The sequence below is a fragment of the Aedes albopictus genome, chromosome 2 (genome assembly GCF_035046485.1).
Source record: "Aedes albopictus strain Foshan chromosome 2, AalbF5, whole genome shotgun sequence".
Lineage (NCBI taxonomy): Eukaryota > Metazoa > Arthropoda > Insecta > Diptera > Culicidae > Aedes > Aedes albopictus.
In genome coordinates this window covers 285,523,411-285,800,761 of record NC_085137.1, presented here as the reverse complement: position 1 = coordinate 285,800,761, position 277,351 = coordinate 285,523,411, and the positions used below count along the sequence as shown (strand labels likewise).

Below are 277,351 nucleotides of genomic sequence, written 5' to 3'. Positions count from 1 at the left end.
GACTGTTATACTGATTTTCGGCATTAAAACATTACTTTATTGTGCTGATCTCGGCAAAAAGAAACAAAATTCGGCAAGTATGTATTATTTAAGGGTATAGATTTATTACAAAATTTTCGGCGACATCTACGAGAAAAGATGTCTCTTAGGGTGTCTACTACCTGGAAAAACCGGGAATCCTCAGGGAATTTTATTTAACAGGGAAAAACCTGGAATACTCAGGGAATTTCTTGAGTACTCAGGGAAATTTTACTCCGAAAAAAAAAATCATTGGGTCGTATGAACCTGGTAGTAAAAATCCATATAGAAATTTCGCTACAAGGATTTTTTTCCAGAAATTCCGTCAGAATTTCTTTCTGGAACTTCTTTAACAATATCTCCTGGAATGTCTCCCAGGATTTCTTATAAAATTTCATTCCGCATTTTTGACGCTATTTTTCTTGGTAATCCTTTTTGATTTTTTTTTTCCGGAAAGGTATACACTGGATGAGGTTAAAAAGGCCCTTAAGGAGCTGAAGAACAGCAAGGCTGCTGGGAAGGACGAGATCCCGGTCGAACTTCTTAAGCACGGAAGCGAGCAGCTACATCAATCAATCCACCAGATTATTATAAAGATTTGGGAGGATGAAGAATTGCCCACCAGTTGGTTGGATGGCCTCATATGCCCAATCTACAAGAAAGGGCACAGACTGGAGTGTGCCAATTACAGAGGGATTACCCTTTTAAATTCGGCGTATAAGATACTGTCGCGTGTCCTGTTCAACAGACTGCGACCTCTTGAGGAGTCCTTCGTCGGCGAATACCAGGCTGGTTTTCGTGAGGGCCGATCAACGACGGATCAAATGTTTACCCTGCGGATGATCCTAGATAAATTTCGGGAATATAACTTGCAGACTCACCATCTGTTCATTGATTTTAAAGCAGCGTACGATTCAGTGAAAAGAAATGAGGTTTGGCAGATAATGTCAGAACATGGTTTTCCGGCGAAACTAATTAGGCTGATACGCGCAACGCTGGATGGATCAAAATCAAGTATTCGGATCGCGGACGAAGTGTCTACGTCGTTTGTGACCTTGGATGGATTGAAGCAGGGGGATGCTCTTTCAAATTTATTGTTCAACATTGCACTCGAAGGAGCGATTAGGAGGTCAGGCGTGCAGAGGAATGGCTCTATCATCACACGGTCGCACATGCTCCTCGGTTTTGCGGACGATATTGATCTCATCGGCATCGATCGTAGGGCAGTGGAGGAAGCTTATGCTCCTCTGAAGAGAGAGACAGCGAGGATAGGCTTGACGATTAACTCTACCAAGACGAAGTACATGATAGCGGGTAGAGACAGAAGCAGGCCTAGTGGTGTTAGTGCTGAGGTAGTGATTGATGGGGAAGTGTTTGAAGTTGTTGAAGAATTTGTTTATCTTGGAACACTTGTGACATGTGACAATGACGTTTCCCGTGAAGTGAAAAGGCGTATTGCAGCTGCGAATAGGGCCTTTTACGGATTGCGTAGCCAGCTTAGGTCCCGTAACTTGCAAACGCAAACAAAATTCGCTCTGTATAATACTCTGATTCTTCCGGTTGCCCTCTACGGTCACGAAGCGTGGACGTTAAAGGAGGTAGACCGAAAAACTTTTGGAGTTTTTGAGCGCAAAGTGCTGCGAACAATTCTCGGTGGGAAACAAGAAAATGGAGTGTGGCGCAGACGCATGAATCACGAGTTGTACCAAGTGTACGAAGATGCGAATATTGTGAAACGTATAAAATACGGCAGACTTCATTGGGCTGGACACGTAGTGCGAATGTCGGAAGAAAGAATAGCGAAAACAATATTCAGCAGAGAACCCGGTAGAGGTAGGCGACTTCGTGGGCGGCCGCGAACTCGCTGGCTGCACGCGGTTGAAGAAGATCTACGATCCCTACACGTTCGGGGAGACTGGAGGAACATCGCCCAAGACCGACGAAGATGGTGCTCTACTATACGCTCGGCATTGGAGTAAAGTTACTTTGTAGCCAACAAGGTATCAAGGTAGGTATACTTCCGGATTCCTTCCAGGATTCCTGAATTCCAACCGATTTCTCCTGGAGTTTTTCACGGGGATGCTATTTCTTCTCAGAGTTCCTCCAGTGTTTTGCTCAAGGAAATCTTCGTAGGATTTCTACCAGAATTTATTCCGAATACTCTATAAGAATGTCTGTCGGGATAAATCGTGGAATTTCTTTCGACACTCCTCACGAAAATTTTACCCGATTCCTTCAGGTGTTTCCCTTGGGACTTCCCCAGAAGATCTTCACAGAACGTTTTTCAGAGTTGCTAAAGAAGTTATTCCTGGGGTTCCTACTAAAGTTTCTCCAAGGATTTCTGAAGGAGTTTTCAAGAATTTACTGCAAGAGTTCCTCAAGAGATTTTTTTTTATTTGTTCCTGTGATATTTTCAAACCATTGCTTTGGGCTTTCTTCGAGATGTTCTTCCTGGTCTCCTACAGGAATTTGTTAAATGTTTTTGCGATGTTTATTTTGAAGTTTTACCTGAGATTTTTCTCGGAGTATCTCCTGGAACTTCTCTCAGAAAATTCCTTCCGATGTTGGTCATGAGATGTCTCTCAGAGCTTTTCTTAATTAAAATACCCTGGATTTTCCCCTAAGATTTTTTCCCAGAGTGCCTTCTGGGATTTCTACAGGTGTTATTGCTGATATTTCTCATTGAATTCTTCTCTTGCATATTTTCAGAGCCAGGCTGTTTCTTGTAGTTGTACAGATATTCTGTGCATTATTCCCAAAATTCTTCCCGGAATCTTTACCAGAAATTGTCCCGAGATTCTGGATATTCCTTCAGGAATTTCTCCCAAAGTAATTGCAGGGATTCTTCTACGGGTTTTCCTCAGAATTTCTCCTGAGATAACTTACGAAATACCTTATAGAGGAAATTCATGGAGACATATTCGAGGGAATTCAAATAAAATCTTGCGAGAAACTCCGCCAAGTGTTATTGAAGAAATCTCAACAGGAACTTCAGGAAAAACCTGAGAAAAAATGAGACATCTCGAAAAAAGTTCGAGATAATAGTCTGTCCCGGAAAACCGTTAAAAAAGGCATGGACACTGGCTTCAGCCGGCGGCTGTACAGATTGAACGAAACTTAACACGGAGTGGCTACGGATAAGAAACTATTCTCGTGAAAATTTTCATCGGTCGGAGCGGGAATCGAACCCTCATCCACCCGGACTCTAACCGCATGGCTACGACATTCTTGAAGAAACTTTGAATAGTTTTGGATGGATCTTCAGGAAGAATCCAGCGAGAATCTCTGGTATTTTTATCGGAAAACATTTGCAAGAAATATCGGGTCGTACTCAAACAGATATCTCGTGTGAAAGAATCTTGCGGAAAGCCAGGAAGATACTTTGGAAGAAATTCCAGGAATAATGCTCAGAAATATTGAAAGAATTTTTGAAGAGTAGGGGAACTTACGTATTTTCGGCAGTTTTGTTCTCTTCGTCATGGGAAGTTTTTTGAAACCTGTTGAACTCAGAGTTGGCATCAAATCCTTCCCAACCAAATTGAATATGATCAAGTTTCAGGCAATTTGACCGGCATAAATCCCTCATGACGAAGAGAACAAACCTGGCGATGATACCCTAAGTCACCCTTTATAATTTTTAGAAAATTTGGGTTATTTTTTTAATTATAAACTTTCAAAATTTCATCTGGAAAAACCTGGAAAACTCAGGGAATTTTATTTTGAGTTATGAGTAGACACCCAAGTACACAATATTCATCATATATTAGGTAAAAGAGTATCAATCGAAATCGATGTCACACTCTTTTCTAGTTTTGCCTGACAAAGGAAAAAGCAGAACCTTTCAATCAGAATCCTTTTAGCAATTGAGTTGAATATCATAAAACCCTGAAACTTTCTAACTTGCACATGAATAGCATGCACTGAACAAACGACCATATCAAACATTGATCATTTCATTTAAATCCCGAACATAGAAAATAAAATGTTTTTTTATACACATATAATAACAAAAATATGCTGTAAAAAACTTAAACGATTTGATGGAATACTATTTTATACGCAATGAAATATGTTATTTTACATGGCGATCGATAGACAGTATGATAAATTTTTATTACGTCTGGTTCATCAAAATGCAAGTCATGTGAAAAAGCATTGAGTTATATTTAAAAACAACAACATTTTAAGGACAAACGTCTTGAAATCCCGCTTCAACAGTGCATCAGAACTTCAGACGCACAAATCTCAAGAAGCAAGCTTCAAACAACAGTGTATTTTATTATTCTGTTCTTTCTCACTCGTAATAAGCTTAAAATAAGAAGATCAGATGCGCTGGTTTTGTTTACGAAGAGATTTGTGCGCTTGAAATCCTGAGTAGGGGCCAAAATCGGCCATTGTGGCGGCCATTTTGGGATTCTAACAAGTCTGTCCTTAACGCATTTTATATTACCTACTAGCATTCCCAACACATTAAATCCGCATTGCATTACATACACAACGAGCGCAATCATAAAATCCATACCCGACAAGCATTCTCTTGCGTTCACATGCGTCGAATCAGCTCCATCGCATCTCCGCACTCATCGCAACTCATCTACTATGTACGGTTCATGCGTTCTGCATATAGTTTCCACAGAGTGTGCTTCGACGCTTATCCGATCTCTTATCTCTTTGCATCGCACCTTACCCACTATGTGCTCAACGTTACTTACTCGTTGTAGAAGATTATTACTTTGTGTCGGAATAGCATTGACAGATACCAGTTTGCTCTCGCTTTTGTCGTTAGTTGGGTACGAATGATCCTTCTGTTGCTTTTGTTGAGGAATAGCGGATTTCATGTTTTGTCCACGTATCGAATCAGGCATACGATCCTGTCAATTGACATAAACCAATCAATTGTTGTACATTTTAGTTTTTTTTTTTTTTTTACTTTTCTTTCTTTTAATACATTTATACCAGTTATTGGACATTTTATCATATCGTGTATTCAAGATAATGGAAATCATTTAATGGAATTCAATTTCATGTAAGTTATTGAGAAAATAAATATTGAGGATTCTCGAGCAATCTCAAGGCTCTTGAATTTCTTTAAAAAAAAAATCATGAATATCATTTACGCTTCAAATCTAGGAATCAATTTCACTCACATTTTCTACCTCTGTCGGATCTTCCTTTGTTTTCTCAACAATAGCAATGCGTTGTGGTTGCTCCTTGTGAACTTTCAATACTCGCTGCTCCCGATAACGTTGGCAGGCCCGTCGAATGTGTCCTTTGGTACCGCAACTGTCACAAAACTTCCACTTGGCTGAGCATTCGTCCGGCGAATGAAATACGCTGTCGCATCTGTAACACTTCACTTGAGTTTGGATTGCAGCATTATTGTTGATTTGCCCATCGCGGGGTGGCCTCCACCCAGTTCTAGACATCTGTGCTGGTCGTTGATATGGCCTATAGCGTGTTTGATAACGACCTGAGAATCTTTGTTGACGCCGGAATGGTGCGGAAACTGCCGCAACAGATACCTGACCCTGTACCTGACTGGCCATCCCTTGTTTGCGCATCACGTACTCCTCGTTCAGCTTAATCGATTCAATTTCTCTGACTTTGTCGATGAGATCTGTGAAGCATCCATTTTTCTTACTCAGCATCTTCAACGCTGTTGTACGAATTTCTTTATCGCGGGCATGTTCCGCGATTGTTGCGACGGTCTCTTCAAATTCCTTGCCATTATCAAATCCACAAAGCCTAGCTGTTGAACCCACTCGGGTAACAAATGCCAGGTTAGTCTCGTCAACTTGTTGAGCCATCATTGCCAACTTTCTACGCATCAACATAATATCCGAACCGGAACCAAAGTAGGACTTAAGCCGCTGCATTGCATTGGCAAATGGCTTAGTGATGGGATCCGGGTCATCGTTTTGGGACTTCGTATTCCTGAATATCTCCAAGAGTTTGGTCCCCGCTTTCACTTTAAACACGGTAAACCTTGTATGTTCATCTTCGATACCCGCTAGGCTCATGGAATCAACCAGCAGATCTTTCCACAGTTCGAAAGATTGTCGATGAATGTCGCCGTCGTCCGTCGGTTTGCATTCGGGAACATTTATGGATGCCACCGACAGTTGATTCATCGACGAGAGAAATCTAGATTCCTCCTGTGTCGTCACGTTCCGAATAAAACTAGTTTGATAACCGGTCTGTCTCTCCTTTGTTGCATTTCGTGCCATAGTGATCCGAGACTCGTCGTCACTTCCTAGGAATCGCGATTCGTCCTGATTGCAAGCTTTGTCATTCTCATCCTGCGGGTTGCCGTGGGACGGGTCGTGGACTTCATCTTGAATCTCGTCATTTTGCGTATTACCCTTCCGTTGTTCCTCCTGATTGACGTCCTGGATCGTTCCAACTGCATTTCTCGTGCTGCTCAAGCCATCAGATTGTTCCATACCAAACGCATCGCTTCCGCTCGTAGAACTACCGTCGACCATCGAATGTTTGTTGAGTCTGTTCTGAAGCAACTTGTTTTCCGCTTTTCTTTTCAGAAGCTTCCTTTTCAGCAACTTCGTTTTCTTTTTCTCGGTGACCAAGCGCCGCATCATTTCTTTATACTTCATCCTCTTCTTTGACTTCTGTGATGCTTGCTCATCTGCAATATTTGAACAAAAGAAAGAAAAACAACTTTATTTCACATATTACTTTTTCCTTTCATATCAAGTATATTTCTCAATTCTTATCACATGGTTAAGCCGAAATTTTCTATCTCGAGGGTTTCAATAAACATTTTGACCACACCACATCCACTGTGATCTCCCGCGCAAAGAAAACCAACTCCATCGTGACCTCTCGCACGGATTTCAATTTTCATCGTGGCCTCTCGCACGGTAAATCAAATAATTCCATCGTAACCTCTCACACGATTAAACTCGAATCTATTCTTCGTGACCTCTCGCACGGACAATTCAAATAAATTCTTTCGTGACCTCTCGCACGGTATTTCAATAATCATCGTGACCTCTCGCACGGTACTTATTTACTTGTAGTCTCTCACCCCAAAATTGACCACGTATTAATGGACGAATTAAAACTAAAACATCCATAAATAGTAGACAACTTTAAACTCTTTTACTTACCCACCGACTGCACTTGGCAAACTTCGATCACTGAATGGCTACCGTCTACCTTGATGTTCTTTTCCTCGTCCCGAAAGCTCTCTTTCTTTTCCGGTCCTGTTTTTGCGTTTCATCGCAGCGTTCGAGTTTTTCCGTTTCGTTTCACCTCATCTTTTTAAGCTATAAATAATCAAACTTTGTTTTTAGTGTACTTTGCTATAATTGAAAGCTTTCGCTTCAAAGCGTTCGGAACTTTTCGCTTGAAATATTTCATCAGCAGCTGTCAAGCGAATTACTGTTCAGTGGATTTTTGTTTATTTATTTTTGCACTTTTCTGCTAGCTACTCGTCGAGTAGTCAAAACGAGCGAAGGAACAGTTACATCGCTGGATTGTTTACCTACGTAAGTATTTTTACTGCCGTCGCTGCGTGATGCCTGAATAACGGTGCAGGCTTTATTTACTACACTTGGAAAACAAAAAAAAATATCAGCATTTCGCATATAGACGAGTGTACGAGCTGTTTTTGAAAATGTGTAACTGTAACACATTTTTGTGTGGTCTGGAAATTATGCACTTATGAGTAGGGCTTACACATTTTAGTGCTGAGCGGTTTTACCAACAATCAATATGCTGCTGGCGATTCGCCCGTGGCTCCAGTTTCATCAAATGTCAACGACCCTAATCCCCCAGTCTAGGATAGGATACGACAACTAGTCAGCCCAAAAGGGACCAATTTGGGGACCAATAATCTTAGCAACGCGGAAAAACAAGACAGCAAGCTGTGAAATTAGACAGAGAAGTTGCAGGTGTCACATCCTATCCTAGCCCCCAGTACATAATTTTTGAATGGACAGAAGGAGGCGGCGCTTTCACAATTTTCGCTGTCAACCGGATGTTTACCTTTTTAAGAAAAAAAAATCATCCACATCATTCCCATTCCAATCAACCGAAGCGAAACTTGCCGTTGGAGGCCGTTGTTAGCGCTCGAAAAACGGTCTAATAAAAACGAGGACGTGGACAACTTGGACGTTGTGACTTCGGTGAATCTGTTTGTGGACAATGTATGTGGATGTGACAACAATCACAGAATTGGCTCGCGTTGTCCTGACCTCTTGGGATAGCTATGATACAAGGGTATCGCTACACTGAAATAAATTTTGTTGTGGAAACTACCGATTCCATAGTAAAATTACTAACCGTACCTATGATTCTCAACCGACAACAATTTTCAGTTAATTCCACTAAAACACTGTCAACTTAACTAGCAGTGCAGTTAACATTACCAAAAATAGTCTTAATTTAACAAATGAGCATTGTATTTTTAACCATACCGTGTTGTAAAATGCGTGTCCTGGAAAAATTAACAATGTTTTGTTGTTGAGACGACTATGCTTTTAGTTAAATTTACTACAATGCATTGTAATTTTAAGCATATTTCAGTTATCTTAACAGATTTTGTTGTCGGTTGAGAATCATAGGTACGGTTAGTAATTTTACTATGGAATCGGTAGTTTCGACAACAAAATTTATTTCAGTGTAGGGTGTTTCCGACAGGTTTCTGAGCAGTACTGTGGATCACACGTCATTCAACAAGAACCAGTATCCATTTCAAAGCTGAGAGAGCAATCCCAACGGCCGCGATGGCACCGGAAACCGAAGATCTGGATAAGTACTCGGAACCACCGCGGAAGAGACAGGACCAAAAGAGAAAGATCCTACGACCAGACATCTAAGCACGACAAGAGAATAAACGCATTTTAGGTGTTTTGTTCTCAATTTTATTGATTTTAATTTATAACTTTTCCTTTCCACTAATAATGATAATTATAATTTCATCAAATATAATTGCGCGAATTTTGCGACACTGAAGGGGAAATTGTTTAAATGATTTGGAACGGAAAAATCATGGGGTTCGGTGCTACAATCCCGTGGGATTGGAGACCACAAGAGTCCTGGGAAATGCTCCTAAAATGCTGAGCTGGGAAGCCAGTTTTGCTGCATGCTGCAAGAGGAGATAGCAAGTTAGGAAAAGAAGATATACTTCATCTTGCTGGATTTCGGATTACTTGTAATATCCAAGGAGTAATGCTGCTCAATGCTGCAGTTCTTCCAGGTTCCTCGAGCTCATCTATTGACCGGAACCTGTAAATCTGAAAGAAACCAGCATTCAGCAATATTCATACAAAAACTGACTACATAATCTTCCTACACCTAGGGAACGCGGAACTCACTATGCCATGGCTCGGTTTGTACGATTCTCAACCAAGAGCCGCTTCATAATATCGCTGGAACATAATCAATTTGCAGGGCCCAGTTAGGCATAGAACTAGTGACTATGAGAATTGACCTTCATAATGTCCACATGATACCGATTCAGACAAATCAGTGCAACCGTAGAGTAGTTGTTATAAATAAACAAAAAAACGTTATCTTGGTAACGAGGTGGCTAAATATTTGTTTGCTTTGATGGAGGGGCGAAAAAAAAAATCAAAGGCGACGCTTCAAGCGAATTAAGGACCTGGCGAATTTACTGGGGGAGCGAATGGCGTCACAAACTGAGCTGTATTTGTTCCTTACATTTATATCTTGAAGTTCCATCTATGGTTTTACTGTGAAGTTTCACAGAGATTTGCTTCACGGCTTTACAGAGATTTAGTAAAGAGTATTTACTAAAGTTTATTCATATGGCCTTATGAACGATATACCTTCATGCTCCATAAATGCACATGCCATTTTTAAATATCACATTGAGAAAAATCTTGGAAAAATCCTAAATTTTAGTTGCCACACGGTGAATTGCCCACGATAACTGTTAAGGTAGTCGGTGCAAAGGGTAAAAGAAGTTGCAACATTTTTTTTAATAGAAAAAAAAGCAATAAAACGTGGCCAGCACTTTTAGAAACGTTGAAGTTTCGCAAATGAACTTAATGAATGTCTGATCTCTGTGCACTGACATAAATTTTGTTGTGGAAACTACCGATTCCATAGAAAAATTACTAACCGTACCTGTGATTCTCAACCGACAACAATTTCCAGTTAATTCCACTAAAATACTGTCAACTTAACTAGCAGTGCAGTTAACATTAACAAATTAACAAATTAAATTAAATGAGCATTGTATTTTTAACCATACTGTGTTGTAAAATGCGTGTCCAGGAAAAATTAACAATGTTTTGTTGTTGAGACGACTACGCTTTTAGTTAAATTTACTACAATGCATTGTAATTTCAAGCATATTTCAGTTACCTTAACAGATTTTGTTGTCGTTTGAGAATCATAGGTACGGTTAGTAATTTTACTATGGAATCGGTAGTTTCCACAACAAAATTTATTTCAGTGTGACTGAGAGATTTTCCCATTAGGGTTCGTCCAAATATTACGTAACGCTAATGGGGGAGGGAGGGGGTCTAGTGCAGTGTTACGCTTCATACAAAATTTTAAAATTTACCATACAAAAGTTGTTACGTGGGGGAGGGAGGGGGTCTAAAATTGTCAAATTTTACGTTACGTAATATTTGAATGAACCCTTATTGTGCTGCAGTGTGGTTGGTGTCCTTACTTATGTCGAATTCGTTTTTGATTCAGTTCCAACCTGGGTTGGAACTGGATGAGATCACATGCCGTTTTTCTTTTGTCGAATTCGTTTTTGAACCTGGGTTGGAACTGGATTGGCGGAAAATGTGTAAACAAACAAACGTCAAACAAACTTTAGTACAAGCGAAACCGAAGTCGGGTTGGGGTTGAAACTGTGATCTCATCCAGTTCCAACCCAGGTTGGAACTGAATCAAAAACGAATTCGACATTTATTATCCAGTTCCAACCTGGGTTGGAACTGGATCAGATCACAGTTTCAACCCCAACCCGATTTCGGTTTCGCTTGTACTAAAGTTTGTTTGACGTTGTTTGTTTACACATTTTCCGCCAATCCAGTTCCAACCCAGGTTAATAAAGAAAAACGGCAACAGTTTCAACCCCAACCCGACTTCGGTTTCGCTTGTACTAAAGTTTGTTTGAGTTTGTTTGACGTTTGTTTGTTTACACATTTTCCGCCAATCCAGTTCCAACCCAGGTTCAAAAACGAATTCGACATAGGGTACTGCAAGCACCTGATCTAACCTCACTTTGTCTGACAGTTCAGCGAGCTTGTTTACAAGGTGTTAGAATTTTAAACGAGCGGCGAAAATTAAACTTACGTTTTCCGTCCCGAAACCATTATGATATGGAAATATCGATTATATTCAACTCTACTAATACAAAACCAATCGTCTAATTACCCTTTTACTGAAATTGAATCAAAAAACAGTTTTGCCGGATCTCCGCCAGAGACTAAGTCCATGTAAACAAGCTCGCTGAACTGTCAGTGCACGGCTTCGTGACGTCATCTTGCAGTATCCTATTAAAAGTGAGCGTCATTTGAAACCTGGACTTTGCGTGATGTTGATGACGTTCATCTCGAAAACAAAAACATTTTTGCGTTTGTAGTTGTGTTACACGCAATCTCCGTCGCTGGGCTGTCAGTCAGCTGATGACACATTGTGTGTTCGTAGTTTGACATTTGATGCAGTCAAGGTGGAAATTCGCAGTGGAAAATTTTGAAATTCGATAAAATTTCGTGTATTCTGTATTTGTAATGTTGTTGAGATTGTCGTAAGTTACCTTATTGCGGAGGATCGTCGTGCGTTGTGTTGCGAAATGTTTATTCATTGCTAGTTCGGTTTAAGATTGTGTGATGAAGTAGCTTGCGGCTCAGTGAAAAAATTGCTCAAAAAGTTTGATCAATATCGTCGACGAACGGTGTGCGAGTGGTCACGTATAGAAAATTTTCCTCCGAGTTTTCCGAGGGGCGTAAAGATCCAAGTGAAAATTAAAAATATTGTTATTTTTGTGCTGTTCTTGCCGGCGCGTTTGTGTCTGATTGTCATACAAAGTAGGCAAAGTGTTTTATTGCATCATTCTTCGGTACAAATCCCATTGGCGAAAAGTCAAGCATTTTGCTGCGTAATTTCACGCCGGAGGGCGACCGGCGAAGACGAAGGAGAGTAAAGATCTTGCTGCTGCAAAAATAAAAGTGGAAGTGAAGATTGCTCGTTCAGTGAGAGGTGAAAAAACAAAATGTCGAACGTTGGGGACAAATTGGAACTTTCTCGGGACGAGTTTCGGAACATTACGCAGTGTTTGGGGAATGAAGAGTTTCGAAAATTGTTTGCTGAGTACTGCCAGGAGCTGAACGATCCGGATAACCGGAAACAGTACGAGGAAGAGCTCAAGATGCTGGAAGCCGAACGGGGATACGACGTGAAGTTCATTAAACCTTTGCCGGGTTATGTAATTAAGACCGTAGTTGGTGGAAATAGGAAGGCTTTTGTCAACGTTTGTCACTGCGACCTGGTGGGGAAACCGTCGAGCCAATGTTCCGTCAACGAGAAAGGCCAAAAGGGTCTCAAGTGGAGCATTCCCTATGCCCAAAGTCAGCCGAGGAAAGATTACGATAACAAAAATGTTGATTGTGTTGTTTACGATGTGGTGTTCCATTACGATACGCTGCATTTGACAAAAAGTAATAAAAACTTCCGCAAATTGGTAACCGACACTGCCCTGGATGCCGTGGAAGGAGCATTCAATGTGTCTTTGGATAGAATTAACTTAAAATTTCCTAAACTACAGTACAAAGGTGTCGCAAAGATGACCGTAATTCGTCAAAAATCCACTAATTTCGAAACCCGGCAAAAAGATGGCCTAATTGATACGCTTTACCGTGCATCCGAGCGGAAAGAACCGGTTCATGATAACGAAAACGCTGATAAGGAAAACATCAACAAACAACCATTTGGTCCCGCATCTCAACAAGAATACACAACGCCATCCTACAAATTGATCCACCGGAAAGAAGTCGAATACCACGAGCTGACCGGAGAGTTGGATGCAAAAATGGAAGCCGCCATCCCGAAGGAGCTAGTGCTGGTCATTGAGCTTCCCCTTCTGAAATCGGCCAACCAGTGTGCCCTAAATGTCACCAGCAGCGAGGTACATCTAATCAGCGACCGCCCGGCGGCGAAATACAAGTTGGAAGTCAAATTGCCCTACACGGTGTCGGAGAAGCACGGATCCGCCAAGTTCAACACGGATGAGAACACTTTGACCGTTGTTCTGCCGGTTGTCAGGAGCAGTCGTACGCTGAATGACGTGTCTGTTGTGAGCAAGAAGGATGAAAGGTTAGTTAAACGTGTTTACTAAATATATTTAATTTTGTTAATCAATTTTAAAATGATTATTATCTGGTATACGGGGTCGTCCATAAACTACGTGATCTTTTAGTGTGTGGAGATAGGGTGTGTACGTAAATCGGCGGCATTTAGAGTAATTTCTAACACCTGTGGTGGTGTTTTCTGTTTGATTCTGGGTCTAGCGTCTAGCTCGTTTTGGTGGACGGGCACGAAGCGAGTTGGACCCTTATGGCATGTTAATGCAGTTATAGGTACAGTTGACTCTCTGCATCTCGATATTGGAGGGACCATCGAGATACGGAGCAAGGATGGAAATCTAGTGATCATGATAAGATTCCAAATGTGTCGCGGTTGAAGCACATCGCGCGATCATAGCAACAACGATAGAACGTTGTCGTCAAGCATTATAACAAACCATGCTCCGCGAAAATTGAATCGCGAGGCATGTGCGGCCATGATGCGATCGTTGTCATGAAGTCGAAATGATAAATACCGAGAATCTTTCAATTTTTGTGCATTCTTGTTGCTCTAATATCAAGATATGCCAATGAATGTATTGTTTTTCATCATGAATTCTGTTTATTGGTCCATAAGAGGTTTAAATCCAGGTTTAAATCGTGATGAATAAAATTTATCGCGACTTGTAACATGATCTGATAACGTGTGATCCCATGATAAAGCGTGCAACAGATGCTTTGATTGCCTATGATCCCATGATACAAGCACGAGGCGAGGGTGTCGGTATCATGCTACTGCAAGAGCAAAGGCAATCTTGGATTGTTCGTATCCTGTATCATTTGTCATTAGAAGTGATTTTCTTCCATCCTTGATAGGGAGAGATCGAGCTCAAGAACAAATTTGTAATGCACACTAGATTGAAAAATCGTCCGTAACTAGGAAAAACCGTCAACAAACAGATGTCACTTCACCTTCCCAGAATGTTTTGCACCTAAGGAGCTGTCCATTAATAACGTAAGGGGATTTTTGCGATTTTCTGATACCCCCTCCCCCCCTTGTAAGATTTTTTGTATGAGAACCCAAAAATTTTTGTATGGCGCGTAAGATTAAAAAAAACCCCCCTCCCCCCATAAACCCTTACGTAATTAATGGACAGCCCCTAAGAAACGAGATCTAGTAACCTATAAAAACGAGCATATCGACACATGAGCATGAGCATGAGCATAGATGACCGTACTATTCGTAGTTGCTACTCCGTGATTGACCAGAACAATCGAAGTTGCACAAGGAACCAACAGACGGAGCTTGGGAGTAGCTTACCGTCCTCAATGTGCATCTTCGAGAATTCCAAACTTTATTAGGTCAATAACGGCGCCGGCCACGTCCTTACGGTCATCGAGGAAGGAAAGGAATGTTATTATGACGTGCGTTGCTTACTAAAGACCGAGATCACCTCTGCGTCTCCACGTCTGTCATGGGAAGGACTTTTTGTTAGTGGGGAGGGGAAAGGGCGCATGATATGAGTTCACTTTGGTAAGTGGAGTGATTCATGCAACCCTATTAATATCAAACCACTTATTTTCATTTGGACTAAAACAAAACACATGTCGACATCGAAGATGACGAACCATTCAGATAGTTTTCGAAGTGCGAAAATTAACGAAAGAGAAAATAAAGTGATTTGAACCAACGTGGCTTTGGAACTTGGGCCGACACTTGACGTGACGAACATTTCAATGTCTGTTGACTAAAATGTTGTAAAAAAATGACTAAAATGTTGTAAAAAAATGTTGTTTGTTGCATTTATCGTATCATAAATCGCCCCGTACGAAGATGAGCAGTCAAATAGACGACGACGACGACCGAATGAAAACGCGGCCTGTACACTTTGCCTCCAAAAACTCACTTTCGCAAAAATCTAGCAAAGCGAGCGCGCGAAACTTTGCTGCTGCCGAACTACCGCACACTACTGACTGCTTGGCGTCCCGTCGTCGGAGCCCCGTAGAGGGAAGAGGAAAAAAAATCGCAAAAATCTAGCAAAGCGAGCGCGCGAAACTTTGCTGCTGCCGAACTACCGCACACTACTGACTGCTTGGCGTCCCGTCGTCGGAGCCCCGCAGAGAGAAGGGGAAAGAAAATCGCAAAAATCTAGCAAAGCGAGCGCGCGAAACTTCGCTGCTGCCGAACTACCGCACACTACTGACTGCTTGGCGTCCCGTCGTCGGAGCCCCGTAGAGGGAAGAGGAAAAAAAATCGCAAAAATCTAGCAAAGCGAGCGCGCGAAACTTTGCTGCTGCCGAACTACCGCACACTACTGACTGCTTGGCGTCCCGTCGTCGGAGCCCCGCAGAGAGAAGGGGAAAGAAAATCGCAAAAATCTAGCAAAGCGAGCGCGCGAAACTTTGCTGCTGCCGAACTACCGCACACTACTGACTGCTTGGCGTCCCGTCGTCGGAGCCCCGCAGAGGGAAGAGGAAAAAAAATCGCAAAAATCTAGCAAAGCGAGCGCGCGAAACTTCGCTGCTGCCGAACTACCGCACACTACTGACTGCTTGGCGTCCCGTCGTCGGAGCCCCGTAGAGGGAAGAGGAAAAAAAATCGCAAAAATCTAGCAAAGCGAGCGCGCGAAACTTTGCTGCTGCCGAACTACCGCACACTACTGACTGCTTGGCGTCCCGTCGTCGGAGCCCCGCAGAGAGAAGGGGAAAGAAAATCGCAAAAATCTAGCAAAGCGAGCGCGCGAAACTTTGCTGCTGCCGAACTACCGCACACTACTGACTGCTTGGCGTCCCGTCGTCGGAGCCCCGCAGAGGGAAGAGGAAAAAAAATCGCAAAAATCTAGCAAAGCGAGCGCGCGAAACTTTGCTGCTGCCGAACTACCGCACACTACTGACTGCTTGGCGTCCCGTCGTCGGAGCCCCGCAGAGAGAAGGGGAAAGAAAATCGCAAAAATCTAGCAAAGCGAGCGCGCGAAACTTTGCTGCTGCCGAACTACCGCACACTACTGACTGCTTGGCGTCCCGTCGTCGGAGCCCCGCAGAGGGAAGAGGAAAAAAAAAATCGCAAAAATCTAGCAAAGCGAGCGCGCGAAACTTTGCTGCTGCCGAACTACCGCACACTACTGACTGCTTGGCGTCCCGTCGTCGGAGCCCCGCAGAGGGAAGAGGAAAAAAAAATCGCAAAAATCTAGCAAAGCGAGCGCGCGAAACTTTGCTGCTGCCGAACTACCGCACATTACTGACAGCTTGGCGTCCCGTCGTCGGAGCCCCGCAGAGGGAAGAGGAAAAAAAAATCGCAAAAATCTAGCAAAGCGAGCGCGCGAAACTTTGCTGCTGCCGAACTACCGCACACTACTGACTGCTTGGCGTCCCGTCGTCGGAGCCCCGCAGAGAGAAGGGGAAAGAAAATCGCAAAAATCTAGCAAAGCGAGCGCGCGAAACTTCGCTGCTGCCGAACTACCGCACACTACTGACTGCTTGGCGTCCCGTCGTCGGAGCCCCGTAGAGGGAAGAGGAAAAAAAATCGCAAAAATCTAGCAAAGCGAGCGCGCGAAACTTTGCTGCTGCCGAACTACCGCACACTACTGACTGCTTGGCGTCCCGTCGTCGGAGCCCCGCAGAGAGAAGGGGAAAGAAAATCGCAAAAATCTAGCAAAGCGAGCGCGCGAAACTTTGCTGCTGCCGAACTACCGCACACTACTGACTGCTTGGCGTCCCGTCGTCGGAGCCCCGCAGAGGGAAGAGGAAAAAAAATCGCAAAAATCTAGCAAAGCGAGCGCGCGAAACTTCGCTGCTGCCGAACTACCGCACACTACTGACTGCTTGGCGTCCCGTCGTCGGAGCCCCGTAGAGGGAAGAGGAAAAAAAATCGCAAAAATCTAGCAAAGCGAGCGCGCGAAACTTTGCTGCTGCCGAACTACCGCACACTACTGACTGCTTGGCGTCCCGTCGTCGGAGCCCCGCAGAGAGAAGGGGAAAGAAAATCGCAAAAATCTAGCAAAGCGAGCGCGCGAAACTTTGCTGCTGCCGAACTACCGCACACTACTGACTGCTTGGCGTCCCGTCGTCGGAGCCCCGCAGAGGGAAGAGGAAAAAAAATCGCAAAAATCTAGCAAAGCGAGCGCGCGAAACTTTGCTGCTGCCGAACTACCGCACACTACTGACTGCTTGGCGTCCCGTCGTCGGAGCCCCGCAGAGAGAAGGGGAAAGAAAATCGCAAAAATCTAGCAAAGCGAGCGCGCGAAACTTTGCTGCTGCCGAACTACCGCACACTACTGACTGCTTGGCGTCCCGTCGTCGGAGCCCCGCAGAGGGAAGAGGAAAAAAAAAATCGCAAAAATCTAGCAAAGCGAGCGCGCGAAACTTTGCTGCTGCCGAACTACCGCACACTACTGACTGCTTGGCATCCCGTCGTCGGAGCCCCGCAGAGGGAAAAGGAAAAAAAATCGCAAAAATCTAGCAAAGCGAGCGCGCGAAACTTTGCTGCTGCCGAACAACCGCACACTACTGACTGCTTGGCGTCCCGTCGTCGAGCCCCGCAGAGAGATGGGGAAAGAAAATCGCAAAAATCTAGCAAAGCGAGCGCGCGAAGCTTTGCTGCTGCCGAACTACCGCACACTACTCTAAAAACGGGCATATCGACACATGGAGAGAAAATCCAGAACAAAAACGAACGAGTTCGCATCGAGATAGAGAGATATCGAGATAAGGAGATATCGACATGTAGAAAGGTAAAATGTATGCAGATTGAAGGGACCGACCAAACCATCGAGATAGGGAGAGATATCGAGATGTAGAACATCGACATGTGGAGAGTCGACTGTATTTACAATATTATTATTCTTCAATGCCGTATGCATGCCGCATGCCACTGCATTTTTATTCATATAGATTCAAATTTATTAGCTTTAAAAAATCAGTATCTGTAAATCATCACCGTTTAAAAATGCCTTATTAGTATACTCCATGGAACCCCACAGTTCCCTACAAATTAAACCCCATAATCCCCTCCAATTATCATTGGTTGTTGCCGGTATGCTTTATCATTGACAAGAACAGTCAGTTAGCATTTCTGCCCATAACTGCATATTTGTAACATTTGCATATTTTGCTGGTATTGAGTTAATATCGGGGATCATCATCAAATCACAAGTGCTTTCGACCACCTGAATAAAAAAATCAAGTTTGTTATAGGATTTATGAAAAAAATACCAAGTCATTTTGTCTCATTGAGCAATGTGACCGCATAACAGTCACACTAGGAAAATATATTGGCTTTAAAGCGTGACATCAATCATACTTAGGTTCGATTTATTTTTAGACAATTCCGCCAGCATACAGGAACTGCTGTAGAAAATTTGATTGCTATACGACTGATGACAAATTTATGAGAAATTTTTAAAATTTCGATTCATTCCTATATACTATTCAAAGTTGCAACTTTGGGTTCCATTTTCTCCAATGCCTACTTTTGTCGAATGTTACTGTTATGCGGTTATGGGCAGATTTGGTTGTGTACAAAACAGGAATCGACCATCTTGCCCCACCCCTAAAACGCAGTTCATGATTTTATACGTTTTTAAAAACATTAATTTTTGCAACATTTATAACTATATTCGAAATTTAAACGAATAGTTTTTGTAAGTTAAGGTTCAAATGAGGATTATACGTCAAAATTACACATTGATTGCGTTTAATTTACTGGATTTGGTGGCAAAATGCTTAAGCTGCTCATTATACCCCGCCTACCCCTACGTTCACATTGTTTGACAACTCTGGCATAATAAAATAACTGTTGGTTCAGCACTATTGAACAATCGTTCGGTACCGTCAAACGGGGTGACTTGCAACACTTTTTAGCTTCAATCAACAAAAAATGTTGATTAAACTCAATTTTAAAATTCAAAGTATTTGACATTTGTAATAGTTTTAATAGCCGGCCCCTCTATAAAATAGAGTGAACAAGTTATAGATTGATTTATTTTTTCATGTTGAAAAAGCCAAATAAGGTCGTTTTTGATACAAGACGTCGTGCGGGGTGACTTGCAACACCTAATGTAAATCCTTTTTCAAACAAGCAGATATAAATTTTTAGTTTCAAGCATATTTGATAAGTATTCTTGCTACTATTGTGATATCGTTTGGACTGACATTCATATTTTTGCATTTGTTTTTACATAAGAAACTGAATTGTGAATTTTTATATGGAAATATTGGGCTCAAAAACACCGCTGGCCAAGTTCGCAGGGTTGACGGTATTAAAGTGAAGGAGTTTCATTTTGATTATTGTAATGTAGTGTTCTTTAGTGAAACATATCACCTTTTTAACACTTTAATGCGCCTCCAACGGTTCATCACGAACCGGCTGCTGCAGATGGAGTATGGCTGATCATATGCATCAGACATGCTCGATATACACGGAGGAACCGCCAGGGCTCAGTAGAGTCTATTCCCAAACAATAGTTTAAAGTCGGTTGGATTTGAGAGGGTTTTGATGATCGTTACAAATCCTAATAAAACTGTTATAGGATTTGTGACAGGTTTTGGAACCTTTTACAGCCAGCTGACTTCAAAATCTTGTTAGGGCTCTATTTCCCACGTTTCTCGGTTGATTTTGATTAGTAATTTATTGATGTCATAGTCGCTTTTTCGAATTTTTGCAATGTTAGTTGGTCATATTTTCTTTAAATAAAGCAATAAAAATCGACCGAAGAATTAATAGTGGGAAGCAGTGGCGTCGCGTAACCTCACTTTTTACCTGTGCACCGACCCTAAAACTTGCTATTGCAGGGGATTTATGATCAAAATCGAAATAGAAATGAGGGAAAGCATCTATTCTCGTCATTTTCTAATTATTACAAGCAAATTTGTTCAAAAAATTCAAGGATTTATACTTGGTGCACAGGTAAAAAGTGAGGTTACGCGACGCCACTGGTGGGAAGGAGATTTGCAGCACTTAATTGTGCTGATAGATTCGAAGCTAACGTGCGAACACTTAAACGCATTGTTGACGTCAATGCGTTCGACGTGACATTTTGGACAAAAACTGACTGCCTTTTATTAACTGAACAACGTTACTTGTGTATGACTAGGTTGACATTTCTAGGCTACGCTTGAGAAAATGACATGGTTTATCTAGGTAGGACCGATAAGACAATTGAACGAATTTGAATGTTTTTCATAGTATTTGTAGCGGGATGAAAGTTGACATGAAATCTTAATTATTTTAAAATGTTATTGCAATCAACTGACCAACTTGGCGTATGTATTTTTGTTTATCTCTTAGATGGTATTATGACGACAACAGAAAAATATCAGAAGTTCAGTTACATGTTTCTGTGGGTTTTGCACCGATGACAATTTAAGGACACAAGAGATGAACACAGAGAAGTAGAAAACGATTAGCGAAACCAAGAAAACAATTTGACACAGGATCGAATATATTTTAACATACAGGGTTCGATTGATTCGAAAAAACAAATATACGACAACTGATTTAACGAGAAGTAAAACATATTGAACCATACCACAAAATCAAACAAGAAGACAAACACAAACCGTGTGACCATAACACTACATAGGCAAATCCTGACTGACTGACCAATTGAAATCTTTCCAATCTTTCTACCGTAACTTTCTGAGTCAGTTTGCAACAGTGTTTTAATGGATATCATTTTCCGCGTACGGCTGGTAAACTGCTTCTGAAAGATTACGTTCTCTTTCCTATCTTCAGGTCTAGTGTAGAGGTTTCAACTCTATTCAGAGTGCAGCTAGAAACCTAGCAAAAAAAAAAATATTGGGCTCAAAAACACCAACTTACTAATTGTTAATTTAACATAAGTTTTAATGTAGGTATTTTTCAGTTCATATAATGATCCTCCAGACTTTTGCTGGTGAATTTTTAGTTAAACAACAATATTTCGTTTTGTTGGACTTTGAAATGGTTAAGAAAATGAGTGTTGCAAGCACGGTTGCAAAAATTCCGAAGCTCCCAAAGAACGTGAATTTTCGTTTTTGTCTTTTCACCACACCGCTTCTGACGTTGAAGCTCCTGCCCTTCCCGGAGGCAATTGAAAAGAGAATAACAATTCTCTCGTCGCTCACACTGGGGAGACGGCGAGGTTCAAAAGCAACATTTTTCCTGTGACCGGCACTCAAACGACAAAAATTCACCACGCTTGCATATGGGCGAGTCGCATTCATGCGGCCGGTGTTGAAATGAAGCATTCATCAGCGCAGAGCGTGTGTTGATGATGGTGCAGTCATTACCTCCACAAAGTAGTTCAATTTTTCTGCGTTCACTTTCAAGTATCTCACAGTGGAGCTGAAAATGAATGTCAAAAGCATTCAGTTCAGCAGAAATTCATTCAATTGAATGAGATTTTTTTAACCCTGGTTGCAAGTCACCCCGTCTAGGTACAATATTTCAAAACATATGCATATACCAAAAAAATTGTAATATTTTTATAAAGTAAAATGAAAATTCATATAGCTCATCTTCTATATATATAAAAATGCAGTGGCATACGTGGGACCACGCATAACTTGCGAACGGAGTGTCCGATTTGATTCGTCATAGTTTTGTTCTGTTAGTTTTCACCCAAGGAAGGTTTATGAGGCAAAAAACATAGAAAAATTGAGAGTTTTCGATAATTGATTTGGTATTGGCTAGAAACTTGAAACGTCAAAAAACGCAGTAGGTAGGCAAGACAAAGTTTGCCGGGTAAAGCTAGTTATGTATAGAATCCGCATATAGAATATTATTTTTGAGAAATTTTGTTTTCATTCTTTTGCAGGCAACGATTCGAGGGTCACATTTTTGTTACTTTTTCAGACTAATGTTAAATTTATGAATATTTTGTTGGAACTTTTTTAATAAAAGTAAAAATCGTGGCTACTACTCAGATAATATGTGCACTTTATAGTGCAACTGAGTTTTGGAATGTAAACGTCTTATTTTTATATTTTGTTGATTAACATAGACACAAGTCATCAAGTGTTCAATGTTACTGACTAATCAGTAATAATTTTACCGACATTTTCCACTACAGGGAGGAAATGAAGTATGCTGAACAAATCAGCAATAAATTTTACCGTAGACAGCATACGGTATTTTTTAAAAGTAGCAGTGAACTTGCAATACTTTGTTCTAACATATCAATCACTTTAATATCAGGCCGGTATTACAGCTCCAAGCTGAATTTGTAGAAATTATTAGATTTTATGTGTTTTTCATGAGGTGCTCATATTGCCCCATTGGCCAAATTACCCCGACTACCCCTATTGATGGAACACATACTCTACAGTCTACATGAAATAATGGCAATGCCACGATAGTTGCTAACATCAGATTTTTTGCCTGACTTATAAATTGGTATTGGAAAGGATTTTTTTTTCATTCCCTAGGAAAACACCAGAATCGAGTGATATAATCAAAATACAGGTGTTGTGAGCTAAATTTTTCATAAATACTGGTGAGATTCCATCTGGTCCTGGCCCTTTATCGTCTTTATCGTCTAAATCGTTAAGACCTAGCCAAATGTTTTGAACATTAATATACCTTCAAAGATTAGAAATTTCTCAAATAATTTCTGCAAAAAATATCCCAGGTAATAGGCAAGAAATTACTTCAGAAGACCATCCTCCAAGATTTCTTCCAAGGCTTGTATCACATAGTCCACTAGAATTTCGTCCAAGGTTTTCATTGAATATTTCTGCAGTGATTGCACTATAATGAATAACAAGAATTAAAAATGTAATTCTTTCAGGGTTGTCAGAAAAAATGCTACAAGAATACCATTATTTCGAGTATTTTTTATTACTCCACGGTTTGAAGAATTTTTCAGAAGTTTTTCTTGAATGTCTCAAGAAATTTAAAAGAATTCTACAATATTGCATGTTCAAGGGCTGAAAGTTTCTATAATAAAGATAAATCAATCAAACGATATTGCATGTTTCTTTCAGAAACTAGTTAGCTGGAGCACTTTACGACGTTGACTGGTCCATTTTGGATTCCACTGCCGACGTCGATGAAGCTGTTGAGTTCTTTTACCGCGAACTGCACAGCGTCATGGAAGAACACATTCCGTTGCGCAGACCATCTCCTAAACCTCCGTGGGGAAACGCGCATTTGCGACGATTGAAGCAGATTAGATCTAAAATGCTTCGTCGATACTGTAGACATCGGTGCTCTGTCAACAAGCATCTATTTAACCGAGCAAGTAACAATTACCGACTTTATAGTCGTTTTCTGTACAAACGATACACCCTACGGACACAGAGAAATTTGCGCAGAAATCCCAAGCAGTTCTGGAAATTCGTCAACTCGAAACGGAAAGAAGAAGGTTTACCTGTAGAGATGTTTTTAAGAAATGACGTTGGCAACTCGGCGAGAGAAAAGTGTAATCTTTTTGCAAACCATTTCAAAAGCGCCTTCAATACCTCTACCTCTACTCCTGCCCAAATCGAACGTGCGTGTAGAAACACGCCGGACAATGTTTGTTCGTTGAGTCAGTTGCAAATCACGCCCGAGCAAGTTAAGAATGCTATTTTGAAACTGAAGTCTTCTTATACCAGCCCTGACGGAATTCCATCTTGCATTTTCAAGAGGTGCGGCGAAATCTTGATTCGTCCATTGGTGTCGATTTTTAACGCTTCAATTCGACAGGGTAAGTTTCCTACCAGCTGGAAGTCTTCCATAATGTTTCCTGTACACAAAAAGAACGACAAGCAGAATATCGAGAATTACCGTGGAATAACATCATTGTGTGCATGCTCAAAGGTATTTGAAATCGTGATGAATAGTGTGCTATTCAATTCTTGCAAAAACTACATCTCCGAGGACCAACATGGTTTTTATCCCAGGAGGTCAACCTCTACAAATCTCGTTCAGTTCGTCTCATTCTGCCTGCGTCATCTGGATTCCGGAATGCAGGTCGATACTGTATATTTATTTATTTATTTATTTATATTTATATTTGATTTGATCCATCTGACATAAAGATTGTCTTAATGAATATAAACTTAAAAACATACTTAAAACATAAACAGCACAAAGTTAATTACGTCTAAAATATTCTACAAAACGGTTACGCAGCGTCGAAGTTTGTATATTGAAGTCGAAGATAGGAAAAACTTGGCTGAATTTCATTGTCATGTGTCTAGTCGGATCATGTTGCCCGTATAAAGTATTTGAGCTACCGAGACTAACGAAACTCCTGTTACGCAGGGGCCGCTCAGGGGCGTAGATATCGATGTTTGCCAATATGTTATGCGAATCGATTTCACCTTTGAGCAATTTTGCCACAAAAGTGGCTTGCGACGCATAACGCCGGTCCTCCAGAGTATCGATCCCCAATAAACGACAGCGTTCCGCATATGGAGGCAGGTTTTCCGGATCACGCCAGGGTAGATTCCTCAGAGCATATCGCACGAATTTCTTCTGCACGGATTCAATGCGAGTTATCCAGCTTATGTGAAATGGACACCATACCACAGCAGCAAATTCCAGAATGGAACGTACCAGAGCACAGTACAGTGACTTCAAGCACAGTGGGTCTCTGAATCCTTGGCTCATCTTAAGAACAAAACCAAGTTGCTTGTTTGCTCTCGAGACGATGTCGTTATAATGCATGTTGAATGTCAGCTCTTCGTCTAGCAGTACACCGAGATCACGGACACATTGCATTCGTTCTAGTGTGGCTCCGCACAGTGTATATGGGAAACGAATTGGATGTCGCTTCCTACTGAACGATATAACATGGCACTTCTCGACACTCAACGTCAAACAGTTTCTTGAGCACCACGATTCGAAGGTATTTAGTAACACCTGCAGGCAATGACAATCGTCCAATCCACTAACAACGATGTATACTTTGGCGTCATCGGCATAAAAGAGTCTGTTCCCTGGAGGAAGAATGAGAGATGCATCGTTGACGAAAAGCGAAAACAGTAGTGGTCCAAGGTTGCTCCCTTGTGGCACTCCGGATAGATTTGTGAACGGACTCGATTCGTACGTGCCGATCTTCACACACAGCGATCGTCTGGTAAGGTATGATTCGAACCAATCAATAAAGCCAGCTGTTACACCACATTTCGCAAGTTTACGGAGAAGGATTCGATGATCTACGCGGTCAAATGCTGCTTTCAAATCCAGATAAACCGCATCCACCTGCTTACCAGCATCCATGGCACGTATGCATTCGGTTGAAAAATCGACAAGGTTGGTGACGACGGATCTTTTAGGGAAGAATCCGTGCTGATCTGTAGAGATGTAATGTTTGCAGCTATTGAGCAGGGAGTCGTTGATGATAATTTCAAAAGCCTTCGAGCACACGCATAGTGAAGTAATGCCACGATAATTACTCACGCCACGCTTATCACCTTTTTTGAAAATTGGAAAAAGATAAGATCTTTTCCAACTGCTCGGGAATACACACTGCCTTAGAGAGCGATTGAAAAGAATTGTCAGCGGTATTTGCAAAGCTGAACATTTCTTCAAAAGGGCTGCAGGGATTCCATCTGGTCCTGGGCTGTATGAAGACTTCAGCTTTGATACTGCTCCTGCTACATCCTGCTCTGAAACCACAAACATGTCGTAGCTGAAGGCGTCACGTGGAGTATCTTGTAAGGCAAGCTCAACCTGCGCAGGCCCAGCTACAAAATCGTTGAAGGCGCGTTTGAACTGTGCAGCAAAAAGTTCACATTTATCGGCGGTACAGTTGGCTGTTACCTCATCAAGGTACATCGATGTTGGTAAGCCGTCTTCATTTCTTTTGGAGTTTACGAATGACCAAAAACGTTTCGGATTGGTTCGGAGGCTCTGCTCTGTTCGAAACTTATAGCGAGAATACAAAAACGCGTTGTAGCTCCTGTATTCTCGAGTTGTCCTGTTCAAATTGAGTTTAGCTTGTTGTGATCGATGATTACAATAGTAACGCAAAGCAGAAGATCGGCGGCGTTTCAGCAGACGAAGTCGACCATTGGACCAAGGCGGTTTGCTGGGCGGCCGTCGCGGCGGGACGTGTGTCGTAACTGCTTGCAGCACGGAGTTAGTGAAGAATCCAACAGCCTCGTCAATATCTCCCATTAACTCGAGCTGACTCCAGTTGACTTGCATCAGTTCTGCATTCAAAGACTCGAAATCAGCTTTTCGAAAGTTGTACCCAGTATAGTCGAGTAACGTATCACGTGCGATCGGTACAGGACAAGAGACTTGGACCTCAATCGCTGGATGATGATTGTCAAGCGCTGTCAACGCTACACCGGCTTCGGAAAGCGAAATATTCTGCAAAACTGCGTCATTAACGAGAACGAGATCGAGTGTCGAGTTGCTACTGTTCACTACTGTATTAACCTGGAAAAGCCCATGGAAACAGAATCCGTCCAACAGTGCCGAACTCGAAGGACACAGCCGGGAACGATGCAGATCTACCGAAAGCTGATTGTCTATATCCGCGGACCAGTGGACATTCGACAGATTGTAATCGCCGAACTGGAGCACCAAGTCATTATCCGACAGGTTGTTGTGGACAGCAGCTATAGAGTCGATGTGACGATGAATGACATCAAGGTCGTTTTTTCGATCTGGCGGGAGGTAAAACACACCGATGCTTACGTTGTTAGCAGGCAGTATGACCTTTACCCAGACTTGTTCCAATCGGTCACTAACGGGCGCCGGGTCCAACGAGCAATTTAAATGAGAAGAAACAGCTATCAAAACTCCTCCACCCCTTGACTTGTTGCTATTATGTGCGCTACGGTCTGTTCTGAATACAGAGTAATCAGCCCCGAATAGTTGTGAAGAAAAAACACGATCATCTAGCCAGGTCTCGGTTAGCACAATCACGTCGTAATCCAGCTCACTGACGGCCAAGAAGAAGTCTTCGATTTTCGTGCGCAGTCCTCGAACGTTTTGGTAGTAGATGCGCAGATTGCCTGAGCGGTGGAAGCCCGGTTCCTCAGTCTCAACTACATGGCCAGGGCGACTGTGTTGACGCTGGCGGCAGGGCTCGACTGAGTTGGACGGATGGGAGGATTCCATAATGTCATGGAGCGTACGTCCTGGTGGCGGGGGTTCGGTGCTAGGGGCGGAAGACAGGTCACTGCGCGAAGCGATACTAACACAAGGGTACTTGCCTAGCGAGGCACGGTGGAAGCCCCGTTCCACAGTCTCAACTACAGGACCAGGACGGCTGTGTTGACGCTGGCGGCAAGGCTCGACTGAGTTGGACGGGTCGGGGGCTTCCATAATGCCATGGTGCGTGCGTCCTGGTGAGTCACATGCTGAGGTCGATGGAGTGTGTTCCAGCGGTCGTGTCATGGATAGCATTGGTACAACGGTGATACAGACTTGAAATCTGCCTTCGATCGCGTGGACCACGGGATACTGCTCGCGCGGCTGGGAAAACTGGGTGTTTCTGACGATCTCATTCGCTGGTTCAAATCATACCTAACGGATCGAAGGCTGGTCGTCAAAATCGGATCGGAAACATCGGAGCCTTTTTCGAACTTGTCTGGAGTTCCACAAGGCAGCAACTTGGGGCCATTACTGTTTTCCATATTCCTCAATGATCTGTCCAGCGTGCTTCCACCAGGAATCCGTCTGTTTTACGCAGACGACGCAAAGTTATACGTGCTAATTCGCTGCCTCCAGGATTGTGTACAACTACAGCTGTCTATTCAGTCCTTCGTCGAGTGGTGTACTACCAACTTGCTGACGGTGAGTCTGCATAAGTGCCACGTCATATCCTTCCATCGAAAACGAACACCAATTACTTATGCTTATGTCATCGGCGGTCAACCACTGGCACGTGTAACTGAGGTGCGTGATTTGGGCGTAATTCTGGATACTGCGATCACCTTCCGAGTACACTACAATGACATAATTTCCAGAGCAAACAGACAACTTGGATTCATGTTTAAAATAGCTGACGAATTCCGCGATCCTCTATGTTTACGATCGTTATACTGCGCTTTGGTCCGATCTATTCTTGAATCGAATGTGGTAGTGTGGTGTCCCTATCAGTCAAGTTGGATCGCTAGGATTGAAGCGATACAACGAAAGTTCGTGAGATACGCCCTCCGTAATCTACCATGGCAGGATCCTATCAATCTTCCAAGGTATGAGAACCGTTGTAGATTGCTCGGCATCGAAACTCTTGAACAGAGAAGGAAGGACGCTCAAGCTGTTTTCGTGGCCAAAATTCTGCTGGGAGAGTTGGATTCTCCTGAGATCCTTAGCCGAATCAACATTTATGCTCCAATGCGAGTACTTCGCCAACGTGGATTTTTAAGGTCTGAGGTCAAGCTCGTCCGTTGAAAATTTGAAATTACCACGTGCTGCCGTTGAAAAAGCACGTTTTAGCTCTCTCGGAGAGGCAGCTTGTCCCACTCGTTCGGGGTTGGCAGTGTGGCCAGGATTATTTTGAAATGAGTTTATGGTTCAGTATAGCCAAAGTTGTACAAGATGGTTTTGTATCAACATTCTGGTTTTCATTTTGTCCTCAGTGACAAAAGTTATAACATGGATATGGTAGAAGATTTGCATAGAAAGAAAATAATGTAAACAAATATAATAATGAAAGATGTGAATATAACTGACTCAGTAAAAGGTCGGGTATTCATCAAGAATATACTGATGGTGTCTGAGCTCGTTTCTTGATCAGTACATAAACTTTACAAAAATTATCGTTGTTATCCAAGGCTATGGGTATCTTAGCATGCATATACGATATAAGAATGCGAAAATGATTCATTGATCATAGAAACCACTTAGCTATTTGCTTTATGATTATAAGCTAAGTAGCAGGTTGAGTCCAAAAGACGGGAGTTACGAAGAAATAGAACAAGAATAAGTGTATTGTATTGATACAGCAATAAAATGCATGGCGAATTATATATAACAAGCAGAGTTACTTCTTATTATGCTTGACGTCGGAGAAGATTCCCACTATTGTTTCATCGAGCATTTCATTGTGTTTTCATTTATATTGAAACTAAATACTATCACAGCATGGAATCATAAATGGTTAGACTTATCAAACCTCTTGTATCTAAAAATAGATCTCAAATCATTATTGGCAACCACCAAAACGGTGATCCACACCGACCTCAATTTTCTCATTTCAGTCGATACCAACAAAGCAGAAGAGAAAAAAAAAACTCCCGGCTGAAGGCTGTGGATGGATGCCCGCAGATGGGAGAACAATAGAGCACGGTATAAACAAACGCCGTCCTGGCAGGGCAGGTGCGTTTGGTAGCTGCGAAATAGTTGCTATGAAAATGATTTCGTGCAGTTCGAGCAAGTTGCTCGAATACTCAATCAATGATTTTATGTAGCAGCAAATGCATTGATTTGCATTCATTGCATTGCATTGATTGCAATTCAAGGTTTACATGGAAAACTAAGAGAAAATAAACTAAATCTTCTCAAAACTTAAACAAAACAGAAACATTTTATAGATTCAAATTTATTTAACATATTTCATTCAAACATACAGAGAAAATAAAACTGCTCGAAACTCTAGTCGGCTGTAAGCGTCGACTCATAGGAGAGCTACGAATTTCATAGAAATCATATATGGTATACCCGATTATTTTGGGTGGATCGGTGAATATTTTTTTATCATCCGGAAATTCATCTAGAAATTCAATGGATTTCCTTCGAGAATTTCTCTAGGAATTCCTCTTGAAGTACCTCCAGAAATTTCTCTAGGAGGTCCTCCACGAATTCCTCAAGGTGTCCTTCAAGGCAGTCTTCAGGAGATTTCTTGAGAAGTTCCTCCCGGAAATCCTCAAGGTGTTCCTCCAAAAAATCCTCTAGGAGTACCTCTACGAGTTCCTCTGGAAATACCTTGGGAAGTGTCTCCAGAAATACCTTTTGGAGCCCAACCAAGAAATTCCAGAAAATTTCTAGAAGTTCAAAAGATTTTTTTTTCTACGAGCTTCTCCAGGATATTCTTGGGGAGTTCCTCCGAGAATTCTTCCCAAAGTTCCTCGCAAATCTCCTGTAGAAAATCCTCAAGGAATCCCTCTAGGAGATTGTCTAGGAGTTTCTTCTAGAAATTCTTCTAGAAGTAGGATTTTTTCTATAAGTTCCTCCGGGAATTCCTCGAGGACTGCCAAAGGAAACTCTTTGAAGTTTCTCTAGGGATTTCACTAGAAGTTACTTCGTGAAATCCTTTTCGAGTGTCTCCAGTAATTCTTCTTGAGCTCTTCCGGAAATTCCTCTAGAAGTTCTTCCAGAAATTTCTTTTCGAGTGCATATGAGATTTCTTTGTAGGAGTTCCTCAAAGAATTCCTCGGGATTTCTCTAGTCGGTCCTCCGCGAGTTCCTCTAGGAGTTTCAATTGCATTTTTTTCTAGGAGTTTCTCTAGGAATTCCCCAAAGAGCTCTCTTGAGATTGCCTCTAAGAGTTCCTCCAGAAGTTTCTCTAGGAACCTTTGAAAAGTTCAAATGCATATTTTCTAAGAGTTTGTTCTGGAATTCTTCGAGAGGTTCTTCCGGATATGCCTGAACGAGTTCCCACCCTTAGTAATTTGTCCAGCAGTTTCTGCGGGGCTTCCTTTAGAAGTTTCTCCAAGAGTTCCTATGGTCTCGCCGGGAATTCTATTAGGATTTCCTCCAAGAATTACTCTAGGAGTTCCACCAGGAATTTCTGTACAAGTTCTTCCGGGAATCCTAAGAATTTTTTCGGGAATTACTCTTGGTGATCATTCAACAATTCCTCCAGGAACTCCTCCAAACAATTCTTAAGTAGTATACCTCTAATTCCTGTAGGAGTACCTCCAAGAATTTCTTGAGAAATCTCTCCGGAAATATCTCTAGGAATACCTCTAGAAATTACTCTAGAAGTTGAACATGCCTTTTTTCACGAGTTACTCCTGGATTTCCTCGAGGAGTTTCTCGGAGAATTCTACCAGAAATTCGTCCAGATTTTTTTCAAGAAGCTCTTCTAGAGTTTCTCCGGAAACTCTTTCAGAAGTACCGATTGGATTTTTTTATGAGATCATCCGGGAATTTCTCTAGAATTTCTCTGAGAGATTCTCCGAGGATTCCTCAAGGAATTCCTCGAGGAGTTTCTCCGGTTAATCCGCTAGGTGGTCTTCTGGGAATTGCTATAGAAGTTCCAAGAGGATTTTTTTTCTAGAAGTCTCCCCGAAAATTACTCTAGGAATTCCAAGAATTTCGCTAGGAGTCCTTCCGGGAGTTTTCTTGGGAGTTCCATCAAAAATTCCTCTAGAGGTTCATCCGGAAATTACTCTTCGAGCTCCTATCGGATTTCTTTCTAAGAGTTGCTCCGGAAATTCCTCTAGGAGATTCAATTTGATTTTATTCTAGGAGTTCCTCCAAGAATTTTCCTAGGAGTTCTTTTGGAAATTTTTCAAATGTGATTTTTTCTAAGTGTTCGTACATAAATTTCTCGAGAAGTTCTCCAGGAAATGCCTATGGGAGTTTAACCGGGAATTCCTGAAGGAGTTCCTACCCCAGTATTTTCTCGATGGGTTTCTCCGGGAATCTAGATCCTAGATTCCTCTAGGATTTCCTCCAAAAATTCCTCTAGGAGTTCCTCCGGAACTTCTTCAAAAAGTTCACCAGAATCTCGTCTAGGAATTCTTTCAAGAATTTATCTAAACATTCTTCTATAAATTCTTCAGGTAGCTCCTCCGGAAATTGATCTTCGAGTTTTTATAAGATTTCTTTCTGGGAGTTCTTCAGGGAATTTCTCGAGATTTCCCTAGCCAGTCCTCCGGAAATTCCTCTAGGAGTTTCAATCGGATTTTTTTTTTCTAGGGGGTCCTCCAAGAATTCCCCAAAAAGTTTTCTCGAGATTTCTTCTAGAGGATCCTCCAGCAATTTATAAGGAGGCCTCAGCGAAATTCTTCTAGAAATTCAAATGGGATTTTTTCTAAGAGTTCGTACGTTCGTATCTCTGAGAATTCTTGTAGTTTTGCCGGGATTTCTACTAGAATTCCTTCAATAATTCCTCTAGAAGTTCCTCCAGAAATACCTCAAGAAGTTCCTCCAGAAATTCTTCCAGGAATTTCTCTAGAAGTTCTCCCGGGAATTCTTCTAGGAGTGTCTCCGGGAGTTCTACTTGGTCGTCAACCAGCAATTTCTTCAGACGTTCCTCCAAAAAATCTTTAAGAAATATCTCCTGGAATTCCTCTAGGAGTATGTCTCCCGAGAATTCCTCTACAAATTTCTCCAGATTTTTTTCTAAGAGTTCCTCCTGAAATTCTTCTAGGAGCTACTACGGGATTTTTTCTTTTAGTTCGTTCGAGAATTCCACGAGTGGATCCTTCGGGAATTCTTCTTGAAATTTCTTCAGAAACTCATCTTGAAATTCCTTCAGAAATTCCTCTACGAGTAACTCCAGGAATTTCTCCAGGAGTTTCTCCTAGAATACCAACTAGAAGTCTCTCTGGGAATTCTTCTAGGACTTCCAAGAATTTCTCTAAGAGTCCCCCTGGGAGCTTCATTGGGGGTTCCTCTAGGAGGTGCTCCAAAAATTTCTATAAGACTTTCTCCTTGTTCCTCAAGGAGTTTCTTCAGCAATTTCTCTACAGGTGTTTCAAAAACTATTCTATGAATTTATTTTTAAAGTTCCTGCGGGAATTCCTCTATGCTGTCGTTCGGGACTTCTTCTAGGAGTTACAATGTATTTTTTTTTCTTGGAGTTAAACGGAAATTGCTCTACGTAGAATTAGCGACACCAGTAGAATTCGTCCAACATTACCTCCGAAAATTCCTATGGAAGTTCCTTCGGGAATTCCTCAAGGTGTTTCTCCGCATATTTACCCAGGATTTCCACCGCAAATTCTTCTAATTGTTTTCTTCAGTAATTTCTCTTACAATTTCTCCACGAATTCCTCTGGGAGTTGCTCCAGGGGTTCCTCCAGAAATACTTCTTGGAGTTCCCTTCAGAATTCATCTAGGTGGTCTTCTGGGAATTCCTCTCTAGGAGTTTCATAGGAATTTTTTTTTCCTAAAATCTCACCGGGAATTCCTCTGGGAGTTCCTCCGGGTATTATTACTTGAATATCCCAAAGAGTGTCGTAAGCAATTTTCTTCAAAGGCCATCCAGGAATTATTTTATGAGTTTCTCCCGAAATTCCTCTTGGAGTTCCTCTAAAAATCCTGCAAGAAATCCCGTCGGGAATTTTTATAGGAGTACCTTCAAAAATTTCTCTATAAGTTCCTCCTGGAGTTCTTCTTGAGATTTTGTGTGTATGTTTCTCCGGGAATTAAACTAAAGTTTCTCTAAGAAATCCTGTCGGAGTATTTTCAAGGACTTTTCAAAAGTTCCTCCGAAATTGCTCTACCAGTTCTCAAAGAATTTCTTTCTAGCAGATCCTCCGGTGATTCTTCGGGGAGATACCCCGAGAATTTCTGCAGGCGATCCCGATATTCCTCTAGAAGTTTCAATGGGATCTTTTTCTTGGAGTTTCTCCATGAATTCCTCGAGTGATTCTTCCGGAGTTTCCCCGGGAATTGCTCTGGGAGTTTCATTTCTCCTAGAGAAATGGCTGAAGAAACTCCATGAGGAATTTAAGGAGGAACTCCTGGAAGAATTCCGAGAGGAACACCCAGAGAAATTCCAGGAGGAAGTCCTAGAGGTATACCTGGAGGAACTCCTAGAGCAATTCCCAGAGGAATACCTAGAGGAGTTCTTGAAGGAACTCCCAAAAGAATCCCCGAAGAGAATTTTAGAAAAAAAAAATCTCTTGGAACTCCTGAAGGAATGCACCTAAAGAAAGAGGATCTCCAAGAGGCATACTTGGAGGAACTCCTATAAAAAATCCCGCTGGAACTCATCGAAGAGAAACACCTAGAAAAACTCCTAGAAAAACTCCACAGATTATTACAGGAGTTTTCTCTGAGATTCCTTCGGCAATTCCTCCTGGAGTTCTTCCGGGATTTCAACTTAGGATTCCACTTGAAAATCCTCTAGGCATTCATACTAGGATTCCACCTAGACTTCCTTCAATGATTTCTCTCTTTCTTCCTGGCATTCCTACTGACATTCCTCCAGGAATTCCTCTTGGCATTCCTCTAGGAATCTCCTGGGATTCTTCCAGGGATTCTGCCTGAAATTCCTCCAAGGATTCCTCCAGGAATTCCTCCAGGAATTCCTCATGGGATTCCTGCGTGAATTTCTCCTCAGATTCCTCCATGAAATCTTCCTTGGATCCTCCTTGGAATTCCTCCTAGGACTCCTCCAAGAAATCCTCCTCGGGATTCCTAGAGGAGCTCTTCCTAGGATTATTACATAGCTTCCTTTTGGTATTCCACCAATAATTCTTCCTGGGATTTTTCCAGGAATTTCTCTTCGGATTCCTTCAGATATTACTCTAAGGAATCCTCTAGGAATTCTTTCAAGAATATCTCCAGGAATTCCTTCTAGGATACTCAAAGGTTTTTTTTTCTGAGATTTTACCAGCAATTCTTCCTGGGAAGAATCCCAATCCAAGAATTCCTCTTGGAGTTTCTCCAGAAAATTCTCCTATGATTCCCCCAAGAAATCCTCCTGGGATTCCTTTTGGAATTCATCTTCGTCAATCTTCCTGAGCTTCCTATGGCAATTACTCCTGGTATATCTCTATGAATTCCTCCTGAGGTTTCTCCAAAAAGGCCTTCAAGAATTTCTCCAGAAATTCATCCAAGCCATTCCTCTTGGGAATCCTCCGGGAATGTCTTCGGAAATGCTTCAGGAATTCCACAAATATATCTTCTGAAACTCCTCTTAGGATTCCTCCTAGTATCAATACAGGAATTAATTCTTGGATTCCTTCAGCCATTTTTCTCTGAATTTTCCAAGGCTTCCACCACGAAATTTTACAGGAATTGTTCCAAGGATTCTTACATGAGTTTTTTCTGGGTTCCTTCTACAATTCGTCCTAGAATTCCTCTAGGAATTCATCCTAGGATTCCACTTGGAAGTCCTTTAGGAGTTCGTCGTAGGGTTCAACTTGGAATTCCAACATGGATTGCTCCAAAAATGCCTCCAAGTATTCCTTCAGGGGATCCTTTAGGAATTCCTCTAGGCATTCTTCTGGGAGTACCTCGTGGGATTGTTCCAGGCATTCCTGCTGGGATTCTTCCAGGAATTCCAGGTATTCCTATTGGCATTCCTCCAGGTATTCCTCTTGGCATTCCTCATGGGATTCCTCCAGGAATTCCTCCTGGCATTCATCCGTGAATTCCTCCTTGAATTCCTCCAGGAAATCCTCCTAGGATTCTTCCAGGAAATCCTCCTGGGATTCCTCCAGGAAATCCTGGGAGGTTTTCTATAAATTTCTCCTAAGATTTTTCTAAATTTTGTTGCGGGGCTTCCTACAGAAATTTCTCCTCAGGTTTCTTTAGGTGTTCCTCCAAAGATTTCTCCAGGATTTCTTTTGGGAATACTCCAGGCATACCTTCGGAAAATCTTCAGGAATTCTTCCAGAAGCTCCACCTGGGACTCCTCCATTAAATCCTCCTGCGATTCCTTCAGGAAATCCTCCTGGGATTCTTCCTGGAACTCTTCCTTGTATTATAACAGGCAATAACTCTGGAATTTCTGAATCAATTCTTCCAGGGATTTGTTCAGGAATTCCTCCAGATTTTTTTTTTGGATTCCACTAAGAATTCCTCCAGAAGCAATGCTTATGAGAAATCTCAGTAGGATTTGCTGGAGAAATCTCAGTAGGATTTCCTGGAGAAATCTCAGTAGGATTTCCTGGAGAAATCTCAAGAGGAATTCCTGGAGGGATCTCAGTAGGAATTTCTGGTGGAAACTCATTAGGAATTTCTGAAGGAATCCCAAGAGGAATTTAAGGAGGAATAGAAAAATTGGGAGAAATATCTGGTGGAATCCAAGGAAAAATTCCTAGAAGAATTCTAGAACGATTTTCTGGAAGAATCTTACGAGGAATTTCTGGAAGATCACCAGAAGGAATTTCTAGAGGAACCCCAAGGGAAATTCCTTCAGGAACTCCAGGATGAATTCCTGGAGATATCTTGGGAGGAATTTCTGCAAGAATCCAAGAAGTAATTTCTGAAAAAACCTAGAAGGAACTCCTGGAAAAATCCCAAGAAAAATGCTTGGAAGAATCCTAGGTAGAATTTCTGAGAAAATCCCAGGAGGAATTTCTGGATGAGTCCTTGAAGGAAATCCTGTAGGAATCCGAGGAAGAATTCCTAGAGGAATCCCGGGAGGAAACCCTGGAGAAATCTCAGAAGAAATTCGTGGAGGAATTTCAGGAGGAATTTCTCAAGGAATCACGGTTACAACTGTTGTGGGAATCCCAGAAGGAATTCCTCGAAACATCCCGGAAAGTATTCCTTGAGAATGCTTAGGAGAAATTCCTTGAGAAATTCCAAGAGGAATTTCTATAGAGGAATCCCAAGATGAATTCCTGGAGGAACCCCAGTAGAAACGCCCTCAGGAAATCCAGGAGGAATTCCAGTAGAAACCCCGGGAGGAATTTTATGAGGAATTTATCAAAAAAAAATCCTGAGAGAAATTCCTGGAAGAATCTCAATTTGTGGAGAAATTCTTGGAGAAATGCTTGTAGAATCGAAGGCAGAAATACTGGAAGAATCCAGGAAGGAACTCTTGGGGGAATCCCAGGAGTAAGTCTTGAAGGTATCCCAGAAGGAACGTCGAGTTCTAGGAGGAATTTTGCAAAGATGACCCGCAGGATTTCCTGAAGGAATCGCAGGACGAATGCTAGGAAGACTCCAAGGAGGGATTCCTGAAAGAGTTCCAGAAGAAGTTCCTGGAAGGAAATCATAAAGAATCTCCGCAGCAATTTCAAAAGAACTTCATAAAGGAATCTCAGGAGGAATTTCTGGAAGAATCCCAGGAGGAATTTCTGGAAGAATCCGAGAAGCAATTCCTGGAGGAATCGCAATAAGAATCCCTGAAGTCCTAAAGGAATCTAAGACAAAATTCCAGTAAGAATTCAATAATTAATTCATGGAGGAATCCCAGGAGAAATTCGTGAAAGAATTCCTGGAGGAATCCTTGAAACAATCACTTTAGAAATTCCAAGAGGAATTCCTGGAGGAATCCCAGTAAGAATCCTAGGAGGATCCTTGAGTTCTTCGGAAATTCTTATTGCGATTTTTCCGGGAATACTACCTGCGATTCCTCCAGGAATTGCTTCTTGGATTTTTCCAGAATTCCTCCACAAATTCATTTTGGGATTCCTCAGGAAGTCTGAATGGAATTCTTCCAGGAATTCCTCTTGGGATTAATCCAAGAATGCTTCCTAGAATTTCTCTAGGAATTCCTCCCATAATTTCTCGAGAAATTTCGCCTGGGATTCTTCCAGGAATTTCTCTCAGGATTTTTATTTTTGATAAATTCCTCCTAAAATTCATCCATGAATTCCTCCTGGGATCCCCCCAGGAATTTCTCCTTGGATTCCTCCCACGATATACTTTCAGGAATTCCTTCAACAAATTTCCCAGGAATTCCTTCCAGGGTTTTTCTATGAATTTCTTCTTGTAATCTTCGAGGAATTCCTCCCGGGGTTTCTACTGGAATTCCTCCTGGATTTCCTGCAGGGATTTTCCTTGGGATTCCTCCAGGAATTCATCTTGGGATTCCTCTAGGAATTCGTCTTGGAATTTCTCAAGGAATTTCTCCTAAGCATTCTCAAGGAATACTTTCCGGGATGTTTCGAGGAATTCCTCCTGGGATTCCCACAACAGTTTTAACCGTGATTCCTTGAGAAATTCCTCCTGAAATTCCTCCACGAATTTCTTCTGAGATTCCTTTCAGCCAGACGCTGGTTCCTACAGGATTTCCTTCAAGGACTCATCCAGAAATTCCTTCTGGGATTTTCTCAGAAATTCTACCTAGGATTCTTCCAAGCATTTTTCTTGGGATTTTTCCAAGAGTTTTTTCTGGGATTCCTCCAGGAGTTCCTTCTAGGTTTTTTTTTTAGGAATTACTCCTTGGATTCTTGCAGAAATTCCACCCAGGGTATCTCCAGGAATTTATCCTGGAGTTCCTGCAGAAATTTCCCTTGGGGTTCCTCCAGAAATTCCTTCTGGTGATCTTCTAGAAATTCCTCATAGGATTCTTCCAGAAAATCGTTCTAGAATTCTTCTAGGAATTTTTCCTTCGATTCCACCAGATAGGGTAATTGTTCCCATCGTTGCGGTAGTACCTTTTGTTGCGGTAATGGCAATTGAGCACTTTTTCGACTGAAATGTTACCAAAAGATATTTTTAATAGATGTATGGTGCTTAAATTATGAGATTGCACCATTTGTTTGCTTAAGATTTGCCCAAAAACCTATTTTAAAAAAATATTTTCATAAATGTGTTTGCTGCTGTGTTCCTATTGTTGCGGTAGTGTTCCTAATGTTGCGGTATTCCATATGATTTCAATGGGATACCGCAACAATAGGAACAAAATACCGCAACATTAGGAACACATACCGCAACATTAGGAACACAATGATCTTTCAGATAAAAACGAATAAAATGCTCATAACAACATCAAAGTGGCAATATTTCGTTATTTTCCCGTAGATTAAGGATGGATTTTATTATTTTCAATTCAATCCATGTAAAAAGTTTGCTTGGGGCGATACAATTGTGGTTTAAACATGAACCCAGCGCTTAACTCCTCCATGATCGGATCAATTACCCTATTTCTCCAAATTTTTTTATACCTCCTAAAATTCCTCTTGGGATTCCTTCAGGAATTCCTATTGAGATTTCCTCCAGAAACTCCTACTGAGAATCCTCCAGGAATTCCTCTTGAGATTTCTCCAGGAAATCCTACTGAGATTTCTCATAAGAGTTGCTACAGGAGGAATTCTTAGTGGAATCAAAAAAAAATCTGGAGGAATTGCTGAACAAATCCCTGGAAGAATTGATTCAGAAATTCCAGAATAAATTCCTGTTATAATGCAAGGAAGAGTTCCTGGAGGAATCCCAGGAAGATTTCCTGAAGGAATCGCAGGATGATTTAATGGAGGAGTCCCAGGTGGAGCTTCTGGAAGAATTCCTGAAGATTTTCCGAAGATATGCCTGGAGAATTCCCAAAAGAAATTCCTGGAGAAATCTTTGGAGGAACACCTTAAGAAACCTTAGGAGGAATTTCTTTAGGACACCCCGCAACAAAATTTAGAGGAATCCTAGGAGAAATTTATAGAAAACCTCCCAGGATTTCCTGGAGGAATCCTAGGAGGATTTCCTGGAGGAATTCAAGGAGGAATTCACGGATGAATGCCAGGAGGAATTCCTGGAGGAATCCCATGAGGAATTCCAAGAGGAATACCTGGAGGAATGCAATAGGAATACCTGGAATTCCTGGAAGAATCCCAGCAGAAATGCCTGGAACAATCCCACGAGATACTCCCAGAAGAATTCCAAGAGGAATTCCTGGAGGATCCCCTGAAGGAATACTTGGAGGTATTTTTGGAGCAATCCATGTTGGAATTCCAAGTTGAATCCTACGATGAACTCCTAACGGACTTCCAAGTGGAACCCTATGATGAATTCCTAGAGGAATTCTAGGACGAATTGCAGAAGGAACCCCAGAAAAAACTCATGTAAGAATCCTTGGAGCAATTCCTGTAAAATTTCGTGGTGGAAGCCTTGGAAAATTCATAGAAAAATAGCTGAAGGAATCCAAGAATTAATTCCTGTATTGATACTAGGAGGAATCCCAGGAGGAGTTTCAGAAGATATATTTGTGGAATTCCTGAAGGATTTCCGAAGATATTCCTGGAGGATTCCCAAGAGGAATGGCTTGGATGAATTCCTTGAGAAATTCTTGAAGGCCTTCTTGGAGAAACCTCAGGAGGAATTCCTAGATAAATACCAGGAGGAATTCCCAAAGGAAGCTCAGGAAGACTACGAAAAGGAATCCCAGGAGAAATCCGAAGATGAATTCCAAAAGGAATCCCAGGAGGATTTCCTGGGGGAATCATCGGAGAATTTTCTGGAGAAACTCTATGAGGAATTCTTGGAGAAATCCCAGGAAGAATTGCTGGTAAAATCTCAGAAAAAAAACCTGTGAGTATCCTAGAAGGAATTCCTGAAGATATTCTTGAAGGAATTCCTAGAGCATTCCTTAGAGTAATATCTGAAGAAATTCGAAGAGAAATTCCTGGAAAAATCCCAGGAAGAATTATTGGTGGAATACCAGAAGGAAGCTATGTTATAATCCTAGGAAGAGTTCCTATAGGAATCCCAAGGAGGATTTCCTGGAGGAGTCCTAGGAGGAATTTCTGGAGGAATCCAAGGAGGATCCAAGGAAGAATCCGAGGAATCCGAGGAGGAATTCACGAAAGAATCCCATGAGGAATTCCAAGAGGAATTCCTGGAGGAATCGTCGGAGGAATTCCTGGAAGAATCCCAGAAAGAATTCCAGATAGAATCCCAGGAGATTCCTAGAGGAATGCCAAGAGGAATTCCTGGAGGAATGTCAGGAGGAATGCCAGGAAGTATTTCTGGAGAAATCAATGAAGGAATTCTAGGTGGAATCCTAGCATGAATTCCTAGAGGATTTCCAAGTGGAATCCTAAGTTGAAATCCCGGAAGAACTTCTCTTCGATGAGTTCCAGTGGGATTTTTTATAGGAGTTCTTCCAGGTATGCCTCTTGGAGATCCTTTGGTAAATTCTTTAGGTGCATTCCTTCAGGAGTTCCAAGAGATTTTTTTTCTAAAATTCTCTTCGGGGTTTCTTTTAGGAGTTCCTTCAAAAACTCCTCTAGGAATTCCTCTGGGAATTGCTCTAGAAGTTCCTCCAGGTATACCTCTAGGACTTCCTCCGGGAATTGCTCTGGGAGTTCCTCCCGGAATTCTTCCAGGGGTTTCTCCTTAAATTCCTCATGGAGTTTTTTCAGCCATTTCTCTAAGAGAAATGAAACTCCCAGAGCAACTCCCGGGGAAACTCCGGAAGAATCACTCGAGGAATTTATGGAGAATCTCCAAGAAAAAGATTCCATTGAAACTTCTAGAGGAATATCAGGATCGCCTGCAGAAATTCTCGGGGTATCTCCCCGAAGAATCACCAGAGGATCTGCTAGAAAGAAATTCCTTGAGAACTGGTAGAGCAATTTCGGAGGAACTTTTGAAAAATCCTTGAAAATACTCCGACAGGATTTCTTAGAGAAACTTTAGTTTAATTCCCTGAGAAACATACAAAAAATCAATTAGAACTCCTAAAGAAAAACACGGAGGGCAGCCTAAAGGAATTCTCAGAGGAACTCCAAGAAAAATTTCAAGAGGAACTCTAGGAGGAACTTATGGAGAAATTTCTGAAGGTACTCCTATAAAAATTCCCGACGGAATTTCTTGCAGGATGTTTAGAGGAACTTCAAGAGGAAATGACATCTGAAGGAAATTGCTTACGACACTTTTTGAGAAATTCAAGTAATAATACCCGAAGGAACTCCCAGAGGAATTCCCGGTGAGAATTTAGGAAAAAAATCCTATGAAACTCCTAGAGAGGAATTCCCAGAAGACCACCTAGATAAATTCTGAAGGGAACTCCAAGAGGTATTTTTGGAGGAACCCCTGGAGCAACTCTCAGAGGAATTTCCGAAGAAATTGTAAGATAAATTACTGAAGGAAACAATTAGAAGAATTTGCGGTGGGAATCCCTTGAGGAATTCCCGAAGGAACTTCCATAGGAATTTTCGGAGGTAATTTTGGACGAATTCTACTGGTATCGCTAATTCTACGTAGAGCAATTTCCGGAGGAACTCCAAGAAAAAAAATAAATTGTAACTCCTAGAAGAAGTCTCGAAGGACAGCATAGAGGAATTCCCGCAGGAACTATAAAAAGAAACTCATAGAATAGTTTTTGAAACACCTGTAGAGAAATTGCTGAAGAAACTCCTTGAGGAACAAGGAGAAAGTCTTATAGAAATTCTGGGAGAACCTCCTAGAGGAACCCCCAATGAAACTCCCAGGGGGACTCTTAGTGAAATTCTTGGAAGTCCTAGAAGAATTCCCAGAGAGACTTCTGAAAGGTATTCCAGGAGAAACTCCTGGAGAAATTCCTGGAGTTACTCATAGAGGAATTTCTGAAGGAATTTCAAGATGAGTTTCTGAAGGAACTTCAAGAGGAATTCCCGAAGGATCCACTCGTGGAGTTCTCGAACGAACTAAAAGAAAAAATCCCGTAGGAACTCCTAGAAGAATTTCAGGAGGAACTCTTAGAAAAAAAATCTGGAGGAATTTGTAGAGGAATTCCCGGGAGAGATACTCCTAGAGGAATTCCAGGAGATATTTCTTAAGGATTTTTTTTTGAGGAACGTCTAGAGAAATTGCTGGTTGACCACCAAGAAGAATTCCCGGAGACACTCCTAGAAGAATTCCCGGGAGAACTTCTAGAGAAATTCCTGGAAGAATTTCTGGAGGAACTTCTTGAGGTATTTCTGGAGGAACTTCTAGAGGAATTATTGAAGGAATCCTAGTAGAAATCCCGGCAAAACTACAGGAATTCCCAGAGAAACTTATCGAGAAAATCCTGGGAGTATAAACTCTTTCAGGGATTCCCGGTGAAACTCCTGAGATTTCTCAAGTAAATTCTCTCGAGATTTCGCGAGAGATTTCGCCTGGGATTCTTCCAGGAATTTCTCCCAGGATTTTCTTGATAAATCCCTCATAAAATTCCTCCATGTGTTCTTCCTGGGATTGCTCCAGGAATTCCTCCTGGGATTTCCGCAAGATTTTTCCTGGGATCCCTTCAGGAATTACTCCTTCGATTCCTCCCACGATACAACCAGGAATTCTTCCCGGGATTTTCTCAGGCATTCATGTGAAAATTCCACTGGAGGTTTCTACTAGAATTCTTTCAGAAATTCCTTCTAGGATTCCTCCAGGAATTCCTTCAACAAATTCTCCAGGAATTCCTTCCAGGGTTTTTCCATGAATTTCTAGTTGTAATTTTCGAGGAATTCCTCCCGGGGTTTCTGCTGCAGGAATTTCTCTTGGGGATTCTCCAGGAATTTATCTTGGGGTTCCTCCAGGAATTCCTCTTGGAATTTCTCAAGGAATTCCTCCTGAGCATTCTCAAGGAATTCTTTCCGGGATGTTTCGAGGAATTCCTCCTCGGATTCCCACAACAGTTTCATCCGTGGTTCATTGAGAAATTTCTCCACGAATTTCTTCTGGGACTCCTCCAGGGTTTCCTCCCGGGATTCCTCTAGGAATTATTCCTCGGATTCCTACAGGATTTTCTTCAAGGACTCATCCAGAAATTTCTCCTGGGATTCTCTCAGAAATTCTACATAGGATTCTTCCATGCATTTTTCCTGGGATTTTTTTATGATTTTTTTCTTGCGATTCCTCCAGGAGTTCCTTCTGGGATTTTTCCAGGAATTACTTCTTGGATTCTTGCAGAAATTCCCCCCAGGATATCTCCAGGAATTCATCCTGGAGTTCCTGCAGGGATTTTCCTTGGGGTTCCTCCAGGAATGCCTTCTGATGATCTTCCAGAAATTCTTCGTAAGATTCTTCCAGAAAATCATTCTAGAATTCTTCTAGGAATTTTTCCTTGGATTCCACCAGGCATTTCTTCCAATTTTTAAGTCCTCCTAAAATTCCTCTTGGGATTCCTTCAGGAATTCCTCTTGAGCTTCCTCCAGGAATTCCTACTGAGATTTCTCCTAAGAATAGCTACTGGAGGAATTCCTAGTGGAACCAAAAAAGAAATTTTTGAAGGAATTGCTGAACAAATCCCTGAAAAAATTGATTCGGAAATCCCAGAATAAATTTCAGTTATAATTCAAGGAAGAGTTCCAGGAGGAATTCCAGAAAGATTACAGGAGTCACAGGTGAAATTTCTGGAAGAATTCCTGAAGAATTTGCGTTATGCTTAGAGAATTCGCAAAAGAAATTCCTGGAGAAAACTTTGGAGGAATACCTAAAGAAGCCTGAGGAGGAATTCCTAGAGAAATAATAGGAGAAATTCCTATAGGAAGCCCCGCGACCAAATTTAGAGGAATCCTAGGAGAAATTTCTAGAAAACCCTGCAGGGTTTCATGGAAGAATCTTAGGAGGACTTCCTGGAGGAATCCTAGGAGGATATGCTGGAGGAATCCAAAGAGGGATTCACAGATGAAACCCAGGAGGAATGCCAAGAGGAATACCTGGAGGCATGTCAATAGAAATACCTGGAATTTCTGGAAGAATCCCAGCGGGAATGCCTGGAACAATCCCACGAGGTACTCCCAGAAGGATTCCTGGAGGAATGTCAAGAGAAATTCCAGGACGATCCTCTGAAGGAATTCCTGATGGAATACTGGGAGGTATTTTTGGAGCAATCTATGAAGGAATTCCAAGTCGAATCCTAGCTGAATTCCTAGAGGATTTCCAAGTGGAATCCTAGGATGAATCCTAGGAATCCTAGGAGGAATTCTAGGGCGAATTGCAGAAGAAACCCCAGAAGAAACTCATGTAAGAATTCTTGGAGCAATTCCTGTAGAAATTCGTGGAGGAAGGCTTAGAAAATTCATAAAGGAATCCAAAGAATAATTACTGCAGGAATTGCTGGATCAATCACTGGGAAAATGGCTGAAGGAATCCAAGAATAAATTCCTGTATGGATACTAGGAAGAATTCCTGGAGGATCCACAGAAACATTTCACGAATGAATCCCAGAGGAGGATTTTAAGGTGATATTTTTGTGAAATTCCTGAAGGATTTCCGAAGATATTGTTGCAGGATTCCCAAGAGGAATGGCTTGGATGAATCCCAGGAGAAATGCCTGTAAAAATTCTTGAAGGCATTTTTGGAGAAACATCAGAAGGAATTCCTGGAGAAATACCAGAAGGAATGCCCATGGGAAGCTCAGGAAGACTTCTAAAAGGAATCCCAGGAGAAATCCGAAGAGGAATTCCTGAAAGAATCCCAGAAGGATTTCCTGGGGGAATCCTAGGAGAATTTTCTGGAGAAATTCTTGGAGAAATCCAAGGAGGAAATCCCAGGAGAAACTGTCGGTGAAATCTCAGTAAAAAAAACCTGTGAGTATCCTAGAAGGAGTTCCTGGTGATATTCTTGATGGAATTCCAAGAGTAATTTCTGAAGAAATCCGAAGAGAAAATCCTGGAAAAATCCCAGGAAGGATCGTTGGAGGAATACCAAAAGAAAACCATGCAATAATCCTAAGAAGAGTTCCTCTAGGAATCCCGAGGAGGATTTCCTGAAGGAGTCCTGGGAGAAAGTTCTGGAGGAATCCTTGGAGGATTTCCAGGAGGAATACAAGGAAGATTTCATGGAGGAACTCAAGGAAGAATTCACGAATGAATCCCAGGAGGAACTCCTGGAAGAATCCCATGAGGAATTACAAGAGGAATTCCTGGAGGAATCCTCGCAAGAATTCCTAGAAGAATCCCAGAAAGAATTCCTGGAAGAATCCCAGGAGGAATTTCTAGAGGAATGCCAAGAGCAATTCCTGGAGGAATGTCAGGAAGAATTCCTGGGAGAACCCCTAAAAGAATGCCAGGAAGTATTTCTGGAGTAATCCATGAAAGAATTCTAGGTGGAATCCTAGCATGAATTCCTAGAGGATTTCCAAGCGGATTCCTAAGATAAATGCCTAGAGAAATTCCAGCAGGAATTGCAGAAGGAATCCCAGAAGAAACTCCTGTAAGAATCCTGTACCTATTAATTCCTGGAGGAATCCTTTCAGAATTCCTAGAGGAATTCAAAGAGCAATTTGTGGAGAATCCAAGAAGAAATTCCCGTATTATTACTAGGGAGAGTTCCTGGAGTAATCCCAGGAGCATTTCCCGGAGGAAACCTAGGAGGAATTCCTGGAGGGGACATTTGTGTTGGAATTCTTGAAGGATTTCCGAAAATATTCCTGGAGGATTCCCAAGAGGAATGGTCTGGAGTAATTCCAGGAGAAATTCTTGAAGACATTTTAGGAGAGTCCTCAGGAGGAATTCCTAAAGAAGTTCCTGGAGGAGTTCCCATAGGAAGCTCATGAAGCCTTCGAAAAGGAATCCCAGAAGAAATTTCTTAAGAAATCCGAATAGGAATTCCTGAAGGAATCCCGGGAGGATTTCCTGGGGGAATCCTAGTAAACATTTCTGGAGAAATCCTAATTCCTGGAGGAATCCTAGAAAAATTTCCTGGAGGAATCCTAGGATAAATTCCTGGAGGAATCCCAGGTGAATTGCTAAAGAAATCTCAAGAAAAATGAGATTCTGTGAGATTCCTAGGAGGAGTTCCTGGAGATATTATTGGAAGAATTCCCAGAGGATTCGTTGGAGAAATTCCTGGAGAAATCCCAGAAAGAATTATTGATGGAATACCCGAAGAATAACATGTAATAATCATAGGAAGAGTTCCTGCATACCAGGAGGATTTGCTGAACTAAATCCTGGCCATCCGGAAGAACAACCCACGCAACAGTTGATTCCAACACCAGCAGACGCCGAGCACACAAGCGCAGTACTCCCGGATGATTTCCAGAGAAACTCGTTACCCAATCATCACCTTACCCATCCTTGAAAAATGTGACCTCCTAACCTCGAGTTGCCCTAATTTAGAGTACATTGGCCTCTATTCAGAACTAATCACTAAAATTAAGTAGTTATTGCCTTCAATAAATTAACTAGATTAAAAAAAAAAAAGATTTCCAGGAGGAATCTTAGGAGGAATTCGTAGAGGTATCCCAGTTGGAATTCCTTTAGAAATCCCAGAAGGAATTCCTAGTGGAATTCCAGGAGGAATTTCTGAAGAAAATCCTGTAAGAATCAGAGAAGGAATTCCGGGAGGAATTCTAAGTATGTATCCAATAGTCAAGAATTATACATAGATTCTTCAAAAATCCTTGAAATCCTTTAGTGGACCAATGTATGGACAAAGAATTAAAGATATGGACAAAAAATTATATAAGGTTCGCGTAGTTTCTTCAAAAATCCTTGAACTACCTTATAGATAAAATATGGTCAAGAATTTCAAGTAATCCTAAAATTGATTAAGTTTACATAGTTTTTTTCGAAATCCTCGAATTACCTTAGCGAACCAAGATAAGAACAAAAAAAAATCTAAATATTTCTCAAAGTCGTTAATTTTTTATAGATTCTTCAAAAATACTCAAACTATCTTTGCGGACAAATAATTCCTAATATTTTTACGAATGTAGAATAAGAAATTCTACATTTTTAAAATATTCAAATAAACTTATAGAGCATTCACAAATGACGTAGCTTTTCCCATACCTATTACATGGTGCGTAGCAATTTGAGGAACTCCATTCTATCCCAAAATTGCTACGTGATTTATGGACGGTCCCTTAGAGGATCCAGGTATGAACAAGAAATTCCAAAAGTCAAGAATTTTACACAGATTCTTCAAAAATCCTTGAACTTCTCTAGCGGACCGAGATGTGTACAAATAACACTAGCTTACAAAATAAATCGAAAGTCGTGAGCTTCTATCAACGACCAAAATTTTTGATGCATAACTATGTGCTGATATCAAGAACGTGCAGCAAAAAAATTTAAGTAGAACAGTTTTTAAGTTTTTCCTGAAAATCGAGCTCTACAGTTTTCAAAAATATGAAATTTACTAATATATAAATATCTATCGTTGCGATCAACCAATTTTCAATCCTTTTCCATAAATAGAAAGCTGAATACAATATGTTTCAATCATCTGAACATAATTTTTGAATCAAATTAGTGGGATTCGAGATATTGGTGATTATATTGGCCAATCTGCTTAAATTTGAGCGAATTTTCCATAAAATAATGGAGATTTGTATTTTTATTTTTCAGTAAGAAAATATCAATTGAAAAATTCTTTCTCATGGGCAAAAAAGTTCCTTATATTCCTAAGAATGAAGAATAATAATTTATACTATTCGAAAATCCTCAAATTACCAAAGCGCACCCAGATTTGGACATGGAATTCCTAGTAATTCTAAATGTCGAAAATGGCGGGTATGATCTCCTAACGATTCATAAACTATTTATAATGGGAATTGCCTCTACTTTCATGTGATTAGTGTTATCGTCGGGCCTACAACACGATATAAAAGTACAGAATGGTTATTGGAAGAGAAAAGTCAAAATTTATAACTATGGAAGAGCTCATGGATGCAAAAGCCCACTAAAATGACGTTTGAGTAGTGCCGCATTTACAGAAAATTAACTCTTTTCAATGGCATAGCACAAAAATCAAACGTGGGAACACGTGCCTTGATTCACAGAACAGCAGGCTGAGCAGCAGGCTTCGTCTTAGTGAGAACAATAGGGCACTGCATGAAATTCTCTCCTTCTCTTTCACTCTTACAGAAATTTTGTAAACAACAAGGCCAAGAAACGTCAAAATCCCATACAAAATCAAAACAATGCAGTGCCATATACTCAAAAAAGAAGAAGAACAATACTCAAAAAGAAGAAGAAGAAGATATAAAACATCTCATCAATATTTTAGCAGAGTTACCATGCACAGTATCAAATCTGGAGCTCGATTTGAATAGGTCGTATGTACATTTGCCGAAATAAAATTCGATCAGTTTATTTTAGTTATTGTAGCAATAGGGAAGATATTTTGGAGATTTTTAATGATGTAACGGAAAGCCTGCTTTGTGATGATTCTGCTGTATGTATCAACTTTGTTCAATTTCAACGATTTTTGCTATAATAAGCGAATCCAACTGATCGAATTTTTAATCGACAAAAGCACATACGACCTTTTCAAATCGAGCTCCAGAAATGATACTTGTTTCCCAGAAATACTCAACTTTTGAGAATATCTATAAGTTTACTAAATTATCCAACAATGAATTTGATATAAATGATTGTGTTCATAATCGTTTTTTTTTCGCTCTGCTGTTTCTACCATTGCATTGATGTTATTTTTTTTCATTTGGTTTATAAGCAAAACAGGAATAAAAAAGAAAAATTGAAAAACGGTTAAAGTTTTTTGTTACAAATTTGATAATAAATGAAAAAAAAATATTTTATCTGTTTGGATTCGAGCACCTTAGAGGTGAACAACTAAACGCACCGCAGTCGTAAATACAGAGCCAACGATGGAGAGCGAAAGTAAACCGCGTAGGGTTGCCAACAATGCCTCGACTCTTCTAATTTCCTCACAGGGTGAATGATTGAAATAAAATGATAAATGTGTGCATACGTCTTTTGCTATATTTTCATTTTATTTCACTGCTACTTGCACTAGTGATATGAACCATTTTTATACTATAAACAAAAGCGTTTTCAGTATGTGACATAATTTCAAGTAGTTGGTAATGTATCCTACCACCACAAGACATTTTTGGTAACCCTGAATCCTTGCGCTACCCGCTATGCTCTTGCTCTTTCTCTGGATGAGAGAAAATGGGAGATTGGCTCCTCTCAAATTTGAGTAAATTTGAATGATTTTACCAAAATTACATTTTCTAAAAAAGCACGGTTTACAAAGTTTTATGCTGTAACATGTACTTTTTTTTACGTTTACAGCATCTATGAACTTATAATAGTATTTGCACATGGGCTTTTGAGGATACATGACTTTTTTGTGTATCAAATTTGCAAGTAAAGTGCACAACCATCTACTTTTTGTCTGTAGATTTGATCGCTCTTGACCACGGTATTCAAATTTGGGATATCCTAAAATCATGAAATTTTTACAGAAGACTCTGGGATACCTGAAGAATAATTGCACATGAGGAAATTGCGATATTCGACCTCATATTCGACAAATTACGCAGAATATACCAAAAACCCATGAAATCCTCTCTCTCGTGAGAAGCGTGACCTCAGACCTTAATGCTTGTATCGAGAAATTCAGGCTATGGAATGCATGAACCAATCCGGTTCATGTCTGACATTTTCAACAGTGTACACTACCTGTTCGACTTCAACACTTCCGCCGAGTCGTTCAAACGAAGGCTTCAGGATAGCCATCGATAGCTCAGAAGCTGAACATACTCTGTGGAAGAAACTATGTGTTTTTATTTTATATATATTTTTTTTGTGTTATGTGTAATGCTTTTATAGAATGACTTTTTTATTTATAATAATTTAGTTTTTAAGGCATTTTTGTACTATTATTATTATTATTTTTTGCCTATGTTTTAATGTGTATATGTATTCAAAAGATGCAGGGTTTTTATGCCTATTTGAGTGAGCCGTATGATGTGGGCAACTCAAAAAGGCTTTTCCCAGCCAGGCTTCATTAAGGCTCTATGCCCGATGAAGGTCAAAGAAATAAATAAATAAATAAATAAATAAATAAATATGTCGCGCCTATGTTCTAAGAAAAATTGTAAATATTGTTCTGGACGAATCATTAGTCCAAAATTAGTCAGGTAGATATAAGAGTGGGTAAATATTAGCAAGGTTAAAAAAATCGTATTTGCTCCACACCACTTATTCGATTCATAACGAGATTCTATGCCTTCTCCCAGAACTTGAGCTGATTTGGTTGAAAATGGAGACTGCACAAGCCCTTCAAAGTTTGTATGGACATTATCATGAGAAAACGATGTTGTTGCGCACAGATGCGCAGCCATAAATTTGAGTACACCGTGTTGTTAGATTAAGACAATAACAATAGAAATTGACATTCCCTCCCCCTGGATATTCGATCTTGACGCGATGGGAGGGCTTAACCCATTAGCACTTTAGCGCCAGTTCATTCACCACCGCTTGGACTTTGAGCTAGATATATCTAGTTTACGAGTTGAGCGCAAGTGAAGGAATCGCCGTAAGTGCTAATAGGAATCAAAGTAGTATCCGTCTTGCATTTATCACAAGTCAAAAACAAATTATAATTCAGCTTGCATAGACCTAATCTTTGCATTATTTGAATTTTCTCAAATTTAACAATAATTGTTAAATTTAACGTAACGCAAGAGTGGGTAGAGGAGGTCTCTGCGTTACACTCATCATTCGTTACTTGAATTCGTTAGTACACAGGACATGGGACGCTAGGATAAGTTGACTTACAGCCTTACAGATTAGATTCATTACAATTAGAAAATTATGGACTGATTAGGTAAAGATATAACTGTTGATTATAGGAGTTTATATTTGTATTTCTTATTTTTATGGGTTTTATTTAACTGATCAAAAAAAGGAGGAATTTAGTTAGGACTTAGGACGGTTGACACTGTAAAGGGTTACGATGGATATAATATTACTTTGGACTGAGATGATCACAGATATGCAGAAGACGACTAGCGAAATTAGAAACACAATTTGATACATTATTGACTATATTTTGACAAATAGGGTTTGACGAATTTCTTACAACATCGAATGGAAGCTCAAAAAGTGTTATCTATGTAACACTAATATGAGAGTTATTTGGGGATGATGCTGGTGCTGTCAATGACTAACAACGGCTATTGACACTATTGGTAATCAGCTTGAAATAATTTTCAGAATGTATTATAAAATAACTGAGGATATTATCTGATTATTGTTTGGGGAAGCTGTCAGAAAAACTAGTTGCCCATATCGGCTAAAAACGCTAGCTCTGGTAGCTGTCTTCGAATAATTTTCAGAAATATCAAATCTTTAAAAATTAGCTACGACACATTTTCTTTTCTTTTTGCTCTTTGTATATTTCTTAAGAATAGTACTCTGAAGGCGTTAACATAGACATAGACACCCTTTTTTTTATCTCTGAATGTTGTCCAGTGACCTCGGAGATTTTCGATTATTGAAATATTGTTCAATTATCAAATCATCTTTGGAGCTTCCATTCGATCAAAACTCTAGTGCGATGGGAAAAGTTAAGAACAGTATTTTTAAAAACTACTACGCTAATTACTACACACTTTGCTCAAGTTGACGACATCGTCTAGTCCATCGTGAGTATTGGTCCTAGTAGGGGGAAGTTGGAAAAGGGTCCAGGCTTTGCTATCAGCTGTCCTGCAGCTCCACCTAGTCACTCTTCAAAAAAAAAAAAAAAAAAACAAAAAAAAAAAATAAAAAAAAAAACAATAGAAATTGACATTGTAATGCATAAACCGAGAAAAGTCACGCTTAGTATTTTGTGGGGAGGAGCTAACTATGCTCTTTAATTTCGTGACCGAATATGTAAGTTTGACATACTATAAACTAAACCTTTTAAATAAATAAACTTGATGTTGCAGCTTTGTAGCTGATCGATCACGATCGATCAAAAACGATCAATTCCGACTATACATGTCAATGGTTGCTCCTCCGTGATTGATCTGAACTGGTACCAATTGTACTGAGATCCAAATGAATAAGGGCTGGGACACTCCACTTATTCTCAAAGTGCAATTCTAGCAGCTCATACATTTTGGATCAATACCGGCGCCGGCCAAGTCCTTATAGTCAGCTGGGAAGGGAAAGGAATGTTAGAGTGTACTGGTTGTTGCTACTAGAGACCGAGAGCACTCTGCGTCCCCACAACGCAGCACGGACTGGGGTATTTGTTAGATGGAAAGGATGGGAGATCTGGGAGTCACCGTTGGGTCGGTGATGCGATCCATGGATAGGGTTATTCATAGTATTCGTGATAGATTGTGTGGTGAATAAGGTGAATAAGGTCAAGCGGCACAGCACGCTTTGGTTGCATAACTTATAGGCGTTATATACACTGTGCTGTGAGTGGAAGTTGGAAGGGAGGGAAACGACTTTTTTTCAATTCGTTTCTGGTTCTAGCGATGGCTATGAACATATGAATATACATGAGTTGTATATGTAGAGAAGAGAGAGCGAGAGAAAGTGGATAGAAAGATACAAAGTAGGATGAAAAGGACGGGCCAGGGATTGAACCCATGACCTTCTGCATACGAATCAGAAGCGGTAGCCACTAGACCACCAAGCCCGTCGTGTTGCAGCTTTGTAGCTGATAAAGACAAATGCGCGTCTTAATTCTGCTGAAAGAATCAACTTTGCCGATGATGATCAAGCAATTCGATGTGCATCACTGTAATTTTCAGTGAAACATAGTAGCCTTGATTTCTATGTGCTATCTTTGGCGCCATGCGCAGCAATGTTGCCTGCTGGGAAGCTGAAGGATCAATGTTACAGTTTCTCCAGTTGGATAGAAATCGATAACTAATTAATGAGGCGTCCGATTTGAGTGCGGTCTTCGACAAAGTTGTAGCTGATAGACCAGCCTAGGAGTATCCGGGGTTCTATAACCCTCAAGGTTACATGAGAAAAATGCTATGGTCGATTGAATGGAAAACATCGTTTTCTCACAGTAATTTCCATACAAACTTTAAGCCCTTCAAAGCCTTGCAGTCTCGATTTTCAACCAAATCAGCTAAAATTTTGGAGAATACATAAAATCTGCTTATGAATCGAATAAGCGGTGTGGAGCAAAAACGATGTTTTAAATCACGCTAGTAAGTATATCTAAATTGTGGAGTTGAATCTGGAACTGCTGAAAGTTTTTCAAGTGTGTTACTTCGGTTTTTCAAATTTAAATAAAAATAACTAACGTTACGCACACACATAAATAACTAGTTTTGTTCTTTTCAAAAGCTCTAATTCTCTTCAGCATTTTCATCTCGTCGAATTTTGCAGCCGAATAGCATTGATATTGTCAAGTCTGAACTTAATCCCCGGCCCACACCAAAATACGTTTTTCCTGTCCCATGGCGTTTTTGTGATCAGCAAAGACTATTTAACCATTACCCCTCCTTATCATCGGCTTTGAACTGGCTTGTGCTTTCATTGCCCCACCAAGTGCTGCAAAATGAAAACGGAAATAAAACTGTAATAGGGTGAATCGTTGAACAAATGTTGAACACTCCATGCTTTTCTTATGAGGTGTGCACTGCCCATGATCGCATAACTGTCCCATATGAATAGGAAACCCAGCAAATATGGGACTGATATGCGATCATAGGCAGTGCAACATTTGGCGAGTTTTTAAGGTGTGCAATAATAATTGGCGATTTACATGGCTGAACAATTAAAATGAGAGAGGATTGTTATAACAAGTAAATTATTTTGATAATATGCTAAATTTCAATCTTCTTTTTATGCTTTTAGCTATCCTGATGAAATGGCCCAAAAACCAGTGGAAAAAGTTGACCTCTCCAAACTACAACAACCCAGTTCGAACAGCGCTAATAAGAAGATAATTTTCCCAAAGTTCTCCGCAAACAAAATGGATAACATCTTTGCATTTACGTTAAACGTTCGTAACGTCGACCCGTCCAGCATAGAGCTACAAAAAGGCACCGATTCGGTCAGCTGCAGATTCACTAACATTGGCAACGGATTCTTCCCCTGCTACTACATATTCTTTGCCCGGTTTCCAAATGCCAACATTGCAGAGGTTGAACATGAGGAGTGGGATAACAACATAATTCTGCAAGTGGTGCTCGATCATGGACTCATCGATAGCTATTATGCTGGAACGAACGAAAACGATCTGGTGCAGTATTCTATCATGGAAGATATCACTGATAAGATCAACAATTTCGGGAAGGAAATTGAAGATGACAGTCTTTGTATAGCGGTGTCCAAAAATGCCATCAAACAGGAACGCAAATTGTCCCATCTGAGCATCGAAATCAAAACAAAAGATGATACCGAAAGCGACGAAGGGATCGATTCTGCACCAGAGGGAGAACTAAAGACTGATCAATCAATGCAAGAGGATGAACAGCAAGAGGATGTGAAGGCACATGCGGAGGTGGTCGATGCTACAGTTTCCGGCGAAAATGTGACAAACATCGAGCATGAAGGGCACGAGAGCAAGAAGGGCAAAAGAAGTCAACGCCGGAAAAACAAGAAACGATCTTTATCGGAGTCATGCTGTGATCAATTGAAGGTATGCTTTTTATGTTTCTATTTTATTTGAATTGAATTTTCCTTTACCGTGTAAGTGTGTGGATCGAACTAGATATCTGGTAACATGTGTATTTTAGCCTGGGACAGGGTAAAATACATTTTCCTCATGTACAGTCTTTGGGTTCCTTCTTAAACTCCTAAAAATAGAACGATAAATGATTTCTGTTCGAATTTTGATGACGAACCATCCCTTCGAAGACCGCAAAGGGATCCGACGCATGTGGAAAAATTGACTTGAAACCGAATATCCAGGCAACGCTGTTTAACCTTCTTCGTGCATTAGCTCAAGTTCACCCGGCTGACACAGTGTATGCTCAGCGTGCCATGACGACCCAAATGCACGACTGTAAAGAATAACAACACAGTATGCGGCAGGAAAAAAATGCGAAAGTATTTTTCAACTTCAAACCTCATTTTCGTCTATTTGACGATAACCAATCTATGTTTCAATGTCCCATGATCTCTAACAGGGCAGTTTTCTAAAAAGTTAACCCTCGAGCAGTCGCGTCTTTGACTACCTGCAGCGACGCCGCGCTCACGCTGTGTACCACATGCGTGCATTTTTTTATAGGGCATGTACTCAGTACACGACGCGACCGCTCCCGGGTTAATTATTTTTTTCCCATTTTAGTCTCTAACCTTCACAGGACGGCGCCTGACGCTGAAGACAATTAGAATTTTAAAACCACAGAAAGTACATAGGTCGCTAAATTTCATATCTGATAATAGTTATTTATGTGACGAGTTGCAAAAAGTTGATTTTTTCAGCACGAGTCGTACATTTATCCAACGAGGCTTTCCGAATTGGATAAATACGATGAGTGCTGAAAATATCGAGTTTTGCAACGAGTAGCATACAAAATTTTATGCAATGATTTTTTCATTATACAACTCATTTGAGTTGCATAATGTTCATAATGCAACTCAAATGGGTTGCATAATGAACATTATGCAACTATTTTTCATTATGCAACTCATTTCAGTTGCATAATGAACCAGTTCGGAAAAAATGACCATTATGATACCGAAATGAGTTAAATGAAATAGAAATTATGATACTGAATTGCATAATACAGAATTTATAATTTTCTCTACAGTATCTTCATATATTGGTATGTGGGGGCAAGATGGGTCAGGGGGCAAGATGGGTCAGGGGGCAAGATGGGTCAGTACCGTTTTCAATCGCACAATATATGTTTTGAATCTTTCAATAATTTTTCCAGATGAACGACGGGGATACACAAAAAAGTGGTATATTGTTTTGAAAATTCTATACGTTCCTCGCACAGAAATAAATAAAATATTTTTTCGTTATACTCCTTATGCTATACATTCCATATAACTACGTGTATTGTGTAGACGGGGCAAGATAGGTCACCCTAATTTTTCGGTATGTTTGCATAGTTTTTGAAAATGTTTTATTTTTCATGGAAAGGCTATTCTGTGACCTACATTATCGAAGCGATGAGAGCACTGAAAATTTGAGAACATATTTTTTAAATTTTCCTTCAAAAAATATAGGTTTTCAAAGTCCGTTTATGGCTACCCGAACAAAAATCTTCTAGTTCTGAGAATAATCTACCGATATGTTTCAACACTTTCTTCATGTAATCTGTACGTCTATGAAGCTTAGATGTATAGAGAAAAACTAGAAGATATAGTATTTTTTGTTGGAGGAAAATCGAGTTTTCTTATAGCTGACCCATCTTGCCCCCGTTAAAATGAGGTGGGGCAAGATGGGTCATGTTTTGAAAATTGTTTGTCAAGAAGCAGGTTTCAAACTTTATTACCTTTTTATACTCTTATATCATAGCTGACTAGTGTATCTGAGAGTCGTGGTAGAATACAGAGAAATGCGATTTATATTCAGAAAGTTATAGGGATCCATTTCTTAGGTGACCCATCCTGCCCCCACTTACCATACATTAGCAGAAGTGTACAAAAATATAAAAATGTCTATTTTTTCTATTTTCCATTTTATTTATTTTTTATTTTGGCTGTAGAATTTTATTTCGCTAAGCCAATAGTGGACGTAAAATAAGGTTTAGGTGTATGTACTTATTTCATCTAGTACATGGTCTGGTTTTTCATCGAATTAAAGCTATTTTTTTCTGTTTTAGCCATTTTGTTTTATGACCATTGGGCGCCCAATTGATTGATACCCACTTATTGGGCTTACATTATCACATGTTAAACATCAAATATATTTATTTTTATTTTACAGTGCTAGAATATAGACATAGACTGATACACTGTCATTAAAAAATAGTCATATGCCCATGTTTAACGTGTAATAGTTCCTTGAAATTTTCGCATTTTTTCCTGCCGCACCTTGGAAATAATAAAATTGATAAAATATCGGATATAGCTTAATAATGTTGTTTTCGTTTTTGATTCAGTTAAAACCTGGATTAGAGCTAGATTAGACCACAGTTGCACAGTTGACCTTAACCAGACTCAGGTTCGCTTGCATTTACACATTCTCCACCGATCCAGTTCCAACCCATGTTCACAAACGAATTCGACATATTTTTTTCCACAAACGTCGCATCGTTTTGTGATTCTGAAGATCTGAAGTTTTCTACAAAAAAAACATTTGTCAAATAAATGTTAGGGATTTTCCTTGGCAATTTTTCTCTGAGAAAGTAATCGAGCGGAATGGATAATGGAACTCAAAAAGTCCCAGGCTAATCTCAATCACTAGATTAGAATTCGATTAGACATCGTCTATTTTAGAACCTATAGATCATGAAGGTTAAGATATAACGAAGACGAAAATCCAATTTTTAAAAGCACACATCTGAAAAACCAAATGAAAAAATTGCGCTAAACAGTGGATAGATTAGATCAGCTGAGAAACAGGCTTTGTCCCAGTTAAAATTTGCAGTAATCGCATACGTTCGTGTTGTTCCATTTCAGATTACAGCAGATGAAACCACATCCAAGATTGAGCCAAAAACTGAGGCAAATGCATTCGAAAGTTCCGGTAACAGTGAAGCGGCTTCCAAGCAACGAAAAGCTCGCAGCGTTTCCGAATCATGCCACAGTGCCACAGATAACGATGCAGTTGACTCGGCTTCCGTGGACAATTTATCGGCCCTGATACAGTTCAACCACAAGTACAAAGGTATCTTGAAGCGTTCGTCTCTTCAACGGAGCATCAGCGAATGCTCGTCCATCGATGAACACTATTATCTGGGCACCTCGGTGGATGGATCGAGCGTCGCCGAATCAGTTGAGCAAACGAACGGTGAATTGTCCGAAAGTTGTCGCAAAACAGTGCGATTCAGTGATTCAATTAAAACCAAATTGTTTAGGTATGATTTTGTTTTTATAATAAACAATGGGCAACCTTTCTTAAATTCGATTTCATTACAGATCCAACACTAGCATTCTCGGACAAAAAAAGAAGAACGCAAAGAAAAACGAGAGCAAACGTCGCGCTTTGACTCGTCGTCTAAGCGAAGGAGAAAGCACTGATAATGAAGATAAGGTGAGTAATGAGTTAACAAGACATTTTTTATTCTCTTCAAAAACAATCTATCTCTAAAAACACAACTTTATACTATATCATTAGTAGAAAGATGAAATCGTTATTATTATTCTGAAGAGCCAGAAACAAAAATGCAAAAAATGCAAAAAGTACACACACTCTATCTTAGTTATTTTGAACAAAACAAATGGAAAATGTTAAAAACAGTATCGTGATATACAGTTATGTATATCTACATAGCTTTGTCAAGCTGTTTTGAACTATCTCTTTTGAAACGTTAAGAAATGCTAGGATTAAAATCATAATGTTTAATTCATATAAAAAGGCAAAATAAGGTGTAATGAACAACCGACTTTTTCTTTCTTAGGATCACCCAACCAACAACGAAGCACCGGTCCCAGTAGTACAAAGAGACGTTGAGCATGATAGTGGAATCTCGCTGGACTCCGATGTGGGACACTCCATCGAAGCAAATGCAGAATCTGAAGCGCAGAACCAGCAGCAAAATGATTCGACTAAACCGATCGAAATCAGTCGTAAGGTGGAAAAGAAATTCATCGCCAGCAAAAGCAAGAATTGCAATTCAGCTCAATGCAAAAATGCCAAGCGCAACGATTCCAGTGATATAGAGTTCAAGAGCGATATGATTTTTGATATCGAAATGTAGCACGCATGGCCATTGTAGGCCACTTTCGAAGTGTAAGCAGTTTAACGTTTTTCACTTCCGGTTAGGTTTTGATCGTAATGCTAGTACTCTTTGAGGGTACGTTTTTAATAGAGTGTGCAAGTCCTACTACATCACAATATTGTTATATGTTTGAATACAAAATTCACGAGAAAAACCTCCTTAAATACGAGCATTAGATCGAAAGATTAGAACTTCGTTTGTACCTACTTAGGAATCACAAATCAAAACTTAAAAGATTGGATTGATAGAGTTTATCATAATCCGTTAAAGCTGAATAAACCCAAATGGATGCAATTGCCATAAAAATCAATACTCGTTCTTCTCTTTGATGACCGTGAACCCAGCAAAACAGTTATTTATGCAATTCAGAATTCTATTTTATGTTACTTCCTTCAGTATCAGTAATGACCAACTTTTCCGCACTGGTTGATTATACTACTGATATGTGTTGCATAATGTGAAAATCAGGGGTGGGTACCGTTAACCAAAAAGTTAACATCGTTAACCCCCTCTACTTCCCATGGTTGCTCTAGAGCACCATCGATTTTCGGCGAACTCGAGACAAACGGAATTGCCGTGGAGGGCCCATATTCTGCGTACCTAAGACATTTTCAATTTCAATCAGCTGTAATAAATTCCAAGTGGAATCGATTTGGCTGAATTTTTGACCGCGCATAGTAATTAAGGGAAAAATATATTTTTTTTTATACAAAGCACTCAATCTATATATATAAAAATGCAGTGGCATACGTGGGACCGCGCATAACTTACGAACGGGTAGTCCGATTTTAGTCGTCTTAGTTTTGTTCTGTTAGTTTTCACCCAAGGAAGGTTTATGAGACATAAACATGGGAAAATTGAGAGTTTTTGAAAATTGGGGTTTCATACATTTTGAACGGAGACATGGGCTTGGCTAGGGACTTGAAACGTCAAAAAACACAGTAGGCAAGACAAAGTTTGCCGGGTACAGCTAGTTTTTTTGTAAAATCAAGGAATTTCTAAAGTGTGTCTATGTTCCTAATTCTGCGCACCCTTTTTTGGAATGTTCCTTATGTCCACATGGAAATTTTTTTAAAAAGATAACATATTGTAATAAAAACATGATTCATAGATCAAATTCAATATCAAGCCTAGCTTCACCAAACACCGTATCTAACAAAATCAACGAGCGGAGAAAATCGAAGAGGAAGTTCGCTGTTCCCACAGCAACTCATACCTTGAGCATTTTAGAAACGTGAAAAATCCGGGTATTTTTTCACAAATCATCCCCAAAGGTGAGTGATACAAGTAGTCCTCAACGAAATTCAACGCCTCATGTAAAAATCTGTTTTTTGTTTACATATGTCACATACGGTGTTTGGTAAAGTTAGGCATGAATTGAATTCACAATTTTCAACATTCATGCGACTTTACGACCGTATTGGTACTTTGCATGTCCCCAACATTGTTACTACCAACTTTAATTACTAATCACAGCAAATTTTAATCATGTTATACAAAAGGAATTGGTAGCATTACCGAATACTACTATATAAAGCTTTTTAGTTATCCGCATAATATGTACCGTGAGGACGCCATTCAATGCTCATTTAACGGTATTTTCGCAAAGTTTAGGACAATCGACGTTGGCGAAAATTACACATCAATTTTCGTCAACAACTTAATAATTATGTTGTTATTATAGAAAAAATATAAAACGATCGTAAAATATGTTTACAACCGAAAAAATGAAAATTAAAAAGTGTTATCTCTTGGCTCCTATTACCGCTTATGCATCCATTCACCGCTCACTGGATTATTTTTTCATGAAGCCACATAGAATATTCATTTATTAAAACAAAATTTCTTTTATTTACCACTACCTGAGCAGGGAATGAGAACTCATTGAAAACAAATTGAGTATTTTAAATATCACGTATTTTGATCTATTTTGATAACAAAATGAGTTTTCATTTTGTATGACTTAAGTGTTAACATAACAAAAAGTGATAACAATAAAATGTACTGGAATATCTCATTAACCCTCGAGTAATCGCGCTGATGTATTTTGTACAACTCGTTGAAAAAAACTCGCTTTTTGTACTCCGCTTTAGTGTGGTGAGGACGCAGGTAGCCAACCGCGCGAGTTACGGAAGGTTAAAAACTAAATGAGTTCTCATTTCATTTTCATTTTCATTTTGCAGCATTTGGTGGGGCAATGAGAGCGCAAGTCAGTCCAAAGCCGATGATAAGGAGGGGTAATGACTGAATAGTCTTTGCTGACCACATAAACGCCATGGGATAGGAAAAGGGTATTTTGGTGTGGGATTAGGGTGTTGGTACAGACTCGACAATATCAATGCTATTCAGATGCAAACTAATTTTAAGGCTCAATAGTGAATCGCATACCTTCCAAAACCAAAAAAACAATAATCCACAAAATACCAAGCAAGTCAAAGAATGAAAAAGCGCCCGATTGTTTATTTTGTCAATTATAACAAACAGAAAATTTTTACTCTCTCCGACTCGCCAGTCACCCCGGAAAAAATGTCCCTTCAGTTCTAGAAAATATATTTTTTGCAATTTCCCATCGTAATAAGCTGTTTTACCTCACGCAAATCTGACAGGAAAAGGCCTACTTTCCCACACCAAAGTAACAGTGCTGTAATGGTTCATTACAGCACTGATTTGCGTTGCGTAATGAACCATTACAGCACTGTTTTCAGTTTTGATCAACTTCTTGATGCTTTCTGGACGCAGTTTTGAAAAATTGTGACAACTGCAAAGTATAACATGATATGATCAGATTTTCTTAAACATTGCTATGATCATCAGTGTACAGTTTGATGCAAAAGTTTTGTTAAAAACTATCCTCAAGCGGTAATTTATGAACTTGCAAAAAACGTTGTACGAAACTCGGTGCAGAACTCGATTTTTACAGCACTCGTCGTAATTATTCAACTCGGCAAACCTCGTTGGATAAATGTACGACTCGTGCCGTAAAAATCGTCATTATGCAAATTGTTGCGTAAAATACTAATCCCCAATTTAGCCTTTAATCGATTTGTCCGCGTGGTGTTGTAGTACCCTTGCTAGGTAAGAACCAGTCATTGCCATAAATATAAAATGCTAGACATGACCCCATGGATAGCATTTGCATATGTAAAAGCTTTGCTGATGTGACTTTCCTATTAGGCAATTCTCTCATCACATGTTTGTCTTCAAAACTTTGTCAAGCTTAGAAAATTAAAGTTAAAAAACAATACATTACAAGGTTCGAATTCCCATAGAATGAGATCATTCATTCGCACTACAACAACATAACAGATAATATAACATTGGCTGATTACAGTACAAATGCGAAAAATCTCCCTTTTCCCACTATAAGCAACCAGGAGACGCGCCCTGTTGGATTTCGAAAGCCTCGGAGAATATTACAAACCTTCAATGGCATTCCCATACACAGGGGTCTGACTGGGCCTATTACCCTCCCTCAGTTTTAATATTCTCACCAACTTGGAATTATATTTTCCCGGAAAATAAATGACTTCGACAAATGTTCGATATACTATGCAGCATCATGATCAGTATAACAATATCAGATGACTTGAAGGTCTGATTTTTACAGAATTGTTTGCCATTGATTATACATTCAGCTATTCCAATCAACAACTGCAAAGCACATCGACTACACAAGCCTGAAATCAAAGCTTCCTGGAAGATATAATCCAAGCCCAGGGGAAAACTTCTCATTGATAACAAATTGATATCTCATTTAGTTATCAATCTTTTTCGACTTGATATCATACACAGTTCTCAGGGAGTTATCAATTCCATAGGGTAATAACTAAAATTTAATAACAAATTTAGTGTTCATTTTGATATTATGCTAAAAAAACGCCGCCATCAATTGCGAATATAATCGATTTCATCTTACTAAATTTCCACTGTTAGATAAAAACTTGTTGAAACGATTCAGAAATGTGAAATAAGTTTATAAAAGTTTTTCAGCGTTTCTACCGCTTTGGGGTCATCCATAAATGACGTAGCTTTTTTGGGGGGAGGGGGGTGGTTGTGATTTTGTGACGAAGTGTGATGATAGGGGGTAGGGGTTCATGATATGCTACGTAGCATTCTACTAAACCTAATAAAATTTTTACTTGCTTTAAGTATCATTATCCAGTAAATAAAAAAAATATACAATAATGAATAATGAAAGAATAATGTGTATGAAAATCAATTTCGCTCAAATGCTTTCAACAATCAATAGTTTTCTGCTTGCTATAGGGCAGTGTACGCTGCTAAGGCTGCTAAGGAAACATTTTTTTGCATTATGGCATTATTCCAGGAATGCCTTATATAGCTTCTACAAAACTTCATTGAAAAATTCCTCCATAATTTTTTAAGGAGCTCCTCTAATAGCTTTGTAAGGAATTTCTCATGGTGTTCTTTATAGGCTTCCCAACAGGAGAAGGATAATATTTTCACAGGAATTCTTACTGGGAATCCCAGAAAAAGCTGCTGAAAACATCCCTAAAGGATTTGGAGGAATCTCAAAAGAAATTCCTCAAGGAACTTCCAGAAGAATTTCAGTAGCAACTCCTGGAGGAATCTTGAAAGGAAATCATAGAGAAATCCCAAAAGAAATCCCGTAAGGAGTTCCTGGAGCAATTCTAGATGGAACTTTTAAAGAAATCTTGAATAAACTCCTGGAAGAATATTAGAAAAAGCTATTTGTAGAGTCTCAGAACGAACTCGTGGTTGAATTTCTGAAGAAATCACGGAAGAAATTATTGAAGGTTTGCCTGAAGAAGTTTCTGAAGGAATCACTCTGTAGTTCAAATTTCAAAAAATATATAATAAACCGTATTTGCCACTGCTCGGAAATAAAAGATTCAACGGTTAAAAATTGGCATTCAAAATGTTGGTATCCTTTTGAAACACAGATGACTCTGTACGACGGTGTCCCTAATAGAGGATAACATGCCTCTGGAGCCGGCTTTCTGATACCTGGTTACTGATATAATATTAGATAAATCAATGAAATTGGACAATAAATTATTTAGATTTTAGCTAGGTAACATGATAAATATAAACATGACAATATTCAATACCGAACGCGAACACACGAAGAATGTAAAAAATAGGATATAATGACTCATTTATAACTGTAGGAAACTACGACACATGAATGCTTATTCAATGTTAGCTTCAAATATATCTTTTAAATATTGTTTCCATTGTTATGAAAAAGTTTGTAAGAAAAACGACCATTAATTTGTAAAAAAATAAAACGGTTTTGAAGGCAGTGAAATTTCCCTGAAATCTCTGTCCGTTAGCAAAGCTGCCAGAAGGGGCTTCATGGGGACATGTCGTCCTCTTAATGCTAGAACTAAACTCAAAATTTGACGAAATTTGGGTTAAATATACCATTATATTGAGCTTTTTGAGTACTATAATATAGCCGAAGACCAATGAATTACGATTATAAACGACAAAAATATTCAACAATTTCAAAACTAGGTATCTCAGTGTAGTATATAAGAACTGCGTGCTATAACTAGGTAACTAGGAAAATCATATCTATTTCCAACCGCAGTGAAAATGTTACTTGTCATTATTTTGTTAGTCGAACGAAAATCCGTGAGATGTTTAGCTCAAAAATTTAAAATATTTTACTTTTATTGATTTGGCTAAAACTGTGCTTTGTTCGTAGACGATTTTATCATTAACATTTTAAGTATTTTGTGGAGATATAGGAGGTATACTAACAAATTCAGTAATTGCACGTTAATTTCAATATGTGGAACCTTTCTAATTTGCAAACCACAACAAGAAAACTTAAAAGAATGAAATGAATAGTGGTAAAAACTAGGTATCTCAGAACATCTCCTCCATTTTTCATGTTGGATTATGAGTGCCGGTTCCTAATTCTGCGCACCTAAAAAGAACAAAATAACATGAAGAAAAGAAGAAGAAAACTCAATTGTTTTTTGCCGATTCTTATTCCTTGAAGACAGCAGTCAGGACGCGTATTAGACCGGGTCAACAAAGTCAATTTTTTGGAACAAAGCTTTTTCGATTCCTTTTAGCGTCCAAAATAACTGTGCAAAATTTGGGGGCGATTGGTTGCGTCCCCGTATTCCGCATTGAGATTGAAATTTGTATGCATTTTCCTCATAAATTGAAAATTTTCGTCTAAAACGGTCTAACTTATGAAGTTTAAGTATAGCATAGGATATGCCGAAAAACTTTGCCGAAGACCGCAAAGTGATTCGACACTTATGAAAAAAGTTATAACGTACAGATTGCCCGGTGGTGCAACATGTAAAGGAATAACATTAATAATAAAATCTCAATTTTTGGTCTAAGTTACCAAACGTATAACTTTTTTCATGAGAGTCAGATCACTTTGCGGTCTTCGGTAAAGTTTTTAAGCATATCCTAGACTTCACTTCAACGTAATTAGTTACATGGTTTTAGACAAAAAAAAAAATCAACTTATAAGTAAAATACAAAAAAAGTACGTTTTCCCATACTAAATTCCATACAAATTTCAATTGCAATGCGGAATACAGGGACGCAACCAATCGTTTCTAAATTTTGCACAGTTGTTTTGGACTCTAATATAAATTGGAAAAGCTTTGTTCCGGGTTGATGCGACCAAAGTTTAATTTTCCCCATATAACGTTGACCCTTTCTAATGCGCATGGACATTATCTTCAGTTGTTATCGGATCATGTTCACCGTACTGCCCACCCAAGCTTAAGAAACTGTTATTCAGCTACTTCTATTTCTTGGGAATTGCGCGCACCTAGCTGGAGAATCGCCTCTGCTCCAAAGTATTGAGCTCTAAAAGTCGGCAGCGATCTTCGTAAACCGGCAAGTTTACAGGATCAAGCCACGGAAGATTTCGTAGAGCATATTTTACAATTTTTTTTCTGTGGCTTTTCAATACATTTTACCCAAGTAGTATGATAAAGACACCAAACTACATTCCCGAATTCTAGAACTGAACGTATAAGTGAGCAATAGACCCAAGTAACCACAGTGCTGAAGCCTTATTGCATGCAGATATACGGTGTATTTAGTGCAATCGTTCCTTTACATGCAGACTTAAGGTTGATTTAAAGTGGAAGTGGGCAATTATAGAATCAAATTAAGATTATAGATACTGGTATAATCTTGAAGCAGTTGCATAATTGCCCATTTCCACTTTAAATCAACTTTAGGTTTGCATGTAGAGTAGTGGTTGCTTTAAGTACACCGTATATCTGCATGCAATAAGGCTTCAGCACCGTGGTTACTTGGGGAGTGAAAGCAAACATAGAGGGTCTCGAAAATCTTTAGATATTTTGAATATGAATCCTAACTGTTTGTTAGCTTTGGTGATTATGTCTGTGTAGCGTGTCCGAAACGTAAGCCCACTATCTAAACCTAAGTCTCGAACATTCTCCATTCGTTGAAGTGTTTGTCCGCCTATGCTGTAGTTGAAGATCAGTGGTTTTAGCTTTCGGTGAAAAGAGACTACGCAACATTTCCCGACACTTGATGTTAGAAAGTTTCGTACGCACCACGCTTGGAAATTGATCAGTCGGTTTTGCAGTTCCATACAGTCGAAGAGGGTTTTGATGACCATGAAGATTTTCACGTCATCGGCGTAAAACACGCGGCATCCAGGAGGCAGGAGTGTTGCAATTTCATTGACGAAAATGATAAACAGCAAAGGGCCAAGGTTGCTGCCTTGAGGAACTCCGGAGAGGTAACGAAATAATGCTGAATGTTCTGGTCCCATCCTCACACAAAGAGATCGCCCTGTGAGGTATGACCTAAACCAGCGGACAAACGATGATGACATTCCAATTTTCTCCAATCTTCCAAGTAATATCCCGTGATCAACTCGATCGAATGCTGCCTTCAGGTCGGTGTACTCAGTATCTACTCGGAATCCAGAATCCATATTTTGTAGACAGGTTGAAATGAAGCTTACCAGGTTAGTCGAAACTGATCTTTTGGGAAAGAAACCATGTTCATCCGTTAGAAATATTGTTTCTGCAACTGGATAAAAGGGCCTCATTGATAATGATCTCCAACACCTTGTTGAGCACAATGAAGTAGTGCCGCGGTAGTTCTCGATGTTACATTTGTCGTCTTTCTTGAATACCGGAAACATTTCGGAAATTTTCCAATTAATGGAGTAATTGTTGGATTTTAAATGAAAGCTTAGCTTTCAAAGCTACTATTATTTACTTTTGAACTATCGTTCCAATTACAACAACAGCCAAAAAAACTGTTTTGTTAAAAAATAACAACTATTCAATTGAAGGTTTTTCTTAGAACTAGATTTAATTACTGGCCACGCCCATATTTGCCATCATGAGGCACGAAATTGCTCACAAAATGCCATAAAAGTTTAAACATACACGCTAACGCCGCTCAGCACTAAAGTGCATAATTTCCAGACTACACCAAAAATGTGTAACCCTTGCACATTTACAAAATCAGCTCTTGTGTCCGCAAAATCTTAAATTCCGCAAACATTTTTGTACAGCAATCTAGCTAGGTTTACTAGTGATCTTGGAAAACAAAAAAAATATCGACATTTCGCATCTAGACGAGTGTACGAGCTGTTTTTGAGAATGTGTAACTGTAACACATTTTTGTGTGGTCTGAAAATTATGCACTTATGAGTAGGGCTTACACATTTTAGTGCTGAGCGGTTTTACTGTGTAGAGAAACAGGTGTAACACTTAAAAAAAATCATTTATAAACGTCATCACGAGAACTTAATCGCCTTGTGGAGCGGATCTGGTGTGATGGTTAAAGCACGTGACTATCACACCGAGGACCTGGAATCGAATCCCACTCCCGACAAACTCGCAAAATGTGAGTTCTTCCTTCGGAAGGGAAGTAAAGCGTGGGTCCCGAGATGAACTAGCCGAGGGCTAAAAATCTCGTTAATACAGATAACCTTTCAGTACTCGCGCCAATTTTTGAAACGCGAGCAGTCGCGCGTTGTACTTTGTACAACACCCATACATTCTGAAATATCTCAGCATCCTGATTGTTTAGAGGAGGACTGTCTTTGGCAAAGTTGTTGTAAATTTCATGGGCTACTTGATGCTGGCAAAGTTGCTTCGTAATACGTCCACTAGGCGGCGCTAGTGAGCAATATCATGTTATATCTTATATCTCAGGATCCTGATGTCTTAAAAAGATGATGTCTTCGGCAAAGTTGTTTGGAAAGTCAACGGCTTACAGATTATTGGCCGTTTAATTGGAAATTCCACCACTAGGCGGCGCTAGTGAGCAAATAAACTTTATACCCTATGTATCTCGGGAACCTGATAACTTAGAAAGATGGTGTCTTTGACAAAGTTGTTTGGTAGGTCAAGGACTTACGGATGATTCACAGTTTAATTTGAAACTTCACCACTAGGCGGCACTAGTGAGCAATTTCATGTTATATCTTATATCTCAGGATCCTGATGGCTTAGAAAGATGGTGTCTTCGGCAAAGATGTTTGGTAAGTCAACGGCTTACAGATTATTGGCCGTTTAATTGGAAGTTCCTCCACTAGGCGGCGCTAGTGAGCAAATAAACTTTATATCCTATGTATCTCGGGAGCCTGATAACTTAGAAAGATGGTGTCTTCGACAAAGTTGTTTGGTAGGTCAAGTACTTATTTATTTATTTATTTATTGATGATTCGCAGTTTAATTTGAAATTTCATCACTTGGCGGCGCTAGTGAGCACGTAAATATTATATATTATGTATCTCTGGACCCTTATTACTTAGAAAGGTAGTGTCTTCGGCAAAGATGTTTGGTATATCAAGGGCTTATAGATGAGTGACAGTTGGATTTCAAATGCCCCCACTAGGAGGCGCTAGTGAGCATGTAAATTTTTAATCTCATGTAGCTCAGGATTCCGATTAAAAAGGCACGGGACACCGTCTTCAGCCAGAGGCTGTACAGACTGAACAGAACTTAACACTAGGCCATGGACACGACATACATTACATTCACCAGTGGATAGCATGGTGCGGTTACACGCTTGGTAACGCTAACCGAACGGCCACGAAGCTCCACTTTACTCAGAAAGATGGTGTCTTCGGCAAAGTTGTTTGGTAGAACAATGACCAAATGGAGGAAAAATTACCTCTCGTGCCGACCTTCTAAAAGATCGAAAACTTACAGATAGTTGTCCGTTTGAATCGTAATTTCATCACTAGATGACGCTAGTGAACATAAAACATGTATATGCAATAGTTCTCAGAATCCTGGTTACTAGAAGAGAGATGGTGGTTTCGGCAAAGTTGTCAAATAGGCTAAGTGCATTTGGTTGATGGGTCGTTGAAATCAATATTTCGCCAGTAAGTGGTGCTAATGAGTATGCAAATTTTATATCTTATATATCTCCGAGTCTGATTACCTGAAAAGTTGATATCTTAGGCAAGGTTGGTTGGTAGATCAAGGGCTTTCCGTTGATTGACCATTTGATTCGTGCTTCTGCCACCAGAAGACACTAGTTGTAAATTTGCATGAGCATGAACGTGTTATTATTCATCTAAAAAAAAAAATCAACGAGCTGTAAATTTTTATACTTCCGAAAGTTTTCAAAATTTGAAAATTCACAACTAGTTGATTATAATTTGTTTAAATTTGCATTTGATTGATTAATTTTACATGAAGTTAAAGCGCTTAGTAAAATATTCAATATCTGACCGTCGTATTTCAATATACTCTATCTTAAGGTTGTCAATGTCACGGGATAAGTACATCCATCCTTTATCCATCAAACAACAATGTCGAAGACATCATCTTTCTAAGTAATCAGGATCTTGAGATATATGAGGTATAAAATTGGAATCCTCACTAGTGTCACCTGGATGTGAAATTGCACGTCATATTTGTCTATATCAGATAGTGTTTGATCTACTAAACAACTTTTCAGAAGACACCATCTTTCTAAGTAATCAGGGTCCTGAGACATATGAGTTATAAAATTTGAATAACCACTAGCGCCACCTAGATGTGGAGTTTCAAATCATACGGCTCTCCATCAGTTAGTGTTCGATCTACTAAACAACTTTGCTGAAGACATCATCTTTCTAAGTAATCAGGATCTTGAGATATATGAGTTATAATATTTGAATACTCACTGCGCCACCTGGATGTGAAATTTAGATTTTAAAATACACTAATTCACATTCAAATGTCTATCTTATCTTCAATATAGTACGTTCTTCATATTGCGATTTTCAATTTTCCGCATTATAAGGAGTTATACTGTTTTCAAAAAAGGTCTTATAATATTCCAAATAAGATTCCTGTAGAATACATTTGGGGTTGACATCGATAGAAAAGATGGTTTCAAAGTAATAATCGATAATTCTCATGTGTTGTACAAAGTACAACAGCGCGATTAACGGAAGGATAAAAAAAAACTTAATCGCCCAATGCTATGTAAATAGTTGTTGTGACCTTAGGACTATTGAAAAGCGTGAGACCAGTCAGTGGGCGAATTCCGGTGCATAATTTCTTCGAATAAAGTATTTTTTTGCTTGCTGATGGACAATGGAAAAAATCAAAGAAAGTTGACGTTGGAATTCGCCCACAGTAATATAAAATTTACAACAAATTCAGTCTCATCAGTCAAATTGCATGTGTTTGATGTAGACAAATTTTATAATCAACATGCAGAAATCTATCAGCACATAAAAGTAACAAACATCGTAGGAAAACTTGTGTGTTACCTAATTTGTTTGTGACTTCTACCTGTCAGAGATTTTTACGGCACTTATTTCCTGTAATTTTGGTGTGATAATCAAACTGGTTTCCTTCGCGGGATTTTTCGCTGGAAACTCACCTATTTTTAATGAAAATTAATCACTGTACTTTACGCAGCATCTGGAAAACAGTGACATAATTTTCAATGACGGTTTTTCGATTTCTAGCAAGAAAATTGCTTTTGAATAATTGATGATTGCTGCTGACTGAATGATGGTTATTTGAGCCTTAAGGTAAAGTTCTATAGTGTTTAGGTTCCTCACCGTTCCAAAGCTCCCCCTTCCTAAACGCCATTGGGCCCGGGAGACAAAAGATGGTCTTGAGTGGCTGCGGCTTATTTTTCAAAAGTTGTTGGAACCTAGAATTCGTAAGCTCTTCTGGATTCAAATGACATAAATAAAGAAACCTCTGAGTTTAGCATAGCATAGCATAGCATAGGCGATTATACAATGTACACATCGTGGGTGGCTATACAATACTCAAATTTATATGTTTTGAAAATCTAGCACGTAGTGTCGCTAAAATAACGTTTGGGATTAACGTCTTTTTCTATGTGTTAGAGTTGGTCGAAACAAGCATCACATTGTATACCTGGCCACGTCCTTACAATCGCTAGGAAAGGGTAGGAATGTTAGTTTAACGTCTACTTGAAGATACAGGGTACCCAAACTATCTACATAGACGTTAAGGAAAAGGAATTTGTGTTAATAGTTAATAGCTAATCCCTGGGCAAAATCACAACCTTGTGATCAGCTTGATTGCTGTCAGGTCTCGGGGCTTAAATTCATCTTTACTCTACAGAGAAAGATTCACACTCGTGGTGCCAACAAGAACCGATACTTTTCGTGATCAAACGAAGAAGCGTCACGGTCCTTTTTTGTTGTTTTTGATATATTTGATTTCTATTTGCAGGAAGGAAGTTGATAAACAATTTGTCCTTCTATTTTTTGAAATTATTATTAACCAAGCTTCCAATATTGAAGACACAAGAAAAACAAGAAGAACTAACATAAACGGTTCACTGAATAACAAGCACCATATCGTCAAGCTTGTTCAGTTTGTGTAAAATAATACAAAGGTAAATAACGTTGACCATTTTAACAACGCATTGTTCCACAGCTCAATACGCAAAATCAATCTCCCACCTTTCCTCATCTTTAACGTTACACAAAACTTAAAAGCCGCATGGCTTAAGAGGTTGCAATGCCTACTCCCAACGACGATGTGAGTTCTTGGAATTGCATTGCAGGGTGGCCACCCAGTCGGGAATTTCGGGAAAACCGGGAAAAGCTCGGGAATTCGAAACCACCGGGAAAAAGTCGGGAAAACATCGGGAATTGTTGCTAGCCACCGGGAATTTCCAAAAATCTAAAATTACAGTCTCCACAAGCATAAGTACGAGAATCTGTGGGAAATGTTGTCAACAACTGTTGAACTATTTAACATAGTGGATGAACTGACGTAAAAACCATTCTTGGAAATTAATATCTTGTCGTCGACTCATGACAATTAAAGTTAATCATAGTGATGTTACCTAACATCACAATTTGAACAATTTCAAAGATATTCTAAAAAAAATTCTGGTGAAAAGACTGGTTGAGACACATTCAAATATTTATAGATTCATATGTCACTTATGCATTTCAGGATGTACATGTTTCTGAAAACATCAAGCATCCTATAAAAGTTTTATAAAACATAACAAAAATTATAACTTCTTTCTAAAAAATTATCCTTGTACAATCTCTTGGAGAATATTTAATATAGGCTTTGTCCTTTGAGCGAAAAGTCTTTGTGAAATTCGAATAAATGAGTGAATTGCCCCAAGATTAAATTAAAATTAAAAATTATTAAATTCTGGATGAGTAACGCTGGTGAAAATATTTTTACAATTTAAAAAAAGTTAGTGGTAATCAATTGAAAGAATATTCGAAGGGATTTGTTGTATCTGATGGAATTTCTCAAAGCACACCTATTGCAGCTCATAAAAGTATTTCTAATATTTTGTTTGAAAGATTTGTATCGGGAAAATCCCTTTTTGGCGAAGCTTTAGCAGAAGTCCCTGGTAAAACTCCTGGTTTAGCAAATTCTCGAGAATTTTCAGTATTCGTAGTTTCTAGTTAAACTACCAATTGAAATTCTCGCGGGAGTTCCAGTGAGTATTCAAAATCATCTGGAGCAATATGTTCATCATACAACTATTCATGTAAATAAATAATTCCCAAATAATGAATCTGCCTCTACATTTTGGGGGAAATACTTTCTCAAAAACTAATCTTTTGAAATCCCTGGAGAAATTCTTGACATCTTAAAATGTGATCAGATATTAAATCTCTGAGAGGTTCATATTGCAATTGTTGATGAAATAACTGAATACTAGACGAGTATCAGACAAAATCTAACATTTCTTTGATCTCTCCATTTTTTTCCTAGAATTTACGATTCCAGCCTAAGTAATCTGCCTGACTTTCTGCAGTAGCCATTTACGATACCATAAAGTTCTCCACTGGTTTTCTATTTAAATATCTTGAAAATGGCCATCAAAAATACTACATAAACATAAACATAAACGATAAACGGTGTGTTGTGTAGAACAACTTTATACAATTTTCTGGGTCGGTGGAAAACATCCATCGGGGGTCTAGAACATGAAGGTTTTTCATGCAAAAATTAATCCTTGATGTCATCGACCAAAAGTTTGGGGTCACCTCTCAATATGATGTATCGGCCAAAAGTTTGGGGTCACTTTCGTAAAACATGGAAAAGTGATTTGGTGATATTTTCGTCATCTATAGTTCACTTTTAATTATTTTTGGTTCATTTCAAAGATAATTAACTAAATTTACGTCTGATGTCTTCAACTTAACGTATTTAACGATTTTTATATACAAAAATGTTATGTAAAGTTAGTACATTTTACCACGCTTCAAAAAATGAGGCAACTTTACGCTATGTTTTAGTATGTAAATTTCAACAAATATGTGTGGTTCAATGTCTATGCAGTAATTATCATTCATTTTGTTTCAAATACCCAAGAAGAATTAAAATTGAATGAAAGATGACAAAGATATCAACAAATCACTTTTTCATGTTTTACGATAGTGACCCCAAACTTTTGGCCGATACAGCATTTTGAGGGGTGACCCCAAACTTTTGGTCGATGACATCAAGGATTAATTTACTTAATAACTTTTTTTCTAGATTTTTTAGCTAAGTTCTGTAAAAAGCAGTTGAAAGCTAATAGAAAATGGGTCATATTACCGCTCTCATCTTAAAATTTGGTCGACCCAACTTCCAGCGACACTGCCGTAAGTTTATATTCATTTTTTAGAAAATTTGGCAACTTTGGGTTATGTTTACATACAAATTTTTCTGAAAAAGTTTCTTTTAAATCATGTTCAAAGTTTCTTTGACTTATTATCTTTTGAATGAAACCTAGGGTTTTGAAATCGGACGCAAATTGGCGGAGATATGGGCCTAAAAAAATGGCATGTTTTTGAGGGGGTGACCCCAAACTTTTGAACGGGAGTGTAAAAAGATTTCAATAAACGGCGTTAAACGCTACGTTAAATATTTTTCTGCGTAAACGATCACCAAGGCAATCTTTGAATATTTTAACCCTTATGTGGCCAGCAGGGTACCCAAAGCTCGATATTTTTATGATTATTGAGAGTAGCAAGTTGGAACTCTGCTAGATCTTAGAACTCGTGAATATATATCTATTAATGGGGTTGACTGAATTCCCAAGTGAGGAGGGGCAGGGGGGAGGTTTCTGATTTTTTTATTACGTGGAATGCCGGCAGGATACCCGGGTACCCACAAAACTAAAATAATCATATTTCCGTCAATTTTTCACCGATTTTTAAAATTTTTGGCGCATTTAACTCAGAAACTCATTATCTATCTGGAAAATATGTGGTTGCGCCGATCTGATGACTGTAGGTTTCGGAAAATTTGAATTTTCGAGAGCATGTCCTTATACAGTTTCTTACCGATTTTGGCAACACCGGTTTTTGTCTACTCCCGATTTTTGCAACACCCGTTTTTGGCAACATTTCCTTCCCGATTTTGGCAACAATTTCTTACCGATTTTGGCAACAAAAAATTTTGACCAAAAATTTTTACCGAAAAATCGTTTGTATTTGTAAATGTAGTGTTATTTTAGCCTTACTTTTCTTTAAAACACCAAAATTCATTAAATTTTCCAAAATCTTTAATTGTATACAAATCATGACGTAATTTATGAACGTCACCTACAAGGATCGTTTTATAGCTTGTGAATAGTCCATATTTATAATATAAGCCAAATTGACGTATAAAAGTTAAAAATAATCCACAATTTTTTTTACCGATTTTGGCAACACCCCAATTTGGCAACATAAAATTCACCTCATGTTGCCAAAATCGGTAAGAAACTGTACTATATTGACCCCCACATTGTTGAGTCTAGGGGTCTAGGATACCGTATTGTGGCCATTGCCAGCCATGGCCCCACGGGAAGCCTGATCCGAAATCGCAGCTACAAAGTCAACACTGTAGGATCAGAGTATCAATATATTTGATCAGCAGTGTAAGCGACAGCGCAAGAGACAGGCAACACCAATACATATGTATGTTACGTTCATGAAGCAGAGAAATAAAGCTTGTATTCACTTTTGTACGAACCTACGACGAAGACGGTTGCGTTTATATTTCGCGGTACAGTTTCCGACATTACAATTGGCGGGAGGAGGGATAAATTTTCGGCGTTTCACCGTGATATTTGGTTGAGTTTGCGTGGTTAAAGTGCTAAATTCTTAATTCGTGGTGTGGTGAATAACGAGGTAAGCTGGAAAATATGCCAATGGCTGAATGAAAAAAGAAAAATTTGAGCGGCATGTGCATGCGAAAGAAAATGAAAATGGCCGGCTCTTGTGAAGTGAAAAGGGGATCAATAAAAAAAAATCGATCGATGAAGTGTTTCGAGGGCAAACCAATAATGTTTCAAGTGGGAAATGGTTAAAAAAAAAAAGAAATGCAAATCGTTTTGTTATCAGCTTTAATAGATGTTCAGTGCTAGTTGTAAAGAAGGGAAGAATATTCCGAAATGGTGTACGGTGCAGATTGCTGTTGCTGGTGCGGCATGGATATTTATTCGCTGGGTGTTGGTGTCGATGAGTACACCAATCGAGAGGAGATACTATGGTAAGCGTTTTTTATTTATTTCTCATATGTATTGATCACCGCAACTGTGTTAGCCAAAGCCGCGAACGAACAGATCGTGATGGTTTTGTCTCATAGGTTAGGCACACCAACGCTTTGATAGCCTACACAGTATGTGTAGGTGTGTACCAACGTATTGACCTCTACAGGTCGGTATGCAAAGTGAAGTTAACCCAGATGGTAGCAGACGTATATGTGTGAATAACAGAGAATCATGCGTGAGTTTTGACTGTATACCGGTGGTAAATAAAAGCGGTACATGAATGCGTTGGGATTTTGCAACTGTGTGCAATGTGTGATAGATGAAACTGGAGCGAATGGAGGGATTTTGCAACTGTGTGCAAACGAGGTAAGATGCAATTGTGTGCGGGAAAACTGGGAATCGCAACTGGGTGCGGGATGATTTGCAACTGTGTGCAATGGAAACGTTGGAAACGCAACTGTGTGCGAATTAAACTAAAGCTTGTGAGACGCAACTGTGTGCGAGGAAGATTTGCAACTGTGTGCAATAGAGTTTCGGAATGCAACTGTGTGCAAAAATTAGTAGGGAGGAATCGCAAATCCAGCTCTCGAGTCACAGTGGGGTAGATACAGAAATCGGCATGCAATAATAAACACTGATTTTTTATTACTATTCTTTCATGAAACTGGCTGCACCGGTGATTTAGGAAAGAAAATAATATGAAATGCAACTGTGGGCAAACATGTGAGTGAGCAACTCAGAAATTTAAGTGTTTATGATAATGAAATTAGATGATTTTCAGGAAGGTGAGACAAAACCATTGATCTTTTCCAACTTTGTATAATTTGGCATGTGTGGGTCCTTAGAATTATAAATAGTATAATGATATGGAATAAAATAGTGGGTTATAATTTTTTTTGCATCAAAAGCATGAAAAGCTGATAACAAAACGCACGAATATTGATATTTAACTCGAGCAATGATTGATCGATTTTTTTATGGTATCCTTATCCTTTATTGAATGCATTGGCATTCTAAATAAAAAAAAACCTTTTATGCATTACTAGGATGGATTCATTTCGCCGAATTAAGCCGTTTGAGATGGTGGCTGAAAGATCACGGCTGCCGACAGAGTGGCAAAAGTGGAAAAGGGAACTAGAACGCTATTTTGACGCAAGTAACGTGACGTCTCAATGGGAAAAGCGTGCTAAGCTCTTACATCTGGCAGGACCTGATATCCAGGAAATTTTCGATAATTTACCTGGAACGGACGATATTCCCCATGTCGTTGTGGATCCCCCATATTATGATGTGGCCATCAAAAAGCTTGACGAGCATTTTGAGCCGATGCGACGCCGCAACTATGAAAGACATTTGTTTCGACAAATTTCACAAAAACCTGAGGAACGTTTTGCAGATTTCGTATTAAGACTGCGAATCCAGGCAAAACGCTGCGAGTTCGACAGATATGATGCAAGAGAGGTGGAAGACAGAATTGTTGAACAGATCGTGGAGTCATGTGCATCTTCTGAGTTGCGGCGACAAATTCTTGCCAGGGATTTGCCGTTTTCACTTAACGTCTCGTTGGAAACTACGCTTGCTGACGTTCAACAACAAGTGAAGGAACTCGATCGAACGCGTATAGATCATGGCCCTAGCGCTTCGGTCAACAAGGTGTTCAAACCGGCCAATCGTTATGGACAAAATCGAGCGTTTGAAGGATCAAGCTTCAGGACAACTGACAGAGTTTGCTTTGCCTGTGGTCGCCGAGGGCACCTGAAGAATGATGTAACGTGCCGTGCCAAGAACGCCAAATGTGCGAAATGTGGAGAAATGGGTCATTTCATAGTACGATGTCTGAAGCGTAAGGGAGGAGAGTCCACCTTTCAACGTCCTAAGAAGGTACGCGCGATCATTGACAAAGAGGACGATGGTTCTAAGGAGGAAAACATCTTCTATGCTATGGGGAGAAATACGTTTGAATTTCTGGTTGGAGGTGTAAAAATACCAATGATCATTGATTCGGGAGCAGATGTCAACATACTGGATGAAGTCTCTTGGAAGAAGGCCAAAGAAGCAGGCATAATGGTGGAAGACTATACGGAAACGTCGGATCGAACGCTGCGAGCATATGCAACTATGGAGCCTATGAATATCAAATGTATGTTCTGGGCTGCTGTCCAAGCTGGTGCTACCAGGACAAGAGCGAAATTCTATGTGGTGGAAAAAGGTCAGCGTAATCTTCTGGGCGATAAGAGTGCGAAAGAGTTGAATGTCCTCAAAGTCGGATTTGACACTGCATCGATCGAGTCAACGAAGAAGCAAGCGTTTCCGAAGGTGAAGGGGGTTCTGGTTGAGATACCAATAGACAAAAGCGTTCAACCGGTACAGCAGACATACAGGCGAGCACCGATTGCTCTCGAAGGAAAAATCTACGACAAATTGCAATACCTTTTGAATAACGACATCATCGAAAAAGTTCATGAACCCTCACCGTGGGTCTCTCCAGTTGTTCCCGTTGTTAAAGCAAATGGAGATATCAGGCTGTGCGTCGATATGAGAAGGGCCAACCAAGCGGTAATGCGAGAGACACATCCACTTCCGGTGCTGGAAGAAATGTTGGCAAGCGTGAATGGAGCGGTGAAATTTTCGAAACTGGACGTGAAGGATGCATATCACCAGTTGGAGCTGTCGGAGAATTCCAGGGTGATTACCACATTTTTGACAAAGTATGGCCTGTTCAGGTAAGGTGTCAGTAATGATAGATCATGTGTTGAATAATGAATAAACTAATTGGGGAATGTGGTTTACATTTTGTTCTTTTCCTACCGTAGATATAAGCGACTAATGTTTGGGATAAGTTGCGCCCCCGAACTTTTCCAAAAGTTCATGGAATCCATTGTTGCAGGGTTGGAAGGTGTAATTGTCTATTTAGATGATGTTATGGTTTCAGGGCGCACACAGGAGGAACATGACATTAGACTAAAAGCTTTGTTGGCTCGTTTGGCGGAATTTAACATTCTTCTGAACAAAAATAAATGTCAGTTCGATGTCGCCAGCGTAGAATTTGTAGGACATAATCTTTCGGTAAATGGAGTCATGCCTGTCGAAAGTCGAGTATCAGCAGTGAAGCAGTTCAGGGAACCGGAAAATGCAACAGAACTGAGAAGTTTTTTAGGTCTCGTTACGTACGTTGGACGTTTTATCCCACATTTGGCTTCGAAGACTGATCCATTGCGGACGCTACTGCGTAAAGGAGTCAAATTTGAGTGGACAGCGATCCAAAAAGCTTCATTCGAATCGATCAAGGAAGCGGTTTCTCGAATCGAAAATCTGGGGGTTTTCAACCCCAATGATACGACCATCCTAGTCGTAGATGCAAGTCCTTCCGGGTTAGGAGCGGTGTTAATTCAAGAGGACTCGCAGAAAAGACGCAGAGTTATCGCGTACGCAAGTAAGGCCCTAACCGATCTCGAACGTAAATATTTTCATACCGAGAAGGAAGCGTTAGCTCTGGTATGGGCAGTCGATCGATTCCGTCTGTACCTGCAAGGTATCCGGTTTAAGCTTATTACAGACTGTAAACCATTGCAGTTTTTATTCAGCCCGCGTTCCAAACCATGTACAAGAATTGAGCGATGGGTTCTGCGTTTGCAGTCCTACACTTACGATGTCGTCTACGAACCAGGGGTGACGAACATCGCAGATGCTATTTCTAGATTATCCCAAAACACTCCAACAGTGTTCGATGATGAGGATGAAGTTTCAGTCAGGATGTTGGTGAAGATGACAGCCCCGTCGTCTATATCTGTTGATGAGATTCGTTTGGAAACATCGAAGGACTCGATCATCAATGATGTTTTCAAAGCTTTGGGGGACCGTGATTGGACTGGCCTGGCTAAAACGTTCAAGCCGTATGATCTTGAACTTTGTGAATCTTCCGGAATCCTATTAAGAGGAGAGCGAATAGTTATACCTCAAACACTGCAGCAAAGAACACTTGAACTGGCTCATGAGGGTCATCCAGGGATCGTCGTGATGAAGAGACGCTTGCGACAGAAGGTATGGTGGCCAGGAATGGATAAAGAAACAGAGAAATTCGTTAAAAACTGCAGAGAATGCATTCTGGTATCATCACAAGACCCCCCGGAACCATTAGCAAGGACGGTTATGCCAGACAAACCGTGGGCACATGTGGCAGCAGATTTTATGGGGCCGTTGCCGTCGGGTCATAATCTGTTGGTACTTGTGGATTATTTCAGCCGATTCATTGAGGTGATCGTGATGAAAGAAATTACGGCTAAGCTTACGGTCCAGGCGATGCATGAAACATTCTGCAGATACGGTATTCCGGAAACGCTGCGGACGGATAACGGTCCGCAATTTGTGAGCGATGCTTTGAATGGATTTTGCGAAGAACATGGCATTCAGCTACTGAGAACCACACCGTATTGGCCACAAGCCAATGGAGAGGTCGAAAGGGCAAACCGGGCATTGAAGAAACGGTTACAAATAAGTCAAGAAACGGAGAATTCGGACTGGAGATGGGAACTGAGGACCTACCTGCTGCTATACAATTCCACGCCTCATTCAACAACGGGAGTGGCCCCTTCAGCTTTGATGTTTGGTCGCGTTTTGCGTGACAAACTGCCATCCATTTCGGTTGCTGCAAGAAGGGACATCGAAGAAGTGATGGACAGGGATCGTGAGAAGAAGCTGGTGGAAGCCGAATATTCTAACAAGCGTCGTCAAGCCCGACCTAATCAAATAAAAGCAGGAGATGTAGTTGTGGCGAGAAGAATGGTGAGGGAGAATAAGTTATCGAGCAATTTCAATCCACAGGAGCTGAAAGTGGTAGAAAGAAAAGGATCGGACGCAAAGCTGGAGTCATCAGCCTCCGGAAAAGTATTTCATCGAAATGTAGCGCATTTGAAGAAAGTGAGCCCGCGTGCAGATGGTCAGGACGGAGATAGCGTTAATATAGGTGAGGGTTATACGACGCCAGATGAACCATCGGAACTAAACGAGATAAATCGGCCAAGACGCGAATCTCGAAAACCGAGCTATTTACCAGTTAGGGCTAGTTCAGGACTACTGAGAAGGAAGGGAGGTGTAGGATCAGAGTATCAATATATTTGATCAGCAGTGTAAGCGACAGCGCAAGAGACAGGCAACACCAATACATATGTATGTTACGTTCATGAAGCAGAGAAATAAAGCTTGTATTCACTTTTGTACGAACCTACGACGAAGACGGTTGCGTTTATATTTCGCGGTACAGTTTCCGACATTACAAACACGTTTTATGATCCCAGGCTGGTCAGATATTATATGCTGAAGCAATTTTAGGATTATTGATACCGATATTGCCATGAACCTACCGAAAATCCCGAGCATTATTTTGTATAAAAACATAAACCCGGATCCGGTCTAACCAAATAAAATATCGATAGATAATGAGTTTTTGAGTTGAATGAGCCAAAAAAATTTAAATCGGTGGAACATTGACGGAGATATTATCATTTCAGTTTCGTGTGTACCCGGGTACCCTGCCGACATTCTACGGGTGTTTTTTTTTGCTGGCCACACTACGGTTAAACGAACATTTTAGGCTCCCTAGTGAAACCCCTTTTATTGTTTTTTTTTAACTTGACTTTTTATTGTACGTTACGCATGCGTTTTCGTAAAACACATTTCTACTACGACACACAGAGTTAAAGATTTTGAAAATATTTGCTGGAACTCTCCTGTTCATCAATATGATTACCGATCTCTGATGATCGTTTATCAACCACTCCCTTCAATAATGCGAGTAGGAATTGCCAATTCTTTATAGATAGGGTTGTTTTGGTTGCTTCGACAAGTGATAGCAGAGATTAATGTACCTTACAACCCAAACTCGGAAGAGATTGATAAAAAGCAGTTCATATTTTACGCAGTTCACTATACTAGACTATCTGACCCAATAACGATTGAATTAACACACCTCCGTGTACCCACCGTAAAATGTCACGTGATCTATGGGCAGTCCCTGAGAATAGACCACGTCTTGTCAGCCAACGTTGTTGTGTATCTGAATCGATCCATTGAAAGAAAACGTAGGTAAACGATGTTTTCTAATGATTTATGTAGTTTTATAGATTTTGGACCACCCTAACAGCAACAAATACATAATTATAGTTTATTAACATGAATTAAGAACCCCCAAATTAAAAGATAATCAAAATCTACGTCCAGAAAGCATATCGTCAGTGAACGATCACATCCCGATGTGAACAGACATGTTGATTCGCTCGTGCTAGCTTTCGGTGCGCATTTGCAGTCGAAGTGTTGTTCATTCTCCCCATCGGCCGAAGTGGAGGGAGAGATGGAAGTAACCCCACGTCTCCACTAGACAGAAAATGTCTTGCCATTTTGCTGCCAGAAAGAGAAAACAGAAATGATCAACACCGCTGCTTTCCATGCAAACAGCGAGAGAACATTTCTGTCATGACTAAAGTGACCAGATATATTTTACTCAAATGCGGGACAACATGTTAAATATTAAAACTTTGGGACTGGTTTTCGATGTCTAATGGAACATTTTTTTTAATTCAATACTTACATTGCGTAAACAGCAACAAATAATGCAGTCATAGATGTACAGTAGGCTGCGGCTTATTTTTCAAAAGTTGTTGAAACCTGGAATTCGTAAGCTCTTTTGGATTCAAATGACACAAAACGAGAAACCTCTGAGTTTAAGCCAAAACTATTGAGATTTGGAGGTCGCGCAATCGCTTCAAAGTTGAATTTTCGAGTAATAAAAAGGTGTTTTTACTTCAAGTGCCATAACTTTCTCAATTTTCAACCATACTATCTGTATACCCGTCTTACATATATCCTGACTCAAGCCAACCTTCGTTCAATGCAGAGTCAACCACATCCAGCAGCAGCGATCGTCGCTTGTTTTCGAACCACACGATGAAACACCGAAGCGAGTTTTTCTTCTACGCCTTGCATTCTATTCATTGGGCGTGCTATGTTTGTGTTTGCTACGCCATGCAATACTACTAAACAAATTGACCTTCATCCTGGCCCTTTCAGATGAGAGTCACCCAGCAGTGAGTGACATAGCTCTGCGTTGGAACGACGGTTAACAAGCGTTCGGCTGCTCAGGAGATGTGCAGAGAAAGAGCGGGGCGGCGGCAGCCACCGTATCAATGCGTTCGTCTCGAATGTGTTCGTTAGCAACATAGAGACGGTCGGCTGTAGCGTTGATGGAGGAAGAAGGGCAATGTTGATGTTGCGGCTTTTTTTGTGTTATGATGGTGATAATGCACAAGACTGGGATTACTGTTGAAATGTTTTGGTTTTTAAATATTCTTCAGGAAAATTTCATTTTGCGTGTTACTTTTGGAAAAATAATGCTAGTGTTCAATTCCGCAAAACTATTTTACGATGATAGAATGGTTGGGGAAAATTTTGTAACGCTGTTTAATACAAAAGAAACAATTACATCTCCCAAGAAACAGTGCTAGCTGAATAACAGTTTCTTAAGCCAAAGTTCATTACGAAAATTAATGGAGCACTACAAATGCACAATAAAATATTACAGTATAATGGAACCTTACAAATGCATAATAAATTAGGACATCACACTTGGACAAATACAACACACAACATATATTTTGCCCTGTTACCCTATTGGATAACAATTTCCGATGACAGGATGACGAGGTTTCATTAATGTTGTTGGTCCATCAGTCAATCCTGCAATCGTATTTTCTCTAGCAGGTTGCCTTTTGTTCGCAGCATTAGTTGCTTTCATAACTTGAGTTTTGTCTAGGATTTTCTAATCCTAAGGGGGCATTCCGATTCGGGTTTCATCACTAGAGTTCTATAACTTGAAGTCTGTGCCAGGGAAAGGTTTACATCTCTAGTATTTAATCACGGCCCGAAATTGCTGAATGTTGGCAATCGAAATAGGATTGCGGGCCTCTATTCTGCCAGAGCCCTATAAATGTTTATTAATACTAGGGAAATATTTACAAGTTAAAATAGCACATTTAACACAAAAATAAAACTTGTAATAAGTTTACTTAAAAGTGGATTGTAGAGCAAAAATGTTTGTTGGGCTGAGAGGTCACGAAAACATAAATTTTTAGATGATAAAAAAAGAAATACGCTTCAGAAGACATAATAAATTATTTTCAGATATGCTAAACAATCCTAGCCATTAGTATAAAGTACAAAAATGTTCCCTAACCTAAGGGTTAAAATTAATAACTGTTATGTCAACATAAAAATAAAATATGATCCAATATTTTCCAAAGAACGACAAACCCATCAAATATAACGTCCACGTGGTTTCCTATGAAATGGCTGAATTTCAAAAAAAATATGAACTTTTGCACAAGTTCACTTATTTGGCGTTTGGGCGGTGCCTAGGGCGGTGCCATGTTTACACAGAATGTACTTGTTTTCATGGCCACCTAGATAACACGGCTCCGCACAAAAGTCAATCGATTGAACACGTGCATTAATCCACATTCCTCTTCTTTTTTTACCATGGAACAATGAACCACTACACAATGGTCCAGTGCCGTATCTATAGCTTAACTAAAAGCTTTACATCTAAACTATTAGATTTAGCTATGTTGTCAATATTATGTAAAATTAGAGAGTTTTTAATAATCCAATTTAAGAAAGCTATTCTTGGGTTTCCTCTAAAAATGGTTTATTTTTGGCACTTCTTATCTTATTATAGTTCAAGTTGATTTTCAATTTATTAGTATTATTCAAAATTTCTAATTTTCATTTTTTAATGACGAAGAAACTAAGAAATGGTTTTTTGCAATTAAGTTTTAAAAAATATCACTTTTCAGTTGGCTGAAGTGTCATGAAAAGGCCTATATTTCTCTTCTCATGCAAGTGTGCCGAAAAGTAGCACTTTTCGGCACTTTTGCCAGCACACACTTTGCACTAAATTTCGTGTTAACCGTAGATTCGACTGGTGATTCTACATCTACTCTACAGCATGACTGCGAATCAAGACGACTTTTATTCCTATTCCGATGGCAGATCGGGTGAGAACGAAGCTGGTGGAGGTACTTTAGCGACTTCTGCCTTTGCCAACAAACAACTGTTTGACAACGGGAGCTCGATCAAATACTACACCATAGCCTACCTGATCGAATAAAAACTACACTGATGCGCATGGATGCTCGCACGTGATTCCTCCTGATACATGATTGTGTTGCGAGAAATGATTATACTGAATGGGTATTTTTCGTAATTACAAAAAATGTTGTATGCAACTGGTTGCAAAACTCGATTTTTTCTGCACTCGTCGTATTTATCCAACTCGGCAAGCCTCGTTGGATAAATGTACGACTCGTGCCGAAAAAATCATCATTTTGCAACTTGTTGCATAAATAACTATTTTTGTTTAAGGTGATTAAGTAAATTTTGAAAATATGGTATTTTCATATAAAAACGGCCAAAATTATGAAAAAATAAAAGGATACGAGATTTTAGTCTTAAACACAAATGTATGATATAACAAGTTAAAAAAAAAGTATTCGAGATTTGTCTACATTCATTGCTTTATATAAAAAAATAACAAGTTGACAATTTAATCTTAAGAAAAACTTAGAACTCCAATATTAAAAAAGCATTCAAAATTTGAAGAAACTTCTACATTCTTGCATAAATCAAAAACTTATCATTTGGCCGTCGCGTATAGTGGTGAGCATGGATAGTTACCTCTCACCTCAGTCGGTGAGACAAAAATTTCTAATCACGTCTTACTTTGGAAGGAAAGTCTAGCTGTTCGTCCCGGCCCATGTGTCAATGTGTATGATATGTAGGGTATTATGTTTAAAATACCTCTTTTCACGCACCTTCTCGCTTTGATATTTGGTCAAGCACTCTAGTATATATTCACGTGTTTTTAGATTAACCATAAAAAAAAAAATGAAAATTGAAGTCGAAAAAGCTAGCCAGGACCATGTTGGCCACACTAGGGTTATTAACAACTATTATATTATAATATTTGGAAGTATTCATTAAATACATTGTATACAAAAACTGAGAACCAAGCCGTATTCCTGTTGGGATGTAAATATAAATATAAATAAACACATTTCGTGGCTATAGTGAGAGGATAAACATGAATTAACTTGGAACTTTGTACCATTAAACTATCTTTTATCATGTGCGAACTTTTTCCCCATGTATGGAGCAAATGTTCGCATTGAAGTACTTGCATTAAAAGTTTTATTACTAGAGCTACAAAAAGACCTCGATAAAATCTAGTGCTTTTTTTGAAGGTTACAAAATAGGGAATCGTTAAGCAATGAAAAACGAAATTATTGTCTTTCCGCTTAATAGTTATTTTGTGGAGACTGTTAGGTGCGAACTTTTGCTCCGCACTATGTACTTTATAGGCAATTGTAAGCAAATTACCTCATACAAATGCGAAAGTACAAGTAATTGTCTCCTTTAGAAAGTCAAAATGATTGACCTTTTGGAGACTGTGAGAACAGAATTGTGGAATCAAAAGTGAAAGAAGTTATTGAGGAAAAACACTTTCAAGAGACCGCCGGTAATAAAAACGTAACGTATCTTGAAAACTAACGGAGTTATGAATTTGCCGTCTTCGACAAAGTTATTCAGAACAGCATTTTCTACAACTCTTGTGAAGACATCAACCTTGTATCTTGAAAAATTCAAAAAGTAAATTTTCTATCTCACTTTTAGGGGGATTGATCATTTTTACCAACAGGTTAAAAGAAGCACATTATTATAGTGAAAAACTTCCTCGAAGACACCGTGATGCTAAACGATATGGTTAAATCAACAATTGTGCCATATAGTAGTTGGATTCTTTGTGTGCAATATAAGAAATCTTTAAAACATCATTTCGTAAAAACACCGTTTCTCGAGAATGGCTTGATGGATCTTCGTGAAATTTTGTTGGTAGTTGCACAACCCCTAAAGCTCCGTGGTCAACCTTTTCTTTTTTTGATATCGTGCATTTAGCCGAAATGGCGATCGAAAAACCTCGAAATTTTTCGATTTTTCAAAATTTTAAATCAATGCCCCTCCCCTCTCCCAGGAGGGGGAGGGTCAAAACTTCGGATTTATGAGTTTCTAGTCGGGAGCAATCAGAAAAGGTGAAATTTAGAGCTGGGCAAAAAATTTGTCGGACCGTGTAATCAGCAGATTTCAAAATTTTGAACCACCCTAATACAGTAAAATTAAAATATATGAAAAGTTCCATATCCCTTTCGGGATGAACCAGCACAATCGTGATGTTTTCCGGCATTGGTTTTATACATTTTTTTCAATTGTTTTCTCCTCAAAATATGTGATGTAAATAATTTTTATGATCGAGTTGTCACACTAACTTGTATTTCTGAGCCTCAGCTTTGATTGGAATTGTTTATAAAAAAACGCCACAATAAGTTAAACAAAAAAGTAAATAATCACCCTAGAAGTTGAAAAAAGTTTATCTGTCGTATTTTTATAAATATTTGTTTAATCCAGGTACACTCATTGCACAATTATGGGTCACACACAATTAGTCACTCTTCACTTTAATAGATAAATACTAATTAATTGCAAGCTTTTGTCAGCCATTATCATGTTTCGCTCATAAGTTGATTTGCTTTGTGTCACTATACGTATCGATCATGGGCTTATACGTCAAAACATACATATTTTCAATAACTTTTTGTTCGGCGTAAAACCATCTGTCAAAGTAACGCTTCGATTGTGTATATGTATCGGAAAGTGTGTGCGCTGCTTTCGTAAGCTCTGTTAAAGCGAGCTTTAATGATTTTCAAGTGCAAAATGGTATCATCACCAGAACAAAGGTATAATTTACGTTCTAAATATAGAAATTCATGTGATTGCAGCTAATTAAAGCTTATTTCAGGCAAAATTTAAGTGACTCATTATTGTGCCAAGGAACACCGAAAATCACACAATTATGGGTCACTTTTTGAGCAGCATAATATTGAGAGTTCTGCGTACTGGGGCATTGCATACTTTTAGGTCCCAATTTTGAAAAATTGATTCCAAATCGTGAAAACACGCTTCGTTAAGAGGTTTGAGACCAGTTTTAGATTCTACTATAGTTGATCTATCGAGAATAAGTGATCATTCATTGAAAAAATAGACAAAACATTATTGTTGAGCCGATTCCTCTTGAGTGACCCATAATAGGCAACTAATTGACCCATAATGGTTGCACAGCCAATTTTGACCCATTATTGTGGTTTTCATTATTCATCAACGTTTTAGTGATTTTCACTGCCTAAAGTGAATTTAACAAGCAGATTTTTATATAAAACAATAAAAATGAGTTTAATTGAAGAGAATATGAGATAAAAATGAATGAAAGTGTTATTTTTGTATGAAAAACGATTCATCTTATGAAATGATTGTACCTTGAGTGACCCATAATTGTGCAATGAGTGTATGCAGAGATAAAAATCTATAGAAAAAGAGTAGTTCTGCAAAACGGCGAAGAAAAAGTGTTGCTTTGTTGAAAAGCACAAGATTTCTGGGGGTCAAAGTGGGACCAGCACAATTGTGCTGTTCCGTCCCCAAGGCGGAACGTGGACAAGTTTCATCGGAAATTGCCTATTCTTAGGCGTTTTATGATATAGAAGATTGATTTTAATTATTAAATCACTACAAAGTGTACAAACTAACTTAGACGTATAATTTCAACTCAAGGAACACGATTTCAGCTCGTACGAGTTTTTTTTAGATTGGAACAGGGATTTGCTGTTCTTATTATCTTCTTCTTATTTACTTCTATGATTTGAATATCCTGTCAAGCTGATCTCGTGTTCCTAGATTTAAAAATATACGTCTAAATTTCTACAAACTAACACTTTAATTTAAATGATTTTATAATTACAATAAATCTTCTGTACCATAAAACGCCTAAAAGTAGGCAATTTTTAGCAATTACTTAGAGAGCATCGACCGGCTTGAGGACGGACCAGCACAATTGTGCTGGTCCTAATTTGACCCCAAACAGTGCATAGGTGGATAAAGTAGCCGAAGTAAAGAAAGTTTTATTCTAGAGGACGTTAAGTTTATAAGAGAAAATTTGAGATAATCATTCTTTTATGGGCCGTCACGAAAGGGATATCAAAAATAGATTTAGGGAACTAAAATCATCATAACCTGTGGATTTTAGCAATTTCGGTTAACATTTGAGGTTTTGTGCGACTTTTGTATGGAGGCCCGCCACAGTGCATTGCACAATGGGTCCAGAGCCGTGTTTACGAAGACAAAAATGTTTGTGCCTAAACCTTAAGCTTTAGATACATGGTGTTTTTTTGGAAAGTTTCTTCTTATTTTTCGACCTTTTTTCTCATTATGGTGAAATTAGGGTGGTCCCTCTAGTTTCGCTGATCCAATCATCGCCTTTTTAATAGTTTTATGTACGTTCACAAAATGTTCTACAAAGTTGTAAATGAACTTATTTGAAGCAAGTTTTCCGAAGAAATCATTTTTTCTATCTCTTATGGCTCCTAACTTATAATTTTTTTAAAGATTCATGTTGGGGTGATCCATGAATTTCAGTTTTCCTGAAATAACTTTCAATTCGTTCGTTTTTAGTAAATATTTTGTTCCGAGCACTTTTAGAACTATGAACGACGCATATTTTTTCCAAAGAGCTTATTAATTAATTTCTAACTCTCATAGTTAAAATGATATTGGCATTTTTCTTCGAAAAATCATTGCATTGCATTGCGGTTGCATTGGAAAGATCGTAATCTGTTCTATTTATGGTGAAAAAACTGCAGGTACCTTTTTTGTTTAAAACTTTTTATTGAATTTTGAAAATGCGATTTTTTTCATGGAAATGCAGTTGTAACTTTTAAAATCGATTAGATACAACTTTGGCGTCTTCGACAAAATTGTGAGTTTTTGGCTGCTCTAAAAGTGCCCAGAACAAAGTATTGCGAAAAAATCAACACATAAAATTATATTGAATAAAAACCGATTTTCATATGGAAAGCGGAACAATTTCAGCAAACTCGACTAGTCTTTGTTAGATAGATCGAAGTAACCATGTCGAAAATGTTTAAATTAGCTTATAGTCCATAATTCGTCAATGAACTCAACTAAAAATGTGATTCTGGGCTGATTTTTATCAATTTAATTTCAATTTCATCACTTCAATGTGATAGTGAAAATGTCAACCACTAGTATATGTTTATGTTAACGTAAATGCCTATCAAAGTTACATGATAATATCTTATCAACTTTGTGCCTAAATGGTGATGACAGTATAAATAAACATTGGTTCTAGAATGAAATGGATGACCATTTACCAAGCTACTTCGATATATCTAACAAAGACGAGTTGAATTTGCTTGAAGTGTGTCATTTTTCATATGAAAATCTGTTTTTACTCAATATAATTTTATGTGTTGATTTTTTCGCAATACTTTGTTCTGGACACTTTTATAGTAGCCAAAAACTCACAATTTTGTCAAAGACGCCAACTTTGTATTTCATCGATTTTCAAAGTTACAGCTGCTTTTCCATGAAAAAAATCGTATTTTCAAAATTCAATATAAAGCTTTAAACAAAAAAGGTACCTACAGTTTTTTCACCATAAATATAACAGAGTACGATCTTTTTAATGCAACCGGGAGATTAAAAATCCATTTGCTCCTTTTTGAGATATGACATTTTGAAAAAAAAGTGATTTTTCGAAGAAAAATGCCAATATCTTTTAACTACGCGAGTTAGAACTTTGAGCTCTTTGTAAAAAATATGCGTCGTTCATAGTTCTAAAAGTGCTCGGAACAAAATATTTACTAAAAACGAACGAATTGAAAGTTATTTCAGGAAAACTGAAATTCATGGATCACCCTAACATGAATCTTTAAAAAAAATATAAGTTAGGAACCATAAGAGATAGAATAATGTTTTTTCGGCAAACTTGCTCCAAATAAGCTCTTTTACAACTTTGTAGAACATTTTGTGAACGTACATAAAACTATTAAAAAGCAGATGTTTGGATCAGCGAAACTAGAGGGACTAGCGTAATAGTAATAGAGGGACTAGCGTAATAGTAAGTTTTTAACATACACGATTGGTTTCTGGAAGTCAATTGATGTTTTTTTCCTTGCATTTTTCTTAGTCTGAGAAAAATGCATCATTCACCTTAATAATGCACAAGTGCATTATAGTAAGTTTACTAGTAATGATATGATGTATCTTCATGCCAAAACCTCAACCTCTACGTTCCGCTGACGCTCATTGCTGTCGAAGCCGTATTTTTTTCTCCATGATTAATTTTCTGACTTGAAACGGATAGACACGTTCGAACTCAACGGGTGACATCTCGCAAATAAAGCATCGGAGGTGAATCTGGTTTCTTAACAGCGTGCAGAACCGGAACGCATCCGGCAAATCCGAGACAGAATCATATGGCAAGCGAGCCTCTTTTCCATGGTCGGTCGGACGGTGGTTGTGTCGAATGCACACGAACAAATACGACTGATGGGGATTAGATCGTCGGCATCCAGGATCTCAGTGCGCATGATCCTTCCATCGAAGCGGTACAAGAGGGAAGCGATTTCGCGCTTGGCCCAGGGCAACAGTTTGTTGGGTTGGTGTCGAAAGTTTAACAGCCACTCATTGAGGAAATAATTTTCCCGAATCAACAATTGGCTGATCGTTATCGGATTCAAAACAGCATACATGAGTGTACTGTGACTATACAACTAATTGCAGGTCACGATGTGTGGCCACGTTTTCCCCCGTTGAAAACAAGATTTTCTGTTTTGTTTTATATACCCAGTCTCCAAGCAGGGATGGAATGCAAAGCGAACGACAAGTAGAGCGAAAAATTCAAAACATGCTTGGTATTCTGTACAGCATGCTCTGAGTGCTTGGTGTTCCATTTCCTCATAGAGTAGCTGCTTTGCCATTCAAGAAGTGAGAGTATCATTATGATTTCGCAGTGTTTCTCAACATTCCAAAATAATCATAGTAATTTGTTGCCTATTGGAAATACAGGTCGGACTCGATTATCTGGAATTCGATTTCCTGGAGTATTTATACTCCGGACACATTCTACCGTGACGTTACAACGTTTTGATGCATTCGTAGTCAGATTTTCCACTATAACTCATGAAAACGATTATAAACCTCAAAATATTTTTTTCATATTTGGATTCTTGTTTAATTTCTGATATATCTGACCTATTGAACATTTAGTTTTCATTAGAAAAATGTGTGGTCAATTATGAATTTCAAATAACTCAACGTACATATGTACAGATGGGTAAATTATTGGTAAAATGGGAAAAAAATCCACAGCTCAGGTGAGATTTTATCTCACGACCCTTATTCGCTAGACAAGTGCTTTACCAACTAAGCTATAGAGCCAATTATAAGGTTCAATTCTAATCTCATCGATCTATATCATCTTCCCCTAAACCGCAAATATAACCATCTCTGTTGTACATATGTACGAAGAGCGAAAGCGACACGGATTGGTATTACCGAAAATTTGCACTTTGAGTGAGTAGAAAAACGTGTTTTAAATGCGTATTTGTAGCGTGACGTTACAACGCGCTAGAATCCGACCCTCTCTACCGCGCTACCAACATCTCAAAAAACCTGCTGGGATTTTTGTTTTATTCTGATTTTTTTTTCTACCATTGAAATATATTGATTTGTTCTTCAATTTAATGAAATAAAACTTATAAATTACGGATTTGCTTTTGGATAATCGACTTTTACATTTCGTGACGTTACAACGCACGTTCAGTTTCAAACAGGGTTCTGCTCGCGCTGTAACGTACGAAATATTGCATTATCTTCACTGCTTCAAGGGGAACTTTATTCTATTGAAAATTCGTTTTTGTGATAAATGGCTCGGAGGGCCAAGTTATTGCTATCAGCAGTATGAACATTCCTTCATGAAGGTTAATGACACTGGCACCCATCTTCGGCTTAGTACCACCCATATTCTGCTAATTTTACCCCAAAGGCTAGACCGCTGAGATCCATTACTTCGCACCGCGAGATATTTAGATTTTTCAGCATAGAACTCATCACGCCGTCGAGATAAACATTTCTTAAATAATCTATGCAACGTCATCAATTCAAGTAAAAACGCTTTAAAATGTGTGCGAGAATTTATTGAACCAAAGGCATACCAGAGGATCTGCTTACCACTTAGGACCCTAAGATCAACTTCTCTGATCTCAGAGACAAATAGACCTAACAGTGATAAAAAAATCTTAATTACTTAGAGAGTTGGTGTCTTTGGCAAAGTTGTTTGATAAGCCAGAGACCGCAGCTGTCAGGAAAAGTTTTCGGCTGTGCCACTGGGCGTTGCATGCTAGTCCGTTGTCTAGTGTCGTGCTTCCTTCCAAGGTTGCAACCATTCATTTGCAAAGATTTACATTCATTTGCTATTATCTCAGTTCAGAAGCATGCTATCGAAAAACAATGTATGGATGAATTTAACCTTGTAGTTTGATCTGAAAGTTTGCCGAATAACATTGGGTTCGCAAACGTATACCAAAGTCGTGAGCGAGCAGTGAAGGCAACTCTCCACGCGGTGAATGTAAATTTCATTCACGCTGTGGAAAGTTGCCTTCACAGCTCGCTCACGACTTTGGAATGCGTGTGCGACCCCAATGTTATTCGGCAAACTTTCAGATAAAACTACAAGGTTAAATTCATCTATACACTGTTTTTCGATAGCATGCTTCTGAACTGTGATAAAAGCAAATGAATGTAAATCTTTGCAAATGAATGGTTGCAACCTTGCTTCCTTCAAAGGGCGAAAAGCTCACTGGAAGCATTGAACGTGTCCGTGTCTTTTTTTACAGCTGACTTAACATTGCATTGGACGTGAGATTTCGCGATGCTAATTATGATAGTTTGCAAATGATTAGAATTTCTCAAAAAGTTTCTTACAAGTTCTGACCAGCAGTCAAAATTTGAAAATTTTTGGGAATTTTTAAAAAGTTACAACTTTTCTTTTCTGAATAAATATAATGTGCATGATTTTTCAAAATTTCAACTACCACTAACCTTAAACCAAACGACTATTAAACTGAAGATTCTTGAAAAGTTCAACAACTCTCCAAGTATTCAGGGTCCTGATATATATGAGTCGGTGATTATTGTGATATCAAAGATATACGTAACACTGACATAATTTCCATCCCTGTATATTTCAAGATCCTTATTATTTAGTCAGTTGGTGTCCTCGACAACGTTGTTTTGCTGGTCAAGAACTTTCAATTGATGGGCCTTATGATTTCAAATCCTTCCACTAGGAGGCGCTTGAGGGCATACACATTTTTAGTTTCGTTACCCTCAGGATCCTGGTTGATCAAAAACTTTCAGTTAAATTGCCGTTTGGTTTTAATTTCTGCCGCACCGTGGCGCAAGTTGCAAATTTTCAGTAGCATACCAATTTTATGAATTATCTTGAAAACGTTCTACAAGCCGAATTCTGTAAAAAAATATCAAAAATTCTCAAATTTTGACTGATAGCTTCTCAGCTAATTATCTGTAATTGCTACAAATTTAGACTCGATTGGTTAGCTCTACACGAAGATGGAGCGCTTTAAGAAGAATACATCTTTTTTGACTGTCGTTCTATTAACCCTTAAATCTTAGAACCAAGTAAAAAAAGTTCCAGTTTGTAGAATACTTTTTGAGAAATTATTTTGCAAAATGGAAGCTAGCATCTTCTAGTAGCGAAATCTTGCATCTTATGGTAAATCCACTGCAAGTCCTTGACTTACCAAACAATTTTGCCAAAGAAACCATCTTTCTAAGTAATCGGGGTCTTGAGATAGGGTGACGATGGGTATTATCGGCAGGTTTGTTTTCTTCGTCTTGAGATGTTTTTGTCGGCCAAATTTCCTTAAACTTGGTCGTATAATTCAGCTTGGTTGGGAAGGATTTGAGGCCAATTTTGAGTTTAACAGCTTTCAAAAAACCCTCCATGACGAAGAAAACAAAACTGCCGAAAATACACAATTTCCCCTATATGAAACTTAAAATTTGTAAGTTCTCTAGCGCCGCTTTTTGGTGGAACTTTAAACCAAACTATCCATTAACGTGGGTATTTGACCAACCCATCAGTAGGTCGGCTCCAGAAGCACGTTCTCTTTGTAGCAGCCATGAGGCGGCTTAGAGTCTGCTTTCTACTTCCGGCCAGTTTTCAAATAAGTGGCTTATGCGCCACCTCCTAGGAGGACCACTAGTCGTGTTCTACGCCCGGCTAGATACTGACCGAAGAGGTCAGCTTCCAAATACTTAACAGTGCGCAGGAAGAAGTAAGCAGACCCATCTATCCAATTTGCCCGAAAGAATCTTACACCTCAATAACTTTCCTCACACGAACATAACCAACGAATCCCGGAAGACAACCGTACTCAAAGAACTCGATCTTATCCAGGTTATCATCACGGGCAGAGATTCCCCATCCACTTTAATCCCATTCCGTTTTGGAAGACGGAATACACAACAAAAGGACGCTAACTAGAACTAACGAAACGTGAAAGGTACTTCAAACTTTCTTAAACATCACTGACTAACACATTGTCTTACGAAAACAAAAACGTGAAACTTTCGAATTTATTTACTAACAATTTGATAACCTAGGCATTAGGGTGGCCCACACTAATATGAAAAACAAAAATTTCGAAAAATGCCAAGTCTTACCTCCTAAATCAGTTGTTTTGGACTCCCAGAAGCTACGTTCAAAATTTGAGCAAAATCGGTTGAGCCTAAGGGGGCGCTCAAAACGCTTGAAGTTTGTATGGGAAAACTTGGCCAAATGTATGCAGAAATTTTAAGTTTTCGAATTTTGCCGCTAGGTGGCGCTGTAAGCGTTCAATAATCAAACCCTTTGGTATTATTGTAGGTGACTTTATGCCAGACAACTTTGTGGAAGACCGCGAAGTGATCCGACGGCTGTGAAATAAGTTATACCCTAGGCAAAGTAAGGCAAAGTATTGAAATTTCATTATTGATATTATTCCTTTACATGTATTAGGAAAATAATAATAAAGTTTATCCTCTCTTTTCTCAGGGTATAACTTTTTTCACAGACGTTGGATCACTTTGCGATCTTCGACAAAGTTGTCTGGCATATAGTCACCTACAATAATACCAAAGGGTTTGATTATTGAACGCTTACAGCGCCACCTAGCGGCAAAATTCGAAAACTTAAAATTTCTGCATACATTTGGCCAAGTTTTCCCATACAAACTTCAAGCGTTTTGAGCGCCCCCTTAGGCTAAACCGATTTTGCTCAAATTTTGAACGTAGCTTCTGGGAGTTCAAAACAACTGATTGAAGAGGTAAGACTTGGCATTTTTCGAAATTTTTGTTTTTCATATAAGTGTGGGCCACCTTACTAGGCATTCATTATTCTAACAATTTGATAACCTACGCATTCTTACTCGTCCGGACGGCCGGCCTTTCTTCTTCTTTCCCCCTTTTGCTTCTGGCCCTAACCTGTGCGGTTCAGATCTATCTAGCGCTTTCGAGTGTCCGTGCTAATTACGCTTGCATGCAAGGTTTCGGTAACGTACTCACGGTTTGCGAAGCTTACGCTTCGTAGCTTTCTACGATGACGTTGTCGATGACGTAGACGAAACGACGAGCGAGCGAGCGGGATGTTTCTTGTACCGCTACTCGCGACTTCACAGTCACGCACGAGGTTCTAGGAGGTCCTTCTCGAGCCCGTGACTTCACGAAGACGTTGGATGGCCGATGAAAACGTGCCTGGAGTGCGTTGGTGACGGTCGCTACTCCCTTCTGGCCCTAAACCGCCAGGCAAACTTCGGCACCAAATCGCAGGTGGATGCGTGACGTATGGTGGGGCAGCGAGACGCTGTTTTCGCTTTCTGCTTTGTGCGGTGTACGCTATTTTTGGAAATAGAAGCCGTAGCGCGCGCTTGGCTTTGAGGACACAATTAGCACATATGGGAACACAACGAACACAAGTCATTTACCTTTGAACTCCAGTTCAACTCGCACAATTCACAACCGCACAAAACTAGCTAACTTTTACAAGGCCTAAACGAGGGTACAGTAAATGGTTAATTCAGACTAAAGCACTCTTCACGTTTATACTTTCCTACAAAATCACACCACGGAAAAAACACTACACCACGATCCTTCTTCTGCCACGATCTGGGACAAAGTGAACGAGAATATTTCTGTAATTCCTCAGATTGGATCGACGGTATGGCTCCCGGAAACAGAAGCCCGACGGTCTCCGTTAATCATGTTCGTGTGATTTCAGTTAAAGAAATTGCTTTCGCAATTGAATTGTCTGCCCATCTTAATCCGTTACAAAGCCAAGTATTCAAAAGCCAACTACTTCGGTGTTCTCTAGCAAGATAACGAGAACACGAACAGTAATTCTCGTTACAGTGTACGCAGTACGCAACTACGCTGCGTAGCGGTTGACCTTTCTACACTTCACGAAGTTGTATGCTTTGATTTCATTGACTGTTTTGTCTAGACTCCGGCTACGTCCGTGTAAATCATGCTTGAATTTAATATGATTTTGTATTCTTTTATAAAGATACAATTAATAAACGAGAAAATAACACAAATAATAAATAACAAAAAGGGCTACCGTTACATCCTCCATTTGGGAAATGTGTGCCATGACCAAACTAACAACTTTGTTGAAAACACCAACTCTCGAAGTTATCAATACTCTGAGATATATGAAATGGCAATTTTGTCAGTGTTTCGTCGTTTGGTTCTGATATCATATAAATTATCGGTTTGAGTGGCATTTGATTACGATTTAATTATTTACAAGATCGCAGTACAATTACAATTTACACAATGTTTGGAATTTGTATAGAGCGTTGATTTTGGCCAAACATCACCTCCCCCGTCCCTCAAGAGTCTACTTAGTTTATGAACGGGCCCTAATGGTACGCAATTTACAAATGACACATTAAAAATAGCTCATAAACAACGAGAAAGAAATAGTTTTGAATATAGAACTACTTTTGTCCACTGCAGGAGCCATCCAAGCCAGAGAAATTTGCTCTTTTCCACAGAACTTTTTTTCGTGACGTGTAACGTAAACTCCAAACAGGTGAAACTCAGGCGTCAGTGAACCGATTTACTTTTTGCCTCGTACTGGAAAGGCTATATGTTCACTCCAAAAATGACTTTTTGATAGGAGGCCCGGAGGGTCAAGTTACATATACCAATCAACTCAGCTCGACGAATCGAGGTGATGTCTGTGTGTGTGTATGTGTGTGTATGTGTGTGTATGTGTGTATGTGTACAAAAAAACTCATCACTTTTTGGCAGTAAACCTCAACCGGTTTTAATGACCAACGGTTCGTTCGATGCGGAATCTGGTCCCATTGTTTCTTGTTGAAAATGGTTCGGATCAGTCCAGTGGTTCCGGAGTTATGGCCATTTAGGTGTTCCGGATCGGTACCCCAGGAAGGGGCCAGATATGAAAACGCTCCAAACCCATGCATGCGACACATCAAACTACGGCATTTTCGATAACTTGATGAATGAAAAGCAGGAAAATGAGCTCAGACCATATCTGAACCGGTAGTGTCCCGGAACCGGTTCCGAACGTCCCGCTGGAAGTGGCCAAACATAAAAGCGAACTAAACCCATGCATGCGACATATCGAACCGCGGCTTTTTCGATAATCTGACGAAAAGTAAGCAGGAAAACATTCTCAGACTATATCGGAACCGGCTCTAGGTGTCCCGCTGGAGGTGACCAAATATAAAAATTACCCAAACCTATGCATGCGACATATCAAATAGTGGCTTTCTGATATACTGATGAACAGTAAGCAGGAAAATATTTTCAGACTATATCTGAACCGGTAGTGATCCGGAACCGGTTACGGGTGTCCCGCCGGAAATGGCAAAACATAAAAGTGAACTGAACCCATGCATGCGACTCATCAAATCGTGGATTTTAGGAATCTTGATTTGGCAAACAAGGTTCCTGCCATATTTGTTACGCAACCGATTACAGGTGCCCCGCCGGAAGTGTTCAAATATTAAGTAGAACCAAACCCATAAATGCGACAAATTGAATGACTTTTAAGTAACCTGATGAACGGTTAACAAGAAAAAAATCATAGACCATACTTTGGAAAACCAATAGTGTGCCGAAACCGGTTCCAGGAGCCCCGCCTTAAGTGTGGTCAAATGTAGAACAGAACTAAACGCATGCACGCAGCACAATAATTAACGGCTTCTTCGATAACGCGAAGAACGGTCAGCAAGAAAATTGCCTCAGGACACATTTAAGACTGCCGGTAGTGTTCCAAAACCAGTTTCGAGTGTCTTGCCGGAACTAGAGAAATGCATAAATGAACCATACCCATGCATGAGGTACATCAATTCGCGACTCTGCAGGAAAACTGATTAACAATTTCCATGAAACTAGTCTAAGACCACATCAGGGACAATCGGTAAGTATTGAAATGTGAACCGAAAGTGGTAAAATGTGAAATTGAACCAAACCCATGTGTGTGGTACCATAAAACCACGCTAATTCGACAATGATTGCAGTAATCCTACAGTTCATTTTACGATTGTTGGCTTCCGAAGTTCACTGCGGTTGATTACCAAACGGATCAAGTGTCGGAAAGCAACCAATTTGAACTTCAGGAAATAACAGCTGCACGAGGAGCAGCTGCGGGTGTGAGTAACAGCACAATATCGGATCATTCGTGTTTCCAGAGTATTACACTGTGACATTTGATCATTTTTTAATTCGACAAATGTCGAATGAGCGAGGTACAAATTTAAAAGAGTCGTATTGTAGAGTGAGGATTACTCGGTGTTTGACGGTACTTCAAACAGCAGCTTTTTTGTTAACACGATGATCGATTCGTAAGAACATAGCCTCAGACCATATTTTAGACAACCGGTAGTGTCTCAAAACCAGTTCTAGGTGTCTCACTGGAAGTGGTTAAATGTAAAAATGATCTATACCCATGCATAAGATAAATCAAATCGTGTTTTTAGGTAACCATATAAACGTTAGCAATAAAATATTCTGAGACTATGTTTAAGAGACCCGGTAGTGCTCCGGAACCGCATCGATAGTAACCAAATATAGCATGCGATACACCACATTTCGGCTTTTTTAATACCTGAGGAACGGTTAACTAGAAAATAGGCTCATACCACATTAGAGACTACCGGTAGGATTGCACAACCAGCGTTTAGTGCTTCGCCAGGAAAGTGAATAAAATCAATGCAAGTGATAAAAATGTGTAAGAGAACAAAATTTTGACAAATTAAAACCACATACAAACAGACGTCTCACTGTACTAACTACCTATCGTTCTTGTTTACAACTGTCATTAAAATATAGCCTAAAATGTGCAAAAAAACCTTTGTGATCTGTGATTGCGTAAAAAGTTATATCTTAGCTTGTTGATATCGTCTTGTTATTGATCAGTCTCCAGTGTGAGTGAAGGTGCTCAAGCAGTCGATTGAGAAGTTTGATATTATTCAGCTCTGCTTATACGTTGAACATAACATCGGATTATGTGCTATCATAAGTTTTCAATTCAATGATGGCTTTGATAAAATGCTTGCTTTTCTTAAAAAAATATCAGGATTCAGTAACACTTTGATTTACGTCGACGGAAAGATCATGAGAACATATTCGACGAGAAAGGCATTATCACCACTGGATTAATTTGGGTTTTTTTAGTCTAATTTGAAAGATATTCTGGAGTACGAAGACCATACAAAATTTCATATTTGAAACTTGTTCCGAATTTGAATAAATTTCATAAAGGTTGCTTTTCCGTGACGCTACAACGCTTCAAAACCTATTACTTTGACCAGCCATACCTCAGAGTTGTAAAGCATTACAATTAAAACTCTTTGTATGCCAAAAAATCTACATACATTTATCTGGTAATCATGGAAGACTTTTGAAAAATCTGTGCGTTGGTGTTTAAAACACGACAGCTTTGATGAATAGTATGACTAAATGCCTTAAAATCACGACTTTATTGTTAATCTTATCCGTCGTTCAATAAATATTTATTAATATCATGTTGAATACATTTTTGGACGACAAGAGTAATGTAGAATGTGAATATGCCAAATTTCAACTTTGAAATATGAGTATTGATGATACGGGGCCCGTAGAATGTGTCTGCGATATTTTTTGTATATTTTAATGCATAAATTTGAAATAATTTAGGGCTAAAATACAGTGATGTCCCAATTTTATCTTCCTCATTTAATCTAATCTAATACATACGCAGCCAGTACAAGAAAGCCCCATTATTTTTCTTGTCAATATTGATGCTTGTGGCATGTTAAGGATGTGGCACAAACGTCAAAGCGGCCAGGGCCCTGTAGCATAATCGGGCTAATAATATTAGCTACAAGTTACAAGTTACAAGTACTAATATTACAAGTGCTAATAATTTGTGTTGCATAAAGGCTCGATTTTCCACTAATATTATTAGCACTTGTAATATTAGTGACCATGAAAATACAAGTTGTTTTGGTTCATTTACCTATCAAAATTCATCCGACAGTTCACTATTAATTTGAAATGGCAGTTGATGTTTGTTTATATTCTGCATTTTCCGCGTAAAATCCGGAAATAGCTTCATTTATTCCGAAGTTTTGCATTCTTTATACGATAGATGGAGAACATATTTTTTTACAAAGTATGGCACTGCAAGTACCTAGATTTTTAGTAAAATGTCCCAAAGATTTAATAGTAATGGTTGAAAAACAATGCATAAAGATTTAGCAACGTGTATTATGCTTCTTGTTAAAATCCCAAGTGATCTGGGATGCAAAAATTGAGCTTTTACCTACTTTTATATGTCGCAACTCGATTCGAGTTAGTGTATGTATATTGTAGCTCTTGATTAGCTTAATGATGCGCAATACAAGCAATTGATTCAAATTTATTGCGCATCTGCAACTTTACCTGTGCTTATGCAGTGACCATAATAACCATAACTTTACCAAGAACCTCCAATCAAAGATGGGTATTGTAGAAAATTTGGAGAACTTGAGAGACTCAGCAGAAATTATATTTTGGATACAAAGTGTACATCAACGCAATTTTCTCTTCAATGAGTTTCGAATACATACTGCCAAATTTAATCGTCGAAAACTGGAATTAAGGGTTTTTTTTATTCTTAATCACTTAACCTAATTTACAGCTCTATTGTCCACTGGGGCACTACGTGAGCAATTTCAATTGACAGCTGCACTTACATTTTGTACAGCGCCTAGATTCTATTCTACTTTATCGAACTGGTTTGCCTTTCTGCTGCTTTCACTTTTTCTACTTTATACCTAGTAGAATGATGCGCACAAGGATGATGATGGATGGCCGTTGTTCCTTTCCAGTCCGATTGGGGGTCCATTATGAGAAGCAGTTCGCCGATGTCCAAGTATCCGGGTCCGTTTGAGCCATGGGGCTCAGAAGAGGGTCAGGTGTCAGTTGCTCTCGGGGGAAAAGCAACTGACGAAAAATTGCAAATGCCGGGGCTGGGAATCAAACCCAAGACCATCCGCATATGAAGCGAACGTGTGTGACCAACTACGCCACGGGCCCCGGCTGGAATTAAGGTTGACATGTTAGATAAATAATACCTTTTGAGTTCATCAAAATGGTAAATCGATATATTCAAAACTAAATATGATTTCTGCAAGACTTTAAATTTAACTTGTAAATTATTTTACAAGACCTTTGAGACTTGTAATCAAAAGTTCAAGTCATAGCTAATATTTTATACTTGTAGTTTGTTTATGCAACATACACTTGTAAATTCTACTAATAATGTTAGTCCATCCGACTTGTAGTATTGGACTTGTAACTTGTACTTGTAGTATTTTTATGCGACAGAAAATTATAAGTTACAAGCTACAAGACTAATATTATTAGTAAAATTTTCATTATGCTACAGGCCCCAGGCCTATTGCGCAGTATTTAACGCAAAGATGACTCTTGGAACAGCTCCAGGGAGGAAGGTGCTTAATATTGTTCGTTTTCCAATGGTATACTTCAAGTTCTTTTGATTCTTGATCATTTTCACATGTTCAGGACCGCCATGGCCATTTTTCGGCAGTTTTCATGGTTCTGTTTTTGTGGGGCATCGCATATCCCCCATGAATCGCAATTATTGTCATTGAAATAAATTTACTGCACTGCGAAAGAAATAATCAAAGATTGCCTTGGTGATCGCGACTTTTAATCAGTTTAATCGGTTTACGCTGTTTAGTGAATCCCCCTAATATATTTTTGCCCAAATAACATTAAAAAAAAAAAACAAAAACAATATACCGTCGATGGGGGTGACAATGGGTCTGGGGGTGAGATTGGGTCAAAACGAAGAAACATTTGTGACTAAACTTATATGATGAAACTACTAGTAAATCACTCTGAAAAAAATCACACAAGTACCTTACCATAAAATTTCTTATAAGTGGTTAGCTGTAGGTATTAACTGGATGATGCAACGAAAAAACATTTTCGACCCTATATTAAGAATGGGGGTGAGATTGGGTCAAGCAAGTTATCGAGTGCACATAACCTTAACTTAAAATTCAACTTGTTATCCAGTCCCCATTTGACGTTAGAGTGGTGCCATGTTTACCGTATCTCCATAGAAGCACGCTTTTTTTCGAAAGTATGTCGAAGAAGCGTCAAACGTGTGTGTTCATACGTTTAGTGGCTTAATCATTTATATGTAACAATAAATCCATACGTTTGGACAGCTCCTCTAATCATCAGCTAATCTTTAGTGTACTGCAATATCGTATGCTCAAAAAATAGACTTAATAGCGTTTTTCGAATTTTCAACCAGATTATAATTTTTGGAACAAGAAAAAAAGTGTTCTAAACCCAGTTTTAGCATTACGTGACGAACAAATCTCGCATTATATTTGAAAGGAGCCAAATTATTTTGTATCTCGTGACAGTAGAAAAAAATGTAAAATTTGCTTCCAAAAGATAAAAATTTCTCCAGATATTCCACCATATATTTCTCCTAGGAGAAATACTCTAAAGATTTTTTCCAATGATAAATTCGTTTTGGCATCCTCAAGTGATCCCTTCTAAAATGTCTCAAGTAATTCCTACCGGAATTCCTCCAGATATTTTCCAAGGATTTTTTTACAGAAGTTCTTGTTAGCATTCCATCAGAAATTTATAATGAAACTCTTCCGTAGATTCTTCTTTCGGGAAATCTCGACAGATTCCTTCTAGTGTGTGAAATTTTACCTATAATTACTACTCGGCATTCCTCTAGGCATTTGTCTAGGAATTCTTCTTTGTGGGACAATATCGTTCAAATTTTGCCAAATTTTCAAAAAACATCTTAAGGTATAGACTTTTCTAAAAGGAAAAATACAATTAAAAAACTTCTACTCAATGTACACTTAAAACATAAGATGATGGAGAGCAAGATTGTTAATCGATAAACTATCGCCAATGATTTATCGCCAACTATGACCTCGTTGATATTTTTTCCCTATTAGGGAGCTTTAGTAAAAATTTCCGTTAAATCGGAGTGTTGGTAATTTCCTATGGAAAATATTTAATGTAATCAAACAATGAAGTCAGAATCCACATACAGAAATGGAACAAACTAATTCGTCATTGGTTGCGGTACACTAGCAGTAAAACCTTCAGTAAGGTACACCGGGGCAAGTTGAAACGGGTGGGGCAAGATGAAACAGCGGGTTAACATGATGTTTTCTAATGATGATAAGCAGTTCGATAGCCATAACACATAGTTTTTGATTCAAACAATCTTTTAGCGAAGGATAAATTTCCAAATTGTATTGAAATCTATTTCAAAACTTCGTGTTTCATCTTGCCCCACCCGTTTCAACTTGCCCCGGTGTACCTTACACGCTTTGCCTAGTGTGCAAATTTTTCCGCACACATACTCCAACAGGCCAACAGTGGTCTCAACATTGACAAAACATCGGAAATGTCAAGCATATGCTTTGCTGTTGGTTGATGCGTGCGGAAAAGTTTGCACACTTGGCAAAGCGTGTACTGAAGGCTTACGGGTATGCGATGTATCGAATGAATTCGCCAATTTCACCACTAAACGGAATTCCGTGCAATTTCACGGCGAAATTTGTGATTTCAAAGTACGTTCCATTTCGTCAAATTCTAAAAACTCCGAATTTTAAAAATTGTGTTTGAAGAAATAAAACGGAATTTTGGAAAATGTCCAACCAATTTCGGAAACAAAAATATAACACAAATAAGACCATCGTTTAAAAATCTTGCTAATTTGAACATACTGAAATATTTTAATAAAATATTCCGAAACCATGCTGAATATACTTTCTGTTTTGGACCAAGAAGGGTCTTGGTAGAAGATTTGGTCCGTGAGAGTGTTTCTGGATAAACCAACTCTCTGACAGGCATTGTTGTCTACATCTCTTTTGTTGAAACGGCCCCAAAATGTGCAGATCGAACGAAGTTGGGCCCCTAATGTCTCTCCTGTCACTCCACGCTATAGGTATAGGCCTGTCCATGACGTGGGATAAACACATATTCTTCCTCTTTTTTATGGCCCTACGTTTCCACTAGAACTTGGCCTGCCTCTCTTCAACTTAGTGTTCTTTGAGCGTTTCAGTTTTTATTTGAAGGGCTTCCTTTGCCTGCCTTGCCATGAATTTGTATATTGTGAGGCAGGACAATGATACACTATGTCCAAAGAGTCGCGAAATTTTTTCTGACTGGAACGAGAATCGAACCCGTCATCTCTGGATTGGCCATCCATAGCCCACTAGGCCTTGGTTTCCCAAACTCTGGATCGCGCCGGCCTCCATCCAGGGGGTCGTGAGGGACAGGAGAATTCTTTACTGTAACAGACAACAAATGAGGGAATTTTCCAAAGTATAAGCTCCATACAAATTTTCAAATTTTTGTATGAACAAAAGTCTACGGAGGGGGAGGCTCGAATTCATGGCGATGGCACAAATTTCCCAAATGGAGGAGAACGTGCCTCTGGAGCCAACCTACTGATACCTGATATGGAGGGGGAGGGGGTGGTCTGAGATGGCCAACACTGAGTTTACGTCGTGTATGGACAGCGCCTTTTGCCAAATTTCAATTCTATGAAAATGGTAGCGAAAGGTTTGTTGCTGAAAGTGTCCACATATTTCAGAGCTTGCTTGTAGAAATAAAAATAAATTGGATCAATTAATTTAATTTGCCTTTGAAATTCATGTGCTCAATGGCGACGCATGGCCGCTAGTGAAAGTAATACACTGAAACCTCCATTTAGGTAAAATCTATTTAGGTCCCTCCATTTAGGTAACGTTACCTAAATGGAATTTGGTTGTGTTCAGATCAGTTGGAGTACTTAAGATTAGGTATAATGTTCGCTTAAGGGAAATAAGTAGTGACTGGTGTTAAGGGGATATGGGGGGAGGGGAGGGGGTGCAATGTTGAGGTATACCCCCTAAACACCCCCCCCCCCCTTCCATACAGTGTTGAAAAGTGTCAGTATCCAGCGTCATTTCCAGCTGAAATTGTGATAAGCAACCATCCTTCCATCGTTCAATTGATATCAGCTCCAGCATTGATGACGTCAAACCCGACATCAACCTATCATTCACCTGTTTTTATTTTGGCCACCAAACCCAACATAGACCCAACAGTTGTTCGATGTTGGTCCAACAATGGCCCAACATACGATAAAAATTAACCCGACTTTGACCCGACATTCAATATTTTTACAGTCTGGTGGAATTTTGCAGGGTTTTTCGGGTTTCGTGCCCAGCTCAGGGATGGCAAAAATACTTTTTTCTCATTTCCGTTCATCGATACTGGCAGTAAAATAAAAACAAAACAACGGCAGCACCAATACCATCAGACGCCGCTCCGACGGCAGTCAAGCAGACGCTTGATGGTTTTCGCTTCCCCACGAAAATATTTATGAGCAGTCATGCTGAGGCGGGTGATTGCGAAAAATGTCAAATATTTCCAACTGCTTATAACTCACTTGTTTTAATAAATAATTTGGATCGATTTGCACAAATAGCTAGAGCACACTCCTAGCTTTGTGATGCATGTAAAGAAGTTTGTCTAGAAGCGGTTTGAAACGCAGAAAAATGCGGAAACGGGAGAGACAGAAATTTTTGTCGTTGTTGTACTCGAGTACTGGCGCTCTCGCGCTTGGAAACCGTTTCGAGGAAGAAGGCTGCAGGAAAAAAAAAATGTTATGACATTTATTTTTCGAACAGTTTGAGTTTGGCTGGGCCTATGATGTTCGTGTGGAATCAGAGCGTTCATGATTAACAAAATTTTTAATCATGATTAATCATTGATGATTAAAATTCTAGTTTCGGTGATTATTGATTATGATTAATGATTAATTTGATTTTTAGGATGATTAAAGATTATGATTAATGATTAAAATTGGTTTTATCTGTGATTATTGACTATGATTATTGATTAAAAGCGGCTCATTGATTAAAAATCATGATTAATCATGATTAATCAATCATAAAAACTGGAAATAATTAAAAGGTTTTGTGCTGTTTACAATATTTTTGAAGTTTCAAAAGTAAAAGTTTCTTTGTCTGAGAGATTTTTGAAAAAAGAATCACACTTAGAACAGCATTTGAACCAATTTAAGTTGGATCATATATTTTATATGGTGAATCATTTTTGGTAATGAATGATTAATGATTGATTAATTCTTTTTCCTTATGATTATGATTACTGATTACTGATTAAATTGCGAAATCAGTGTGATTAAGATTAATGATTAATGATTAAATATTTTTTTAGTGATTATGATTGATGATTTTTGATTAATCTTAATCATTAATCATTAATCATGATTAAATTTATGATTAATCATTAACGCTCTGTGTCAAATGTACAGCCGGTTACCGTTTTTTCCAGTACATTTCTCATCCCTGGCCCAGCTAGTCTTTTGAATGACAATTCTGATCTAAGACCCTCCAAAACCCCCGAAAACGACCCTGAAGCCCCTCCTCTCCTGAAACTCCTTGAAAGCCATCTGAAACTCCACATGACCTCCTTTAAATCTCCTTGTAACTCTCCCTTCTTAAACTTCTTTGCAACCTTGTACTCCATTTAGGTAATAAACTGAATCCATTTAGGTAATAAATCCATTTAGGTAAAAATTCTATTTAGGCAGTCCCGACTCATTACCTAAATGGAGGTTTTGGTGTACGAATGGAATCAAAATGTAATACCACGAAACTTATTGTCAAACTATGCCCGCACTAGTAGGTTAAAAAAATGCGAATTCAACTGTAATTCATTGATAGTACACTCACTAGAACATTTAAGACGAACTAACGCTTAGTTTCTTCTACTGCTTCTTACGATATTTCACAAGGACTTTTCTTCGAGCTTTAGAGTTCAATCGAAATGGGATTGAGGGTCCGCATGTGATTCCGCTGTAGGAAGATCACAGATCTTGGCTTCGACACACACGTTGTTCTGTCCTGTTTCCAATAATCGCATCTAGCGTAGCCGCACAGTAGATTCGTCGGGGGTATAAGGTAGAGTAGATATTTTGGCTTTGTTACATTCATCATATCAGGCCCGTGCACAGAAGTGGTGCCAAGGGAGGGTTTTTCCCCAATTCCGGCAAAAGGCGGAGGGGTGCCTAGTGTATGAAGCGTCAGTAATGGAGGGGGTTTAACCACCAAAACCACCCCCCCTCCCTTGTGCTCAGGCTTGCATCATGTAATCTCAAAAATATCTTGGTATTTTTTTTTTGTTGAAACACGGTAATATGTTTTGGTTTCCAATGAAACATTTAATTCAGTATTCATAAATAGAGAAAATATCATCGCTTACAATGAAAAGTACCAAAATCAAAGGAGATGTTAAATTTGTAATCAATTTTACAAATGATCAATTGGATCAAGTGAACGTCGTTACAGCCTGGTTAGAATTCCAATAAACTGTTCTCAAAACAATGGTGAAGCGATAATATGTATAGCAATGATGATTTGATGTATTGCCAAAAAAAATACAACATAACGAGATTGGAAAATACTTTGGCTCATCTGCCAGATAAATCTCTGAAAAGAAAATTGCACAGTAAGAAAATTTACTGCGATTCGGTCAATTCGCCGACCATTGTGCAGCATTTAAACATACATTTAAAAATTTGAAAATCTGATTCCAACATATTTAGATTCTACTTTCACATTGGGCACATTAACCTTAAGTTGCGTCACTGGACGACCTGGAATCGAACCAAGGCTCCCTCAGTAGGGGAGACTGGGGAGACATGATCCCTTTTTCTTAATTTACCTGAAACTTTAAGAAAAAACACAAAACTAGATCCAATTTCCGTACAAAATGGCAGGTAAACATCTATTGCAAGTTAATACACAACAGAAGGCCTTTCAATTATTGTTAAAGTTTTCAAAAATGTGTTTTTGAAGGCATGTCTTATAATGTATTTTTCAAAAATGGGTGACACTTGATCCCCCTTTGAGCACATGGTTTATTTAAAGGGAAAATAATTCCAGAGTCTTCCTATTAATTTTCTTTTCGAGTTTTCTTGTATTTTCGATGAATATGGAGTGTTTGAAATTGTAAGATTACCTTAAATTTTTAAGGATATGCCGTATTTTCAAAATGGGGAGACTTGATCCCCCTTTTATTGGTTTGTACTAAAATTATAATTATCTGACACATTTTATCGTTGAATAGACTAGAATTCTAAGTAAATAGAGGCTTCCGAATAGAATTTTATTTTTCACATGTATAATGTGTGTGTAACCCTCGAGGTATCAAGCCTCCCCATGTCACTGTTGTGTACACTAAGCTGAATTAATTAAAATATGTTAACAACAGCCTTATTTGGATAAATATTTTATTTAAACTATGTGCTGTAAAATTTTGACACGATGGTTCAATTTTCACAAAGTTATTGAGATTTTTCGGAATCGTCTAAAAGATTTCTGAAGGACTGAAAACAAACCATCAGCCGTCAAAAAATAATACAATGTACAATCGAAATCACTTGTAGCCAAAACATAGTCGTTTTGGCATAGTTTTGAAAAAAATATGCTAGAAGAAAAATGTTTTTGATTCCGAGCAAATATGAGGGGAACAAGTCTCCCCAGGGATCAAGTCTCCTCAGTCTCCCCTATGGTTCATTTTGAAATTGACTAAGTTATTGCGGAAAAGTTCTCAAAATACCAGCAACAACCCAAGTGGTTTGGAATCCGACAAGTATCAGAATTTCACTTTAAAGGCTTATTTTTTCTACTATTAATAAACAATTTAGGTATTTATGGACATTTTTTTTAATTGGATCTGTACACACTGTATTGAAAACGAAATTATCACACTAACATTATTATTCCATAATTATCTACTTGGGAACGTCTGACCAGTTATGGGAAGCACGGGAGCTCTTGCTCAGATTTTCGGATAACCCTGGATATTATCAAAACAATTCCGAAGCATACGGGAAGGGGGGACAACTGTTGGTCCGGAATCGAGCATTGCTCGCTCGCAAGGACTGCATTCGCTTCGTTCGTTCGTTCGGTTTCAGTTGGTTATCAGCTACCGAGGACGCAGGACGTGCTTCGTAGGCTGTGCTTTGGTGTTTGTAAGAATTTTCAAGAAGCAGTATTTCATCAAAGGGGCTACCTTATACACAATTGCTGGAGCTTGCACAACCGTTGCCCAGGATAGGTTTACGTTGCATGGTGCTGCATGGTTGCTTTTGCAAAGTTGGGGATTACCGCTAGGTATCTATCAAACCATCTGGTGTGATACGGTTCTGCTTGGAATAATTACCTTGCGGTTCGGTGCCAGTGTAGCCCCAGGAAGAGGGTGAAAGTGAAAAGAGTTTGCAGTGTAACCGACACTGGATCGTTCGGTGTGTGCCCTGGAAAAAGTTTGGCGGGGATATTTTTGCACCTTACAGTTTTCCTTTGGCTGGATAGTTGTGGTTTCACCTTACGGCTTGGGGCAGAATAGGTATCCCCGTGTTGTCACCACCGTGTTGCGAAAAACCGAGAGGACAAACAAGGATCTATAGCATCTGAAGACAAATAGGAAGGGGGCACAAGCGTGTGTAAATGTGACGAGTTTAGGGTGAAAAGTGCGGTGGCGGGAACATAGCCAAGGAGTGTTACAACCTGTGGCGAAAAGGCAGACCTCAGAGCACAAAGTCTGGGTGAAGTGAAACATCAAATTTTCCGGCAGTGCCACATAAAAAAGTTTGCTTCAGTGAATACCGAATCGGCTTTGCGATCTTTTGACTTGATTTGCAATAAATTTTGGGATTCGTTTTTCACGCTTGGAATCAACAGATGCTAAATTCCACTGCTGAGCGGAAATGAGATAAAAATAGCGAGTAAACAGCCTGTTGGTAAGTAAACCCGTGAATTCTAATTTTCATCCGATTTTTGGTTTCTTTTAACTTTCGCTCGGCTGAGTTTGTCTTCTAGTTTCCAAGTATCCGACCATCAAAGCATTGAACTGCTAGTCGCCGCTCACACAGTGAAGATTTTATCACACATTTGAACGGAGGATAGACTTTTGATAGACAGGATGAGAATTCTCGTTAGCTTGATCAATCATGCAACGGGGACACATGTACGGGTACCTTTTCACAATGGGTGACCTAGAAAATGCGCTTGCAGCAAAATGGCCAGGGTTGGGAATGAGGAAAAATAAGGAAATTCCACGAAGGCCGCTCACAACTGCCATTCAGTCACTTATATGGTTTGGAAAACATAAAAAAAATGATGAATTTGTGATGCTCATGGTTTTGCGTCTTGCATTTATCGTGTGTAGGCAATTTATTGGTAAATGTGTTTGGCGTACAAATAAAAAATTGCCCAAGTTAATTTTAATTTGTGACCTCGAGTTTCGAGAAAATACTTTATAAGCTTCACATGAATTCTACATAGCTGAGCCATTACACCTGCAATACCATGATGATGGTGTTGGGGCTCAATTTACTTTTCTAACCATGAATGCAAAAATTGGGAAAGAAAGCTATGTGAAATGTAGATGTGCTCACAGTACATGATGCTGAGAACTAGACTCTGCCCCAGTTGGAACAGCGAACAGGAACGAAAATAAAAAATAAAAAAGGAGATACAATCGGAATTCGTTTTACACGGTATCACGCACTTAACGCCCACCGATTAGTTTACTATATGATTCAGCTATATACTAAAAATTAGCTCATTCAGATGCAAGACCGTCGAGACATCATCACGGTGGACGTAAAGTACCAACCACCGTGTAGAATGAATTCCGACTGTATTTGCGTTTAGTTTTCCAGTCAGTTAGTGCAGTCAGTATCATATGAGAGTTTAGATTGCCACAGAGAGTCAAACAATGGATTGAGTATGGTTTGCTGAAACTACTGTACTGCCGTGAATCGCATATCTGTCCCATTTGCATAGGAAATCCAGCAAAGATGGGACTGATATGCGATTCACGGCAGTGTATCCCTGTTTGAAATGGCTTTAGGGCTTTAGATATGTGTGCACTGGAAATTTAGATTGCATCACAGAAAAGCACAGTGGTGAAAATTCTTTAACCCAATCCTACAAAACTAATTTCCATAAACAAACATCATCCTAATCTCCACAAAACCTACTCTGAATTCAATTCTTCGGTAGCGGTGGAGTTTTTGCTGCCGACATAAGAGGAAGAAATGATGTGTTAGTGTTGGTAGCTTGAGTGAAATTGCTTTATACGGTATATTTTTTCAACGCCATGATTTATCAACTCGTACTGCAAACCCCTTTTAAGTTATTTTCATACAAGCATTTTACTATCAATTTAACTTTTATTGGTTAAGGGCAGACTTCTTAGAATCCCAAAATGGCCGCCACAATGGCCGACTTTGGCACCAACTCACGATTCCGAGCGCGCAAATGTCTTCGTAAACAAAACCAGCGCACCTGGTCTTCTTATTTTAAGCTTATTACAAGTGAGCAAGAACAGAATAATAAAATTTATTGTTGTTTGAAGATTATTTCTTGAGATTTGTGCATCTGAAGTTCTGATGCACTGTTGAAGCGGGATTTCAAGACGTTTGTTCTTAAGGCGAAACTGGAAGCATTTCTTCATTTTTATGGTTTTTGATTTTTTATTAAATATCGAAGCAATATTTTCAAAATCGGTTTTCGTGCACATGTAGAACATGGATCAAGGTATCTTCTGATTTTTGTTTGTGGTGGAAAAAGTTTTCCATTTTTGCAGAAACCATTTTTTTGTGAAATTACATTCAAAAACGGTTTCTGCAAAATCAAAAAAACATTTTCCACCACGAAAAAAAATCAGGGGATATCTTGATCCATACTCTACATGTGCACGAAAACCGATTTTGAAAATATTGCTTCGTTGTTTTATAAAAAATCAAAAACCAAAAAGTGAGGAATTGGATCCAGTTTCGCCTTAAGGCGTAGAATAGTTATTTATGCAACAAGTTGCAAAATGATGATTTTTTCAGCACGAGTCGTACATTTACGACAAGTGCTGAAAAAATCAAGTTTTGCAACGCGTTGCATACAACATTTTTTGCAATTATGGAAAATACCCTTAAGTACGATCATTTCTGACTGCATAGACAGGTCTCAGCTGAAACCACGTGCGAGCATCCATGCGCACAAGCCCATTTTTTCAATCAGGTAGGCTATGTTATTAAGTGTCACAACTACTCAGAGTCGCGTCGTCAACGAACGTTTTTTATACTGCTGCTTCTAACCCTACGTCTGTTTGGTGGATCAAATCTGAATTGGAATCGCTTCTATTCAGGTTCGATCTGCCGAGCAGACATAGGAGCAGCCATCGAATAGACAATTGTATACGGAAGAACATTAGTGCTTCAGGAAACTTGTGAAAAGTGTACCATTGCAAAGGTGCCGAAAAGTAGTACTTTTCGGCACTCTTAAAAGTGCTGAAAAGTACTACTTTTCGGCACTCTTGAGCTAGTCAAGAAAAGTAGGCCATTTCTACACAGTTTCGGCAATTGAAAAGTGCAATCTTATGGCACGTAATTGCAAAAAATGTTTTTCGTTTTTGCAGAAACCATTTTTGAACAAAATGTTACTAAAAAATGGTTTCTGCAAAAACGAAAAACATTTTCCACCGCGTAAAAATTCAGAAGATACCCTGATCCATACTCTACATGTGTACGAAAACCGATTTAGAAAATATGTATTGCTTCGTTATTTAATAAAAAATCAAAAACCGAAAAAATGAGAAAATGCTTCCATTTTCGCCTTAAGACCAAGCCCACTCGTGGGCTTCATACTACACACGCAACAGCACGTCGTTAATGATTTTTAATTTCACTATCCACCCATTTTCGCACCGGTCGTTCGTTTCCATGTGAGTAAAATAATGATCGGTCGCCTTTGCGCACCGGTGGTCTCTATTCTATCCGTACCATCGGTTTTTTGCACTTCTGTAAATCATCGCAAGATTTTGTGTATTGCAAATCTTAATTAGTATAATAATCTGTGCTCATATTTTGGAAGAAGGGGTTTTGGATAAGACTGAAAACAGTTAGTAAAAATTGAACTCAAATAAATAATTCCCTTGGAGATTTGTACCAGTTTTGGTGCGTTTAAAGATATTATTTTCTCAATAATGTATGATTGTATTTAATCTCGGAATTCAAGCAATCTTTTTTTAAATTATGTGTTTGTTGCTTACTGTATGACTTGTAGGTTGAATTTTTATCTAAAATAATATCCATCTCTTCGATATCCATGTTGCCTTTCTCGTAAGAAATTTATCTGAATTTGAGATTTTGAGCATCTTTTTAATAATTAGGTTTATTGAATAATTACATCCCTTGCATTTCCAACACATTTATAACGTAGTTGTCTCCTTTACAACTTCGCGTAGGTCATGATTTTTGAATCCTGGCCATAGTAGAAGCTATCTTCTAACAGTCTGCGATAAGTTTGCGTAACTTTTTTCATTAACGTGTATTTTAACTTCAGATTATTCTATACTCAGTCACAACCTTTTAGTTACAAAGCATCAATCGGAAATCTTAATATATATTGCGATCCTTTGGATGCTGGTTTATGAATATTTTGTTGGAAGCAGATTCTATGCGCTTGAAGTAGACTGCGTATTTGTCAAAGTACATAATGAGCCCACTCTCCTTTTTGGCACTTCATACAACAATTGATGTATTTAAACATCCAACACCTTGCTTTTTCTATAACGAGGAACCTACAATATGGCAGTCCTGCACACCGCCTATTTTAATTGGTGATACTTGGCAGCTCGACTACATTTTTTTGAGATTATTATCGGTATGATTAAAGTTTGTTTTTACAAAACAAAAAAATACTGAAGTGTTTCTATGATATCTGAATTGAATTAGGTACAGTCAAAGCATCTTTGAAAAATCGTAACTACTCTTATCTAATCTTATACATACGCAGCCAGTACGGAATCACCCTGGAAAGCAATCCTGTTACTTTTCTTGTCAATATTGATGCTTGCAGCATATCATAGATTTGACACATGCATCGGAGCGGCCAGGTCTACTGCGTTGTATTTACGCGCAAAGATGATGCTTGGAAATACTTGGAGTACAGAATATTTTCTTTCGGCAAGGTACTTCTCGAATTTACAGGGGAGGAAGGATGCGTGGACATATTGTACCAAACGATCTAGATAACATGAAAATATATGAAAATGTGGATAAAAGAGCTGTGAATAAATGTGTAATATTGGAAAGATCTCCCCAATTGTTGGGTTGTTTTTATAGATCTAATGTCGAACCTCCTATTCTGTGTGATCGGTGTTATTCGCATGGGGTCTTCGCAGTTTTTTTCTGCTTTGCCTTATTGTTTCTACAAGGGTGAAGTTACCCATTTCGCACACTTTCTTCCTAATGTCTCGTTTATTTAATTTATATTTTTAAATTTATATTTAATAAACCACCCACTGACGACCACCATTTTCAAAAACAGCAATCAAACCAAAACTCCTTTGCCTTTTCCGAAATATTCACGACAAAACGAAAGGCGAGGCACAGCTCTTTCAAAGCGGGGGATCTCAGCCCGGAATGTGAAGAAAGAAAACCTTGTGGTCACTTATTACCGTCAAATGGTATCTTTCCGGGCTAGAAAATACGCACATCTTCCGGAAATCTGCGACGGATGGCGATAATTTTGGAACTTGTCGAAACGAACTTCGCGAGTTATTTATTTGGACATTTTTTTAAATGTGCGAAACCAAACTTTACTTGCTGCGTAGCAACCCCGGCTCAAACATGTACGTGTTAAAATAACAAAACTCACTGAATCACTATACATTTCTTCAAATATTAGTTTCGAAACGATCGGCCGAATCAAAAACTAAAGGTGTGATTATGAACAATCGTAACTATTTTTATAAGAAAATCAATACATTTTCGTTATGCATGATCCTGAAATTGGCGAAGAAGGGAAAACTTTATTCATAACATACTTATGCAAAGCTTGTCAATTTAAACCTATTATTTTTCTGCGTTTGTATTGTCACTCTATCACAATTGTATGTCAGACAATTTGTTGTGTTATTCGTGTAACGATCTATGATATTGTTTGGTTGAAAATTTCAAAGCAAGTAAAAATAAAAATTTTAAATATTTGATGCAAACTAAAATAAATTCCTACCTATACAAAACAAGAAAATCATTCTCTCGAAACTATATACCTGGCAACAAATCCATACTCATGTTCTTTCGTCTCCTCTTTACGCTACCCAGAGAGCTAAACGCGAGAGAGCGCACGAGCCTACGGATAGAGACCGTACTTTGCGTGTCTTTATATTCTAAGCCCTGCTACGAACCGTACGTAAACTTTTCGCTTCCGAGTCCTACTTAGCAGCGACCGGTGCGGTTCACTTCTTTGATCGGGGCTCTACTTAACGTTAAAACGCTTGATTGAGCCCATGAGTGGGCTTGGTCTAAGGGCAGACTTGTTAGAATCCTTAGATGACCGCCACAATGGCCGACTTCTGTCCCAACTCACGATTACAAACATACAAATCTCATAAAAAAATAAATCCAGCGCACCTGATCTTGATATTGTAAGCTTATTGCAAGTGAGTAAGAACAAAATAAAAATTTCACTGTTGTCCGAAGTTCGCTTCTTGAGATTCGTGTATTTGAAGTTCTGGTGCACTGTCACTGAGATTTTAAGGCGTTTTTCCTTAACCTTTACGTCCCTGACGTACTTTGGGCACTCAAATCTTGATGTTCATTTGGCTCTATTTTCTTCAATTTTTACCCGATTCAGATGAAAATTTTACAGAACAACCGGAAAGTACTACCGTTTCATAGAATGCACCGTGTCAAGTTGGATTACCGGTTCTGGATTTATACGGAAACCCAGTGGGGAACGTCGGTTTGCAAAATGAGACCATCTGCAAACAATTTGCTGTACTATAAAGTTTTGGCTATTTTTTAATTAATGGCCTATTCTCGATAGATACATCATTGTAGAATCTACATATGGTCTTGAACATCTTAACGAAACGTGTTTCCACGAGTCAGAATCAATTTTGAAAATTGGGACGAAAATCGGTAAACGCCTATGCAATGTTTTGTATATTCATGCAGTTGAACTGCTCTGTCAAAATTTGTTAATATAAATTGTGAATACAAATTAAAAAGAAAAGACAATATGCGTAACACATAATAATATGTTGATGTACAGTTAAAAAAAAATGCGCAGTTTATTATTTGATTGCTAAATTCACTGCGTGAAGAAAAACCACCAAAGTTATCCCGTTTTACGATACTTCGGAATCCGGAACAGGCCAGTATAGTTCCAAATGATTTTAAAGTATCCGAAGGTATGAATACTTTATGATGCAGATGTAAAAACTTGATCCATATAAAATCTGTAAAAAACAACGAAAATGTCTCATTTGGCCAACCGACGTACCCAACTGGTTTTCCGTATAAATCCGGAATCGGTAATTTAACTTCACCAACCGGTACATTCTATGAAATCATGAAATGGTAGTCATTTCAGGCTGTTCTGTCAAATTTTCATTAAAATCGGGTAAAAATTGAAGAAAATAGGTAGAGCAAAATGAATCTCAAATTTTGAGTGCGCAAAATACGTCAGGGATGTAAAGGTTAAGAAGATTGGCTCCAGAGGCATGTTCTCCTCTATTTGGGAAATTTTTGCAATGGATATGGCCTTAGTCTAGACACAAGAAGATTAATAAACGAGGCAAATATGCTTTCGTGCACTACTTGCTTTAGTTATTTACAGCTAGGCTGAGTGTACCAGTTATTACTAAATTGGTTCCATATTTGGCCATACTGGTTATTTGAGATAATTGAAAATTTTGCATCATTTCAAGAGTCATTAAAATATTTAAAGATACATTTAAATGATTGCTATTAATACTTTCATAGTAGATCAAAGCTTGAAAACTTCTTAAATTTCCACAAATAGCGAACCACTATGGCGGTAACTGGTACACTTACTCTGTTTAAGTTTTTCTGTTGTTAGGAAGAAATGAACTGAAAATTATTTATCTTTGTTGCTAAATAGACAAGGTAAAGTGTGTAATGCATGATATAACTATGCTTCAATCCCCCAGTTATTATACGACCATACGAAACAGAACATAATAAACGTCATATTTTAGAAGTGCATTATTACATCAAAATTAAATTAAACATAATAGACAACGTTGAAGACATATTTTCAAAATTTTATTGAAATGATTTATTACAGTTATAAGATTTATATGTTTAGATGCGACATTAAGCTTATTAACAAACTTTACTTTGTCACCATCTAGGGTCTTGAATCATTTGCGCATGTGTACCTTTTTTTTAATTTTTATTAACGTGTATTTTAACTTAAATGCTAATTCTACACTCCCATGTGTACCTGTTTTTGAGACTGGCCGCTAAAACTAAGTCATTTTTTTACATAAAAAACTTAATGTTAGACACACGGTGAAATCAATTAGTATAATATTGAATAAGTTCGAGTTGCAAGAGCCCAAACTAGGTACACCTGCCCAAATGGTACTGTACAACAAAAAAATGTTAGAATGCCGCAATAGTAAACACCCACTTGCAATAAAACCTATGTGATAATGAAATTCGTAGTTGGCCCAACTTGCTCTGATGATGCGTTTTTCACGACTCACATTGTTGTCAGCCGCAAGTAATAAGTTTTTTTTAACCTTCTAATACCCAAACCCGCCTTTGTTTGAGCGCTTTTGTATTATTTTCTTCCCTGGGTAATAGTAACTTTTATGTTTTTGGCTGATATCACAGCGCAACATTTTTTTTGTCTCAAGAGCAAACTTATGTGTCTCTGACAGATTTTGGACCGCTGAAACCGAATCCGGGCTCAAATTTGCTCCAGCACGTCACAATTTTGAGTTATACCTCAATTTTCAGGGCAAAATATGCGATTTTGGGCTTTTTTGACTGCAAGCCATTAACCTTCCTTTTGCATCACGTTGGCAGCAGCTCGCTGATGTAGTGTACCGTTTCGGTAAAAAAATGACCCTAATGCCAAAGGAGAGTTAAGCATGGAAATATTTCTTTTAACCAATTAAAGGATCATCTAAATTAACGACTCATGCAAAATATTTCATTTTACCTAATCGAATTTGATAGTTTTAAGCGATTACTGTAAGGTACGGTATTTCCCATACAAGTTACCCTCCAAAAGTTGCATGCAAGTTTAACTACTAACATAAAATGCTTCAATCTATTAAATTTAATTTGGTAAAACGAAATATTTTGCATGTGTCGTTAATTTAGATGTTAACCCTCTAATACCCAAAGTTTTGATTCATTTTTCGTCATCTAAAATTGATTTAAACATGTTGTGGAAGATGATTTCGCTCAATTCTCGATTTCGTGATTTTCGGTTTTTGATTTTTTAATTTTTATTTTTGAACATACCCACACTTTCATACTTTTCGTGGAAGCCTATTTGGGGTACGGATTTTTTGAGATGAAAACATTTTTAGGTTTTATGATTATAGTTGAAATATTTTCATTTTAATTTTTTTTTCATGGAATATTTTATTTTCCGTGTTACTTGAAGCAAAACTTTTTTAGAGTGTATTCGTCTCCCTTAAACTATTATACTATAGTAAAATGATTTGGGAAAAATTTGAAATATGTTAATTGTAGCGATTTAGTACAAAATAAACAATGAATTCTAAAAGGTGTCTAAAACATCATTGTTTCAGTGATTAAAAAAAAAATGTAAATACGCTTCAAAATACACCAAAACAATTTTGAGATATACAGAACAGTCCTTAATATCAGCCAAAAATATAAAAGAAAAATAATTCCCACGAAACAATAATTACAAAAATGCTCAAACTATACCCCGTCTAAAGGCGGGGTTGAGTATTAGAGGGTTAATTGACCAATTCAGTAACAAATTTTGAAAACGACGTATAATCAATGCTGCACCATTGATTATACGTCGTTTTCAAAATTTGTTACTGAATTTACCTTTTGATTGGTTAAAAACAATATTTCCATGCTTAACGGCGGGCAGTCAAAAAAGCCCAAAATCGCATATTTTGCTCTATAAATTGAGGTATAGCTCAAAATTGTGACGGGCTGGAGCAAATCTGAGCCTGGATTCGGATTCAGCAGCCCTAAATCTGTCAGAGACACATAAGTTTGCTCTTGAGACAGACCAAAAGGTAATTTTTGTTACGCTATGTATTTAGGACTGCACTGTACATCTCAAAATAGTTTTTGATGAATTTTGAAGCGTAAATACACATTTAATACACGTAATACACATTTTTTTTAAATCATGGAAAAAAATGATGTTTTGATCACCTTTCATATGCTACAAATAACACATTATTTTCCCTAATGTTACACGAAAAAAAAAAATCCACGGAAAAAAAATACAAATAATCATAAAATTTCAAAATGTTTTGGTCTTAAAAAAATCGGTATCCCAAATTAACTTCCAGAAAAAATATGAAAGTGTAGGGATGCTTAAAATAAAAAGAAAGATGAATTGGAAAACCAAAACTCACAAAATTTCGAATTAAAAAGAATCACTTGTATGTTTAAATCGGTTTTAGAAGGCGGAAAATTATATTTAGATCATAACTTAAAAAAATGGGTATTAGAGGGTTACTAATGTTTGGAATCAATGTCATTAGGTAGAGAATCACTTTAGTGTTTTTATATGAACTTTCAAAAATGCATACGTATTTGATTATTTATTCAGTTATTTTATCGAAAAAATATCATTCAAATATAGAAAAAGAGAAAATTGACGTTGAAAATATACCACAACAAAATGGTCCCAACAATGCACTATAATTGATTATTTTGTTTCAAAAATATCTTCTTTATTTATTTATTTCGTCAAACATACCGTAGACTACAATTTCACTTAACTATATCACTTAATAACTGTTATGTCTCAAAGACCTAAAATAATCTCTTAAATTTGTTGTAGACATAGTTAAACTAATAGATGCACAGTGGTGATTGTAAAGGTTCATCTTTCGAGGATCAAATTTTGCATAATCTGTTCTATGTTTGTTTAGAGCAAATATATTACGACCTTTCAATAGTCTAGCAGGAGCATAAAAATTTATACATGATAGTAAGTTGGCGGAGTCGATGCGTTGAGATATTAAATCATTTATAAATGAAACCATGGCTAATTCGCGACGCTCTTTCAAAGTTTGAATATCTATAAGCATGCATCTAGCCTCATAAGGACTGTATCGGAAATTAACTATAAACATTCAAAATGCGCTATCTCGAAGCACGGTTGGTCTTTTTATTCCGGTTCTTCTATGAAATCTTCAGAATATAGTTAAGTTTAGAACAGCTTGAAGAAATTTGGAAAATGTTTAATATTATTGAAAATATGGTTCTATGAGTATACCACACAAAATAACAATCTGTACAAACTGCATTTTTTGGAATTTTTTTTAACGATTCAATCATTTGTAGCGAAAAAAAATTGTACCGGGAAAAATTCAAAAAATAATGATTATTACTAGCACTTATGTATACATAACATATAACTTAAAACCGACTTTTAAAATTCTTATTTTGGAAAGAAAAACCTCTAACATTAAGAATACGGTCTTTCCCAAAAAACACCTACTTTTTGGTTGAACTTTGACGCTCTGTTTTAAATATCTTCAGAGGTTATAAAATTCTGTTCTCTGGTTAAACTACCTCTTCAATAGATTTAAATGCATACCCAATCGAAAAAAATGCAAATTTTCAACTTTACGTATTTTTTTTATTTGCGTAATCGTTCTTTGAAGACGTATAAAAAAAGAGTTCCTCGAAAAATGGCCTTTTTTCATTTTCAAGAATTGCCCTAAACTGCGGAGGGATTTTTTCTTGATAAAAATAATTTTCCTGTATCATGAGCATTCTGGAAAAGAATATATTTGCGCAAAAATGAGAGAAAAAATTGAATATTTTCCCACAGTTTTCGCAATATTAAATTTTTAGGAGGTGTCCAAAATTTTAAAAACATATGTGCAAGTTACATGATTATTTTTTGAAAATCAGAACTGCCATTCTTTATTTAAGAGATTTATATAGTATCTCTAAAAATAAAGTTATGTTTATTTCGAACAGATTATTTTTCAGGCAATTTTGAACGTTTATAGTTAATTTCCGATACAGTTCTTATGAAGGCAGTGGAAATGTTGACCAACCTAACTTGCGTAAGGCATATAGGAGGAACTGCTTTTGTATTGATTCTTTTTGATCCACATGTGTTACCATGTAGGGAGACCATACTATGCTACAGTATTCTAGAACAGATCTCACATAACGTATGTACAGGGGATGGCCAAAATGTTTGGGATAGGCAACTTTTTTTCTCTCACGAAAAAGTTCAACATGCTATGACTTTTCATATAGTGCATCAAAAAATCTGAAATTTTGGGATTTTTGGGACATCAACACTAAAGCTTATTGACATTGACATAAAAAAACCCTAATTAATCCACCTAGCGGTGATGGTGCCTTTCTCGTGCTTTAAAATATCCTTTCAACAAAACTCGAGCTACATGTTGATGACATTGACATAAATACAAAATGAAAACTGCTTGCTAAATCTACTTAATATGGATACATTTTATATTAGCATAACATCCAATATTCAGAAAATATAAGACAACGATCCAAAACTTAAACCAAACAAGTGTCATGAAGCCGCAAAATTTTGAAACGTCATTTTAGATTTTCCGGTCATCATTTTATGACTCCGGATATCTACCCCAACTAAACTAACCGCCATCTTGAACATTGAGACACCATCTTGGATGTTCTGGTATTCATTTTTGGACTCTGCACCTAAAATTAGATTAAATAGGGTGACAAAGGGTATTATCGGCAGGTTTGTTCTCTTCGTCATGGGGGGCTTTTGTAGGCCGAATTGCCTGAAATTTGGGCATATAACTCAGCTTGGTTGGGAAGGATTTGAGGCCAACTTTGAGATCAACAGGTTTCAAAAAACCCCCCATGACGAAGAGAACAAAACTGACGAAAATACGTAAATTCCCCTAGTCGCCGTATTGATTTTTGGCATGTCGTTTATGATTTTCTGGTTACCAGTTTTGGATGAAGACCGGTATTCTTCCCCATTCAAATTATAGTCATATTGCAGACCTTGTGAAACAGCGCACAGCTTGGGTTTTCTGATTACAAATTTTGAATTCTGGACATATTTTCATACAAAATATGCCCATAATGCAAGAATTAAAAATCCTATAAAATAGGCACTTACTCGAATACTGGGCCATTATCTTGGACTTTGGACCGCTATCTTGGATACTCTGGTGGACTCCGAACATATTTCCCATACCAAATACACTTATTTTACATAATTTTAGAGCTCAAAATTCCTTAAAACAGCCACCATCTTCTGTTGACGCGATCAAATTCTTATTTTTCCATTCAACGTTGACCCATCCTGCTATAAATTTACACCTTAGGAATCTGGAATGGTACGATTTGATGAGATCGCTTTAGTTTTGTCTATATTTTGTTCTAATATATGAGAACTCAGACCTATTCGTCACTGTTGTTCATACCTAATGTTTATCAGGTCATTAAACAAAGCCACGATTTAATTTTTCACATGAACGTTGGTTCTGTTACACAACAACTAGCCTGTAATGTGATCTAAGGCTATTTTCTTGCTAACCGTTCATTAGATTATCAAAAAATCTGCGATCTGATGTGTCGTATGTATGGGTTTGGTTCATTTTTATATTTGGTAATTTCCGGTGGGATAGCCGGATCTTATTCCATGAGTCATGGACCATGACACTACCGGTTGCCTCAATTATGGCCTTAGAATATTTTATTGCTATTTATTCACCGCGATTTGATATATCGCATGAATGGGTTTGCTTCACTTTAACTTCTAACCACTTTCGAAGCCACAGCTGAACCCACAACACTACCGGGAATCTAATGTGGTCTGACCCTATTTTTCCATCAGGTTGTCGATAAGTCGTGATCAGTCTTGTTAGAGATCACAGTCATTTGAACCTTTTCGTCGATATTCGGCCTCCTTTGTCTCCGCCATTCGCAGCACAAGCAATCAAACTACTGTTTGAAACAAAAATGTCAAACGAATGCACTTCACCACGATAGCGGCTTCGGGAGATGGTTTGGCTTTTGTTATTCCTGTCTTCTTTCATAATAAGAGCTATGTTGCCCATCTGTGTGTCGTATTCAATGCAACATGCAATAATAAACTAATATTAACATTCATAATCGGAATTGGCTGAACATCTATGCGTAAAGCTAGAATTAGACACATGTCATCGTGTCAGATGACATTGATTTGACCCTTTCTTATGTTTATTGGTTTTCGTTCTACTGCTCGTGTTGTGTGTAGGTAAGAGGTAACGATAGCGCACGAATGTAACAAAGCCGACTGACACCCGACTGCGGCAACGAAATGAAGGTAGGAAAAAGTGTCGAATGTTTACAAGACGGGTCTTGATTTGATGTACCGCATCCATGGGTTTGGTTGAATTTTACATTTTGCTACCCGGTTCTGACTCCGAGTAACTACCGGCTGATCCAAATATGGTCTAACATTATTGTCTTGTTAACTGCTCATCGGTTAACCAAAAACGCTGCAAATTGAAGGTGTCACATGCAGGGTTTGACAATTTCGACGGGACTCTCGGAACCGATTCCGGAACACTACCAGTTGTCTTTAGTGTGACGTAAGGCTATTTTCTAGCCAACTGTTCATCAGGTTATCGCAAAAGCCACGATTTGATGTGTCACATGCCTGGATTTGGTTTACTTTTACATTTGGCCTCTTCCGGCCAATCAAAACTGATTTCGAAACACTTGCTGGCCGTTCATTAGGTAATCTAAAAAGCCGCTATTTGATGTGACGCATGTATGGGTTTGTTTCAACTGTATATTTGGCCACTTCCAGCGGGACGCCTAGAACCGGTTCCGGAACACTACTGGTTCAGATATGGTCTGAGATGGTTTTCCTGCTCATTGTCCATCAGGTCATCGAAAATGCCGTGGTTTGATGTGTCGCATGTATGGGTTTGGTTCAACTGTATATTTGGCCACTTCCAGCGGGACGCCTAGAACCGGTTCCGGAACACTACCGGTTCAGATATGGTCTGAGATGATTTTCCTGCTCATTGTCCATCAGGTCATCTAAAATGCCGTGGTTTGATGTGTCGCTTGCATGGGTTTGGTACAATTGTATATTTGGCCACTTCCAGCGGGACGCCCAGAACCGGTTCGGGAACACTACCGGTTCAGATATGGTCTGAGACTATTTTCCTGCTTACCGCTCATCAGGTTATCGAAAATGCCGTTGTTCGATGTGTCTCATGCATGGGTTTGGTTCACTTTGATATTTGCCACTTCCGGCGGGACACCCGGAACCGGTTCCGGAACACTACCGGTTCAGATATAGTCTTAGACTATTTTTCTGCTTACTGCTCATCAGGTTATCGAAAATGCCGTGGTTTGATGTGTCGCATGCATAGGTTTGATGCATTTTCATATCTGGTCGCTTCCTGGGGTACCGTTCCGGAACACCTAAATGGCCATATCTCCGGAACGGCTGAACCGATCCGAACCATTTTCAATAGGAAACAATGGGACCAGATTCCGCGTCGAATGAACCGTCGGTCATTGAAATCGGATGAGGTTTACTGCCAAAAAGTGATGTGAGTTTTTTTGTACACACACATACAGACACACACACACACGCACACACATACACACACACATACACACACACAGACATCACCTCAATTCGTCGAGCTGAGTCGATTGGTATATGTGATTTGACCCTCCGGGCCTTCTATCAAAAAGTCATTTTTGGAGTGAACATATAGCCTTTCCAGTACACTTAGTGTACGAGAAAGGCAAAAATACATTTTTTTCAAGATAAACCCAAAAAGTGTCAATCCATGATAACTTTTTTCAGAGTTTAAAAAGTATCTATGTTTCAATAGTTTGTGAAGCATTTGTATATTGATAGTGTACGTTCAAAATTTCATTCAATTCGGTTCACTGGTTTCCGAGATATGACAGCTCAAAAATTAGTTGTCTAAAAAATAGTGTTTTACCCGAACGGTTCTAACTTTGCGAAAGATTGATCAATAGAGCCCAAATTTGTACCAATCATGCACGTATAATAGGTTGACAAACAGTCAAAATTTGAGATTTTTTGATGCACTCTATGAAAAGTTATAGCATGTTGAACTTTTTTGTGGGAGAAAAAAGTTGCCTATCCCAAACATTTTGGCCACCCTCTGTACAATGTTTTAATCGTGTATGGGTCCTGAAAGTTGTAGCTAAAACGCTTAATGAAGCTTAACATATTAGTTGCTTTATGAATGATAGCGTTATAATAATCGGTGGAAGTTAATTTGGAATCTAAGATAACACCTAAATTTTTAATTCTACTGCAGTTTCCAACTTTTTGGTTTCCTAGAGATACAATTAATGGTGGTATACTATGTTTTCTGCTGTACGTAATTGAATTACATTTTTTCACGTTTAACTGCAGCAGGCTTTTACTACACCATTATTGGTCAAATATGCATGTTTCTCTCAAAAAAAAAAAAACATTCTCTGTCTTCTTCATTTTTAATTTCTATGAAGAGTTATATACTATCAGCGTATATAAGGATTTTGAGATGTTTTAGAATATACGTGATATCACAAATAATATGAAAAGCAAAGGTCCTAAATGTGAGCCTTGGGGAACTCCTGATGACACGTTGATAGGTTCTGACTTCTTCCCCTCAAATCTTACTATCTGTAATCAGTCAGTTAAGTACGATTCGATCCATTTAAGTAGTCTTGACTCGATTCCCATTTTATCAAGCTTGAAAATCGAAATTGGAATGTCAAATCTGTCGAACGCCTTACTGAAATCGGTGTAAAGAGATTCAACATAGTTTCCACTGTCCATTGCACATAAGGTGTAATTAACAAATTCTAACAAGTTTGTTGTAGTCGACCGACCTTTGAAAAATCCATGTTGTGCATTTGTTATTCTTAGTTTGATTTGATTAAACACACATCTATTTATAATAGATTCAAATAGTTTTGATGCATAGATAATGGCAATTCCACGATAATTACGAACATCGGATTTTTTACCAAATTTTTTCCATCCTTTCGGAAACTTTCCAGTTTCAAGCCAAAATAATGGAGCCGCAAATTCAGTTGCCAGGTTTTTCAGAAGAACCGGTGGAATTCCATCTCCTAAAGAGATAATTCTAATGGGTAGGCCATTTAAGGTATGCGATAGTATAAAGTACTTAGGTGTTTGTCTTACAGCAACATTAGATAGGAAAGCAACAAATAGACAGAGATGTGTAAATGCATACAGGACAGCTAGAATAGTTTTAGAGTTTTGTAAGAAATTTAAACCTTCATGGGACTTGGGAAAACTTATATATAACACAGTACTAGCTCCATCAATAACATACGGTACGAAAGTTGCTGTTCTAACGAAGCAAAGCAGAGTAGGTATGGGAAATTATGAAAAACTTATTCTCAGAAGTATATATAATCACTGTAAAAAACCTCAGAACACTAAATTCAACGCAAGGAAGCTATTAAACGGGAAAACCATAAACAGAAGAGTAAGAGTAGGCAGAATTAATTACTACGGACATATACTCAGAAGAGCAGAAAATCATCCGATAAGATTAGCATACAAACTAAAATTTAAAAAGAAAAAAGAAGGTAGACCAAGCATAACATGGAAGAACTCTTTGGAAAAGGACTTGAATAGATATGGTGAGATAGATAGAGAAACATGGAAACAATTAGCAAACGATAGGGAAAAGATGAAGAAAACAGCAGAAGAGATATACAAAGAAACGCTAAGTGAAATATCAGATGGTGAATCGTCGGAGGAGGATAACTCTAGGCCTAAAAAGTACAAGCACTGGAAAAGATATCTTAGAGAATAACAGTAATGATTAAAATGTAAGTTAAATCGACACCAGCATTTACGGGGAGCGTTGCTGCTTTTGGATGCGATGGAAACTTTCATGGCCGTGGATTATATGACTTTTTTAGTTCACGGCCACTGCTAGAGAGAGAAATGCTCTTATCTCCGGTAGTGGCGCTGGATTACAAGGGGCAGTGATGTGCGATTCGCGGACGTGGAGGAGAGTTTGGTTTCGGAAAGCGGTCGCGCCCTTGTGAAATGCTAATGACCAAATAGGGATGGTAAGGAAATACAGATAGTATATTTTTGAGGTTAAGACGAAGATATGACGGAGCCACGTTTCGAATATTCGGGTATGCAGGTCTGAGGAGCGGGTTCGTGCAGGGAAGTTGCTCGATTGGGTACCGAGTGTCCAATTGATCAGCTATCCGGGGGATCAGGGTCTGATGTTTCGGATGCATGCTCTCGAGGGGTCGGGGTGCGGCTTTGTTATATCTCAATTAATAAAAATCATATTAAAGATGAATTAAAATGATAGGAAGGATAAAACCTATTCACCACGCTCCAATGACTCATAATTTATAAAAATTGGGAATCGCCAAGAAGTTTGCTTCAAATACGATATAAATTACTCAATTGTACTACTCAAGATTTATCTCAACTGTTTGTCATGGAATAATAGGATAAAAGGAAAATGACTTTCTTTACTCAATGTTAACAAAATTTCGCATGAGTCGTGCTATGATAAATTAATTGAAATCGAAAATTAACATACTCACGACAATGAATTACAAGGTGATAGAGTGGGTAGAGAGGGATATAAAAGACAATTGCACACTACTAAATGTTTATAAGCACAAATACAAAAGGGAAGACTGAACTCAATAAACATTAAATACTCAAGAAACATGAACAATTTGGTTTTCGGACACAATATAAGATAAAATTTCTTAATAAATATATTACTACATACGGGGATAGGGAGGGACCACCAGGGCACCCGATTGAAACGATTTTTACAAGGAGCTTGGAACTGCCTCCTTCTTGTTGCTAACATCTCGTGAATTGAGGGCGGGCTCTTCGACCCCATCTATTGGGTATATTTTGTTAACCGAGGGCTTGATTTTACCACTGGTTACATGAACTTTCTTCTGGAAGGAGATTCTTTTCCCTTGTAGCGGGTTTCGTGCAAGTGTCTCTGCTTGTGGGTCCGCGCTTCCATTTTTGGCCCTTCATACAGGGGAATGACTGAGTGTGAACAGTGGCACAATCTTGATCAAATCGATTTGCAGATTATACCAGTGCTATAGGCAGCTGCCTTGCTACAATAGATGGTAGAATAATCATCATCATCATCATCATCATCATCAGAACCGGTGGAATTCCATCTCGCCCTGGACCTTTGTTTGGATCTAAGTCTTTTAGCCCTCGAGCGATCGCGCTGTTGTATTTTGTACAACACGTTGAAAAAATCTCGCTTTTTGTACTCAACATTAGCGTGGTGCTGACGCAGGTAGTCAACCGCGCGAGTTACGGAAGGTTAGACCGGTTAAAATATCCTGTAATGATTTGATTGATTTAAATGTTGCTGGTAAGGTCAGGAAAGTGGGAGAAACATTCATAGTCGCGATCGGTATCAGAAAATGTACTATAAGTCTCTTGAAAATAAGCCGCAAAAAGATTGCAAATTTCATCGGCATTTTCTACCACTTTACCATCTAATGACATTTTTGATCGAAAATTGCTCGACTTCAACTTAGTTTTAGCATAATTGAAGAAGTTCCTGAGACAGGATTTTATTTCATTCTCGGGTTTTCTGTTGTACTCTTCAAGAGCAGTGGATATGGCTAGATTAAGTTGATTGCAAATGCTTAAATACTTTTCAATGTTTTCTTGACTTTTGTGTCGTCGGTATACTTTGTGAGCCCTTTGTTTCCGATTTTTAAGTTAATTATTTGCCTGTTGAACCAGACTGGGTTTTTAGAACCATTATTTCGTCGTTTTCTCCTTAGTGGAACTTCCGAATGAATTGTTTCCGACAAAATGCTATAAAAAGTCTCAACAGCATATTCCACATCTGGATTTCTTGAAACAGATTGCCAATTAGTTCTATTAAGTTGAAGTCTAATATTTTCATAATTGGCTTAACTATAATCATAGACATTGTAAGTGTTGTATAATTCGTGTCGTATGTACTATCGAGAATTTTGTGTGATTTTGTGAAAACCGTGAATGTTTTAAAAAAGCAGGTAGTATTCGTTATGAATGTAGGTTTTTCCCAGCTTAACTCCCGACAGCGATAGGCTTAGTCAGGTTCAAGCTCCACCACCCTACGAGAAGAACATCATCATTCACTCACCTCAGTTCCAAAACCCACCGCCAGATGGATGGTTACCATTCTTGGGTGGCCATGAGGGGTGGCGTAATGGGGCCATTAATAGATCACAACATGGGATGTGGGGGCAATGACCGAGATACGAGGTCATGGACCTCCAAGCGAACTCCATATTACAGACTCGCTTGCGTATAGTTCGTCAATTAAGACAGTCGACAACTACAGAAAGCTTAAGAAGTGGATACAAAATAAGCAGTGCAAAATTATAGAAAGATTTCGAAGAGGTGGAAAGGAGGCGAAGAGGACATCAGGTAACCTTGAGATTCTTCGGTATAGGACTGAGAAGTGATACATTCCCCCATCCCAAAACCCCGCTGTTTTTTGGTTTAAGAACCCCGTGAAGTGCCCTACGAAATCCGAGTGTCCAAAGTCATTCCGGCAAAACCGAAGACCGATTCACTACGACATCGGTAAGGACCCGGACGAGTAGCCGGCCGGAATACGGAGCAGCGCGAGTCCCAAGCCACCCCCGGGAACCGTGGAGAGCGAGCCGAGGATCCACGTCCGCACGCGAGTCGCCGTTGGAGACGAGGAAGGAGAGGTGGTGGAGCAGAAGGAGAAGGGGCCCCGCAACAGAAAAGGTCAGATAGTTTGTAAGAAAGTGGGAGTGAGAATGCCAGGAATAAGCCAAGAAATTTGTAGTACGGATAAACTGTTGTAACGTGTAAATGTGCTGTGGTTTTCCTCCATTTTGCGCGAGAATTACCTGCCCGCGAGTAATTGTTTAGTGAACGTGCCGACCCTGAGGCCAATTATTATTTGAGTTAACGTTCATATGGATAAAAACGGAATATTCGATAGCGATATGGAACACCTCGTTTTTCCATAATGGAAGGGGAGCTTTTTCCACACAGAAGTCCTCAAGGATGTTAGTTAATAAAAAGCCTAGATATCGATTTTGCTGATTTTTCACACGATTAATTTGGTTTAAACCTAAACAAGCAGTTTTTTTTTTCAAAAATCAACTGTAGCGATTCATTTTCACCTACACCTGGTAATAAAATACATTCATTTTCAGAATCGGATATGAAATCTATCGTCAAGTCGCCATTTTCATATTACAATGGAATTACAACGGAATCGTATGAAATTTCACTTTGATTTCACCAATACAACACTAATGAATTGTTACCATATCAAAACGTGGGTTAGAAACTTTTTACAGTACCATTTTGACACTAAAGTGTGTTTACATGAAGCAATATTTTACTCGTTCACTGCATTTGTAGTAAAAAATCAAAAACTGCGCTTACGTGATTTAAGTGATTAACTAAATGTAGTTACAAAATTATTTCACCAAGAAGCAATTAAATTCACCTATCAGGTATGTATTAAAAAAAAAAGACACTACACCGTCTTCAGCCAGAGGCTGCACAGACTGAACATTACATACACGAGACAATGGACAACACACTTAACACCCAGTGGCCCAATGGAGGATTTTCCGTTTGACGAAAAGTTTTCCCCGACTGGAACGGGAATCGAACCCGCACACCGAAGCTTACAAAACGCGCTAACCGCACGGCCACGAAGCCCACATTTTGCATTATCGAAGCAAGTTTACCAAGAAAGTTCGATTCCACTTATTTTTAAATTGAAACAAAAGGGCACGATAAATGGGTACCCTAAAAATCAATGGTCTCCATTCACCGTGCCCCATGTTGCCCCATATAAGTATAATAAATTGAAAATTTGAACATTCGTTTTTCTAAATAAATCTTGTTTTGTGGTTATTACTTTGATTCTAACCAATAATGAAGGCAATTAACAGCGGTACCAACAATGTTTATATAAGATTGGTGTAAAACGACAGCTTTCATTCGCCTCAAATTTTCTTAGACCCACGGTGAATGGCGACTTGACGGTACGTCACGTTGATTGAAATCGCCATAAATATGTACTTTAAATTCCGGAGTAAATTGTGAAACCTACACTAACATTTGAAAAGGGCGGAACAACCATTGCAAATTCTCACTTGTTCCGTATCTCCTAAGCGTATTTCAAAATTTTTATGCAAACTTTTCCCGTTAACAGATAGAGGGGAGTCAGATCTATCTGTTACTGGTAAAAGATTTCATGAATAATGGGGGGTAAGCCTAGGAGGGACGGGAGAAGCAGAAATTCGAAATGGCTGTTACACCCTTTTCAAATGTTGGTCTAGAAATAATTTCTTCAGCAGCTTGTAAGAACATTTCATATGTTGATTTACAAGCTTGATCAGGTGGGAAATATACCGAAGCAAAAATATGAGTTTCGCCGGCGATTTGTGCTTGAACTTGTTCGAATTCTTTAAACTTAGTAGAAACAACAAGCTCTGAGTTGAATTTTGAGGAAATTGCTACGAGAACACCGCCACCAGACATTATTTGGGTAAGAGTTAAAAAATCTCGATCGTCTCAATAAACATTAAAATCGTTACCAAAAACTTCTTCACTTTTAACGCTATCATTCCAACTGGTTTCAGTACCCAAAATAACCGAGAAGGATGAACTCAAAATTTGTTTGTGAATTTCATTTACTTTTTTTTTGCGCTTTTCATGCGATTGAAATTCTGACAATAAACTAAATTTTCAATGGCTCTTGTTTTTGAAGTAATTTTTGGCAATTCGTTCGTTTTTACAATAACGCTTAAAATTAATGATCTATTACCAGGCGTTTCCGGGTCGTCTGCTTCTTCCTCCGTAGATTGTGTCAAATTGGGTAAACAAGAATTGCATCCTACATCCTACATTAGATTGCGTCGATTCATCTAAAAACCCGGCTGCTGACAGGAGCACGACGCACAGTGGTTTTTGACGGATGGCCTTGGCGGCGGTCCGATCGTCCAATTACAAGATGACACGGGTTCGTTGTACAATATCTCGATCAGATAAGTAGGGGTTCAATATTTCGCCACGTTGAAACCTTCTGTGTAACCTTATTCAATGGAGCCAGAGCGATGAGATCGCAATCCCTAATCATAAAAACATAAATAAATGCCATATAACAATGACACATATTGCCCATTTTACTGGCACTTTACCAGATATGCTGGTATTTCTGAAACATACGGGAAAAACTTGTAATTAGAAGGCACGAAATGTTGCTAATTGACAAATTGAGAGGTGAAATTTGTGAAAAAAATCGCGTTTTGGTGGGATTCGAACCCACGACTCCGTATTCGCTAGACCGGCGCTTTAACCAACTAAGCTACAGAACAGGTAATGGTTCTGCGGAATAGAAAGCCAAACTGACTCCGAAGCCGCACCGTGAACACTCCTATTTCACAACAATATCCGAGGTCAACAATATCTTTGATCTTTGATCAACACCAATTACAAAAATTGTTATGATAGCAAAATAAGACATTCAGTATAGTTATTCTTCAGAATTTGATAAATGACAAGCGAATTGCATATTTTGATAAGATATCATATTATGCTATTGACATGATCTTTTGAGCTTTTTATGAAGAATTCATAAATGACAAAATAAGTTATGACATAAAAATTTGTTATTCTTTTGTTTTTGGTTTGCCATTCACCTCTACCCGGGATGTTATTCGGGGATTTTTACGGGTGACTTTTTGGGCCTACGCCAACACTCCTGTCTCGCCGGAGGGACATCGTGTCAGATCTGTTTAGCGTCCCAACTAACACTATCTGATGCATTAGTTTAATTAATTTTCGGCTCTTCTTCTTCTTTTTGGCGTAACGTCCTGACTAGAACAAAGCCTGCTTCTCAGGTTGGTGTTCTGTGAGCATTTCCACATTTACTAGCTGAGAGCTTCCTCTACCAATGACCATTTGCATGTGTATGTTGCGCGGCAGACACGAAGATTCTCAAGTAACATTTTTTATAGACTAGAAGAAGCTCTTAGAACGATAATAAAATCAAAATTAAAGGTTTTATGACAGCTCTGAATACCTTTACAAGGCCAATTGCCTATCAAAATGTTACTTGGGTACTCTATGTCCAATGAATTCAAGGAAATTTCTTTTATGAAAAATTCCTGGACCGACCGGAACCCGTCCTCCTCAACATGGTTATGCTGTATACCCACGCGTTTGCAGCTGTGGCTATATGAGCCTTACCCTCTACGTAAAAAAAACGAAAAGCTTTTACATTTAAATTAATATGTGTATAGTGCTTTAACATTTTCATTGATTCTATTGAGCCGCGCATTAGTCCATAAACTAAGTAGGTATTCAGAGAGGTAGAAAGGGTGTACTGACAAACACGCCTGTTGAATTTGGAACCTAAACCACGCGTCCACCAAGTAAAATAATCCATCATGAGAAGTTCGCACGACGCTTCCCACGTCATTTGCGTAATATTTTCATTGTTAGAAGAGTAATGAATCGTTTCGTTGGTTTCAGATGACAATCAAACTTCTTTACAAGTTTTATCCCAAAACAATCAAGGGTTTGAATCAAAAATAATCGGATGCTAGTATATTGTGAATAATATAATTCAATTTCTGAGCATCTCGAACACTTTCTAGATGACACTATTTGTTCATGATCAGTTGATGTTGAGTTAAATTTCTGGACAACATAATCAAGCTTACCTCCTTACCTGTGCTTGGCGTTGCGTTACGCCCCAACTGGTACAAAGCATGCTTCTCAGTATAGTGTTTTATGAGCAACTTATACATTGGTTAACGGAGGGCTTACTCTGCCAGTTACCATTTTGTGTTTATATCCCGTGTGGCAGGCACTTACATAGATGCTCTTTGCGTCAACGAATTTTTCATTACGAAAAGTTTCTCGCACGTTTACCGTTCCGGCTGAATGGACCCTGGGAATCAAACTTATGGCTCCTCCAACCCTTTTGTCTTTCTACACAGCAAAGATACACAAATGAAATTTCAAATAACTAATAAACTGTCGTTCAACGTATACCCGTCCTATGTATCTTGCGTGTCCCGCTGGACCTGGGACAATTATACCTAGAGCAGCCAGTAAACTCCCCAGTTGAAACGCACACCTTCCAATTTTGCAGCAAAATAGGAGGAAACAGAAAGCGTGATTATCATTTCGGGTGGCAGGATATGCTTTATCTCCTGCCTCCAGGCCTTGCTTCGCCATCGTTCAATTTGTTCCAGTGGCAACACATTAATCCAGCTTATCAGGGAATTACCTTGGTTTTCATTTCACTGGTGCTACTATGCGTGGTGTGCAGGTGGTGAGTAGAATCGAATAATAAATCGGTAGTGGTGGTTTGAAAGCTTGGTGCTGGAAAAAATCAAATTAAAAGTGATTTTGTGGTTTCGAAATCGCTTCATGGGTTGCATTGAATGTACTTCGAGTTGTCATTCTATCAATTTGAATTCATAACCGCTTAGAAGTCTATCCTTTACAGCAAAATAAAGCAAAGTGGGGCTAAACTCTAACAGTAATCTCCTTTTTTGTGCGCTTGCAGTGGTTTGAAATATTATCCGTGCAGTTAAAAATCAGAATTTTTGACATGCGAAAACAGATAGATTTTTCTTCTACATTGTGCGTAAGACGTACGCCGAGCATGGCGCGCTGCATAGAACGTCTGATCCCCTACCCAGTTCCTGCAGTTTCATTCCGATTCGGACAAAACAATAAGACCACCGGTTCTATTTCATACAAAATGTCAAAATTTGACGATATACTACTCGGTTTCTATTAAATCGATTCGGCTGAAAATTTGGCAGCCAACATACCGGATTTTTTTTGTATTACATTGATTGAGTTCTGCTTACTACTTTCAAAGTGACAGATATACGGTGCGACAAAACAATAACACCAAATTTTTATGATGGCTATTTGTGGTCAATTCAACAAAAATGTCCCCAAGTTTAAATGACATCCCTAATTTAACCCTCGAAGCCCCAGGACGAACTTCTTATTTTTAATCGGCTGATACTCAGGATCTCTAAAATATAAAAATGAGCGGTTTTCACTATGATCTATGGGAAGAGTTGTACTTCATGTAAGAGTAGTCAAACCGGAAGTCCATGCTTGAACCTGTTTTTGCATCGAAAATAAGTGTTCCCTGGTGCAATGTTTTGGCGATTCGTTTATGACTCTGGTATTTTATAATAATTCTGAAATCTTTAACATCTTGAAATGATAGGCCAACGCAAGAACACAATGCTGAGACTGCTTTCTAGCATGAGTTGCATCTGAAACTTGGTCCCAGGAGTGTACTTCCGGTAGGACTCCCTAAGACCCAATTTCGTGATCATAATCAATTTGGACCTGAAAAGATGATTTTAGAAGTTTGGTGCCTATGAAGAATTTGTTTTGTGTATTTGAGCCCTTCTTTTAAAAGTATTACTCATTTGATTAATCCACCTAAAATGCAAATGCGGGTCATACTTTTAGCCAACGAATTATGACTAGATCATTGCGTACTTCTAGGCGTTTATCGGTTTCTGTCCCAATTTATAAAATTGATTACAATTTGTAAAAGCACGTTTCGCTAAGAAATTAAAGGCCAGATTTAGATTAAACTTTGATTGATCTACTGAGAATAAACAGCTATTTATTGAAAAAGAAGCCAAAAGGCAGCTGTAGAACATATCGCCAAACATAGCACAAGGGAACACTTATTTCCGGTTCAAAATCAGGTTTAATCATGGACTTCCGGTTTGACAAGTACAACTTTTCCCATCAATCATAGTGAAAACCACTTATTTTTATATTTTACAGATCCTGAGTATCAGCCGATAAAAAATAAAAAGTTTGTCCTGGGGCTTTGAGTCAGTACTATGTGGCCCTTCAATACATGCATTCATTTTAAAAATATGAATCACAGATGTGAAATAATAGTTATTTATGCAACGAGTGGCAAAATGATGATTTTTACAGCACGAGTCGGCAAGCCTCGTTGGATAAATACGAAGAGTGCTGTAAAAATCGAGTTTTGCAACGAGTTACATACAACATTTTTTGCAATGACCAAAATAATTCACTAGAATATAATCATTTCCGTCAACACCATCACGTTTCGCGGTAGTTCAATGGGAACGACCACGTGCTCCAACATACTAGATCCAAAGTTTGGATCAAGCAAGCTTTGCTGTAATTGTCACAGTTTTGCAAGCTCTTACAGTGGAAACAGTGGCAACCAAGGTGAAAACTCTGATTGTTGATCAAACAATTGCATTATGATTCATAATGCAACCGAAATTAGTTGCAGTATGAATCATAATGCAACTGTTTAATATAGTGAGAAAAAGTAGGCCGTTTCGGTGCCAGAACGGCAAGTGTAAAATAAGAATTTATAGTGCCGAGTTGCAAAAAATTATATTTTCTAAATTTGTATTTTATTTTGTATGAGAATTTATTGGACACGGTGTATTTTTCATTATGCAACCTGTTGCGCATAAATGCGCTCTTTAGATTTCAATATTTCAATTACATGCACACCCTAGGAGTTTCCTATATGACAATGCTTGACAGCTGATGACAAAAACAATGTAATTAAATTATTTAGTGAGGAGGTGACGGTTGGAACCCAGATAGATGTTTCCACTATAATTCCACCGAATTTGTAAGTTTTATTATATATTTATTGTAATATTATTTAACTAAATAAATCATACTTGCAGCTTTGTAGCAGGTCCAACAGCAATCATGTGTTTGCTTCACAGTAATCTGCTGAAAGAGTCGGTGCCACCAATGCCTCTTCGCACCAGTTCGTAAAAATGGTCATTATGATACCAAAATGAGTTAAATAAAATATAAATTATGATACTGAATCGCATAAAAAATAATTTCACGAGTTTAGAAGAAAAAAATAGTTTCAAGTTGTGTATCGTAAAGCGAAATATCATTGATCATTGATGGTAACATTGATTGGCTTGATCCACCCGATAATGAATCTCAACCTAATGTCCAAACAATAATTCTGCATTATATAAGTTTCTGCTCAATCAAAAACTATATTTAAAAGCCTATTTAAACAAATTCAAAAAATTTATAGTGCTTTATAAGTAGTTTAACATGTACTAAGAGGGTCAGCATTTTTTTTAATCTATATTAACGAGATTTTTCTCCCTAGGCTAGTTCATCTCGGGACCCACGCTTTACTTCCCTTCCGAAAGAAGAATTCACATTTTGCGAGTTTGTCGGGAGTAGGATTCGATCCCAGGTCCTCGGCGTGATAGAGGATCAGTATTAATATAGATTAAAACATTACGTTTGTTTATACAAAGAAACTAATAAGTAACAAAATAGAAAACAATTATTAATATTACCACGGATGATAGTACCTAGAAACATTTCAAATTCTAAAACAAAACTTTTAATGCACGGCTCTGGATTAAGCACATTCTAAGTTTGCCCATGCTTCTTTGCAAGCGTCTTATGTCTCTCAAAGCCTTTATACCACGAGTCACCAACATCACCACTCTGGAAGATTTAAAGCCAAAGAAAGAACAGCTCCGTGCACTGTCTCCTCTTTAATGGGTGAAATATGTATGGAACACAATAAACAGTACCAACGACATGAATGAAAAGAGCGAGCACTGCGTCGAAATAAATTGCAAAAAAGGGAAAATAAGCTGCAAAGTTCATTTTTCTTTTAAAATCAGATCACTGTAGAGCGACCCTCGGAATGGCGTAAAATATGCCCCTTCCGACTGATAATCCATTTTGAACGGAAAATATTAAGTCAATACATTTTTAATGACGCGCTCTGAAATGGGTTCCTGTCCGCGGACGCGTGACTGACTGAGGTATCTAGAGCCCGAGCCAGTCGAAAAACTTAAAGAGTTCTTTGCTTGCGTATCGTTCGTTGAGGCATAACGTGTCGATCGCGCTTATTGGATGGCGTAATGATGAATAATTGGATTTGTCAATTGAATTTGAAAGTGAGGAGTCGCTTTATTCTTTCTTTTTTGTTTGGATATTTAGCCATTTGGTTACACTTTATCAGTTATGTTTGATGTTTGATTAAATACGCTTTTTGTCTCTAGAGTGTTCTGTTATTCTTTTTATTGGCATAACATCCCAACTGGAAAAAATCATTGCTTCTGTGGTAAGCTCACTGTGCATTTCCATGGTTAGTCAATATGAGTATTTTTTTTGCTAACTTACATTTTTTTCATTCGTGTTGCACTCACGTAAATGTTTTTTAACCAAGTCATTGAAGTCATTGATTTTTTGTTAAATCCGTACCGGGGTCTGACCTTAAAAGAGTGTTAAGATGCGTAAAAATAAGAAAAAGTTCATTTTTTTGTAGTAATATGGTGCTTTACTCGTTATACGTCGTACATACATACTGCTCATGATCGCATAGTCGACGTAACCACCATTGACAAAGTCAGCATACACAAACTAATACATTTAACATTTAACATTTATTTCATTTTTTTTAAATTATAGAAAGCGTGTTGAAAACTGCAGTGGCGCATAAGTCAAATATGCGAATATGGGCATCATAGTACAATGTATAATGTGTAAAATCAGCTTGAGAACATGAACAAATAGTATTACCAAAATTATAACAATTACTATAAAACTTGTTCCGAGAAAAGTCCGAGATAAAAGTTTCAAGCTTAAAGCTCAACATATAACTTTGCTTTAATAGCACTGGCCACGTTCTCACGGTTATCAGGAAAGGGGCGGAATATTAGTAAAACAATCGTTGTTATGAAGACTGCATCAGCGAAATAAAAGAGCTATTCATTTATACGTTGACGCCCTGAACTCAGCTATTGACCAACAATACGAAAAAGTTCGTAAAAAATACAGCCTACGAGCTGCTCCTAATGTTTCACTCAATCGAGTGAATCCTCTCTATATTTCAAATATTGCTGAGATTTCTCTTAATCTCTTAATAACTAATTTGCCATAACAGTTTGTAAAACAAACTTAAAGGTTGAGATTTCGGTAAAACATCTCCGAAGTGCGATGATTCCTCCTTGGAAGTCTTTGTCATCATGTTGTCTTTGACGCAATAATGACTAATCCGATTCGCCTGGCTTCACTCTTTAGTCGGATGTACGTTTCCGCCATCATCGCCTCAAATTTACTAGCAATAATATCAATATCATCAGCGAAACCAAGCAGCTGATCTCGTTCTTCCTGCTGGCGCTCCTTTATCCGGAAGACTGAGTTCCCAAGTAACAATGACACATTCTACCGTGACGTTACAACGTTTTAACGCCTTTTTGGGCAGATTTTTCACTATAACTCGTAAATTTGACCATAAACCCTCAAATATTTTTGCATATTCGGATTCCTTGTAAAATTTCCTACAAATATGATCTGTTGAACAGTTAGTTTTGATTGAAAAAGTATGTTAAAAATGAGAATTAGCAGCGTGACGTTACAACGTTGTAACGTCACGCTACTAATTCCCATTTTACGCATACTTTTCCAATCAAAACTAACTGTTCAACAGATCATACTTATTGGAAATTTTACAAGGAATCCGAATATGCAAAAATATTTCAGGGTTTTCGGTCGAATTTATGAGTTATAGTGAAAAATCTGCCCAAAAAGGCGTCAAAACGTTGTAACGTCACGGTAGAATGTGTCCAATACTAATTTTATAATGCTTTTGAAGTATTCTTCAACACCTGCTCTTTAAAACCATGCATAAACCAAATTGCTCTGCAACACGACATCAACTCAACCATAAACCCGCCATAAGATCAAAGAGGCCCATCCTTAGATGCTCTTGGAGAATTGTTTCTAAATTTCTCTTAAAACTTGTTGTACTTCCCAAGTTGTCCTCAAGGCGAATTGCTCTCTCCTTGTAGAAATCTTCAAGTGCACGATAAAACGATAATAAATTTATCAGTGTTGTTGCTGATGCAGCTTTTATGACGACAGAAAAGTTTGGTGAATTAAATTGAAATTAAAAACACAATGAAAATAACACATTATTGTAATCGGAATTAATTTATTACACAAATTGGACAAATTTCCGGAACGTAGCAAGGATGCCAAATGCCAAGCAAAATTCATCGTATATATGTTGCAAGATACTTCCAAAAATTGCAACGCCCTTCCATTATAACGCACTAATACAATATTCAAAAATATTATTCCTGGTCATGAGAACATTGTTCATGAGTTTTCTCAACATGGCTTCCATTGAAATCTAGGTCGGTGGTCGGTCCATTATCGGTGGTTTAAATCAACATCATCATAAGATCATCTTAAATTTCTTCAAACTCATGCCAGAGCTAAAAGCATAACTCAAGAATACTAGGAATTATAACGTTCTCAATCGCATCGCAATCGGAAAATCAGCAACAGAATAATACGAACCGAGACCAACGGCAACGACCCCAGCGAACAAAAAGGACTTGCGATTGGAAACTCGGTACGTGGAACTGCCGATCTCTCAACTTCATTGGGAGCACCCGCATACTCGCCGATCTACTGAAGGACCGCGGGTTCGGCATCGTAGCGCTGCAGGAGGTGTGTTGGATAGGATCCATGGTGCGAACGTTTAGAGGTAATCATACCATCTACCAGAGCTGCGGCAACACACGCGAGCTGGGAACAGCTTTCATCGTGATGGGTGATATGCAGAGGCGCGTGATCGGTTGGTGGCCGATCGACGAAAGAATGTGCAGGTTGAGGATCAAGGGCCGATTCTTCAACTTCAGCATAATAAACGTGCACAGCCCACACTCCGGAAGTACTGATGATGACAAGGACGCATTTTACGCGCAGCTCGAACGCGAGTACGATCGCTGCCCAAGCCACGACGTCAAGATCATCATAGGAGATTTGAACGCTCAGGTAGGCCAGGAGGAGGAATTCAGACCGACGATTGGTAAGTTCAGCGCCCACCAGCAGACGAAAGAAAACGGCCTACGACTCATTGATTTTGCCGCCTCCAAAAATATGGCCATACGTAGCACCTTTTTCCAACACAGCCTCCCTTATCGTTACACCTGGAGATCACCACAGCAGACGGAATCTCAAATCGACCACGTTCTGATTGACGGACGGCACTTCTCCGACATTATCGACGTCAGGACCTATCGTGGCGCCAACATCGACTCCGACCACTATCTGGTGATGGTCAAACTGCGCCCAAAACTCTCCGTCATCAACAATGTACGGTACCGGCGACCGCCACGGTACAACCTAGAGCGACTGAAGCAACCAGATGTCGCCTCAGCATACGCACAGAATCTCGAAGCCGCGTTGCCAGACGAGGGTGAGCTCGATGAGGCCCCTCTAGAGGACTGCTGGAGTACAGTGAAAGCAGCCATCAACGACGCAGCCGAGAGCACCATCGGGTACGTGGAACGGAATCGACGTAATGAATGGTTCGACGAAGAGTGCAGAACGGTTTTGGAGGAGAAGAACGCAGCGAGGGCGGTAATGCTGCAGCAAGGGACTCGACAGAACGTGGAACGTTACAAACAGAAGCGGAAACAGCAGACCCGCCTCTTTCGGGAGAAAAAGCGCCGCCTTTTTTTTTCCTTCTAAACCATAGGGGGATAAATCTGCTCGTCAGACAGCCTAACAGGAAGGTTAGGGTAGTGTGGGGTTAAGGCCGTCTTCTACAATGCCGGTAGAAGCCAGGACTACTCTCTCCTCGACCCACTAAAACAGGGTCGCCAAACCCTGCGTCTCTCCGGAACCACCAAGAAGGTATTGCTTCAGAGAGGGGCTAGTGCATATCGCACCCTCAAGGTTAGCTGCCGTAGCCTAGCAGCAACGAACATCGCTGACTCGCTCTGGAGAGTCCATCACGGTAGCGTGCTGGCGCTTAGCCAGTTTCCCGAGTGGTCCTCGCCACTCCCTTTGTCCTCGGAAGGCGGGCAGGGTCAACCCCGCCCGCGCCCTACTGCTGAGCAGACATCAAGAACTGATGCCCACATGCAACCCGATCTGACCTGCCCGCAAAGGAAGGGTATTACTACCCTTCAGGCCCTATCAGATGCATCCGTAGGTTGCAGACAGCAGAGTCTCACCTACCCCGACCCTTGCCGGGGACCCCTTTCCAACCGCGGGCTCAGATCCAACCCAGTAGACTGACGCCACGACAGCACCGCTACCGGGACTTCCTTTCCGCGGCCACTTAATCGCTGTAAGGGTCGATCTCGACCGCAGGGCACCGGTATGACCTACGAAGCCGACTTCGAACCCCTGGACCACCTCTTGTACTGCATCTGGACTAGCCATTCTCCGAGTCCACGCGCCACCTCCTTTGTAGCTCCCAGACGATATGGGTGATAGCCGTTGAAACGGCATTCCAGCTGATCTCATCCCTACACATTCTCTGGACCAAGTTGTCCGGAGTTGTGTCCTCCCCGCATGTGGCAAGCATGCGGTCACGCATTGTGCGAAAACGCGGGCACACGAACAAAACGTGTTCCGCCGCTTCCTTTAAACCATTGCACACTGGGCATTCGGGAGAATCCGCATGCCCGAAACGATGTAGATACTGTCGGAAGCAACCATGACCTGTAAGGACCTGTGTCAGGTGGAATGAAACCAGGGATGCCAGGTGAAATTTTCGAATGTCTTCGCAAGGCACGCTGAAATGTCTTCACATGTCTTCACACCCCATATTGTGGCTTTGGTATAAAACTTAATGTTAAAAATCAAAATTTATGATATGTTCTCATTGCGTTCTATACTATGTAATAATGCGTGATGACCTTAATGATGACAATTTATATCAAGAAAGGCGTTGTAATTCCTCCAAGAGTGTGAAATCCCTTCAATAGTTTCTTCTGGGGTTCCTCCAATTTTTTTTGTGATTCCTGACAAAGCTTCCTAACAATTTATTAAGTTCACCGGGAAGTCTCTTCAGATATTCCTACAGAAGTACCTCGGGAATTACTTTACAAGTTTCCATGGTTCCTCGGACTTATTTCCAACAGTTCCCCAAAAAAAAAAATTTGAAAATTCTTCCAGAAGATCCTCGGGAATTTATCCTTGAGCTCATAAGGAATTCCTCAAAGAGTTTTTCGGGAGATTCATTGGATTTCCTCTCGAAGATCCTAAGAAATTCCTCCTTATCGTTACACCTGGAGATCACCACAGCAGACGGAATCTCAAATCGACCACGTTCTGATTGACGGACGGCACTTCTCCGACATTATCGACGTCAGGACCTATCGTGGCGCCAACATCGACTCCGACCACTATCTGGTGATTTCCATTGGATTTCCTCTCGAAGATCCTAAGAAATTCCTTCATCAGTTGTTAATGAATTCCTACAGGAGTTTCCATGCAATTTCTATAGAAGTCCTCGAGAGTAAATCTTGAAGCTACCATGAAACTCCTTCAGGAGTTTCATGGAAATTTCTCCAAGATTCCCCGAGAACTTCTCCAGGAATTTCCCGAGAAATTACCTTCAGAATTCCCATGAAATTTACTTCAGAAGTTCACAAAGAACTCCTCCAGCAATAATGCATGGCTCTCTCCAGGTGCTCCCTATTGTACTTTTCATGGTTTTTCTCGAAAATTCCTATAGAACTTCCTCGTATTTATTTCCATGAATTCTACAAAGAAATCCGAAAAATCTTCCAGGAGTTCCACGGGTACTCCTTCCGGAATGTCTCGTAAATTCCTCCAGTATATCCTCGGACAAACTGTAGTAGACTAAGATGTATCCCTAAGTAATACAGGGTGACTGGTAATTCGTGTTACACCCGAAAGGAGGTGAAAGTAAACCATATTTGCAGCAAAAAATTGTTCTACAGGTAGGGTCGGAAATCACTGCTAAGTGAGTTATTCAAAAATTAGTGTTATTAATCTACCCCATCTTTAAACATCTCTAACTCAGAAACTATGAACCGTATAATCAATCGTAGCGCATGGATAGAAAGCCTAAAGCTTTGTCTTTTAATGCTCTTTGGACAGGTAATTGATAAAAAGTCATTTAAGTGCAGAAATTTTGACTTTTATGTAAAAAGTGCCTAAAAATGTACCCCCTTTTCACCGTTTTTGATAGTTTACTCGTGAGAAACGTGATAAATGTGAGAAATGTTCTTCTACAAAACATTCATTTTTTGATACGCTACCAAACTGTCCTTTGGTGCAACATTGTATCTTTCATAGTTTTGTCACAATCTTGAATTCAAATTTTTGTGAAATAAATCAATGTTTTTATTGCAATACTGTCTGGCAACCCTACACGTTTGCTTGCTGTTGGTCGTCGTGCGCATGGCAACGAAGACCAGCGTCGCGGCGGCGGTCATCGTTTGACAGAGCCAACAGTGAAAGGCAAATTGCGCGCAATGTTTATGAATCAATCTCAAGGCATCCTTTTCTTTGGGTGAAGATTCAATTCGCCTAGATGCCATACACCCAAACCCACTCACTGGTGGAATTTAGCGAGATCATACCGCTGGGTGGCACCGTTTTAAGGGATATTCAAACCTACGGGCTGAGACTGGGTCCGGGCCGGTGCCGCGGCCGAGACTCGATAGGGCTTTTGTCGCTTCGTTCTCACTGCACACAATGCTCACCGGGCTATAGCGCCTGCGCACCAGCAATTTATGTTGCGCGAACGCACGCACAGTATGAAGTGGTTGTCATTTATTTTTGTTTTTGTTCCTGCGCACTTTCTGTGTTTGATGTACATTCATCCAGAACTTTCTTTTGTTATTTCTACAGGAATCTGGGATTCCTCCAGCTTTTTTTATGATTTCCCTTGGAGTGCTTTCAGGGACTCTCCCGTAGTTCTTTCGGGAAAACCTCTAATGAGATCCTTCCTGGTATTTCTCTAGCTACTCCGTCTGGGTTTTTGTCCTTGAGTTCTACTGAAATTTCTTCTGGGATACTTTCAAGAACTGGTTTAGATTTTTTCTCCAGAAATTCCTCCAGGAGTAGCTTCCCACAGTTTATTTATTTTCAGTTCAACGGGAAGCCCTCCTGAAGTTCCTGAGAGTGAGTCCAGGAGCTCCCCAGGCGTTCCTCCAGGGCAACCCCAAAAAATACCAAGGGAATTTCTTTAGAATTAGCCCAAGAATTCCTCCAGCATTTGTAGTAGAATCACCCTAGGATTTTACTGGGAATTTCTCCATTATAACTCTGGAAATTAATTCAGGAGTTCTCCAGCAATGATGCATGCTTCTCTTCAGGATTTTTCCCGAAAATTATTGAAGGACTCATGAGATTTCTTCAGAAATTCCTGCATTAATACCACCAGGACTTCCTCAAGGGATTCCTCCAAAAAATCCTCCACGATGTCAACTAAAAATTCTTCCAGTAGTTCTTCCAGGAATAACTCCAGAAATTCATCTCGAAATTCCTCCAGGAATTTCTCTTCAGGAATTGTGGAAGGGATTTCACAAGACAATTTTTCAATAAATTGCTCCAAGACTTTCTTTAAGAATTCCTGCAAGGATTTATCTAGGGATTCCTCTGACGATTCCTCTAGATTTTTTTCCACGGTGTCCCCCAAGAATTCTTCCAGTTATTCCTCCATGAGTTCCTGCAGGAATTCATCCCGCAATTCTACCAGGAAATCCTGCAGGGATTCCTCCAGGAATCCAACCATAAATTCCTCCTGTAATTGCTGCAAGAGATTCTCTAGAGGTTCCTCCAAAGATTCCTCTAGAATTCCTTCCAGAATTTCTCCCAGGAAATCATCAAGAAATTCATCCCAGGAAATCATCAAGAAATTCCTCTAGAAATTCCTTCAGTAATTCCTCCAGAAATTCCTTCAGTAATTCCTCACAGAGTTCCTCTAGGCAGCATCCATTTATTACGTAACGCTAACATCGAGATTTTTATACCCCCCCTCCCCCCTCCATAACGCTTTTTTGTATGAAAACCCACAATTTTTGTATGGACCGTAACGCTCGTCCATACTAGAGCGTTACGTAATTTGTGGACGGTGCCCTAGGAATTTCTACAGGGATTCCTTCAAAAATTTCTCCAGAAAGTACTCCAGGCATTTCTCTAAGAATTACTTCTTGAATTGCTCCATAAATTATTCCAGGAATTCCTCCAGAAACTACTTCAGGTACTACTCCAGGAGTTCCTCCAAGAAATCCACCGGAAATTTCTCAAGGAATACCTCCAGAAATTCCATCAGGCAAGTCTTCTTGGAAATACTCCAGGCAGGAAGTCTTCTTGGAAATACTCCAGGCATAACTCCAAGAATTTCTCCGTGAGTTACTCCAGGTATTCCTACAGGATTCTTACAGATGTTTATCCAGGAACTACTGCAAGATGTCCTCCATTTTTTTTCCAGGAATTCCTCCAGTGATTCCTTCATAAATTTCTACAGTAAATGCTCCAGAAAATTCTTTATTTCCTTGTAGAATTCCTTGTAGAATTCCTGAAGTTTTTTTTTTTTGAGGATATTCTGAAGTAGTTTCTGGTAAAATTCCCGTAGGAATTTCTGAGGTCATTCCTGGAGCAATTGCTGGAGGATTTTCTAGAGTTATTCCTGATGAATTCCTGGAGTAATTCTTGGTGGCATTCCTGGAGGAATTCTTGGAGTATTTTCTGGAGAAATTCCTGGAGGAATGCCTGGATGAATTTCTGGTGGATATTCTGTAGGAATTCCTGGAGAAATTCCTAGAAGATTTATTAAAGGTATCACTGGCGAAATTCTTAGAGGAACTCCTGGAGTGTTTTCTGGAGGAGTGCCTGGAGGATTTTCTGGTGGATATTCTGTAGGAATTGCTGGAGGAATTCCTACACGATTTATTGAAGGAATCACTGGCAAAATTCATCGAGGAATTCCTGGAGTGTTTTCTGGAGGAATTCCTGGATAAATTTCTGGTGGATAATCTGTAGGAATTCCTGGAGGAATCCCTAGAAGATTTATTGAACGAATCACTGGCGAAATTCTTAGAGGAATTGCTGAGAAAATTCCTGGAGGAATTTCTGGACGATTTCCTGGAGGAAATTCAGGAAGGAATTCTGGAGGAATCTCTAAAGAATTTTCTGGAGCATTCCTGGGAAAAAAATTTGGAGGACATCTTGCAGTAGTTCCTGGATAAACACCTGTAGGAATCCTGTAGGAATATCTGGAGTAATTCATGGAGAAATTCTTGGAGTTATGCCTGCAGTATTTCCAAAAAGACTTCCTGGAAAAATACCTGATGGAATCTCAGGAGGTATTTCTTTAGGAATTTCCGGAGAAATTCCTGGAGGAACTCCTGGAGTAGTTTTTGGAGGAATTCCTGGAATAATTTATGGAGAAATTCATGAAGTAATTCTTGGAGAAATGCATGGAGTACTTTCTGGAGATTTTTATTAAGAAATTCCTGTAGAAATTCCTAGAGGAATTCTGTGAGGAATTACTGAAGGAATTCCTGGAGGAATTTCTTGATGATTTCCTGGTAGAAATTCTGGAAGGAATTCTAGTGGAATCCTTGGAGGAATCTCTAGAGAATCTCCTGCAGTAACTGCAGGAGGTATTTATGGTGGAATCCCAGGAGGAATTCCTGAATGAACCCTTGAAGGAATACCTGGAGGCATCTCTGGATGATTCACGGGAGAATTCCTTGAAGGAATTCCTGAAGGAATCCCATGAGGATTTTCTGGAGGAATTCCTGGAGGAATCCCTGCAGGATTTCTTGGTAGAATTTTGGGATAAATTCCTGCAGGAACTCGTGGAGGAATAACTGGAAGTAAATGCTCCAGAAAATTCTTTAGAGATTCCTCCAGAATTTCTTCCTGAATTTCCTCCAGGAAAAATTCTTCCAGGAATTCCCCCAGCAATTCCTCTAAGAATTTCACCAGTGATTCGTTTAATAAATCTTCTAGGGATTCCTCCAGGAGTTCCTACAGAATATCCACCAGAAATTCATCAAGGAATTCCTCCAGAAAACACTTCAGGAATTCCTCCAAGAAGTTCGCCAGTGATTCCTTCAATAAATTGTCTAGGAATTCCTCCAGGAATTCCTACAGAATATCCACCAGAAATTCATCCAGGCATTCTTCCAGGAATTTCTCCAGAAAATACTCCACGAATTCCTTCAGGAATTCCACCAGGAATTACTCCAAAAATTCATCCACGAACTTCTCCAGAAATTTCTCCAAAAATTCCTCCATGAATTCCTTCAGGAACTCTTCCATGAAGTATTCCAGGAAATACTCCATTAATTACTCCAAGATTTGCTTCAGGAATAACTCTAGAAAATCCTCCAGCAATTGCTCCAGGAATGACCTCAGAAATTCCTACGGGAATTTTACCAGAAACTACTTCAGAATATCCTCAAAAAAAACTTCAGGAATTCTACAAGGAAATACTTACGGGATTCCTTTAAGAAAGACTCCAGGAATTCTTCTAGGATCTACTCCAGGGATTCCTGCACGAATTCTTTCCGATATTTATCAAGGAAAGCCGTCAAGAATTCCTCCTGGAAACAATCCAAGAATTCCCATAATTTCTCTTTGCATTACTCCAGGAATTCGTCAAAAAAAACCTTCCGGAATTTTTCCAGAATTCCTTCCAGAATTCCTCTTAGGAATACCTCAAGGAAATGCTTGAAGAATTTATTCAGAAATTCTTTAAAGAGCTGCTTTAGAAGTGGCTCCAATCTTTTAGGAATTCCTTCACGAATTATTTCAGGAATTCCTCCAGATATTGCTTACGAATATCTCCAAAAATTCGTCCTGAAATTCTTCCCGAAACTTCTCAAGGTTTTATTTTAGAAAAATACCTCAAGAATTTTTCCAGGAAGGCCTCCAGAAATTAATCTCAGAAACACTCTAAGAATGTCTCCATGAATTACTTCAAGGCTTTCTCCAAAAACTATTCCAGAACCTACTCTAGGAATTACTCCAGGATTTCCTCAAGAAATGTCTCTAGAATTTCCTCCAAGAATTCCTTCGGTTAATCTTCCAGGAATTCCTCCCGGAATTATCTCAGGTACAGGAATTCTTTAAAGAGCTACTCCAGGGATTCCTCTGGAAAGCGCTTCATATTTTTTTTTCAGGAATATCTTCAGAAACTCCGTTAGAACTTACTCCAAGAATTTCTCCAGGAATCACTCCAGTAATTCCTCTAGGTAGGATGTCATCCGGAAATTTATCTAAGAATTCCTCCCAGGAGTTCCTTCGGAGTTTCTTTCAGGAATTACTCCCTGGAAGAATCCCTGGTGGAATCCTTGGAGGAACTCTTAAAATAATCCCTGGAGGAATTTTTGAAGAAATACCTGGAGGGAGTCTTGGAAGAATTCCTGGGGGATTTCCTTGGAGAAATTTCATTAGGAATCCCTAGAGAAATACTTGTAGTAAGCCTTGAAGGAGTTTTTGAAAGAGTCACTGGAGGAATACCTGGAGGAATTCAAGGAGGAATCCCTGGAGCTATCTCACAAGTTATTTTTGGAGAATTTCCTGGTGGAATTCATGGAGAAATTCTTGCAGGAATTTTTGAAGGAATTACTGGAGGAATTTGTGAAGGAATTCCTGCAGGAGTTTGTAAAATAATTCCTGAATAAATTTCTTAAAAAATTCCAGGAAGAACTGTTCGAGGGATTTTTGGAGAAATTCATAGAGGGATTCTTGAAGCAATTCTTGGCGGAAGTCTGGGAGGAATTCCTAAATAAACTTTTCTAGGATTTCTCCCAGGACATCCTCCAGAAATTCCTACAGGATCTTCCCCAAAAATCACTCCAGAATTCTCCCTGAAAATCCTCCAGAAATTATTCCAGAAACTGCTACGGGAACTCCCCCAAGAATTCTTTCAAGATTTCAATCAAGAATCCGTTCAAAAATTTTTCCAAGAATTCCTACAGAAATTCCTGGATGACATCCTACCTTGAGGAATTACTGGAGTGATTCCTGGAGGAATCCTTGGAGTAAATTCTAACGGAGTTTCTGGAGCTATTCCTGGAATCCCTGTAGTAACTCTTTAAGGAATACTGTACCTGAGATAATTGTGGGAGGAATTCCTGGAAAGTTAACCGAAGGAATTCTTGAAGGATGTTCTAGAGACATTTCTTGAGGAAACCCTGGAGTAACTCCTGGAGTACGTTCTGGAATAGACGAATTCCTGGAGATATTCCTAAGCAATATCTGGAGAAGTTCCTGAAAAAAATCGTGAAGGAATTCCTAAAAGATTGGCTGGAGGCACTTCTGGAGGAGTTCTTTAAGGATTTTCTGAAGAAATTCTTGAAGCATTTCCTTAAGGTATTTTTATCAGGAATTCTGGGAGGAATCCCGTAAGTATTTCCTTGTAGAATTCCTGGATGATTCTTTTGAGGACAGCCTGAAGTAGTTCCTGGAAGAATTCCCGTAGGAATCTCTGGAATCATTTCTGAAGCAATTCGAGGAGGAATTCGTAGAGTTATACCTGAAGTAATTCTTGGAGTAATTAATGGAGTATTTCCTGGAAGACTTTATGGAAGAATTCCTGAAGGAATTCTTGGAGGAATTTTTGGAGGAATTCCTCGAGTTATTCCTGAAGCAATTCTTGGAGTAATTCATGGAGTATATCCTGGAAGACTTTATGGAAAAATTCCTGAAAGAATTCTTGGAGGAATTTTCGGAGGAATTCCTGGAGGAATTTCTGGAAAAGTTCGTGGATGAATTCCTGGAGTAATTCCTGGTGAAATTCCTGGAGGAATTCCTGGAGTATTTTTTGTAGGAATTCCCGGAGGAATGCCTGGAGGAATTTCTGGTGGATATTCTGTAGGAATTCCTGGGGTAATCCCTAGAAGATTTATTAAAGGAATCACTGGCGAAATTTCTGGACGAAAGAAATCACTGGCGAAATTCTTAGAGGAATTCCTGGAGTGTTTTCTGGAGGAATGTCTGGAGGAATTTCTGGAGGATATTCTGTACGAACTCTTGGAGGAATCCATGGAAGATTTATTAAAGGAATCACTGGCGAAATTTCTGGACGATTTCCTGGAGGAAATACAGGAAGGAATTCTGAAGGAATCTCTAAAGAATTTTCTGGAGCATTTACTGGAGAAATTTATGAAGGAATCACTGGAGGAATTCCTGGAAAAAAAAAATGGAGGACATCTTGCAGTAGCTCCTGGATAAACATCTGTAAGAATCCTGTAGGAATACCTGGAGTAACTCAGAGAAATTCTTGGAGTTATGCCTGGAGTATTTCCAAGAAGACTTCCTGCCTGGAGTATTTCCAAGAAGACTTGCCTGATGGAATTTCTGGAGGTATTCCTTGAGAAATTTCCGGTGGAATTCTTGGAGGAACTCCTGGAGTAGTACCTGAAGTAGTTTCTGGAGGAATTCCTGGAATAATTTATGGAGCAATTCAAGAAGTAATTCTTAGAGAAATGCCTGGAGTACTTTCTGGAGAAATTTTTGAAGGAATCCCTGTAGAAATTCCTAGGGCACCGTCCACAAATTACGTAACGCTCTAGTATGGACGAGCGTTACGGTCCATACAAAAATTGTGGGTTTTCATACAAAAAAGCGTTATGGAGGGGGGAGGGGGGGTATAAAAATCTCGATGTTAGCGTTACGTAATAAATGGATGCTGTCTAGAGGAACTCTGTGAGGAATTACTGAAGGAATTTCTGGAGGAATTACTGAAGGAATTTCTAGAGGAATTTCTTGATGATTTCCTGGGATGAATTTCTTGATGATTTCCTGGGAGAAATTCTGGAAGGAATTCTAGAGGAATCTTTGGAGGAACCTCTAGAGAATCTCTTGCAGCAATTACAGGAGGAATTTATGGTTGGATTCCTGGAGGAATCCCTGCAGGATTTCCTGGTAGAATTGCGGGATGAATTCCTGCAGGAACTCATGGAGGAATAACTGGAAGAATTCTTGGGGGACACCGTGGAAAAAAATCTAGAGGAATCGTCAGAGGAATCCCTAGATAAATCCTTGCAGGAATTCTTAAAGAAAGTCTTGGAGCAATTTATTGAAAAATTGTCTTGTGAAATCCCTTCCACAATTCCTGAAGAGAAATTCCTGGAGGAATTTCGAGATGAATTTCTGGAGTTATTCCTGGAAGAACTACTGGAAGAATTTTTAGTTGACATCGTGGAGGATTTTTTGGAGGAATCCCTTGAGGAAGTCCTGGTGGTATCAATGCAGGAATTTCTGAAGAAATCTCATGAGTCCTTCAATAATTTTCGGGAAAAATCCTGAAGAGAAGCATGCATCATTGCTGGAGAACTCCTGAATTAATTTCCAGAGTTATAATGGAGAAATTCCCAGTAAAATCCTAGGGTGATTCTACTACAAATGCTGGAGGAATTCTTGGGCTAATTCTAAAGAAATTCCCTTGGTATTTTTTGGGGTTGCCCTGGAGGAACGCCTGGGGAGCTCCTGGACTCACTCTCACACGGTGCCCCCACAGACCGTTATTATAAAATAAAAATGTCCATCAAAACTAAGTTCAGGGATCGAATCCTGGTGCCATTCTGCACCTCTGGGCAAATTTTTAAAATAATCCCTAGGAGAAATCTCGAGAAATCTCGATTTGATGTTTTATACTAAGAAATTTCAAAGAAATCCATGTTCAGATTGGACAATATCGCTTAAATACCTACACAAACTTTCCCTAAAGTGTTCAAAGTTGTTTCAAACCCGTATTTATTTAACCCTAAAAGGGTTGGACCCCAGGCGCCTTTCAGAGCTCGTCATTGATGGAACACACTCAGTGAGGTGACGAAACTGAGGCCATGAAGGTATCCCTTTTAGGGTTAATAACGTTACTTCAATTATTCATATTTACTACTCATCTAAATCAATTAACTGATTAAACTGACTTACCAAACATATGGCAGTGTACAAAAATCAGAAAAAAAGATGCAAAAAACGTTGCTTGTCATGTGTGCTTTTGATTACCAACGTTAGGGTTAGAAAAACTGGAGTAGGTCTTCTAAGGCAGTTTTCTTAAAATGAATAACGTTTTCAGTCACAATAGTCGAAAACAAATTTATACTTTTTTTCGATATTGCTTAGCATTTTGAACAGGGACGTTCAGTGTTTAGCAATTGTATTGTTCCTTGCTGTAAATGTATCGCTCCTATATGGGGCAAGTATGACACATAATCGATCCAACTACGGTGTGTACGATTACACTAGTTTACAGCATTTTTGAACTCGGTAAGCTGATGATCATTTTTGGTGTAGAATCATGCCCTGAGTTCAAAAACGCGAAAGAAAAAAATTGCAGTAGAGCGGAAATTTTTTCGACATTCCATACAAGGTTGATGATTTGAAATCGACTTTTGTTCTATTTTTAAGCAGAGTCGCTCACTTCAAACATCTCATTCTCCATAATCAATGTTCCGATTAAGCTGAAATTTTTACTGTAACTCGCCTACATATGACATGTCAAATAAACGTCGAGAAAGAATTTTTCAAATTGTTTTTTTCTTATTGAAAAAATACATTTCTTCGAAAAATTTTGGGAATTTTGCTAAAATTTAAGAAGATCGTCCCTCAAACTCGCCAATATCTTGAATTTTATCAATCTGACGAAAACCTGTATTCAGATGATCGAAAGGTATTGTATTCAGCTTTTAATTTATGGAAACATATTTAAAATTGGTTGAACAAAACGCAAAGCTATTTGAGTTTTAGTAAATTCCATATTTTAAAAAGTTGCAAAACTCGATATTGAGCTAAAACTCAAAAACTGTTCTACTTAAAATTTTTTGAAGGTCGGTTTCGAAATCAGCACTTAATTGTGCTTCTAAAATTTTGGTCGTTGACAGAAGTTCACGACTTTCGTTTTATTTTTTAAACTTGTGTTATCTTTGATTTGCTTTGCCTAGAATTTTGAACATTTTTTTGAATGCAAAGTGCTACATATTCTTGCACATGAACACTTGAAAATTACTGAGGGGGCATCCATTAAGTACGTCACGCTAAAAATGGAAATTTTCAACCCCCCCTCCCCCCTTCGTACGGGTTTTTCCTATATTTAATACATTGCTTGTCACACTGCTCGGAACCCCCCCCCCCCCCCCTCCCCCCTCTAAGCGTGACGTACTTTATGGATGCCCCCTGAGAAATATGTGTTAAATAAAGATCTAATAGTACACCAATTTTGGAAGAGCAGGAAACTACGACGTATATGTAATAACATGGGACACGGTTTATATGGGAAAATATAAAAAAAAAATGCAAAAACTCTAGTTCTTGTATACTTTTTGAGTTCCATTTTGGTCCCATATCAACTGTGCAAAATATCAGGTCGATCGGGGAAACCATTTTTTGCGCCCGTTATTCTTAGTTTTTTAGACGATTTTATGAGAAAATTTTTATTTCTTCAATGAAAAATCGCTTGGGGTCACCCCTTGGTCCCTAACTAATTCAATGAATGATTTCTGTAGCAAACTTCACGATGAATTAGACCTCCGAAGACCGCAAAGCGATGCGAAGTCCATGGAAAAAAGTTATGAAGCCTTACCCGATCGATAAAATGACGAGATTTGATTATTTATTGTTATTCCTTACATGTTAATCAGCGTTTCCATGCTATTCGGTTTTCAGTCAATAACTTTTTCTACATATCTTAGATCCCTTTGTGGTCTTCGGAGGGTTGGTTCCTCGTAATATAGTAAACATGTTGTAGAATTAGGGAAAACTTTAATGTATAACACTGGGATGTGTAATATGTTCATAAAACAATAGGGAAAAATCGCTTTTTAATACTTACGTTAAAACCGATGCATGGCTTGGAAAAACATACTTATGTCAGTTTAGTCAGTTAATTGAGTTGGGTGAGTAGTAAATATGTATTATAAAAGTTGCGTTGGTAAATATATACTGGTTTGAAACAACTTTGATTACTTTGGGGACTTTTTTTTGTAGGTATTTAAGCGATATTGTTGAATCTGAACATGGATTTCTTTGAAATTTCTTAGTATAAAACATCAAATCGAGATTTCTCGAGATTCCTCCTAGGGATTATTTTAAAAATTTGCCCAGAGGTGCGGAATGACACCAGGATTCGACCCCTGAACTTAGTTTTGATGGACATTTTTATTTTATAATAACGGTCTGTGGGGGCACCGTGTCTCAGGAACTTCAGGAGGGCTTCCCGTTGAACTGAAAATAAATAAACTGTGGGAAGCTACTCCTGGAGGAATTTCTGGAGAAAAAATCTAAACCAGTTCTTGAAAGTATCCCAGAAGAAATTTCAGTAGAACTCAAGGACAAAAACCCAGACGGAGTAGCTGGAGAAATACCAGGAAGGATCTCATTAGAGGTTTTCCCGAAAGAACTACGGGAGAGTCCCTGAAAGCACTCCAAGGGAAATCATAAAAAAAGCTGGAGGAATCCCAGATTCCTGTAGAAATAACAAAAGAAAGTTCTGGATGAATGTACATCAAACACAGAAAGTGCGCAGGAACAAAAACAAAAATAAATGACAACCACTTCATACTGTGCGTGCGTTCGCGCAACATAAATTGCTGGTGCGCAGGCGCTATAGCCCGGTGAGCATTGTGTGCAGTGAGAACGAAGCGACAAAAGCCCTATCGAGTCTCGGCCGCGGCCCCGGCCCGGACCCAGTCTCAGCCCGTAGGTTTGAATATCCCTTAAAACGGTGCCACCCAGCGGTATGATCTCGCTAAATTCCACCAGTGAGTGGGTTTGGGTGTATGGCATCTAGGCGAATTGAATCTTCACCCAAAGAAAAGGATGCCTTGAGATTAATTCATAAACATTGCGCGCAATTTGCCTTTCACTGTTGGCTCTGTCAAACGATGACCGCCGCCGCGACGCTGGACTTCGTTGCCATGCGCACGACAACCAACAGCAAGCAAACGTGTAGGGTTGCCAGACAGTATTGCAATAAAAACATTGATTTATTTCACAAAAATTTGAATTCAAGATTGTGGCAAAACTATGAAAGATACAATGTTGCACCAAAGGACAGTTTGGTAGCGTATCAAAAAATGAATGTTTTGTAGAAGAACATTTCTCACATTTATCACGTTTCTCACGAGTAAACTATCAAAAAAGGTGAAAAGGGGGTACATTTTTAGGCACTTTTTACATAAAAGTCAAAATTTCTGCACTTAAATGACTTTTAATCAATTACCTGTCCAAAGAGCATTAAAAGACAAAGCTTTAGGCTTTCTATCCATGCGCTAAGATTGATTACACGGTTCATAGTTTCTGAGTTAGAGATGTTTAAAGATGGGGTAGATTAATAACACTAATTTTTGAATAACTCACTTAGCAGTGGAACAATTTTTTGCTGCAAATATGGTCTACTTTCACCTCCTTTCGGGTGTAACACGAATTACCAGTCACCCTGTATATGTCAGAATAAAGAAAGTTCAAGCCTGTACCACAAGTATTTCTCTAAGGCTCCCTACATTTCAGAAGTGGGGTAGAAACCCCATTTTGAAGCAATGGAATCTAAATTCGAAGTTACTGAAGTTCACTAGCCAAGCTGACAGTGTAAGGTGAAGCGGTCGGTGAATTAGGAGAATCTCACCGAAGCAGCGAAAGATGCAATTATTGGAAGTGAAGTTTGGATGAATTATCGCAAGCGAGCCTAGAATGATGCAGGACGCATTACTCTCGAGCCTAGAAGTATACGAGAGGAGTTACGAAGCCAAAAGCAGGTGATGTTACATTCAGCAGTGGTCGAATGGAAAGCATTGTATACGTAGTAAAGGTGGTTGCATTACAACATCGAAGACGACGTCAAGGACTGTGTCATCGAGTTGGAGTTTCAGAAAATATCGATGGAGTGGTCTTTCGAGGTTCAAGGTTCACATCGAGGACGATGTGGGTGTCAAGATGGCCGAACTGTAGTAAGCTAAGATGTATCCTTAAGTAATATATGTCAGAATAAAGAAAGTTCAAGCCTGTACCACAAGTATTTCTCTAAGGCTCCCTACAATACCTCCAGAAGGTCCTCGGGAAATTGTCCTGGAGTTCATCGGGAATTCCTCCAGGAGTTATTCAAGAATTCCTCCAGGGGTTCCTCGAAAATTATTCAAGAAGATCTTCTTCATGAAGATGTTCGGGTAATTCTGCAGAAGATCTTTAGGGATTCCTCCTGGAAATCGCCAGGAGTTCCTCCAGGAGTTCCCCAGAGATTCGTCCTGGAATTCCTCGAGAACTCCACCAAGAGTTCCTCGGGAATTCCTCCATAAGTTTCCAAAAATTGCTCCCGGAATTCCTCAGAAATTTCGTCAGGAGTTCCTGGAGGTATTCATAGGAACATCCAGTTGAACTTCTGATTAACTCCTGAAAATGCTAGAGGAATTCTCGAGGATCTCCTGGATAAATTCCCAAGGAGCTCCTAGAGAAATTCCCAAGGAGCTCTTGGAGAAATTCCTTCTTTAGGAATTCTCGAGAAACTCCTGGAGGTCTACCCGCGAATCTCCTGGAGAGATTCCTGAGGAACTCCTGGTAGAAATCGCGAGAAACTCGTGGAGGATTTTCAGTAAAACTCTTGGAAGAATTTCTTAGGTACTCCTGGAGGAATTCCCGAGTATCTCGTAAAGGAGATCTTAGAGGAATTCCCAGGTAATCTCTGAAGGAATTCCCGAAGAACTTCTGAAGAAATTCTCGGCAAACTCCTGAAGCAATTCCCGAGCAACTCCTGAAGAAGTTCTCCGTAAACTCCTGAAGGAAATCCCGAGGAATTCATGGAGGAATTTGCGAGGTGCTCCTAGAGGTATTCGCGAGAAGTTCATGAAGGGATTTACAAGGAACTCCTGAGGTACTTCTGGAGGAACCCGAAGAACTTTTGCAGCAATTCCCGAGGAACTTCTCCTCCTCCTTCCGAGGAATACATGAAGGAATTTCCTAGGAACTAATAGAGGAGTTCCCAAGGCACTTGTGAAGAAATTCTCGGCAAACTCCGGGAGGAATTCCCGAGAAACTGTAGGAATCTGTTAGTTTTTATCAACAAAAATTGAAACGCATTTCATCTGAAATTGTTCCAAGATTTGAATTATTGGATTGGATCAAAAATATAAATACTATTTTTAAGCTTTCATAAGTCTTCAAAAGTCTTCACATAATTTGAAATGTCTTCAATATGTCTTCACAAAAATAAATGTCTTCACAGAAGTTCAAATGTCTTCACATTGAAGACATGTCTTCACATCTGGCATCCCTGAATGAAACTTCCCCATAGCGCCTATTAATCCAACTATCTACCCTCGGTATCAACCTATGGGTCCACCTTCCTTTGGTGGAACTGTCCCACGCACGCTCCCATTTGACCATAGAGGCCATCCTGACAGTCTTGCGTATGTCTCTTGTGTCGCGCATTTTGAAGCACTCCATGTCCTCACTGATAAGAATGCTGATAGGCACCATACCAGTAATGACACAGAGAGCGTCGTGTGACACGGTACGGTACGCGCTTGCAACCCTCAGACACATAAGCCTGTAAGTACTTTCCAGCTTCCGTCGGTAGCATTCAGTACAGGGTGCGGCAGGAAAAAATGCGAAATGTTCAAGGCACTATTACACGCTATGTATTATGGATATGTATTACTATTTTTTCATGACAGTGTATCAGTCAATGTCTATATTCTAGCACTGAAAAATAAAAATGAACATATTTGATGTTTAACATGTGATAATGTAGGCCTAATAAGCGGATATCAATAAACTGCGCGCCCAATGGTCATTAAACAAAATGACTATAACAGTAACAAAATTAGCTCAAATTCGATGAACAACCAGACCACACTGATCCAGAGCCTTGTAGTTTCACATACCAGATGAAATAAGTACATATATTTGATGATATTGTAGAGAAAATCAAAAAAAATGTTTTATCAGATGCGAAATTTAGCGACCTGTGCGATTTTCTGCGGTTTGAAAATTCTGGTTGTCTTCATCTTCAGGCGCCGCCCTGTAAAGGTTAGTGACCAAAATGGGAAATTTTTTAATTAACTTTTCAGAAAACTAGCATATTATAGATCATGGAACGTTGAAACATAGATTGGTTAATTTCAAATGGACGAAAATGAGGTTTGAAGTTGAAAAACACTTTCGCATTTTTTCCTGCCGCATACTGTACTTAGCGCGGTACCCCACGCCGGGCCGCCATACCTAAGTATGGACGTAGCAACACTAGCCAGAAGCTTGCGCTTACTGGCGTACACCGCTGAGCTATTGGACATCATCCGGGAAAGTGCCGCAATAGCTGTGGAGGCTCTTTAACAGGCATAATCGACGTGGCTACCGAAGGTAAGCTTGTCGTCGATCATCACGCCCAAGTGCTTGACAGAGCGCTTCGACAGGATAGTGCACTCTCCTACACTGATCTCCGTCTGCTGCGCCGACTGCATGTTGTTAACAACCGTCACCTCTGTCTTGTGGTGAGCCAGCTCCAGTTTTCTGGACCGCATCCACGCCTCCACAACCTTGATCGAGTGGTCGGTAGTCAACTTCACCTCCTCGATCGTTTCACCGTAGACTTCGAGCGTAATATCGTCGGCAAATCCGACAATCACCACTCCCACTGGGTACTCCAACCTCAACACCTCGTCGTACATGACATTCCATAACACCGGACCCAGGATGGAACCTTGCGGGACTCCTGAGGTTATGTGAAAGCACTTCCGACCCACCTCCGTGTCGTATACTAGTACGCGATTCTGAAAGTAGCTTCCGAGAATCTTGTACAAGTACTCCGGTATCCCCAGACGCAAGAGCGCATCGGCAATAGCAGCCCAGCTGGCGCTATTAAATGCATTCCTTACATCCAGAGTCACTACCCCGCAGAAGCGAATTCCCCTCCTCTTAGGCTCGAGTGCTTTCTCGGCGGTTTTTGTAACCGACAAGATAGCGTCTACGATGGACCTCCCCTTCCGGAAGCCATACTGGTTGCTCGAGAGACCATTTACGCCCTCAGTGAACTTCAACATTCTATTGAGGATGATCTTTTCGAGCACCTTCCCCGCCGTGTCAATCAAGCATATTGGTCTATATGCCGACGGGTCTCCGGGTGGTTTCCCCGCCTTTGGCAATAGTACCAGGCTCTGCCTCTTCCAAGCTTCTGGGAAAACCCCCTCGTCCAGGCATTTCTGCATAGCAGACCTGAACATCTCGGGAGCCTCTGCAATAGCTACTTTTAAGGCCAGGTTCGGAACTCCGTCCGGACCTGGGGCCTTACCTACGCTAAGGGACTTAGCTATCCCCGCAAGTTCCACATCGGTGACCCTCTCCTCATCGCCAGCCCCAGTCCCCGGCTGTCCTACGAAAGGAGGCCAAGGACTAGGATCATGACGCGGAAAAAGTCCTCCAATGATCCCCTCCAACATCTCTGGAGATTGCTCTGTAGGAGCCATCACACCTCTCGTCTTGGCCATAACGATCCTGTAGGCGTCACCCCACGGGTTCGTATTGGCACTCTGACAGAGACCCTCAAAGCAGGCCTTTTTGCTTGCTCTTATCTCGGTCTTGAGCGCGGCTTTTGCAGCGGCGAACACCACCCGCCGTTCGTTTCGCTCTTCCTCTGATCGTGCTCGCTGCATCCGCCGCCTAGCCCTTAGGCAGGCACGGCGCAGGTCCGCAATCGCGTCGGTCCACCAGTAAGCCAGTGGCCTCCCATTTCTAGGGTGGACTCGCCTAGGCATGGTCGCATCACACGCACGTGAGAGCACCGCTACCAGCTCGTCGCCGTCTAAACCGAGTAAGTTTCGCTCACGGCGGAGCGCTTCCCTAAATACCTCTTCGTCGAAGTATGATGTCTTCCACTTACGAGGGCTTGGCCTTGGCCTAGCCGCCTCTTCTTCTATCCGTTGTCTGCTGTTGTTGTAGTCGATACTGTAGCGAACCGCCAGGTGGTCGCTGTGAGTGTAGCCATCATCTACTCTCCAGTTCGGACTACTTGTTAGGCCAGGACTACAAAAAGTCACGTCAATAATTGACTCCGCTCCGTTTCGACTATAGGTACTCTTGGTACCGACGTTAGCCAAGTCGACATCTAAGATGGCCAGTGTTTCTAGCAGGATCTGACCCCGCTGGTTCGTGAAATGGCTTCCCCATTCCACAGCCCAGGCATTAAAGTCACCCGCTATTACCACCGGCCTTCGCCCTGTTAGCACGGTCGTTAAGCGGTCCAGCATTTGCGTGAACCGCTCGATCGGCCACCGCGGAGGCGCATACCAGCTACAGAAGAAGACCCCGTTTACTTCGGCGACCACGAAGCCCTCATAGGTAGTAGACACCAACTCCTGCACGGGGTATTTACCCGTCGTCCATATCGCCGCCATTTTCCTGGTCCCATCCGAGGCCCAGTTGCCGTTGCCGGCGGGTACTCGGTATGGGTCCGAAATGATGGCGATATCCGTCTCCCACTCAGAAACCGCCTGACAAAGCAGTTGCTGAGCCGCATCACAGTGGTTCAGGTTCAGCTACGTTACCTGCACTGTGATTTGTTGTTCACTGCGGCTTTCTTAAAGGCCGGGCACCCTGGACCACCCATCGTATGTCTGTTTTTCGAGGTTTTCCCGGTACAGATCATACAGATGGGTGGACTCGTGCAGCTTTGGGCCTTATGACCTTCAGCGCCGCATCGCCGACACAGTTTGCGCCTGTCAGGGCCTTTACAGTCCCACGACTTGTGTCCTGGTTCCAGACACCTAAAGCAAACCTCTGGTGGCTCGTGGAATGTCAAAGGACATACGCACCAGCCCACCTTTATCCGCCCTACTTTAACGGACTTTTTAACGTCCGCCACAGGTAGCTGAACCAGAGCTATCTGTGTCCCTGCTGGCCCCTTCCGCAGCCTGACGGCTGTGGCGGCCACCTGAACATCGCACTGTTGCCGCAGTGCCGTGGCGAGCTCTTCCGCTTCAGTGATCTCGTCTAGGTCTTTGACCTTCAGAGTCGCCTCATGCGTAAGAGCCCTCACCTCCACTCCATCACCAAGGACCTCTTCTGCCAGCCTCTTGTAGGCGGCGCCCTTGTGATCCTTCTCGCGCTTAAGCTCCAGGATCATTTCGCCCGTACGAGTACGTCTGATACTGCGTACGTCGGCTCCAAGACCCTCAAGCTTGGCGTCGCACCTCATCGCCTTCAAGACGTCCGAGTATTTCGACTGTTCGGTCTTGATGACGATAGCGTCACCTTTTTCGCGCCTGGCACCTGCCTTCCTACGCCTTGGCTTGGCGACCTGCACTTCTGCCTGCGGATCAAGGTTGCAACCATTCATTTGCAAAAATTTACATTCATTTGCTATTATCTCAGTTCAGAAGCATGCTATCGAAAAACAATGTATGGATGAATTTAACCTTGTAGTTTTATCTGAAAGTTTGCCGAATAACATTGGGGTCGCACACGCATACCAAAGTCGTGAGCGAGCTGTGAAGGCAACTTTCCACAGCGTGAATGTAAACACCTTGAATTGGGGTAGTCCTATTCTTAGCCGGCAACTACGCGGCTGACTCGCAAGCGAGGGGGTGCGTCAGGCCCCAGGACATCCGTCCCTGCTGCCCCATAAAAAAAAGCGCCGCCTGGAAGAAGCGGAGTGTGAAGAAATGGAACTGCTGTGCCGTTCCCAAGAAACACGGAAGTTCTATCAGAAGCTCAACGCATCCCGCAACGGCTTCGTGCTTCTTCTTCTTCTTGGCGTAACGTCCTCACTGGGACAAAGCCTGCTTCTCAGCTTAGTGTTCTATGAGCACTTCCACAGTTATTAACTGAGAGCTTCCTCTGCCAATGACCATTTTGCATGTGTACATCGTGTGGCAGGCACGAAGATACTCTATGCCCAAGGAAGTCAAGGAAATTTCCTTTACGAAAAGATCCTGGACCGACCGGGAATCGAACCCGTCACCCTCAGCATGGTCATGCTGAATACCCGTGCGTTTACCGCCTCGGCTATATGGGCCCGCGGCTTCGTGCCGCGAGCCGAAATATGCATGGATAAGGACGGAGGCCTCTTGACGGACGGACGTGAGGTGATCGAAAGGTGGAAGCAGCACTTCGATCAGCACCTGAACGGCGTGGAGAACGTAGGCACGGGAGCCCACGGCAACGGAAGGAACGACGACGCCAGTGCAGCGGAGGACGGAAATGAACCAACTCCCACGCTGAGGGAAGTTAAGGATGCCATTCAGCAGCTCAAAACCAACAAAGCAGCTGGTAAGGATGGTATCGCAGCTGAACTCATCAAGATGGGACCAGAAAAGTTGGCCACCTGTCTGTATCGGCTGATAGTCAGAATCTGGGAAACCGAACAGCTACCGGAGGAGTGGAAGGAAGGGGTAATCTGCCCCATTCACAAGAAAGGCGAGCATTTGGAATGTGAGAACTTCATGGCGATCACTATTTTGAATGCTGCCTACAAAGTTCTATCCCAGATCATCTTCCGTCGTCTGTCACCTAAAACAAATGAGTTCGTGGGAAGTTATCAAGCCGGCTTCATCGACGGCCGGTCGACAACGGACCAGATCTTTACCGTACGACAAATCCTCCAGAAATGCCGTGAATACCAGTGAAGCGCCCCTGTACCGTCCAGGGGCTGCATTAAACACTACACGGAATGTGATATCTTTCATTTCATTAGAGTCCGACGACATCTTTTTAATTAACTATATTGAAGCATCACAAACCATCACTTATCTTATATTACAACGATTCACTTTTTTCTTATATCACCTTAACATTTTCTGTATTTCTTCACCGAACTACTAAGTTTAACAATCTATACACTTCTAGCTTCTTCTTGACCCGACTACTAAGTCCTACCTACAGCCTTAGGACAGTATCTAGAGGTGTCCCACATGGGATCTCAAGACTTATCCGATATGCTGCCTACTCTAACGTTGAAACTGAACTCCCGACAACTGATCCTCAACAACTGACCCCGACTGAAGCCAAAGCCTCCGTATTTATAGCCTAAATTTCCTAGCAATACCCGAACCAGCTTGGGCGTGTCTAAAACTCCAACCATCACTCTCATTTTGCCGAAATAGTCACGATACTTCCTAACAATGCCCGAACCAACTTGGGCGTATCCAAAACCCTACCAAAAGTACTCAAAGTCCAAAACCTAGTCTACATATCCTACTCGTCATTATCATCATTACCATCATCATCGTTATCGTCGTCAACCCAACCAAGCGTAATCAAAACTGTACCATACCAACCGGACCCAACGTGTACGATCATGAACAACGTATCGCTGCGCGATCGTTGCCCCGGCCGACCATCCGTCCGTCGTCACATGAGCTATGATTCATAAAACCAGGTCAGTAATGTATGGTGCGATTTTTCTAGCTGCCGAAATTTTGCGCGTTAGTTACGATGGGCATTGATATTGGCGTAAATTGAAACTCAAGCACCTGGGCAGTTGTTCTAATGGGAGTGTGGGGTGAAATGCACTTTTTTCATTTGAATTAAATTTTAATATCGGAGTGTGTGGGATATTTAGTCTATGCACCAGGTCCCAACGCACCACCTGTTCATCGACTTCAAAGCTGCATACGATAGTATCGATCGCGCAGAGCTATGGAGAATCATCGACAAAAACGGCTTTGCTGTGAAGCTGACTAGACTGATTAAAGCAACGATGGACGGTGTGCAAAACTGCGTAAGGGTTTCGGGTGAACTATCCAGTTCATTCGTATCTCGCCGGGGACTGCGACAAGGTGACGGACTCTCATGTCTACTCTTCAACATCGCGCTGGAAGGTGTGATGCGACGAGCCGGGCTCAACAGCCGGGGAACGATTTTCACAAAATCCGGTCAATTTGTGTGCTTTGCGGACGACATGGACATTATCGCTAGAACATTTGGAACGGTGGCAGAACTGTACACCCGCCTGAAACGCGAAGCAGCAAAGGTCGGACTGGTGGTGAATGCCTCAAAAACAAAGTACATGCTGGTAGGCGGAACCGAAAACGACCGGATCCGTCTGGGTAGTAATGTTACGATAGACGGGGATACTTTCGAGGTGGTGGAGGAATTCGTCTACCTCGGATCCTTACTGACGGCTGACAACAACGTGAGCCGAGAAATTCGGAGGCGCATCATCAGCGGAAGTCGGGCCTACTACGGGCTCCAGAAGAAACTGCGGTCGAAAAAGATTCACCCACGCACCAAATGCACCATGTACAAAACGCTAATAAGACCGGTAATCCTCTAAGGGCACGAGACATGGACCATGCTCGAGGAGGACCTGCAAGCACTTGGAGTTTTCGAGCGACGCGTGCTAAGGACGATCTTCAGCGGTGTGCAGGAGAACGGTGTGTGGCGGAGAAGAATGAACCACGAGCTCGCTGCACTTTACGGCGAACACAGTATCCAGAAAGTGGCCAAAGCTGGAAGGATACGTTGGGCAGGGGAATGGGTGACAAAACGTCGAATGCCAAAACGTCGAATGCCAGAACGTCGAATGCCAAAACGTCGAAAGGACAAAACGTCGAAGGGACAAAACGTCGAAAGGACAAAACGTCGAAAAGTGTGTATGTGTTCACAGTTCAGCGTGGATTTTTTTGAAAATTTTGTGTGAATTCAAATCGATCCTGTTGGTAGCCTGAGAGGGGTGGTGATACGGTAGATCCACCAAGATGGCAGGATGACGAACTGATTGATGGGGACACACGAACATTGTCTCGTTATCTGGGGTCACTGCCCGAACGCTGAAGGTCAGTGACTCATTTTGCGCTCTATAATGCTTCAGTTAAAACCACTAGCTGTACTAGTACCATATTCTGTGAATACCGGATGAATTACGGAGAAGGACAGCTAGTCAAAACCCCGCTATTTCAAGTAGAACTCCGGTTCTGATTGAGGAAGACATTCCCTCCCACCTCTTACGTTGGGATGGGAAGTACCGGCAAGTCGTGCTGTAAACCAAACCAGACGCCCCTGAAGGAACAATGCACCCGATGATCGCCATCGCCACCCTAAGGTGCCAGAGATCCGGCAGACGATAGCTAGAGGCTACCATCGAAGCTACCCTGAAGGATGCTGTAACGTAATGTTGAAAATTTGTGGAAGGAAACTTGTTACAGTGTTCCACTCGCAGTGTTGCATTTGAACGCGATCAATTTGCGTTGAAGTTCAAAAGCGGCACGCTGCGATCAAACATATTTGAACATTGTTCAGTTCAAAATTTGATCAAGAACTGCACCCGCAAAAACATGGCACCCTGGTACCTGGTAAACTTAAATGGTCATTTGTTTGCCATTTTTTTCACAACTTGGGTTGATTCGATTCAGAAAGTCACCCTCTATTGAGAGGGGGAACTAGTTTGGTCACCGTGGATTACCGGAAAATCCGGATTTCGGTGTAGAATCTTAATGCCCTATGCCAAAATGTCCCATTTCATTATGGCGCATATATTCGCGCAACAACGCATGCATGCAGATGCGTCACCAAGTCCTAGGGCAGCACCTTGGTCAGGACGCACATAAGATTTGATGACACATCCAGTTCAAATGCAACACTGGGTGCCAGTAGAAGGGGCCTCAAAGAAGTAAGTGAAGAAAAGCCGGGAAAGTTCGGGAATAAATAATTTTACACTTAACGTGACGTGATGTGAGTTTTTTTTTTAAACGACAGTGTGAATATTCCCTACCCACGAAGAACTGGTCAAGGAACATGCCGACCCTGAGGTGTTGTTTCAGGGAGCATCAGGAAGGCTTCCCACTGAACCAGTTGGCAGATACAAGTGAAAGAATGAGTATCCTTTAAAAGAATAAAGAACTCACTATTTGCTTTGATTACTCGTTTTCGACGTTTTCGACGTTTTGTCCTTTCGACGTTTTGTCCCTTTCGACGTTTTGGCATTCGACCTTTTGGCATTCGACGTTTTGGCATTCGACGTTTTGTCTTTCGACGTTTTGTCCCTAAGCCGGGCAGGGCATGTTGCAAGAATGCCGGACAACAACCCTGCAAAGCTGGTGTTTGCAACGGATCCGATTGGCACAAGATGGCGTGGAGCGCAGAGAGCACGATGGGCGGACCAGGTGGAGCGTGACTTGGCGAGCATTGGGCGCGACCGAGGATGGAGAGCGGCAGCCACAAACCGAGTATTGTGGCGTACTATTGTTGATTATGTCTTGTCTTAATGATGTTGAACAAATAAATGTATGTATGTATGTAACGTTCTCAATGCAGCCTGGTTGGCCTTCATCAAGAACGTCTTAAATTTATTTCATCTTATGCAAGGGTAAGAAGTGTTACTCAAGAGTACTCAGGTTTATAACGTTTTTGATGTAGGTTTATGCAAACTCCGCCGAGAATGTCATAAATCATGTACGCCAAATTGTAAACAAACAACAAATTATCGCACCGCGGTGGATATTGTGAACTTCGTGCGATAAATTTAATCAACAGCCCGGTACCGTTGCCAACCAGGCAGACCTTTTTCGGGAACCGGCCTTGATGTGGTGCAGCGCCTTATTCCTCCGGTCAGCATTTCCAACAGAGTGATTTTGCAGGTCGATTATTTGACTCCCGATTACAAGGGAATCGACGTCCTGGATGACCAAACCCACCACATTTCGGATGCCGCAACCGGAGGAACTTGGCACTACACCGCGTCGAGGTTGCGTTTCCGGGTAGGTGTTCTTGATTGGCAGCAATAATGGAACGAGGAGAATCAAAATCTGATGCTTGAGTTTTGTCTTGTATTTTTCATGTACCAAACTGCTCTCATGCGAGAACAGTTGCTCTTGATCAAGAACGGATGATTGAAGATAACTACAAGAACCTTATAAAACTGAAAATAACAGTTCTTGTTGTGTTTATGGTTTTATGAACTGAACCTCAAGTATTCTTGGAGGTGTTTTTAAAACCACATATTGATGAAGAATAGTTGTGCTCCGTCGGGTCATCTCCAGGTGGATTTTGCGGGGGAAGAAGGTGCTTCGGGCTACCATACCACGGGAGGCTGCAAAGTTTACGCATCGCTGGCCGTTATCATTCGATACGGTGTGCAGGCTGTTTCTCCCGATTACCTGTCTGTACATTTCCTCCCTTCCTACTGCGCGTTCATGTCGCCGATAACGATTTTCACGTCACGCAACGAGCAACCATCGTTTGTTTGCTCTAACTGCGCGTAGAACGCTTCTGTTTCGTCATCAGGTCTCCCTTCGTGTGGGCAGTGGGCGTTGATGATGCTCTAGTTGAAGAAACGGCGCTCGTATCTTGCCCAACACTATAAATCCTGTTCGCAGTTCAATGATGGTGCCATAGCTTTGGTAGAAGGTAGCCTCGATGTCCGCTTTTCCATACTTTCTGTCCAGTCCACCCAAGTTCCTGCAACGCCACGATGTCGAAGTTGTGGGGATGTAGTTCGTCGTAGAATATCCTGTCACATCCTGCGAAACCAAGTGACTTGCAATTCCATGTTCCAACTTTCCAATCGTAGTCCTTTTTTCGTCACGTAGGTCTTTCTCGATTGTATCGAGTCGTATTTTCTCCTATGTTATTCGCAATGGAAATTTTTACGGGTGGCTTATTGGGCCTACGCCAACAATCCAGTCTCGCCGGAGGGCCATCGTGCCAGTTCTGTTTAACGTCCCAACCAACACTGGGACGACCACGCTGATGGGCCTGCCACCTTGGATTTAGCTGGGCGCTGGGCGTGATGCATCATTTCTTACTTAGTCGTTAGATGCCAGAACAAACGCTGTTTGAGCCGTACCTCCTTGGTGAACAGACGCTCGGGTCGTACCTCCTCAATCTAGCTGAAGTCAGAAGGACAACAGTGCTCAGGCTGCACTACCAGCTAAACACACAACTCTTAGCTGGCGGACTTTGTCATCGCTTGACCCGTGGAATCATGAGGTGGAAACTTGTGAGGACCAGATGTATGTTGGACGCTCTCCTATTGACTCACCGTATGCAAACCCAAGTTTTGGTTGTATAGAAGTTAATTTGACGTAATTCTAGCACAATCAAAACTTGCGCTGCCTTAAGTCTTATATTACCTACGTGTTACTTGGGTATGATTGGTACAAAGAAAAAAACTAATGTAATGCCTGAAGTTCATAGGCACAATATGTGTTGAAAAATGGACTAATTGAGTGGAAAAATAGCGAAAAAATTCACGTAGTTCTGGTGGGATTTGAACCCACGTCTCCCCAAGTTCGCTAGACAAGGCGCGTTAACCAACTCCGCCACAGAACAAGTAACAATTCTGTGAAGTAGAAAGCCAACCTGAATCAAACGCCCACCTTACCCCACGTTCTTTCCTCGCAATTCACCATCTACTTCGGTCCTTAGATGTCCACTTCCAACACTCTTTGAGCGTGCCTACGAACAACAGTAAGAGCATTCAGCTAGGGCTGAGATCGAACCCAAGACCATCCACGTATGAAGTGAACGTCCATTGCGCCACGGGCCCCGGCGTTTTATGAAATCTGGCGCCAATAAAAAAAACATGAAACAAAGTATCGTCAGTCAAGATTATGGTCAATGTATAGATCCATTGCGGAGTTACAGCTGCACTTGTGTTTATAAATTAAGGTTTAAATGGTAAAACATAATTTTTGGAAGGCAAGAATTTTCCAAATTTTTGTCTATACATCTTCGTTAAGTTTTTCGTTTGATACTGCATCAATTTTTTTCTGAGTATCGACGAACCGTTCGTTAAATTATGTGTTACGTAATTTATGCTTGATATCACAAAACTTTTCCAAAATAAATCTCAGAATATAGTTCATATTATAAAATATTTATAATTTTGACCTCTTGATACCCCCTGAGACCCCCTGAACCCACCAAAACGCCCCTGAGGCTCCATACACTGGGAAAAAATCTTCATTCCTTCTATGGGTCCGGGACATGGATTTTTGCAATGTTTTCCATTAGTGCGACTCATACTTTTGATGAGGCACCATACAGTAGCGACTCATACAATTTAGAGCACATACTATTCATGCGCTAATTTGCCTGCGTCATCGGGTATTGGTTGCATATACTTTGGATGTGGTTTGACACATGGATATTTGCCATTAAGTATGAGGCAATTTTCCTGAGTGTAGAACACCCCAGAGACGCCTTATATGCAGCAATTATTTTAAGCCATTTAAACAAAACTTTCGAATAGGTCCCACTAGCCTCGTGAAACGGAGTTAATGGAAATCTACCACACTTTCCATTATATTTATTATATATGAAATGTAAATATTTCGAAACAGTTTTATCGCACGGTAATATGAAGAAATATATCAGCAATGTCTTTAAGAATCATTGGAATTAGAAAATAATTTGTCTTCAGATTTTTTTTGGCATGACAAAACTAAATTAGCACTATTTTAGGTCCCACTTGCCCTGGTGTACCTTATTATTCATAGGCATAGTCTTTGGTTTTGAAAGCTTAGGAAAATAAAAACATCTTTCTGAACATTACTGCCGAATGCCCAAAATAGGAAGTTAGACTAAAATGAGAACTCTGTGTTATAATTCAGTAAGTTTTAAAACAACCAAATTATGTTTTTGTCTGGGCTTAGGATAATCGCAAGGAGTGCTCTTAAGTTATTCACTTTTGAATAGATGCCTATTCCACTCACTGTCGTTACCTCCTCAAATTAATGGTCATCCTTCTTTATCTTTTTAATATCACCGTGTGAGGGATTGTAGAGTTCTTTGAACATCCATGATCATATAAACCGTTGCACTAATCATGCTTGTACACATTCATAAAGCGTGCTTTATAACTAGTAGGATTTCAATGCGCAGTTCGATGTACCACACTTTTTTGCCTTATTTTTACAAAAGCTTGTTGTTTGAGTATCAATCAATCCCAACATTTTATCGATATTCCCTTCAGAGGCCACCAAACACTCTGTTTGCACAACTAATACGCAGCGATTGTATGCGAATTACTAACGAGCTAGTATCGATGTTGCTCTCCCCAGGTTCAAAGTACACAGCACACTGTGCTCTCCTCTGCAAAATGAACCGTCCTGTTATCAGTTATCGACGTGAAAGCACTAATCTTATCTGGCACATATGAAATGTTGACGAATATGATTACTCATCGAATCGGCTTGCTCCACGTCTACAGCCAGCGACACCCTATCTACCCTTTTGCGCGAATATCTTGTTTACAAATTCAGCAGGGGTAGCTTCAGTGAGTGGATCAAATTGTACGAATAATGCATTATCAAACGTTTTATTTTTAGAAAAAACATTATTTCGTGTAGTGTTCATAGAAGCTATATTTATATTCAATTTACTTTCCCAACTCGAAAGTAGAAAGACGTCACATTCGGAAACCTTCAAGTACGTTGACGCCAAGTGAACAATTTGCTCCCTGGAACAAATATATAACAACTCAACGCTGACTCGACGCTTTAGGCGTGTGCCATGCTTCAGTTCCTGTGAAATTGAATATTGTCACACCGGTTTGCTGTGGAACAGTCGCTACAACTGAGTAACCTCTTGAGAAATAATGACTGTGACGAAGAATCATCACAAAAAGACTCTCAAGCGTATGACCCTTGTTTAATTTTTCATTCTCTGTTTACCCAAAAGAACTTTCAATTAACGTGTGTGCTGTGGAGTTTCACTCTTCTCTTCTTCTACTTTATTGCAGGCTCCCTACGACGAGCGATACATAAACCGCACCCGCCAATGCCTGCCAGGAAGGGGCTACTGGCGCCCCAAAATACGTTTCTGGATACAATCGCCACGCGTTTTGACGGCACACGTGAGTACTTTCGGTTTATATCTATACCTCCCACCGTTGAGTTGGCATCAAATTTCTGAATTGAACTGGCTTCGATAGGAGCGCGCCCAGCAAGAGAAAACATTTATTATTAATTTTCGTTGAACGTAAAAACATAATTATGACCCGCATGTTGATTGATATATCAAGCAAATATTAAAAACATTTCATTCAATTGCCGTTCGGAAGTCGTCATCTGTCGTATTTGCCTTGCCTTAAATATTATGGCGCACTAAAACGCAATTGACAACAATAATTGGAAAGTTTGAATGTGCGTTAAAACATTATGTCACTTATTTAGGAATGATTTTTGTCGGCTTGGCAAATGTAATCAAACAAACGGATTCTTTCAATGTTTCGATGTTTCGATGTACAGGGGGTGGCCAAAATGTTTCTTTTTTGTCTCCCAAAAAAGTTCGACATGCTGTAACTTTTCATTGAGTGCATTAAACATTCTCAAATTTTGACTGTTTGTCAACCTAATATATGTGCATCATTGGTAAACATTTGAGCTCGATTGGCTAATATTTCATGAAGCTAAAATCGTTTACGTAAAACACTATTTGTCAAACAGCTTATTTTTGAACTTCCATATCTCAGAAACCAGTTAACCGAATTAAATGAAATTTTGAACATTTATAAACAATATATTAATGCTTCACAAGTCATTAAAACATAGGAATTTTTTAAAACGTTTAAAAAAGTTATCATGGTTTGACACTTTTTGGATATTTTTCGAAAAAAAATGTAATTTTTGTACAAGATATCCCTATTTAGATATATTAGAGCCTATTTGGATTGAAGGAAGAACACATTTAGTAATTTTTGTATGCTATTGTAAATTTGACTAATTTTCCTCTAGTTGGGTGAAAACGTCAAACCGGTATAACTTTATTCGTTGTAAGAAAATATTACATTTTATATTGTTGCATCGAATATCAATATATTGTTGATAAACGTTTGAAATTTCATTCGATTCGGTTCACTGGTTTCGAAGATATGACAGTTCAAAAATTGGTTGTCTAAAAAATAGTGGTTCTTCGCGAAAGATTAACCAATCACCCCAAATTTGTACCAATGATGCACATATAATTGGTTGACAAACAGTCAAAATTTGAGAATTTTTGATGCTCTCTATGAAAAGTTACAGCACGTTGAACTTATCTGTGAGAGAAAAAAAAAAAGTTGCCTATCCCAAACATTTTGGCCACCCCGGGAATCAAATATTCATTTCAGTACCAAAGTGATTAAGCACTTCTAATTCTCTAAACATGATGCCTACACTCATAAAAAGGTCGGACGAAGAAGAACATCTGATCGATTGATTGGTTTACAGATTTCCCTATCGATAGCTGCCCTTAAAATGTTGCATATTTATTAGACGTCTTTATCTACTAGAACTATCTCTTGTTAGATTTAACCTATAGCAGATATTGTTTCCAAATTTTTGTCTTTTTCAAGCTACATCCCGCTTTATTATTAGACAATGATCTAAAACAATCAACGCTTTTATGAGACTGAAAGCCTTCAAATACTAAGTTTTATTATTAGTGCTAAATTCAGCCAAATTAAGCTTAATTAATGAGATTTTCAGCTCGCGGCTAGTTCTTCTCCAAGTAAGAAAGAAAATGATCGAAATCACAATTTGATTGTTTGTACCGTAATCTGGGGGGAAGTTGATCACTATGGGGTCCACGTCCTTCAACCGCTGAGGACGCCACAATTCTGTTTCAATGGAAGAACTTTTAACGTGAATCAATTACACAGCGCAACATTTTTTTGTCTCCGAATCCGGGAGGGCCCATATAGCCGAGGCGGTAAACGCACGGGTATTCAGCATGACCATGCTGAGGGTGACGGGTTCGATTCCCGGTCGGTCCAGGATCTTTTCGTAAAGGAAATTTCCTTGACTTCCTTGGGCATAGAGTATCTTCGTGCCTGCCACACGATATACGCATGCAAAATGGTCATTGGCAGAGGAAGCTTTCAGTTAATAACTGTGGAAGTGCTCATAGAACACTAAGCTGAGAAGCAGGCTTTGTCCCAATGAGGACGTTACGCCAAGAAGAGAGAGAGAGAGATCCGAATCCGGGCTCAGATTTGCTCCAACACGTCACAATTTTGAGCTATACCTTAATTTATAGGGCAAAATATGCGATTTTGGGCTTTTTTGACTGCAAGTTATCAAGCATGGAAATATTTTTTTTAAGCAATCAAAAGGTTAATTGGTCAATTAACATCTAAATATACGACTCATGCAAAATATTTCGTTTTACATAATCAAATTTGATAGATTTAGGCATTTAATGTTAGTATGAAAACTTGCATGCAACTTTTGGAGGGTGACTTGTATGGGAAATATCGTACCTAACATAAATCGCTTAAAACTATCAAATTTGATTTGGTAAAACAAAATATTTTGCATGAGTCGTTAATTTAGATGTTTATTGACCAATTTATCCTTTGATTGATTAAAAAATATATTTCCATGCTTAATGGCTAGCAGTCAAAAAAGCCCAAAATAGCATATTTTGCCCTATATATTGAGGTATAGCTCAAAATTGTGACGTGTTGGAGCAAATCTAAGCCCGGATACGGATTCAGCAGCCCAAAATCTGTCAGAGACACATAAGTTTGCTCTTGAGACAGACCAAAAGTTATTTTTTGTTACGCTGTGTTATGTGAGTATATTTGAAGAATTTTAGAAGGTTTTTATGACAATTGTGACAGATTTTACATAAAAATATCGGCTTTTTTGAATGTGTATTAAATCTCAGTGAAATACTGCCTTTCAAAAAATCGCCTTCCAGCAACGCCTTGTACATCAGATGACCAACAAAACATTTTTATTTATTCATGGTAGGCTTATTGAACATAGCTGTGAGTTGAAATTGATGTTAACATATAAGTTCTATTTAAATTAAGCATATTTTTGTGAAAGTAATACTGTACGCGCCGTACGCGTGCAGGGCGAATGACGGCCACTCTGGCGTCGACCGACAATTATATACAAGCGAAACGCTGACAGCCAGGCGGTTTTTAGCGTGTTGTGCTTCGCATGGGCAGAGCTTACTGTGCAGCGAAGCGAGTGCTGGCCGACTCATTTCATTGAATGGAGACTCTATATAATGTGTGTCATTGTCATTTTTTGTATTCAGTCATTATTAAACCGTCGTCTTGAACGGAGCAGCAAGCGTTTTCTTGTACCGAAAGAATAGTAGTAGTGGTGGCTAGCCCGATCGGTGCGAGGATCGGCTGGCATTTTTCTCTTCCCTTCCACCCCGAGCCGGTGGCGAGTTTGTGTGTGTCGGAGCTGGTGCGCAAGGAGAACGTGTTGTGTCCTGTTCAGCGTCGTCGTTGACCGATCCGTGGTGCGGTCGTTTCGGTGCATCGAGAGGAGTAGCTGTGGTCACTGCCGTGCTTGATTGGTCGTGATACCGAAGGAGTGAATGCCAAGAGTTATTCGTTATTCAGAAATATTTTCCTCCCTTTTTGGCGTCCCTCCTCTCGCGTTATCGTCGGCAACCAAGCGGCGGCGGGCAGATCGAGCGAGAGTTCGGCAATCCAGCCGTGGTCCTTCGAGCAGAGGTTTTGGTAGCGGTGGCTGATAACCGTGGTGTGCACGGTCGTCGGCTTCGAGTGGTCGGTGGCTGCAACGAGTGCAGCTGTCGGCATTCCCCAACGTCGGCTGGTGGCGAGCACGGTCATCGGTGGCAAGTGTGTTTCCCCGTCGGTGGCTGCAACGAGCGCAGCTGTCGGCATTCCCTCATCGGTGGCTGGTAACCGTGGCGTGCACGGTTGTCGGCATCCAGTGGCCGGTGGCTGCAACGAGTGCAGCTGTCGGCATTCCCCAACGTCGGCTGGTGGCGAGCACGATCATCGGTGGTGAGTGTGTTTCCCCGTCGGTGGCTGCAACGAGCGCAGCTGTCGGCATTCCCTCATCGGTGGCTGGTAACCGTGGCGTGCACGGTTGTCGGCATCCAGTGGCCGGTGGCTGCAACGAGAGCAGCTGTCGGCATTCCTTCATCGGTGCAGGCGGTGGCTCTGGGTAAGTCGTTGGTGCTGCTAATCCAGGTAAGTGCAACGAACCTACCTCCAGAGAAGTTGTGTACCCAACATTTGGTCCGGATCGAGCCGGATAGAGCCAGTGAAGATACAGTCCATTGTTAAATATTGAGTTCCCTGAGAAAGTTTTTTCATTGAGCTAGAACTGTTATCCTTGAGCTAGAGTGTGTTTAGCCCCAAACGTGACAATTCCGTAAACTTTCGAACCGCGTAAGAGGAGTTATGTCTATCCGCGAATATTCGTAGTCGTTCCTAACGAGATTCCTGTCAAGCGAGCTTGTGAAAGGTGAGTCGTAGTGCAGTGGTACCCGAAGAAAGTGAAAGTGATTGCCCTTCGTGAACTTTAGTGAATGGTAAAGCGATAGTTTATTATCGTGAACAACAGTTAAGCGATAGCCCAGTGTACTGAAGTGATAGTGTGAGAACCATGGAGAGTTTGAAGCAGTTGATCCACCAGCGTAGACAGGTTCAGACACGAGTGACGGCGATTGTACAGAAGCTGATCGATGCCACCGAGAGTCCCGAGATGATGAGCCTTTCCCAGTTGAAGGTGTTTGAGAGACAACTCGAGGTGCACTACGCAGAGTATTTGGCGAAGCATGATTTGGTCATGGATCAGTGTTCGAGCGCAGATTTCGAGGATCAAGATAGGGAATTCGACGAGTTCGATGAGGTGCATACCGATGCACTAGTGAAGCTTAATAAGCTGACGGATTTGTGTTGTACCGAGCAGCGTAACAGCCCTCAGGAGATCGTGAGACATCGTGGCCGAGTGTTCGAGAGATCTGAGGTGAACAGGGTGCCATCTTCCAGACCTTCAAAGATGGCAGAGACCAGTTCACCACCAGTGTCGCACATAGCGATAGCTAGTTCTGCGGAGAGTGAGAGCTGTGCAGACCAGCACAGCAACAACGAGTGTCCTTCCTTATTGAGAGTGAGGGTGGATCATCGAGTGACCAAGGTGAAGCGGTCCAGATTGGGATTCGGCTACCCCCAGGTCAGAGCTTGTACATCAAAGGAGTCGTGTTCCGAGAGGCACCAATCGGAGTTGCTCTTAGAGAAACCAACCCTAACAGAACAGAGTAAGCAGAGTTCCAGCGTAGCGTCCGAGCAGCCAGATGAGAAGATGGCAGTAGAGTCTGCTGTACCCGAGGATGTAGTGTCTGAAGCACGTTCCGGTGTTCAACGTCGTTCCCACCATGTACTTTTGATGCCGGCGTTGGTGAATGTAAGAGCGAAGAGCGGAGGAGTCAACAAGTTGCGTGCGCTTATGGATACCGGGTCTCAGATTGGTCTAGTATCGGAGTCTGCCGTGAAGTTGATTGGGCTGCCGTGGTGCCCTGCTGAATTGCCGGTTGAGGGAGCAAGAGGAGTCAAGTATGGAGTTTCGTATTGTGAGAAAAACAAGATCGTGCGATACTTCGATTGTTCGGTGACAATGGGGGTGTCGGGAGGGATCGCATCCGTACCGGTGATCATCTCGGAGTGGAAGATCCCCACCGATGTCGTGTTGGCCGATCCAGGATCCAGTGAGCCGAAAGATGTGAACCTGCTGATTGGTGCTGAGCCTGTTTCTTCAATCCTGGTACGGGCTCAAATGAGAATTTCCGAAAATCAATTCATAGTGTATGAGACCCAGTTTGGTGGGGTTGTCGCCGGTGCCTTTGAGAAGTCTGGAGAAAAAGCCTACCACGTGATGTGTGCCACCAATGAGAGCCTGCTGCAGGAGATGTTACAGCGGTTTTCCAAACAAAGACAGTGTCCAGAGTCGAATGTGCCAATGATTGTAGAGCAGAATATTGAAGACAACTTGTACGGAACGAGCAGAGGAGACGAGAACGAACGAGTCATGGTTATACCACAGTTCCACGATTTTGTTAGCGAGGTAGGAGACTCCAAGTCGTCAACGGTAAAAGGGTTCGTGTCCAGCAAGGAAGATCAAGCCATCCAATCCAAGATTATGAAGTCGTGCCCGGCCTTCGCGAAGGTGGTTAAAGATGTTTACAACGATATCCATGAACGAGTCGATGCGGTCAGTCAATCGAATAGTTTCCCAAGTCGTGCCGTAGTGGAGTCTGCAGGTACCAGCGCAAACGTGTTTGACAGCGAGTTGAAAGCGAGTGATGGGTCCACCGGGGAAGTTCTGATTATCGAGCTAAGGGGAAACCCTAACCGAAAACAAGAGAGAGTAATTCAGAGAGAGGATTCTGGAGGAGAAGCGGGAAAATCGGGTGCGTTGTGGAGTCCAAACTGTGATCGAATGTTGCTCTGGAGGAGTTCGAATTCTATGCGATGCTACAGGAGGGTGATGACGCGGAGGATCCAGCAGAAGTTGATGAGTGGGTTGAGATGGAGTGGAATACTTTATACCGCGCTGTTCCGACAGTTTCTAGTGCAGTTTGGCGTGAGCGAGAACCGGCTGTGGTCCAACAGTCCGGTCGAGTTGCTGTGGTTCGTGGAGAGTCCGGATGCGTTCCCGGAGATAAGTTGTGCTTTGGGAATCTGCAAACAAACCAGCTGCTATTCGAAGGAATTCACCAGAGCCGAGCCTGGTCAGACGAGTTCAGTGTTTAGAGAGTGCTACCGAGGATTGTTGTGTTGTTTCGATGAGGAAGTGAGTGTTCCTCCGGATCTTCAGACTGTGGAGTATATGATCCAGGAAGTTATGAGGTTGGTGCTTGGTGAACTGATGAAGTGCTACCGTATCCAGTGCAATTTTGATCAAGATTTGCGGGAGGTGAAAGGACTGTCCAGTGTGAACTATTTGCATTTGTGGGCTGAGTGGACAATTGATTACTCTTCATCGCTTCCTTTAAGGGCAAAGTGGACTATAAGTGCAGAAACGGGTACCATTGTGCTACTGATGAGGGACAGAATATCGGATGAAGTGAGGAGGTGGGTTCTTGAGGTTGCACTTTACCTGAGAGGATATGTGACCAGAGCCGCCGACACTGAGGTTTTTGTGGTGATTTCCGGCGTTCGCATCCCCGAAGATAGGGTCGCTGTCGTTGGCCTATATCAACCAGCCATCTATTTCTGCTTAGGAATCGTATTCCAACCGGCGGGAGTATGTACGCGCCGTACGCGTGCAGGGCGAATGACGGCCACTCCGGCGTCGACCGACAATTATATACAAGCGAAACGCTGACAGCCAGGCGGTTTTTAGCGTGTTGTGCTTCGCATGGGCGGAGCTTACTGTGCAGCGAAGCGAGTGCTGGCCGACTCATTTCATTGAATGGAGACTCTATATAATGTGTGTCATTGTCATTTTTTGTATTCAGTCATTATTAAACCGTCGTCTTGAACGGAGCAGTAAACGTTTTCTTGTACCGAAAGAATAGTAGTAGTGGTGGCTAGCCCGATCGGTGCGAGGATCGGCTGGCATTTTTCTCTTCCCTTCCACCCCGAGCCGGTGGCGAGTTTGTGTGTGTCGGAGCTGGTGCGCAAGGAGAACGTGTTGTGTCCTGTTCAGCGTCGTCGTTGACCGATCCGTGGTGCGGTCGTTTCGGTGCATCGAGAGGAGTAGCTGTGGTCACTGCCGTGCTTGATTGGTCGTGATACCGAAGGAGTGGATGCCAAGAGTTATTCGTTATTCAGAAATATTTTCCTCCCTTTTTGGCGTCCCTCCTCTCGCGTTATCGTCGGCAACCAAGCGGCGGCGGGCAGATCGAGCGAGAGTTCGGCAATCCAGCCGTGGTCCTTCGAGCAGAGGTTTTGGTAGCGGTGGCTGATAACCGTGGTGTGCACGGTCGTCGGCTTCGAGTGGTCGGTGGCTGCAACGAGTGCAGCTGTCGGCATTCCCCAACGTCGGCTGGTGGCGAGCACGGTCATCGGTGGCAAGTGTGTTTCCCCGTCGGTGGCTGCAACGAGCGCAGCTGTCGGCATTCCCTCATCGGTGGCTGGTAACCGTGGCGTGCACGGTTGTCGGCATCCAGTGACCGGTGGCTGCAACGAGTGCAGCTGTCGGCATTCCCCAACGTCGGCTGGTGGCGAGCACGATCATCGGTGGTGAGTGTGTTTCCCCGTCGGTGGCTGCAACGAGCGCAGCTGTCGGCATTCCCTCATCGGTGGCTGGTAACCGTAGCGTGCACGGTTGTCGGCATCCAGTGGCCGGTGGCTGCAACGAGAGCAGCTGTCGGCATTCCTTCATCGGTGCAGGCGGTGGCTCTGGGTAAGTCGTTGGTGCTGCTAATCCAGGTAAGTGCAACGAACCTACCTCCAGAGAAGTTGTGTACCCAACAAATACGATATTTTAAGAAATTGCATACCTTTAGGCGTTTAATGTGGTTCGTTATGTAACTTACTAAACTTTAATTTATTTTTAACATACAACATACACCAGCTGTAAGAATTTGAAACACTCATACAGATTCAACATCATTAAATTAAGTTTGTTCAATATTTTTCTATTCTTAGAATGTCATGTCATTGGTTGATCAACTTTACCCCGGATTGAAAGTTTGCATAGTTGGCAATTTGAGCATTTTTTTATAAAATTTAGGAATTTATAGTAAGAATTTCGTTTACGAAACTTTAAACAGGTTCACGCAGTACATGTTTTAAAAATATTTGTTTGGAGTCATGTGCTTTGTACTTGATTTTATTCAAAAGAATTGAGGAAAAGTGATCAACTTCCCCCCAGATTACGGTACTTCACATTTACCCAGAAAACTTTCGTTGAACCTACAGACGAAATTATTCGTGAACAACTCGTGCCGTCGTTGGGGGTGACTATGGGTCAGAGGGGCAAGATTGGGTCAACACATTATCTGAAATATCTAATCTAATATTGAATCAAAAATTTTATGATGGCATCCTCGTAGTTACCAGCTGTTCCTATCGAAAAATTAGGCTTCTAGACTGCCGTGTGCAGCATAGTTGTATCATGTTAATAGGGATTCCCAAAGAACATGGGACAACTATGCTGCACATGGCAGTAGAGTAATTAGTTTTTTTTTTTGATAAATCAATCCTTTTTAAAATGTCTTTTTTAAGGCTCGATGAAACATCAAACTCTTAGGTGGGTTGATACTTTTTAGAATCTCGTATCCATCATATCACATTATACAATATCAACCTTGACCAGAACTTTATTAACTTGCTTCGTTGTCAATGCGGAACAAATTCTGTTCCATTGATCCATTTTCACCCTCTCGAAGGGGTGAGAATGGGTCAATTTTCATATACTTGTAGTTTAGGCAGGGGTTCCCAAATTTTTTCAGCTTGCGACCTACTTTTTATTACTATCGAATTTGGCGACCCACCAGCATGTATTTTCGTAACATACGTTATTCTAGAAAATTAGAACTGTTTTATCCAGTATATACATGAATCGCTTTCATAGGTCTTGATGAACCCTGATAAAAACTATCATAAAAATACGATAAATTTTATTGTTACAACACCATTTTTTCGAAAAATATTCACCATTAAACGTATTGTCATATACACGACACACTCACCATCACTTCTATTGTTCTATACCATTCGGCGAATGGTAAATGGCATCTTTACAATAATAAATGGTGGTGGTCTTTTTCGCGAAAAACAATAGAATGTATTGTGTTTTTATGAGACATTTTTAGGGCAATTTTCAAAAGAAAACAATATATCCTAATGTTTTTTCATTGTTCTTACAATACAAATACAATTAATTGAATGGCATCAAACGAATCGTTGTTACAATAAAAATAGAATAATATTTGTTGTTATTAGTAAGCAGTTTTCGCTTTTGAATATCCATAGAATTTATATTTCCCGCAACATTTATATCCAGCATTTACGAGCACTAACGGCCGCCAGAATGATATGCACATTTTATGATAAGAATCAAACACTCTGATGTTTGTCTGGCATGTATTGCTTGGCAGCTGTTTATAAGATCTATTTTCAATCTTTTCAAATTACTGCCAAATATCACAAGTCAGACCTCAGGTCGTATGATCCATACCATAAATCGTTCACAATTCATGTGGCCATTAGTATCTGTAAATGCTGGAGAAAAAGGTTACCAAGAAATATGAATTCTTTGGTTTTTCAAAGACGAAATCTGTTTACAGAACAACAAATATTATTGCATGTTTATTTTAACATCGGTTCAATTGACCCCTTTAAACTATTTGTATTTGTATAGTTATCAATGGTAGTTTACTATTTACTAGATTCCTTTAATTTATTGGAAAACAAATAATTGGTCATCTTTTTCTTGTCGTAACATCCTCACTTGGCTAAACCTGCTTTTCAGCTAGTTTTCTATAAGTACTTCCTCAGTTATTCATTGAGAGCTTCCTCTGCCAACACGACTTGACGTCTGTCAGGCGTTGAAGTTTTAGCGAATAACATTCGATAACCGAAACATCTACTGTACTGTCAAATTTAAAACGAAAACTATAAAAAATATGTCAGGTGATTTTGTATTTGATTATATAAACATGATCCAAGCAACAATAATATTTAGTGTTATTTATTTGTTACGAATTGTTTTTAAGTGTAATTGAGAAATAAACTCTCTTTTAATAAAAAGTCCATGAGAACTTTGCAGGCACTTTTGCAACTATTTGAAAACATCTTAAATTAATTTTTACTGATAGTAACTTTAAATTATTAAAGAACTATTGAAAAACAATCGAATCAATTAGTCACTAATAAAGCTAATGTTCACTTATTGTACGAACTATATGGGCTTGATTTCTATTGTAAAAAGTAGCAATATATCTACTATGTGTTTTATTGTGAACAATTAAACCAGTCATATGTTAATAATATTTACCATGTAATGAATGGTAATTTTTTTATCCGGGAAATTATGTTATGTGCCTTTTTTTCTAGAAAAGTCAAAATAAGATTAAGGTAGGGTCTGGGACCATTTGGGCAGGAGCACCTATTTTGGGCACTTGCTGCTATAACTCAGTCAATTTTGAACCGATTGACTTGATTTTTGAAACACGGTCAGATACGCACAGTATCTAGCCATGTGCATGAATTGAAATCAATCGGTTTGAAGTTGACTGAGTTATAGCAGCAAGTGTCCAAAATAGGTGCTCCTGCCCAAATGGTCCCAGACCCTATCAGTAAACAAACAGAAAAAACTTGCAGTTAGAAGACACAGAATGTTGGTAATTGACAAATTGAGAGTTGAATTTTTGAAAAAAGTTCTGGTGGGATTCGAACCCACGACCCCGTATTCGCTAGACCGGTGCTTTGACCAACTAAGCCACAGAACAGGTAATAATTCTGCGGAATAGTAAGCCAAACTGAACCCGAACCCTCACCATGAACATTCACTTTTTCAAGAACCATCTCTCTTTCGGCTTAGATGTCAATTCACAACACACCCTCGTTTGTGCCCAACAACTACAAGTGAGAGCGTATTATTTTTATTTGAAGCCGAGACTGACTCTTGCACTCCGCACTCACACATTTAGGCACACGAAATTCTCAAGCGTCGATAGCCGCGTGGGTTGGGCACGAGCGCAATGATCTCGACGTTCATGGATCGATTCCAGTTTGCATCATTTTGTGATTTTTCTGCTCTTTTCATAAGGGGCCGTCCATATACCACGTGGACATAAAATTAATGGTTTTTGCTCCCCTCCCCCCTCCCGTAGACAAGCGTGGACTTTTCATTGACCCCTACCCCCCTCCCGCAAAGTCCACGTGGACATAAAAAAAAAAAACATTTTTTTTCATATTTCTAAAATAAATGGAAAAAGTGATTTTGAAAAAAAAAATTGAATGTTCTTCTCTTTTTTTTCTACGTAAACAATGTCTTAAATATAATTGAAAACTTTATAAAATACAAATATTCTATAGCTTTACATAGAATACAAACAAGTAGCACAATTTTTCAACCATGTTTTAAATTCAGCTTAATGTTTGTGAGAGTGTGGGTTCGATTCCCGATCCAGTTGGTGAAAATTTTTCGACAAACGGCAAATTCTTCACTGGGTGTGTTTCGTGTGATGTCCATCGCGTAATGTTAGTGATTGTTCAATGTTTAGTCTGTACAGTCTCTGGTTGAAGACGGTGTTTTTTAGAATGTTTGTTCAATCTATGATTGTCTGATTGTTTTGTTGAGATAAGGTTATTTTAAATCTTAGATTTTTGTTGAGATAAGATTATATTTCTTGGATTCTTACAAAAAAAAAACAAGATTTACAACATCTAAATTGTATTGCTGAGGCTTAGAATGTAATATCCATTAGAAACATTTTAAACTTCAAAGGAACCTACAAAAAAGGTTTTTGAGAAAAGCCTGCAAATACCTACATGTATTTTAAAACTTTGAAGTAGTTTAAAATTTGATATGAAACTTCGAGAAATCCATAGAGCACTTCAATGAAAATTTTCTGATTGAAACACCAGCATTTGCATGGTCTACACTCCATTTTAAATCTCCAGAATATTCCTCGATGAAGGAAACTAAGTAATTAGAAATTCTGATACAACAAATTAGTCTGTGAATCAATACCATGATTTTCTTCCTTGAAGAAGACAACGAAAAGACAATGTATAATATAATAAAATGTATGAAAGAACTGTTGAAATGAATCTCATCAATAATGCAACATAATTTGTTTCGTTTGTAGATTATTGTTTCTCAATTTATATGTAAATGTTGTCCACGTGGACATTTAACGAACCCCCACCCCCCTCTCCGTGGACAAGCGTGGACTTTTCGCTTACCCCCTCCCCCCTTCAAGCTGTCCACGTGGTATATGGACGGCCCCTAAGTTTATTTTATGTAATTAGGTCATAATAAGCATGTTTAATTTTCATAAGGTATTCTTATGGCATCCATACTTTACAGTTATGGCGGTAGTTTACTTCGCTGAGTGCATACCTAGCCACCAAGCAGTCTGTTTGATGGTGTCTAATTCAGTATGCGTTGAGAGCTCGGCACGGTCGCACGCTCCACGACCAACTGCGCCGACCGCGCAAGGTAGGGTACACTGATATATGTTGCCCTTTACTGGTATTTACCAGATTTGCTGGTATGTCATAAACATACAGACAAACTTGCAGTTAGAAGACACAGAATGTTGCTAATTGACGAATTGAGAGATACATTTTTGGAAAAAAATTGCGTTCTGGTGGGATTCCTGAAAAAGTTAATGTTTATGGTGAGGGCTCGGGTTCAGTTTGGCTTATTATTCCGCAGAATTATTACCTGCGGCAACATATATCAGTGTACCAGTAAACAAGTTTGAGATACATCATTTTGCAAGTTTCTAATAAATAATCCGGCTTCATGAAAAGAAATCATAGCATTTATACAAAGTGTTTGAAGTTATTGCAACAATTTGATGCTTCAGAAGAACGTGTTTTCTCGTCCAAAATTTTTGTAAATTTGTAAGCAGGTTGGACAGTAAATGTTTTTTTTTTTTTAATTTACAGCGGTTTTGGATGCTTAGACACACATTCATTAAAATCCAATTTCATTGAAATTGCTTTCGAGCTTTTATGATATCTGTACAAGCTCAAATTATCGTAATTTAGCAGAATTTTACCAAAATTAGGCGCTACTGAAGATCAGGTAAAATAAACAGATTACCAAACGTTCTTTGGTTTCTTGTAGAAATTTGGTAATTTTTTGCAGATTTTCAGTATTTTAATTTTTTTTCTCAAATTCTAACGGCTGAACTTGGCATGTTAATCTAGCTAAAAATGCAAACTGTGAGCAACAACTTGAACTCATTTTCCCCAGAAAACAATGAAAATATAACATTTTACCAGTCTTAAACCTTCTAATATTCCCCTTCTCATAGCTTCAGAATCGATTTCAGAACGCAGATAATAGCTTCAGTATTCAGTATACTAAAATTTAAGGTTTATTATGCAAAAGTTTTAAAAACATAAGGAGAAGTCCAATTTCCAGAATTAACTCTGCCGATTTTCCGAAAAAATATGTGTAAATTACAAAATGGCTAACAATATCATTTGAAAAAAGTTGGTTAAGACAATTCATCGTTCAAGACTTCGCGACCCACCAAAAATCAGCCCGCAACCCACCAGTGGGCCGCGACCCATAGTTTAAGAAACGCTGGTTTAAAGGATAATTGGCGAACTATAAATATTTTTTTATCATTTGTACATGCATCACCAAATATCACATTCCAGTGATCAACGTACTTTTTCAAGCAAACAACTAAAAGTTATTGGGCAATGAATATGGAAGTATGCATTTTTTTACCCATTCTCACCTCCAAAGCACAAAAATTGACCGGATTTTGTGAAAATCGTTCCTCGGCTGTTGAGCCCGGCTCGTCGAAAAACACCTTCCAGAGCAATGTTGAAGAGTAGACATGAGAGTCCGTCACCTTGTCGCAGTTCACCCGAAACCCATACGCAGTTTTGCACACCGTCCATCGTTGTTGCTTTAATCAGTCTAGTCAGCTTCCCAGGACAGCCGTTTTCGTCCATGAATCTCCATAGTCGATACTATCGTATGCCGCTTTGAAGTCGATGAACAGGTGATGCGTTGGGACCTGGTATACACGGCATTTCGGGAGGATTTGCCGTACGGTGAAGATCTGGTCCGTTGTCGACCGGCCGTCGATGAAACCGGCTTGGTAACTTCCCACGAACTCATTTACTTTAGGTGAAAGACGACGGAAAATGATCTGGGATAGCACTTTGTAGGCGGCATTTAAAATGGTGATCGCTGGAAAATTCTAACACATTAACTAGTCACCTTCCATGTGGATGGGACAAATCATCCCTTCCTTCCACTCCTCCGGTAGCTGTTCGGTTTCCCAGATCTTGACTATTAACTGGTGCAGACAGGTGGCCAATTTTTCCGGGCCCAGCTTGATGAGTTCTGCTGCGATGCCGTCCTTACCAGCTGCTTTGTTGTTTTTGAGCTGGTTGATGGCATCCTTAACTTTCCTCAGCATCCCGAGCAGAGGAAAATATCAAAATAATAATAACGGACTACGTTCTAGTGCTTAAATCTTTATGAAATTTGGAAAATGTATTGTCCAGATTTGGCGATAGAAAAGTTTGATTCTTTGATGACTCTGTTACCCTTAAGCTTAAATGAAATTTTCAATTTACCTTCTTAACATTTTTATGTGGCACACATGAAAATACTTCTATATGTCCACGGAGTCAAGCACCTTTCCGTTACGCCTGCCTGTACCAGGCATTGCATCCAGACACTTTAAGCATACCCTTCCTACATAGATTTATGTACACCTCCTCGACTGTGTGGGTCGAGTTACACGATTCGTACCACCCCAATTTAAGCAAAACCATTTTAAAACCGTATAAACCAACGAAAATATCTTAAACAGATTGTTCATCCACACAATAAATGTGTTTCTCTTACTGCTATTCAACAAAGTAATGCTAGTGGTAAATTGCATTCATTTCCATTTTTTATCCTCTCTTCGCAGATTCCAATTTTGTTCTTGGTAACGCACAAGTTAGTGGATATCCGATAGTGTACTGTTCCGATGGCTTCGTCGAGCTTTCTGGGTATTCGCGTGCACAAATTATGCAGAAAGGTAATTTTACATGCAGTCCTGCTTTCCTTCCGGAAAGCTCTAGCTACATTGTTTTGTTTCGTTTCCGTCCTTGCTTGATGTAAACCTGTGAAGTGGATGTGGTTTTGTGTGGTTTGATTGTTGTTGAAAGTCTTTTCATTTTAAAACACAAAATTTTCAGGTTGTGCTTGTCGGTTTCTCTATGGCCCGGAGACGAAGGAAGAACACAAAAGCCAAATCGAGAGCAGTCTCAATGGGAAAAGTGAGCTGAAGTTGGAGGTGATATTCTATAAAAAGAATGGTAAGTTTATTTATATTCATTATGCAGGGTGTACTCGCATCTCTACCCCACATAGAAGTGAGATGATGGAACATTTTATAATATTACCCACTTAGCTCTTGTAAGCTGCCCCTGTAGCTTATATTCACGGTCACGAAGTGCATTATGTATCGCATCTGCAAGGGATGCAAGCATTTCATTGCACGAAGAAAATGGGTGTGAGCATAAAAAATTTAAAACATCATAACATCTCCCGGAGATTGAATGCACGCTTTCAATTTGGATGGATCGTCGGGTTATTACTGCAGCGTAGCAGTTTTATGATTTCTACTGGTACTAAAGGAACAGATGCTTTTGCATTGAAAATTTAATTCGTCTTGGTTAAGTTTAAGTGCTTTTTCCATGGGTTGCATTAATGGCGTTGCCAATCTCTCAGATTTGTTCAAATTGGTTGTTAGAAAAGATTCTTGGTTTCTTTTGGTGTGATTTATTTTCTCAACATATGATTCCTGTAGAAATGTGAGTATTAAAGTAACAAATAACACTGACGTGAATTTCGATCAGTGGGTTTAGAGCAAGTCATATAAACATATAAATCTATCGTGTACCGACTTTTTGAACCTTCCAAGTATATCACAATATAAGCAAATCGTTTCGCTGGTTTTTACTTTGCTGTAAGAGTTTGGTGTGCACAGTTATTAATTGATAGGTTTTCTTTGCCTGCCAATTAAAAAAAAATGTATATTGTGGGGCAAGTACACTGTATTCAGCACGTCAAGAACATTTTCCCGACCGGAACGGGAATCGAATCCGTCATTCTAATTATGCGGTATACCGAATCACTTTTAACGCTATGCATTACACAGTCCCATGTCAAAAGGTAACAAATTACATTCCTTATCTTAAAAGTTCGTCTTCCTATTAAATAATAAAAGGAATAGATAAGAGTTCTTGCAATTCGAATTAATAATAGTCATCACATCACAGGCAACTGCCACTTTAGATACTTTCAAGCAAGTGTTGTTTCCAATAAAGATAAAAGATATCAGTATCCCAACGTCTTGACTTGCCTAGAGCTCTTGGACATACAACAAGCATGGCTTAAAGTCATTTGACCCAGATCGCTTATCATTTTAGTCCGGGCCAACCGTATCTGAATTGGCATATTACTTTTTGGTATGGATAGTTGAACTTTTCCATATGTTACCTGTCGTCACTTGTGATTTTTTTTGACTAGGATTAAACACGCATTTTTTATGTCGCTGTGCGTACCCGGAAAAGCTTAATCAAATCAGTCACATTACTTATAAGTTGCAACTCTTTTTTTTTTAAATTAAATAACTAATTTCAACGTCTGATTGCTTTGAAATAAATGCACACAACGGAAAACACGTGTTTGATGAACAAATTGATATTTGAGTTGGGAAAACAAATCCACGTGCTCCGGTGAGAACTGAACCCACGACTCTAATTTGCAAAACGGGCGCTTCTTTCCTCCAAGCCACGAAGCCACTTGACCATCTCCGTCCCCTGAAGGCACAGAAATGAACTCGATTCCACTCCAACACGAGATAGCCTCAAATAACGGCGACAAGTGTCTCCTCTACGATATCTCACGTCGCCTTAGCGGGACTAAGATGAATGCTACGATGCTCGTGAAAGACACGTCTGAACTAGACACTCGCGAATGGACTCAAAGAATCAACCAAAAAAGTTACGATTCGCTGACGTTCATTACGATTACGAAAAGAGTTGCGTAGCTTGACTACGCATGATGATTTAACGGAGAACATCGCAATGTTTGCCAATATTGTTTTTTCATACTCATATTGTGAGGTAGACTCGTACCAGTGATTCGTTTTTTTTTGTAGAATTATCGAAAATCTGTGAATCTTGCATTCTACTACGCCCTGCACAAACGTCTGTGCATATCTTCAGCGTTCATGCATGTGAACTTTCTCGAAAACTGGATAGATTTGTACTTAAAGAAGCCAGCTCACATCGAAAATCGACATTTTTCATCAAGTCCCGAAAATTAGTTACTGAATCGATCAAAAGATTCGATTCTTTTTCAAGAGTGAATCGGGAGTGGTTCACTCTCAAAATTAAACCAGTTTTCCCATCCCTAGTCTGAACAGTTGTTAATCAACTTACTAAAGGCTAATTCGAGAACTTCCCAAGAAACCGAAGTAGGTGAACAACAGTTTCTAAAGCTTAAGTTTGCTTAAGCGTGGTTTGTTTCACTTTTGTACAGCAAAAATGTTACGAAATCTGTTTCATGTGTCGGCTACGCCACCAGCATCTCGATACGATCTGCCAATGCAATGGTTCGCACCGAAGCTCCATCAATAAAGAAGTTCGAAACAGCTATCCATAGTAGGGTAATCGTTCACTTCGTTACGGTAGTACACAGCAAAATTTCACCCGACGTGAACAAATTTGACATATAAATTTCCATTCCATTACATTTTACTTTAAACAATTTCTTGTACAGAATGTTGAATGCAAGCTTCATACTGAGAGCAAGCTGTAAATTTAAAAACTGACGGAAAAATGTCTGCGATATGACGGGGTCCTTTTGTTACAGGTGATATGATGTAACATTTTTTTAACTGTGTACCTAATGTTCCATTAATGGCAATTGAGCACTTTTTCGGCTAAACTATTTCCAAATGGCATTTTAATAGATGCATTATGCTTCAATTATTAGGTTGCACCATTTGTGTGCTCGAGATTTGTTCAAAAACCTATTTAACAATATTTTCCCTTTTAGTTTTGCTCCTGTGTTCCTTGTATTGCGATAGTGTTCCTATCCTCCTAAATGCCATATGAACTTGAAGTCAATGGGATACCGGAACATTAGGAACAAAAATTAAATTTTACCTCAATAATAGGAACACTGTGGTTAATTTAAATGCAAGCGATTTATTCTCAACAACAGAGAGAAACGATATTTTTCATATTTTTCCAAGAAAATTTGGATGAAAAAAAAACCCTTTATTAGGTGGTGCGATTAATTCGTTTTTAACCCTAGTCGTGCATTGGGGTCATTATGACCCCAAACCGTGCACTACGTCAGCGAAGTGAGCGTCAGCTAATGCACGAAGAAGGTTAATTAATTACACTATTACCACAATGATTAACCCTATGAATCGGGCAGACAACTGGGTTCGATCGCATATCGTTCGAGATGCCCAAAGCAAATCCCTTAGTACGGTGGTTCCCAAAGTGGGCGAAATCGCCCCCCAGGGCGAAAATCAGGCCGAAGGGGGCGAAAGATCAAAATTGGGGGAGAGGGGGGGGGGCGAAAATACTAAAAAGGGGGGCGATTTTTCAAGTGATTGAGAAATATCAACAGTATTGAAATGTATTGTATTGAATGTCAACTGAATCATTACAACTCCTTGATATTTCAAGATTTTTTGTTTCTAGGATTATTGAAAAATGTCTGTTTCGAGATAGACTAAATATTACAGAATTTTTTATGTTTACAGTGACCCCACACCGATTAATCACCTTAATTTTGTACACTATTAATGAATCACCCTGGTGATCAAATGAGTGATCCATGTGGTCATTTTTGCCGATTCTTAAATTGTGGGGTCACTGTACGTGAATTCAATGGCAGAATTTCAAGAAAAAAAAAATACTGCTGAAAATTTCTGAGATAAGAAACTACAATGGCGAAAATTCATGATTGATTTTTGTCCAAATATTGAAAGGAACAGGTTTTTTTTTTTAACTTCATACGAAAATTTTGTTTATAGCTTACATGCGATTTGTTTTTCATGGAAATTTCAATCATAAACATGAAGTTTAAAATTAATCTAAGAACACTTTTCGGATGAAATTCGTCACACATTGTTTGAAAATATTTCAGAGAGGCTTTCTGGAAGAATTTCAAACGTTGCTTATTACTAGGAGCTATTTTGAATTGTTTCCACAAATTTAGCGTTTAATTTCTTCGAAACCGAGTAATGACTAATGCATGTCTTCTTATTTGACAACAAAAAGTTTTCCAATTCATAGGAACTTGTTAATTCGCATTACTGGCTTTTGTAATAAATGATATTTTTGTAATTGTTTTTCAATTTCTTATTTGAGTACTTATGGTGACCAAACATCTCGGGTGTTGAAGAACACTGGTAAAGCATTTGGTTTAGGATAACGAGTGGTCGTAAATGGTCACAGTCCGATCTGTTTTGCTAAATTTTGTTCAAGAATAGGTATAGCACAAACATGATTTCAAAACATTTTGGTTTTACATGCAATAATGCAGTTTTTTTTTTTTGATGCAAACAATCAGTGCATTTGCAAAAAAAAAACTCATCGAAAATGAGAGCGATTCTTATTTAGATACACTAAATATCAGGTTTGCTACAGTAGTGCCAAAAGGTGAGCTTTTAAAGGCTTGCACTAAGTAAATTTTCAGGAAAAAAAATTTCACATAGGGCAGGGCAAGCTGCTACATATGAAAAACCGCGATATTTCCGACCGACTGGATGCAAAGCGTCTTAGTAACGGTACCTACCCGAGCAGGAATGAATAACTGCCACATAACTGGAGCATACCAAAATCAGGTATCATACCAAGGCAAGGCATTGGTCGGTTATCCAGGTATTGAAAATAACTTATTTTGGTATTTGGTAGGTATTGATACAATACCTCAACGAGTTATTGGTGTGGCGTTGAGGATGGTTTGAGGTATTATTCAATTATGGAAAAATCCCTATTTGTATGGAAACATCGCTGATTATTATTTAGGTATTGTCATACCTGATGTCATTATTCAGGCGTTATGCACAGAATACACACCAGTTATTATTTTAGGTATTTTACTTCTTATGCAGGGCTACTTAATACCTCATTCAGGTTGTAGGTATTCGGTTTTCCATACCTGAGTTAGTTATTCTTCAGCTATTTTCTCCTGCTCGGGTAATAGGGGTGATCTGACAGCAGGGATGGGAACACTCACTTGCGAAGAGTTACACTCACTTGCTATTTTCTCAGCTCAGAAGCGTGCTATCAAGAAACGATGTATGGACGACTTTTGGCTTGTGGTTTTGTCTAAAAGTTTATCGAATATAGTACGGATCGCAAACCCATACCTAAGTCGTGACAGAGCTGCGAAAGCGACTCTCCACAAGGTGAGTGTAATTTACATTCACCTCGTGGAGAGTTGCCTGCTCCCTCACGTCTCCGATATGCGTGTGCGACCCATACTTCGTTCGGCAAACTTTTAGACAAAACCAAAAGGCAAAAGTCGTCCATACATCGTTTCTTGATGGCACGCTTCTGAGCTGAGAAAACAGCAAGTGAGTGTAACTCTTCGCAAGTGAGTGTTCCCATCCCTGTCTGACAGTATACGATAATTGGCGGATCATCATCTTACTGTGCATAGTTCTCAAAGTCTTTTGAAAAGTGATCATTGACCATCAATGCAGTTCTTCGACATCAATGAATTCCAAGCGTCTCTCTACCTGTTGTTCATTGTTTGTCATTATATTCGAAAACAGTCGATTACGGTATTGAGTGATTAGGTACCTACGTTTATTTTGTTTTCATACATTCTTACAATTAATGCAACAGTATGAAACAAAATTGTGTGACGAGTCATGTATATGGTATAGGAAAATATGCTACGAGAGGGAGAGGGGGAGTAAGAAATCGACCAAAAAATGCTACGTCATTTATTGACGCTCCCTAAGTAGTTTTGATATTTAGTTCAAATTGTTCAAAGTTCATACTTCGAATTTCCTACACACATAGAACAATCGCTTTATAATTGCATGATTATAACGATGCAGCTTAAGCTTTCATACATAAGGCGGACGCAACAATATGTAACGAGATTACAGCTAATGTTACACTGAGCTAGCCATTAAAACTAAAATAACCAGGAGAATTATGCAAGCAAAGCGGTACATGTTGATCACACAGGATGAGGATAAACAGATGCTTAACTTGTTCGTAAATCAAATCGTTAGGTAATTTCCATTACCTACTGCAGCCAACCACGTGACCGTTGGGAGAATCTGTATCATGCAAGAACATTTCCCTAGCTGACGTTCTTCCGGATTTGGCGTTGTTATTTATTATTGTTTTTATTATTTTACACACCTGCTTATTGTTGGAGTTCTTTTTGCTACGTTTCACAAAGTTCAGTGCAGCTTGGCCCATGTCACCACGAACCATCAGGAAAAGACAGAAGAAAGTGTTCATTCCTGACAGAGAAATGCTTCTACTATGCCTGGCGGCGTTTTTTTCGTCGTGTTGTTTCCGTTCCGTGCTGAAATTCATCCCTCGTCTCGGGGTGGCATGGTTAATGTGGGTGAAATAATTTATTGCTTCTTGTAAGTATGATAGATTCCAGAAACGCTTTTTACCCAAACACGAAATTCGTATACACTTTTATGCCAGGCCTTCCTAAGTTGCCAAATAAACTGCCAATCAAAAAGTATGACTTTAAATTTGCCCTATCCGATTAAACTGTTACTTGCTGGAAAAGTTCATCGAAGGTAGAGTGTAGATTTCATCTAATTACGCAAATTATCTTATCTTGTCCGTCCACCAGGTACGCCGTTTTGGTGTTTGCTGGATATCGTCCCAATCAAGAATGAAAAACGGGAAGTGGTACTGTTTCTTGCCTCGCACAAGGACGTGACGACGGCAAAGATGTCCGAGATGGCTGTTATGGAAGAGTGCAGTAGTGGTAAGTGTAATGAATTGAAAACTTAAAGCTACTTGGTGTCATTCAATGCTTGCCTTTTGTAATTCGAACGCTGTGAAAGATACTTAGTAGGATTGTTTCCTTTATAATTAATTTAGAAGCCTCTTGGTAGTTTGATAAAGTTTTTTTTCTGTGGCATATACGTTATAATTTATTGCAAACAAAATTCATAGAGATGTAGACTAATACCGTCATTCCATAGAAAATCAATAATGCGGATCTCAAAATTTCCTGATGTTGGGGGGTTTGTATTTCATCGAAAATAAGTAGAACCGTATATTTCCTTCGCTAGTTTTGAGATATAGCGATTCAAAATATCAAGATTGTAAAAGCTAAAACTCATAGCTTTCGAAATTGTTGATTGATATATAATTTCTTTAAATTAAATTAAAGGTTTATTATATCTTTAATTCAATTTAAAGAAATTATATATCAGTCAACAATTTCGAAAGCTATGAGTTTTAGCTTTAAAAATCTTGATATTTTGGATCGCTAGTTGCAGTTTTGAGGAAAAATACGTTGAAAGAACCCTTGTGTGATATGGTGCACTAAATATGCAAATATATTTGTTCGTTTTTCATTTCGCGAGTACCAAGTAACTTGATTTTATATATTTACCAGAAAATTCAAAATATTTGTCACAAATATTTAAATTTCAACAAAGTTGCTCCGTGTTTTTGGAATATGAGTTCTTCAAAATAGAAAGATATCTATTGCTAAAGCTAAGAACGAGCAGCCTATTTAAATGGTTTGATTAAGTTCTATGCATATATTTCAAAATGACAGCCTTTTTTTTAAGATAATGAATATGTTTCAGATATGATCTGATGGATGAATTAGTTTTGTAGCCACCAGTAAATTATTTCTGTGTACAAGTCAAAAGAACCGCCTATTATAAAACGGCTTTGGTTTGGCTGCCAATAAACTATGCAATAGTAGGGCCGTGTACCATTTGGGCAGGTGCACCTGTTTCGGCCACTTGTCGTGATATCTTATGATTTAATTTTAGGAACACAGTAAGATAGGTACAGTATCTAACCCTATATGAAAATTCAAAACATTCGGTTTGAAATTGACTTAGTCATAGACTTTTTGGGTATTTTTGTGGCGTTTCAGTCTTTTCGGGGATCAAAAACAACTTTATGTTTTCTATTTCCAACGTTTCGATCCTTATTCGATCTTCTTCAGGGAATCGAATAAGTTGATGTTTCTTCGTCTAGAAGTTGTTTTTTGAAACATTTTAACTATCAGTTTTTTTTAGTTTAAATCTCAGGCGACATTTTATCTTTACAGACACTATAAACGATCCAATTAAGGTATGTTTAACAATCTCTAAATAACGTATGTTTTCTTTAATATTAACACATAACGGTTCGATGCTGTTCTGGCATGACTTGGCATCTAGCAACACATGAACAAGGTTCCAAGGCCATGAAAACACAAAAAAAATCTAATATATTTGCATCCTTTGACTGACACGCGTATTTCGACTACCACTTGTAATCTTCCTCAGTGTCAGTTTTCCACTCTGAATAACTGACACTGAGGAAGATTACAAGTGGTAGTCGAAATAAGCGTAACTGTCAAAGGATAAGCAAAAGAAGGCGGAATTAAATGGTACAATTACTGATTGCATTCATTCAAAGAGGGTATTCTGATTAGAGGGTTCGAAAAGTCGGTACAAGATATTTACATATTTATTGCACCTTAGTACAATTGAAATTCTTCAATATGCTTTACGCGAGAATTACAACTGTGTACAGTATGACCCATGAAAAAATGCGACATTCCATTTTTTGCAGTATTTGATGATTTTTAATGAAATAATCCCAATGAATTAAACTTTTTTGGATTAGGATGCAATAAGGAGGTCATTGTCATAAAGGATCTCTAAAATTTTTGTCAAAATATTCATTGGTTACGTATATGGGATACCTTATAATTGTTAACAATTTGTAAATAAAATCAAGTTTTCCTATAATTTTCATAGCAAAATGAACTAAGATAAAAACTTTTAAACACATGGAAACCATGAAGAAATATGTACTCTTTAATACGCCCATGTTTGAAAAATATTTTAAAAATAATTTCAAATGTTTAGGAAACAAAAACTAAAAAAGGTGCTACATATTAAAAACCGTATTTAAGATAAATTAATAAAAAGCTTAACACTGTTAGAACATTTTTCAAAACATTTTTTTGTCGATGAAGGCATATATACATACCTTTATGATAGGTACAAATACTATGTACTTTAAAACAATTTCATGCTTAAAACATAATATTTTCTAAAAATTATCATTTGTCAAATAATTCAATTTTCACAAAATGTCTCTTAATTAATAAGTTAATATTTTTTTCGTGCTTGTCCGACGAACCAACCAACTCCTGAAGACCTTATCCAGCCATAAAAGTACTATTTTGAAAATAAAATTTGATTGAATGTGATTGAAAGCAATTGAAAGAAAATTATATCCTTAAAAAACGGCCTCTTTCGCGTGGACGATTTCGACATCCATATGTTCAACGTTATATTTCCGAAGGTATTTGCATGGAATCAGTCTATGTTCCTTTGCCATTATAAGATTAGTGGCTCTACTATACTATCCAATAGATACATGCGAGGTTAATCAGTTCGAAGTAGGGGAACGGTGACTTTGAAAACTGTCGCATTTTTTATGGGTCTTACTGTACCTTTAAAACGACTAAAACAAATCGGCCAATTTGTACCTTAATGAAGATTTTTTGAAAAATGCATAAGGCTTGAAAATTCTTGATTTTTTGTACCACTCTATCCTAAAATTTGTCTCCGCACTCAAAATAAAAATGTACGGATCTGATTATATTCGATCAGATCATTCTGAGATCCCCCTATCGATTTTATATGGAATGACTGAGTAAGTAAACATAATAAAAAAATTTGGGTTTTTCTTTAAAAAATGCAAGGTTTGACTTCAATAATAGTTTTTTTTTAATCACAAACCCCTTTGTTCTGAACATGAAGCGTGTGTAACTTACTAAGTGAGTAGAGTAGCATTTCAAGTCCAGATGCATTGCTTTTGACAGACTTTCAGTTGAGCTCCGTTTTAAAGTTAGTTTTTCAACTCCAAAAGGTTTTAGAAACCACCCTGTGGCGCAATGAAAAAGCAAACGAAAATGGTTAAAACTCCCCTACTTATCCTAAAGGAAATAATAAGAAAAAAACAGAAACATTCAAATGCAAATGACTGAAAAAAAATCTCAATATGGAAACATTTTAAATATTATGACATGCCATTTTTATATTACACATATTTTTATATATTTGATATTGCGAAGAACGCCTTCATTATCCATCTTGAAAGGGAGGGAGAGGTTTACCTTCAAATATTTCAAGAAATGAATGAAAAATCAAAAGTTATTCTGGCTTAAGTCTAAGCATCTGAGATGGGAGGTTGTCTGAGATCCTGGATAGAAGAAAAGAAGAAAATAATAACACATTTTCCACAAAATACAACATTTGTTATTCCGAAGAAATATTGTTTTCCTCCCCGCTGTTGGGAAATTTAACCACTGTGAAACAGAAAACAACATCGCAATGGCATTGCAATCATTACCTGTTTTCTTATTGAAGTGTTATTATCGTCGTTTTTTTAAACTGTTGCTCAGTAAGAGAGAATAAGCAGATCGAATGTTCTCTATATATAGAGATGAAGAACATTTTTTTATTTGTATTAGGAAAGAGAGCTAAAAAACAAACATAATAACTAACTTTGTTCGAAAAAACTACATAAATAATAAATAAATTTGTTATTATAAGGTCAAACTATACAGACAATATTTCTGAATATAAAATACCGTCGTTGGAGGTGAGAATGGGTCAACTATGCATACTTCCACATTCATTGCCTAATAACTTTTGCTTCTTTGCATGAAAAAGTCCTCTGATCACTGGAATGTGACCTTTTGTTATGTGTGTATAAATAATAAAAAAAAAAACACATTTGGAGTTCGTCAATTTTCCTTAAAACTATAAATGTTTGAAAATTTAGCCATTCTCAACCCTTCGATGACGTGAGAATGGGTCAAGAGAACCGAATTTGTTCCACAATGGCAACAAAGCAAGTTAATTAAGTTCTGGTCAAGGTTGATACTCATTTTCATTTATTTAGTATTACATCAAATTCAAGATAAAACTGAATCAACAATATTTCTCCATAATACACGGTTCGTGGCTGCCGCTCTCCATCCTCGGTCACGCCCGATGCTCGCCAAGTCATGCTCCACCTGGTCCGCCCATCGTGCTCTCTGCGCTCCACGCCTTCTTGTGCCAACCAGATCAGTTGCAAACACCAGCTTTGCAGGGTTGTTGTCCGGCATTCTTGCAACATGCCCTGCCCACCGTATCCTTCCGGCTTTGGCCACTTTCTGGATGCTGGGTTCGCCGTAAAGTGCAGCGAGCTCGTGGTTCATCCTTCTCCGCCACACACCGTTCTCCTGCACGCCGCCGAAGATCTCCTTAGCACCCGTCGCTCAAAAGCTCCGAGTGCTTGCAGGTCCTCCTCGAGCATGGTCCATGTCTCGTGCCCGTAGAGGATTACCGGTCTTATTAGCGTTTTGTACATGGCGCATTTGGTGCGTGGGTGAATCTTTTTCGACCACAGTTTCTTCTGGAGCCCGTAGTAGGCCCGACTTCCGCTGATGATGCGCCTCCGAATTTCACGGCTCACGTTGTTGTCAGCCGTCAGAAAGGATCCGAGGTAGACGAATTCCTCCACCATCTCGAAGGTATCCCCGTCTATCGTAATATTACTACCCAGACGGATCCGGTCGTTTTCGGTTCCGCCTACCAGCATGTACTTTGTTTTTGAGGCATTCACCACCAGTCCGACCTTTGCTGCTTCGCGTTTCAGGTGGGTGTACAACTCTGCCACCGTTCCAAATGTTGCGACAGGCGCAAACTGTGTAGGCGATGCGGCGCTGAAGGTCATAAAGCCCAAAGCTGCACGAGTCCGCCCATATGCATGATCTGTACCGGGAAAACCTCGAAAAACAGACATGCGATGGGTGGTCCAGGGTGCCCGGCCTTTAAGAAAGCCGCAGTGAGCAACAAATCACAGTGCAGGTAACGCAGCTGAACCTGAACCACTGTGATGCGGCTCAGCAACTGCTTTGTCAGGCGGTTTCTGAGTGGGAGACGGATATCGCCATCATTTCGGACCCATACCGAGTACCCGCCGGCAAAGGCAACTGGGCCTCGGATGGGACCAGGAAAATGGCGGCGATATGGACGACGGGTAAATACCCCGTGCAGGAGTTGGTGTATACTACCTATGAGGGCTTCGTGGTCGCCAAAGTAAACGGGGTCTTCTTCTGTAGCTGTTATGCGCCTCCGCGGTGGCCGATCGAGCGGTTCACGCAAATGCTGGACCGCTTAACGACCGTGCTAACAGGGCGAAGGCCGGTGGTAATAGCGGGTGACTTTAATGCCTGGGCTGTGGAATGGGGAAGCCGTTTCACGAACCAGCGGGGTCAGATCCTGCTAGAAACACTGGCCATCTTAGATGTCGACTTGGCTAACGTCGGTACCAAGAGTACCTATAGTCGAAATGGAGCGGAGTCAATTATTGACGTGACCTTTTGTAGTCCTGGCCTAACAAGTAGTCCGAACTGGAGAGTAGATGATGGCTACACTCACAGCGACCACCTGGCGGTTCGCTACAGTATCGACTACAACAACAGCAGACAGCGGATAGAAGAAGAGGCGGCTAGGCCAAGGCCAAGCCCTCGTAGGTGGAAGACATCATACTTCGACGAAGAGGTATTTAGGGAAGCGCTCCGCCGTGAGCGAAACTTACTCGGTTTAGACGGCGACGAGCTGGTAGCGGTGCTCTCACGTGCGTGTGATGCGACCATGCCTAGGAGAGTCCACCCTAGAAATGGGAGGCCACCGGCTTACTGGTGGACCGACGCGATTGCGGACCTGCGCCGCGCCTGCCTACGGGCTAGGCGGCGGATGCAGCGAGCACGATCAGAGGAAGAGCGAAACGAACGGCGGGCGGTGTTCGCCGCTGCAAAAGCCGCGCTCAAGACCGAGATAAGAGCAAGCAAAAAGGCCTGCTTTGAGGGTCTCTGTCAGAGTGCCCATACGAACCCGTGGGGTGATGCCTACAGGATCGTTATGGCCAAGACGAGAGGTGTGATGGCTCCTACAGAGCTATCTCCAGAGATGTTGGAGGGGATCATTGGAGGACTTTTTCCGCGTCATGATCCTAGTCCTTGGCCTCCTTTCGTAGGACAGCCGGGGACTGGGGCTGGCGATGAGGAAAGGGTCACCGATGTGGAACTTGTGGGGATAGCTAAGTCCCTTAGCGTAGGTAAGGCCCCAGGTCCGGACGGAGTTCCGAACCTGGCCTTAAAAGTAGCTATTGCAGAAGCTCCCGAGATGTTCAGGTCTGCTATGCAGAAATGCCTGGACGAGGGAGTTTTCCCAGAAGCTTGGAAGAGGCAGAGCCTGGTACTATTGCCAAAGGCGGGGAAACCACCCGGAGACCCGTCGGCATATAGACCAATATGCTTGATTGACACGGCGGGGAAGGTGCTCGAAAAGATCATCCTCAATAGAATGTTGAAGTTCACTGAGGGCGTAAATGGTCTCTCGAGCAACCAGTATGGCTTCCGGAAGGGGAGGTCCACCGTAGACGCTATCTTGTCGGTTACAAAAACCGCCGAGAAAGCACTCGAGCCTAAGAGGAGGGGAATTCGCTTCTGCGGGGTAGTGACTCTGGATGTAAGGAATGCATTTAATAGCGCCAGTTGGGCTGCTATTGCCGATGCGCTCCTGCGTCTGGGGATACCGGAGTACTTGTACAAGATTCTCGGAAGCTACTTCCAGAATCGCGTACTGGTTTACGACACGGAGGTGGGTCGGAAGTGCTTTCACATAACCTCAGGAGTCCCGCAAGGTTCCATCCTGGGTCCGGTGTTATGGAATGTCATGTACGACGAGGTGTTGAGGTTAGAGTACCCAGTGGGAGTGGTGATTGTCGGATTTGCCGACGATATTACGCTCGAAGTCTACGGTGAAACGATCGAGGAGGTGAAGTTGACTACCGACCACTCGATCAAGGTTGTGGAGGCGTGGATGCGGTCCAGAAAACTGGAGCTGGCTCACCACAAGACAGAGGTGACGGTTGTTAACAACATGCAGTCGGCGCAGCAGACGGAGATCAGTGTAGCCCGGCTCGTCGCATCACACCTTCCAGAGCGATGTTGAAGACATGGCATGAGAGTCCATCACCTTGTCGCAGTCCCCGACGAGATTCGAATGAACTAGATAGTTCACCCGAAACCCTTAGGGGGCATCCATAAAGTACGTCACGCCTAGAGGGGGGAGGGGGGTTCTGAAAAGTGTGACAAGCAATGTATTAAGTATAAGAAAAACCCGTACGAAGGGGGGGGGGGGGTCGAAAATTCTCATTTTTAGCATGACGTACTAAATGGATGCTCCCTTACGCAGTTTTGCACACCATCCATCGTTGCTTTAATCAGTCTAGTCAGCTTCCCAGGAAAGCCGTTTTCGTTCATGATTCTCCATAGCTCTGCGCGGTCGATACTGTCGTATGCCGCTTTGAAGTCGATGAACAGGTGGTGCGTTGGGACCTGGTATTCACGGCATTTCTGGAGGATTTGCCATACGGTAAAGATCTGGTCCGTTGTCGACCGGCCGTCGATGAAGCCGGCTTGATAACTTCCCACGAACTCATTTGTTTTAGGTGACAGACGACGGAAGATGATCTCGGATAGCACTTTGGAGGCAGCATTCAAAATAGTGATCGCCCTGATGTTCTCACATTCCAAATGGTCGCCTTTCTTGTGAATGGGGCAGATTACCCCTTCCTTCCACTCCTACGGTAGCTGTTCGGTTTCCCAGATCCTGACTATCAGCCGATGCAGACAGGTGGCCAACTTTTCTGGGCCCATCTTTATGAGTTCAGCTGCGATACCATCCTTACCAGCTGCTTTGTTGGTTTTGAGCTGGTGAATGGCATCCTTAACTTCCCTCAGCGTGGGAGTTGGTTCATTTCCGTACTCCGCTGCACTGACGCCGTCGTTTCTTTCGTTGCCGTGGGCCCCCGTGCCTACGTTCTCCACTCCATTCAGGTGCTGATCGAAGTGCTGCTTCCACTTTTCGATCATCTCACGTCCGTCCGTCAAGAGGCCTCCGTCTTTATCCCTGCTTATTTCGGGAATTGCGGGATGCGTTGAGCTTCTGATAGAACTTCCGTGTTTCTTGGGAACGGCACAGCAGTTCCATTTCTTCACACTCCGCTTCTTCCAGGCGGTGCTTTTTCTCCAGAAAGAGGCGGGTCTGCTGTTTCCGCTTCTGTTTATAACGTTCCACGTTCTGTCGAGTCCCTTGCTGCAGCATTACCGCCCTCGCTGCGTTCTTCTCCTCCAAAACCGTTCTGCACTCTTCGTCGAACCATTCGTTCCGTCAATTCCGTTCCACGTACCCGATGGTGCTCTCGGCTGCGTCGTTGATGGCTGCTTTCACTGTACTCCAGCAGTCCTCTAGAGGGGCCTCATCGAGTTCGCCCTCGTCTGGCAACGCGGCATCGAGATTCTGCGCGTATGCTGAGGCGACATCCTGTCGCTTCAGTCGCTCTAGGTTGTACCGTGGCGGTCGCCGGTACCGTACATTGTTGATGCAAGGTTGATACTACTTACCAAAAATGTATTATGAGTTTGAGATTCTTGAAAGCATCAATCCACCTTAAAGTGTGATGTTTCATCGAGTCTGAAAAGAGGAATTTTAAATAGGCCTTATATTCAAGCTTTTTTCGATGATATATCAAAAAATAACTAATTTCTCTAGAAGTCTAGTTTTCTGACAGAAACTGATGAAAACTACGAGGATAACACAATTGTTGATTAAATGTTTGCAATATTTGATGAGATATTTCATGATGATGAACCTGGGCGTGTTAGTTATTATTATTATTATTATTAATATTCATTACCGACACTTTACCACTTATGGGACATTCGTGTCTGTTGGCGTGTTAGTGGAGTACCTCTAAGGATAAAGAAAATCGGGTCAAGTACTGTTCCTTTTAATTCCACTAAGAATTTGCATCCTTTGACAGATACGTATTTCGACCTCAACTGTAAGGTCGTCTTCAGTGTCTTGTACTTCACTCGACTAATCAAGTACAAGACACTGAAGCTGACCTTACAGTTGAAGTCGAAATACGTATCTGTCAAAGGATGCAAATTCTTAGTGGAATTAAAAGGAACAGTACTTAACCCGATTTTCTTTTTCTTAGAGATATTCAGATAATGTTCTGATCCAATGCCACCTCTCTGATCCATTTTCACTCGCACCGACGGTATAGTTTTCTCTAATAATGAGGACAAATTTTTAAATGATGATGTTCATCTTAAAAATTACTCATATTGAACTTACTTTGTTCTTAAGAATTTGATAATAACTGATTTAGTTATTCTTTATTTCTTATCTACCTGAGCGAATAAGTACACATAACTGCAGCATATCAAAGTCAGGTATTATACCAAGACAAGCTATTGGTCGGTTACCCAGCTGTTAAAAATAACTTATTTTGATATTTTGAAGATATTGATAAAATACATCAACGAGATATTGGTTTGATCTTGAGGGCTGCTTGAGATATTATTCAATTATGGAAAAATCTCCATTTTTATGGAAAAATCGCTGATTTTTTTATAAATATTACCATAGCTCATGTCATTCACGTATAGGTAAGCACAGACTACACCAGTCAAACCAGTCAAGGTATTTTACCTCATATGCAGGGCTTCCAAATACCTCACTCAGGCTGTAGGTATTCGGTTTTCCATACCCGAATTTGGTATTCTTTAGCTTTTTTCTCCTACTCGGGTATCCTGAACGAATAACTGCAGCATATCAAAGTCAGGTATCATACCAACATAAAGTTTTGGTCCTATTAAGGTGAAGATATGATGAAGCCACACCTGGAATTCTCAAGAGCACAAATATGAAGAGCCGAATATTGGTTTGTGCTGAAAAGTTGATCGATTAATTACCCACTGGTGCTGATTAATCGATCAACTTTTCAGCGCAAACTGACATTCGGTTCTTCAGTTTTGTGCTCTTGAAAATTCGAGGTATAGATTTGTCATATCTTCACCTTAAATCACCGACATCAAATAACCTAAACGAGTTATAACGTGTGCATTAAAAAAATGGACTTTTTTTAAAGTGTGCTAGAAATTGTATAAGCAAAATATAAACATGTTTTTTTTATCTGTATTAACAAGATTTTTAGCCCAAGGCTAGTTCATCTCGGGACCGTACTTCCCTTCTGAAGGAAGAACTCAAATTTTGTGAGTTTGTCGGGAGTGGGATTCGATCCCAGATCCTCGGCGTGAATAAAAGAGTTGTTATTTTTGTTTACAAACAGCATATATTGGTAATGCTAGGAAAATTGGTACAGGCGGTTTTTTTTTAAATTAGTGAGGATGTTGGTTTCAGTAGTTGAAAACAACCTTGCGGACATATTTTTCGATTTTTTTTATCGTTTGAACAATTTTTATATGAAAACTATTACATATTTAGTTGCGTATAATCCTCATATTACTTGTTCTTATTAACTAACCATTCGAAATCAATGTAAAACTCGTGAGAAATAAAGACTTCATGTTACCCGAAGTGTAAAAAATCAGCAAATTTTGACTTAAAATTATGTCGTTGTAGATTCATGTCAAAACAGAATAACATCATCCCCATGATATTTGCGAAAAAACTAGTATATCTTCCGTGAACATTTGGTGCAATTGATACAAAAGTTTTCTAAATTTTTAAAGGAAATTTTGTTACTGGAAGAAAAATATTAATTAAACGGTTTCTTAATAGTGCTGCCCCACTTCAAGGCGTCATTATTATGTGAAACGATCACAGTCATCTAAGATTTCCATGTATTTTCATCAACCATGGATAGATATATTCTTATAAATTTTTGAACGATTTTATCTCAGTGGAGTACAGAGATACACTGCAATACATTGTATGCGCTTAGTAGAAAATCATTGGAAAAAACATGGAATTTTTCAACATCGTTTCTCATTTATTAGAATAACTTCACATTGAATGCATTTATCGTTATAAAAATGGGAGTGAATCTAGTAAACAAGTTTTGAAGTCGGGGAAAATTTTTAAATGTGACACTCCAGTGTAAAATAACTTCATGAAAAATTGGCGAAAAATGTTCATTTTTTTTAATGCAAACGTTATTGGTTTGGTATTGAGTGCAGCTTGAAGTATTATCACCTGTTGTCATTATTCAGGCGGAATGCATTAAAAGCACACCAGTTATTATTTTTTCGTATGCAGAACTTCTTAATATATTATTCTGATTGTAGGAATTGGTTTTTGCATATCAGCTATTTTCTTCTGCTCGGGTTGTTCTTATAATGATAAAATTAGCTTTGGTGTTGTTTTCCGGTAAAATAGCCAGTTGTTATTTTTGTTCTTTCAAGTCCTTTTCCCAAAAAAACTCATAGCAAATTTTGCCATTACTCTATTCAATTTTAGAGGCAATATTTGATCTTATTTTGTTTTCTTTTTCTTCTGCTCGGCATTGCCAAAAATGAGGCTACGTAGTTTATGGACAGCGCCTTAGTCCAAAGCAGCTATCTCGTTAGTTTCTTGTGTGTAGTTATGGGCGGTCAGTAAAGCTCAAGTTGAAACCCTCTTTCTTCGCTTTGTCCTTGAATAAACGTGGGTGTGCCTTTTAAAGTGTATGCCTTTTTGATATGTTAAGGAACGCAAAATGTCCTTATTGCAAATCTAAAGTTGAAATATTCAAAAATAAGTAATGAAATATTTACGCCTAATCAAGATGGTCAGTTCTAAGTCTGTGGGCTCAAGAAATACTTTGAAATGAAAAAAAAAAACACACAAATAAAATTTTTTTGACCTTAAATATGTTGATTAATGAGGTAATTTCTCAACAATGTTGGTAGTGTACACAAAATTGTCATCGTTTGTTAAAAAAAAATCATTACAAAGTTTTTGAACAATCCACAATGGTGCTAATCCTAGAAATTGATAAGCTTGAAATTGATATTTAAATTATAAGGGGTACATGCTATGTTTTTGTAGGAAATCAGAAGGATTATATTCTTTAGAAACAAATTATCAATTTCAAGCTTTTGCTTCACGTTTTAACTCGTGCATGGGAAAATTGTAAGTGTGGTAAAAGCCTACATTTTGTTCCGAACACAGTTTGACTCTATCTTTAAAATTGATATGTAGTTTTAAGATTTTTAAGAAGCTTTTGGAGTCAATTTATTCTAATTTAAAAAAGAACGTTCTGCTAATTTGCTCCAAATTTGGCTTTGTATAATACCACTCAAAAAACTTTTTTATCTTACCAAATTCATGAGATATATAAGCATTTCAAGACATCGTTGCCCCTAACATGTGAATGACAAGACTTAGCCAAATGCAATGTTCAGAACAAATATGCGTCATTACTTGCTCTTCAAATGCTCCGAAGCCCACATCTTCGAAAAAAAAATCAAATAAAAAAGTTATTGTTTAAAAACCGTTTTTGGAGGGATCACCCTAAGTCGAAACGTAAAATTGACTAACTACGTGCAAATTAAGAGCTAGATAAAAGGCGCTGTCCATAAACTACGTAGACTTTTTTCGACCATCTCAGACCCCCCCTCCCCCCTCATAGACTTTTGTTCATACAAAATTTTAGAAATTTGTATGGAGCGTAGACTTTGATCAGACCCCCCCGTACCCCCCTATGAGTCTACGTAGTTTATGGACAGGCCCAAAGGTGTCTTCGGCAATGTTGCTTGCCATAGCATTGCCTACTCTTTTGCAGAATAGCTCGATCGCATATGACTTAAAATAAAAAAGTTCTGTCCTAGATTTGGGTTAAGACGAGGACAACCCTAATCAATTTTTCATGGAAAATAAATGCAAACAACTTCTCAGAAGACACCATACGCCTAAAATTAACGATAAGGATTTTTTCCTGCTAAATCGTGGATTTGGACCATTGTGCAACCATTGCAATATTTTAATAAGGACTATATAAGGAAATGTACATCTAGTAATAGCGTAGTAGATTATGAAATAATCGTGAAATCGCAAAGAATTATGTGCGGTCTAGCTATTATAATGAAACATGTTTTATACTGGTTCATTTGAATTGTACATACTAATTGTTTGCATCTCTATGATATTGTAACATGTCTGTTTAGTATGCATTATTCGTTTTAGTATTACAATTTACTATATCACCAATGATTGAACTACATAAACACAAACTTTATTGACATGCTATATTAAAGTTGACTAGAATCTAGAATAATGCGTTGTAGTTAATTTTATTGAAATCTGCATATTTTTATTTCATAGCTTGATTTTTGTTGGTTCTACCCCATTTGGCATCATTCCATTTGACATAAAGCCATTTGGAATAATGATAACCTGGCATAATGCCATTTGGCGTAACACTAAAAACTGCTAATTTGAAATTAATGAGAAAACTGGCATCATGCCAAATGGAGTGGAATCTGTTTTTGTCTACAATTTTCAAGTAATTCACAAAGAATATTTTACAGCGCCACACTTTTACAGAATAACGCAAGCAATGAAAACAAACAAAAATCCATAGTTTTTCATAGGCGTTTTTTTTTCTTCACCTTTTCACCTTTCTAGTAAAACAACTGTTGCCTCCTTTTCTTCCGCATCTAGATGTATTTTTAACGACTCCATTCTCTCCTACATTTTTGTACAATGGTAATTTTAGCCGCTTTATTGGCAGCAAGATTTCGAACAGGTGATACCTCTTTGCTTCCAGACGACGGGGCGGTCGCTGAAAGGTTGCAGATACCGGAGGGAGTTAACATGGGCCGGCGACGTTCACGGGCGGTGCTTTATCAACTTTCCGGCCATTATAAGCCGGAGAAAATGAAGACTAAAATGAAACTTAATAGTGTAAGTATACCGGATGAGGTTGGCCTTTCCGGAGCAAAGCCTCCCTGTTGGTAGCCCGAACCGATCACATTGAATACAGAAAAATCTTTTGCTAAAACTACGATCAACATTCTCGGCGGACATTGAATTGATTTTAAAATTGTTACTTTTTACATGTCAGTACAAAAGTGTTCAATTAATCTTCATATCTGTTTAGCCATAGTGAATAAAACAGCATACGGTGTCAAAATTTCAAGCATTATTGAATATAAATTATTTGGACATGTATCATTCAATTGGTAAGTTAAACTGTATTAATTGGCGAATTATTTCTGAAGTTTTACGATAGTCTCCATTCTAAAATTGTTTATCTTTTTTTATGCACAATAGAATATGTTTTATCGTCCCGATTATAAATGTATAGCCAAAACTAGTAATTTTCAAAGAAAAATCAGAGATACATGAGCACTCGATAATAGTCGAGATTTTGACGTTATGTAGCATTTTGGTTGGCGCGTTTGATTTTTTACGATTCATTTTAGAAATTCATTAAAGGATGAGCTTATTTTAAATTTATTGCGTCTTGACTAGAATGTTGATTTAAGTACATTGCATACTTCATTGTAATAATTTTCGTGTCATTTATATTTCTCCTTTTTTCGGTTACATGATAGACTATCGATAGACTGTCCCACAATAGGGCTACTTACACGTTGTCTCGTATTGGATCAGAATCTAATCTTTTCTTTTTTTTCTTTCCTTTCTCGTATTGTCCTGGTTCCTTGTGTTCATCTTATATTTTTTTATTAGAATATATTACATTCTAGCGAAGCTCCACTACCTGAATATAAGACGCAAGCCTTAAAAAAATCACGTTTTATTCTGTCGCACTACGGAATGTTCAGGGGCTGCTGGGATTGGTTGATTTTAGTGGCCACATTCTACGTCGCCGTCGCCGTACCTTACAACGCCGCTTTCGTTACAACTGATCGTTTGACTGTGGCATCCGATGTTATCGTTGAGGCTTTATTTATTGTTGGTGAGTATACCGTCGGTGGGATAAAAGGGATTTGACTGGGGATGAAATTTCCGTGTTCAATTTCGCTGGTAGCATTCGGGACAAGTGCGAAGGTTTGTTTTGCGCGGAAATACAAACGCACCTAGGACCTATCCGACGACACGACGCCTACGCGTATGTCTATCCGACCCTATTGCTTTGATGTGCTTTCCACGGGCTAGCACCGTTTAAGGTTGAAAAAGAAACATCATATTGTGTGGAGCGAAAAATATACAGGGATATTGTTTGCAGGGTCGACTTAAAGGGGATCAAACATTAATTTCCGTTTTAGAGCACCAGGCGATTTTCTTGGAAGGACGCAATTTGAATTGATGGAAATCTGTTGGAGTGGTTTCAGGCTTATCTACTATTTCTGTAAATAGTTTGAAGAGTTTTCATGGTATCAACATGTAGCGTAATTTGTGTAGCATACTGATTTGAAAGACGTATAATGTTAGGGACTGTTCATAAACCTCGTAAACCAAAATTTGGCCATCTCAGACAGCCCCCCCCCTTCCCCCTCGTATACTTTTGTACATACAAAAATTTGAAAATTTGTATGGAGCGTAGACTTTGACCAGACCCCCCCTCCCTCCAAAAAGCCCACGTGGTTTATGAACAGCCCCTTAACATTAATGCTCTGAAGTCATAGGCGAAACTACTGGGGGTGCCCAGGGTGCCAGGCACTCCCTAGAATTTGAATGCATTGCTGTGAAATATGGGGCGATGAATGATGAATGGATGAACTAATGAAAATTTGTTTTTAGTGCACCCCCTGACAAAAATCCGTAGTTTCGCCCATATTCGAAGTGTTACTGACTATGCACGCCACATAGCAGCTGAGATGAAATTGAGTACAGGGGTAGAAAAATATCGGGACAGGCAAAAATTTCCTTAAAGCAAATTCTGGGAGGTCCTTAATATTTGATTATTACTCATTTTACTATTACAATTCAAGAAATGGTATAAATTTGGGCCAGAATAGGCTACATGTAGTAAAAGCAATTTTAGTAAAATGCTTGTTTTATTTAAAGGGCTGTTCATAAATCACGTAGACCAAATTTTAGCCATCTCAGGGAGGGGGGCTTCCTCTCGTAGACTTTTGCCCATACAAAATTTTTAAAATTTGTAAAAAGCGTTGACTTTGACCAACCACAAGCCCCACCAAACAACACCCCCTCCCCCCAATAAAAAGATTTCCGAGCTACCGTCACCAACACAATCACATTCCGACTGTGTTAGTGGCAAAATTACAGAAATTTAAAACAAACCATTATTTTATGTTGAAACTACCAAATCTCTGTTTCTTTGAAGAATCTGTTAAAAATTTCGACAGATGAAAATATTTGTATTATCGAGCAATGGAACAGTTCGGTTTAAACTAGAAATCAGTTCATCGCTATAGTAAATTGAAAAATCGGTTGATTTGATCTAGAATTTAATTGTGTTTACAATTTATTTCTCTGCTTGTAGTAGCGGGAGTATTGTGGCGTTTTCATTGCACTGTTTCACTATCCGATGGTTCACTATGAATGTGGATAGTGAAACAATGGTTTGAATTGGTTGGTTCACTTGCGAGGCACCACTTGTGATTCTACTTGGAATACACAGATCCCTGACCAGAAAAGATACTACTGGATTCTTTGGGATGCATCTCCTCAACCTGACCGAAGTCAGAAAAATAACAGTGGTCAGGCAGTACTACCAGCTAAGCACAGAACAGGCGGTTATTCCGTGGAAGCATGAGGTAAGAACCAAAGCTATTATGAAAGCTCCTTCAAGGTTCTTAACTTATCATTTTGTGCCTTGTCATCGAATTATCTTAAAACAAGTTTTAACAGATTTTTATATATCAATGTTTCAAATGAAAGCTTGTTTATTATTTAAGTAACCGTCGTTGAGGCGTCAATTAGTTTTTGATTTCTTTTACATCCTTATTGTCAGAGCATTCAGTCTCGTCTCTCTCGCGTTTCATTATTTGCTAGCATTTGTACATAACAAGTGAGCTGTTACTAACCGGTCAACCAGTGAGAGATTTTCGATGATGATCGATATCTATTTGCTTTTAATCGATGGCAATCGCTAAAGAATCCGATAAGGAACTTTAAAGCAAATACAAATCTTGTTGATGCTTGTCTTGAATGCAGCCAGTAGTGATTGAACCATTACATTGCAGGAAATTCCCAAATTGCCCAAAGCTATATTTTAACCCATTATCAATGTCGCTCCAGATATTCTAGTAAATTTTCGCACAACGTATGTTTCCCGTAAAGGTGAGGTTGTATCAAATTCTAAAAGTATAGCAGTTAACTATCTCCGAGGGTGGTTCATGGTTGACCTGTTTGCCGCCCTGCCGTTTGATCATCTCTACGCCAGTAACGTAATTAGTGGGGAGGTAAGAGATAACTTAATTATAATCCCTGTCTTGTTTCTAGATTTGAAGATTCAATTATGCAGATTTGCCTATACACACAAACACCGAGAAGTCACACCATTCTCAGTCGATTGCATTAACGTACCACCATCAACACACTATCTACCCATTGATATGATGGTCCTTGTGATATACCCCATCCACCACGTGTTCATCACCACCGATATTAGCCGCGCTCGAAGCTATGATACTAATTAAGTTTTTCTTCTCTTCCTTTTTGTCCATTTTCCCATGTTTATTTCATTATGATCTTCACGCACAGGAATCTCACATTCATTTAGTCAAATTAACACGATTATTAAGGCTGGCACGATTGCTTCAAAAGATGGATAGATATTCGCAATATACGGCTATGATTTTAACGTTGTTGATGCTATGCTTCTCTTTAGTTGCACACTGGCTGGCTTGCATTTGGTATGTGATAGCAGAGAAAGAAAGACTCGTTAATGACCAAGACTGGGACATTGGTAAGTGAAATCTTGTTTGTGCCGTCGATCGTTGTTCCTTGTTGTGTATTTAATGGGTCTTCTTTCCGAGATTAATTGCTTTAATCGATAGGTTAAACCGTATAATTAGTTTAGTCGCGCTCATAATAATTACAGGGATGATAATTATCCGAAATTTACAAGCGTAAAACAGTTGGCAAAATCGACCAGAGTACATGGTTGTTCGTTTGTCATGCTTCGGAAAATAATGTTCTGGCACAGTCATTTATTTCAGGCCCGAATTACCCCTTAAAAAATGAAGCGAACAGCTATAAACTCTGGTCGATTTTGCCATTCGTTTTACACTAATATTGGACATTTTAGAATTATTCATTTTGATCTAAAAAATCCAATAAGTATTTCTAATGTTTTGGCCATTACCATTATATTATCTGTTCATATTTCGAAACTTTTTGTTGAATTTTTGAATTGTCGACATCTTTTTATTTGATTGAAATGAGGATTGTAGTAACCAAACCCAACGTTAGGACGTGTTTTATTCCTCTATAACATTAATAGATAGTTCCATTTGCTGGTACGATTATTTTCTATTAGAATTTTGGCTAAATATGACAAGCTTGGTCCTCACATGGTTATACTTCTAATATAAAGCTTTCTCAAAATTATAACCATATTTGCGTTGAACTTTAATTAATTTATGAGCCAACTCTGCTTTCCACATTACACCCATTCGGTGGTTTTTAATGATGCTGTCTTCAAGCTTCAAGTGGGTTTAATTAAATCCCAGCTTGACGCTGCGAATACGTATGAATATGCACGTTGCGTTCTCTTCACCGGGAAGATATTTGCCAGCTTTTCGACGTCGGCGAACGCGCATACGAATAAAAGTTTCACTTATTCACAGAAAGTGTGTGCTTCTTACTTCTCTTCTTCTTCATTCTGGCGTGGCCTCTCAACTGGAACAGAGATTGATTTTTAGCTTTTAATTATGTGAGCAGATCTACAGTTATGGACTAACAGTTTTCGTATCAAATTGACCACTTGTGCGTTCGTGTATTGAACTAATTGACTTTATTGTTGGGACACGGTGAGATACGTACAGTATCTAGCCACCCATGCTCACAAATTCCAGTCAATGGTTTAAAATAGGCTGAGTTATAGCGTAAAGCGCTTTTTTTCCTTCTAAACCATAGGGGGATAATCTGCTCAACAGACACCCTTACAGAAGGTTAGGGTAGTGTACGTCTGAGGCCGTCTTCTACAACAAAAGTAAAAGCCAGGACTACTCTCTCCTCGTACCCACTAAACCATTCCTATGGTCGCCAAACCCTACGTCTCTCCAGGAACCACCAAGAAGGTATAGCTTCAGAGAGGGGCTAGTGCACATCGCACCCTCAAGGTTAGCTGCGTAGCCTAGCAGCAACGAACATCGATGACTCGCTCTGGAGAGTCCATCACGGTAACATGCTGGCGCTTAGCCAGTTTCCCGAGTGGTCCTCGCCACTCCCTTTGTCCTCGGAAGGCGGGCAGGGTCAACCCCGCCCGCGCCCAACTGCTTTGCAGACATCAAAAGCTGATGCCCACGTGCAACCCGATCTGACCTGCTGAAGGAAAGGGTATCACTCTTCTTCAGGCCCTATCAGCTGCACCAGAAGGTTGCTGACAGCACGGGCTCGGATCCAACCCAGTAGACCGACGCCACGACAGCACCGCTACCGGGACTTCCTCTATGACCTACGAAGCCGACTCCGAACCCCTGGACCACCTCTTGTACTGCATCTGAACTAGCCATTCTCCGAGTCCACGCGCCACCTCCTCTGTAGCTCCCAGACGATATGGGTGATAGCCGTTGAAAGGGCGTTCCAGTCAAACTCATCCCTACACATCCTCTGGACCAAGTTGTCCGGGTTTGTGTCCTCCCCGCATGTGGCAAGCATACGGTCACGCATTGTGCGAAATCGCGGGCACACGAACAAAACGTGTTCCGCCGTTTCCTCTAAACCATTGCACACTGGACATTCGGGAGAATCCGCATGCCCGAAACGGTGTAGATACTGTCGGAAGCAACCATGACCTGTAAGGACCTGTGTCAGGTGGAATGTAACTTCCCCATGGCGCCTATTAATCCAACTATCTACCCTCGGTATCAACCTATGGGTCCACCTTCCTTTGGTGGAACTGTCCAACGCGCGCTGCCATTTGACCATAGAGGCCATCCTGGCAGTCCTGCGTATGCCTCTTGTGCTGCGCATTTCGAAGCACTCCATGTCCACACTGATAAGAATGCTGATAGGCGTCATACCAGTAATGACGTAGAGAGCGTCGTGTGACACGGTACGGTATGCGCTCGCAACCCTCAGGCACATAAGCCTGTAAGTACTTTCCAGCTTCCGTCGGTGGCATTTAGTACTTAGCGCGGTGCCCCACGCCGGGCCGCCATACCTAAGTATGGACGTAGCAACACTAGCCAGAAGCTTGCGCTTACTTAAGCTTATCGTCGATCATCACGCCCAAGTGTTTGACGGAGCGCTTTGACAGGATAGTACACTCTCTTACACTGATCTCCGTCTGCTGCTCCGACTTCAGGTTATTAACAACCTGTCTTGTGGTGAGCCAGCTCCAGTTTCCTGGACCGCATCCACGCCTCCACAACCTTGATCGAGTGGTTGGTAGTCAACTTTACCTCCTCGATCGTTTCACCGTAGACTTCGAGCGTAATGTCGTCGGCAAATCCGACAATCACCACTCCCCCTGGGTACTCTAACCTCAACACCTCGTCGTACATGACATTCCATAACACCGGACCCAGGATGGAACCTTGCGGGACTCCTGAGGTTATGTGAAAGCACTTCCGACCCACCTCCGTGTCGTAGACTAGTACACGATTCTGAAAGTAACTTCCGAGAATCTTGTACAGGTACTCCGGTATCCCCAGACACAAGAGCGCATCGGCAATAGCAGACCAGCTGGCGCTATTAAATGCATTCCTTACATCCAGAGTCACTACCGCGCAAAAGTGAATTCCCCTCCTCTTAGGCTCGAGTGCTTTCTCGGCGGTTTTTGTAACCGACAAGATAGCGTCTACGGTGGACCTCCCCTTCCGGAAGCCGTACTGGTTGCTCGAAAGACCATTTTCGCCCTCGGTGAACCTCAACATTCTATTGAGGATGATCTTTTCGAGCACCTTCCCCGCCGTGTCAATCAAGCATATTGGTCTATATGCCGACGGGTCTCCGGGTGGTTTCCCCGCCTTTGGCAATAGTACCAGGCTCTGCCTCTTCCAAGCTTCTGGGAAAACTCCCTCGTCCAGGCATTTCTGCATAGCAGGCCTGAACAACTCGGGAGCCTCTGCAATAGCTACTTTTAAGGCCAGGTTCGGAACTCCGTCCGGACCTGGGGCCTTACCTATGCTAAGGGACTTAGCTATCCCCGCAAGTTCCACATCGATGACCCTCTCCTCATCGCCAGCCCCAGTCCCCGGCTGTCCTACGAAAGGAGGCCAAGGACTAGGATCATGACGCGGAAAAAGTCCTCCAATGATCCCCTCCAACATCTCTGGAGATTGCTCTGTAGGAGCCATCACACCTCTCGTCTTGGCCATAACGATCCTGTAGGTGTCACCCCACGGGTTCGTATTGGCACTCTGACAGAGACTCTCAAAGCATGCCTTTTTGCCTGCTCTTATCTCGGTCTTAAGCGCGACTTTTGCAGCGGCGAACACCAAACGCCGCTCGTTTCGCTCTTCCTCTGATCGTGCTCGCTGCATCCGCCGCCTAGCCCGTAGGCAGGCGCGGCGCAAGTCCGCAATCGCGTCGGCCCACCAGTAAGCCGGTGGCCTCCCATTTCTAGGGTGGACTCTCCTAGGCATGGTCGCATCACACGCACGTGAGAGCACCGCTACCAGCTCGTCGCCGTCTAAACCGAATAAGTTTCGCTCACGGCGGAGCGCCTCCCTAAATACCCCTTCGTCGAAGTATGATGTCTTCCACCTGCGAGGGCCTGGCCTTGGCCTAGCCGCCTCTTCTTCTATCCGCTGTCTGCTGTTGTTGTAGTCGATACTGTAGCGAACCGCCAGGTGGTCGCTGTGAGTGTAGCCATCATCTACTCTCCAGTTCGAACTACTTGTTAGGCCAGGACTACAAAAGGTCACGTCAATAATTGACTCCGCTCCGTTTCAACTAAAGGTACTCTTGGTACCGACATTACCCAAGTCGACATCTAAGATGGCCAGTATTTCTAGCAGGATCTGATCCCGCTGGTTCGTGAAACGGCTTCCCCATTCCACGGCCCAGGCATTAAAGTCACCCGCTATTACCACCGGCCTTCGCGCATCCGCTATTACCACCGCGGAGGCGCATAATAGCTACAGAAGAAGACCCCGTTTACTTTGGCGACCACAAAGCCCTCATAGGTAGTAGACACCAACTCCTGAACGGGGTATTTACCCATCGTCCATATCACTGCCATTTTTCTGGTTCCATCCGCGACCCAGTTGCCGTTGCCGGTGGGTACTCGGTATGGGTCCGTCTTCCGCTCAGAAACCGCCTGACAAAGCAGTTGCTGAGCTGCATCACAGTGGTTCAGGTTCAGCTGCGTTACCTGCACTGTGATTTGTTGTTCACTGCGGCTTTCTTGTAGGCCGGGCACCTTGGACCACCCATCGGATGTCTGTTGTTCGAGGATTTCCCGGTACAGATCATGCAGATGGGCGGACTCGTGCAGCTTTGGGCCTTATGACCTTCAGCGCCGCATCGCTCGTACAGTTTGCGCCTGTCGGGGCCTTTGCAGTCCCACGACTTGTGTCCTGGTTCCAGACACCTGAAGCAAACCTCTGGTGGCTCGTGGAATGTCAGGTGACATACACACCAACCCACCTTTATGCTCCCTACTTTAACGGACTTTTTGACGTCCGCCACAGGTAGCTGAACCAAAGCTATCTGTGTCCCTGCTGGCCCTTTCCGTAGCTTAACGGCTGCGGCGGCCACCTGTACATCGCACTGTTGCCGTGTGCCGTGACGTCCTCCTCTTGGATCGCCCTGCTCTGTGGCTGTTGAGGGCCCACCAGCGGTCGCAACCGCTTGTTCCCATCGTTCCGGGACGGGCCAGCCTTTTCAGGCCCACCCTTTCCAGGTTTGCGGGAACCCTGGCTGGGGTCCGACCTTCCGGCATTATTACCGACTTTCGGAGTAATGATTCGCCCGGCCTTGCGGGCACCGCCAGACAGCTCCTCGCCTGACTGTTGCCTCGCCCGCTGCGATTGCTTGCCCCGTTTGTCGCGAGCAGTCGCTTCCGCCTTATTCGGACTTTCTGCGAAGGAGAAGGCCTCCGTTTGGGTAAACTTCGGCACTTTCTCATTTGCAGGCTCCGCTGCTGCAGCAGTCAGCAACGCGAGTGTCGCGTGCAACTGCTTGGCATCGTCGATCGACGCCCTAAGTCGAAGCTAGGCCGTTTTCAGGTCCTTGCTTATGTTCGACTTAGTGGACGCAAAGTCGATGATTTTGCCAAGCTGCTGCTCAGGCTCCTCTATTGCGGACCGTCCTTTGGATTCTCGGTTGACGGCCCTCAACAACCACGCTCCGTCCATAACCTCCACCGGCTGGCTTGCCGGGAAGTGGACTGGAGCACCCACGCTTGAGCTGCGTACGCAGCTCCCAGCGCCTATCTCCTCACTTCTCCTAGTCGGAGACCTCATCAACCCGCTTCTTGCGAAGGGGTTGATCCCACCACTACTTTCACCTGAATTTTGATTATCAAGCGTAAAACGCTTGAAACAGGCCCACTGACCAAATGATCCTAGACCCTACAAAGAATAATTGTGTATAGAACGGTAGCCCAGATGTTCAATCTTCCCGAAAAATGAATTCCATGGGAAATATTTTACATGAAAATCTAAAATCAATTCTCTTGATTAACGGCTACGCAGTCTAGGGATTTAAAAAACGAGTTGTTTTTTTAAATCCCTAGACTCAATCAAGAAAGTCAACCATACAGTCGTATTTCAATAGCAACTACATTGAATTGTAAGATCAGCTACACTGCCGTTCTACGCATAATTGTCCCATGTTATATGGGATTCCATAATGGTGTATTTGTGGTTTCAACACTTCTTACAGTTATATAGGAATCACGAATTAGTCATTTTTACCTCACTTCTATCCTCTTTCGCACTTTATATAAAGAACTTAGCTGATTTAGTATGGATTTTATATACCATTTTCTACCTTAACTTCGTCTAGAGCCTAGTCTAGAGCTTAGCTTTTGAACATTTCATAACCATTTCTGTGTCTTGCCATTCAACAATCAAAGAAAGATTTGAAGTAGCACCAAAGAAAAATTTGAACAAAAATCCGACTCAGACTTCATTTGGAAGGTGAGCCCAAACTTTTGCACGGTGACTTGTAAACCTAACTCGATAACTTAAATTATGTTCTGAATTTTTCCGCTAAAATCTAATGAATGACTCTCAAAGAGGATAGAAATAGGGTTCTAATGCAACTTTAATTTTTAAATGTGGTCGGCCCAATTTTGTATTACACGGAAAAAAAAATTTCGTACAGATTTAGGAAAAACATGTAAGTTTAGGTAAACTTTTTGTACAAGAAATATCATATGAAATTAGTGAAAAGTACCTACGAATCAAATCTAACTCTTTATCTTTTGGAAGAGTCTAAGAACGAGTAGATTAAATGAAATATGACTGAGATATGACCGAAAAACATTTCCATGTTTTTGAGGGGGTGACCCCAAACTTTTGCACGGGAGTGTACCTTAAACAGAAATGTGTGTTTTTGCCATAGCTGAAGAGTGTTTGTTTTCATTCATTATTTTAGTAAATTTAATTTACGCTACGGCCAGATGCTATTTTATCATTTGAAGGGCGTTATCATTAAGGAACCTCGAGAATAACTCACATGTTTTCATTGCTTGTTTTTTTAGAGAAGTAGTATAATCGATTTATGATACCATAATTAATTTAGGATAACCCCCAATGAAATATGTACCTCATTGCACTGAAACGTGTCAAATTGTTTTCACCACCTACCCATTAATGCATATTTTATGATTCATCAACCAAATTTCCCTCTCCCTGCACTACTCGTTCCGCAGGATGGATTCACACGTTGGCCGAGCGACTGAAAATCCCGGTATCGAACGTAACACACGGCGAGGCGTACATAACGTCGCTCTACTTCACCTTCACCAGTCTGACGTCCGTCGGGTTTGGAAACGTATCGGCCACCACTATCAGCGAGAAAATCTTCAGCATCGTGATGATGTTGATCGGCGGTAAGTGATTTGACGTGCGCTTCCTGTGGGGCGTGTTCTCCTTGGGGTCTACGATTGTCGTGTAATACATTATTAATCGTTGGGTGCCGTCCATAAACAACGTAGATTTATATTTGGTCATTTCAAACACCGTCGCTTCCTCCACTAGTGCCATGCACATAGTTTGTGTAGATGGTAAGCGTTGATTAGAATTAAACTCACTAATTCTACGTTTTTTATGGACGGATCATTTAGTAGGTGGGAAATTGAGTGATGAATGTTGTATCTTATCCATAATATAGTAATTGCGGCTGAATTTCCAGACAGATCAAATTACGTGTAAATGGGTATTTTGAGCTAGTGTCTGATTCGGAATTAGATTCAGATTTTTCATGTTTTCGCCGACCGGTTACCCGAACAAAGTCCACCATTAAAATGAAAGCAAATTGAAAACATGATTTTTTCAGCAGCAAATATCACATTTCAATAGCAGTTTATCTTGTGTACATTTGGGTTCAAAGGTTTTCGTTTTTTTTTTTGTCATTTTGAATTATTATGATTAGGTACTTAGTTTTCCATCAATTTATAAACTTTCAACAAATCATATACCATAACTTTGAGCACCAGTTATCAGAAATCGTTTTCAAATTTCTATCACAGGAACGGTTAGTTGTAAATTTCCTGCCAGATTCTGTTGGGACGATGTTGCTAGTTCCTATTTCGGTTCATTTACTTGCAGATAAAGGGCCATTTGAGATCGTGTGCCAGTGTATGTTGTGTGGGACGGTTTTCCCTTGGATGGAGAAGGAGACGCATGGTAGTTTGTAGACTAATCCCATATAACCAGTGCGTTATAGCTTGAGTTTTGCGCGCTTCATATATAGAAAATCATCGTCGTTCTAGGCTTTGATTTGCTCAATTTTAGATCTTGTTTGTTTACATTTCAAGGAAACCTTATTATGGATCAGCGCAAAGGAGTTTTTCTCCCGTTTCTCCCTAGTTATCACTTTTTGTACACCAACTCTTTTGCCAGGGATTTTCCGTTCCACATTTTTGTGGCTTGAAAATTCCTCAACTGGGTATTATGAAGCAATTTTTGTCTGCACGGAAACGAACCAGTGTCGATAAACTTTTCCAATATGTTTTCAAGCGAATTGCACACAAAAAGCTGTGCACAAAAAATGGACATTCTACAATACAGTAGTGCTTGAATATGATTGTTACTTTTTAAATATTGCTGTATGTTTTAGTTCTGAGCACGGTAATCAACAACTGTAATCAACTTTATGATGCCAGCCTTCAACGATTTCCAGGTTGTCATAATCAGACTAAAATAGTAGCTGAATTCGCAGATAAAAGTTTGCTTCATGCAATTGCACAGTCTTTTATCCTAATTAATTTTGTTTATTAACTTGATACAGAGTTTGGCCGAACTTTTTTCGTTTCTATATTTACCGTCGCACGTAGTTGTACCTACCAGAAAATTGTCCCCTAGAGTTGGTTTGCCATTGCCGACGTCCTGACTTTCGCCACCCGTAAAGGTTGCAGCCGACCGGCGGCGGAGAAATTTTTTTTGGGCATGATTTCGAGGTAGACACCGGAGACGTTGAAATTATACACTTTTTCTTCCCCAGCGTCGATCAACGCGCTCTGGCTGCGAAATGAAACTTTTCCACTTTATCGTTGCCAGAGCTAATCATCATTTTGTTTATTCACCCTCCATCATCAACATCATCAATGTGGAAAGATATGAGCAGCAAGGGAGTTGACGTGGCCAATATTAAACTTTGGGAAGGTGAATATGAAAAACAGTAAATCTTTTGAAGTTTTTTTAATACTAGTAATCTAGTTAATCTCTCTGTTGTTTGATGGTATAAATTTGTGAAATGAGCGGTTAAGAAGAAATTATGGCAAAATATTCAAATAATCCAGTGGCGAAGTTCTTCACTTTGAACATTCTCTAGGATACGGAATGTTTTAAATCAATTAAATTGGAACGCACAGGCGAGAACAAACAAAAACATTCTTGTGGTGTCACATCTATCTGGCTTCAGTGAAGCCTTTTTTTCATCTGCTAATGTTACGTCACGGTGTTGATTCTTCAATTTACAAAGTGTTTCCAGCTGCCTTCTTTTTCGGAATGGATGTGTATGTGCTTGATGCACATCCATCTTCCGTCTTTAAATTTCTCGTTGAAATGAAACTAAAAACCGAAGTATAGGATAGGTGAAAGGGTTGACATCAGTGTGACGGCCAATTATTCATGTATCCAATAATGTATGTTAATAGAAATTTGTAGAGATGCTCTGGGTATGCTTTCTTAAAAAACCAGCATGAACGTAATCGAAGAAATTTCTGAGTGGGTCATGCTGAAATCTTTTAAGCTTTCGTAACTCGCGCGGTTGGCTACCTGCGTCAGCACCACGCTAAAGCGGAGTACAAAAAGCGAGTTTTTTCAACGTGTTGTACAACATACAACAGCGCGATTACTCGAGGGTTAACGTGAAGATATGATGAAGCCACACCTAGAATTTTCAAGAGCACAAATATGAAGAACCGAATGTCGGTTTGCGCTGAAAAGTTGATCGATTGGTAACCGGCAGTTGGTGACCAATCGATCAACTTTTCAGCGTAAACTGACATTCGGTTCTTCATATTTGTGCTCTTGTAAATTCTAGGTGTGGTTTCGTCATATCTTCACCTTAAAAATTCTAATAGCAAGTCTCGTAGATTATTTCCGATATTTTTGTGCCCATATAAGCACAAAAAAAAAACACTAGGTCTCATACAAAAGATAATAAGTCAAAGAAACTTTGAACACGGTTTAAATGCAACTTTTTCAAAAATGTTTGTTTGTAATCTTGCTTGAGCTTGAGCTTGAATGACCGCCCGCAGTTGCTACTCCAGTATCGCCAGATCAGCTACACTCACACAAGGAACCCATGAGATAGCTGCTTGGGACTAACAGGCATCTTCAGTGTGGGAGCGTTGGTGGTCTTGTATTTTAAGGTGACAATGGCGCCTGCTGCGTCAGGTTGCAGGTCAATGGGGAAGGGGAGGGAAGTGATGATTGCAATCGCTTGCCCACATCAGGCCGTTGAATCCTCTGCGCCTGCACGAGCGCATGCGGATGTTGGTGTGTTGATGGGAAATGATTATTTTTGGCACATGGATCATGCATTGGTGCCATTTCAAAAAATGAGGCAATTTTACGTTAAGTTTAGTAGTACCGTCGTTGGGGGTGAGAATGGGTCAAAAAAGGATACTCAAATATTGTTCGTTAAATAACGAATGCAATAGGACAGATCGGTGAAGTACTAGATTTGTAGTAATGAGCTGAATTTTAGTATGGTGAGAAGATCAATTCTCCGTTTCTGCATTGAAATGGTGCAAAAAGCGTGGGTATTATGATTCCTTGCCTAATTTGATGCTGTTTGAGCACAACTTTGGGCAACAGTGTTGTTGTTTTCTCTATTTCCTGCGACATAAAACAACATAGTTATGAAAAGTTTTGCTCAAACAGCATCAAATTAGGCAAGGAATCATAATACCCTCGCTTTTTGGACCATTTCTTTGCAGAAACGGAGAATTTACCTTCTCACCATACAAAAATTCAACTCATTACTACAAATCTAGTACTACATCGAACGTGCCCCATTGAAGTTGGAATAACTTTTTATTTGGTATATATACTCTCCTATATGGTAAATATAGTTTAGCAAGAAAGTATCACGTTATGTGAATTGCTTACTTAACTACAAATGATTGAAAATTGACCCAATCTCACCCCTTAGAGGGGGTGAGAATGGGTCAAAGTATTCGAAATCGCCTATCTAAGAATATAAGTTAATTTTATTGATCATATGTAGTAAACCTACCTAAAACACAATGTTATCTTGACGAATAAAAATTTAGGTAATTTTAAAAGATGATTAATCCACCTAAAAGACCTAATACAGCCGAAAAAAATGGTTGAAATTTGATAAAATAACGTTTGTATGCTGTATCACCATTTTAAACCATCGTAATCATCCTCATTTAGAGTTTCAACCTCCATGAGAGAAGGGGGGATTACAATGCCCTCCCTCATTGAAAGATTGATAGTAAAAAAAAACATGATAGTTTAAGTATACTGCATAAGAAATGTTTAACCAAACCCTCCGTTATAAACTCTTATATACATGATCATTGGCCTCTATATTGCTAAAGTAAATCACTCCATCTCAAAATAGAGGGTCGTTCAAATATTATGTTACACAACAAAAATGAGTGGAGAATAAGAACGCTATTAAGTATATTTTGTTAGCTTACGATATTGCAGTTCACTACAGATTAGCTGATGATTAGAGGAGCTGTTCAAATGCATGGGTGTATTGTTATAAATGATTTTAGGCACTAAGGGGCTGTCCATAAACCACGTGGTCACTAGGGGGAAGGGGGGGGGGGTTTCGCCCAATGACCATTTTGTATGGACAATTAAAAATTTTTGTATGGATCAATGACCAAGCGGAGGGGGGGGGGGGGGTGTTGAAAAGTCCCAAAAAAATGACCACGTGGTTTATGGACAGCCCCTAAACGTATTAACATACTCGTTTGACATTTGAATTTTTAGTTAAGGTTATGTGCACTCGATAACTTGCTTGGCCCAATCTCACCCCCATTCTTAATATTTAGACATGGGATCGAAAATATTGATTTTTTAAATAAAAAGAGCAATGACAGCCCGCTTTTTTCAAAAAAAATATTCAAAAAAGGTGACTAAAACATCAATTTTTTAATTATTAAAAAAATGTGAATACGCTTCAAAAGACACCAAAAATCATTTTGAGATACACAAAACAGTCCTAAATATCAGCTACAAACATAAAAAAATGTATTGCCTACAAAGTAAAAAATACAAAAATGCTCAAACTATACCCCGTCCAAAGGGGGGGTTGGATATTAGAGGGTTAAGTTAACACAAATATTTTTAAAAAATTTCATTTAAATCATGTTCAAAGCTTCTTTGACATATTATCTTTTGAATGAGTTTTTAAATCTGACGCAAATCGGCGGAGATATGGGCCTAAAAACATGACATATTTATAAGGGGGTGACCCAAAACTTTTGATCGGGAGTGTATGTAGGAATTGTTCAGACGATTTTTAACGAAATTCAGGCCAAACATGTCTAAAGGTCCTATCTACAGAAGAGAGGCTCTCTTTGGTTTCCCTCTCTTTTGTTAATGTCTCAGCTATTTTTTGTATTATGATTGTCTCCTTGCATTGAACGATGGTCAAAACAATCGTCTTTTGATTTGTACTGCAAAAGTAGTTGAAACGTGTGCCATTACACTGCAATAACACTAGTTTACAGCATTTTTGAACTCGGTAAGCTGATGATCGTTTTTGGTGTAGAATCATGCCCTGAGTTCGAAAACGCGAAGGAAAAAAATTACAGTAGAGCGGAAATTTTTTCGACTTTCCATACAAGGTTGATGATTTGAAATCGATTTTTGTTCTATTTTTAAGCAAAGTCGCTCACTTCACACATCTCATTCTCTGCAATCAAAGCTCTGATTGAGCTGATTTTTTTACTGTAACTCACCCACATATGATATGTCAAATAAACGTTGAAAAAGAATTTTTAAATTGTTCTTTTCTTATTGAAAAAAATACATTTCTTCAAAAAATTTTCGAAATTTTGCTAAAATTTAAGAAGATTGTCCCCAAAACTCGCCAATATCTTAATTTTCATCAATCTGACGCAAAACCTGCATTCAGATGATCGAATGGTATTATATTCAGCTTTTAATTTATGGAAAAAGATTTAAAATTGGCTGAACAAAACCCAAGATATTTGAATTTTACAAAATTCCATATTTTAAAAAGTTGTAAAACTCGATATTGAGCTAAAACTCAAAAACTGTTCTACTTTAAATTTTTTGAAGCACGGTTTCGAAATCAGCGCTTAATTATGCTTCAAAAATTTTGGTCGTTGACACAAGTTCACGACTTTCGTTTTATTTTGTAAACTAGTGTAATTGATAGTGAAAGTGAACAAAGAGAGCCTCTCAAATGCAGATAGGACCTTTAAAAATGTTTGGCCTGAATTAGTTGCGCCCTCATAAATATAAGAAAAGTGACCTCTACCATTTTTCCAAAAATTTGGGGACGAATAGGCCTCGGGCTGAAAGTCCCCATAATAAAGAAAAGAAATTCTTAATCTCTTGCTTTTCCAAGCTGTAAAAATCGCCTTTTTCATACTGGAATTTTCATTTCGCCCTGCTGAACGTAATAAATTGGAATATAGAGTAAGGTGGGGCAAACCCTAGTTGAAAATTCAATATTTTCCAAACAACCAAAACAGATCAAAATAAATGAATACCGTTTGGTGATTCTAACATCCGTGAGCAAAAACTTTGCTGAACAAAGTACCATCAAATGTCTTCTCATTTTGAAGTTACATCACGTTATCTAGATGAAAGATACAGCCAAATCTAGAAAAAAAACGGCAATTTTTTTATAACCTCGATGGAATTATCTCATTAGTTTCTTCATTTCTAAAGTTAATATGTACATTTTGAAGAATTTAAGGTTTTTACCTGAAGTTGCCACTGACTCGAACTCTTAAAGGGTGCCGTTTTCAAACTAACTTATCTTTTTTCCTACTTCACCAATATCAACCAAATTTTGCACAGTTCCTCCTTGTAGTCTATTATGTATAGTCTATTATTTCAGATTCCGGTGGATATGGAATAAATTCAGTTGACAGTTCACAAACAGATGTTGTACAATCACATGCTAATATCTGAAATTAAGAAATCGCGCCTAGGAAAAATTAACGATTATACATTATCGATTTATCTCAATGTTCGTCAATAGGTTTCAGGAAGGTAGTCAGTGAAACATAAGCCTGGAGCTGGGTGAAAATCAGGCACGATGCGCATAAACAAACCGGAGAGCGCTAATTATTTGTTTAAAGCCAATTCCGAATATATCCACATGGAGGGCGTCAATCAAAAAGGTCGTAAGGGGTCGTCCATAAATGACGTAGCTTTTTGGGGGGGAGGGGGGTGTTTGTGATTTTGTGACGAAGTGTGACGATAGGGGGGTAGGGGTTTGTGATATGCTACGTAGCTTTCTACTACGCCTATAGAAAAAAATATTTCATAATTAATAAACTTTTTTACTTGCATTAAGTATTATTATCCAGTAAATAAAAAAAATTGCATGTTTTTTTTTTATTTACATTATTGTAATAACAAATAATGGAAATGAATGCTGGCTTAATTTCTTAAGACATGCAGCTATCGGACGCAACAACTGTATCTGAGAAAGTGGTTTTGAAATCCTGCGTAAAGAATAATATATTGTGTTTGCAGACAAAAATCAATTTCGCTGAAATGCTTCTCAAGACCAATAGTTTGCTGCTTGATATAGAGGGCACTGCACGCCGCTAAGGTTACAAAGGAAAATTTGTCTGGTATTACGGTAAGATTCCAAGAGTTCCTTATATAGTTTCTACAGGACTCCCTCGAAGAATTCATCCAACAATTTCTTAAGGAACTCCTCTAGCAACTTTGTAAGGAATTTGTCATTATGTTCTTCATAGGTTTCCCAAACAGGAGAAGGATAACATTTCCACTGGGAATCCCAGAAAAACAAAATTTCTGAAAACATTTCAAAAGGATCTGGAGGAATCTCAGAAGGAACTTCCAGAAGAATTTCAGAAGGAACTCCTGGGACAATAATGAAAGGAAATAGAGAAATTTCAAAAGAAATTCCGTGAGGAGTACCTGGAGCAATTTATATGAATCTTAGATGGAGAGATTTGTAGATTGTCAGAAGGAACTCCTGGTTTAATTTCTGAAGAAAGCACGGAAGAAATAATTGAAAGAATCCCGTAAGGAATTTCTGAAGCAATCCAGAAAATAACTTTTGGGGAATCACAAAAGATTATCTGGATATAACTCCTGGTGCAATCTAAGAAAAAAAAAACCTTGAGGAATTCCAGAAGCAACTATGGGAAGAATCCGTAAAGGGATTCCTCGCAGAATTCTAAGATATTTATCCTGGAAGAATCCTGGATGGAGTGAATGGAGGGATGCTGGAAAAAGTTACTCAAGGAGTCCCGGGAAAAAAATCCTGGATAGATCCTAGAAGGAAGTCCTCGAGGAATCCCAGAAGAATCCAAGAAGGAATTCCTGAAGGAATCCAAAAAGGAACACCTGGAGGAATCATAGAAGTAGTTTGGAGATGAACCAGCCGCGGGCTGAAAATCTCCTTAATAAAGCTAATAATAATAGTAATAATAATCACAGAAGTGACTCCTGGGAGGGTTTTGAAAGAATACCGGAGGGGTTACCTACCGAGATCTTGGAATGTATATCTGAGTGAATTCCTGAAGGAAGCCAAGAAGGAACTCCTGGAGGAATCCCGAAAGGAACTTTTTTAGGAAACACAGAAAGAAGTTCTGATGGAATCTCAACAGAAATTCCGGTTAAAATCCCTGTAGAGATGTCTAAAGAAACTGCTGATGGAAAAAAGGAGAAAAAAAATTGAAAGAACTCCTGAAGGAAACCATGGATAAACTTTTAGAAAAACCTTAGAAAAAAAAAACTTCTGGAGAAATCTCAAAAGGAGCTTTTGGAGGAATCTAAGAAGGAACTCTGGAATGAATTATTGGAGGGATCTCTGAAGGAACCCTTGAAGGAATACAATAAGGAGGAATTTTCTAATGGAATACAAAAAAAAATCCTTGGGGAAATCCCAGAAGGAAGTGCTGGAGGAACTAAAAAGGGAGACATTTTCAAAAATGGGAATCCCAAAATAAACTTCTCTAGAAATTCCAAAATGAACTGCTGTAAGAATTTTAGAAGAAACTCCTGCAGGGTCCTTCGAATGTCGTGGTGAATTCAAGGGTGAATTCTATTCAAATGAAATCGATTTGATATTCTTAATAGATTTATTAGTGAACAAACTAATATCTTCGGAAGAGCTTCTAGGCTAATATGGTAGCAGAAGGTTGTGGTTTATTGAGTCATTAGCTTTGGTGATAATGTCCACCTGGTTCTGTACCTGGTAGTCGGCAATGTTTCTTGCTGTTGTTGTTTTTTTTCATAATATTCTATTAGCATACAAGTTAAAATTGAAATCAGAGCTAAGTTCGAGTTTTTTTTTACATGAAAATTTTGTTGAGGGGGGGGGGGTGTTTAACAAGCTACGTCATTTATAGAGGGGGGTGTCTGAATTTGTGACGAAATGCTACGAGGGGGGAGGGGGGTATTAAAAATCGCTCAAAAAAAGCTACGTCATTTATGGACGCCCCCTAAACTTTACTAAAACGCATCCTAAATTTGAACCGATGCCAAAAAGTTGTAATGCATATATATACTGAAGTACTAATAAAATTTGGTTTCATTTCGATAACAGTAGACAATTGTAATGTAAAAAAAATGTAATGTAATTTGCGAATCATTTGAAAGTAGGGTGGCACAATAATTAACGACTCACCCTTTACCCCGCAATTCAAACTTTTGCCCCAGTATGTGTAAAATATGTTTTCCAAATATTTTTTTGTCAAAAAGTTATACTTGCCAAAGCATCTGCAAAATAGACCTAGCTACGCTCCAAAATAAAAGACCGAATTCGAGTTCGTTACAATTCCAATCCATGCGTTGGAAGTACCTTCGCAAAATACAATTTTTTGAACAAAAGCCAACATTTAGTCATAACTTTTTGAAATATTAATCAAGTTTCATAATTTTTGGAGTAAAAGACTCTCATTCTTAAAGATTTCGAACAACCCTGACACCTGAAAGAAACAAATTTGAATTGAGCTCAAAAACTTCAAAAGAAACTCTTGCCATACTCGAACTGTTGCTTCACTTTTCTCTATATATGTTTTTTAATATTTCTTAGCTCGCACAAACATTGAATAATAACACAAGTTTACAAAATAAAATGAAAGTCGTGAACTTCTGTCAACGACCAAAATTTTTGAAGCACAATTTAGTGCTGATTTCGAAACCGACCTTCAAAAAAATTAAAGTAGAACAGTTTTTGAGTTTTAGCTCAATATCGAGTTTTACAACTTTTCAAAATATGTAATTTACTAAAATTCAAATATATTGCGTTTTGTTCAACCAATTTTGAATCTTTTTCCATAAATTGAAAGCTGAATACAATACCATTCGATCATCTGAATACAGGTTTTGCGTCAGATTGATGAAATTCAAGATATTGACGATTTTTAGGGACAACCTTCTTAAATTTTAGCAAAATTCCCAAAAATTTTTGAAGAAATGTATTTTTTTAATAAGAAAAAATCAACTTAAAAATTCTTTCTCGACGTTTATTTGACCTATCATATGTAGGCGAGTTACAGTAAAAATTTCAGCTCAATCGGAGCATTGGTTACGAAGAATGACATGTTTGAAGTGAGCGACTTTGCTTAAAAATAGAACAAAAATCGATTTCAAATCATCAACCTTGTATGGAAAGTCGAAAAAATTTCCACTCTACTGTAATTTTTTTCTTTCGCGTTTTCGAACTCAGGGCATGATTCTACACCAAAAATGATCATCAGCTTACCGAGTTCAAAAATGCTGTAAACTAGTGTAATTTATGAGAATATTAAATGTGTTGTGGTTCCATTTGTATTGGTAAATTCTTCTTCTAAACATTAGAAATTCATCTTTGATTTTTTTACGTCTTCATTTGTATGAAAAAGTTACCTTAGTGAGTTTAGCATTTTTTTATATTCTCACTCATAAAAAAACCTTGTGATATTGGGACTTCTTTCAAAGATTTCTTCAGAAATCCTTTCAAATAAATAAATCAGGGATTTTTTCAGAAATTTATTCGAGGATTGACTACAAATTCACCCAGAAATTTCTCAATGGGCTCTTAAAAATGTATATCATAGACTCATGAAAAAAAAAAATCTCCAGGATTTTTTATTCCAGTTTTAGGAATTTATTTAAACACTAGCTGTACCCGGCAAACTTTGTCTTGCCTACTGCGTTTTTTGACGTTTGAAGTCCCTAGCCAAGCGAACAAGTTCACCGTTCCAAATGTATGAAAAGCCGATTTCCAAAAACTCTCAATTTTCCCATGTTTCAGGCCTCATAAACCTTCCTTGGGTGAAAACTAACAGAACAAAACTTAGACGACCCAAATCGGACCATCCGTTCACAAGTTATGCGCGGTCCCACGTATGCCACTGCATTTTTATATATATAGATTTTACTGATTATTTCTCTGAAATGTGTCAAAAAACTATTCTAGAAAATTTAACATGGATTGGTTCAGAAATTTCTGCAAAAAAATCTTCTGAATTCTTTTCTGATCTCTCGAGAAATGCTTTGAGAGATTCCTCCAGATATTTATCTAAAGATTTATTTAGAAAACCTTACATGAATATCTACCGAAGTTACTCTAATTCCTCTAAAATCACCAGATACTTTTAAAGAAACTTTTCCGGGTATTTCTACAGATATCAGTGAGAACAACAATTCCTTCGGAAACTATTCCAGGATTTTGTTTAGTAAATTCATAGCTTCCTCTAATATTTCTTCTAAGTTTTTAGAGACGAGAGATTCCTGAAATTAATTTAACCCTTCAGCGCGCGCGCTGTTGTAAAAAGTACAACACTATCAAAAAACCTCGTTTTTCGTATACAGCGCGAGCGCGGTGCAGTTTCGGTTGCTTGATGGCGCGCGTCCTGGAAGGTTAAGAACTTAAACATAAAGCCTTCTTTGGATTCTTCCTGAAATTGTTCCATGGATCTCTTTCGAAATTTCTCTAGGAATCCTTTCAGAAGTCTTACACGGGTTCCACTTGAAGATCTTTTAAAACATCTTTCATGTATTCCTTAAGAAATTCCATGGATTCCATTTAAATTTCTGTCAGAATTCCTTCGAGAAGATCCTCTTGAAATTCATCCGACAATTCCACTAGAAAAGGGTCTATGGGTTTCCTCAGAAGATCCTCCATGGATTCTATCAGAAATCTGTTAGAAAATTCTGTCAAGAAATCATCCATTTCTTCAGAAAATCTCAAGTTTCGAATTTCTCAAAAATTTGATTCTGGAATTCATTTAGAGAATCAGAAATTTATGAGATACCTCAAAAAATTTGTGAAAGAACTTTTTTAATACATCTTCTATGTTTTTTCTTCAAAATTGCTGCATGGATTCCTTAACCCTTTGGAGACGGCATTTTCACCTCTCTGGATGCAACCTCGCTAGTCTAGAATACATTTGTGATGGTCGATTTTCTCGGCTGGGCACATACGACCCATCCGTCCCGAAAGGGTTAAGCAATTACTCGAGGAATTCGGTCTAAGAATCTACTTAGTTTTTTTTAGAAACTGCTACTGCGGTTTCTTCAGAAATACTTCCAGGGTTTTTTTTTTAAAGAAATTCCTCTGGTGTTTTCTCCAAATCTTCCCAAACGAAATTTCGAGAAACTTTCTTTAAGACTTCTTTTGGGAAGATTTTCACGGATTCCTTCTGAAATTCCTCCAGGGATTACTTGATGATATTCTTCATGGCATTCGTTAAAAAAGTCTCCGGAAATTTATCCACGATTCCTTTATGATTTCTTTTGAAGAAAATCTTTAAAAACTCGTACAGGTATTTCTTAAAGAAGTCTTCCAGAGATTTGGTCGAAAATGAATTTGTAGATTCTAATGAAAATGGCTGCAGGAATGTGTTCAGAAGATTCATTCAAAAGTGTTTCCTGAGATATCTACGAGTATTCTACTAAAGTTTTTTTTTCAGAAATTCCATTAGATTTTTTTCAGAAATTCCTGCTTGGACTCGTAAAAATTATTATAATTATAAAACTCATTTTCATTTAGAGAGAAGTGAAGCAGAATTATTTGCTGATGTAAAGCGCGCTCTTGACTAAAATATCTTCTTCGCCCTATAAACTGGTCCTGTTTTCTAGGTCGCGTTAAAACTGTAAACTTTGCATATGTAGTTTTGAAGTGCTGATTATTTTTTCCGTCATTGACCGAGCATACCTACCTACTTGAAAAGTTTTTTTTCGTTCAATCCCTTGTGTCGTTAAGCAGCTTTTCGAATTGACTGCACTTACTGGTTATGCTCCGTCAAACAAACAATTCAAAATCACTTCTTTTCAAGCATCCTTCTCAATGGAGAGTGTCGTTTGTCGACTAGGAATGGGAAAATCTCACTTATATAAGAGAAATGCAATGGTAAGCGATAAAAGACAATAATTCCATTTGTTAATTATGAGTAATGTGCATCCCAGCAAAATGGACTTACATAGATGTCTGGAGATAGAGCTGGAATAGTTTTTGTCGAAAATATGAATATTTTATTATTGGGTGGATAACTGCAAGTGGTATTTGAAGTCCGCGTATCTGTCAAAGGAAAAAACTCATCATATTCAATCGAAGCGAGTATTCTTAATATGACCTCAAATGAAGACACAAGCTGTCATTTTTAAATTTTAGATCAAGCAGGATATCTATTCAGATTCCTGGAAGTGTGTCAAAATATTCCCCAGTTTTAAATTGAAAGAAAACTTTGGCTGGTAGTCAATCATCGCATCGACGGTTGTCGTTGTCGTCGTTACCGTAATTCGAGGTTGCACGGTTCATAAAATATGCATGATTCAATGCTTCCAATTCTTGCTGCTTCCAATTATTAAGCACCAAGCAGCAGTGTTCCCGCTCTGAACACGGACGCATATTCCTATGCATACAAATCCGGGCAGGAGAATGAATAGATGAGGCACAATTGAGAGTCGGCACAAATTTTGAGATGATTCTTGGAATCGTTGACAATGGGATAGAATTTTGTTGTGATATTCCTTCCCACTAAGTAAACCTCGTCTGAATTCTGCGGTCCCGAGTACAGGTGTGGATTACATTCATTGCATCAGGGTCTGGTACGGTTTTTCATGTTGAGAAAAATATTGCTTACTCTGATGGTGTTCACAAGTTTAATCAAAACGTGAAAAAGCAATTTGGCATGTAAAAAGGGCATATTTTTGAACACATGACAAAAAATCAATCATAAAGGTTTCTAACAAGACTATTGAAACTAAGTTCAGCTTTCTTACTATCTTCCTTAACATTTTTTTATTAGTATTTATACATCTGACACAATTATCTTGGACTGTTTCAGTGGAATTTCATTACATATCAAAATGTGTTGTACATTGAAGGGGAATAGAAAAGTTCGTTCATCGCGCATTCAATGTCATTCTTAAGAATCCACCTACCAATTTACCGAATATAGCTGACAGTTTTCGATACATTAAACCAGTGGTGCTCATCCTGCGGCCCTCCAAGCCTTAAGATGCGGCCCGCGGAGCACTTTAAGACGAATCGAAGTTTTTGAAAATTATTAGAAATAACTCGTTAAATTCATTAAGAAATTAAACAAAAAAAAAATGCTGATCAATTTCACAGTGTTGAACACAAAAAGAACAATCCGTTCTGGTAAGATTCGAAATCGCAACTCCGAAGTATTTCGGTATTTCAGCTAAGTCACGAAGCCAGCTTACAGTTATTTATAAGTGATACGAAAGTTTGTTAAAAATGTAATCTTGAATCATTTAAAAATTAGTTGCAGTTTTTAAGCGCAGTCAATGCAACGCTGAGCAAATATTTCACATTTCGCCTTTCCGAAGAACATACAAACACAAAGCACGAAGTTTTTGACAAAACTCTCAACAAATCTCAACTTGGTTGCCAATATTGTTTCATTTTCACTTACGAATCCAATTTGAATTGTCCAAGCGAAACTCCTGAACGAACTTAAAGAAAAAAGTCTCAGGCGAGATTCATAAAGCGTCTCCTGTGCCCTTTTGGAGAAACTTTTGGACACATTTTTGGAGAAACTCCAGGAAACATTATTGGAGAAAAATTTTAAGCAACTCTTAGCGAAATATTGATTGATTTGTCTTTGTTAAAGAGACTTTCAGCCCTTGGCTGGTCATTGCGAAATATATGGAGAAACTCAACGAAATATATGGAGAAACTCAATGAGAAAGTTGTGACGATAATGCATGGAAATTATAGGAGCATCTCCTAGAAAAATGTTTTGGTGCCACTCTAACAGAAATTTCTTTAACAACTTTAGAATAAATTCCTCGAGCAACAAAAAGAGAATTTTCAGGAGTAACTACAAACAAGATTTCAGAACCAACTACATCAAGACACAAAAGATGCTTAGAACGCCTGAGAAAAATTTGAAGCAACTTATGCAGCAACTTTAGAAGATAATGTTGAAGAAATTTCTGGAAACAATTGTTAAAAATCTAAATTTTGAAGAAATTTAATGATGAAGTATTGCATCAACTTTAGAAGAGACTTATGGAAAGAATTTACTAAAATCTTCAAAAAACTCCTGGAAAATTTTCGGGAAAATCCGGAAGCTATTCTAGGAGAAATTCTTGGAAACGAATAATGAGGAATTTCTGAAGTAACTTCAGGGCAGTTCCAAAGGCAAATCTAAGAGGAGTTCTTGGAGATATTCCTAGAGAATTCTAGAAAAACTAATACAAACTTCAAGAAATTTCTCGAAAACATTCTGGAACAACTCCACAAGAAATTTCAGGAAAAAATCCAGCAAACCTTTTTGGAGCGATTCAAAAGAAATTCTTGTAAAAGCTTCTTGACAAGTTCTTGAAGTGGCTTCAAGGCAATTCTAGGGGCAACTTCTAAATTGTTTGTTTAAATTTCAATTTGAAGCTCAAACGTTTTTCTCAACCAAACTTATGAATCTAAATTGAACAGTTCAGATTTTTAATAAATATGCTTTAGAATTGTTCTTTTTGTTGTTTTTGTGCATCGATGTTTCATGCGGCCCGCAGGTCGATCCCGAATTGCAAATTTGGCCCGCGGTATCCTTCAGCCTGAGCACCACTGCATTAAACAGTTCATCGCTAAACTCCTCAAGGGGGCATCCATTTAGTACTTCACGCAAAATTAAGGAATTTTCGACCCCCTCTCCCCCCTTCGTACGGGTTTTTCGTATACCTAATGCATTGCTTGTCACACTTTCCATAAGCCCCCCTCCCCCCTCTGAGCGTGACGTACTTAATGAATGCCCCCAAGAACAAAATTTTGGTCAACATAGGTTTTATATTGCAGAGCAACGTAATTTCTTCCATCTCGGAAGGCGTAGTAGCATACATGATCAACATGATTCTTCATAATTTATGATTGATTCAGCATATATGCATACGGGTGTATCTACAATGCAATGAAGATACCTTTAGGGGCATCCATAAATTACATCACGCTTAGAGGGGGGAAGGGGGGTTCTGAAAAATGTGACAAACAATGTGTTAAGTTTAGGAAAACCCGTACGAAAAGGGGAGGGGGGGGGGGGGGTTAAAATTGACGTACTAAATGGATGCCCCCTTTTTATTGATTTTATCTTCGGATCATTCCAGGAAAAGCTAGCCGCATTCGGATAATTTTTCCGTGTAGTCCTGTAGAGGACGTCTAGGACTAGCGTATAGCATCACAAAAACAACCAAACATTAAGGAAATAATTAACGGAAGAGAACACCAGTGAAGAGAATTTGATCATTGCAGTTACGCCCGTATGATACTAAACGCGGCTAGCCTCGTGACCCGCCTTGCAAAATTATCGTTTTACAAACTATTTGATACATAAATGTAAACGGGTATTTGTTTTCTAGAACTGATCATCTCTTTCACTCACTCATGAATCCTAAGCACTCCTGATGGTACATAGAGCCAACGTAAAACATCTCTATCCTAGGCAACTGCTCGCATTAGCCTTGACCTGGGCCTTACTTAAAACTATCAAAATCGATTTGGTAAAATGAAATATTTTGCATGAGCCGTTAATTTAGATGTTAATTGACCAATTAACCTTTTGATTGCTCAAAAAAAATATTTCCAACCTTAATGGCTTGCAGTCAAAAAAGCCCAAAATCGCATATTTTGCCCTATAAATTGAGGTATAGCTCAAAATTGTGACGTGTTGGAGCAAATCTGAGCCCGGATTCGGATTCAGCGGCCCAAAAACCTTCGGAGACACATAAGTTTGCTCTTGAGACAGACCAAAAGTTAATTTTTGTTACGCTGTGTTATGAGTTGCCGTTCACCGATGTCCATGTTTGCGGGTCCATTTGAGCCATAGGCTCAGAAGAGGGTCAGCGTCAGCTGCTCTCAGAGGGAAAGAGCAACTGACGAAAGTGCCGGGGCTGGGATCAAACCCATGACCATCTGCTTATGAATCAAACGTTTGACTAATTGCACCACGGGCCCTGGCGGAAACCAACGCTTTAGCTGGTCAGTTGGCGCGGCGAGTAGCTGTCCAGTAACGCGTTTCACTGCTATCGTCGGGTCTATTCTTGCTTGACTCAGGCGTCATGAGATATCGTAGATTAAGCGGATATTGCCGGTTGTGGTGGCTTGTCATCCAGGGAGTCCACTTACGCTTGCTTGTCCAGTCTGCAGCAACGCAACGTTCGACTTCATTCTCAAGAGCCGAATACCGATGGCGCACTCGTATTTGGCTGCTCTTGTTCTTGTCCGCCCTATCACAGTCTTGGATTCTTCCGCGCCCCTATCTTGCACCAGGTTATATTGGTGAGTGGATCACTTTCGCTGAGTGCGCAGCTCGCCCAGGTTATTCTCGGTGGTTTCAGTAAAGACATTCTTGATGGCCGCCCACTGTTTTTCTACGCTGTCACCTTCCGGAACATCTGCTGGTCGAGTTCTATGTTCATCAACGAAAGATCTCTTCCCCAGCTGGATCTTCAAGTCGACGTGTGTTGAATCATCGTACGAGACTGTTCTCCTGACGCTGGATCCGAGCAATGCGTAGCATGGATCTCGCCGATTAGAAGGAGATGGTCAGATGCGGTGTCAACACTGCGTTTATTGATGTAAAGATGGCTCCGTCTTCATTTTCAGCTGATGAAGATGTGGTCGACACGACACACCTACGTGACTTCATGCACTCGATGGGGAAAGAGCGACCCCCAATCACCAGGTCGTTGTTGTCACAGAGAATTCAGTTAACTGTAAGATCTCTTTGTCCTGTAGATCGACAGCATCGGTGGGTGCGTAAATTTGGTTGATTGTGAGGTTGCGAGCCCGTGTTCTCAATCTGGCAGAAATAATTTGCTCATTATTTGGCTCTCACTTGATAAGCGCCATCTCTGTGCCAGACATACATTTATTTGCTCAACATCACATTTAAGACAAAACATAATCACCAATAGTACACCACAATAATGTTGACCTACACAGTTCAAAATCGTTACATCGAGTCGCTGTAACAAAATGACCTTCATCGCTTTCCACACAATTTTCCATCCGATTGTAAAACCACAGGTTGTTTGCAGTGTGGAAGTTGCTTACAACTTTGCGTGCAAGGAATTCTTTTATGTTAAGTCGAGTGAATTGAAATGGAAATTTAAACGTTTTAATATTTACGTCAAGTGCAGTTTTTAGAATTCCTTTTTGTGAAGCATTGAAAAAAAAGTCTATGTTTCAATACTTGTCCGTTGTTTTATGATATCAGGCTAGGTATACCGTTAAATCAGTTCGTGATCTTTCTCTGTTGGTTTCTTCACCGTTTTGTTGAGATTCGGGGACAAGAGGTTTTTGACCTAAGGTCTCCTATCCACCATGGCCCTGGGCTTGGATTATATCTTCCAGGAAGCTTTGATTTCAGGCATGTGGTCGATGGCCTTTGCAGTAATGATTGGAATAGCTGAATGTATAATCAATGGCAAACAATTCTGTAAGAATCAGATCTTCAAGTCATCTGATATAGTTATACTGATCATGACGCTGCATAGTATATCGAACATTTGTCGAAGTCATTTATGTGCCGGGAAAATATAATTCCAAGTTGGAGAGAATATTACAAACTGAGGGAGGGTAATAGGCCCAGTCAGACCCCTGAATGGGCAATGTGGGTTAGTTTATGGGAATGCCATTGAAAGTTTGTAATATTCTCTGAGGCTTTCGAAATCCAACAGGGCGCGTCCCCGGGTTGCGGATAGGGGGAAAAGGGAGATTTTTCACATTTGTACTGTAATCAGCCAATGTGGTATTATCTCCTATAGTGTTGTAGTGCGAATGAATGATTTCATTCTATGGGAATTCGAACCTTGTAATGTATTGTTTATCAACTTCAATTTTCTAAGCTTGATAAGGTTTCGAAGACAAACATGAGATGAGAGAATTGCCTAATAGGAAAGTCACATCAGCAAAGCTTTTACATATGCAAATGCTATCCATGGGGTCATGTCTAGCATTTAATATGTATGGCAATGACTGATTCTTACCTAGCAGGGGTACTACAAGACCACGCGGACAATTCGATTAAAGGCTTAATTGGGGATAATATATTTTCCAGAACTGAAGGGACATTTTTTCCGGGTTGACTGGCGAGTCGGAGAGGGTAGAAGTTTCCGTTTGTTATAATTGGCAAAATAAACAATCGGGCACTTTTTCTTTCTATGACTTGCTTGGTATTTTGTGAATTATTGTTTTTTTGGTTTTGGAAGGTATGCGATTCACTATTGAGCCTTAAAAATATTTTGCATCTGAATAGCATTGATATCGTCAAGTCTACACCAACACCCTAATCCCACACCAAAATACCCTTTTCCTATCCCATGGCGTTTATGTGGTCAGCAAAGACTATTCAGCCATTACCCCTCCTTATCATCGGCTTTGGACTGACTTGCGCTCTCATTGCCCCACCAAATGCTGCAAAATGAAAATGAAAATGAAAATGAAAGGTCTCCTATCCACCATGGGGCTGCTATGTTAGATATAACTTCCGGACGATGAGCATTAACTGAAGCCAGAAAGACAACTGTGCCTAATCATCTATCATCTAAACACATAACTCTTAGCTGGCAGATTTTGACATGGATTGACTCGTGGATGCATGAGGTATAGACAATTTATTTCATTGGGACGATACAATTTCTGATGGAAATGGGGTAAAAATTCGCCTTGAATCGTTCATTTTCAGGGTCCCTGCGTTAAAAATTAAAAAAAAGTCCGGTAGATCTGACATATTAAAAAAAATGTCTGTCGTCTTCCCAAATAGGTCTCCCATTTATTGTCTTTGCCCGTTCGGGAAACTGATTGGTTTGTGTTTTTACCCTTTCTCATTCCAGCTCTGATGCATGCAGTTGTGTTCGGAAACGTGACAGCTATTATACAACGGATGTATTCACGACGGTCCCTATACCAGAGCAAGTGGCGTGATTTGAAAGATTTCATCGCCCTGCACCAGGTGAGCGAATTTTCCTTCGGATCATTTTCACAACCGCGATGCTCCACCACCACCACCAATCCGAACTTGGCTGGTTGGTGCTTTCTCTAGCGGAATGGCGGCGACAAATATTATGAATTCTGTTTGTTTTTCTCTTTATGCTATTTTCCTTCGTCTCCCGGGAAAATGCATCCTGGGCGCACGTTGCACATCTGCAGATGCCGAAAGAGCTGAAGCAGCGAATGCAGGACTACTTTCAGACGATGTGGTCGCTGAACCATGGGATCGATGTGTATGAGGTGGGTCGAGGATGGTCACGTTAAACAAATATGACCTATAATAACGGAGGTGATATTTTCTTGATCCTGCAGATCCTGAAGGAATTTCCCGAGGAGTTGAGAGGCGACATCTCGATGCATCTTCACAGGGAGATTTTGCAGCTGCCCATCTTTGAGTCGGCGTCGCAGGTATGCATGTGCATTTCAATGGCATTTTGCTTGATTGAAATATGAACAACTGTGTAGGGAAAATGGTTGTGGCCGGCATTAAAACGAGGTTAACATGTTTGACATGTTTGAACAGATATTTGTCATATGCAATTTTAAGTGCAAATTATTCAGAATACACCTGGTTTTCTATTTGCTCGAAATAAATGTACAGAGAAAAAAGTTTTTGGTTTAAATTTCGACAAACTATGCAAAAAAAGCTGCTTGTTATCTTCTTACTGAACACTAACACGGAAATCAGACTATTTTTGTTTGATTCCACGTTTGGAAATGCGATCAAATCCAAAGCCTTCGGATGACGGTGGTGTAACCAGCAAGTACCCCAAAGAGACAAATTGAGCCGCATTATGCAACAGTTTTGGAAAATTCTCATTCTTAATGAAAATGCTTATGTCATACTTTATTGCAGTAGAAACAAAAACAAAATCATAAATACTTGATATAGCAATAAGTTCATTTTGTCATGGACATTACCAGAAGGAGAATGGGTTAATATTAATAAAAGTGTATCACCCAATTATAATACTGTCAACACCTGTTATTTAACATACTATTAAATCGTCAATTTATGTTTCGTCCAGTGATTGATATTAGGTTTTTTCCCTGTCCATGCTTGCATAGTAGATGTAACCGCTATTGATGATATCTACATACACAAGCTAATAGGTTACACAGGTGCATACCAGTTTTATCCAATGAACCACAAGATCTAACCTTTAACCATTTAACGTGGAAAAGAATTTGAACTTCGTGTTATTTCTTGTTAAAATTTTAAAGTGTGATCAAACTACAGTGACGCTTAAGTCGACTATGCTCAGTGGTGATACTACACGATTAACAACTTAATACACTCTATTATTCTACATATTATTATTCTCCTAAAACAGATTGTAAAAGTGACACTTTCCCAATTGATTTTCTTTCAATTATGTTACAAACTATCAAATGCCCCTTGAGATGCCCCTCCTAGCTTCATCCCTGGAACATCACCCAACAGTCATGCAGTCATTCCAATAGGTCCAAAAATCAATATTTTCTAAAAACTAAACATTTTCAAAAAAAATCCTGAGTTTTGAACCAGTGGACCGATTTTATACTTCTTATTATTTGTTTCAAAGCTTTAAAAATCTAGTTTTCAGAGAAAAAATACGCTAAGGGGGGCAAATTGTGTTTGTGCGCAAAAAAAAAAAAATGCAATTATATTAGTTTTTTTTTCGTTTTCAAGGTCTTGGGACCAAAGTGGTACTCTGGTTTTATACTTTTATCAAAAAATTCAGGAAATTTGGAGTAACATATCGAAAAATCAGAGATGTACAGGGGGTGGCCAAAATGTTTGGGATAGGCAACTTTTTTTTTCTCTCACAAAAAAAAAAAATCAACATGCCGTAACAGTGCATCAAAAATTCTCAAATTTTGACTGTTTATCAACCTACAGGGGATGGCCAAAATGTTTGTGATAGGCAACTTCTTTTCTTTCACAAAAAAGTTCAACATGCTAAAACTTTTCATAGAGCGCATCAAAAAATCTCAAATTTTGACTGTTTGTCAACCTGTTATATGTGCATCATTGGTACAAATTTGAGCTCGATTAATTAGTCTTTCGCAAAGTTAGAATCGTTCAGGTAGAACACTATTTTTTAGACATCTCATTTTTGAGCTGTCATGTCTCGGAAACCAGAGAACCGAATTGAATGAAATTTTGAACGTACACTAACAATATACAAATGCTTCACAAACAATTAAAACATAGATATATTTTGAACGTAGAAAAAAGTGATCTAGGATTGACACATTTTGGATTTTTCTCGAAAAAATGTATTTTTTTTACGTCAATGTCAATAAATTTTAGTTCTTAAGGGCTTTGGTCACCGTTGAGTTGTATATTTAGGGATTGTTGATTTTGTTCGGTGATTGCAACACACTAAAACACGATTTATAACGTTTCGGCCTACTGACTTTCAGCCATCATCAGATCTAAAATATATTTTCAAATAGTTACAATCTTAAAATTCATCTTACAATTTTCTTCACCCACTTGTATAAATCGATGTTCTTGCCACCATTGTGGCTTTACTACTAAACCCCCCTTTTCACACATCTATCCATCTTCGTGTTGGTTCGGTTGCGTCATTCGGTTCGGTCTGCTCGTATGTGTTGAGAGTGTTCGTATTTTACCCACTAGACCGTTGTACGCTGAGTCGATCCCTCCACATTCACGCTGCATGTTAACAATTTTGTCGTCACCGAGTAGCATAATGTGGAAGGCCTCCGCAATGGTTCTGCTTGCCTGGTTGTCGATCCTTTCCAGAATTTCCGTGTTTGCGAAATCGAAGTTGGTGTTGGGTTAGACCTGTTTTTGACTCCTTTTTTCTTATGTTGTTCTGGTGTTCGTTGATCCTCGTTTTCAGCATTCGTCCGGTTTGTCCTACATACACCTTCCCGTCTTCGGTGCCGCATGGTACGGCATACACAACGTTCTTAGTTTTCAATTTTGGAATTGGGTCTTTCAACTGACTGAATACAGTGTTTTTGATTTTGTCACGTGGTTTATGTGCTAGTGTAATGTTGTGTTTGTTGAGAATTTTTGAAAGTTTCTCACTGAGGCATGGTATGTAGGGTGTAGACACGAACTTCATTTCCTTTCTTCCGGTTTCCTCCCACTGTATGGTGTTGTAGTGTTGATGGGTCCTGTTTTTCAACAATTTGGTGATAAACCATTTTGGGTAATGGTTTTTCAGTAGAATTTGTTTGACTGTTGTTATTGTTTTTGGTCTTTCGGAGGCATCTGTTAGCTTGATCGCACGGTCTATGAGTGCGATCGCCGTGTTTTTCTTGTGTTGGAAGGGGCTTTCCGAATGAAAATCGTTTGATAAAGGAAGGGAAGATGCATTTAGAACGAGAAATTGCAGAGAAGTATGGCAGCCATGTGAGAGAACTGCTGCGACAGTACCAGAAAACGGCCATGGTACTAGCGAGAACGAGCAACCAGATAAAGTTCTTGCTGAATTGTAGAAAGTGCAAGGTACTACCGATATGCTTAAACTACAAGGTACATGTCAACTTAAGGAACGAGAAGTCACACCGGCAATTAGAAAAGGTGCTGTTCAGACAAAAAATCCGAGTGTTGAGTATAATGGTAGCGGATGGCAAGAGAACATCGACATGGACAAAGAAGACGAAAGCCGACTTGAGGAACAAGTTGGAGCGAGTGTTAGAAAGAGAGGACTTCGAAAGGACAACGAAAATGGTGGAAAGCAGAACTGCGAGAGTATATATGACCACGAAGGAGAAAGAAATGAAGAAAATGGAGATGCTGAAAAAGAAGAGAATCGCCGAGTTGAGCCACGAAGCGACTTGGGTGGAGAACACTACCAACACGCCATTGCCGGACTACCTAGAACGAACGTTGATGCTGGGCCCGAACTACAACGTCCCAAATCGTGAGAAATTTCCTTACATCGAGACGGTTGCAGAAATTGAGAAAGCAATAAAACCTAATTAGAATGTTGACAAGATTCGAGCCGAGGTGACAACAGCGATGTCCAATTTCATCAACTACAACAACCAGCCTCGCCACCACCAACAAGAATGGATCGCCAAGGATGTAGGAAGAAGCAGAAAGTTCCTCAAGGAGAACCCGACCATTCTAATAACCAAAGCAGACAAGGGTAACAAGACTGTGATCTTGTCGGCGGAGGAGTATGAAACAAAGATGGAGGAAATGCTTCAAGATGCTACCACGTATCAGAAAATCAACTACGACCCAACGGCGAGAGTGTCCCGGAAAATCAAATCAATCCTGGACGGGTGGAAAGATAGTAAGTATATCGACGCCAAAACCCACCGGAAACTGAACACTTCGGATTACAATCCACCGCGGATATATGGACTTCCGAAAACCCACAAACAGGGAAGACCATTACGTCCGGTAGTATCGACCATCGGGTCCACGACGTACAGGTTAGCGCAGTTCCTCTCCAACATCCTTGGGAAAATCGTCGGAAAAACGGAAAACCACGTAGTCAACAGCTTCACCTTTGCAACAGAGGTAACAGGAGTACAGACCGACGAAGATGAGGTGATGTTTTCGCTTGACGTCACATCGCTGTACACGAACGTACCGGTAGAATACGCTTTAGAGTGTATAAACCGACGTTGGAACGAGCTCGAAGACCACACACCGATAGACAAAAACAGCTTCACTGCCGCCGTCAAGCTAGTGTTGGGATCCACGTTCTTCGCCTTCAAAGGAACCTTCTACAAGCAAACCTTTGGGGTACCGATGGGTTCCCCTCTATCGCCCGTCGTCGCGAACCTTGTCATGGAACGACTGGAACAGGAAAGCATGAGAACGTTGGAGGAAAAGCAAATATCGTTGAAAGTGTACCGCCGCTACGTGGATGACTGTTTCTGTGTTGCGAAGGAGGCTCACATAAACATGATTGTAGATGTCTTCAATGAGTTTCACGACAAGTTGAAATTCACAGTTGAACGAGAGGATAACGATAAACTCAAGTTCCTGGATATGACTCTACAAAGGACAAATGGTAAGATCACAAAAATATGGACACCCAAACAAACGAATGGAAGATATTTGGATTTTCATTCGGAAAGCCCCTTCCAACACAAGAAAAACACGGCGATCGCACTCATAGACCGTGCGATCAAGCTAACAGATGCCTCCGAAAGACCAAAAACAATAACAACAGTCAAACAAATTCTACTGAAAAACCATTACCCAAAATGGTTTATCACCAAATTGTTGAAAAACAGGACCCATCAACACTACAACACCATACAGTGGGAGGAAACCGGAAGAAAGGAAATGAAGTTCGTGTCTACACCCTACATACCATGCCTCAGTGAGAAACTTTCAAAAATTCTCAACAAACACAACATTACACTAGCACATAAACCACGTGACAAAATCAAAAACACTGTATTCAGTCGGTTGAAAGACCCAATTCCAAAATTGAAAACTAAGAACGTTGTGTATGCCGTACCATGCGGCACCGAAGACGGGAAGGTGTATGTAGGACAAACCGGACGAATGCTGAAAACGAGGATCAACGAACACCAGAACAACATAAGAAAAAAGGAGTCAAAAACAGGTCTAACCCAACACCAACTTCGATTTCGCAAACACGGAAATTCTGGAAAGGATCGACAACCAGGCAAGCAGAACCATTGCGGAGGCCTTCCACATTATGCTACTCGGTGACGACAAAATTGTTAACATGCAGCGTGAATGTGGAGGGATCGACTCAGCGTACAACGGTCTAGTGGGTAAAATACGAACACTCTCAACACATACGAGCAGACCGAACCGAATGACGCAACCGAACCAACACGAAGATGGATAGATGTGTGAAAAGGGGGGTTTAGTAGTAAAGCCACAATGGTGGCAAGAACATCGATTTATACAAGTGGGTGAAGAAAATTGTAAGATGAATTTTAAGATTGTAACTATTTGAAAATATATTTTAGATCTGATGATGGCTGAAAGTCAGTAGGCCGAAACGTTATAAATCGTGTTTTAGTGTGTTGCAATCACCGAACAAAATCAACAATCCCTAAATATAAATAAATTTTAGTGTTGATGTCCAAAGATTTTCCACTTCTGTTCTCAAGTTATCTTTAATCAGATATATTAGAGCCTTTTTAGATTAAAGGAATAACACTTTTAGTAATTTTTGTGTGGTATTGTAAATTTGACTTATTTTCCTCTATATGGGTAAAAATTTCAACCCGGTATAACTTAATGCACCGTGAGAAAATATTACATTTTATAACGTTGTATTAAGTATCAATATATTTTTGATAAACGTTAAAAAATTCATTCAATTCAGATCATTGGTTTCCGAGATATGACAGCTCAAAAATAAGTTGTCTAAAAATAGTGTTTTACCCGAACGGTTCTAACTTCGCGAAAAATTATTCAATCGAGCTCAAATTTGTACCAATGATGCACATATAACAGGTTGATAAACAGTCAAAATTTGAGATTTTTTGATGCACTCTATGAAAAGTTACAGCATGTTGAATTTTTTTATGGGAGAAAAAAAAAGTTGCCTATCCCAAACATTTTGGCCACCCCCTGTATTATATAGGGAATCGCGCTACTTGGGCGGTGGCTTCTATATTCGTCTGTTTTCCACTATAACTCAGTCAATCTTGAACCAATTGACACAATTCTTGGAATGCGGTGAGATAGGTATAGTATCTACCCGTGTACAAAATTTCAAGTCAATCGGTTCAAAATTGACTGAGTTACAGTGGAAAACAACGAACAGACGAAGAAAACCACCGCCCAAGTAGCGCGATACCCTATGCATCATTGGTACAAATTTGAGCTTGATCGGTTAATCTTTCGTGAAGCTAGAACCGTTCTCAAAATACTTTTTATAAACAACTTATTTTTGAACTGTCATATCTCGGAGACCAGTGAACCGAATTGAATAAAATTTTGAGCAATTATCAACAAAATATTAATGCTTGGAAATTCTTCAAAACATAGGTACTTTTTGAACGATGGAAAAAGTTATGATGATTTGACATTTTTACCCATGTAGAGAAAATTGAGTCAAATTTACAATACCGCACAAAAATACTAAATGGGTTCTTCGATTAATCTAAATGGGCTCTACTATATCTTATCATAGATATCTCAAGAACAGAAGTACACAATTTTTGAATATCAAAAATAAAATTTAATCACATAGATGTGAAAAAAATACATTTTTTGAGAAAGATCCAAAAAGTTTCATTCCATCATAACTTTTTTTTCGAAAAGTACATATGTTTTGAAGAATTTTCAAGCATTAATATATTGTTAATAAACGTTAAAAATTTCTTTCAATTCGGTTCAGTGGTCTCCGAGATATGACAGTTCAAAAATTAGTTATCTAAAAAGTAGTGTTTTACAAGAATGGTTCTAACTTCGTGAAAGATTATCAAATCGAGCTCAAATTTGTACCAATGTTGCACATATAATAGGTTGACATACAGTCAAAATTTGAGAATTTTTGATGTACTCTATGAAAGTTACAGCATATTAAACTTTTTTGTGAGAAAAAAAGTGGCCTATCCCAAAAATTTTGGCCACCCCCTGTATTTGCGTTAAAACTTCTAAATAGATTCTTTATTTTAAGCAAAATTTACGCATATAGAATGTAACTTGAAAACTAAATTACAATTTCTAATATGATACGAATGAAAATGCACCTGTGGGAGTTTCAGTTTAGTCGCTTATGGAAGAATAAAACTACAGCATGCCAAATTAGATCACATCACTGTTTTATGAAAATATCTATGCATGTTTTATTACCGACTATTTCAGACTCCAAATGTACGACCAGAAATCGCACCGACAATTTCGGTTTAGTTCTTACCAATGCAATGCGAATGCCCAATTTAACTCAGTTATATCTTGTCTCAAGTTTGTCCCTCACCGAAGTTGAACCTACAAAACAAGTTGATTGCTTGACATAGCTCTTTCTATTGTGCGTTTCTTTACAGGGCTGTCTCAAACTTTTATCTTTACATATCAAAGCGAACTTTTGTGCTCCTGGTGAGTACCTTATCCATAAGGGTGATGCGTTGAGTTATATCTATTACATATGCAATGGTTCCATGGAAGTTATGCAGAACAATATGGTCGTTGCCATTCTCGGTGAGATCTAGAATTTGACTGTGATTTATTCAAGTGAGCAACTAATTTGAATTTCTATTTTGCGAGCAGGAAAAGGTGATTTAGTCGGTTGTGATATAAGCATACATTTAACACACGGAAGCCAGGGGAGTTCCGGCAATCCAGGCTCTCAAGACGCTTTAGTGAAAAGTAGTGGCGACGTGAAAGTAAGTTGCAAACTAATTGGCAAGAAAGTTTTACAAGATATTCATCTCTTCGTACAGGCTCTTACCTATTGTGATTTGAAAAGCATTCATTTGAGTGGGTTGGTCGATGTACTGCGTCTTTACCCGGAGTATCAGCAGGAGTTTGCCAACGATATACAGCATGACCTCACGTACAATTTGCGTGAGGGTTACGAGGCAGAGGAGGAAACGGAGAATAACGGACCGTGCCTTGCACTACCGTCCATTAGCGAGGATGATGAAAACCAGTCAGATGTGGATTCCAGTACGACGTCTCCTTTGCACACATCCCTTACCAAATCACCTGCACACAATACTACCGCCAGTCCAAGACATGCGAAGCTGATACACAGGTAATCAACTGTTAATTATGTTCCCTTTCGGTGTTCGTTTTTGTCAGAAGGTTTCCCTGTTAGGATCTTTTCCCTGTTACTTGTACAGCAGACATGCAATTTACATGTCGACGTGATCTGGGTAGCATCCCTCATGAAAACCAAATTATGTCTTGGGTTAAGTTTACTGAGTTGGAGATTCGATACGTAATTTCCCCGAAAATATATTGTTACAAAAAGGAAAACACATTCTTGAATTCAATAGCACTTTGTGTTTTTCTATCAAAAACTTATGTGGCCAAGACCCTCTTTAAAAGAATTTGTTGATGTTTTTTCAATATCAAGGTTATTATGTAAAATTTGAGATCAAAACGAAACGGAATTCCGATTTTTATTTGAATGACATTTTTTTTATATTTATTATGGCTAAAATATAAACGACTCATAAAAAAGTAATCATTTGCCATAACAAAATAAGAAATTGCCAATAAAGAAGCAGGGGTTGGAGCAATAATAAACTACAAAAGTTTCATAAACAAATCGAAAAGTGCATATATATATCAAAATTTCCCATAAATAATTGATTTTCAAGCAATACAAAATGTCGGAGTTTCCACGAACAATTCAAGATTTGTAGTTAATAACTACATTATTTCTACCAGAATTTGAATTTTCCATAAATTAATCAATTTTTTCCACGAAAACATAAAAAAATTCACGATTGAAACATCAATTAACTTGAATTTTTTAATTAACTTGACGTGGCAGGTCAATGTGGGGAAGGGGAAGGAAGTGATGATTGCAGAGGGTTTACACATTGGTGCGTGGATGCCAGGCGTAAGGTGATAGAATTTTGTGTTTTATTATTCCGAAGCTGTGTGGTCCAGTCAGGGTGCAAAATGTTCAAAATCATTGACTGAAAACAGCACGAATTTGATTATTCTGCACTCAATATTCAAAACAAACATTTTCATTTTCGCTCTTCCTCTTCACAAAGTCAGTCATTTCGTAATCATTGAATATGAAGCCAATCGAGAAAAATCTTCAAAATCACCTAAGTTTATGGCTACGATTCCCACCAAAAACACTCCACGACAAGCAAATGGGACAAGATCTGTGTAAAACACCATCAAATGTAATCGAAACGTTAATATTTATCAGCAATTTAACACTTTGTAACTTGTTTACAAATATTCATTGACTTTCATTCTGTTGACAAACGAGTATCGAGTAGCTGACTATGAATATGCAGGCAAGTGAATGAAAATTGCCACCCAGTGAACTTCAGCGCGTCTGCTCGAAAATTCTACGCACTGGGTACAGTTCGCATGAGTGCATAACTCTTAGGGAGCATCCATTAAGTTCGTCACGCCAAAATCGGGAATTTTCAACCCTCCCTCCCGCCTTCGTACGGGGTTTTCCTATACTTGCAATGTATGCTTGTCACACTTTCACAAGCCCTTCCTCTTCTCTACAACCGTGACATACTTAATGGATGATTCCGTAGGCGTTATATGATAGATTTACACTGTACTGTGAAAGTTTGGAAGGAAGGGAAAAGGCTTTTTCAACCCGTTTCTTTTCTAGCGATGGCTATGAACATGTGAATATATGTACATGAGTTGTATATATACACTATGTTTCATAACTAAAGATCCAAACAATATTATTGAATATTCGGATATGTAGAATGAATTCGATCCATGTTGTTTTCTTGTTTAATTCGTTATTAAGAGTAGACATGAGAAAAATAATAATATCGATATTACATGTGTTCTCTGAATCTGATTTATAATATAATAGAAACTCCCTTGTTTCATAACAATAGATCCAAGCGAGAATTCATTCCAGTTAATTAAAGTTACATAAAATATTCAACATATCAATAATGAGTAGTCTCTCTTTTGTTCTCAATAAGCTCAAAAAGCCTATCCAGGGTACTTTTAAACGACTTTTTATGAGTAGATGCTTGGATTTTATTCTACGTTCAAAAAACGTCACAATTTAGATCTGGAATGACTCCGTACGGCTTATTTTATTCATACAATGCTTTTAAAATCAGCCCTACATATTCTCAATTGGGTTCTGCCCAGGATAAGAAGCCGACCATTCCTTAATCCGAATGTGCTTTCAACGGAACCCTCTCCATACCATTAAGCCACCCCCGAGAAATTCCTTGAGAAGTAACGTGGTTCTTTTTGTAAATCTCTCCAGTACAAAAAAGTCATTCGGTCGATTCTACCTGAACTTTTTTTCGTCCAGAAAGATCACCTAAAGCCAATCAAATAAATATTTGAACAAATATCAGTTGATTCTCCGCATCTTGAAGGTCATCCCCTATATCGATGGTTTCTTTAAATATCGAGATGCACAGAATGCACTGTAATTTGTTAAAGCATTTCGAGATCGAAATGATGAACCAATTCTTAATTCTCTGTAACTAGAAAACCTTTATCAAACAGATATGACTTCACCTTTCCTTCCACACTTCAGTTTGCACCTTGGAAACCAGGTACAGTAATTTGTAAAAAAAAAAACAGTTTATCGACAAATGTAGAGAAAATCTAGAACAAAAACCATCGAGATCGCATAAAGAAAGGAAGATGTCAGGATAAAGTGATATCAACCTGTAGAACATCAAGATGTAGAGTCAACTGTAGTACCTTGTGTGTGTAGTACCTATTATCAGGTATCAGAAGGCCGGCTCCAGAGGCACGTTATCCTCCATTTGGGACATTTGTGCCATCGCCAAAATAACAGCCTATTTCATCATCTACCTGAGGGAAAAGGAAGGAAAACGGATTTGGATGGGGATGGGGACAGGTAGGGAAATAGGAAAAATACCCTGGAAGAGGGTACTAACGCACAGGCGTACCACAATGGGTTCAAACAGCGCCCTGAAAAGGGCACTGTAATAACGCATAAAGCGAAAGAGAGCCTATAGCTCTTTACCACAGCGGGTTAAGAACAACAGAATATCCTGAAGATTCAGGTTTCTGAAGTCAGTTTCACTTAATAAGTGTTTACCGAATACTCGGAAACGCAGTTGCGCGAAAACTGGACAGTTACATATCAAATGATACGAAGTTCCATAATCGGATTCACAGCTATCACAGGCAAATGAATCAGCTTGCTGAATATTCGCCATGTGATAGCTGAGTCGGCAGTGGCCAGTCAATGCTTTGACCAGCATGCTGCAATTCTGCTTAGACAGATTAGTTAGATACTTCGCCACCCGTAGAGATGGCTCAGCACTATACAATTTGGTTTGACGACATGACTCCAAACTATTCCAGTATTGTTTGTGCTGAGTGGCAGCCCAGGTGTCAATCTGAAGCTTTACCCAACACTTGGATACCGGAATAGCTGGCTCAGGGCCAATGAAGTCATGTGATGCTCCAGTGCGAGCTAACTCATCAGCCAATTCATTTCCAGCGATGGAAGAATGGCCAGGTACCCATACAAGGTGAACAGCGTTTGCTCCTCGATTTGAGTTCGATAAGCGATAACTATCTTTGACCTGGAGTTGGCCGAAGCAAGTGCTTTAATAGCAGCCTGGCTATCTGAACAGAAGTATATTACTTTGCCCATTACGTGCTGCTGAAGTGATGATTGCACTCCACACATAAGAGCAAAGATTTCGGCCTGAAAAACGGTGCAGTGTCTACCAAGTGAATAAGACTGATACAGCCTTAGCTCACGAGAATAAACACCAGCACCTGCTCGACCTTCGAGAAGGGAGCCTTCAGTGTAACATACGATGCCGTCTGAAGTACTTCTCTCCAGATAACCAGATGTCCACTCTTCCCGGGAAGGGAATTTCGTGGAAAATGTCCTATATGGAAAATTACAAGCAATTGTAAGATCACTTGGAGCAAGGACAATTTTGTCCCAATTCACCAAAAGTGGAAACAACGAGGTGTGTGTTGATGTGCGGTTCACAGGAGTTTCCTCTAGTAGACCGAGTACCCGTAACCGGTAAGTGCAAGAAAGGGCTTCTTGTTTGAGATGAATGTGTAGTGGGGCAACGTCAAAGAGAACTTCGAGCGCTGCCGTAGGAGTTGAAGAGAACGCTCCAGACATCGCCATTAAGCACATCCTTTGGAGATGGCCCAATTTTGATTGGACCGTTCTCACTTCACCCTTTTGCCACCACACAAGACATCCATAAGCCAATATTGGCCGAACCACAGTTGTGAAGATCCATTTGATATACTTGGGTTTTAGACCCCAAGTTGTACCAAAAGTACGCCGGCATTGCCCGAAGGCCATACAAGCTTTCTTGATTCTGAACTCAATGTGAGGTGTCCAGGAAAGCTTGGAATCAAGAATGACTCCAACGTACTTTACCTGTTCAGTCACATCGATTTCGGAATCAAAGAGACGCAAAGGTCGAACGCCATTACGGTTTCGCCTTTCCGTGAAAAGAACAATAGATGTTTTACTCGGATTTACCGAAAGGCCATATTGGCGACACCAACCCTCAACTACCTGAAGGGCGTTTTGCATCAGGTCGAAAAGGGTGCTGATGCACATACCAACTAACAATGTTAGGTAGTCGTCGGCAAAACCATAAGAAGGAAAACCGCTATTATTGAGTTGCCTCAATAGCGTATCTGCTACGAGATTCCACAAAAGCGGTGATAAGACTCCCCTGTTACCGTTGAGAAACGCTAACTTTGTTTATTGCGTTGTTTTTGAGAATAAATTTGTTAATTGTTTAGTATTTGTTAGTAGAATTTAGATAAAATTGTTATTTTGTTATTTGTTATAAGTTAGTAAATTGTTAGAGATAATTAATAAAAATCAGAACAAAATTTGTTAACACACATGCACCCAACACTGAACAGATCTAAGACAACACATACACAAAATGAGCCAAAAAGGGGAGAAGTGGACGCCATGACACATCCACGTCAGAAAGAGAAAGAAAAAGAGAAATTGGGAAAAGGCAAAGGGGACAGGCTACTGGGTCGAAGATAGTCAAGAGCAAAGTCTTTCGATTCTGACCTCTCGAGGCAACTAGTGCGTTATCGCAGAAATCCAAACCACCAAAGTCAATTTAACCGTTGATCCGTTGATTAAAATAATCAGCAGTTAAAGTTAGAAACGAAAGTTAGTTCGTGAATCGTGAATTATAGAATCAGGTATGGTTCTTCAGACCAAAAATTGATTCAGCAGTTGGTGAGACGCCCAGTAGCTCTGTGTCTAACCCCACTTTCTTTAGGACCCATTACCATAGGCCTATTCAGCCGGTTAGTGGCCAATCGAGGCCCGTGATCACCGGTAAGGCATCCCGTCCGCCACCTAGGAGGCCCGAACAGCGTTTTCCGTTCGGCTAGTGGCCTACCTGGACAGCCTGAAGTCCCGTCCGGCATTGAGGACCCTCCGACGCCCAGAACGATCCGTAATCACCCGCAGCCCTCGGCATTCCCCGCTGAGCCCGTTGGTCATCGTCCACCATACCACCCCGGTGGCAATATCAAGCGCGAAGGTTGTGCCGCATCCCGTTCAAGCCCGTCGGTCCTCCAAACGCCCAGGACACCCGTAGGAAACCCCCCCCAGTGCTCCACTTCCGGCCGGCCGCAAAGTTCAACACAACACACCGACACTCCACACACACAGTAAGTTTGAAAAAATTAAAGAAATAGTTAAAAATCAAAATAGTGTTTTACTTGGGTTCTTGACCAGCGAAACGTGTCGACCCTAAGAGTCTCGCTCGCTAGGCGTGGTCCTTCCGACCCGCCAAGTAACACCCCCTTGGGGGCATCCACAAACACTCAATTTCCTAATCCCTGCTAGACGCAATGTCGAGAAGAGATATCGCTTTTTGAGCATTTGGTGAATCCAATTGGAAGTCATTGGAGATATACCATGACTCCGTGCGGCATCCAATATGGCATCGAAAGGCACGTTGTCAAAGGCACCCTCGATATCTAAGAAAACATCCAAACAAGATTGCTTTTGAGCGAATGCTTTCTCGATATCGTCAACAACCTTGTGTAAAAGAGTCACAGTGGAATTACCAGATTGGTAGGCATGTTGGTTCACATGAAGAGGCACGTTGACCAGATGAACATCACGGATGTGATGATCCACAATGCGTTCTAAGCATTTCAGAAGAAAAGAGGTCAAACTGATGGGTCTGAAACTCTTTGCTTCTTCATACGACGCACGACCCACTTTCGGAATAAACTTTACAGTAATATCCCTCCAGGATTTGGGAATATACCCTGTAGCAAAACTGCAAACAAGTAGTTTTTTCAAAACATATTTGAAATAATCAAATCCCTTCTGAAGCAAAATAGGATAAATCCCATCTGCCCCAGGAGATTTGAAAGGAGCAAAGCTATTAAGAGCCCACTCAATCGATTCTATAGTTACAATACTCCGAGCCGAAGCTAAAGAATCATAACTACAAGAAAAAACATCAGGATCATCCGAAGATGTAATATCTACACATCCAGGGAAGTGTGTGCTGAATAAGCATTCCAGAACTTCCTCATCAGAGGAAGTCAGATCGCCATTTGGCAAACGAAGTACGTTCACCCGGAAATCCTTAGATTTCGCAAGGATTTTGTTTATCCGACTGACTTCACTCAAGCTGGAAACATTTGTACAAAGGTTTTTCCAGCCGGATCGTTCAGCAGACCGGAGAGCTTTCCTGTAGGCCATGCGACCTGAAAGCCTCCGAACCAGCCGAACGTCGTTTGTTCCAACTCTTTCTACATTGTTTCCTGAGTTTCGCCAGATCAGAGTTCCACCAAGGGGTTCCTCTTGTGATCTTCACAGACCGTAGAGGGCATGCTTCTTCAAAAGCTTCCATGATAAAGGTCGTTGTAGTATCAACGGCATCATCTAAATCACTTGGAGTGTCAATGGATGGTGAATATCCATGAAATTTGGCTGCAACCAAATCAGTATAAAGATCCCAGTTTGTTGACCGAGGATTCCTGAAACGCAATGTTTGCGAAGTAACATTTAAATGTTCAAAAAAGATGTAGCGATGGTCAGATAAAGATTCTTCATCTGACACATGCCAATTGGTCAGCTCGTGACTAATTCTGCTAGAGCAAAGCGTTATATCTAACACTTCCTCTCTAGCAGATACCATGAAGGTTGGGCGGTTGCCTATGTTAAATAATGCAAGATCTGTACTACTTAAGTACTCCATCAAACTGGAGCCTCTCAAGTTAATGTCTGAGCTGCCCCAGATGATATGGTGAGCATTAGCATCACTGCCAACAATTAGCGGAAGGCCTTTTGAAGTGCAGTATGCGATGACTTGTTTGAAAGCATCCGTAGGGGATGGTTCATCATGCGGTAAATACACAGAACAATAGACGTATTTCCTGTTGAGGTTTCCAACAGATACATCAATTGTGATAGCACATACATCTCTGGTGGTTAGTTCAGAGATGAGTGTAGCAACTATTGCGTTGTTGACAAGCACACAGGCTCGAGGCATGACACGCGAGTTTGCCATTTCATGTTTACTGAAAGTGGCAAACACCGGGTTCACAAGGTTTCCTAGATAGAAATTTCCCTTACGAAAGTAAGGTTCTTGTACCAAGGCCACTTGGGCTGTACCATTTTGCATAAGTCTGCAAAGATTGATCGTTGCTGTTCTTTTATGCTGAAGATTGATCTGAGCTATCTTAACCGTAGCCACTACCCAAACTAGGTAAGATTAAACTCTTCGCAACAACAGCACAACAAAGAACAGCAACAATAAAACCAAATCGGTATCGATTGGAAAACGCCAAAGGCGAGGATACACAGAATACACTGTGTAAATCGCATAATGCGAAACCATATAGGTGAAAATTTAAACTAATTAACAACATCTTCATAATCCCGCCCTTATTTAGCCTCAAGTGAGACTAAAGAAGGGCAGCTGATTGTCTCGGAGAAACACAAGGTCCACTGCACCATTGCTCCAGTTAGCGCAGTAAGGGCTACATACTGTGGAGGGCGCCCTGGTACTCCACAGGCTCCGTTAGCGGTTAGGTTTTTATTAGACCCCCCTAGCCATTTATTCCTAGGCACGGTAAGCATAAAGCCGCATCACACCATGAATTAGGGGTCACCTGTTGGTGGATTCTTACCACCGGAACAGGCGGTCCGTAGTGTTATTCTTAGCCAATTGAGACAATCGCTACCGACACTACACAGCTATCTAGGCTGATCGAGAAAAGAAGTTAATATTTGTAACCCGTGGTTACAATTTTGTTCTAAATTTGTGAACACCACTGTGTTTTGCAACATTTTAATTTGTTTGTTTTATTTTTATAAATTTTTAGTTGGATTAAGTTAGTTAGAATGTAGGGACATAAACTCGCACTTAATGTATCGGTGAGTCATTTGACCCCCTCATTGCACACATCGGCAGAAGCAGCAGCAGCAGAAACAATCGAGTGCGGTGTGTGGTATTTTGTTTTGGTCGAGAAGAAAAAAAAAGTTACGAACCACGCAACGCAACGGTCGAGATCATTTTCCACTCCGCGGATTTAACCGGGAAAGTGCCGTTTTCGCGCCGCTTATTGCTGGATGGTTGTCCCCAGCACCGACGGAAGTATCCGGGAAGTGAATTCCGACGGTAAAGTGCCGGCCCGTGGTTCGGGAACGTTGTGATAGTGCTGTAAAAGTGCAGTGAAAAGGGTGTTGGACCGCCGCCATTCGGGAAGCTAATTATCAAGGAGATTTCGCTTCCCGGCGGTACCGTCAAGTGTCGTACACACCCACCGTCCTCGCTACACGGGCTCAGCCAGTAGAGCCAGTCTCGCCCGTGTAGCTAAACGTCAAGGAGGACGAAGACAGGTAGGTGTAAAGGGGCTCACCACCTGTGGTAGTCAATTGCGGTTGCTACCAGGGCAATTCACGGCGAGTGAATTTGCCCGGCGTCTTATCGCCAATGTCGGGGGGATCCGATAAAGGAGTACGCTCTTCCCCCTAGCTAAACGCCAAGGACGGTTGCTTCGGCGACCCGAAAGTGCCCATTCAAAGGGTTTAGAAGAAGAAAGAAGAAGAAGAAGGAAGCTTCGCACAGGCCGTGTGGAGCAACGAGTTCGTTCACCACCACCACTGCAGCTGATCGTCGAAGGGCCCCAACGAGTGACGTCGACCAGTGCCTTGGGGAGAACGGGGCAAAACAGGTCAGGCGTACATAATAGAGTTTTTATTGCAAAATTTATTTATTTATATTTTATTATTTAATTTCATCCGAAATCTGAATTTTAAGTGGAGGTACCCTGCTTTAGGCCGCCCTGCCAGGTAACAGCGGGTAAGGGCTGAAAGCTTCTCCTTACATATTGATGATCAACTTCATACGGACTCGAACAGCCTACTTACTTTGTTCTCAATAAGCTCAAAAAGCCTATCCAGGGTACTTTTAAACGACTTTTTATGAGTAGATGCTTGGATTTTATTCTACGTTCAAAAAACGTCACAATTTAGATCTGGAATGACTCCGTACGGCTTATTTTATTCATACAATGCTTTTAAAATCAGCCCTACATATTCTCAATTGGGTTCTGCCCAGGATAAGAAGCCGACCATTCCTTAATCCGAATGTGCTTTCAACGGAACCCTCTCCATACCATTAAGCCACCCCCGAGAAATTCCTTGAGAAGTAACGTGGTTCTTTTTGTAAATCTCTCCAGTACAAAAAAGTCATTCGGTCGATTCTACCTGAACTTTTTTTCGTCCAGAAAGATCACCTAAAGCCAATCAAATAAATATTTGAACAAATATCAGTTGATTCTCCGCATCTTGAAGGTCATCCCCTATATCGATGGTTTCTTTAAATATCGAGATGCACAGAATGCACTGTAATTTGTTAAAGCATTTCGAGATCGAAATGATGAACCAATTCTTAATTCTCTGTAACTAGAAAACCTTTATCAAACAGATATGACTTCACCTTTCCTTCCACACTTCAGTTTGCACCTTGGAAACCAGGTACAGTAATTTGTAAAAAAAAAACAGTTTATCGACAAATGTAGAGAAAATCTAGAACAAAAACCATCGAGATCGCATAAAGAAAGGAAGATGTCAGGATAAAGTGATATCAACCTGTAGAACATCAAGATGTAGAGTCAACTGTAGTACCTTGTGTGTGTAGTACCTATTATCAGGTATCAGAAGGCCGGCTCCAGAGGCACGTTATCCTCCATTTGGGACATTTGTGCCATCGCCAAAATAACAGCCTATTTCATCATCTACCTGAGGGAAAAGGAAGGAAAACGGATTTGGATGGGGATGGGGACAGGTAGGGAAATAGGAAAAATACCCTGGAAGAGGGTACTAACGCACAGGCGTACCACAATGGGTTCAAACAGCGCCCTGAAAAGGGCACTGTAATAACGCATAAAGCGAAAGAGAGCCTATAGCTCTTTACCACAGCGGGTTAAGAACAACAGAATATCCTGAAGATTCAGGTTTCTGAAGTCAGTTTCACTTAATAAGTGTTTACCGAATACTCGGAAACGCAGTTGCGCGAAAACTGGACAGTTACATATCAAATGATACGAAGTTCCATAATCGGATTCACAGCTATCACAGGCAAATGAATCAGCTTGCTGAATATTCGCCATGTGATAGCTGAGTCGGCAGTGGCCAGTCAATGCTTTGACCAGCATGCTGCAATTCTGCTTAGACAGATTAGTTAGATACTTCGCCACCCGTAGAGATGGCTCAGCACTATACAATTTGGTTTGACGACATGACTCCAAACTATTCCAGTATTGTTTGTGCTGAGTGGCAGCCCAGGTGTCAATCTGAAGCTTTACCCAACACTTGGATACCGGAATAGCTGGCTCAGGGCCAATGAAGTCATGTGATGCTCCAGTGCGAGCTAACTCATCAGCCAATTCATTTCCAGCGATGGAAGAATGGCCAGGTACCCATACAAGGTGAACAGCGTTTGCTCCTCGATTTGAGTTCGATAAGCGATAACTATCTTTGACCTGGAGTTGGCCGAAGCAAGTGCTTTAATAGCAGCCTGGCTATCTGAACAGAAGTATATTACTTTGCCCATTACGTGCTGCTGAAGTGATGATTGCACTCCACACATAAGAGCAAAGATTTCGGCCTGAAAAACGGTGCAGTGTCTACCAAGTGAATAAGACTGATACAGCCTTAGCTCACGAGAATAAACACCAGCACCTGCTCGACCTTCGAGAAGGGAGCCTTCAGTGTAACATACGATGCCGTCTGAAGTACTTCTCTCCAGATAACCAGATGTCCACTCTTCCCGGGAAGGGAATTTCGTGGAAAATGTCCTATATGGAAAATTACAAGCAATTGTAAGATCACTTGGAGCAAGGACAATTTTGTCCCAATTCACCAAAAGTGGAAACAACGAGGTGTGTGTTGATGTGCGGTTCACAGGAGTTTCCTCTAGTAGACCGAGTACCCGTAACCGGTAAGTGCAAGAAAGGGCTTCTTGTTTGAGATGAATGTGTAGTGGGGCAACGTCAAAGAGAACTTCGAGCGCTGCCGTAGGAGTTGAAGAGAACGCTCCAGACATCGCCATTAAGCACATCCTTTGGAGATGGCCCAATTTTGATTGGACCGTTCTCACTTCACCCTTTTGCCACCACACAAGACATCCATAAGCCAATATTGGCCGAACCACAGTTGTGAAGATCCATTTGATATACTTGGGTTTTAGACCCCAAGTTGTACCAAAAGTACGCCGGCATTGCCCGAAGGCCATACAAGCTTTCTTGATTCTGAACTCAATGTGAGGTGTCCAGGAAAGCTTGGAATCAAGAATGACTCCAACGTACTTTACCTGTTCAGTCACATCGATTTCGGAATCAAAGAGACGCAAAGGTCGAACGCCATTACGGTTTCGCCTTTCCGTGAAAAGAACAATAGATGTTTTACTCGGATTTACCGAAAGGCCATATTGGCGACACCAACCCTCAACTACCTGAAGGGCGTTTTGCATCAGGTCGAAAAGGGTGCTGATGCACATACCAACTAACAATGTTAGGTAGTCGTCGGCAAAACCATAAGAAGGAAAACCGCTATTATTGAGTTGCCTCAATAGCGTATCTGCTACGAGATTCCACAAAAGCGGTGATAAGACTCCCCTGTTACCGTTGAGAAACGCTAACTTTGTTTATTGCGTTGTTTTTGAGAATAAATTTGTTAATTGTTTAGTATTTGTTAGTAGAATTTAGATAAAATTGTTATTTTGTTATTTGTTATAAGTTAGTAAATTGTTAGAGATAATTAATAAAAATCAGAACAAAATTTGTTAACACACATGCACCCAACACTGAACAGATCTAAGACAACACATACACAAAATGAGCCAAAAAGGGGAGAAGTGGACGCCATGACACATCCACGTCAGAAAGAGAAAGAAAAAGAGAAATTGGGAAAAGGCAAAGGGGACAGGCTACTGGGTCGAAGATAGTCAAGAGCAAAGTCTTTCGATTCTGACCTCTCGAGGCAACTAGTGCGTTATCGCAGAAATCCAAACCACCAAAGTCAATTTAACCGTTGATCCGTTGATTAAAATAATCAGCAGTTAAAGTTAGAAACGAAAGTTAGTTCGTGAATCGTGAATTATAGAATCAGGTATGGTTCTTCAGACCAAAAATTGATTCAGCAGTTGGTGAGACGCCCAGTAGCTCTGTGTCTAACCCCACTTTCTTTAGGACCCATTACCATAGGCCTATTCAGCCGGTTAGTGGCCAATCGAGGCCCGTGATCACCGGTAAGGCATCCCGTCCGCCACCTAGGAGGCCCGAACAGCGTTTTCCGTTCGGCTAGTGGCCTACCTGGACAGCCTGAAGTCCCGTCCGGCATTGAGGACCCTCCGACGCCCAGAACGATCCGTAATCACCCGCAGCCCTCGGCATTCCCCGCTGAGCCCGTTGGTCATCGTCCACCATACCACCCCGGTGGCAATATCAAGCGCGAAGGTTGTGCCGCATCCCGTTCAAGCCCGTCGGTCCTCCAAACGCCCAGGACACCCGTAGGAAACCCCCCCCAGTGCTCCACTTCCGGCCGGCCGCAAAGTTCAACACAACACACCGACACTCCACACACACAGTAAGTTTGAAAAAATTAAAGAAATAGTTAAAAATCAAAATAGTGTTTTACTTGGGTTCTTGACCAGCGAAACGTGTCGACCCTAAGAGTCTCGCTCGCTAGGCGTGGTCCTTCCGACCCGCCAAGTAACACCCCCTTGGGGGCATCCACAAACACTCAATTTCCTAATCCCTGCTAGACGCAATGTCGAGAAGAGATATCGCTTTTTGAGCATTTGGTGAATCCAATTGGAAGTCATTGGAGATATACCATGACTCCGTGCGGCATCCAATATGGCATCGAAAGGCACGTTGTCAAAGGCACCCTCGATATCTAAGAAAACATCCAAACAAGATTGCTTTTGAGCGAATGCTTTCTCGATATCGTCAACAACCTTGTGTAAAAGAGTCACAGTGGAATTACCAGATTGGTAGGCATGTTGGTTCACATGAAGAGGCACGTTGACCAGATGAACATCACGGATGTGATGATCCACAATGCGTTCTAAGCATTTCAGAAGAAAAGAGGTCAAACTGATGGGTCTGAAACTCTTTGCTTCTTCATACGACGCACGACCCACTTTCGGAATAAACTTTACAGTAATATCCCTCCAGGATTTGGGAATATACCCTGTAGCAAAACTGCAAACAAGTAGTTTTTTCAAAACATATTTGAAATAATCAAATCCCTTCTGAAGCAAAATAGGATAAATCCCATCTGCCCCAGGAGATTTGAAAGGAGCAAAGCTATTAAGAGCCCACTCAATCGATTCTATAGTTACAATACTCCGAGCCGAAGCTAAAGAATCATAACTACAAGAAAAAACATCAGGATCATCCGAAGATGTAATATCTACACATCCAGGGAAGTGTGTGCTGAATAAGCATTCCAGAACTTCCTCATCAGAGGAAGTCAGATCGCCATTTGGCAAACGAAGTACGTTCACCCGGAAATCCTTAGATTTCGCAAGGATTTTGTTTATCCGACTGACTTCACTCAAGCTGGAAACATTTGTACAAAGGTTTTTCCAGCCGGATCGTTCAGCAGACCGGAGAGCTTTCCTGTAGGCCATGCGACCTGAAAGCCTCCGAACCAGCCGAACGTCGTTTGTTCCAACTCTTTCTACATTGTTTCCTGAGTTTCGCCAGATCAGAGTTCCACCAAGGGGTTCCTCTTGTGATCTTCACAGACCGTAGAGGGCATGCTTCTTCAAAAGCTTCCATGATAAAGGTCGTTGTAGTATCAACGGCATCATCTAAATCACTTGGAGTGTCAATGGATGGTGAATATCCATGAAATTTGGCTGCAACCAAATCAGTATAAAGATCCCAGTTTGTTGACCGAGGATTCCTGAAACGCAATGTTTGCGAAGTAACATTTAAATGTTCAAAAAAGATGTAGCGATGGTCAGATAAAGATTCTTCATCTGACACATGCCAATTGGTCAGCTCGTGACTAATTCTGCTAGAGCAAAGCGTTATATCTAACACTTCCTCTCTAGCAGATACCATGAAGGTTGGGCGGTTGCCTATGTTAAATAATGCAAGATCTGTACTACTTAAGTACTCCATCAAACTGGAGCCTCTCAAGTTAATGTCTGAGCTGCCCCAGATGATATGGTGAGCATTAGCATCACTGCCAACAATTAGCGGAAGGCCTTTTGAAGTGCAGTATGCGATGACTTGTTTGAAAGCATCCGTAGGGGATGGTTCATCATGCGGTAAATACACAGAACAATAGACGTATTTCCTGTTGAGGTTTCCAACAGATACATCAATTGTGATAGCACATACATCTCTGGTGGTTAGTTCAGAGATGAGTGTAGCAACTATTGCGTTGTTGACAAGCACACAGGCTCGAGGCATGACACGCGAGTTTGCCATTTCATGTTTACTGAAAGTGGCAAACACCGGGTTCACAAGGTTTCCTAGATAGAAATTTCCCTTACGAAAGTAAGGTTCTTGTACCAAGGCCACTTGGGCTGTACCATTTTGCATAAGTCTGCAAAGATTGATCGTTGCTGTTCTTTTATGCTGAAGATTGATCTGAGCTATCTTAACCGTAGCCACTACCCAAACTAGGTAAGATTAAACTCTTCGCAACAACAGCACAACAAAGAACAGCAACAATAAAACCAAATCGGTATCGATTGGAAAACGCCAAAGGCGAGGATACACAGAATACACTGTGTAAATCGCATAATGCGAAACCATATAGGTGAAAATTTAAACTAATTAACAACATCTTCATAATCCCGCCCTTATTTAGCCTCAAGTGAGACTAAAGAAGGGCAGCTGATTGTCTCGGAGAAACACAAGGTCCACTGCACCATTGCTCCAGTTAGCGCAGTAAGGGCTACATACTGTGGAGGGCGCCCTGGTACTCCACAGGCTCCGTTAGCGGTTAGGTTTTTATTAGACCCCCCTAGCCATTTATTCCTAGGCACGGTAAGCATAAAGCCGCATCACACCATGAATTAGGGGTCACCTGTTGGTGGATTCTTACCACCGGAACAGGCGGTCCGTAGTGTTATTCTTAGCCAATTGAGACAATCGCTACCGACACTACACAGCTATCTAGGCTGATCGAGAAAAGAAGTTAATATTTGTAACCCGTGGTTACAATTTTGTTCTAAATTTGTGAACACCACTGTGTTTTGCAACATTTTAATTTGTTTGTTTTATTTTTATAAATTTTTAGTTGGATTAAGTTAGTTAGAATGTAGGGACATAAACTCGCACTTAATGTATCGGTGAGTCATTTGACCCCCTCATTGCACACATCGGCAGAAGCAGCAGCAGCAGAAACAATCGAGTGCGGTGTGTGGTATTTTGTTTTGGTCGAGAAGAAAAAAAAGTTACGAACCACGCAACGCAACGGTCGAGATCATTTTCCACTCCGCGGATTTAACCGGGAAAGTGCCGTTTTCGCGCCGCTTATTGCTGGATGGTTGTCCCCAGCACCGACGGAAGTATCCGGGAAGTGAATTCCGACGGTAAAGTGCCGGCCCGTGGTTCGGGAACGTTGTGATAGTGCTGTAAAAGTGCAGTGAAAAGGGTGTTGGACCGCCGCCATTCGGGAAGCTAATTATCAAGGAGATTTCGCTTCCCGGCGGTACCGTCAAGTGTCGTACACACCCACCGTCCTCGCTACACGGGCTCAGCCAGTAGAGCCAGTCTCGCCCGTGTAGCTAAACGTCAAGGAGGACGAAGACAGGTAGGTGTAAAGGGGCTCACCACCTGTGGTAGTCAATTGCGGTTGCTACCAGGGCAATTCACGGCGAGTGAATTTGCCCGGCGTCTTATCGCCAATGTCGGGGGGATCCGATAAAGGAGTACGCTCTTCCCCCTAGCTAAACGCCAAGGACGGTTGCTTCGGCGACCCGAAAGTGCCCATTCAAAGGGTTTAGAAGAAGAAAGAAGAAGAAGAAGGAAGCTTCGCACAGGCCGTGTGGAGCAACGAGTTCGTTCACCACCACCACTGCAGCTGATCGTCGAAGGGCCCCAACGAGTGACGTCGACCAGTGCCTTGGGGAGAACGGGGCAAAACAGGTCAGGCGTACATAATAGAGTTTTTATTGCAAAATTTATTTATTTATATTTTATTATTTAATTTCATCCGAAATCTGAATTTTAAGTGGAGGTACCCTGCTTTAGGCCGCCCTGCCAGGTAACAGCGGGTAAGGGCTGAAAGCTTCTCCTTACATATTGATGATCAACTTCATACGGACTCGAACAGCCTACTTACTTTGTTCTCAATAAGCTCAAAAAGCCTATCCAGGGTACTTTTAAACGACTTTTTATGAGTAGATGCTTGGATTTTATTCTACGTTCAAAAAACGTCACAATTTAGATCTGGAATGACTCCGTACGGCTTATTTTATTCATACAATGCTTTTAAAATCAGCCCTACATATTCTCAATTGGGTTCTGCCCAGGATAAGAAGCCGACCATTCCTTAATCCGAATGTGCTTTCAACGGAACCCTCTCCATACCATTAAGCCACCCCCGAGAAATTCCTTGAGAAGTAACGTGGTTCTTTTTGTAAATCTCTCCAGTACAAAAAAGTCATTCGGTCGATTCTACCTGAACTTTTTTTCGTCCAGAAAGATCACCTAAAGCCAATCAAATAAATATTTGAACAAATATCAGTTGATTCTCCGCATCTTGAAGGTCATCCCCTATATCGATGGTTTCTTTAAATATCGAGATGCACAGAATGCACTGTAATTTGTTAAAGCATTTCGAGATCGAAATGATGAACCAATTCTTAATTCTCTGTAACTAGAAAACCTTTATCAAACAGATATGACTTCACCTTTCCTTCCACACTTCAGTTTGCACCTTGGAAACCAGGTACAGTAATTTGTAAAAAAAAAACAGTTTATCGACAAATGTAGAGAAAATCTAGAACAAAAACCATCGAGATCGCATAAAGAAAGGAAGATGTCAGGATAAAGTGATATCAACCTGTAGAACATCAAGATGTAGAGTCAACTGTAGTACCTTGTGTGTGTAGTACCTACTTTACTCTAATCTCGACGGATGTTATCGCAATACTTATGATGACTCAAAAGTTGAGGAGCTCGTTCCGATTTTTCACGTTGTTTGTGTGGACATTCTTTCAGGACTCGATAAATTGTCAAACGCGAGACGTCTAGTGCCAGTTCTTTCTTTATCTGGTTCAAACTTTTTAGCGAGTTGATCCCTAATAATTGTTCTCTTTGTGCGATTAGACAGCTTGTTCGTGTTTTATATGATTTTTTTTCGTGCTTACACGTCGAGAAATTTTACAAACTGTTGAACTCCTGTCTTGATGCGTCAAAATCTTTCTTATTTTTTATTTCAATGTTGCATGCTGCATATTATAAGTTGAAGCTTACACGTAACAATACGTCAATCGCCGAAATAAAATTGAGCACAGAACCTGAAACCGTTGATCAGGTACAACAAATGACTTACATATATTGGATCTATAGTCATGAAACAAAGGGATTTTAATTTTCTTCATTTATCTGAGTATATGTCATATGCATGAATGAAATTACACGGTAGTATGTGTAAGGAACATAGGTTATCATCATGGTGTAGTGCATGAAATAATCAGTTGCACTTTGAATAAATAGCAAATAAATTTAGGATGGATCTATAGTTATGGAACAGAGTGTAGATAGGATGGAGAAAGTATATGTATAGTAGGATACAAAGTAGGAGGTAAGGGATGGGCCAGGGATTGAACCCAGGACCTTCTGCATACGAAACAAAAGCGGTAGCTACTAGACCACCAAGTTTGTCTTTGTAAATTTTTCAATATACAGGGTGCGGCAGGAAAAAATGCGAAAAGTTCAAGGCGCTATCTCATGCTAAATATGGGATACATATGACTATTTTTTCATAACAGTGTATCAGTCAATGTCTATATTCTAGCACTAAAAAATAAAAATGAACATATTTGATTTTTAACATGTGATAATGAAAGCCTAAAAAGTGGGTATCAATGCGCGCCCAATGGTCATATAACAAAATGGCTAAAATAGTAAAAAAAATTGGTTCAATTCGATGAAAAACCAAGCCATACTAATCCAGAGCCATGTAGTTTTACATAATAGATAAAATAAGCACATTTAAATGATGATATTGCAGAGAAAATAAAAAAAAAATTTATCAGATATGGAATTGAGCGACCTGTGTACTTTTTAGTGGTTTAAAAAAAAATATTGTCTTCAGCTTCAGGCGCTGTCTTGTAAAGGTAAGTGACCAAAATGTGAAATAAAAAAAACTTCAGTAAATTAGCCTGTTACAGATCATGGAACGTTAAAACATAGATTGGTTAACGTCAAATGGACGAAAATGAGGCTTGAAAAAAAAAATGGCACTTTCGCATTTTTTCCTGCCGCATACTGTGCATTTAAACATATAAAAAACTTTTCTCACAATAAAAAAAAATGTTAGCGTGTTACAGTAAAAATTGCAGCTCAATCGGAAAATTGGTTACGGAGAATGATGTGTATGAAAAGAGCAACTTTGCTTAAAAATGAACAAAAATGGATCAGGGCATGATTCTACACTTAAAATGATCATCAACTTACCGAGTTCAAAAAATGCTGTAAACTAGTGATATCGTTCATTACATAAATCGAATCAGTTTTGGATTTTAGGGTTAAAAAAATGAGATGTAGAGTTAAATGGATTTTCAGGGGGATCAAAGAGAAGTTTAAGGTAGTTTTAGTGGATTCAGCTGGCTTCAGAGAGGTTCCTGTGAGTTTCATGGGGCTTTCAGGTTTTGGGGTTTCGAAGAGCTATTAAATTGGTGGCAACTAATATTATGTTTTTTTTTTCCAAAATAATAATTAATAATTATAATTATTATTAATAATAAATAATTATTCTATAAAAATGTTATATTATTTTTGCGAACAAACAGCAACGAATCACAATGCTAGGCGAGTGGCGCATCACATCTCACTTACTGGATGAGATTGCATGGTTCGTCCAAGACAACCCATTTGCATCATTTTTCTAGAGTCGGTTTATCAAAGAAGAGTGAATATGAATTTCCCTGGAGTTCAACTAAAGTTCACGAGGACTTCAAGGTGTTTCAAGTCATTTCAAGGAGTTTCGGAGTGCTTAAAATAGTTCAAGAAATATTTACGAGGATCTTAGTTTTCAGAGAATTTCATGGCGTTTCAAACCGTTTAAGGGGACATATATCCACAAATATATTCCCGTACATCCCTCCGTCGATTGACTACAAACCAATTCTCGCACATCGTCCAACAGGATGATAGTTATTGCTCAGCTCAGGTTAACGGTCTCAGTTTTAGCAAGAGTTAATCTTAACCCTCTTGGAGGTACAGTTGATCTAAATTTATCGCCTGATCTTCTAACATCCGTAACTAAGCGTCTAACAGTCTGACTTTTTTCAGCCGCAATAAATCTCTGGTAGCTTTACGAGAACGTGTGGAACGTCAACGGTCGGTGCAGGCCACCACCGCGTGTACTGCTCCCGAAGCCAACAATTCCTTCGAAGGTTTGAACTTAGAACTAAGAAGTAAAGAGAAGACTCATCCAGCAAGAGTGTCGGTAGAACGACTGGATACCCAAGTGACAACGCTACATAACGACGTGGCAGCTTTGAGTATGGAGGTGAGTAACACCATTGCGAGCAGTGGTTAGCTTTAGACCTTATTTTTATTCCACGATTTTTCATAGGTTCGCAACGCCATTCAAGCCCTACAAGAAATGACGTACTCCACCATCAACTCTCAGTTCGATTTGGGTCATTTTCCACCAGCCCGGTCAATACCAAATCTACAGAATGGAGCCATGGGTCACATGCGAGATCCAGAACCAACAATGGCTCGAAGTTCCTCTCATCCACCAGAGATGTGGTGCCGTGAGATGAACGCATTTGGCGAAGGGATACCCAGTCCTAATGGAACCGAAACTTACTCCGAGCATATGTATCGCAGGAAGTCGATCATGTCGCAAAAGTATTCAGAAGAACTATCGTGCTCAACACAGACTGAAAATGTGATTGATTTCGAAACGCTGGAGAAGGTGGTTTTGGCACATCCACATCTAGTGCTGAAGATTTTAGGTATTGAAGCAGTTTTTAATAATGAAGAAATTAAGCTATATCCACTGAATACCATATCGGAGGCGGCCAGCTCTGGCGAGACAATCTCATCAAAGGTGCAAGAAGTATCAAGTAATAATAATATTAATAGTTTTAAACCAAACACCAATGGATCAATTCAAGGAAGCGACCACCGAATAATTTACCCACCAATTAAGTGTAGTTCAACCGAATTTCACACTAACAATAACACTAGTGTTAATAACAATAACATATCTTCTCTGACACCACTGAAACAAGAAACTGTGCCGCTACTGATGGATGACAGAATGGCGAGGGTTCTGGAAGACACAGACAGTTGCTCTATAGTTATCGATGAAAATACCAAATTGTTGAAGCAATCAGCTGGCAATCATGTTCTTCGACGGCAGGAACGAGTGTCGGCCAAAAATCGTTTTTCCGCTGGAGACGCAGACAAGCTCGAGAAAGGCTTGAAGAATCTTCCATCATCGCGTTCGTTGGGCGGTAGCTGAGAAAAGATTTAGTCAATAATCTAACTAAGTTATAAGATAACTTACAAAATAGTTGATGTTTGATGAAATTTAAATTTTCTGAAGTAGATGACTATTTAGAGAAGATTCTAATTCTGAACAATAAAGTAGAATATTTGTGTATTTTTGCAAATTCGCGTGTCTTCAAATACATTCATATATCACCTTTCCAACAATATTTTCAATAGTATGTAATTAAGTGTATGCTTCTTCAACTAATGAATATTAACCCCCAACCATTTTTACTTGTGCCGTCTAGTTAGCAGTTTTCAATTGTAAGAAGTAGGATGTGAGACCCATTGTGCAGGGGGTCCTATTTTGGGTCAATTTTATATCAATTAAATTGATTTTTCATACATGGTCAGATTCGCACAGTATGTAGCTGTGGACCAAAATTCAAGTCCAGTTGTGTAAAGGGGCCATTAAACTGTTTGTCATTATGACAAATATTTGCCATTGAAGTTCGACATTTATCCAAGGTTGCTATGATTCAAGCTGTGTTGGTCATTTGTTGGGCTTGTTTGGCCAAATATTTGTCACGTCTAATGGGACCTTAAGATTTACTGAATTTTACGCGGAAAGTCCCCAAAAGAGTACCTTGTACCCCCGCATCCTATTTCCAAGATTATCTGGTTGTACAGATCTTAATGTGAATAAGGATAAGCTTATCTATCTTCCTGGTTGGTGTAATACCAAAACTGGCAGACGCTTCAGTGCGATGTAGTGATATAGCCCCGGTAAAGTACCCAGCTGAAGCCCTTTGACTACCGAGAAAGTAAAAGTAGATAAAATAGACTGATTCGATGACAACAGTCCTACGGCGGAGATAGAGAAAATCATTCAGTGGGCTTTGCTCATCATTTTATATTCACTGATAATTTAATTTTTTGTTTATTGCATTTTCAAAATTTGTACGAAAAAATATAATTTATTTATGGAAAAACAGTTTTTTTGACTAGAAAAAATATTGTTTTTATTGTGATGGTTCTGTCTGAAACGCTGTTTTTTTTTTCGATGGCGTGCTGCATACCAATTGCTTATTACGCCACCTTGAACAAGGTGTGCATTGAGACCTGGTATTCGCAGATTTTTTCGAAGATTTGAAACACGCTGATTAGTTGTACTGTTGTCGAGTGGCCACCGACGAAACCGGCTTGATAGCATTCCACAAATCCAATCACTTTAGGTAAAAGGCGACGGTAGATAATCTGGGATAGCACGTTGTAGATGACATCCACAACTGATATCGCTTGAAAGTTCTCACACTCCAACTCATGTCACCTTTCTTGTAGATGGAGCAATATGACTCCTTTTTCCGCCAGCTGTTCGATCTCCCAGATCTGACTATAAGCCGGTGCAGGCAGGTGGCCAACTTTTCCGGGCCCCTCTTGATGAGTTCAGTTCCGATAACATACACGGTGTTCAATAAGTTCGGATACACCATATAACTTGAATTAATTTCACATCTGTAATTCAGATTTTCAAAGTAAATGTATTTATTAAAAGGTCATATAACCCTGATCAAATATAGCATATGGTTTTGAATAAAGTATGTTTCTACTTTTTTTTATAAGCCTTAGATGTATCTAAAGTTTGTTAGCTCCGGCACGCTGGAATAATTTTCGATAAGTTGCTCAAGCTACAGAAGTCTAAAACAACGATGACTTTTGAGTTTACATCTCACTATACTAAATTATAATAACTAAATTAATAGACAAAAGCATTACACTGCTATTTCAGTAATGATATGGTGATAAATTTGCAAGTTTAGTCAAAATGTGCTTAAATCTATGAAAAAGGCATAAATACATTATATAAAGCCAATTTTGGTTAAAATTTGCCACAATAGGGATATAATCAAGTTTTGGAAAAGATAATGATGGACTAAACAGAGATATAACGCAGCCTTGCTTTTTGACAAAACAAAAATCATTAAAACAGGTACAGCGGCAATTTTAGCAATTTTAACGATCAAAATAAAATGAGTCCGTACTTCACCCAATCTGAATTTTATAGATTATTTCGTATGGCCATAGTTGCTACCACTAATGCTGAGGGCAACAACCTAATTTGATTTAACTTAACACCATTACTCAATAAAAACTAGACGAAATACCAATGACAGACGTGCGTGCCGGTTGAAAGGGTCTTGAGACACATTTGCAGTTATTACAAAAGGATAAAGGACAGTTTGTTTCAAAACATATACTGTATTTGATCAGTATTATGTGAGCTTTCAATTAATACATTCACTTTGCAAATCTGAATTACAGATGGGAAATAAATTCAATTTTACTGTGTATCCGAACTTATTGAACCGTGTACTATGAGCACTTCCACGATTATTAACACTAGGAGCACCGAGATCAAAAAAGTTACGCGGAGCACCGGGATCGAAAATTTGTTGTAACTAAATTTTTAATTGGCTATATCTCAGCAATGGCTCAACCGATTTTCAAATTTTTTTTATCAATCTCATGTCCGAATCCTAAAATTTCAGATGCTTGAACAGAAATTGTTCTAGGGGTGTTCAAATTCCCCCTAGAACAGTGCAACCGATACAAATTTTGTTTCGTCATGCTTATCTGGCTGTAAACGTTCCAAATATTTCAGAAAACATCATAAATCTGAGGTGTTCAAATGAAAATAGTAGAAGATAACTGGATGCATATCGTTAATCTAACAGAAACATATTTTGAACATCCCTAGCGCTCCCGGCACAGTGGCTAGTTGCAATTAAATTTTCAATTGACTATATCTCAGCAACGGCTCAACCGATTTTCAAAATTCTTTTACCAATCTCTTCTCCGAATCCTACAGTTTCAGATACTTGAACAGAAATTATTCTAGGGGTGTTCAAATTTCCTCTAGAACAGTGCAACCGATATATTTTTTTAAAATGTTTACCTAATTGGAAGCGGTCTGAAAATTACTGTACGCATAATGGATGTGTGTGGTATAGTATAAGATAAAATATTTTGAACATCCCTAACGCTCCCGGCACGATAATCGAAAATTTGTTGAAACTAAATTTTAAATCAGTTATATCTCAGCGATGGCTTAACCGATTTTCAAAATTATTTTCCTTACATGTTGTCCTAATCTTCTAGTTTCAGATAATTGAATAAAAAATATTCTAGGGGTGGTCCAATTTTCTCCATATCAGTGCAGAAGATACGATATTTTTCAGCCATTTTTTCTTCATTGAGGACGTTCAAAATATTTCCTTGAACTTCATAAACCTACATTATTCAAACGAGAATAGTATATGATCTATCTGGATACATGCAGTAAACCTCAATTAAAAAGATGTTGAACATCCCTAGTGCTCCTTGAATTATGACCGAAGCTTGACTGTAACTAAATTTTCAATCGCTTATATCTCAGCGATGGCTCAACCGATTTTCAAAATTATATTACCAATCTCTTGTACGAATCTTCAAATTACAAAAGTTTGAATAAAAAAAACCCTTCTAGGGGTGCTCAAATTGCCTCTTGAACAGTTCAACTTTTTTCAAAATATTTATATCATTGTAAAAGTTCTAAATATTTCGGTAAACATCATAAATCTTTGTGATTCTAATGAGAATAGCATAAGCTCACTTGATACATATTGTGAACTACATAGTAAATTAAACACCCCTAGCACTACTGGCATTGTGATCGAAATTCGGCTGTAACTATATTTCCAAAGGGGTAAATGTCAGCGACGACTTGACCGATTTGCGGTGTTCAAATGAAAATAGTAGAAGTAACTGGATCGATATCGTTAATCTAACAGAAACATATTTTGAACATCCCTAGCGCTCCCGGCACAGTGGCTAGTTGCTATTAAATTTTCAATTGACTATATCTCAGCAATGGCTCAACCGATTTTCAAAATTCTTTTACCAATCTCCTGTCCGAATCCTAAAGTTTCCGATAATTGAACAGAAATTATTATAGGGGTGTTCAAATTTTCTCTAGATCAGTGCAACCGATACACTTTTTTTTCGACATGTTTATCTGGTTGTAAACGTTCCAAATATTTTAGTAAACATCATAAATCTGAGGTGTTCAAATGAAAATAGTATAAGATAACGATACATATCGTTAATCTAACAGAAAAATATTTTGAACATCCCTAGCGCTCCCGGCACAGTGATTAGTTGCAATTGAATTTTCAATTGGTTATATCTCAGCGATGGCTCAACCGATTTTCAAAATTCTTTTACCAATCTCTTGTTCGAATATTCAAGTTTCAAACAAATGAACAATAATCATTCTAGGGATGTTCAAATTTCTCTAGAACAGTGCAATCGATATAATTTGTTCGACATGTTTACCTAATTGTAAACGATACAAGCGCTTCCGTAGACATGAATAATTTGTATGGTTCAAATGGGAATCGTATTCAATAAAATATTTTGAACATCCCTAGCGCTCCAGGCACGATGGTCGAAAATTAGTTGAAGCTTCATTTTAAATCAGCTATATTTCTGCGATTGCTTAACCGATTTTCAATTATTTTTTTTACTTATATGTTGTCCTAATCTTCAAGTTTCAGATAAATGAATGAAAAATAATCTAGGGCTGGTCAAATTTTCTCCATACCAGTGCAGCAGATACGATTTTTTCGACCAGTTTTTCTTCATTGTGAACCTTCCAAATATTTCCGTAAATATAAAAAATCTATGTGATTCAAATGAGAATAGTATTAGATAACCGAATGCTTATAGTGAATCTCACAGAAAAATATATTGAACATCTCTTGAGCTCCCGAAATTGAGATCAAATTTTAGCTGCAACCAAAATTTGAATCTTACATATCTCAGCGATGGCTCAACCGATTTTCAAAATGCTTTTAGAACTCTCTTATCATAATCTTCAAGGTTCAAACAATTCAACATTATAGGGGTGTTCAAATTTCCTCTGTGCAACCGATATATTTTTTTCGATATGTTTACCAATTTAAACGTTCTAAAAATTTCCGTAGGCATAATCTATGTGTGTGGTTTATATTAGAATATATTAGAATCCCTAGCGCTCCAGGCACGGTGATCGAATTAGTTTAAACAAAATTTTTAATCAGCTGTATCTCTGCGATGGCTTAACCGATTTTCAAAATTCTTCTAGTAGCATGTTCTGCAGTTATTCAAGATTCAAACAATTGAAAAAAAATCATTATGAGAGCGTTCAAATTTCCTTCAAACCATTACTACCATTACATTTTTTCAATTTGCTCATTCATTGCAAAAGTTCAAAATTTTACCCCAAACATCATACATAAATCTACGTGGTTCAAATGAAAATTGTATAAGATTACTGCATGCATATCTCAGCCGGTTTTCAGGGTTTGTTTTAAAAATATGTTGCGCAAACCTTCAATTTTCAGACAGTTTAAAAAAAATCATTCTATGGTTTCTGTGTAACAACAACAGCAACAGTGCAACCTAAAAAAATATTTTTCAACATATTTGCCTCATTGTAATCATTCTGAATATTTCGCATACTAGCACTCCCAGTACGTTAAATTCTTAAGTTCCACAGTTCGTAGCTAAGAGTTGTCTTTACTAATTACCATTTTTGCCTTAATATATCACGTGACATGCATGAAGATTCTCTTTGAAAAGACTACACCGTCTTCAACCAGAGGTTGTACAGACTGAACGATCACAAATATGAGACAACGGACAACACACGAAAAATGTATCCTTTTATGTTATACTGTTCTAATAAGAATCTCGCAGATTTCTCATGCTTGTGAAAATATTTAGAACGTTCACAATGAAGTAAACAAGTCGAAAAAAATACACCGGATGCAGAGCTCTTGAGGAAATTTGAACACAAAACAAAATTCTGACAAGAGATTAGTCAAATAATATAGCAAATCGGTCAAGTCATCGCTG

General features: G+C 39.8%; 2 protein-coding genes and 1 long non-coding RNA gene across 8 annotated transcripts; 2 read left to right on the top strand and 1 right to left on the bottom strand.

Moving 5' to 3' along the window:
- Positions 1-11,682: 11,682 nt before the first annotated feature.
- Positions 11,683-59,576, top strand: LOC109408235 (protein kintoun). The gene is made up of 5 exons (XM_062851993.1): positions 11,683-13,338; positions 54,279-55,065; positions 58,005-58,402; positions 58,464-58,578; positions 58,946-59,576. The coding sequence occupies exons 1-5, from the start codon at positions 12,239-12,241 to the stop codon at positions 59,243-59,245; spliced, it is 2,700 nt and encodes an 899-aa protein (XP_062707977.1). The 5' UTR covers positions 11,683-12,238; the 3' UTR covers positions 59,246-59,576.
- Positions 59,577-95,445: 35,869 nt separating this feature from the next.
- On the bottom strand, positions 95,446-97,841 carry LOC134287118 (uncharacterized). Its single transcript, XR_009997037.1, has 4 exons — positions 97,351-97,841; positions 97,222-97,285; positions 96,653-97,168; positions 95,446-95,859 (listed from the first exon to the last, which is right to left on the bottom strand). It is a non-coding gene; the product is annotated as an uncharacterized LOC134287118 (long non-coding RNA).
- Positions 97,842-110,630: 12,789 nt separating this feature from the next.
- Positions 110,631-271,596, top strand: LOC109408897 (potassium voltage-gated channel subfamily H member 8). Of its 6 annotated transcripts, XM_062851994.1 has the most exons (20): positions 110,631-111,474; positions 111,568-111,626; positions 173,447-173,560; positions 189,040-189,150; positions 189,311-189,430; positions 195,984-196,121; positions 209,863-209,943; positions 210,005-210,141; positions 210,931-211,159; positions 213,409-213,572; positions 213,874-214,078; positions 221,165-221,344; positions 241,473-241,591; positions 241,789-241,869; positions 241,942-242,037; positions 249,595-249,748; positions 249,818-249,933; positions 249,991-250,304; positions 270,260-270,479; positions 270,546-271,596. In XM_062851994.1, the coding sequence occupies exons 3-20, from the start codon at positions 173,485-173,487 to the stop codon at positions 271,443-271,445; spliced, it is 3,441 nt and encodes a 1,146-aa protein (XP_062707978.1). In that variant the 5' UTR covers positions 110,631-111,474; positions 111,568-111,626; positions 173,447-173,484; the 3' UTR covers positions 271,446-271,596. The 6 variants fall into 6 exon arrangements, with proteins under 6 accessions (XP_062707978.1, XP_029728808.1, XP_029728807.1 ...); XM_029872948.2 differs by having other exon boundaries at positions 110,631-111,626; XM_029872947.2 differs by lacking the exons at positions 110,631-111,474; positions 111,568-111,626 and adding an exon at positions 173,169-173,342 and having other exon boundaries at positions 209,899-209,943.
- Positions 271,597-277,351: the final 5,755 nt, after the last annotated feature.

Coding starts and splice junctions, on each gene's coding strand:
- LOC109408897 (XM_029872945.2), top strand. CDS start 173,303: ATGACTGTGACGAAGAATCATCACAAAAAGACTCTCAAGC. Junction 213,573..213,873: donor GTAACGTAATTAGTGGGGAG/GTAAGAGATAAC, acceptor CTTCACGCACAG/GAATCTCACATTCATTTAGT. Junction 241,870..241,941: donor ATGGGATCGATGTGTATGAG/GTGGGTCGAGGA, acceptor TTGATCCTGCAG/ATCCTGAAGGAATTTCCCGA.
- LOC109408235 (XM_062851993.1), top strand. CDS start 12,239: ATGTCGAACGTTGGGGACAAATTGGAACTTTCTCGGGACGAGTTTCGG. Junction 58,403..58,463: donor ATTAAAACCAAATTGTTTAG/GTATGATTTTGT, acceptor ATTTCATTACAG/ATCCAACACTAGCATTCTCG. Junction 58,579..58,945: donor GCACTGATAATGAAGATAAG/GTGAGTAATGAG, acceptor TTTCTTTCTTAG/GATCACCCAACCAACAACGA.